General features: G+C 37.0%; 1 protein-coding gene and 1 long non-coding RNA gene across 4 annotated transcripts; one reads left to right on the forward strand and one right to left on the reverse strand.

Moving 5' to 3' along the window:
* Positions 1–77343: 77343 nt before the first annotated feature.
* On the reverse strand, positions 77344–158579 carry LOC121830091 (uncharacterized). The gene is made up of 5 exons (XR_006073014.2): positions 158484–158579; positions 147860–148095; positions 104378–104495; positions 84240–84333; positions 77344–83512 (listed from the first exon to the last, which is right to left on the reverse strand). It is a non-coding gene; the product is annotated as an uncharacterized LOC121830091 (long non-coding RNA).
* A 149-nt stretch (positions 158580–158728) lies between these two features.
* On the forward strand, positions 158729–230241 carry Pcdh10 (protocadherin 10). Of its 3 annotated transcripts, none has more exons than XM_006994545.4 (5): positions 158729–162219; positions 163739–163797; positions 164300–164406; positions 172488–172793; positions 224516–230241. In XM_006994545.4, the coding sequence occupies exons 1-5, from the start codon at positions 159589–159591 to the stop codon at positions 224584–224586; spliced, it is 3174 nt and encodes a 1057-aa protein (XP_006994607.1). In that variant the 5' UTR covers positions 158729–159588; the 3' UTR covers positions 224587–230241. The 3 variants fall into 3 exon arrangements, with proteins under 3 accessions (XP_006994607.1, XP_006994609.1, XP_006994608.1); XM_006994547.4 differs by lacking the exon at positions 224516–230241 and adding an exon at positions 200174–204827; XM_006994546.4 differs by lacking the exon at positions 224516–230241 and adding an exon at positions 179552–179828.
* The last annotated feature ends 58117 nt before the right edge of the window (positions 230242–288358 follow it).

Genomic DNA, 288358 nt, shown 5'->3' on the forward strand with positions numbered 1-288358 from the left:
TCTACAGACTCTAAGTGACCACAGATGCCTACCCAGACAACTATATTCATCAAACCTTTCAATCATTATAGATGAAGAAAACAAGACATTCCATGATAAAAAAAAAAAATTTAAAGACTATCCATCTATGAAACCACTCTGCAGAAGGTGCTAGGAGAACCCCAACCTAAACATGTTAATCATGCCCAAGAAAACATAAGGAATCCTAGAACAACAATTCAAAAGAGAGGTAACACACACACACACACACACACACACACACACACACACACACACACACAAGAAGCAACAACCATTACTCATTGATATCTCTCAACATTTATGGTCTCAAGTCCCCAACAGGATGACACAGACTAACAAAATAGTTGCAAAAACAGGATCCAACCTTCTGCTGCTTCCAAGAAACACACCTTAACATGAATATATCACCTCAGAGTAAAATGGTTTAAAAAAAAGATATTCTAATCAAATAGACACAAGAAACAAGTGAATGTTGCAAATTTTATATCTGACAAAATAGACTATAAACCAAAATTAATCCTAAGAGATAAGGAAGTACACTACACTCATCAAAGGAAAAATCCAAGAAGATACTGAAATTCAACGCATCTATTCAATGAACACAAGGGCACCCATGTTTGTAAAATAGACATTACTACAGCTAAATCACATTTTGGATGCTCACATGATGAGTGACTTCAATATCCAACTCTTGCCAAATGACAGGTCATCCAGACAAAAAAAAAAAAAAAAAAAACCCAGAGATGCTGTGGGACGGTCTGTATGTCAAATTGCTCTGATTGGTCAATAAATAAAACACTGATTGGCCAGTGGCCAGGCAGGAAGTAGGTGGGACAAGGAGAGAGGAGAATTCTGGGAAGCAGAAGGCTGAGGCAGAGAGACACTGCAGCCGCCGCCATGACCAGCAGCATGTGAAGATGCCGGTAAGCCACCAGCCACGTGGCAAGGTATAGATTTATGGAAATAGTTAATTTAAGATAAAAGAACAGTTAGCAAGAAGCCTGCCACGGCCATACAGTTTGTAAGCAATATAAGTCTCTGTTTATTTGGTTGGGTCTGAGCAGCTGTGGGACTGGCGGGTGACAAAGATTTGTCCTGACTGTGGGCAAGGCAGAAAAACTCAAGCTACACAGAGATATGCAGGAGCTAATTGTATACATAAACCAAATAGACCAAACTTATGTTTATAAAACATTTCACCCAAACACCAAAAAAGAATATACCTCCTTCTCAACATCACATGGAACTTTCTCCAGAATTTACCACATATTTGAACATAAGAAAGTCACAACCAATAAAAGAAATGTGAAGTAACACCCTCCATCCTATATGACCTCCATGGATTAAAGATGTATACGAACAACAAAGAAACAACAGAAAGCTTACAAACTCATATGAAATGAAAAATGAGTCAAGACAAAAATTTAAAAAGACATTAAATATATATATATATATATATATATATATATATATATATATATATATATATATTTTTGTTTTTGTTTTTCGAGACAGGGTTTCTCTGTGTAGCTTTGCGCCTTTCCTGGAACTCGCTTGGTAGCCCAGGCTGGCCTCGAACTCATAGAGATCCACCTGGCTCTGCCTCCCGAGTGCTGGGATTAAAGGCGTGTGCCACCACTGCCCGGCGACATTAAATATTTTAAAAAGTTGAATGAAAAATGAAGACACAATATTTCCAAGCTTATGGGAGGCAATGAAAGCAGTTCTAGAGGGAAATTTCATAGCATTAAGTACCTACATAAAGAAAGAAAAATTGAAGAAATTTCATATTAGTAACTTAAGTATACATATAAAATCTCTAAAAGAAAAAGAAGAAATCACACCCAAAATGAGTAGATGGCAAGAAATAATTAAACTCAGGGTGGTTTTCAATAAATTAAAAACAAACAAAAAACAAAAGCCAAAACAAAGTATTAATGAAACAATATCTTGGTTCTTTGAGAAATTACTAAGGTAGACAATTAAAAATTGGCTTATTTAACCAAAGGCAGAGAAAGAAAATTCAAATTAACAAAATCAGAGATGACAAAAGGAATGTAACAACATACTTGAAGGAAATTCAGAAAAATCATAAAGAAATACTTTAAAAACCTATATTCTAGCAAATTGGAAAATATAACAAAATAATTAATTTTCTTAATATATACCACTTGAAAAAAGTGAAATCAAGATCAGATAAGCAAAATTTAAACATACCTATAACACATAGTGAAATAGAAGCAGCAATTAAATGTCTCCTCCCTCCCCCCCAAAAAATATCTCAGGAACAGATGATTCCAATGCAGAATTCTACCAGACTTCCAAAGAAAAATTAACAATACTCCTCAAAATAGTTAGAAAAAATAGAAACAGAAGGAACTTTGGACAATTTTTAGGATGCCACAAGAAAGAGAATTGCAGACATATTTCCCTTATGAACATAGATGTGAAAATACTTAATAAAATTCTTTCCAACCAAATTTTAAAATGCATCAAAAATAGCATCCACCATGATCTCTTAGGCTGCATCACAGAGGTGTAGGAATAGTTCAACTTACATAAATAGATAAATGTAATATTTCATGTAAACAAACTGAAAGACAAAAGAAATACATGATTATCTCAATAGATGCATAAAAAGCCTTTGACAAAATCCAACATCTCTTCAGGAAAAAAACACTGGATAGATTGGGATACAAGGGACATACCTAAACATAATCAAAGTAATAAATGGCAAGCTAATAGCCAACATCAAATTAAATGGAGAGAAACTCAGAGCAATTCCACTAAAATCAGGGAAAAGGCAAGACTGTCTATTCTCTACATATCTACTCAAAAATCTAACCAGAGCAATAAGACAACTAAAGGAGATCAAGGAGATACAAATAGTAAGGAAAGAAGTTGAAATATCTTTGTTTGCAAATTTTATATGTTTCCATACTTTATAGTGTATATAAGTGACCCTAAAATTTCCACCAGGGAAATCCTACAGTGGATAAATATTTTCAGCAAAGCAGCGAGATACAAAATTAATACACTAATGTCAGTAGTCTTCCTGGACACAAATGACAAAAAAACTGAGAAAGAAATTAGGGAAACAATACCTTTCACAATTACCTCAAATCCTATAAAATATCTTGGGCTAACTCTAGCCAAGCAAGCTAAAGATTTGTATGATAAAAACTTTAAGACATTGAAGAAAGAAATTGAAGATTTCTTAGATTTCACAGATTAATAGAATTAATATAGTACAAAATGATCATCCTTCCAAAAGCAATCTACATATTCAATGCAATCCCAATAAAAATTCCAACAAATTTATTCACAGAACATGAAAAGACAATTTTTGACTTCATATGGAAACACACACACACTCTCTCACACACACACACACACACACACACACACACACACACACACGACAGCTAAACCAATCCTAAACAATAAAAGAAATGCTAGAATAATCACAGTTATAGTTTTTTTAAAAAAAAACACGATATTGGCATAAAGACAGACATCATGATGAATGAAATTGAATTAAATATTAACACATAATTCCACACACTCATGGACACCAGATTTTTAACAAACAAGCCAGAAATACACAATAGAAAAAGACAACACCTTAAGCATATGGTACTGTTCAAACTGAATGGCTGCATGTCAAAAAATGTAAATAGTTTCATATTGTTACCATGCTGCATATCATTCAACCCCAAGACTTCAACATAAGACTAGATATCTTGGAGCCGGGTGTGGTGATGCACACCTTTAATCCCAGCACTTGGGAGGCAGAGGCAGGCGGATCTCTGTGAGTTCGAGGCCAGCCTAGGCTACCAAGTGAGCTCCAGGAAAGGCACAAAGCTACACAGAGAAACCCTGTCTCGAAAAAAAACAAAAAAAACAAAAACAAAAAAAAAAAGACTAGATATCTTGAATAGATAAAAGATAAAGGGAGCAAGAGACTTGAAATAAGAACAACTAATAAATGGGACCTCATGAAGCTTAAAACCTTCTGCAAGGCAAATGATAACTTCAGACAAAGCAGCAGGCTACAAAATGGTGAAAGACTTTTACCAACTAAATAACTGATAGAAGGCAAATATCTAAAATATATAAAGAACTAAACAAATATGGGCATCAAGTAAAAAGCCCATTTAAAAAATGAGGTACAGATCTGAACAGAGCATTTTCAAAAGATGAAACACAAACAGTGTAGAAGCACCTAGTCCTCAGGAAAATGCACATCAAAACTACTTTGAGATTTCATCTTACACCTGTCAGAATAGCCAAGATCAATAAAACAAATGACAACTCATGCTGGCAAGGATGTGGAGTAAGCAGAATGCATATCTATTGCTGGTAGGAGTGCAAATTAACACCACCACTATGGAAATCATTGTGGAGGTTCCTCATTTAGCTAGGAATTAATATACCTTAAGATCCAAATGCACCACTCTTGGACATATAACCAAATAATGCTTCATCCCTCTACAGAGACATTTGTTCACCCATGTTTACTGTTTCTCTATGTATAATATTCAAAAATTGGAAACAGACTGTATCTCCATCAACAAATGAAGGGGTAAAGAAAATATGGTACATTTGTATATTGGATATTACTAAGATGTTAAAAATTTAATTTTCAGGCTAGTGGGTGGAGCTAGAAAACATCATGCTGAATGAGGTAACCTGTTACATGTATCCTAATTGGTCTTAATAAAAACCTGGAGCCAGATATTGGGGTAAATTCTGAAAGATCAGAGAGATAAAGGAACAAGCCACAACCACTTCCCACCTTGCCAACTCCAGGAATCCTCTGACTGAATATCTCTGAGTCCTCAGCCTAAAAGACCTCTTTTTTTCCTAGTTCCTGTATCTTCATGCCTTATATGCCTTTCCCTGCCCAACAATTTCACTTCATTTCTAGTGCTGGGATTAATGACATGTGTGCTTCCCAAATACTCGTAGCAAATGCATGAGATCTCAAGTGTTGGGATTAAATGCTTGTGACTCCCAACTACTACTGGGATTAAAGGTGTGTGCCACCACTGACTGGCTCTGTTTCTCTCCTACACTGAAGCAATCTCATGTACTCCAGGGTGACTTTGAACTCACAGAGATTGGTCTGGATCTCTGTCTCCCAATTGCTAGGATTAAAGGTGTGTGCCACAACTGCTGGGCCCCTGTGTTTAATATAGTGGCTGGCTCTGTCCTCTGAACCCCAGGCAAGCTTTACTTGATACACAATATATCATCACAGTAACTCAGACACAAAAAGATAAATATAGTATATATCCATTTATATGTGGATGTTTGCTGTCAAGTTTTTGATAAGCAGGCTACAATCCATATATCACAAGAGGTTAGATAAAGGATAGAGGAATGGCAGGGGAACTTGATCACCCTGAAGGGGAAATAGAATAGACACTTAAGGATGAATGATGGAAATGAATGGGAGGATCAAACAGGGATGGGAAATGAAGAGGCGAGATAGGGAGATAACATGGGGAGGAACAGCTAAAAATAAGGGTCATTTGAAGAATGTTTCAGAAACCTAACACAAATGTTCAAATATGTACAAATATATTGAAATAGAAAGACTGTCTATATGGAAGTGCCAAATAACAGAGAAGACAGAGCCCCAGCTGAACATCTCTTATTGCTAAACAAAGACTTCAGTTTCAGGAATTGGTTACATCTAATAGAATTGGTGATCAGATGGGCCCCCATGGAAACCCACAAACAACCAAGATTACTAGCAAGGCTATTGGTTGCTCTCTAGAAACTCTGGGTAAGACCCTATTACTAAAGACAACACCTACACTATTCAATTAACTTGTAGAATTTGAGCTTGTGTCTACCTAGAGCCTTCATCCATGTTGACTAGTGTCCAGGTTACTGAATGGTATTCTGAACACAGCCAAAGCAGAAAGGTAAACACAACCAAGCTATAAACTCTGTGATCTACAATGCTGACCTGCATGAAAAATATGCTAGTACAATAGTGGCTGAAAGCTCGTAGAAGTAACCAAACAACATCTGATAATATTTTAGGCTCACTCCCTGAGACGGAGTTCATCCACACTGCTTGGGTGGCAAAAAAACTGAGACTAATAGTTCAGGGACCCAGTGAAAAATCAAGTGCTATTGTTCTGATAAAGTAACATAGCAACAAAATGACTACTAATAATAGTCTGTAATATTCATAAATCAATGTCTTTCTCAGTCATCATCAAAAAAGATTTCTTTTGAAGTATATAGGAATAATTACAGAGACCCACAGCTGAAAAGTATGCAGACAGTAAGAGACCTTGGAACACTTGATCCTACATGGGGTGTATCCATCTGTTCCCTCCCTTTATGGCTCAAGTAACTTTATGGAAAAGGTGGCAGAAATATTATGAGTCAAAAGGAATTGAGAGTATGCACATATGAAGTCTCAGAGACTGTGATGTATGCAAAGGGCCTGCAATGGATCTGGACCTGATGGGGTTCCAGGGCTAGGAATGGAAGTAGACACAAGCCCACATCTCTAACCCAGAAGGTATCTCCAATTGTTAACCATTTGCAAATGGAAAATTAGTTTTCTCTAATGGAATGTAAATGGGTATGTAAATCAGATGGCCAAAACAAAACAATCGCAACGGTATTTTTGGACTTGTTTTATTGTCGTTGCTTGTTTGTTGTCCCCTAATGACTTGAGTGTTTGTTATGTTTTTTATTTCTTACCCTATAGGTCCTTTGGTTATATATTATAGTTTCTGGTTTTGCGTTTTGGGGGCATTTCTGTGTTGGCCAATGTGTGTATCTCTCTCTCTCTCTCTCTCTCTCTCTCTCTATATATATATATATATATATATATATATATATATATATATATATATATATATATGTGTGTGTGTGTGTGTGTGTGTGTGTGTGCATGCTTCTGCTTCAGTGGGCTTGTGAAAGTCAGAAAATAAACTTTAGGAGTCAGTCATCTTCCCACACCATATATGATCCAGGAATTAAACCCAGTTCATTAGGATTGTCTCCACCTGCCTTTACCCACTGAACCATCTCCCTGGCCCAACTTTGAACTTTTAATTCTCTTGCTTACACCTCCTGTGTGATGGGTTTATAGGTGTGATGGGTTTACAGCGGTTGGACGTGGCAGTGCTGGTGACTGAATTCAAATCTTTATGTCTGTTCTGCATGCACTCTACCAATTGAGCTACATTTCTAGCCCCATGCCTTATAATCTTTCTTGCCTTTATTTTCCTTTCTTGACTGAGAAACTTACCTTAGTTTCCTTAAAATTTCTGGCTTCTTCCATGCAGCATGTAAACCCCCAAAGTGTTAAGAGTGCTCTCTTGGCTATGTTTCTTGGTAATGGCTTCTCTCCTAATCATCCTTCTTCTCATAGACATAGCTTCTGAGAAGGTGAGAACTGCAATTTAATTGTTCATTTCCACCATCAATATGGAATATAATGTTACCAACATATCTTTCAAGTAGCAAGTTCACTGATAATGCTATTTCTTCTCATGTAGACTACTGGATGGTTTCCCTCCAGGGGACCAACTTTTATCTCACTGTACATCCATGAACCATAGAACTAGTGAATAAAACCTTCTTAAAGGTAGAGAAATGTATATTACCAGTGCTTTATAATTAAGGATTAAGAAAATTAGAGACTTGGCATTCTTGTGTGACTTTTATCTCCTTTTTTTTTCACAAAATAAGTAAATGTAAGAAAGAAACATTGAGAAAACTGCCTTCAATTCTTATTGAACAGTCAGTATATTTAGAACACACACAGAAACCTCCCTAAGAATGTCATGGTGAAACCAAACAAAGTACTTTTAAATAGACGACTTAGATTAATAGTGTTTCCCTAAGATGGAGCTATAGAACGTTCTAGTTCATATTGGTACAGTTGCTTTAGCTACTTTACACATCAGTAATTGTTTCCATTAAGATGCTGGCGTACTGAGAGCTTTGATTAAACACTCATGGTGCATTAAACAATTATGAGATATACAGCTCCACTCTGGATGTATTTAATTGCTTTTGGAAAGCCTTAGTTAAAAACACACACTTTTAAATACAGCACTGATAAAATTAACAAACATATTACAGAGCCAAATTTATATAGGAAAGAATTGGTAATAGGAATTCAACAGAAGCAAACTGGAAAAAATAACAGACCTTTATCTTACAGAAATCTTTGTCACTTCCCATCAAAACTAAAAGTGCAAAAGCTTTGATTAATCCAGTTGGTGCAATGCATGGATCAAAGTGTCAGGCTGATAGGATCAAAGGGAACAAGATGAAGTGGTAATGTTGTGCACCAGATTTGAAACTGTGGCAATGATGATGGGTTCTCACAGGCTGGAACAGGGAAGCTTTGATTAACAGACCTTGTTTGTACTGTGAGGGCATCAAAGTGGTAAATGCCTTATCAAATGGGGCAGAAGGCAATGGCTAATGGACCATCAGAACTCACTAGAATTTCAGCACTGAAGTAGTGGAGGTCAGTGCATGCATCCCATCTGCCACCTGGGAAAAGGAAAGAAATGAGAACGAATATTTTAATCCCTGGAAAGCTAGCTGATTATGACACCACTAAAGGATAAAATAGCACAGTGCTTGTTGCAGGGACCATGAAAATTAAATCACATGTTCTTTTAGCACAACTGCTCTTCATTTTGCTTCATGTATTCCCACCTATTCTGCTTCGTTCTATCGGATTTTTTATTCCCAAATTAGATTATCTTTGTGTTTTAAGCAATGTAAGTCTGTGTGTGTAAAGGGTATTTCTCAGTATGTACTTACACTGGTGAGACTACTGCCTAAACAGGACTGAGTTAGTTTTTAGTTAATTTTCATTTGTGTTTCTGGGCTATTGGAAATCAACTTAATTTCAAAGTTCATGTTAAAACATCTGTCATTCATTTGACTCAATTATTTTTACCTTCTTTCTATATTTAACAGAAAATGTATTCTTTGAACAGTGAATCACCAGAATAAAATATTCATTAACATAGTATTATTACAATGTTCTATTAAGGTACAGAAATAATACAGTTGTATAAATGTAACAATAAATTAAATATAATACATACCATTAGTATGATTAATATTAGTAGTTGCAGAATGCAGCCTCCATGTCCACAGGAATCTTTTGGTTGTCATTTATTTTTCCTCATTGTAAAACTTTCTAGGACAAGAGAGTTCCTAGTGTGTTTGAAATTATCCCTCTGTTCTTCACTTCAAGAAGAATAAATATCAATAAAGTATACTACTCTTCAAGAAGGGATCTTGCCAAGTGGAATATTAGCAGATATGGCCAAAGTGGAGTTGTCAAATATGTTCATAGATTTTTTTTTGTTCTCACACTTCCATTTTTGCCATCCATGCTTGTAAATGTGTATATACTTACATTTATGTTGTGCCTAGGTGCAAGTTTATATGTGTTCAGAATGTACATACACATGTGCACACATAGATGTATAGATCAGAGGCAAATCTCAGGTGGTATTACTAAAATAACATAAACTTTGTTTATGTAGCAAGATTTTCAATTTTTGCAGGGAAGTCAAGTGCAGGGTTCCATCTGTCCACACTTCTTCTGTCCTGCAGTTAAAAATGTGTACTACTTCAGTATCAAAATTAGTTTTCTCAAATGGAGTCTTACCGAATAGATTAACAACTCTTGAGGGTGTGCTCAATGCCCAGGAGTAGCTTGCCAACACTCAAACACACAAACATACAAATAAAAAAAGCAAACAAGCAAATGAAAAACCTCAAAGGTAATTTTATAGAGGGTATTTTTGCCTTATTTAGCTTTATTTGGACATTTTTTGCTTCATTTGTTTGTATATTTTGGTTTTTGTTTTTATGTTTTTTGCTGGGTATATTTCTTTGTATGTGTTTCTTATTTTTCTTTTTTCTTTCTTCCTTTTTTGGTTGTTTTTTTAAGAGAGAGTAAGAAAGGGCATGGATTTAGGTAGATGGAGAAATGGGGAAGCAGGAAGAGTCTGGGAGGAGTTTGGGGAGGGGCAAGTGTGAACAGAATATATTGTATGGAAGTATTTTTCAGTTACAAGAAATAGAGAAAAACTTGTCTTCATCTTTCACAGCAATGGCATTGCTGTCTGAATCATCTGCCCAGGTCTGTTTTTTCCATCCACTTCAACAACAATATGATACAGGTAGTGAGTGCTCTCAGATAATAAACGTACCATGGAGAAGAGGGAAGCATAATGAAGTCCCTGTGTATCAAGTCCAGGTGACCCCTAACTGAGCCTATGGGAGCCATGACTTACTCAATGGAAAAGAAGCAACACATACATGGTTTCTATTATCATGCTCCAGTATTTGGGGAACAGCTCTCTAAAACAACAATGTTGCTACCTGTGGAAAGAGAATAATGTTGATACAATAAGTACCTCTCTTGCAGTAAATGGATTATTACTTTAAGCAGACATTTAATTGTTCACAAGTAACAGGACTTCCTCCATAATAGTCGTGCTTTTCTATTTTAGCCCAAATGGCTTTGCATAGGTTCTTGACTTGAGATGCCTCTCTAGAATTTTTTGCATGATATGTTTTCACAAGAATAGAGGGAGGTGGAAGCAACCACTCATTTGAAAACTAACACCCACCAAGTGGTGGGAATTTAGTAGCTGATAATCATCAGTATTTAGTCAATACCCCACTAATATCTCTGAGGTTAATTTTACATATATACATACCATGTGTAGGACCATGTGATGGCTGTACTGACTGTCAATTTGACAACCTCTAGAATCATTGAGGAGCAAGCCCCAGCAAATGCTTGTGACAGAATATCTATAATAGGCTACTCTCTATAATAAGATATTATGCCTGCCCACTAAGTTAATTGAAGTGAGGGGAATACATTCTTTAATTGTGAGAGATATTATTCCATGGGATGAGGTGTAGAACTGGAAAAAAAGGGAGAAAGTGATCTGGATGTCCTGATTCACCTTGCTCTGCTTCCTAACCAAATGCACTGTGACCAACTGACTAAGTTGGTCACAATGATAGACTGCATTCTGGAGTTGTGAGCCAAAATAAACCCTTTTGACAGAGTTTTTTGTCATGTTAATGAGGAAATTAATACAGAAAGGCTTATTGATGGTAATTTAAATTCTTATGGAATTACATTTTAAGACATAGACATGGAACTTAACATATCTGTTGATAAGAAACATGTTAAGGGAGCTACTATTTAATTAATTGATGCTTTTAACATACTTAGAGATTTGAGAGCAATTTTTCTGACTATTCAGATAATTGGACCATTTCAAGTTTCATTTGTGGTGACTATGGTGATTCACAATACATCCTTGAAGTAAGCCTCATGGAACCCTAGATGAAATACGGAATATTGGAAGTTAGCCATGCATTCATTTAAGGCATTATATACAGCTCCAATGCTCAAATTATATTAATAGTACACACAGAGTTGAATTAACCTTTTCCTTCATTTCTATGTGATTACAGATATTAAATCAGGGGACGTGACAGAGGAAAAGCTTAACTCCAGTCATTACCTGGTTGCAATTTATGATGAGAATATTTGAATCACAGAGCACTTATTAGTCATTATTCTTTGGAAAAAGAGCATCATCTATATCTATTGAATGAATTTAATTTAGACCTTTTTATATTATCACTGCTGCTTTTTATCACCATGAATCACATGACAAAGGTCACCATTTTATGTGTGCTCTAGCTTTTAACCATGGAAATTTCCAATCTTCTTTAAGAAAAGGTAATTTGTTGGGAATTTCCAACTTACATCTCCATCATCAATTCCCTGTATAATTGCTGCTGCCATTAACAGTTATCTTTAAATCTGGTTCTAGAAAACTAGAAGATGAATAGGTAGTATAACCAAAACAACAACTGGATTGCTCAAGAAAGACTTCCCTTTTAACAAGATGAAAAACTTGAAAGGTTAGAAAATGTAGAAAGTATTTTACTTCCATTTGGGGTGTGAGGCAACACTGTGAATTCAAATGGGTTCTGTCCCTTGTAAGATGTTTGCCTTCTCTAGCAATCCTTAGCTTAATGAGCCTAACAAGCACTGGGCTGCATTGTGTGAAAGAGTGGGTCAGCATTCTCATGTTGTTATCGCTGCTCTTGAGAAAATGGAATTTTTCTAATGCTAACACTTAAAAGGTTCTTTTACTGCCCATGTTAGTTGTTGTTTTAGACACTGATAACACTAAGAGGAATGAAATTTTCCCCTTTTCATGTGAACTATGCTCAATTTTCTTCTCATATTTAGATGAGTGAGATATGATAGGATTAATAAATCCATTCTTTTACTGTTCTATATAAATCTAAATTATGCATTTTGCTTCACATTTTTCTTGTATTCTGGTCTTTGCAGCAAACTCCTAGATTTCCCCTAGCATCATGAAGGTCAGCATATATTTATTTTGACTGTGGATTAGTTTGATTTTTTTCTTTCTTCTTCTCTGTCCTTTGGACAGTTTATTGTCTGTGCTGTCTCAAAGGTATGCTATTTTTTTACATTACATTAAGCTTTTTAATTTTTTAACCTATTTAATCATTTTTATTTTTTCTCCCCACTTTTTATTAAAAACATTTTTTTTCTCATGCAATACATCTTATTTACCATTTCTCTTCATTCTACTCCCCTGAGGTCTTCTTCACCTCCTTACCCATTAAGATCTACTCCCTTTCTATCTCTCACTAGAAAAGAACAAGCTTTTCTACAAAAAAAAATTACAAAGTAAGATGTAATAAGAAAAAACAAAAACCGTCACATCAGAGTTGGACAAGGCAAAGCAACAAAAGGAAAACGGCACCAAGGCAAGACACTAGAATTAGAGCCCCACTTGTTGACACACCCAGGAGTCCCACAAAATACTAAGTTGAGAGCTATAATATATATGCAGACCACTGTTCTTGCTGATTCAGTCTCTGTGAGCTCATATGCATCTTCTCAGTTAATTTAGAGGGCCTTGTTTTCCTAGTGTCCTCCATCCTATCAGGCTCTTTCAATCATTCTGACTTCCCTGATATGAAGCCCCCTGAACTGTGAGGGGAAAGATTTGATGGAGACATCTTATTTAGAGCTGTGTGTTCCAAGGTCTCTTTCTCTGGCTAATGCCGAGCTGTGGCTCACTATATTTGTTCTGGTCTTCTGAAGGAGAAAGCTTTTCTGATGATGGCTGAATTTTGGTTCATTTTGGTTACAAGAGATGACCAGTTGGAACTCTGTCTCCTTCATTATTTGCAGACTTCATTAGGATCACCTTCATATATTTTAGGAAGTTTCCACTGCAGTAGATTTCCATACCACCCCTCAAATGCCTCTCAATTCTAGCTGTCTCTCCCTGTATTCCTTCCCTCATCCCCATCTCCCATGCCCCTCCCCAACTTATCCCCAGTCCACCCATAAAATCAATTCTATTTCCCTCTCCCATGGAGATCCACATGTCCCCTAGACCTCTATACTTAACTTCTCTGTGACTGCAGATTGTAGCCTGGTTATTATTTATTTAAAAGCTATTTACTCTCATTCTCATCTTTTAAAGGTTTTTGATGGCAAAACTGGCACTGACTTGTATGAAGAAAATGCAATAATAGCCCATTGTTGCTGTGGATGATTGACTGATAAATAAAACACTGATTGGCCAGTAGCCAGGCAGGAAGTATAGGGGGGACTAGCAGAGAGGAGAATTGAGAGAACAGGAAAGCAGAGAGGAAGAGATGCTAGCCTGCTATCCAAGGAGCATCATGTAAAGGCAGTAGGTAAAGCCACGGAACACATGGTGACATACAGATTAACAGAAATGGGCTGAGTATAAGAGTAAGAACTAGACAATGGTAGGCCTGAGCTAATGACCAAGTAGTTTAAATAATATAAGTGTCTGTATGTTTATTGTATAAGTGGGCTATGGGACTGCCAGGGCTTGGCAGGACCCAGAGAGAAAAACTCTAGCTACAATTGTTTTGTTATATGTAAATTTACTATGTGAAAGTTAAAACCTTCCTTTTTGAAAAAAAAAAGAAAAGGGGAAGTACTATGGGATGTTCTGTATGTTAAATGTGTTGCTCTGATTGGTTAATAAATAAAACACTGATTGGCCAGTAGCCAGGCAGGAAGTATAGGCAGGACAAGGAAAGAAGAGAATTCTGGGAAGTGGAAGGCTGAGGCAGAGAGACACTGCCAGCTGCTGCCATGACAAACAACATGTGAAGATGCCGGTGAGCCATGAGACACGTGGCAAGGTATAGATTTATAGAAATTGGTTAATTTAAGATATAAGAACAGTTAGCAAGAAGCCTGCCATGGCCATACAGTTTGTAAGTAATATAAGTCTCTGTGTGTTTACTTGATTGGGTCTGAGCAGCTGCAGGACTGGCGGGTGAGATTTGTCCTGACCTTGGGCCAGGCAGGACCAGGAAAACTCTAGCTACACATTGTTATAGCTGATTATTACTATTTTAACTATTTTTACACAATTCTTGCCCCCACCCCAGGAAAACAGGTATGCACATTCACATTCGCATTCAAGGTAGCAGCCATTACTCTAAGACTGAGCTAAGAAATTGAAACATCAAATAAGATACAAGCCAAAACAACACTTCCAGTGTCAAAATTTCTTCTGGGCCCATTAGAAGGAATAAAAACAAACATGTATAAATATCTGTTGTTTGAAGGTGGAGGTTTGTATAATTAATTTTAATAATATATCATTTGGTAGATTAAAGTATTACATTAGCATATAACTAATATTCAAATAGTAATGTAAGCTAATATTTGGAAAATGATCAAAGCCATTTTCCACCTGAGTTCAAAATGCAGTGTGTTTCGTACTTGTTGCTGGGGCATGTGTAGAGAGGATTAGAATTGGGGAGGGGAGTGATGTTACCAAAGGCTACATGGTGACTAATACTTCTTGGCTCTGCCCCATTTTAAAACATACTTGTTTAACACAGGTGCAGGTTCTATAAAATATATGCCGCCTGTATAATGAATTAGTTTTCTTTTTTAATGCATTTTGAATTTGATTTACATGTATTTTGCCGCAAGGAAACACGATTGATCTGAACTTGTCTCTGTGTCATGGGCTCCTTCTTCCTCTGCATACATTTAAACCATCCTTAATAAGCAAGCCATTATTAGTTTGCCCTAAATAAATTGCAGTCAGCCATGCTTATCAAATTAACAGACTAATTAAGTAGATATAGTGTTATGTGTTTAATATACAGTCTGAGCTTAATTGTAATGTTTAAGGTCCACCCTTAACCTTAATGCTTCCTGCTTTTCATTTCCCAGCTAAACAAATTTATTTTAATACCACTACATAAGTATTACCTTTTTGGCAGTTTCTTCTGTCTTTGCTTGGTAACCTTAAAATTTTCAGGAGATGACGGAAATCACACAACTAATGTTTTCTTTCAAAAGCATTCTTAGGAAATTGAAAGCCACTCCAAAATATGCCTTATTTAAATTCTTCAAATTCATTTCCTCTGTGTATTGTACATAGTTTGGAAATTTTTCTGGTGTTTTTAGGATGACCTATAAGGATTTTAAAGTTGAAACTTTGTCTTTGTAAACTGATAATTTGTAGGTGCTCATTTACAAGTTGACAGACCAGGACTACTTGCTATTATAACTCTGGACCTCTTCCTCCCACTCTTGATGCTCAGGAAGCACATCATCATACCTCTTTGATATTCGAGGGACTTTAGAAACATTATAATTATGGAGCTGTTTATTTTGAATATTTTTGGAGAAGAAGCTCAGGAGATTCATATTAACCAGATGGAAGGGCAACTTGACAACTCATTGAGAAAGTATGTATTTGGAAAATGTACTTACTTACTTGAAATTTAATTGTTATTGACAACTTTATATCTTTGCGTATCTGGTACAAAAGTAAGTTACACTTTGACATTGGGTCTACATCTGAGTGTGTTTACTGTCAGCGAGAAAGTTGGAAATGACAGTAATGGTTATATAGTGCATTTAAGCTGAGTTATATACAATGAATGGAAAAGTATCTATTATAGGCACCTTCAGTGTCAAAGGTCAAACTTAGATATAAGTTATTAAATGTTTAATGTTTCACATTTAATGTTTGGTAAAATTTTCCTCTTTGTTTATTAGGATACTTATTAAATACTTAGGAATTTGATTAGTTATTGTGTTTACTATATATAAACCAATATTGTTAGCATTCTTTTTTAAGTTCTGGCTAAGTCTATAATATTTTCATGCAAACATTAAGAACTCCCAAAAAATTGTATATCACTTTGCTACAAATAGGTCATCAATACATGAGTCCTTTGTATGAAAGGATAGTAGTGTTTAAATTACTCTCATTTTTCAAGCTTAAATGTCATATTCTAGGTAGTGGTGAGTTATTTTTGGTATTTGACATGTTGTGAAACAGGTAATATTGATTGCCAGCATGGACACTGAGTTCAACAATTAATAAATGGGACCTCCTGAAACTGAGAAGTTTTGTAGAGCAAAGGACACAGTCAACAAGACAAAACACCAGCCTACAGAATGGGAAAAGATCACCAACCCCACATCTGACAGAAGACTGATAGCCAAAATATATAAAGAACTCAAGAAACTAGACATCAAAATATCAAATAACACAAATAATTTAATTAAAAAATGGGGTACAGATCTAAACAGAGAATTCTCAACAGAAGAATCTCAAGTTACTAAAAGACATTTAAGGAATTGCTTAACATCCTTAGCCATTAGGGAAATGCAAATCAAAATGACTTTGAGATACCATCTTACACCTGTCAGAATGGTTAAGATCAAAAACACTGCAGACAGCTTATGTTGGAGAGGATGTGGAGCAATGGGGAGACTCCTACACTGTTGGAGGGAGTACAAACTTGTACAGCCATTTTGGAAATCAGTATGGAGGCTTCTTAGAAAATTGGGAATCAATCTACCTCAATACCCAGCAATACCACTCTTGGGCATACACTCAAAAGATGTTCCATCATACCATAAGGACACTTTGTCAGCTATGTTCATAGCAGTATTATTTGTAATAACCAGAAACTGGAAACAGCGTAGATGCCCCTCAACTGAAGAATGGATAAAGAAAATGTGGTACATTAACACAGTGGAGTATTATTCAAGTGTAAAAAAAAAAAAATGACATCATGAAATTTGTAGCAAATGGATGGAACAAGAAAAAATAATCTTCCTGAATGAGGTAACCCAGAAAGACAAACATGGTATGTACTCACTCACAGTGGATATTAGACAAAAAGCAGAGGATAACCAGGCTACAATCCACATCCTCAAGAAGCTAGGTAAAAAGGAGGACCCAAAAAGGGACACACATGGATCACCCAAGGAAGTAGAAATAGTAAAGATCTCCTGGGTAAACTGCAAAGGGGTTAGATGGGAGGAAATGAGGGATTGGAACATGAGGGATCAGGTCAAGATGGCCAAGTTGGGGAAGGGACAGAGAGGGAGAGCAATGAAAGAGATATCTTGATAGAGGGAAACATTATGGGGTTAGGGAGAAACCTGGTGCCAGGGAAACTCCCAGGAATTCACAAGGACTACCCCAGCTAAGACTCCTAGCAATGACAGAGATGGTGCCCTACTGGCCTTCTCCTGTAATCAAATTGATGACTACCCTAATTGTCATCATGGAACCTTCATCCAGTAACTGAGGGAAGCAGATGCAGAGATCCATAGCTAAGCACTGGGCTGAGCTCCAGGAGTCCAAGTGAAAAGAGGAAAGAGGGATTACAAGGGCTAAGTGTCTCTGATGGGCAAACCCACAGAGACAGCTGACCCAAGCTAGTGGGAGCTCAGGTACTCGGAATGACAGCTGAGAAGCCCGCAGGGGACGGAACTAGGTCCTCTGAATGTGGGTGATATATGTGCAGCTTGATCCATTTGTGGAGGCGGGGGGATCTGGCAGTGGGACCAGGATGCATCCCTGGTGCATGAACTGGCTTTTTGGAGCCCATTCCCTTGCTCAGCCTTGATGCAGAGAGGAGGGGCTTGGTCCTGCCTCAACTTGGTATGTCAGACTTTGTTGACTCCTCAAGGGAGGTCTTATCCTCCATGAGGAATGATTGGGCGTGGGGGAGGAGATAGAGGGGGCAGGGGGGGAAGAGGAGGGAGGGGGAACTGTGACTGGTATGTAAAATAAAAAAATAAATAAATGTATTTTATTAACCACAAAGAAAATAAAGTAGCTAAAATAAGATAGATAATGCTAAAAGAAAAAAAATGAAACCCATGACAATGCAGTGTTGGAAGGAACAGTTATTTCATGGCTGGTAGGACTGATTCATAAATATCATTGATAACAAAATTCATTTTAACTGCCACAATAGTTTCTTCTTCCTATTCAAATATCAAATACTGATTTATAAAGCTAACATTGATACATAATATACAAGAACTTACATTTAAAAGAGAATTATTTCTCACTGAACATAGTTTATCCTTCCTTCCTACACTGAACACAAGCCAATGAATCATCTGCATAGTTAACCACTGAACTGAGAGTGCATTGTGTCAATAGGATTCCCATAGACTTAACAACTGGAAGAAATAGCTGTTGAACAATTTGACCAACAGAGTGTATGGATGAGCGGCCCCCAGAAAGGCCAGATAGAGTTGCTTTCAGTCCCCTAAGCAGAAGTTTCACAGACCAGTACCACAATATGAAGACACACCGTTTTAAGCTCTTTCTTCAATTTAACAAAAGCAGGGAAAGCTCTGCAATAAATGACTACTGTTAAAATGAACATTTACTGGAAGACCCGACAGGAGAATACATGTAATAGGATTTAAAACAAGCAAACAAAAACAAACAAAAACACCTCTTACACCTTTTTTTTAATTTCTTTTTTTTATTTTAATTTTTTTTTTTTTTTTTTTTGGTTCTTTGAGACAGAGTTTCTAGCCTTGGCTCTCTGGAACTCATTCTGTAGACAAGGCTGGCCTGGAACTCAGAGATCTGCCTGCCTCTACCTCCTGAGTGCTGGGATGGGTCTTCACCAAGTCCTCCGCATATACGTTATAGCTGTTAGCTTGGTATTTTTGTGGGACTCCTAACACTGGGAGTGGCTATATCCTCCACTCTTGGGACTCCTTTGCTCTCAATGGGCTGCATCATCCAGCCACAACGTGGGCTTTCACCTTGTCTTATTGTAGCTGGGTTTGTCTTGTTTGGCTATTGTCTCTTAGAGGAAACAGAGAAGGAGAGGGGATGTGGGGAGTAGACAGAGGAATGGAGGGGGAGGAAACTGTCGTTTGGAAGTATTGTATGAGAGAACAACCTATTTTCAATGAATGTAAAAATACATTTTAACAGTGGTTTAATAACGTGTAGCATATGCATGAGTGGATCTCAATGTGATATATCTTTAAAAACACAAAGAGCTTATGAAATAAAAGATACAATGTGCTATAAAGGTCTGTACGTCAAATCCTATGCTTGATTGAATCTGTATTTCAACACTACTGACATGAGAGGGGGCCATACCTTTACTGTCAAAAGACAGAATTTCTAGGTCAAAGAAATTCAATTTCCAGTAAGCATGGATAAATAATAAAAGTTACATTTATGGCAATTACTTCTTAACAAGAACTACAATATGTATCCATTTACCCTGAAATAATTGGAAAATTGAGTTTTTTGGTTAATTGAACATCCTTGTTAATTGACATTTGTCAAATATATTATACATGGATTAGCAACATTCAAAGACTTAGAATAAAATTGCCTGCCTTTGACAACTGAATTATAACCTAAATATCTTTCCTACCTAGATGATTCTGACTCATCGATTTTTACAAATGTTCAGACATCATTATACTATGTCATTGATTCAAATGAATCAACAGCAATTATGCTTATATAAAAGATAAAACTAATAAAACAAAATTATTATTGACTCTTGGACATAGCCTGAACTGTAATTAAGTAAAATCAAGGCAAACTGTAAAATATAATTCTTTTGTTAGTGACAATGCTGTCTTGAACTAATGGTCATGTTCTTATTGTTAATTACTAGAGTGATGAGTACCTACCTCACATGATATATTTTCTAAGACAATTATCACCTCCTTTTATGTCAAATGCTATTTTATTTGTATTTCTTTTTACATCTTACTTATTTGTAAATAATCAAGGTAAACTAATGTAAAAAGCAGAAATTTTTGTGTTCTAAAAATTGTACAATAACCAACTGATAAAAAGGAAGTTTCGTTTTATTTATTTTTTTGTAGTCACTATCAATTGTCCACAGAGTTTGAATACTCCTTAGAACAAGGCGACAATATGAAAAAAAAATGTTTGCCTACTTCTATACTGACTATAAAATCATAGCCTTTTCAATGCTGGAATTGTCAAAACCCACCACATGGCTTTCTCTCTTCCACAGCTTTTACCTCCTGTGATTTCACATTTTACCACTGTTAAAATGTGATTCAATATTTGCTGCATGGAAATTTTTAGGAAAAAAGTTCCTAAGTTTAAAATTTCACACCCCATAGTGCGATGAATCTGAATAATAGGAATTACTTTCAATTTAAATTAATTTTATTTTCATTTGTGTGTAAGCACGTGCGTGCGTGTGTGCGTGCGTGCGTGCGTGCGTGTGTGTGTGTGTGTGTGTGTGTGTGTGTGCCAGGTGTGATGGATGCCTGAGAAGGCCAGAAGAGGAACTGGAGCCCCTGGGCCTGGAGTTACAGACAGTTGTGTGTCACCTGATATGTGTGATGGGAACTAAACTCTGGTCCTCTGCAAATGTGACACTTAACTGCTGAGCTACTCCTACAGCCCAGAAAACATTCTCACTTCACAGTATCCATGCAGTATGCAGAATCTCTGCCTCCTCCCAGGACCCTGGGCAGAGCATGTGTTCACATAAAACTGGTATTAAGTACATTGTTACATTTATTCTATGCTGTAATTAGTGGTTGTTAATTTATTTGACTAATTTAGAAATTAAACTTTATTTATAAAGAGTAAGTGTACAGTGTCTTATAGTATGCCTAGGGTAAAGTGCTATTTAAACATTCAAGTATCCACTCACTGTGAGTCTTTTAATGCCTAACTTATGCATATTAGATTCAAATAGGAATCCTGTAGGAATGGAGATAATGCAGATTATTTGCTAACCATGGGCCTTTTTTTTCACTTTAGCAAATAAAATATCTTGAAAACCATTATTTCTTTTGAAGGAGAAAAGTTTCACATAGTGTTATCAGCAAAGGCAGGCCACAAAGATCAGAACTCTGTCCATATAAAGTGATCATATACAGCTACTACTCAAGTAAACACCTCATCAATAAATATCAAATTAATGTAGAATAGGCCAGTTATTCTCTTAGAAAGTTCTGGACTTTTACATAAGCATAAACATATTATACTATTATTTTTAGGACCTGTTTCCTTCCCTCAGCAAACTTACTTGGAGGTTCAACCACACATCACATACCATTATATATGTAAAAATTTAATTTAATTATATTGCTCAGCCATGATGTATTACAAGAATATAGGACAAATTGTCTTTTCATTTGTTAGTTTATTGACAGATACATTTTTATAGTTTTTGCTCTTGCACACATACGAATTTCATACTTGTGTATTACTGTGTTTTTCTCATATTCATGAATATTGTTTTTCCTTACCTCCCCTCCTTAAAGGTGCCTTCTTTCTACCAAATAGATGTTTTTGGTACTTCACCTTCATGTTATATAACTAGGTGGATGTATGTATGTATGTATAAGTATATTATGCATATAGTATGTGAGGATGTATGCAAGTAGGAATAAATGCATGTATGTATGTAGGTAGGTAGATATGCATGTTTGTATGTATATATGGTTGATAGATGTGTAAGATAGATCCCATATCTTAGGGAAATGAGAAATTTATATTTCTCTAGAAGTACTCTCATTTTCTCCTCATTTTCTTCAGGCTTCTTCTCATACTCTTATTTCTAGTATCATACGAGGGAAAACATCACTGTTTGTTTTTATGTGTATGTCTGGTTTATTCAGAGAGGGGGGGGATTCTTTTTATCCATTCAACTGTCAGACACTTAGGCTGATTCTATATCATGGCAAGTACACCACTCTCAACAAAAACAAGAGTGGGCGTGTCTGAAGCCATGCTGACACAGATTCATAATGCTATATACCAAGGAGCAATCTACCACAGGCATTTGGCAGAGTTATTTAAATTTTTCAAAATCCTCTTTACTGATTTCTGTAGTGTTTCTACAAGCAATATATTATAATTCCTCTTATTCCACATCCTTATCAACATTTGCTGACTGTCTTCTAATGTTAAGCATTCTTAAGAGTGTGGGGTGGAATATCAATGTATTATACTTTTCCTGCATTTCCTTGACAACTGGGAACTCTCAATTTTTTTTTTACATTTTGTCATTTTTATTTCTTATTTTGAAAAATTCTGTTAATATTTTCCCCCAAAGTATTGATTGGCTGGCTGACTGTTTTCTTCATGTATTCTACAAATTCATTACCTGTCACATGTATATTTTCAAATTTTTTCATTCACTTTTTAGGTTGTCTCTTCATCTCCATGAACGTTCCTTTCTTGCAAATGAGTTTTTCAATTTCATGCTCTCCTACTTCACAATTCTCAGAATTATTTCCTAAGCCATTGGTGGCCTCTAGAAAGCCTTACCCATGCCTGCATCTTGAAGTGCTTACCCCAGAATTTTCCTCTGGCTGTTTTAGAATTTCAGCTATTATAAAAATTTCATCTATTTGGAAAGATTTTATGCAGAGTGCATAACAAAAATCCAAATTTCTTTTTCCATTTATGAATGCCTAGAATACCTAGCATTTTTCATTAAAGATGCCAATTTCTCCAACATAGACTTTGACAATTTTGTCAAAAGTCAGGTGGTGATAGCAACATAATTTCTGGCTACTCTACTCTGTTTTATTGGTCTGTTTTGTTCCAATAGCATCCTGGCTGTTTTTGTGATGTGACTCTGTGAAACAATTTTAAACCAGAAGTAGTTAGGACTCTAGTATTGCTCTTTATGATTCAGATTCCATTGGCTTTCACATAAATTTCAAGAATTTTTATAGTTTATAAAAAATATAATCATAATTTTGATGGGAGACTCCATTCAGTGTCTGGGCTGTTGTTGGTAGTGTAACCAATGCATGAGCGTAGAGGTTTGCTCATTTTCCTAGAGTCATCTGCACTTTCACTCCTCTGTGCTTTGCAGCTTTTGTTTTAGAGGTTTTTCCATTTCCTTTACCGTCTGTATCCAAAATTTGATTTTATTTTGGAGCTATTGTAAATGGAAATTTTTTTCCTGATCACTTTCTGTGATGTTCCCTTTTAGTTGCAGGAAATATTCTGGGTATATCACACCTAAGCATTTTCTGGTAAAAACTTTTAAACATAGAACTATATCTTTTACAAATAGAGGTGCCATGCCTTCTTCCTTTCCTGTTATTTCTTCTGTTTCATTTCCTTTCCATACTTCTGTAACTAAAACATAAAGAACTACATTAACTAAGAGTGTGAACACTGGGTAACCTTTCCTTGTTCCTGGCCTTATTGAATGTTTCCATTCCCCCCTCAAGGTAATGCTGTCTATAGGTTTATCACAAGGTTTACAAGATTGAGACATAGTCCATCTGTTCCCAGGTTCTTCAGGACTTTTACACTAAAGGGTATATAACTTTGTTTAAAAGTATCTTCGGGCATTGATATGATCATGTGACTTGTAAACTTGAGTCTACATCTGTGCTGTATTACATTGATTGCTTTGCATACCATCTTTGTATCCCTCGAGTGAAGTAAAACCGAGCTGCTCTTTGATCTTTTCAAGGGAAGTTGTAGTTTCAGATTCTCAGCCCCACTGGCAGTCAATATTTGGCTCCAGAGATTGGGTCATGTCTGACCTTGAGCTCAGGACTATCAGAATTGATCATTATCCCTAGAGAGGGTCCCATCCCAGGTACCAAGGGCAAGTATTGTACCCCCTCTACACTATATTGCAACCCAAACTTCTTGGCACGTCCACTTCCATCTTTGCCCTTCTGCTTTCTACAATTGACCCTCAAGGATTCTCTCTCCTTGAGGTGGTAGCACATTGACTCCAGACTCTGAATAGTGACTCTTCTTTGTCAGTCTCCAAGCTAGTTTCATATTGAACAATTGGTTCCCTCCTAATACAGTGGCTCACAAGAGATACTTGAGGTACGGGCATAGTAAAATTGACTTCCTCCTGACTACTGACCAACGAAACAGGAAGAGGCATCATTTTACCAAAACCTCCAGCTGAACTTGAGAGTTGAGAGAACTGTGTTCTTGCTGGTGGGTTGGGCTTCCAACCTCTTTACACCAGATTTCCCTGCTTACTTTCTGGGCAGAGCATCTGCTTCTCCCCAACCCTTGCTCTGATTCTGTGGCTGAAACTGTGTTGCTGCTTTTTCCCATTTTCTGTGCCATCCTTCAGTTTGTCCCCATTTTCCTTAAAGTCCTTGTGATGTCCAGCACTCTCCAGTTCCTCTTAGGGGAAGAGTATCTCTTCCTCGTTGTTCTGACTCTTCTTAGTCTCTGAGATACACAGAGGCTTCTAATTCATCTTTTTGTCTTTTCCATCATGAACTGTTAATTGAAACTTAAACCTTTCCTATGCACATCACTAAAGTTTAAAGTGCTTATTAATGTCACTTACCCTAAAATGTCATCAACAAATCTGACATTTGATACCAAACTGCTGAAATAGGATGGAGGGAAAGGTGTCACATAATTCTACCCATTATGGACTCAAATTACTGGATTACATAATGCTTTTGTTGACAGTCCTTCTTTCCTCTTTATTGATAGGCATAACGTGACACCTGTAGATCCAACAGAATAATTTTGATATTGAAGTTCTCCAACTAGAACCTTCACAATACCTTCATCACTCTGCTCCTAGACAATGTGCAGAAAAGACAGTGGCCCTTGTACTCTTAGTGGAAGTCTGTTGTAGTGCTTCCCTTTTCTTCTTAAACAAGCTTTGTGAGCATCAAAACGTACAATTACCAAGTCCAAATTTATCATACATTTAGTGGTGCCTACATTTAATATCCCAAGCTTTGTTGTAATAGCACTAAAAACTAACCATTTACACTCCAGTAAAAAGAAGCCTTCAGAGGCAGAGCATAGGTATTTTAACACAGAGGATGCAGGGATCTGTGTTTCTCAGCTGCCCCATGAATTTGATTACAAAACAAAGTAAAATACATCTGATCTGCCCTTATCTTTCTGTGTGCTGTGAATATGTGTTGCTACCATTGGCTAATAAATAAAGCTGTTTGGGCCTATGGCAAGAAAGCTTACCGCCTTGCAGGAAATCCAAGAGAGATAGAGAGAGAAGAAAGGCAGAGGGAGAGACATGATTCATCCACACAAGAAAGATGTGAAAGTACCCATAAGCCACGAAGCCAGGTGGGAAGACACAGATTAATTGGAATGGGTTGAATTAGGTTGAAAGAGCTAGCTAATATAAGCCACAGCCATATTGTAATTAATATAAGCTTCTGTGTAAATATTATATAAATGGCTATGAAACCACACGTGGGAGAAATTTGTCCAGACCTCAGGCTGGGCAAGAATGAGAAATTTTCCACAACAATCTCAGCCCTTGAACTGGTTGCCCTTTGATCCTTTACACTCTTTGCATAACTTCTGACAGAGGATCCCCGCCCTGTCCCAGCTCTAATCCTTTCCCTCACCACCAGCAAAGCAATCTTATTCTCTTAAAATTCTCCAAATACGGTGAATGGAAAAAACTAAAATTGAACTTGCAATAAAATTTAAAATACTCTCCAGGTTCTACAATGCCTCTGAGTAATCTTCAGTCTCAACACTATTACTTCTTCCTGTGCTCTCCTAAGGCTGGTCCTCCTTTCCTAAAATGCATAAGCCTTATCCTTTGCTCCAGTCATTCTCTACTATTCGTTACTAATTCCTGTGTTTCAGCTTAGTTTTGCTTCAGAAGGTCTGTGGTTATCACTAAAATAAGGCTCTTCTCTACCCTGTCCTTTATATCTGAATATTAATTTTCTTAGGAGCATACGTTTTTTGTGTAGACTTTTTTTAAGCTATACTTCAATATCACATTACACTTCTTACTACAACAGGAGCCCATGAAACAACTATTATAGAAAAAAAACTAAGTTGTTATTAAAATTATTATATTTCTTTAATTGTTTAATCACTGTATAAGCAGGTTGTGAAGAAGTATCCATCAAGAAGGTGGGTCAGTATCTAAAAGTGCTTGTTACCTCATCTAGAGGATTTTAAGTCAGTTCCTAACTGCTAGGTTATGCAGATCACAACCATCTGTAATTTCAGCTCCAGGGGACCTGATGCCCTATTCACCTTCTATGGACACTGGTACACATAAGGCCTTCATTCAAGCAGATAAAAGAAAACACATGAATAAATAAATATAAATAAACTCTTTTTAAAAACAGGTCTATCTAATGCAGATTTACTATAATATTTGCTAAGCAGAGAACCCTATTATCCTGATGAATTAAACATATAATGTATAAAACATGTTCATAATTATGTTCCATAATATAAAATCAATTCCATTTCCAGAATTCATTCCTTGATGTATAGCTGTAACACATAGCTTAGAAGTCTACATAATTTTTAAGCAATCATATATATCATTTCCACAACAGTGATTTACATGTTAGTATTTACTTTATTGATTTAAGATTTACCATTAATTTCATTTTTGAAAGATTTACTTTATTATTTATTTATGTGTGTATCTATTCAATATGACTATGGAAGTGGGCATCCACAAAGGAGGAAGAGACCCTAGGATACCCAGGAGCTGCAGTTACAGGCAGGTGTGAACTACCCGACATGGGTGCCAGAAATGAGTCTGTGGTTTGCAAGAAAACTACCTGCTTTTACTCACAGAGTCATCCCTCCATCCCCTATTTAATTTCCCTATTTTTTCTAGCACATCAATAAACCTGAAATTCTGCTCCACATAGCCCACATCACTCCCAGGAACGTTAATTTTGGTTTCCTTGTCAGAACTGAAAAAGTTCTCTCAATCCAACTAAAGATTGACATTGAAAAGGTGCACACCATTGTTCTTCAGAGCACTGTGGATTTAGGGTGTAATCCATTCTTATGTTGTAGTAAGAAGTGCAATGCAATATTTTTGGCCATATTCTGTTTCAAATATTACTTATGTTCAAATTATTATTCTCAAATAGACCATGAGACATGCTGATTTATTTTCGATAGAATTGCTAATGCCACAAATAATAAGCTACTTATTTTAGTTATCACTCTGCTAGGAAAATGATAATTTTTCCACACTTCAATACTGTAACTTGTAACTTGTAACTTCAATATACAAGTTAATAGTAAAAATTAATCCTTTAGTTGAAATTATTTATATTTGTATGGCTACTGCTTTTTGCTGTTGGTAACACTTCATAGTTTTGTTTATATGCAAGTCATAAACGGTATGCTATTAGAATAATGTATTGTATATTGTAGATACTTATTTTGAATAAGTTTTAAATTCTTCTTTTTTTACAAGTATTTTTCATTGAATACTTTGGTTTTATACATACACATAATTTGAAAAGGGGAAATTTTTCTTTGCTTAAATATTTTTCTTGTGTGTCTTGGATCTATTGGACTATTTTAAAATTTATTTCAGTCTTTTCCTTTGAGTGTTCTTTAAGTTGATATCCAGTTTTCCACTAGCTTTCAATTATCTTATCACTATATACCTTTCTTGGACTACGAAATTTTTCTGTGGAAAAGTAAGGAGATAAATAGAAACCAGTGTGATATTCTCCACTGACAAAGGTTCTGTCTTTAACCACACTGTTTAGTCTTTTTCCTGACACTTGAGATATAGAGTCATACTCAGTGCCTCAGCCTCGGACCATAGAGGGAAGAGAACCTACTGTCTAGCAGCCAAAGCCCTAAACCACAGATGAATATGGCTTCCCATAAAATTCAAAGATAGTAAAATTCAAAGATGTTACAGAACTTCCTCCGTCTTCCAGCCAACATGTGCACATGAGGCTAAGGGCTTTCAGTGTCTGAGGGACAAGTGTGTGTTAATTTCCACAAAGATGATTTGCAGAGGTAGGATTTGCATGGATCAAACTTCCACTTCCAGTTTGTTATGTATTTGACCATATCTTTCTCAGCTGAGCTCCTGATTGTGTGACTTAGTGTTGTACCATTCTCTTTCAACTCTTCAAATTGCCTATATATACACAAATCCAGATAGCATTTCACATTCAACTTTCTTATTATAATAGTATATTTCGAATTAAACTCCTGTATTCTTCAGTATCTGGCTTTGTTTCTCAGAAAATATTTTAGTTTTCTCTGGGATAGCATCCTGGATGTGGAAATTTCTGTACTTCATTTCAAGATTTGAGATGATATGGCAGATTTATTCTTTGATTCTTATTTCCTTGTAAAGCTTTCTTCCATGCCAATGAAGAATATTTAAGACTCATCATGGCTGTGACCCTTCTTTTGCCTCCAATGTGTCCGGGTTTGGTCTTTTGCTCCAAGCCCCACGTCATCAAGAATTGTCAGATGTCTGGAACCACCAGGTCCAGAACTCAAAGGTTCTTTGCTTGTCTCTGGAAGCCCACCTTTTGTCGAATACTGGCCACTTTGCCATCAGTCTCCTAAGCTGCTCAATCTTCATCAACTCGTCTAGAGGGTCTTTTTGTTCTTATTCTTTGTTTTGTGCAGTTTTCATGATTTTCTTCAGAGGTGTTTATGAAAATCAGTTGAAGAAATTAATTTATGTAATTTAAAGAACAGTCTATGTCTATCAACCTTGGAGTAATAGACTCTTATCAATGTGGTATTTTTAGGGTCTCTGGTATTCTTCAAATTTATTCTGCTTATTTAGTTCTTAATTCTTTACTTTGTGGTTGGTTTAAATTTTTACACCTAAAGATTCCTTATAAAATAGAGGTGGTTGATTTTTAACAAGATAGTTTATTTTTCTTAAAAGATGTAGAAAACCAGCCCAAGTTCACTATCTGTGAGCCATGGTGCTCGATGTTGGATCACATTATCTGAGCAGAATTCTTGATGCTAAAAACCTCTTTACAATGGATTTTTTGAGTCTTAGTTGCATTTGAACTTGCTTAAAAACTTTTTACCAAATTAATTTTTGTGAATTTCATACACATTTATACAATTTCTACACCTCTCACTTCCCATTCCAACTTCTCCCATGTCTCTCTTACTCCTTCTCAAGTCTATGGTGATATTGTGTTCCCCAAAATATTGTGCAGCCTAATAAACATATCTGGCGTCAGAGAACAGAATAGCCACTAGATACAGAGGCCAGAAAATGGTGGCATACATGCCTTTAATCCTAGCATTCTGAAGGCAGAGAGATACAGGATCTCTGTGAGCTCAAAGCCATACTGGAAACAGCCAGACATGGTGACTCACACCTTTAATCCCAGGAAGTGAAGGCAGGAAGCAGAAAAGGATATAAGGTGTGAGGACCAGGAACTAGAGGTGGTTAAGCTTTTAGGCTTCTAGTAGCTGTTCAGCTGAGACCCACTTGGATGAGGACTCAGAAGCTTCCAGTTTGAGGAAACAGGATCAGCTGAGGAATTTGCCGGGTGAGGTGGTTGTGGCTTGTTCTGCTTCTCTGATTTTCTAGCATTCATCCCAATTCCTGGCCCCTGAGTTTGTTTTTATTAATAAGACCCTTTAAGATTCGTGCTATACAAATCCATGGCCTCTTCCATACTTTTGATAGTTAACACACACAAAAACAACAACAAAACTGCTGAATCCATTAACCTATAAATGCGCTTATCCCTAGAGCAAACTGACTCTCCCTCTCTCAGCATTCATTGACTATCAGATGCTCTCCTTCTAGGGATTTGTTTTCATGAAACTGTCAACTGCTTTGGTCTTTATGCAGGTCGTGTGTAGGCAACAGTATTATTGAAATCTCATGGGGAGCAGCATCCTTGCCATGCCTTGAAGACACTACTTTACAGCAGGCTTCCTGGTCCTCTGTCTCTCTCCTATTTTTTGACCACATCTTCTGAGATATTACATGAGTCTTATTGACCTTTTGAGACTATCCACTTCTCCTTAATATTATTGTGTACTGCACAATAAAACAATGTATTCTTTTTTGCAGGAGTGTTGGTAAAGTAAGAAGGACAAGCCAAGGCCTTTGCAGGCTGTAGCAGTATGTTATAACCATCACCTATCAGCAATACATTCCAGCCTCTAATGAACAACTGTACCTCTGCTTCTTAAATAGGATCTATCAAAAGACTACAAGACACATATAGATAAATCAAATATAAGAAACAGTCAAAATGGGAGAAAGTATATAATAACTGTAAAGCAACTAATATCAGCTAAAAAATAAAATATTTCTTATACCTGGGGCAAAATACATCACATAAATTTAAGTGGAGAAGTTTGTTCAGAGGGATAGTACTTACAGCTTGGGAAGAAGGAGTCTATATATATATATATATATATATATATATATATATATATATATATATATATGCTCATATACTTAAAATAAATTAATGTATTAAATTATAAATGTATAATAAACAAGGATGTATTCTTGAAAAGCCCACCCCTGGATGTGTCCTTGAAGCCTAGCTCTCAGGGTTATCGCTTTAGGCAGCACTATACAAAAGAAGAATAATGTGTTGGTTTTTTTCGTTATTGAGTCAGGAATTTGCAGGAAAAGGTCAAGGCTTCATTTATTTTGAAAACTAGAGCTGGACCAGCTGGACAGGCTACTCACACTTTACTTTTCAGGGTGCAGAATAGGTCTCTGCCTTTCTACCACATACTGTGTGTATTTTAAACAGAATTATCTTGGTACCAGGGCAAAGTGTAACTTGGGTACATACAAATAAGCTAACACTTTCTTCTAAATATAAATGAACATTTTTGTTTGTTTGTTTCTTATAATGAAGCACCGTTCTGAGTCACAAAGTCTGGAGTTCTTTTAATTTCTAATACATTAGATAAAGTCACTATGCATATATGCTAGCAATTACCCTTTTTAAAATGTTGAATAATTACAAAGGAAAATTTATGGAATTTACTAACAAAACTTGAAGTTTGGATATCATTGATAAGTATTATTTGTTTTTATATTATTAATATTAAAATTAGTTACAAGAGACCCACAACTGGTCAAAATGCAGAGAACATCTGATGGTGGAGTTGCCAGCCTCAATTGATATATCCACACAGTCCCTACACACAAAGCTCTGGGAAGAACCAGAAAACCACTGATATGTAGGATTTGGGAAATAGAAATGAGAGTAAATATTACAGCACATTCATCTTTATTTGGATGGAAATTCTGATCCTACCCCTTGGGGAAGAGAATATTGAGACACAGCAGACTGACTGGAAAGGAAAAAGGGTTCCGCTTAGAACAATGGTTCTCAACCTTTCTAAAGTTGTGACAGTTTAGTACAGTTCTTCGTGTTGTCATGACCCCCAACCATACAATTATTTTCATTGCTACTTTACAACTGTAATTTTGCTACAATTATGAATCATAATGTAAATATCTGTGTGTTTAATGGTTTTAGGAGATCCCTGTGAAAGGGTCATTTGACCCTAAAGGGGTTGTGAGCCACAGGTTAAGAACTGCTCTCTTAGAAGAAGATGGAAAGATTCCTGAGATATTTGATCTCATATGTAACAAAGATCAAGAATAAGAGGGAAAAATTAACCTGAAAGGTAAAATTTATCAGATTTATAGGTAAGAAAAAGTAAGAATAGCACTAATAAGATCCAAATGATACTTCTAAAACTTCACTGATGAATCACAGAAAATTTGCTATTACTAAATTCAAATATCATAAATGTAAATTCCATCTGAGATTTACATGCCTGGTGTGTGAAACTCTGTAAAATGCCAATGGAACTTTGCTGAGTCTTGAAGTATGTTTCCTCTGCTTTATGCTTTAAGAGAAGGGGCCATATCACACCAGAGGCTGTAAAAGAACATTTCACAGTATTTTATATTTTTGTTTACACTTTCTTTATTAATATTTCTTACATGGAAATGTTGACAACAATCATGTTCATGAAATCTTTTGCTTAAAATATGAAAATTTAGGCTGTGAATATGACACGTTTGGGTAAAGTGCAAAGTTGGGGTGCTTCATTTGAATCCCCAGAACCCAGGTTAAAGCTAAATGCTGCATCACTGTGTAATCCTAGATGGAAAGCCTTGACAAATGAATCCCCAGAAGCTAAACTTACTGTACCCTCTCCCAGTGGTTTAGCTACACTGGTATATGCAGGCAAGACAGCAGAGAGACCCTGCCTCAAAGAAGGCAGAAAGTGAAGACAAACATCTTAAGTTGTCCTGACCTCCTCAGACTTGCTGTATCACATACCTATCGATACTCACACAGAATACACATACGGACAAACACACATGAACACTCATCACACACATTTATGCAAATCATACATGTGAAAAAATAAATGGAATTAAAATTAGAAAAATTTTGTAGTAAAAGTTCCATATTACCTTGACTCTCCAAACTACATTTTGTTGCCTCAGTCATAGATTACAGTGGTCATATGATTGTCAACTGAGTACAGTGATAGAGCAGTGTAACTCAGGATTTCTCTTAATGTCATAGTAGGTAGTCAGAGAGGTGCTTTCAAATATAACTTTCCTTATTTTCTAATGCAATGTGTAATTGTTACATGTTTTAGATTTCCTGGTTTGCCTCATACTCATGGGAGCACAGAAAGCACCCCTTACCAGACACAAATTTCAGTGTACTCATAGTGATGACCTACGCAGCACAAGGATCCATGACACATAGCTGCTCTACTTCAATGGTCTCTTTATGTGTATGACTCTTTTAAAGAATTTCATTCATAAAAAATGTAACATGCCATGTATTGATTTTTTTCATTCTCTCAAACAATACGTCCTGACCACAGCTTCTCTCTTTTCAGTACTCCAAGCACCCACCCACCCACACACACACACACACTCACAGTCCCCTCTCCCAGATCCACTGCTCCTCTATTTTCTTTCAGAAAGGAGCAGATCCACCAGGGATATCAATGAACAGAGCACAACAAGATACAATAAAAGTAGTCATAAACTCACATATCAAGGCTGGATGAGGCAATTGCATAGGAGGAAAAGGATCCCAAGAGCAGGTAAAAGAGTCAGAGACACCCTCACTCTCACTAATTGGAGTTCCACAAAAACACCAAACTAAACAATCACAATGTGTAGACAGAACCTAACTCTGGTTCCTTACCATCTTTTCTCCTGTTCTTCTATGGGGGTCCCCCGATCTCTGAGTAGATGGATGTGATGAAGACCTCAAATTTAGACTCTTTCTCTCCATATGTCTGGATGTGGGGTCTTTGCAGCTGTTCACATCTGCTTCTAGAGGAAGTCTCTCTGATGAAGACTGAATAAGGGATCAATCTATGAGTATAGCAGAATATCATAGGGATCATTTCATTGATTTTTTTTCCAGTTGTCTTTGATTCTACCCTAGGACTCTGGGCTATCCAGCTTCTGGTTCCTGGCAATCCAGGCAGTATCAGGCATTGCCTCCTCTTATGGAATGAGGCTCAAGTTAGCCAGTCATTGGTTCCTCACACCCATAAGCACTGAGCCAACTTTGCTGTAGTACAGCTTGCAGGCAGGGCAGGTTGTGGGTCACAGATTTTATGGCTGGATTGGTGTCTCAGTCCCACCACTGGAAGTCTTGCCTAGTTACAGAAGATGACTGGTTCAGGCTCCATATACTCCATTACTCGGAGTCCTAGTAGAATCACTTTCATAGGTTCCAAGAAATTTCCACTGCACTATGTTTCCACATTACCCCCAAACACCTCACAGTTCCAATCGTCTTTCCCAATATCTACCTCTCCTGCCTCCACACATCTGATCCTTCCTGTTTCCATCCCCACTCATTCCCAGTCTGCCAGAAAAAGCTATTTTATTTCCCTTTCCTAGGGAGAGTCATGAATCCTTCCTAGAGCCCTCCTTATTACTTTGCTCTCTATATTAATTTTATAGAGAGTACGGACAAGTGCTAAAATGTCTTTATAGGTAATGTAAACATATATGTTTAATCACCAAGAAAAGTATCTCACATACCTAAAAAAGATGTTCAAGCCGGGCAGTGGTGGCGCACACCTTTAATCCCAGCACTCGGGAGGCAGAGACAGGCGGATCTCTGTGAGTTTGAGGCCAGCCTGGGCTACCAAGTGAGTTCCAGGAAAGGCGCAAAGCTACACAAGAGAAACCCTGTCTCGAAAAACCAAAAAAAAAAAAAAAAAAAAAAAAAAAAGATGTTCAATTTCAGTAGTATTTATAAGTAACATAATAATTTTAATCCATGGTTAAGAAAAAGTCATATATATGGTATGAATAATTCTGTGATATTAAAATAGCATTGTCATTTATGTCTTTTAAACCACTGAACAGGACTGGAGTTGAATCATAGTGATAGAGTGCTTGCCAGACAAATCAATTGGATTGATATCAGACCACACACCACTGTGGTGATTTTTTGTGTACCCTAATAAACTTTGCCTAAAGATTAGAGAACAAAACAAGCCACTAGATTAAACATAAAGGTCAGGCAGTGGTGGCTCACATCTTTAATCCAAGTACTTTGGAATCACACACCTTTAATCCCAGCACTTAAGATCTCATGCCTTTGCTTGGGAAGGACACATTCCTTTAATCCCAGGAAGTGATGACTGGGCAGAGAAAGGTATATTAGGCGTGAAGAGTCAGAAACTAGAGGGTTTTTTTGAGGCTGAGGAGTTGGTGAGGTAAGAGGTAGTGGCTGTGACTTATTCCTTTGTCTCTCTGATCTTTCAGCATTTACCCCAATATCTCATACTGGGATTTTTATTAAAAGACCTTGTAACATTTGAGTTACACACCACTATTGAAATTATGCAATTATTATGACTCTATTATATACATAGTTATATACTAATATTATTGAAATCATTGTGGAAGAGCCCCTTTCTCATAACACAGAGCTTTAAAATTAATAACTGAAACCACAACAGGATTCTTCCCCCCCCCCCCCCCCCCCCCGCTTATAAGAGTTTATTAGAAATACAGGGATAGAGAGTGCTCAGGCCTATGGGAGAGACACGTGCGTGGAGAAGAGGAAGAGGAGAGAAGAGAGAACTGGGAATATGGCGCTCCGCTTTAAAAACCGGCTGGGGGCGTGGCCAGGACACGTCACTACTCCACGCATGTGCGTAGATCACATGGTCATGTTGCACGCTTACGTAGCCATGTAACATCACGGATTCTGGTCACGCGAGATGCCTTGGCCGGAACTTGCTAGGCGGAGATGTCCGGGTCCGCCGGGTATCCTGGCTACAAGAGACGCTTTGACCCGGAAATGGCTAGGCGGAAGTGTCCGCCTGGTAAATAGGACCATGGGGGCCGTGTTGTAAACCCTTCATTCCCGACTCTTATTTTTTAAAAAAAAAGAAAAAATTGTGGTTGACTGGGTACGGGGGGCGACGTTTCTCTCAAAGACTGCTTCCAGCTGAACAGTGAGCATTGGTTGGCTCTTGGGGGGGGGGGTGAGGGGTATCTTGTGAAGTCTGGGAATGATGGTGGAGGTCCTGGAATGACGTTCTGCCGTCTCCTGGTTCTGCGGCTGTCCATCTATGCTGCTGCTGGGGACCTCCCGTTTAACAAGATACTGTTGACATAGAGAGAGCTTAGAGAGAAAGAATCATTATTATTTCATTTTGGAGTTGGCATTTGTCTGAGGTAGGTTTGGCCTGCCCAGATAGAGGCATGTGACATTTACCCGAGGTAGATCTGGTCTTAGTACTCTGCTTAATTTCTGAGACAAGCCTCATTAGAGGTGGTTCATTTAAGGCACCTGTTTTCCTTAGGCAAGCCTTGCTGGAGGTAGTTTATTTAAGGCACCTGTTTCCCTTATTAGGTTAGCACTTGGGAAACACAGGTGATCAGTTGCTGAGTATTGAACAATGATAAATTATTGTATTACATTATTCCTTACCACCTGGATATTTTTGATGGTCCTTTTGCCTCCGGCTCTGTGTGGCCCTGGTTGGAAAAGGAAGGGGTGGGTGGTACCTTATTCCTCTGGAATTGGCGGCAAAGCAGGGGATCCTGATGTCCTCTGGAGCTTGAGAGTGAGAGGCCCTGTTTGTTTCACTGTATATGAAGAGAGATTTTTCTGGGATGGAGGTGAAATAAAAGGTTTTAGGTGAGACAGGTGGACCCAGTGAGGAAAGCCCTCGAGTTTAGCAGCTGTAGGGGTTACAAGAATTACTTTGAAGGGTCCCTGCCACTTAGGGAAATGACCTGGAGGAGAGAGAAGAACCTGATCTCCAGTGTGTATTGGAGATGGGCAAGGATTGTCACACGGCTGAGGCAGTGAACAGTCTGCATAGCTCCATAGAATAGACCTTAGGTGACATAAAAGAGGAGTTAACAGGCTATCTGGAACAGTTGGAGGCTTGGAAAAAAGACCTGGTGTTAGAACTGGTCTGAGGAGATATTTAACTTTTCCTGATGGTGGGCATATGGGTAAAATCGAGCTGTAGCCCTGGGGAGGTGGGAAGCCTCCAGCATGGCCATTATATGGCCTGAGTTAGATACAGATCCCCCTTTTGATGTGAGAAGTCCACGCTCCCTCCAAATAGCAGCGTGGGACAGGAGGATATTTGGAGTCTGTAGAGTTAGTGGCTAGGAGAAGTAGGAGAGCTGCTGGCGTGTCTGGGATGAGGCGAATGTGTGGAGCGAAAAGAAATGGACGCTCCTACCTTAGCTAGGAGATCCCTCCCCATTAAAGGTACAGGGCAACTTGGCACCACTAAGAATGTATGTGTGAGAGGGATGCCTCTGAAAATACAATTAAATGGCAGTGTCTGCTGAGGTAGATAAGGCTGTCCCCTGTACCCGACAATAAAGGAGAGGTGGCATCCCAAAACTCCCAGGACTGAGTCAATGGCTCTGGTGTCCAGAAGGAAAGAAACGGATCGCTTCCCTGCTGCGTTCTGGGTTCCCTGTCATGTCTGTAGCCAAGCCTAGGTCTGTTGGAGGTCTTAGCTTGATGTACCCATGCATCTTGGTGCCTGGGGGCAGTCAGCTGACTCTGTCTTTCTAGGCGGCACTTTTAACAAGGCTGTTGATGGCCTGGCATGGCAGGGCATTCGGTAGCCCGTGGCCTTTTCCTCATTTAAAACAGGGACCCAACAGCTTTTGGGAGTCAGTGAGTGCCAGCACTTGGCAATTTTGTTTTCGGGCTTTTATCTCTTCCCTGGCACACCTTAAATGCCACAGGTGACTCTTTTGCCTGTGGGGTCAGGAGCCTTGCTCTCCAGATGCTTAAGTTTTAGTCGGGGAGGTCTGGGGAACAAGAGACAGATTTTCGTCCTTATCCTGAATTATTTACTGGTTTTAGGGCAGCCTTACGGAGGCCTGTCAGGAGACAGGTAATAAACCTATCTCTGGCTAGTCAGCCACTCTGGGTGTTGGAGTCCCAGTGTGTCTCCCGGTCAGGAATCGCCTCAGCTCCTGGGGGGTGTGAAAGGTTAGTTTGATGAATTTCGTCTGCATGAGTCCTAGCCTGCTCCCATACCCGCCTGCGCTCCTCCGGGAGTAAATTATTAGAAAGTATCATATATATATATATATAAAGGTGAGACTATAAAATTGAGTTATATATTGAAATTGTTTAATAAAGGAAGCAGAATTAGACGTATAAGAACCCAGATTACTTTCTATCTGAGAGAGTTCTGCTAGAGAGAATGGAACATGAACTTTAACCAGTCCATCCACACCCGCCACCTCTCACAAAGGGAGAACAGCGGAAGGTTCTAGATGGCTGGAATCAGCCGATTTAGCAGCTCGAGAGTGGGTGGTAGGGGGAGTGAAGTTTGGAGCCAGGGCAGGGCCTTTGGAAGCAGCCGCTGCAGAGGAAGAAACAGCTTTAGAAGAGGAAGAGTCTGGAGCGGAAGGAACGGTTGCTCTAGGAGTTGGAGCCTGAGGTCGGATAGGTAGAGGTTCATTAGCAGGGTCTAAAGTTAGAGATTCCGGAGTCAGAGAATCCTCTGGTTCAGGCATAGCTAACATCATATGAGCAGGAGAGAAGGAAACGAGAAGAGACAGTTTAGCATTGAGAAAGAAGAAAGCAACTCTTTCCATTTGCCTGAACGCCGACAGTGATTGGATAGCTCCCGTGAAATATCAGGATCTAAGGAGCCGCTTGGCGGCTCTTTGTTATTTTTTTAAAGCATACTTTGGCCACTTTTTTGAACATAAACAAGTTAGCTTAGAAATCTTTACGTAGGGTATTAAACTGAGAGGTTTTAAAGCTTCAACAAGACAGCCTAACGGAGAGGAAGGACTAACAGGGTTGGAAGCCTTGTTTCCCATGTCTGCAGCGGAGGCAGAAACATAAAAAATAAACGTGATCCGGAGCCAAGGTCCAGGCGTCCCCAAGGCCAAGGGCGGATACCGGGCGCAGGCTGCTCCTTGGCTCGTCAGCCACAGAAGCAGGGGCCCCCTCCACGGTGAGGAAAGGATTCCCCGGGAATCCAGACAGCGTTTGCCCCTTCGTCAAGGAGATGGACGTGCCGGCCTCACGTGGCTCCCAGGACGCACCAACAGTCGTGGCCCTAACTCGAGAAATATCTCAGGCTGCAGACATGGGAGACGGCTAGAAAAGTTAGGCCTGCGATAGGGGCCGACCGTAGCCAATGAAGACCGTGGTCGGGGGTTCTCCCGGTCTCAAGAACACATGTGAGGCGCCGGACGATCAACGGTCGTTCTCACAGATTCAGGAAACCGTTTACGCTGGCCGAAAAATGGGGGAACTCACCAATCCAAGAAAGCGGTGTTGGATGCAATTTGGATGCGGTTCAGGTGAATGGAGAGCGGTCTGTCACATACGGAGCAGATTCCCTGGTTCGCGGGGTGCCAGGCGCAAAGCGCCCGGGAGCGCCCGCTCGGTTTCGGCACCAAAATGTTAGTTATTTAGCTGCGTTGTGTTCTTACCCTGCAAGGAAACGTCACGAAACACGACAGAATCCGCTTATAAGAGTTTATTAGAAATACAGGGATAGAGAGTGCTCAGGCCTGTGGGAGAGACACGTGCGTGGAGAAGAGGAAGAGGAGAGAAGAGAGACCACAGGATTCTTATTATAGGTAAAATGAATCAACATACATGTTGTTTATCTCTGTTCCTGGGTAGAGACATGGCATTCTGCAGTGCCTGGAAGGTTATTAACAGATAGCTAATCATTATAAGATGAATGTCTAGCTGTAGTCTCTCTGAAACAAACATGGGCATACCATTGCCTCTCCATAAGGGAAGTCAAATGAACCTGTCAGTCACCTGGACATAAAGATATTTCTCATGAAGAGCTGTCTGCTCTCAAGACTTCAAAAGTAGTAGTGGTCTGAAGTGTAACTTGGCACAATGGTCTCTGACTGTCATCTGTGTTCACCCTGAGAATGTGCTCTGCTCTACTTGGCCTGTCTTTCTCACTGTGATTTGCGTAGAGTCTGAGTTCTCCCCTCAGAGATCCTGAGTATGGAGAGTTCAAAAAAGATCTTGATGACAACTCTGCATTTAAATGAAATATTTGTGTCTGTGTCACATGTCTAGGGATTGAAATGTCAACTAAAAATCCAGTTGTCATTATTCTTGTTAAATTTAATATCAAATTTTCAGCTTGAGTATTAGATCACTTTCAACTATTTATTTAATTTTAATTTGCTGTTGGAGTTTATATCATGGTGCAGTGCGCACTAAGCACTGAGCTACAGAGCTATCCCAATTTTCAATTTTGTAAAATCTGAAAGCTTTGATTTATTATTAACCTAATTAACTGCATACCCGGTTTTTACATGATGAGTTTAATTTGGTAAGCATACTAAATTGGCAATTGTTGGCCTATTGGATATCTAAGAGGTAAACATTTTCCATTTTTAATATAGTACTCTTGATTTTGCTTAAATAAATATAAATATTATAAAAATATAAGTATTTAATAATTTATATTTATATTTATAAATACATTCTATAATGCACTTCTATAATGCAAACACATGTAACATAAGTTATTTGTTGCCACCAAAAAGTTCTTTTTGTATGTATGTAGTCTGTGCCATACCTAATTATTTTACCAAAATTATTTAACATATATTTGTGTATACATTAATATAGCTGTCTTTCTGCAAAGAAAATATCCCTGTTAGGAAAAATGCATATTAACTATGAACTGGGAATTAAAATGTATGTCATAATCCATGGTCTGGTCTTCTTCATGCAGGACATACATGCACAGAACACAACCATTCTAAACAAAATGTGTGCTTTATAAGAGGAAAGAGAAAAAAATGCTGTAATGATTATTTAAATTCTGTTATTGATAGTTAAACTTCAAAAGCAAAAAAGCCACCTATACCTTATATCTTGTATTTTTCTTATAAAAAGAAAAACTCTGGCTGCAATCTACTTTTCAATTTAATATTGTATCATCTCAAAATACTCATTGCTATCTTGACTAGACAAATATTTTATATCTAACTTGGTCAGATACAATTTAGTCATGTAAATCAATTTATGAATTTGATTTAAACATCTTCCAGAGAAAAATGAACCCATAAACCAAAGCAAATTAAACAAACAAATAGGCACAGTTAAAATAAACAAGAGCCAGGATTAAAGGGTGAGCATTTGGGGAGGTGAGCTGAGAAATGAGGGAGAGTTTGGTTAGGAAGGTAGAAACCTTCAAGAGTAATTTTCTGATTTTAGTACACCACACCAATACCAACATTAGCTCACACTGAACACATCTGTGTAATGGAAAAGACCATCAACCCTTTTAATGACAGGTAGGGGAAATGCATTTTCTTCTAAAACAAGAAGCATGAGCAACATCACTCAGATTTGATTGAGAAGAGCAGCAATACATATTTCTGTAGAAACTTGGCCTGAGCATTTGGAAACTTTTCAGCTCAGTTTGGCTGTGACTAACATATAACTCAAAATAATAGTGCATTAGCCAAGATTGGAGTCTCTTGCTTTCACACATAAGCATTTTAAAGGAGGTAACGTAGGCCTGTAATGGAGTGTTTGCTCTGTATAGTTTTCAGAAGCTGAATGTACTTCTATAAAGCTGCCTTCTCCCTCCCTAGCTTCATCCTGAGGATGACATCATAATGAAAGATGGGTGATTAGGCTCTAAATATTGTCTTTGCATTCAAGATAGAAGAAAGTGAGAAGAGAAGGATTAAAAAAAACAGGAGCCTTTTCATTTTCAAGAAGATTTAGGGATGTGGAACAAGGGGAACATTCCTCCACTGTTGGTGGGAGTGCAAACTTGTACAGCCACTTTGGAAATCAAACTTCCTCAGGGCCCAGCTATACCACTCTTGAGCATATACTCAAGGAATGCTCAATCATACCATAGGGACACATGCTCAACTATGTTCATAGCAGCATTATTTGTAATAGCCAGAACCTGGAAACAACCTAGATGCTCCTCAGCTGAAGAATGGATTAAGAAAAATGTGTTACATAAACACAATGGAGTCTACTCAGTAGAAAAAAACAATGATATCATGAAATTTGCAGGCAAATAGATGGAACTGGAAAACATCATTTTGAGTGAGGTAACCCAGACTCAGAAGGACAAACATGGTATGCACCCACTCATAAATGGATACTAGATGTAAAGCAAAGGATAACCAGACAACAACCCACAACTCCAGAAAAGCTCACTAACACAGACAACCCAAAGAGAGATGCATGGACTGCCCTGGGAATGGGAAATAGATAAGATCTCCATGCGTAAACTAGGATGAGGGGTGGGCAATGGATGATAGGGGATAAGGGATGAGATGGTTGAGCTGTAACAGGGGTGGAGTGGGAAAGCAGTGAAAGAGATACCATGATAAAGGGAGATATCATAGGGATAGAGAGAAACCTGGTGCTAGGGAAGTTGCCAGGAATCCCCAAGGATGACCTCAACTTGGACTTCTAGAAATAGTGGAAAGGGTGCCTGAACTGAACTGGCTTACCCCAGTGACCAGATCAGTAAATACCCTAACTGTCATCACAGAGCTTTTCTTCAGTGACTGTTGGAAACAGATGCAGAGATCCACAGCCAAACACCAGGTAGAGCTCCAGGAGTCCAGTCAAAGAGAGAAAAGAGGCATTCTATGAGCAAGTACATCAGGATCATGATGGAGAAACCTGCAGAGATGACCAAACCAAACTAATGGGAACTCATGAAAGTTGGATCAATGGCTGTGGAGCCTGCATGGGACTGGACTAGGCCCTCTGCATGGCAAGACAATTGTGTAGCTTGCTCTGCTTGGGGGGCAGGGGCCCTGGCAATAGGATCAGAATCCATCCCTGGTGCATGAGCAGGCCTTTTGGAGCCCACTACCTATGATAGGACATCTTGTGCCACCTTGAGGCAAGGGGAAGACCTTGGACGTGTCTCTATGGGATGTGCCTCCCCATGGGAGGCCTTGCTTTCTTGTTGGGGGGGAGTAAGGGGTGGGTTGGGGGGAGGTTGGGAGGAGGAGGAGAAAGAGGAGGATTTTTGGTATGTAAAATGAATGAAAAAAATTTCTTAATAAAAAAAGAAGGGTTTAGGGAACCAAATTACAGATGTTTTCTGATGGCACATCCCACAGGCTACCCCTGGCTAGGAAAACTACTGTCAGGTAGGTTACACCCTAGCAGAATCAGTTTTCAAGCCTGACTTGTGAAGCACTCTCAGTGTCTGAGGAAAGACTACACACAGAAAATAATTAGTTGTCACATTTTTTTAAAAAATGCTTGCATATGAGGCCCACATGTATAGGATTCCATTTAATATTAAGAGAAAGTGGAACCGAGCAGTGATATCACATATTATGAACAATAAAAGGCTTTAAGAATTACAGAATAAACAAATGAGTATTGACAAGGGTGAGGGTCACTGCTTTAAATCCACTTCACATATCTATTTAATTTCTCAACACTGGCAAGCAAAAGAATTATAACAATCTCATATAGTTCTCATATAGTTTATCACAATAGTCTACTGATGCTGAATATTGAAAAAATGAACTCAGTGCTGTCTTTGTTCAAGCAATGACTACCTATCAAGTCTATTTTCCCTGTCTTGAGGCTCAGTTAGAGTTAACATTACACTGACCTCCAACCCATTACAAGGTGAAATGTAGGGTTCTAAGTTAAATGTATAGAGCTGCGCACACACCCATGGAAGATTGACAATGCACTGCAAGGTAAAAATACCTACCAGTAAAAGTACAATAAATGAGGAACAGACCTAGCCATATCCCTTTATAACCAGAGAAATACATACATCTGCATCCTGTACTATACAGAAGACCTCAGCTTTCTAGACTTGTTACAGAAGTCCTTGTAAAAGAGTGCAAGAACACACAACCATTCAAGAACTACCTTGCACAGGCGGAGCCCTGTAGTGGCCGCAGGATGCACACAGCCTCATCAGCAGATGTAAATCGTATCTCCTCACATGTTTCTGAGTAGATATTTCTTTCTTCTCACATAAATGAGCAAAACACCCTAATGTACCTTCTTAAGTGCTTTCATAAAAGCTTATTAACTAGTTGCCTCAAGGTGGAAAGCTGTGGATTTTTGAAGATCTAAAACCGAGGAAGATGCCGCTATTTCGGTTACTTGGTGGTGCTGGTATTTTGAGCAAATAACTGGATAACACTTATTTTATGTGGAAATAAATCTGAAGATTTTGCAGTGACATTCCCAGCGTCAGCAGTGGCTTCAACGACGATTACATAAAATGTTAAGATACCGCCAGGAAGCCCCGTTTCACACTTCCAAAAACTGTTAGTGGATGTGTGGGTGTATGGGTGTGGAAAATAGTCTGTATATTGTCACAGAGTTTGTAATAGATTGTTAAAAAGAAGCAGCTCCCGGATATCATGTTGTAGGCAGGAGACAACCTAGTGATTTCATGAAAAATGAACACTCTTGAGGGAGGCTTCCTTGTGCCTCTATTTTAAGAAAAAGAATTCTAATATGAACTTATGCAGCATAAAATAAAAATTATTGTGATTGGCAAATGATTTTGTATCAAACCCTGTCTTCCTTCACCTAGGAAGTATGGACATTAGAGGACCATATCTGGCTCGGCTGACATCAACATGTGCATGATACTGCTGTGGTTCTACAGAAAACCACACTAGGAAAAAAGCAGAGTGGCCTAACAGGTTCTAGACGTGAAATGCAGTATTTTAAATTTCCTGTGCCTACCATTTTTCCTGTTTTAAATCATATTTTCCTAAGCTGTTGAAATAGGTAAATATCTTTATATTATTTATTAGTGTTGAAAAAAGGCACATTGTCCATAAAATGTTTCCTTAACAGGTTTCCATTGTATTTTACCAAGATAAAATCTGAAGAGCACTCCCATATGTATTTACTGGATGCTGGCTTTCAGTTTAAACTAATTATCTGAATTCTGTCACATATTAATAAAGCCCTACTTTGGATAATTACTGTTTTTAAGAATGTCACTTTATGCCGGGCGGTGGTGGCGCACACCTTTAATCCCAGCACTCGGGAGGCAGAGCCAGGCGGATCTCTGTGAGTTCGAGGCCAGCCTGGGCTACCAAGTGAGCTCCAGGAAAGGCGCAAAGCTACACAGAGAAACCCTGTCTCGAAAAACCAAAAAAAAAAAAAAAAAAAAAAAAAGAATGTCACTTTATAAATAGAGCCACACATAGAAAACCAAAACCATGAAGATAAATTCTCTGCAAGGGTCAAGATGAGTCTTAAGCTGAAGAACTCCCTTCTGACCCAAAGCAACCCCTCTGTAACTTGTTCCTCAACCCAACACCCCTCAAGAACAGGATGTCATGTTAGATGAAAGCTCAGCTTTAGACCTGCTTGTTATCTATTAGTGTGACTTTAAAAACTAAATGGTAGGATTGATATTCTCCTTCTCAATGTTTCTTTCATAAATGCCCATAATATTGAACAAGCTTTTTGACATTTCATCAAAGAATTGAGAACTTAGAACAATTTAGCATCCACAAAACTGAAGGGAAAAAAAGCAAACAAATAAACAAAAAAACAAAAAAAATTGAAGATAAAAGTCAAGCTCTTCCCTGAAGCTATGAAATAGTAGGAAGAACTGAAGTACAGTCTTGGGTATTTGTTGGAGGATGATTGAGGCACACATTCATAAAGAATAAATATAAGCAAAGAGAATAGAACTATAAGAGAATATATTTGATAACATGATGCAAGATAAACAAAATGGATCTAAAATTAAATGTGAAAGTTAAAACATTGACTATTCCAGAAAAAAAGTTATCAGAATATGCCAATAAGTAGAGTCATCAAAAAATTCTGAGAGAAGCTGACACAGTCAAAATGAGCCTCTGTGCTCATCACTGGAGGGACTGAGGCAAGAAGATCGTCATAAATATGAAAATGCCTTCTCTGCATAATGTGAAGGTGTTGTAAGACAAATAGAGAAGACAAAAATACAGTTTTATATATAATACAAATAATTTTCAATCAGACTGGGAGAAGAGAGGGGAAGATAAACTGCAGTCAGGATGTAAAATAAATATTTTTTTTAAAAAGCAAACAAAAACCACAATGCTTTTAGAATGAAATTCAGAACATATATCATTAAATTAAATTATATTTAATTTATGATAAAGCTACAGTAAAGGAGAGTAAAAGTGCTTTCTGAAACAATTTTGACTGAATGCTTCAAAGATAAAAACAAAAGTAGCTGTGCAAATACTACTGTACTCTACTTAGAAACTGACATTACCCCCACACACAGAGATTAACAAATATAGTAATCTATGCATGCATTAGTTGCTTTTCTGTTACTGTAACAAAACACTGGTGCTACTTATGAAAGAGAGCTTGTGATTTCAGAGAGTTAGAGTAATTGATTGTGGCAGCAGGAATAGCTGTGGGCTCATATCTTGATCTAGAAGAGACAGGGTGCAAGAGGCACAATGGGAATGGGGTCAGTTTTTTGAAACGTCAAAGCTAGCCACCAGTGACATACCTCCTCAATCAATACCATACCTCCCAGTCCTTCCTAAAGAGTTGTACTGAGGACCAAGTATTCAAATATATGAGCCCATGGGGATCATTCTTATTCAAGTCACCACAGTGTATACACCTATTCCCACCATCTTTTTGTTTGGACTAAATTAGAAATGATAAAATTCCAGTAGTCAAGTGTATACCCAATGTCAAGTTACTAGTTTCTCAGAACACCAACTCTCAAAAGAAGGGGCAAGGGCTCCTTGGAGATACAGTTGATAGTTGAACCCAAGCCTGGTTCATATAAAAGATAAGATGAGCCTGAAACAATCTATGGTCTCAGAAATTTAAGATATGTCAACAACAGAAAACACATATTGGGAATGGAAACATGTCAAAATTAAACAGGGGAAAATCAGTATTAGCTCTGTCAAGTTAAAAATGGGTCTAATAATGATGTTATTGGTTTTACTACATATAAACTAATGATTCAACATTAATTTCAATAAATAACTAAACAAACCAATGCATGGGTAAGAACAGTGGCCTTACAGAACAACCTACATGTAAAAAATGTGAAGAGTATAGAAAGTAGTCAAGTGTCCTTAGACTAAGACAGTACACTAGTAAACTTGAAATTTAGTTGATGAATTTTAGGTAAAACAGAATACTTGTAGTTTTTCCATGTAACTTCCCATATTTATTAAGTGCCAACCTAAGGATCAGACTTATCAGAGGAAGACTATGAGACATTAATTTATTCAAGGGACAAAGGTGAATATCGTCAGGAGAAATCCATGCTGCTCTTTATACTTTAGTACGAAATAGAAAACCTTATATATTCTCCCACAGATCATATTAACTGTTAAAAGAGAAAACATCAAATAACCAAAATGGCAGGACATTCAACCAGTCCTGAGGAGGAATCTGCATCTTCCAATTTATAGAAACCAAGACTAAAAATGTATTGCTGCTTAAGGTATCAGAAAAGTGGAGGGTAATATGAGGCCTTGAGCTGAAGTCTGGAATGTTATAATGAAGATATTCTTGAGAAACTGACTGCTGAAATCTAAATAAAGTGTATGCTTTAGTTTGTAACAGTGTACCAAAATTAATTTCTTAATAGTAATTAATATGCCATGACTAAATAAAATACTATAATGAAGGAAGGTTGAATGAAAATATACAGAAATTGTCTGCACTGTCTTTGCAGTTTGGAAAAATCTGAATTTATCACAAATTAAAATAGAAAAATTAATTTTAATCATGAGCCACTGTATAACTTTAGAAATGAGATTAGATCAAAGGACTATATGGATTTTAAAATAGTCAATATATAAACATAAAAAAAGATTTTGGCCTGTAACAAATTTTACAGTTGATGTTTTCATTTTAAAAATTGAATGTAATATAGAATATGAAATGTATATTATAGATTGATGTCCTGCTATTTACCAATAGTCCCACTTATTTATCAATTATCATATTTTTGTAAAAAGAATACTTTTATGAAGGTATACATAGATATAGAGTAAATTGTATGAAATTTAACCTATCTCATTTGGTAATTTTTATTCATTTATACACCCAAGCAAAATCATAAAAGTAAAGACATATGTTACCCCATGTATTACTCATTCATGTCTCTTGATAGTGTCACACTCCAAACCCTACTATTCCTAACAATCTGCCAAACACTGTTCACCTATCTATCAGTATCCTATAGTTCGCATTCTCTACAATTTTGTTTGAATGGAATTTTCCATTATATATTCCTTTTTTTTCTCAAAATAATTGTCTTTTGTATGTATTTAAATAGCAAAAAAGCTTTCCCTGTCTACCTCTGAGTAGAGTTCCCTATCTGCCTTAGAGGAGGGCACATTTTCTGTCTATCTTCGAGTAGGGAGCATTTACTGCCTACCCTAGAGTTGGGCACATTTCCTATCTACCCTACAGCAGGGCAATTTCCATTCACTTGAACTGGGCACTATATTGAGCTATCTGATGTCTCTTTTACTTGAAAGAGTTTATTTCAACATTTCTTGTGATACAAATCTTCAAGCAAAGCAATACTTTAGCTTTTATGTGACAGAAAATTCTCTACATCAGTTAAGCTTTTCACGAATACTTTCATTGAGTATAGCATCACTGGTTGTCGATTTCCCTTTGTTTTCAATTGTTTTATGAGCATATTTCTGTTCTTCTTTGCATGTACTACTAACCTTTATCTTCCTTGTTTGTGGTTATCTCTCTTCAATTACTTTCTTTCTGATATAATCTTCATAACATTTTTAAAGAAATCTGGGTATGTTGTACCTCAGAGTAGTATTCTTCATATTTTCTGGTGTTAAATTCATTGAGCAAATTTTCTGCATTTGGAAAAAAGAATCAGCCAATATTTCTCTAACTTTTTTATCCCCTTCTTTCTCATCATGGATAATTATAATAACATTACTGTAGCAGGAATCTTAAAAGTTCTTATTAATAAAATCAAACCTGAGGCGAGTTATTGGGGTCCATGCTGGTAGATCAGAGAGACAGAACAAGCCACAGCTATCTCACCTCGACGGATCCTCAGCTGGTCTTGTCTCCTCAGACTGGAAGCCTTTATGTCCTCATATCCGAATGGCTCTCAGCTGATTGCTGCTAGAAGCCTGAATGCTTAACCAGCCAAAATGCTTAACCAGCCAAATGCTTCTAGTTTTTGGTCTTCACACCTTATATATCTTTTTGCTTTCTACCACCACTCCCTGGGATTAAAGGCTGGCTTTCTGGGATTAAAGGCGTGTGTCACCATTCTTGGCTATTTCCAATGTGGCCTTGAACTCACAGAGATCCAGAGGGATTTCTATCTCTGGAATGCTAGGATTAAAGGTGTGAGTGCCACCATTTTCTAGCCTTTGTATCTAGTGGCTGTCTGTTCTCTGACCCCAGATAAATTTATTAGAGTACACAATATTTTGGGGAACACAATACCACCACATTTCCTCTCTTTTTGTCTAAAATTAAAAAAGCTTATAACTAATACAAGAAAAACTATTTTCAATAAGTATATGCAATATACAGTCAAGATTACATTAACAACGTCTAGTCCATTAACATTTGACAGATCCAGACAAAAAACTCCATTATATATATTAACAATGTCCAGTCCAGTAACATCTGATAAACTCAGACCAAAAAATTTTCATTACTTATCTTATTTAAAACAAGTAGTTCCTTTTTAAAAGTAGATTCCATAATCTCCCTTTTTATCTTATCACATTACAATACATGGACTTTTTCTTTTTGTATAGGTTTCCTTTTTCTTAATATCATTTGCTATATGTATAATTTCATGAACTAATTTTTTAATTGTAAAATAATGTCCTATGGGTCAGACTTCTTATTAGCTATCTCTTTTTTTATTTAATATTTTTATTTTATAATTAACTTAATTTCACATATCAGCCACGGATTCCCCTGTCCTCCCTCCTCCCACTCCCCCACCCCCCACCCCCGCCCTCCCTGCCAATCCACCCCCCATTCCCACCTCCTCCAAGGCAAGGTCTCCCCTGGGGAGTCAGCCCACCCTGGTATTATAATGTTAGATTTGACACTAATCCCAGATACAGGTTTTTATTTCACCATTGTTTCTTCTACATCATCTTTACATTTACATATATTTTATTTTGCAATTATTAATAAAATTCATACAATTTCAATGATCTTTAACATTCTTATCTATTAATTTTAACACCTATGTCAGCTTCATGTTGGTTTCAGTAGACCTTCTTAATTCTATTGCCATCAGTCATATTTCCAGCTCTTTTGCATGTCTGGAACTCTTTCTTTGGACTTCAGACTGTCTGAATTTTGCCTTCTTGGGTGTTGGTTATGATTCTTAACAATTCTGAGTTTCATTCAGGTGTATGTTTGAGAATTAATTAAGATTAGTTGCAAGTGGCTTGCTTTTCTGAGGTTTTACATTTCTGACATGAGAAGTTTGGTCTATGGAAACAAGTTCTTAATAATGTAGAAAGATATATACCACATTATCTATATGATGGTCGTGAATTATAAGGAGCACATACTATTCCTGATCCTATGTGAGACTCTGATATCGGTACCTTGCACCTTCCCAGAATATTCTTCTCTTGTCAATATTAGTTTCCTTCCTTGGCATGTTCTGTTGATTGCTTTATTAGACCAAAGGAAAATTCTATATTAACTTTTCCATGGATTATTCCTCTGTTGGTATGAGATTGCTTTTCTACAGTAGCACTGGTCTTTCTAACTTTCAGCCACTTGACATATGACAGCCAACATATTCGCTTAATCGTCCCTTCCCTATGACACCCTGAAATCTCTCTCCAGGTAATAAATATAGGCAACCATCAGCTAAGATGGCACATAGAATGATGTACAACATCATCTCTGCTCATATTTCCTGTCTTATATGTAGACTCGGTGTTTATTTAAATAGTAATAGGTTCCAAGTCCTTTAATACCACTGCTGCTGTCTCCTCATCCTAAACTTCCTGCCTAGAATGTTCAAATCCTCTCATCTTTAACTGAGTGGATCAGACATCATGATATTTTAGCTCACAGTATCTTAATTCAAATATATTCCTTCATGGCCTGATTTCATTGTAGCCTTCTTTTATTTAATTTACAAGACCTCATAAATATGGATAAAGATGTGAAGGTGATATTAGTAACAGAGAGGACTTTGTTTCACTGCTGCATCCATAAACCTTAATACAAATTAGGTGCTAAGTACATGTCATCAAATTATATTCTGTTCCCTTTACAGGTATTTGTACTATGTTTCTAATTGTTAAATATTTTATTTCAGACATTATTAGTGGGCAAATAAAATTATCATGTTTGTTGTAATTCAAGAGGCCTATGAAATAACATGATTATCTTTTTTAATTAAAAGGCAATGATGTGTGTATTTAATTATTTTGGTTAATCAAAAAAATTCTTAGTAATGTGGATGTGTTCATCAGTTCAGTGCCTCTACTGTTTCAAACTTCATTATGTTATGAAGTCACTGACTTCTAAATGTAGTTGGAGTGATTATTTTATTTATCTATAATTGCTTTATACTGTAATTATATGTTCTTCATCGATGATCAAGAGTGTTACATGGGAATTTATATTCAAACAAATATATTTTGGCACAATATCTCATTATCATCACCATCATAAATGGGCTTTATAGTACTAAAGCTAATGATTATTTGGTAATTGATATATCACAAGCACTCTTCTAAGCACTTTTACATATTGTCTCATTTTGTCTACTTTTTGAACTACAAAGAGATGTATTAGACTTTATTTCTCCCTTTTATTAATAAGTAAACAGATTATAAAGGAAAAGTTTAGGATAAACTGAGGTCTAAACATGTTCCACAGAATAATTAGATTTAACTTCCAACAGGAGCAATACTACAAGCACTTCTGTCCTCTTCACTGAATGAGTGTCTGTTCTACTCCAAAGTCTGACAGAAGCAGGACTCAGGAAACTTTATGTTATGCCATACAGTAAACTAGTTTTAAAGCAATCATCTATGTTTTTATTGTCCTTGACAATTTTCAACATGTGTTAACAATATCCCCACTTCATAAGTGCGTCAATATTATGCAGTTAGGACAATACACACCCAGCAGCCTATAAGGACAAGTCACAAATCACCACTTCTTTTCTCACTAGGAGACTGATGTATCTTCCACTATCCCCCTGCTTCATTAGAAAACAAGTGTGTTTCAACCTTTTGACAGGTGTATGTACTTTCATCTTCCAGAACTCTTCAAACTCGCTATTTTCATGGAATGATTTTCTTTCTCATTTCAGGTAAGGAATTGTTCATATAATTTCTCTAATGAAAACAACACCAGTTTCCAAACCCTCTGCTTTTTTTCCCCCTGAGTCTCTACAGTCATCCTCTTCATAGAAGTTTTCTTAATACATTCATTATGCTTTTTATAAAATGCTACACCTGTCTCTAATGACTTCAGTTATTGACAATCTGTATAAAATCTATGTTATAGAATTATATTTTGCAATATAAATCTATTCACAAAAACAAATTATTTTAATAATTTAGAGACTACTTTAAGTTCTAAATGAAAGAATGGTAGATCTTTTCTTTTATATTATGGTTATATGTGCAGATTTTAAGTTTATATAATGTCTTAAATTTGTAACTAGGCGGGAGGTATTGGTGGGTCATATTGGTGGGTCATATTGGTGGGTCTTCAGGGCAGAGAAAGAACTCTGGAAAAAAAGAAGGCAGAATTACCAGGCAGATTTGGAGGAAGCAGCATGAGCTGTAGGGAGAGATGAAGCAATGAACCCTCATGAAAGAATGTGGATTAAAATAAATGGGTTAATTTAAGTTATAAGAGCTATTGGGACAAGTCTAAGCTAAAGCTGAGCCTTCATAATTAATAAGAAGTGTCCGTGTTGTTTTTTATGAGCTGGTAGCCCAAAGAAACATCCTCTCCTCTACACTTCACTATTCCTCTTCATTTTCCAGTCTCACCTCTATCATACCACACATATGATGTTTTCTATATATCCATAACATCTAGGATTCACAAGTGATAAAATATGCAATACTGTTTTTGATTTTTCTTGAAGCTGACATTTTGCTTTCTATGATTATCTCTAGTTGCATATATTCCCTGAAAATGCAAATGTGATTCACATTTATGACTGGATGAAGCTTTGTTGATTACCTATTTTCTTTTTTTTATCCATTGAATATTGTACACCGATCCATAAATGTCAAGGGGAATAATGCCACAATAAACAGATGTTCAGGTATCTCTCTGATATTTTGACTAAAGTGTTACAGGTTTATATCCAAAAACTAAACTAGGTCATATAATAGCTGACAATTTTAGAATTTTAAGAAAGTTCAGTGCTGGGTCCACCCCAGGCTCCAAGGAGAAAGTATGTTCCTGCCCAGCGCCATGACGTACTGAGTAGAACAAAGAGACCCACGTGCATGTCTGGGATGGTCCACCAGGATCAAAGAAGGAAACACGGGCCGCCCTACTGCGGCACTATTATGGTGAGCAAATGTACAATGTGGTATAAGAAAGGAAATGAGACAGAATGATGCGTGTTCTGTGGACAGAGGCACATCTGAAGAGGTGGAAGCCGTGAAGAGTGGGCTGGCGTGCGTGACTTGCTTGCAGTCTTGAGCCATGGTAATGTCTGGGCCTGGGATGCTGCCAGGACCCATGTCTGGGTTCATATCCCTGTTGCAGCTGTGGTCTATGTTAATGTCCACGGATCCTGACTCCACCGAAGGCCAAGAGGATAGGAATGTACAGAGTTAGCCCTGCCCCTCACAGGTTGCAACACTAGGTAGAAATTTTTCTGCCCGTCACCTGCTGAAGCCCTCAGGAGAGCAGATTCTACACCTCACATAGGAAGCCCAGTAGAGCTGACTCTGTAGACAGGGACACAGGTGGGCCGGCCCTGAGGGCATGAGATTGGGACAGCTAGTATTGGTCCCCTGGCCTTCAGTGTGGTGATGAGGGCGAGAGGAAAATGCCCTCACCCCCTCACCCCTACCACCTGCAGCTGGCAAGGGAGCTGACCCTCCCCTTTACCAGCTGCAGCTCTTGGGGAAGCAGGTCCTGCACCTCATCTAGACAGGACAGTGGAGCTAACCCTGTTGACGCGGTTGGGAGGGACACTGGTGGGCCAAGAATGTGAGCAAGGGAGAGCTGTCCCATCTACTTATATTATGCAGGCTGAGTGAATGAGGGAGAAATTACTTCCTTGTCCCTCAAAACCAACAGCAGATGAGGGACCTAACTGTCCCCATTACCAACTGCAGCACTCTGGAAAGAGGGCAATGCTCCGTGCCTAGCCAGCACAATAGACTCTATAGACAAGGGTGAAGGAGAACCAGTCTGAGAACATTAATATGGAGAACTCACCACCGGTGATGGGTGGGAGAGCTGGCCCTGATTTCTAAGAGTGGGAGAGCTGGCCTGCCCTCTCCAGCTGTAGCACTGATGTTAGTGACCCCTGCACATTGCCTGGGCAAGACAGTAGAACTGACCCTGATTGTGTAGCTGAGACAGCCCTAAGGGCATGAAAGCAGAAGAACCAGTCCTGTCCTTTGGTCTTAGTTGCAAAGGGTGAGCTAGCTGGGGCAATGCTGGAGAGCTCAACCTGGTAGTGAGGATGCGGGAGAACCGGTAGAGTGACCAATCCTTCAACTACCCAGGCCTAGAACCAGGGTTATGTATGAATCGCATCCATCTCATCTATGATCTGCTGGAGCACGGGAAGGTGCACATACTGCAGATCCAAAGCGGCAAGATCTCCACAACACAGGACAACAATAGGATATCAAAGCAGAGCCACAGTGAAGGTCCAGCATCGATAGTGTAGCAGAAATCAGAGACCTCGAACCAGACCAATGACTCTTTGCGATGAACACTTGCAAGTAAAGATACATGGACAAAAGGGTTCACTATGTGAGACTCACAGTGTCACGCAGTAGCTTCAATGACGAGATTAATGATGAGACTTTTCTTTACTATTTTATTCTTTTTTTCTCTTAAATTTTATTTCATTTTTATGTATGAGGTGGTGAGGTTGCAAGGGCAGATAGTGGATACAAAGGGATAGAGAGATGCATAATGTGAAAGACACAAAGAATAAATAAAACGTTTTAAAAAACAAAAACAAAATGAGAATGTTCAGTGGTGATTTCCATACAGCCTTGACTTACTTACTTTCTCTGCAACAGAAAGTTTGTTTTTCCAAGCATCCTCACCAATATTGGTTGTTGTTTATTTTCTTAATGGTAGTCACTCTGACTTGGAAGAAATGAGATCTCAGTGTTGATTTTCCTTGATACTTAAGGACGTTGAACATTTTTCCAGGTGAATGACGATTTTTACTTTATCTTTTGAGAATTGTATATTTATTTGATTATTCTGTTTACTCATTAGGTTGGTGTGTGTGTGTGTGTGTGTGTGTGTGTGTGTGTGTGTGTTCTTTATATAGCCTGTATATTAATCATTTTGAAATGTATAAATATCAAATATTTCTTCCATTCTGCAGGCAGTTTCTCTACTAAATTAATAATTTCCTATGCTGTATAGAAGATTTTCAATCACATAAAATTCAATATGTCAATTCTGTTTTATTTCCTGAGCTATTGGAGATCTCTTCAGAAACTGTACATTTCCTGCTTATGTCTACATCTTGTAGTGGTTTCTTCTAACAGAGTTTCAGACTTCCAATTAAGGACCTAGATATTTATAATAAAGTTGAGAAATATACAACATTTCTTTTAAAAGTGAATATCTGCCGGGCGGTGGTGGCGCACGCCTTTAATCCCAGCACTCGGGAGGCAGAGGCAGGCGGATCTCTGTGAGTTCGAGGCCAGCCTGGACTACCAAGTGAGTCCCAGGAAAGGCGCAAAGCTACACAGAGAAACCCTGTCTTGAAAAAACCAAAAAAAAAAAAAAAAAAAAAAAAAAAGTGAATATCTAAATTTCCTAGCAACATCATTTATAGAGGCTGTTTCTCCAATGCATGCATCTTTATTAAAAATCAGTGTGCTGTGGCTGCTTGAACTTATATTTAGGTCATATATTCTACTCCATTTATCTACATGTTGATGCTTTTACCAGTAATATGCTATTTTTCTTGCTACATTATATAGTATAACTTGAAACAATATAGAGAGATACATCCAGTGATTTTCTTCTCATCTACAATTCTTTTGTCTACTTGGGATCTTTTGAGACTCCCAACTAATTGGGAAGTTGTTTTCTCCACATCTATTAAAAATGTCTTGGGAGCTTTGATCATTTTAAGTGGGTTGATGTGAATCAGTAAAATAGCAATGTTCACAACAGATTTCAAAATCTATGAGTGTAGGCTGTCTTCCCATATTCTATCATTATATCCAGTTTATTTTTTCATGGTGCTAACATTATAGCAGCCTTTCAATTCCTGGGTAGGTTTATTTCATTGCATTTTAAAATTTTTCAAAGACTTAATTGCTTTATTATTTTGTCATCATGCTCATTATTGACATGTATTAAAACTACTGATGTTTGTATGTTGAATTTTTTATTTTCCTGCTTTCCTGAAATATTCAGTTCTAAAGGGTTTCTGGTGAAGTGTATAGGATCTTTTACACATAGTAACATATTAACTGTAATAAGCTAATTCAGTGTCTTCCTATTTTATTTATATCCATTTTATTTCTTTCTCTTATCATAGCAATCTAGTTAAGACATGAAAAACAATATAGACCAAGGACTATAAAATAGAAACTCTTGTTCAATTTATGTAGGTCAAACTTCCTAATGCTGTGGCCCTGTAATGCTGTTCCTCATGATGTGGTAACCCCCAACCATAAAATTATTTTATTTCTACATCATAACTGCAATGTTGCTACTGTTATGAATCATAATGTAAATATCTGATATGGAGGATATTATATGAGACCCCTGTGGAAGGACCATTTGACCCCCAAAAGGGTCAAGACCCACAAGTTGAAAACCATTACTTTGTAATGGAACTGTAATATATGTAAATACTATTATTTTTGAACCTCAAAATTAAAATTGCATTTTTTGTTTAAAATGTGAATTCTCTAAACTACACTAAGAATATTTGTAAAGTACATTGAAGTATAAATATGTAAATGTTGAAACTTGGTTCATAATACTACAATGAACAGAAATATTAGCTGATATTTTACCATCATTATGTGTGGGTTATTTACCCACCACCCCCAGAGCTTCCCAGAGTTTTCTTGTGTGCGATCAGCAGGAAATATTAGATAGAAGGATTTATAGCAGAGAATCTTGCAGAGATAAACAGATAGAAAATAAAGGATAGCCTCGAGAGGGCCTGGAACCTATTCCAACGGGGCCCGGACTGTCTCTGGCCCAGGGTTTTTTATAGAGATGCCAAGGGGTGGAGCAAAAGACCTCCTCCCCCAGCACAGCCAAGTGCAGACCATCTCAGACACCTGCACTCAGGCCCGTGGTCCTGATCATCCTCTATTTGGACCTGCTGGGTAAAGCCACCAGGAACCCAAGAACGGGCTCCCACAATTATGTATTGAGTGGATTTTATTTAAGTTCTGTACACATTTCTTTCTTTCTTTTTTTCTTCCTCTGTCTCACGATTACATGGATTAAAAGTGCCTGCTACCATATCTAGCTTGTTTGTTTTGTTTTGAGTCAGAGTCTCACTCTATAGTCCTGATCACATTGTTTAGTAGTCAGGGAAGTCTCCTTTCTCAAGAGTGGTGGCATTACGGGCTTGCATATGAACTTTCCTAAAATGTTTTCATATTACAGCCTGAGGAGTTGGATGACTATAGTTAACCAATTAGGGACACTATTACTAAAAGAAATGAACTGCCCAGTGAACAGCATGGATAGTCATACTGTTCTGACCCAGAAGCCTATTTGAAGCTTTGCTTAGCTTAGAGGTTCCTTGTGAGGACCTTTTTGTGGGCAAATGTGTGTTCTACTGTATGCTGGCCTCTTCAGGAGGACACCTAGACTCATCAGATGCAAAAAAAAAAAAAAAAAAAAAAATGGTGAGTAAGACTTGGGTTCTTGGAATCCTGGGTGGCAATTTCAGACTCTAGCTGCTTTGGAGCTATGTGGGGCCATCATGTGAAGTTTACCTTGTGTTCCGCAGTCCAGTGCGACATGGGGTCTGGCTGGCAATGCCTATGCCCACATGCACTTGGAATATGCAGCCCACAGGCAGCCTTGAGGAACCCAAGAACGGGCTCCCACAATTATGTATTGAGTGGATTTTATTTAAGTTCTGTACACATTTCTTTTTTTAGAGCCTGAGGCTCTACTCTTTTTCCCTGGTGAAGCTGCTTCCTTGCAATCCCCAGCACTCTTGGGTGAGTCCTAGCCATAAACTTGTGCCTATATGGATTCTGCAGCACTGCCTGTATTCTTTTCTATTTTTTTTTTTTTTTTTGCATAAGTTCATTTGTACTCAGCAATGAGTTTCCAAGAGATGTTTTTGATAGAGATTCACAATACGCCTCCAGGTCCGCCTAGCCATTTCTGGGTTAAAATAGCCATTTCCAGGTCAAAATGACTCACATGACCAGGCCCCCATGGCTTTGCATGGTTGCATAAAGCGTGCAGTGCAACCATGTGATCTATGCACATACGTGGAGCAGCCACATGAGCCTGTGTACGCAGGCACAGCCTAGCCTTTATAAGCCGTCGCCATATTCCCAGCTCCTCTCTTTATGCACATGTCTTTCCACAGGCCTGAGCACATCTGTCTCTCTCTCTTATCTTAATAAAACTCTTATTATTGGATTCTGTCATGTTTCATGACATTTCCTCACAGGGTAAGAGCACGGCAAATAACTAACAGTTTTAACACAAAGATACCATGTAGTATCAGCATGATTACCCCATCATCAACTTTTGTATAACATTTAAGGTCTAGCCTTAAATTTATACAAATCCAGGGGCCCAGGAGAGACACTACCAATGGTGCTGGAATGAATCCAGTTGCTCGGAGCTCTTTAGTTCAATTCGTTTATTCCTCAGTCACCAGTTCAACTCTCACAGATCTCTCTTTATTTCCTTAGTTCCCTTCTTCTTGTTCCCTCAATTCTTAATTCCCTCTAATTTTCAATTCCTCAATCTTTCAATCTTCAGTTCCTAGTTCCCTCAATTCTTCAATCCTTCCATTCCTTATTCCTTCAATTCTTCATTCCCTCAATTCTCTGTTCCCTCCATTCCTAGTTCTCTCCAATCCTAATTCTGTCCCATCTTCAGTCCATCAATCCTTTCCCCATTCAGTCCTTTTTTCCCATCCTCTCCCCTGCCCCCTACCCCCCCAACACCCCCCACTACCTCCCACCCCTGAGGTCTATATCCTATCCCAAACCATAACACCTTATATTTTGTATACAGCACAAGATTGTAGAGGTCCAGCAAGAGGCTTCCTGGCAACTTTATTTGCAACTCAAAAGGGGAGAGATAAGAGTGGAGTCAGTTACTAGTTGATAAATCAGAAAGGGAATTTATGTGCTAGAAATATATCCTTATTGTGGTTAGGTGAAAGCATTAGGAATCAATCAACTATAGACTTACAGGTAATAGGGTAGGAAAAGTCTGTAGGTCACTAAAAGTTAAAATTGTCACATTTTTCCTCTGCAGCCAGTTTCCTGACAGGGCAGGTCTGGAAGAGTACAGATAGCTAGTCAATCTGCATCACAGCTTGAAACACCTGCTGAGGGGAAACTCCCTTTAATCTAAGAGGTTCTCTGGGGGCGGGGGAGGCCATGATTTGCACAAGAAACAAAGCTTGTTAGTCTAGTTGGTAGGCATTTGGCCTGTGAGACAGGTAGTCTCAGATTTTATCTAAATTGGGGATTTTCAGGCGTCTGACAGATAGCCTGGTAGCTGTCTGTTCTTTGCTTGTCTTAAGACTTTGTTTGGGGTTGACTCTATTTTAGGAAGTAGCTCAGGAGGGTATTTGCAAGAGGCAGAAACCCAAAACAAATCCTAAAGAGGGGGCCTGGAGCTCAGAGACAGAAGGTTCTGTCTAAGTGACCATCCAGGTGCTTTGAAATGGAGGTTCACACACACACACACACACACACACACACACACACACACACACACACACACACACACACTTTAGGAGAATTATGAGCACAAGGAATTCATACCATGACACAACTGAATATTAAGCCACATAACACCAATAGATCTTGCTTTCCCACTCGACTGAGCCTTGGCCTCGTCAAGGTATAGCTTATAATATACAGCTGGACTTCTATTTCATATTCCTGTGGCTTGCCGCACTCAACTTTCTTGCTTCCACAACCCAATAGTCCTCCTCAAACCTCAGTCTCAGCTCTGCTTCCAGGTTCATATGTATGATTTTTATTGTATCTCCATAACATCCAGGGTGTATAAATAAGGAAAAGCAAGCAATCCTGACTTCTTGGCTCTGGGAACTCAACTCTGACCTCACATGTGCTGTGCCACTGCTCCAGTCACTGGGTCACCTCCCTAACAATTCAGGAACCTGACAGGTGGAAGGAGAGGCCAACATCTGCATGTTGTCCTTTGATGGACACAAGTGTGCCATGGCCCTAGCATCCTTTCTCTTTTCCTAAATATATATAAAATTTAAAAATTGTAAAACTTGAAATATATAACTCCATACCCTATTAGCTTTTAGAGTCTCTATTGAAAAAAATCTGTATTTATTCTTATGGGTTTGCCTTTATATGTGATTTTCTCTTGCAAGTTTTAATATTTTTTTCTTCGTTACATATACTCAATATTTTAATTACAATATGATGTGTTGTTTTTTTTTTTTTTTTTTTTTTTGTCTGATCTTGTCTGGATGGTCTTCTAAATGCCTCCTGACAGTATATAACCATTTCTTTCCCAAGATATGGAAATTTTCGGCTCCAATGTTATTTAATATATTTTCTATGAATTAAGTTTATACTTCATCTATGGACATAATTCATAAATTTTATTTTAATGGTTTCTATGTTTCATTCATAGTTTTGTAATTTTATCTTCATTCTTGTCTGAATGTTCTGATTCATCTACAGTCACTTCAAGCTCTGAAACTGTCTTTTGTCTGATTCATTTTATTGTAGAAGCTTTCCACCAAGGTTTTTTCATTTGATATATTGAGCTTTCATTTCAAGGTTTTAATTTTACTATTTCAGTACTTTTATAAATATATCAAAGCATTTCATTTCAATTTTTTGTTTTGTTTTGTTTTGTTTTGTTTTGAGACAAGGATTCTCTGCATAACTTTGGACCCTATTCTGGTACTCTCTCTATAGACGAGGCTGGCCTCAAATTCAGAGATTCACCTGTTCTGCCTCCCTAGTGCTGAGATTAAAGGCTTGTGCCACCACTGCCCAGCTTCATTTCAAATTTTATTAACTTTCTTGTTTCATTCTGCAACTTATTTGAGTTCTCTTTGAATTCATTTATGGATTGTTAATGTGTCTACTTGGACTTTATTAAATACTCATACTGCTTTGGTTTGGGGGAAGGGTCTGATTTTTAATCTAATTCTTTATAATTGGAATGTATCATTGTGGGTGGCCTTGTGATGATTAGTGTTAACTGTCAATTTTACATATTCTAGAACCTAAGATCACCTAGCAGACAGATCTCTGGACATACTGTGACAGATTATCTATATTAGGTTTAGCCTCTAAAAATGTACATTTGTGATTATCTTGATTGGGTTAAGTGATATGGAAAACGTATTTTAACTGTGGGTAGGATCATTTTCTGGGCAGGACATTATCATTTTGCATAGAACAATGGAAAAAAAAATTGAGCCCATGCCTGCATTCATTGATTCCTTGCTTCCTAGTTTTGGGGTGCAATGTGTGTTAGTTATTTGGCCACGTTGTGTTCTTACCCTGCATGGAAATGTCACGAAACACGACAGAATCCGCTAATAAGAGTTTTATTAAAGATAAAGGGACAGAGAGTGTGCAGGCCTGTGGGAGAGACAAGTGTGTGGAGAAGAAGAAGAACCGGGAACATGGCGCTTGTTTTTTAAAGGCTGGGTGTGCCCAGGTCACGTCACTACTCCACGCATGTGCATAGATCACATGGCCACATTGCGCACTTACGTTGCCATGAAACGTCACGGATCCTGGTCACACGAGACACCTTGACCTGGAAATGGCTATCTTGACCTGGAACTGGCTAGATGGAAGTGTCCGCCAGGCATATGCAAACACAATTGACCATGGGGGCGTGTTGTGAACCCTTCAATGTGACCAAGTGCTTCAGGCTTCTGCCTCCTTGTCTTTCAGACCATGTTGTACTATCCTCTTGAGCTATGAGCTGGAGTAAACCCTTTTCCTCAGGTAGCTTTGCTCAGCATGTATATTAACATGATAAAAAAAATTATCTAAGACAGTCATCTTCTGAGGAATCATAACTTGATTTTATACTTTTTGTATTACTTTATAGGGAACTGTGCATCTGGATTTTAGTTGTTATTGTAATGATTTTGGTTGAAGAATTTTACGTGTTCAAGTGATACTTCAGTAGTATAGGGTTGAAGTATTATATCTTCCCTCCAGATTAGGAATGCAGCCTAGTAGCTAAAAACTCAGTTCACACTCTCAGGTCTCGAACTGTGACTTCCAGCATTGTTCAATTAGTGGAATATTAACTGAAGAAACAACCACAACCAGTCAGTAGATCATCTAGGAAAATGTGGTAATAACTATTTACAAACAATTGTCCCTTCTACTTTAATAAATATTTTGAAAGAAAAAAAAAGGGAAAGGGACATTACACTGTGTTTTAGGATGGTTGTTACTGAAAGCAGTAATGGAAAGAAAATGGGCTGAGCTTGACAAGAAATGACTTACAAAAGTAACAGAGAAACACAGAGAAGTGATAATAGGAATTGGGGTCAGGCTGTTTCCAGTATTAGTAGACTTTAACTTTTTTTTAAAGCTGTAGGAAATCATTAGTAAGAATTATACAACCAACAGGATAGGGAGAGAGGGAAAGGGAAAATGGCATAACACTAAGAAGATAGTATATTGTCGTTAGGGGGGAAAATCCAATTGACTAGGGACAGAAACAGGTAGAGGATCATAACAAGTAATCAGACAACATAAAAGTTTAAACCATTGCTGGAATCTTTCTGTAATAAGCACTTCAACATCAATGAGAGTGCAAGAGAGGAGATTCACTAGTAGACTGAAGACAGGCAAACTCCTGAAAGGCTTCAATCCCAAGTACAAGTTGGTATGGAGAGGCAAGCAAAATTCTGCAGAATTTACCTGGCACTCAGCAGGTTGTTAGGGGCAACAACCATTGTTTCAGCTATTTCTCTAGGTCATTCTGTTCCACATAACAAGTGAAGTCATGCTTGGCAAGTAGAGAGTACAAGCAGTACTTTAAGCAAATTACTAAATAAATCAATAAATCAGTATCTAATGATTGCTCTTCACTACCTTATTCTACTTCAAAACCAAACATATTTACAAAAAAGTGAAGATTTCCACAATTAAAGCAGAGTTGCAATATGGATAACCAAGTCTGAGGGCCCAAGCTTGAGATCCAGACCCTCATGGTGGAAGGGGAGAACAGAACTTCAGAAGTTTTGTCAGTGGAGTTTCAATAGGTTTTCCGTAGGGCTGAGTTTCTCCACAATGTCAGCCTTTCCTTAAGAGCTCAGCCCCCAGCATGATGTTTCTCTGCAGGACACTTTGCATCTGCCCAGTCCTCTGTACTTATTGATATTGTTTTTCCTGAATACACTTCAGTGTCTGAGGCTCTAAAGTTGTCATACCAACACAACCTGCTTTTATATCTGTATGTTATCATCACAAAAAGATTTTGCTGTTGTTTTGTGGTTCTTTTGTTTTTGTGTTTGTAAATGGTGGTGGCTACCCTTGGATGTCAACTTGACTACTTCTGGAATTAACTACAGCTGAAGCATAGAGGCAGACCTTTGAGGGGGTTTTATCGATTGAATCATCGGAGGTGGGAAGACCACACCTTCTGGTTGAAGCCAATATAAAGGACATGAAAGAAGCAAGGTTTTGCTTTTTGCCTGTTTGCCCTCACTCTTGCTGCCAGGTTCATTCCTTCACTGCTATTAGAGCCTTCTTCTTCGAGATTCAAGTATATACTGAAGACTAGGTAACATATTCAGCCTTACTGCCTTACTAACTTACTTACTATTGCATTCTTGGACTTTCTCTCAGGAGAGAGGCAATGTTGAACTAGTGAGAACACAGCTTGTAAGCCACTCTTAGAAATACCATATCATATATATATATATATATATATATATATATATATATATATGTGTGTGTGTGTGTGTGTGTGTATGCATGCATGTACACATATATACATACGTATGTGTGTATATGTCTATTTGTATATATCCTTTATATGTGATAGATATAGAGATAAAGACTCATTCTATCAATTCTGTTTCTCTAGAACATAAGCCAAGGTAATTTATATGTTGTAGTAGATATTTATTCCTTAGTGCTATAAGAAAAATAGCATAGGAAAACCATACATAGTTCTGAGAACTTCTGTACATTATTTTAGTTGTAGTGATATGGGCAGGTACACAAATAACTAAATCTGCACACCTAAGTACTTTAAACTGATATTTTTAATACTGTATAATGACTGCTGTTGCTAGTTCTTAAGGTGTGCCTATGTGTTTGTGTGAGAGAGAGGGAGTACACATAGGGATGTCTGGCACAAATCATCGACAGAAATCAGTGCACAAGTCCGTGGGCTCAGTCTTCCCCCTCCATCTTCATGTGAATTCCAAGGATGAAACAGGTCACTAAGGTAGCACAAAAGCTCCAGCCACCGAGCAATCTTTTTGGTCCTTAGAGTTGTTATTGTTAAAGTACCAAAGAGGAAGTCAAACTCTGGATTCTCCTTCTTTACTTGATCCCAATGAGCTGTGTGCGCTTGCACAATCACCTCATACTCTTGGACAATCACTTCATACTCTATATATCTGTATAGGCTGCAGATAAGATCTGCCTTAGATATGCTGGTATCTACATGTATGTGACATACATATTAATCTTAGTAGAGATACAGTGACAGTTCCTCATGAAAACAGATAGAGGGGTAATATCAAAAATGTTTACCTAGTTATGAGGCCAAGCTTCCTTTTATTATGTATTTGTTTGTTATTAATAATATGGTCTTTCAAGTCAAATGAGATGGGTTTAAAGTCTAGTTCTATTATACTTAATCTCTTGAATTTTAACACACTGCTTGGATCACTGCTTTCAGATCTAATAGCCATAGAAAGAGCTATGCTGTAGAGTAACTGGGAGGATTAAGAAGACTTTGTAAGAGGTGTTTGGAACACAGCCTGGCACATAATTAGTTATCAAAGTGCATTGGTCTTTACTGTGATAATGTTCTTCAATTTTCTACTCATATCTGTCTTGGCCACAAGAAAAAAAAAAGCTCATTATCTTAATACAGAGGTTTATGACAACAGAAATCTAGAGTTCAGTCACTGTAGAAAAATGAAGAGTAGCTTGAGAGGAACTAGAAACCTTCAGAGTACTGTCATGGGGATCCAAAGAACCACCTTCTTCTACCTATAATGAGAAAATGTGAGATTTTTGTGCCACTAGCTAGGATGGCTGTGCTTTACCCAAATGTTTGTTCTCTCCAATCAACTAAATCTCTCATAAAAGCTAATCCTGGATATTGATAGTGAAGCCACTCTCACAAGTTCCTCATAGGGAAGGTATTGTAAGAGACATTAAAATGCTGTGTGTACAGTCAATGGAAGCTGTTCTGTATGCTCACATTCAAACCGAATAATCAGGAGACAAAGCTCAGTCAGTAAAGAACCAGATTTGCAAGTATGAATGATGAATAATGACATGTATTTAATCCCCCAAAATACATGTAATCAAAAGTGACACATTCTTCTGATTCCAGTGCTGGGGAGACAGAGAATGGTATATTTCTGGAGTTGGCTGACCAACCAGTCTAGCCTAACTGGTAAAGTCTAGGATTATAAAGAGTGTCCTAAAAATCAAGGAAAATGATACTTGAAAAACAGCCAAGGTTGTGCTTTGCTCTCCACACCTACACACACACACACACACACACACACACACACACAACACTTATGGACTGGCACACACATAAACATGCATAAAAATACTGTAGAATCATCCACAAATAGATCCCATTTGTGGTAGTCTGAATATGAATGGCCTCCATAGGCTCATAGATTTGAATGCTTGGTTATGAGAGAGTGGCAGTATTAGGAGGTGTGGCCTTGTTGGAGTGGGTGTGGCCTTGATGGAAGAAGTGTGTCAATGGTGGTGAGCTTTGAGGTTTCAATTGTTCAAGCCAGGCTCAGTGTCTCTCCCTTCCTGCTGTCTACCAATCAAGATATAGAACTCTCAGCTCCTCCAGCACCATGTCGGTGCCACCATTCTTCCTTCCATGACAATAATGGACTAAAGCTCTGAATCTGTAAGCCAGCCACTAATAAATGTTTTCCTTTATAAGAGTTTATTGTGGCCATGGCATCTCTTCACAGCAATAGATACCTTAACTAAGACACCATTATTGTCAGTTTTATGTTGTTAATGAGAGAAAGAATGGTACCTTACTTTCCATGTCTCAGATTCTGGAGCACCCTTCCCTGAAAAATCATTTCTATTTATCATTTTTTTAAGGTCCTAACTATTCATCTTATATTGTAAGAGTATTTTGTGTCCATCTTCCAGGATGTAATTCCACAACTACCCTCTTTCTAAATTCTAGCCATTAACATATAATCAAGTAAACACTGGTTGAAGACATAAACCATACTAGACTAACCATAATCTCTCTGTAGAAACTAAGTTTTAGTTAGTTTGACTAGCTAATCACTAGTACTGAAGTAAATAGATTGTGTAGAATAGAGGAACAGTTATTAAGAAAACATGCAGACCAGGCCAGAAAAACTCTTGAGCACATAAAACCAGCTAGACCTTTTTCAGACTCAATTTTAATCAAAACTGCAGGTGTAGATGAAACTCAACTTGAGTCATTTCTGGTAAATTTGCAAAGATTCAAAAACTTAAGTTCATGTCCACTCACAAGCAACCAAGTAACTTGTTGTTAAGGCACTGGTCAGGGTAAAATGAAAAGGACAAGATTATAACCATGACCAATCAAATAATTTGTGCTTCTTTCCTGTTCTCTCTAAAAATACTTGCCTCCAGCACTGAACCATTAGAGCACTAATGTTCTTTTGGTACAATGCTTCTCAGTACATGTTTGGCTACAGTTTTCTTTTTTAATATTAAACTAAAGCATTCTATGAAATCTAGTCCTTCTGAGTAAGAAGAATAACACAACTTCCAACCCTTACCTAAGAGAGGAGATAATACGGAAAGAAGCTAGTGGAATCTGGAGAAAAGCTGATGGGGGAGTAAGTTTATTTGATGCTATTGTATCCTAAATCTCCTCTCTGGAGTGGTAGATGCTGGTGTTCTACATGCCAACATTAAGAAATTTTTAAACACTGAAGTAATAACATGGGTCTTAAATAGATTGATGAGACTCTATCCTTCAACCTGTCCTGGGGCAAGAAGCCCTGTTCGAAAAAGAAATACATCTGTGTCTCTGCTATTTCATGTTCCCAGAAAGAAATCCTAATTTTAAAAAAATGTTCTGTGGGATAAACCTTCAGTGTTTTGACATAATATTGACTTCTAAATTGATATTATAGTGTAAAAAAATAGGATATATGAATCCCCATATTTATTAATTTATTATTTCTATCTACAAAACAAGAATGTTTAATACAATGTGGGACTGAAATGATGGTTCACTGATTAAATTAGAGTTTGCCTTGCTCTTGCAGAGGGTCTGCATTCAATTCCCAGTAGTCATGTCAGGTTACTCACAGACCCCTGGAACTCCAGTAAAAGGGAAATCCAATGTCCTCTTCTGGCCTCCATGGATAGATATCTGTCCTCATGTGCAAGTGTCCACACAGACACACATATTAATGTAGCTAAAAATAAACTGTAATATTTTAATGTGTTTTAATAAAATGAAAGTGAATTTTTTAAAATTTTCTGGTTCATAACATTTACAATTTATGAAGAATGAATTATTATTACTCCTTTGAAACTACAATATAGCCTTGTCTTTATCAATATTTTATTTTAAATTTATAAAATAGTAACTATAAAATTAAAATGGATTGAGATCAAGAACAATATATTTTAACTAAGTTAATAAAAATATAAAATTAAATTTATATCACACTATGTAGAAAAATTTGGCTTGAAATGGTGCTTCTTATTTTATAGCCTATATTAATGGAGACATTTTAATTCTAAACTAAAATATTAGCTTAGATAAAATGTTCATAGTCAACCTTAGAGTAATAAAACACTTTCTTAAAGAACAAAAGGTACCTAATTGAATTTTGTATATAAGGTAGGTAATCCTCAAGTCATAAAACTAAATTTTAAGAGGGAATTTTCCCCAGTGCATACATGTAACTCACATTGATAAGTATAATAGAAGGCAAGTATAAGAAATGTTTTCCTTAAAGATAAAGACACTGTGAAAAGTCAGTATGGCTATTCAAGACTAAATTTAAAAGCAACAAGAAAACCTATTAACAGAGTGCTCACTCTTCTAAAATGCTTTTGCATTAACCAGAACCTAGTCAGAGCAGAAAGTTGTAGGTTTGTGGTTGCTGTGTTTGTGTTACTGTTTTATTTTGATTTTTTTCCAAGATATGTCCCTTTTTGAACTCTACTTCATGGAACCTTAAATTTGGTAGTTAAATCTCATGCTTATCTTTATAGGAGTATGTCTCTTTTAAAAACTAATTAATTTCTATGATAGTTTCACAGATATTTATCATGCACACTGATCAGTCTCAGCCTACCCTCAGCCCCTGTCCAACACAACTTTCTCTCTCTTCATGTACAGCCATTTTGTTTTTTGACCCATTGAGGTTAACCAGGGCTCTCTGTGTGCCCATGGATTTTGATCTATTTATTGGAACCTGGGAGGTTCAGCAGGGTATATAGAACTAAAGACAAGGATTCCTATTCTCTATCATTAGTCCATAGTTCAGAGAGGTAAAGCACATGCAGGAACTCATGAGCCTCTCTCCTCTCCTTGACTAATCTTTGATGGGGCTGGTGTTGCATAGACCCAGTTTAAGTAACTAAAGTTGTTAATGGATACATTGGGTTTGGACAATGACATTTCACAGGCCATGGCTCATACATATTTCCCATCTCCTCTTCAACAATAACTTCAAGCCTCAGTGGGGAGGGTGAAAATGTTTTGTTTAGGGCTGAGCCTCCAATCATCTATTATTCCTTGGATCTTGAGCACCTTTGAGGCTCTTTTATTTAAGCCATTCATTGTAACAATAGCTTTTATGAGTAAGTCTGGGAGCAGCTTCTGTTTGTTAGTATAAGACTAGATATTTAGAAGGTAGTTTGCATGTCCCTTTTCGGAGCTCTAAGCTTATTTCAACTTTATCACAGCAAGCTCCGTTTTCCTCTCAGTTTTCTTCTTCAGCATGTTAACTTGTAAAACTCAGAATAGGAAAGGAAACAGAATGGCTTCCTCCAGACACTGAATACAAACCTCAGTTTTCTTTTTCCTCCTCTTAATGAGAACAAACAGTGGCTGACTGCACATGCCCATTCTAAAGGTCCAATGTTCTTGACCAGATATGCATAAGCCAATGTCAAGTTTAACTAAACCTCTTTAAAGTGTGCCAGCAATTTCCTTACCCACAATCCATCATTACTCAGATTTTATAGGTTGATTAAAAAAAAAATCACTGAAAATGAAGTCCAGAATAGGTAAACTGCTTATTATTAAGAACTTTATTTTTTACTGTAAAACATCAATTACTCAAAGTACAGCATACATTTTGTAAAAGACATTGAACTGGTAGCACTTCACTAGGGTGATCAGCACCAATAACGCATCTATGAGCCTCTTCTGTGACTTTTAGTTGTTCCCAGACCATAGAATTTGGAAATTTATTGTTTCCATGGGCTGGTTTTCAGGATCGGCACCATATAGCCAGTATGCATGGAATGTGTATCATTTTACTGTCATTTAGATAAGGATTCAAGAGAGCCTTTCACGTTACAATTTTGGTGCCTTCAGCAGATACTGTTCCTAGCACAACTCTTTTCTTTTCAAAAAACCAACTTTCCACATCTTTCTTTTAGCTCCAGGTCTTTCCAGAGAGTAGGAGTCATAGAGTAAGAGAGTGAGAAGAGATAAATAGAGATCGAGATGGGGGAGCGGAAAGAAAGGGATGACTACTTCTGAATCAAGTCCTGAGGTAAGGGCAGATGTCTCACATCTTGTAATTTTCCTTTAGTGAAGAAAAACAAAATAGTCAAATAGATACATGACCCGTGATTTGGCCTGAATAAATCTTACATTGTAAGAGGCTGAATGGTGAGTACTTGTTCTGTATTACCAACGTTTTGTGTTCAATATTCAGCATCATAAAAATAATCAACTTACAACTTAGAATACATAATGTATATAAAAAATAACTTACAGTAGGCTAATAAGCTAGCTACTTTAATGAAATGTTTAATTTCAATTTTTTCAGATCCAGCTATGTACAAAGTCTGTATAAATTATTGCTTCCATAAATATAAGCAAATCCGTTTGAACCAAATTATAGCATTGATGCTAAGAATCCATTTGATATCATCGAGTCATAAACATAAAATCATGTTTTCCACAACCTAAGTAATAATTTTCTTACTTTGTAATTACCAGGGGTGGAATTTTCTTTTTTTATCAGGATAAAACCACATCAATTCAATGTATAAGAAAAGTTTCCCTCCAAACAACTGTGTTGGTATTAATTACTTTTGACAGTAATAGTACACCATTTTATGCTAAAAAATGAAATCAGACTTGGCTTAAAGTAACTCTGAAATTACTTTCATTAGTCTCATATTACATGTCCTTAATTTCATATCATTTTTGAAAATTCTCTCACATTTCATGTATTTCTCAATATATTCTAATAATCATTTTAAGTTCAGAAATAGAGAAAATATTATGTTTTCTGCCAATCCTTTTCTTGCTTCTGGAAAATTCAGTATAGAAAATAAACCTCAAATATATTAAAACATTTTAAGATACAATTTTTATAAATTATTCAGTGTTCCAAAATTAAAAAATAAGTGTCAAAGGTTCTCAATTAAAACGTCGAATTACATAATCACCGACATTAATAAGTATTAGCATTTTTATTATTCAAGCACTTTTAAAAATGCTTACTATCTGATAAGTGACTTAGTTTCTTTTCTATCACTGTGGTAAGACACTGTGATCAAAGAAACTTACAAAAAGAAAGTATTTTGATCAAGGTGAAACTGAGTACATCGAAATTCTTCCTGTAGGTTCTGACAAAGAAGTCATTTCAGTCTTGAGAGCTCAGGCTGACACTCCCTGCTAAGACACATGGACAGATGATTACAGCTGTTGAGTCAATGCACAGATCACATCACTGCCAAATCTCCCTCCTCCAGACATGGAGCACTGACCTTCAGGCAGCTGCTGGTGCAAGGGCAGAGCAACGCCTGTGTCTCCGTTTCAACTCCTCAATGGTGATTCTAATTGATGGCAGCGATGCCCGCTGATGACAGTTAAAGAAACCTGACAGCTGCAGGCCCTGTTGTTGCATGCAAAAAGCCACTCTTGTGGAGATCGTAGTTGAGTCTATTAAGTACTTTTACTAGCTCAGCTGGTCAAGTTACGTTAGCTCACTTGGCATGCGCATGAGTCTGCGAACGTAAATCACCTTTGAAAGTATCTTCTGTCATGTGAATTGTATATGTGCACTGAGCTAAAACTAAGTATCTTTTATAAATAGCACTGACCCCTCTGGACTGCAATAGTGCAATCACAAAAGTATTCTTTTTTCTCTCTGCATGCCTGGTAATTTTTCTTTTCCATTGCCTAGCCCCATTTGCCCTTCTACACAGGATATGCAAAAATCTTAATAACTCTAGATTAGGTAACATAAAAGAAAACCATTGATGAAGAATCTAGTCCACTGTGTACTTAGCTTTTCAGTGCTGTCAAAGGCAAAACTTTAAAATATTTGTAGAATGGGCTGAAGAGATGGCTCAGTGATTAAAAGCACTTACTGCTCTTGCAGGAATCATGAGTCTGCCTCCCAACACCACATGGTAACTCATTACTACCCATGACTCCACTTCCAGGGACTATGATCCCTCCTCCTGGCCTCCAAAGGTACTTATGCACATGTGGTGCACGCACAAACACACACACACACACACACACACACACACACACACACACACAATTAGAACTCATGCAAGCATACACATACATGCATTATAATAAATAAATCTTAGAATTACAGAACTAGCCAGATATAGTGACCTGAGAAAGCAAGGCAGGATGATTGCTCATAATGTGAGGCTAGCCTGGGCTATACAGGGAAAGGGTAGTAAGAGGGGGAGGGAAAAGAGAGAGAGGGAGAGAAAAGAAAAGAAAAAAAGAAAAGAGAAGAGAAGGGAAGGGAAAAGAAAAGAAAGAAAAGGAGGACTAGGAAGAAAAGAGGGAGGAGGAGAAGGAGGGCATTCCTCCAGGCAATCCAACAAAATATGAGTGCCTTTAAGAGCTGCATTTTTTTCAGACTAGTCTGTAAATATGTAAAGAAGATCACAAAACTAGGTCTTAGACAATTTCAGGAAATAACAAAAGTTCATCAGCATCAAAATATTGTAGTCTAACATTGGGAGTCAATTGCTCTACAAGATTATGGTCTTTATGGTGCTGTAGGTGGGACTGTGTTTTTGCTATGTCTGTGCACACTTTTTCTTCCTCTCATGATACATAAACACTCTTTCAAAATGCAGTCACAAAACCAAATCTAAACCTGAGCCCCTAACTCCTGCTTTTAATATAGTCAAACAATTGACAGGGGCACAAAACATGAAATTTTATAACAAAGCAAATGTGCAATTAAAGCAAGTTAATTGACTTTTTCTCCTACGCTGAATACTTGTCAGAATAGGCTGTATGTTAACTGACTTTTACACATTCAGGTCCTTAAGTGTGGGACAGCCTAAGTGGTAGGTCACTGCAATAATTCAATGCTGAGTGAAAAAAAAAAAAAGGAGCCTAAATGACATTTAATTGTGGCAAACCATTCTTAGCATTTCTGAACTTAATTGGAAAGTAAAATTGACAAAATTAAATTTGGATGGTGCATTTGAGACCAACAGAAATAAAATAGCTTATCTAGCTTCACAAGGATGCCCTTATAAGTGAATTTAATTGCTTGTTTTATCTAATTAGAAAGCCTCTAAATAGCAAAAAGATTATTAAGTTTTCTTCATTCATCATACTGTAATATTGTCAAAGTATTATAAATTACACGATTTAAGTACTTTACCAACACGTTTCTTTTTAAGATAAGTAATATTTTTTTCATTAAATCATCTCTTGTAAATTTCTCTAATACTATGAATTCATTTTTTATACATAAATCTTGTTACCTAGCTAATCTTGAAAGTAATGTACTGATAGTACTTCTTCTCCATGTGGAAAGCAGAGAAGCCACACAAGACACTGGTGTAGGTGGAAAAAAAAAAAAAGGATAATTCAAATCTCTGTAAAGCATATAACTGCATAAGATATCATCCTAAGGAATCAAAATTTTTTTCTATTGTCTCTTAGATTTTTGTTCCAGGCAACAATTTCCAAGATGTTTGCATGATTACTTCTTTTGGATACTTTTATTGTTGCTGTGAATAAAATAACTTAGGGAGTATGGATTTTTTACTTATTTATTTATTTTTGTCACACAGTTCAGAAGAATTCAATCCATCATGGCAGTGGAGGCAAGAGTGGGGAAAACTAGTCTGCGGTACTCTGGAGGAAACAGAGAATGAAGAATGCAAGGCTACTTCTTTCTACTTTACCCCATTTTTTTCCTGTCTGAGGTCCCATCTCATGAGCTGGTATGCCAACATTCAGAGTGTGTCATCTTTCTCATCTTAGGAAACACCATCATTCAGACACCCAGAGGTCTATCTAACTAATGCCCTAGGGGTTGCTTATTTCATCAAATTCTATTTGCCTCGGGCACACTCTGTAGATACTAGAGAGTGCAAGTGATATGAGTATGGCAGTGATTTAAAATGAACCATTGTAAAATCTAGTTAGCTACTTGGACCAGTTCCTTCACAAACACAAGATTCCAGCTCCACAGTCTGGGTTATTTATGATGGAGATGAAACAAGCTAACGATGCCAGCAGAGCATGATACATAGGTAAAAACTATTTTGTTTGTAACTCCAATCTGCTAAACAGCTTAATTACTCAAATTTAAGTGTCCAAAATAATTTCTTATTATATTTGGCTTAAAGGAGCAATTAAGATTCAGAAAAGAATTCATGCAATAAATATAATAAATTACAAAAACTTATATGTGTGGGGAGTTCCTACATGTATTCAAATCACAGCTGTATCTTGGAGCTCATATGCCTCTAATTGGTTTAGTATTTTAGTGGACTAAAATGGAATTCAATAGAAAGACCTCAAAAAACTTTTTATGCTTTTTTTCCTTGTCACAAGTTCTCACTTTGTTCTCTGTGGTCCCCAGAATAGCCTTAAAGTCATAATTCCCATGTCTCAATTTCCCATGTTGCTAGAACTACAAGCTTCACCACTGTGCCCATATAACATTTTACTATAAATAACAAGAGTATTTAAATTAATAATAGCATGCTAGCAAAGCTTTACTTGTTTAATCTAAACAGCAAGAATTGGTAAATTATAAAGAGATTTATGTCTGCTCACATATGTCTAAAAATAGAGCAATTTCATTGAATGAAAATTCAAAGAAAATAATGAAGTACAAATTCAATTTATGAAGAATCAAATCCTGCAAAAAACTAAGACACTGTGGACACATCAGTCTGTGATGGCTATTCTTGGCTGCCAACATGACTATATCTGGAATGAACTACAATCCAGAAATAGTGGGGACATTTGAGGTAGGAAGACATACACCTTTGATCAGCATCTTGAGGCAAGAAGGCACAGCTTTAATCTGGGCCACACTCTCTACTGGAAGCCTGTAAAAGGACATGGAAGAGAAGGAAGCTCTTTGCCTGCTTGCTTTCATGTTGTCCTTTCATTCACTAGCATTAGAGCCCACTTCTTTGGGATTCTAGCATCTACTGAAGATCAGCTGAGACATCGAACTTCATAGACCAAGGAACTTCTGGATTCTTGGACTTTCCATTCATAGCCAGTCATTTTTGGATTAGTTGGATGACAGCCTGTATATTTTAATAAATCCCCTATATATAATATTTATATATACATATTTATTTATTTATTATTTATTAGAATATTTAGGGCATTTATCAGAATATATGTAGAGAGAATTAGAATATATGTGTATATAGTCAGTCATTCTATAAGCTTTGCTATGCTAGGAAACTCCGGCTAATACAAGAGTTAAAATGTTAAATTTAACAATGTTAAAAACCTGATTTTAAAAGATTATGAATATTTAGCTATGGCCAAAATCTTTGAATTGCATTCTATTCTGTATGTTTTTATCTTTTCATTTGTTCAAGTATAAAAGAAATCTTAAACATTGAGATAATAGTTGTCTTTGAATATGGAAAACAATTGATTAGAAAGAAATGCCAGGAAAAACTACCACCTGAGAAGACAGAAAGCATGAACATGATGCTGAAGTTAGTACTCAGGAAAGCATCTACAGAGCAATGGGACTCAACCTCCAGAGATCCAGGGAAACACTCATTACTCACATACAGCCAACAACAGAACTTCTGAGCATTAAGTCATGTGTGTCCTGGTCAAAGTCACAGGAAGACCAGATGGACCCTGATGGAGACTAGTATAGTGGGTATCATAGCCAAGAAATTGTTGTCAAGGGTTTAAAACATCTGTGTCAAGCCAGCACCTTTCCTTGGGGAAGGAGAATTCCATGACCACCCTCTCAAGCATCTACATGAACAGACACTGCCCATCCTCAGCAGACAAATAGCCAATGCTGTCTGCTTTATCAGTGAGGGCAGGCAAGAACACACAGAAAGCATGGCAGCTGGTGTTCCCTATCAAACAATATGAATTGAATTAACATACAGAAATTAGATCCTATAACATTCTTGCAGCAAATGATTTTAAAATTGGTCATTAAAAAGTTAATAATTATGAGATTAATTGATGTTTAATAGTTTTAACTTATCATTTTTAGAGATATCATATTTAATTTTTCTAACTTTGCACTTTAGGGAGAATGGTCACATGTTTAAACATAATTAACAGGCTAAGTTATGACATATAAACACTGGTTAATTAAACTTCCTCATTATCATTGACAGATGTATCTCAATAGTAACGATATAAAGGAATATTTTATTTAGGCTCTGATTTATGCAAATTGAGCTGAAAGTTTGATAGTGTACCAATTATTTTCCAGGTGTGACAGCAGGTCGAGCTTAGCTAAATTGAAGTTTAATTCTTTGTTGAAGAACTACCCATCTCAAACAATGAATGAGTCCAGCTTATAATGACTAATGACTAATACAAACAATAGTCAAACAATATGTGTGGTGACCATATACAGACAATGTCTGAGAGCAAAACATAGAAGTATCCTTCTAGGAGTAACTGTGTCAGGAGGTGTCCTACATTGACAAGCACTTATGATGCTGTTTTATTCTAAAATCAGATTATGTCTGTTTCTAAAAAAACACAAAGACTACTGAGAAAACAGTCTGTTACCAAAGAAGAACAGCATTGAAAACATCCCTAGATATAGTATTGTATCAGCCCCTAGTAAGAGGAAACCATAACCATAACAAAAAGGAAAAGGGCTGTTTCAGAGAGCAGGCACCATCTGAAAAAGCTCAAGACAGGAGGGGAGAATTGTCACATTCCATGCATGGCTGCATCATGTGGCAGAGTCCACATTAGAGAAGAGGTAGACATATTTGTGATTTGACTTAAAGACTGTCCACAAAATCAAGAAAACAACAAAATGCACATCAGAAAACCATTTCTCACAGCACATCATCATCTTTGTTTACTGAATTTAAAAAATAATTTCAGTATAACTTAAAGAAGAATCCACTTATGAAGGAAAGGGAATTATTCATATTGTAAGTGATGCTGAAGGTAGAACTTGAGTGTGGCAATTAAACAGAGAGTTAATAGAGAAAAAGACATGGATTAAAGACACAGCCTCCAGAAATGCCTGGTTGTTGAATAATCAGTCACACTGGGAGAAGAATGCACACAGCTAAAGATGATCAAAGATGTGACTAATAAGATGGTTAATTTAGGAAAAGGAAGAGATAGAATTTCAGGGAAAAGATCGGAAGACTGCTTTTTGCTGTCTTTGGCCATAATCAAATAATTTTTGTTTCAATAGATATAGGCCAACATGGTTTTAGCATGATCTCATGAAGGAAAATACTTTATTTCATTTGTTTTTGTTTTGTTTTTTGTTTTTGTTTTTTCAAAACAGGGTTTCTCTGTCTAGCCCTTGCTGTCCTGTGATTCACTCTGTATATCAGGTTGGCCTTGAACTCACAGAGCTCTGCCTACCTCTGCCTCCTGAGTTCTGGGATTAAAGGTGTGGGCCACCCTGGGTGAAGGGAAATATTTTAAATGCCACTGGCTTAAACTCCTACATTTTGTCCTCTGCCAGCATCATGTCCTAGATGCTATCTGTTCTGCAACCTGTATTGCAGAAACCAAATTTAAACACAAGTCACCTACAACTCCAAGGTAACACAATCCACAAATGTGAGCTTTTAAAACAGAAATACCTAATGAGGAAGATATATATTCCCAAACTATATACCTAAGAAATAAACTTTGGAATTTCTTTCTGCAACTTAGGCTTTAAAAGTAAGCTTGATTTGGACTTTAAGCCAATAAGGAATAAGTATGACTGCAGTTCTTCAGAGACTTGGGACTGTGTTCCATGAAGGACCTCTGCCAAATGTCAAATGAAGACTTTTGCGAATTTTACTTTCCAGCACTATTTTTATCATCTTATAAAGATATTGGCATCTTGGTATGTTTTTGTTAATTTAGAAGAATGATGGAACACCGGTGTTAGGAGAGTGTTTGTCCCCGTTATGTTAGAAACAATCAGTGTTAAGATGTTTAATCTCTATGACATACCAGTTTTCCATTACTTTAGTCAGCTGCAGATTTCAGCATCCAGCTGATCATTTCCTGTGTGAGGTCACAGGACTAAACTGTTCCTGTGTCTCTTTTTTAAGTATGTTAACCTCTTTCTTTTTATCAAAAACCTGAATTACTTTTATCTTTTTGCAACTTTCTGACCCTCTAAGATTAATGCAATTGTAAAAGCATGAAGGACTCATGGGAAGATAACCTTGCCAAAAATACAGTTCATGCCATCATTTTGCAAATCATGTCCTTATGTTGTAAATACCCTGGCTAACAGAAATGTTGACATGGTACATGGCTCATTTTTACCATTAAAGTCACAAGTGTGTCTGAATATATACTTATGCCAAACACTTAAGGCATCAAAACATGACAAAACAAAGACAGAATTCAATAGGCATTAACATTTCAAGCAGAAAACAATATCTTCTTGATTTCTGTAATTTGTGTTTATCCAGTAAAGGAAACATAACAAGCATTAAATAAAAGATTGGATGCATTTCTTCACCAGGCCAGTGCAGCAATGTGCATACAGTTATAAATACAGGCTGTGGGAAACTATTGATGATTCAAGACAAAGATCAGAAATTGTATCTTAGAAAGACAAGAGAGGGCTCTTTTTTTAATACCACATGAGCTAAATTCAGCTTACAGAAGTGAAAAAAAAAAACAGAAAATAAATTATTTGGAAGACTGTCCAACTCTTCAGCCTGTCTCTGGTTTGAATATTCAATCAGTGTTTGAGCACAAAGGCAAAAAATAACCAAACACCAAAATTACGAGAGCAGGAAGAAACTAATGAAGGTATAGGGATCGTTTATTATCATGATCTCTCCAATTAGACTGTCAGATACACTCGTCTCTCAGAGCAGAGGGATTTCAGCAGATACTTGTGATCAGAGCAGAGGGGCAACTCCTCTAGGAAGCTCTCACGCTAGCTCTCAGGGGGAATCATCTAAAGGGCATTTTCTCTTATAATTTCATGAGGAACCTGAATATTTTATAGGTTCAAATGCTTCAGTAATTATAAAATAGCCCATTTCAAATGAATGGTAATACATAATTATAACTTTAGAAACACACTTCATAATTATTTGGTCTCAGAGAAGTAAGGAAATGGAAATAAAAACAAATAAATCAAGCTCAGCTATGAATACCTGAATGTAGCTTCTTTTCAACACCAAAGCCCAAACTTTGTAGTTCTTCACTTTGAAGGTGATGACTCGCACAGTTTTGCAGATAGAAAAAGTAGAAGGTGGCAAAAGTATAATGAATCACTTAATTGAAAGGTAAAATGTGGAATTCTACAAATTGCAGGTCCCTGGAGTACTCAAGACTATGACTCCTGAGAAATGAAGGAATAACATTAATTCAATGTTTACTCCTCATTGTGTCATACATACTATTTTATCTAATCTCCTTGACAATCATTTTAAAAGGACACATTATTTTTAATTTTCAGATGGTGAAAGTAAAGATCCAAATGTCTAGAGCTATTATGCATGATCATACAGCATGCCAAAGAACTCTCATCTCCTTACTTAGGTCTTATTTCTCTTATGTATCTTATAGAGAAGGTCAACAAGTCTTCTGCGTAGACATGTCTCCAGTAGTCTTTGGAACTTCATGAGTCTGTATATTTTCTAAAGTAAACCATTTCCTCTTTTCGAGTATCATTTCTCCATCTACAAAATGTAGATATTTCTAACATTCTACCTCCAAAGTTAAATGAGAGACATGGAAATATTTTGTGAATTATAAGATATTACTGAAATGTGGGTATAAAGGAAATTGATTCCTTTATTTTATATTAGCATAAATAAATAATTGTAGTTTCAATGGAGTAGGTAAAAATTAGTTTAAATAATCTGCAATACTTTTATGGGTATAAGTCGGGGACAGAGGTAGAAAACAAAACATGATTTTGGGGGAAATATAAGAAGCTCAGGAGCAGGAAGACTGCTGTGAGATTGTGTCTTCTGGACATTATGGGGATACTGTACTACTGGACTCTCAACAGCTATATCTACCTGTAAAAGATCACACAAAACAACATTCCTGACCAGATGGGGAAGTGGCTCATCAGGTACCACTCCAGTTGTGGAGCTATAGGCAGTGGGACTCAGCTGAGAGCAGAAAAGTTGGTTTTCTTTGGGCAGGAGCCTCTTGGGGGTTTCCAGTACCTCACAGCTCAGCTCTACACTCATGTGCATACAGGTATCACTAAATAGACACAGTAGGTTGTGTGTATATGTGTATATACATTTATATGTGTGTATATATGTAAATATATGTGTAAGTATATACATACATGTGTGTATATATTTAATTATAAAAAAAAGTCGTAAGTCGGGAAAGGAATGTTGAGGATATGAGACATAGGAGGGTCTGAGGGTATTGAAAGGGCTAGGTGTATTCAAAATGCATTATACTCATATATGAAATGATAAAAATAAATAAATTTGTAAAAGATTTTATAAATACATAAGTTGGCACCTTAAGCCATTATTTTCCATAAAGTAAACAATATCATTTGAAATTACATATATTATAGCCTGCTTTTTTAAGAAAATAATTGAGTTTATACATTATCAAAATTAAGAACATTAGCTACTAACTATATTTAATGAGCTCATTCAAATAAATTTCATATTTATAGTTAGGATATCAAATTAAAGTTTTATTGCTCCATTTGAGATACAGTTTGTCTAATGGAGCCAACATTGTAAAGCATCCTTCCAGAGTAACAAAAGCTCATAATTGTGGTTATGGTAAGAATGGGTGAAGTTGAGGGCAGCAAACATTTATAGTGAATGAATCCACACATTAATAATTTAGATTGACAGTAAGGAATTAGTCTTTGTTTTGCTATTTATAAGGACTAGAAAGAATTTATTTTATACCATAAGCAATTAATTATATATTAATGACTAGTTGCTAAGAAATGAAAGTATCATAAACCACAGAGATTAGAAATATCATTAAAATCAGGCATTCCAGAGTATTACAGTTCTTTATTCTTATGATAGCTGATGTGAAAAGCATTTCTATATAAAACAGAAACTTCTGGGTAAAATGATTTGATATGTATTTAGATACATGGGTCTGAAAAGATTAGTGGTGGTGTCTTAGGGTTTTTATTGCTGTAATGAAATACCATGACTAAAGGGCAAATTGGGCAGGAAAGGATGTATTAGGCTTAAACTTCTACATTGCTGTTCATCATTGAAGGAAGTGAGGACAGGAACTCTGAGAGGGCAGGATCCTGGAAGTAGGAGCTGATGCAGAGGATATAGAAGTGTGCTGCATGCTTCCTCTGGTTTGCTCAGTCTGTTTTCCTATAGAACCCAGGACCACCAGCCCAGGGATGGCACCACCTGCAATGGGCAGGGCCCTTCCACATTGATCACTAATTAAGAAAATGCCTTACAGTTGGATCTTATGGAAAAATTTCCTCAACTGAGGCTCCTTCCTGTCTAATGACTCTAGCTGTGTCAAATACACACACACACACACACACACACACACACACACACACACATACACACACCAGCCAGTGCAAGTGGTCAAAGAAGATAATGGAGTGTATAAATGGTATTAAGTAATAAAGTTTTGAGATACCACTCAGAATCACAGTACTGAAGTACTGAAGTTGTTTCATGTAAATATTTGGGGTCTGTACATTGTAGCTCAATGGACTGTAGATTATAAAACACATTGCTAATCTGAAAGTGAGTTAATACTTGAGGATAAGTATAAAAACCAGTAGTTTCACCACAGAAAAGCAGGTTATAAGAGAATATCCCAAGGCTGCCTTCATGGATGTTAAGGTTATAAAGAACAACTTAGGAAAAATTGAAGCCTGTATTTATAGTACTGTAGTAAGGAATTTAATTGAAGAGGAACTAAGCTTGTAAAACTGTGCAAAACCTAAAACCATGAAGGACAAATCCTCAAGAAAGAACAACTAATAAAACAACTTCAGTGATCCAACTTGATCCCTCAGCCTTAGGAGGAAAGGGTGTGCACCAGCAGAGAGTTTGACACCCATGTACACACTGGCAGCACTAAGCAGACTCAGTGGGATTTAAAAAATAAAATAAAGAGAATGCAGATTTGGAAGGGAATGATGAGGTAGGGTATGGGGGAGGAAGTGAAAAGGAGAGAATAGAAGATGAGGGTGTATTTGGTAATTAACTTTTTAAACAGAAATTAAAGAAAAACATTAAAAGTATCATCTTTGTTATCATTGTAAAAATGATGAACTCACAAATAAAATTACAAATGCATTTGGGAAAAAAATGTATTAGTTGAGTTAGCTGGAACAATTAGTTAGATAACTAATTCAACATTATCAAACTGTTACTAATGCAAACACAAATTCACTTTAAAACAATGCAAATTAATTATGTTTCTCTGCCTAAATATATAAGGAAAAGTAAAACGAAAACCACTAGTCTGTTTTAAGAAGGAAGTGTCCCTAAAATTGAGCTAAATGGGAACGTTGCAAAGACTACATACAAGCACAAATTTTTCAAAATGATAGTGTTAACTCACAAAGAAATGGCACAATGATGTAGAAAACCCAAAAAGGAGATTGTGGGAGACATTGATAGGTGAAAAACAAAAAACAAAAAACAAAAAACAAAAAACTCAAAGTCTCTATGAGGAATTCTGTAAATAAATGTCCATGAATGAGTAGGGTAGATTAGTGAAAGCTACCACAATGAACATTGTAGCTAGAGATTTTTCCGGTCCCGCCGGGGCTTGCAGCCACTAAGACCCAAGTAAATGCAAAGAGACTTATATTACTTTTTAAGTGTACGGCTGTGGCAAGCTTCTTTTTATCTAGTTCTTATATCTTATATCTTAAATTAACCCATTTCTATTAATCTATAAATTGCCATATGGCTTGTGCCTTACTGGTACTTTACATCTTACTTCTCATGGCAGCAGTGGCTTGCGGTGTCTCCTGACTCTGCCTCCCACTTCTCAGAATTCTCTTCTTTGTCCCACCTATACTTCCTGCCTAGCTACTGGCCAATCAGCACTTTATTTATTAACCAATCAGAGCAACACATTCATAGCATACAGATATCCACAGCAGAACATGCCCTTGGCAAGCAGGTGTTAGATATTAATCACCAATGAAGGATTGTTAAAATGAGGCAGATTGGAGAGGTGATTAACCTTGAGAACAAAGGCTTCTATAATCCTAATTTTTGTTGTGGGAGCTGTTGAGTTATTTTTTTTTAAAAAGTCAGTTTCCCTCGCTCTTGATCCTCCATGAATTTTCTTCCCATTTAGTCTTCTGGCATCAGATATAGTAAGAATGCTCTCATTATATGTGGGTTCTTAGTGGTCTGTCCAGAATCTCACACTGTGAGCAATAAATCTTCCCTTTTGAATCACCCAGGTGCCAGTGTTCTGTTTTAGGATCACAATAAGGCTTTTGGTGGTCACCATTTCTTAGATCCTGAAAGTCTAAAAAAAAAAAAAAAAAAGAAGAAGAAGCAGAATGAAGGAAAAACAAACTCACAGTTAGTTATTAAAACACTAAGTCATGGTCAGTGACTATGAAGGTCTGAGATACATAGTTCCAGAGAGACAAAGACCCTTCATTAAATGGAGAGAAAAGCAAATGACAACAAACTATTCAAGAGCAACAATGGGAGCCAGAAGAAAGGGAAATAGAATTTAGAATGAGAAAACCATATTATTTTTTCAAATATTTTAAATATTCTCTGACAATTTCATATATACACATATGCATGGCACTTACAAAAATTTAATTTAGAAAAGTAATATCTAGGCAGTTAATATGTTAATTTAATTTAAATATATTAAATGTGCATGTTAAAATATTAATGATGAACAGTTGTTTTATTGCAGGATATCCATTTTCTTCTCAGACAAGCCCCCTTTGATATTTATGTAGCCATACAAATGTCAAAATTAGAGTATATTCAAATTATGCACATAGTAACTTTCCATTAGCTTCCACTCATGGCTGTATTGGAGGTTTTAGCTAGGAAGAATGAACTAAAAGATAAAACAGTTTTGTGTATTTATAGCTGCACTGTGTTAATGCAAGTCAAAACCAGGAAGCAGCTGCTTCATACCTGCAATTGGATGTGGCCTTGAGAAACAGTAGTGAAGCAGATGTATTTCATAAGAAGGATAGTAAGGTGCATGCAGTGATTTCACTTACTGTCGGCTCTGGAATCCTGTGGTTCAAGTAGCTATAGAAGTATATCCACAAGGTTGAATGTATAGCTGGTTCACCAAGCCCTTAATGGAAACTCCTGTAAAACATAATTCATAGCAGTCTGAGGATGTGGGTAGAAGGGTGGATGAGTGGATGGGTAGGTGAGTGGATGGGTGAGTAAGTGGATAGGTGGGTGGGTGGGTGGGTGGGTGGGTGGGTGGTAGGATGGATGGGTAGATAGGTAAATTGATGAATGAATGGGTGGATGGATGAAGAAGGCCTGAGTATGAATGATTCTGTATCTTGTATTGGTGATTACTAGAGAATACTCACTGTAAATTATTCAAATAGCTGTCACATGGATACACATATTTTTAAAAAAAAAATGGTTCTTCTACTACTGTCACTGGACAAGTGTTGGATTCAGTTCATTTCTCCAACATTGAAGAATTCAAAAGCAGAGGAGATTCTGTTACACCATACAGCTAAGGTTTGTTACAAACGAAGAAAGAGAACTCCAACAGGATGTGATCTGAAAACCAGAGTATATTTTCCTTCCTGGAGAGTCCAGGCTCTTATATTTGGGGCATGAAAAAACTCCAATTCCTCCCTCTAGATTAGTTGGTTTGACTGTTTTGGTGAATAGGTTAATTCAAAGACAGTTTATTGGCTCCTGCCAAGAGCACAACAACAAGAATATTGAAAGATCCAATCAGCAGTTTTCCATTTGCTGGGGTAGACCTACTAAGTTTTTGTCTCAGGGAAAAAGAACTGAGAAGTCAAACATCTTATTGTGACTTGGAAAACAGCTTTGTCTACTTATGACATCTCTTCTCATCACTTTTCCTATTAGGTCACTAATTGACTCCTGGTCCATCAATGCCAGCTAGCCAGTAGTAGAGCATTACATGTTCTTAAATAAATTGTTATTCTAGGAATGACTTTGCTTTCCAGGAAATAAAGCCTTGTCTCTCTCTCTGTCTCTTTCTCTTTCTCTGTCTCTGTTTCTGTCTCTCTCTCTCTCTCTCTCTCTATATATATATATATATATATATACACATATATATGTATATATATATATATATAAAATTTGGAGAATGATATAAATGAATAATATGAAGGACAGAAGGATCAAATTGAGGTTCATAGTATTACATATATAGCAATCCAAAAAGTACATTACACGGTACAAAAAGCACAAGTCAACAGAGCATGAAAATATTACTGTTGTGTATCTAGAAATTAGGGTCTAATAATAAGTCAAATCAATATTAAATGACATACCAAAATAAAAAATAGGCATCTCAATAAAATATAAAAGTATGACAAATTAACCAAATTGTTATATAAGATATGTTTGTAGATTATGAAGTTGTAATGTATGGAAGACTTTAAGGAAACAGTTACCATGCCTTATCCAATACACATTAGGAGTGTGTCTATGTCTGAGATACTTCTATCCGACTTAAGCATAAATGCATAATGTAACACATTTGAGTAAATCAATTCTGTCTTTAATAAAGTAAATTTCAATAACTGTCTTATATTCAATATACTTTATAAACATTGTGCAACTATGTAGTAAACTGAAAATTAATGATAAACACTTTCAAATTCCCTATCCACCATCCAAAGAAGTAATTAAAAATTCTAATTAATCTGGGCAGTTGTGGCACACGCCTTTAATTCCAGCACTCCAGAGGCAGAGGCAGGTGGATCTCAGTGAGTTTGAGGCCAGCCTGGTCTACAAAGAGTGTTCCAGGATAGGTTCCAAAAGTTACACAGAGAAACCCTATCTCAAAAAACAATAACAAATTATAATTAAATGAATCAATACTTTGAAAAAATTCACCTAAATTAAGATAAAGAAGGAAACTTACATGATGTGCTTATATTAATCTATGAAGGCCAGGAGTGGTGGTGCATGCCATTAATGCCAGCACTCAGCAGGCAGAGATAGGTGGATTTCTGTAAGTTTAAGGCCTGCCTGGTCTGCATTGCAAGTTCCAGGATAGCCAGAGCTATACAGTGAAAACCTGTCTCAAAAATGAAAACAAAGAAAAAGAAAAAAGAAAACCACAAATAAAGTAAAAATAGTATCTTAAAAGTTTGTAGCTAAGAAATCAAGAATTTAAGAAAAACAGATATATGTAAGGATTTGATCCTTAATTACGTTATCAGCCTTTGCCGGCTTCCCAGCGTAAAAAGAGGGTGAGCCCTCTGTGGGCTCTCTGTCTCCTCTCCTCTCGCTCCTTCCTCCTGTCGGCTCCCCTCTCTCCCTCCCCCCTTTTGTGTCTCTCAGTCTCTCTGTTTCTCTCCTCCCCAATAAAGCTCTAAAAAGGTAACCATGGCTATGATTCATTTAATCAACACGCTCCACCGCCTGCATGGCCGCCGCGGGCGGCGACCAGCCACGAGCCAACAATATAACTGAAATATGAATGAAACAAGCATGAGAATGTTATTTAATGAAATTTAAAATAATAAGTAGACTATAAAAGATTTATTTTGGAAATAAGATAATGATACAGTGAAAAGGTTCAAAAAGACCAAGTTTAATTTCACTTGAAACTGTTAAAACTCCAACAAATTTAATCAAGTATGGAGTACCCAGGGGTCCAGGGGCTAGCTAAGTCTAGCATGGGATATCTGAGGGAAAAAAAATCTACGTACACTATGTTCTTATGTCTGTTAACTTTATTCCTCTAAGAAAAAATTCTATCTATTCGGTTATAGCTCCACCAGGCATTCAAGGCAGGAACAACTCTAGACATACCAAGCTCTATATCCATCTACTTTATTCCTCTGGGATGAAATCCTGTCTCCATAACTACAGTTATGTCCAGTTCCCTTGTTTATAGTCCTGTTAATGACTAAACTCCTATGCTTTCAACCTCATCTTCATCCTCTGTATCCTCTTTCTTCATTTCTGCTGCTCTCTACTCCTGGCATTTAGAAAACTCTACCTGAGATCTGCTTACCCTCTATGAAATCTCTGTTGTCTTCTCTTCTCTCTCACCACGCAGTTCTGTCACTGTCTGCAGAAAATGCCTGCCCTTCCTTTCCTTCAGCAGTAGGTTCCCTGCCTCCTCAGGAATGTTGTTTTACCTTTCACCTTGATATGTAAAACCTCTTTTGTTCTCAGTCAAAATGCTCTGGAGAACCACAAGGCCGCCTCAAGGCCAGGGGATGGTCTGAGCTTCATTAGCACAGGAAACAAAGCTAGGTGTCTCCAGCCAGCTTGTCTCCTAAACTCAGCAAGGCAGTTAGTAACTTGGTAGTTCAGCAGGTCTGGGAGCTGAACTGTTTACCAATTGGTCTGGGCATGCAAGGATTTCATAGCAGAAGACAGCTGGAATATTAAAGGCTGGGTAACACCAAATATTTATAATTAATGGCTTTGCCTTTTGACAGACCCTTGGGTGGTCAAAGTTCAGCTTTAATACACAGCTGAATCTCTATGATATATTCTTGCAGCCTGTAAGAATCAAGAACATAAAATGATATTATAATTCCAATTAAAATAAAAATAGGACTATGGGTACAGCTGATATTCAGATACCCAAAAATGTAAAAAAATATTGAGGAAACAATAAAGGAAAAAATAGAAAACTCTTTGAGTAGACGGGAGACTTCAGAATCAAATCAGAAAATTTAAAAGTCTGCATGATTCTCACAATATAATTTAGAAACAATAATTTTATTTAGTTATTTGTTATTTGGGTCATCAAGACAGGGTCTCATATACTCCAAGCTGGCCTCAAACTTACTATGTAGCTGAGGATGACCTTGAATTCCTAGTCTTCCTGCCTTTACCTTCTTAGTTTTGTGATTATAGTGTATCCTACCACAATGCGTTTATACCATTTTGGGAATTGAACCTCATGCCTTGTGGGTGCCAGGCAAACATTCTACCACGTGACCTATAACAAATCTAGAACCCCTGAAAATTATTTTAATTATTTATATGCAAACATACACAGGATTGTTTTTACAAGTGAGAAGTTTCAAGGAACTGGTCATTTTATTTCCCTGTAATTAAAAAATGCTACGCTGAATAACCTGGGTCATAGGAATTTTGAAATTCTCTACAGGGGTCATCTGCCCTGCTGTGGGTCCAATCAGAACCTAGGCATGTTATAAGAATCATGAAAATAAGCCGGGCGGTGGTGGCGCACGCCTTTAATCCCAGCACTCGGGAGGCAGAGGCAGGCGAATCTCTGTGAGTTCGAGGCCAGCCTGGGCTACCAAGTGAGTTCCAGGAAAGGCGCAAAGCTACACAGAGAAACCCTGTCTCGAAAAACCAAAAAAAAAAAAAAAAAAAAAAAAAAAAAAAAAAAGAATCATGAAAATATAATGTGAGGATATTAGGTTGTCAATGATCACAGCCTCTTCACAACCACAGGGGTTCTGCTTGAAGTGATCAAAAGAGTGCAGTTTGACACAATTTGGTTGAACTTTTAGTTGTGCCCAGATAGTAACCCCCAGAGAGACCACCAAGGACGAGCATACCAGAATGCAAAAGCAAGGTTTATCTGTTACAAGTCATGACAGGGAACTCATCTCAAGCCATCTCAAGTGAGGCAGGGAAGAGTTACTCTTTCTTGGGGAAGTTAGTTTTTATTGGCAAAACCCATAAAATTTCTTAGAGGGGAGGGGGTTAGTACGGGTCCATCCTTGATTGGTCCAGTTTTTCCCGGGCCTGGACTTTATCTTATTCTAGCTTATCTGTTTGCCCTGTCAGGAGTTTTACAATTCCTTTCCGGGGTCTGATCATGTTATCTCTGGAGAGGGGCATCTCTTGGTTAATTGGTTACCATCAGACATCCTGACTCTGTTCTTTTGTTCCTGGGGCTGGTGCCATCATTTCTGGAGACTTGAAACTGGCCTGGGTCTATTTATATTGAGATATCTTTGTCTAAGGCCCCCTTTTTAAGACAATAGAGTGAGGGTCTTGTGCCTAGATCACATCCCCAAAACCACCACTGGAGACTTTAGGTACAGAATGCAAAAGTAAGGTGTATTCTAAGTTTACAAGCCTCCAGGGAGGCTCTTCCAAATCTCTCACTCACAGCAGGGAGGTTGGAAGGAGAGCTCCCCTTTCTTTGTGAGGCTAGTTCTTAAAGGCACAGACCATATAATTTATTTTAACCCACCTCCCTTTTTAGTCTTTTGGTTGAATATCCTGACTGTGTTTTCCAAAGTCCCTGTAGCAGATACAGCCACCTGGGGAAAAGGGGTCTTAGTTCTTATCTACACTTAGAAATCCAGGTTTAAGCTTCTCTTTGTCTGTAGGGGATAGAATGGGGGGTTTTACTGAGGTATCACACTTTTTCTGTTCTTATAAAAAGCTATTGGGGAGATTGCTCAGAGTTTAAGAGCACTGACTGCTCTTCTAGAGGTGCCAAGTTCAATTCCCACCAACCACATGGTGGCTCATTACCATCTATAATGAGATCTGGTGCCCTCTTCTGCTGCAGACATACATACAAACAGAACACTTTAAGAAAAATAAAAATAGGGTGTTTGGCCATCCCATCACCAGAGTAGGTCAGTCCCGGCTGTCTCTCAACCATTGCCAGCAGTCTTTTGTGGGGGTATCTTTGTGGATTTCTGTGGGCCTCTTTAGCTCTTTGTTTCTTCCTTTTCTCATGTGGTCTTCATTTACCATGGTCTCCTATTCCTTGTTCTCCCTCTCTTTTCTTGATCCAGCTAGGATCTCCCGCTTTGGCCAGAAACCCCATCAAAGGACTGAGGAATCTGGATGCAGACATCCACGGCTAGGCCCCGGGTGGAGCGCTGGGAGTCTAATTAGTGAGAAAGAGGAGGGTTTATATGAGAGAGAATTGTTGAAACCAAGGTTGGATAAAGCACAGGGACAAATAACCAAACAAATGGAAACACATGAATTATGAACCAAAGGCTGAGGGGCCCCCAACTGGATCAGGCCCTCTGAATAGGTGAGACAGTTGATTGGCTTGATCTGTTTGGGAGGCATCTAGGCAGTGGTACCAGGTCCTGGGCTCATTGCATGAGTTAGCTGTTTGAAACCTGGGACTTATGCAGGGACGCTTGGCTCAGTCTGGGAGGAGGGGACTGGACCTGCCTGGACTGAGTCTATCAGGTCGATCCCAGTTCTTGGGGAGACCTTGATCTGGAGGAGGTGGGAATGGGGTGTGGGCTGGGGGGTAGGGAAGGGGGGCAGGAAGGGAGAGAACAAGGGAACCTGTGGCTATTATGTAGAACTGAATAGTATTGTAAAATAAAATAAAATAAAATAAAATAAAATAAATGAGACAAATTTGAAAGAAAAAAATGAAATAGGAAAAAAATAAAATAAAAATAAAAATAAAAAAAGCTATTGGATGACAAAAACATCAAAAGTTTTCCATGATTTCTTTATTAAGTGTTCAGGACTTTTAACTATATCAAAAGTCATACAAATTGATCTCTGTAGGTCTGGAGAGATACCTAAGCATTTAAGAGAGAGGGTTGTGCAAACAGAGGACTGGAGTCTGGATCTCAGCATCCATGTAAAATTGAAGCATAGTCTTGTGCTCATCTGTAACCCCAGCACTGAGGGAATTTGAGACTGAATCCTCCTATCTACAGGAGAGCTAGCTGGATGCCAGCCAGCCTAACCCTAAGTGCAGCCAGAGACTCTGCCTCAATGGAATAAGGCAGAGCAGGATAGACAACAGCTGACAGTCTCCAATGCCCCTCCACACATGTACTTCCACACACATTTGTACATACATCTCACATACCTGTGACACACATGTACACAAAGATGAACTAGTAAATTAAATTATAAACGTTAAATTTAAAAAGATGTGTTATATACTCATATTTTTCACTTTCTTTTACTAATTAATAAAAAAAAATAGAGTAACGGCACCTTCTTCACAAAGATTTATGTGATTGCTAAAATTTTACCTTTGTATGTAGAAGCTAAAAAGCATCAAATTCACAAAAGTAGATAGCTGAATGTTGGTTATCTGAAGTTGGGGATAGTATCAAAGGATGCTAGTAAAGAGACTTAATGACAACTAGACAGAATGAATGCATTCCATAGGTCTGTTCAATGCATCTGTGGTTTAGCATCACCACATCAGTTAATGAAAATACCTTCCTTAAAAATTCAGAGAGATGGCCGGGCGGTGATGGCGCATGCCTTTAATCCCAGCACTCGGGAGGCAGAGCCAGGTGGATCTCTGTGAGTTCGAGGCCAGCCTGGGCTACCAAGTGAGCTCCAGGAAAGGCGCAAAGCTACGCAGAGAAACCCTGTCTCAAAAAACAAAAAAACAAACAAAAAAAAAAAATTCAGAGAGATGTAATTTAAAAATTACATGAAAAGTCCACAGGACAAAATGATATGTACGGAGATGTATTCATTAATTAGCTACATTTGTACCAATGTAGATGCTCATAACAAGCAATGGTGCTGTATCCACACATTTGCACTTCAATATCCAAAAAGACAATGGAACTGTGTTTAAATTTGCTTTTTAAACCACATACAAAAGTCAAACAGCAAAATAATTTATTCCTGACAAGAAAAATTATGTTTATTAATTGAAAATTGTGCATAAAATACTTTCTAAAAAATGCTAGAGTATGCTAAGGTTTGAAAACGTGTAAGTAGAAATTTTACTTAACTTATGCAACAAAATCCAAGAGATTCCTAATCTTATGTCAGTAGCTTAGAAATAACATGTGGAATAATGTATGTCCATATATATTATAAAAGAACACATGAAGAAATTTTAATGAAAATTTCCTATTTTTCAAAAGCAATGATAATTTTCTGATGCATGTTAAAATGTATTGTTTAAATATGCTCCTTTTACTGTAACTAACATATTGAGGATCTGTGCTTTCTATAGCACTGCCTAAAGTATAAGAGCGTTAATATTGCCTGTAGAATAAGCAGGTAAGGAAACATGGTAGTTACAATTATCTTGTATACTATAATAGTCAATAACAATGGTGAAAGTGGTACATAAAAGTACAGTGGCAAAACATTTAATAAAGAAGAATTACCAGATTTTAAATGTTTGGCATGTGAAAATGCTGTTTAACATTTTTTTTTTTTAAAGAAAATGAATGCTTTCCCATTTCCAGTGAATAAGAGGGAGAGACATTCCTCTTCCAAGTAGAATTTAATAACCATGTTTGGATTTAAAACTTCTCTTTGTAAATAGATTTAAGAAAAGAAGTGGCTTGCAACAGCTAACACTATGAATAGAAAATTAATATGAAAGAGAAAATTAGTATATTCATTCTTACATTATAGTATATAATTTAGATGACAATATATGCATATGGATCCATATACACACACATGTACACACATACGTATATACACACATTTAATTAAAAAAAAAAACCACTGGTCAAACCTTCAACTTTCCTCTCATTTGAAGTTTAGTATTCTTTTATAACAATAATCACTACCACAACAAAAACAGCTTCAGTTAATGGCACTATTAACTCAAGAACCTAAAACAGCAACTACATTAATTATATTCATTATACTTAATTGAACATAATCATCAAACTTAACAATTCTATGTACACTAATTAATAGAACAGCATGCATTCTGCAATATATATATATATATATATATATATATATATATATATATATATACATATATAATTTTAAGACTATCCATTTTTAGTAGATCTTTTTGGCAACAAAAACCTTGCATGAACCACAATTTAATATGTAAGAAGGGTATTAAGTCAGATTTTAATAAATTAACTTTAACTAGCTTTAGTGTCATATTCTTTGTGGTGGTAACTTGAGAATATTATAATAGGCTTCCTAGAGTGTTCACATTCCAGCTGCACTTTGAAAGTTTTTTTTAATTTTTGGTTTCCTTTTTTGTTTTTCCTAGCATGACTTAAGAGTTACCGTTTCCACAGTGATTCCACTGCTGTCTGTCTGGTATGCCAAACACATAAGCACTACCATTCTTCATCACTCTAGGTACATGGCTTTATGTCAGAATTAAAAAAGTGTTTCCCTTCAGTTCTGTCTCTACAAGCAATGATCTCAGCTAACTGTGCCCCACTCCTAAGATCTCTGTGCCAATGTAACCACTCTTGGAAGGTAGACAGTGACTGCCAAGATCATTAAATATCCCTGACACAGTTGATTCCTTTCTTGTCATTTATCCAATGATTGGTGGTGTCCCTTCTCAAGCTTTTCCCTCTTTTGATTTTTGGAGTGTTCCTCCTTACTGTTTTTTTTTTTTATGCAATATTTCCATAATATGGGATCAAAGAAGTGTCCATTGAAATAAGAATGGGTAAAGAAAATGTGTGGGATATACACAGTGCAACATTATTCAGTCAGAAAAAGAATGAAATCCTGTCATTGCCAATAAGCTCAATGGCACAGGTGAATCTGTTGGGTGAAATAAACTAGAAACATAAAGATAAATGCTACATGTTCTCATTTTGCGGTGAAAGGTTAAAATAGTGATTCCATAAAAGATGAGAGTAAAATAACAATCCCTGGAGGCCAGGAAGGGTAGGACTGCATAACAGATGCCAACATAAAGTTAGGTAGGAAACCAGGGTCTAGTCTGATAGAGCATAGTGTGGTAGTGCTACTTTATAATAATTTATAAATTTCAAGTCCCCAAACATAAACACAAGATAATTTTTCAAGGCTATGTAGTCTGTAAGATTTGGTCATGTGGAGTACACACCTGAATCAGTGCATAGATTATTCCTCAACGGCTGTCACATTTCTTTTATGGGACAGGGTCTGACACTGGCCTGGAGATCACTAATAGCCTAGGTTAGCTGGACAGTGAGAACTAGACCAACCTGTCAATGTTTTCTCATCACTGGAATTTAAGTATTTACTATGATATATCCAGCATTGTTTGCATAAGTTTTGAGGATGTAACTCTGTTCTTCATGCTTATGCAGCAAACACTTTACCAACTAATGTCTCTACAGTCCAAGAGTTGTCTAGGGAATTCATAGTTAAGTACAGAATGGCAGGATGAGATATAGTAAAGCTACTTTGATTGGAAAATGCACAGTACCATGTGAATGAATAATAGGAATTCCAAAATCATTAAAAACTCTAGAAAATGACTCTCATAAGGAGACATATCAGAAAAAACTGAAATCTAAAGAAGATTCTAAAGGAATGGCAGCAACAGACAGAAAACCTGTAAGATATCATCCCTCTTGTTCTAGGAACTGCAGTGAAAGTTTAGAGTTGTTAGAAGAAAAAATAAAGTAGACAAAGATCTCAGGCTAAATGATTTAGGACTCTCTGCATCGTCTTAATGGTCTGGAGTTTTATGCTGAGTATAATTTTTTTTTTTTTTTTTTTTTTTTTTTTTTTTTTTTTTTGGTTTTTCGAGACAGGGTTTCTCTGTGTAGCTTTGCGCCTTTCCTGGAGCTCACTTGGTAGATGCTGAGTATAATTTAAAGTCTTTGAATCACTTTGATTCAAAGAGGAAGGAACTGATCAGTTTGCATTTCTCAAAGATCACTTGAGTTGAACACCATAAATGGATTGGAAACTATATATGGATTGGAGATGCCTAGTTATTAAGTTAGTGTAGTGGTCAAGATAAGTTATGGGTGTTGGCATTGGAGATACAAAAAAATGGAATGTTTTTAGGGCCGTACTTGGAGCAGTATAAATCAGATTTGATGGTCAGATGGAAGTAAGGTTGACACAGGTAAAATATAAGCAGTTAAAATGGAAAATGAAGAAATGGATAACCTTTGATAATAAGTGATTTCACTTATAAATGGTGACTGATGTCTTATGAGAAGAAGGTCAGTGGCAGTGACTTGAAAGAGTTTTCCAGTTTCCAGTTTTTTCATGAAGCAAAGGGAAAGCATTACAGCAGGCAAGAGATGGTAAGTACAAAGACAGTGATTAAATTGTACACCACTTATGATTCTAAACCCTAAGAGGTGTGGCACATCAAAATAACACTTGAGTCAGGCAATTTGTAGGGCAGCAAGGGGGTTATGGCAATAGTCTAAGCAGCTGAATTATTCTCTCTGGTGTATTACAAGTGGTTTTGTTGTACTGAATTAGGGGCTTACTAAATGCAGCAATGTAACAAAACCCTTTGTTTTTTTCTAGGATGGTTTATTTATTCATTTATTCATTCATTTATTTATTTATTTATTTATTTATTTATTTGGTTTTTCGAGACAGGGTTTCTCTGTGTAGCTTTGCGCCTTTCCTGGAGCTCACTTGGTAGCCCAGGCTGGCCTCGAACTCACAGAGATCCACCTGGCTCTGCCTCCCGAGTGCTGGGATTAAAGGCGTGCGCCACCAACGCCCGGCCCATTTATTTATTTATTTAGTTTTTCAAGACAGGTTTCGATGTGTAGTTTTGGAGCCTGTTCTGGGTCTCACTCTGTAGACCAGGCTGGCCTTGAACTCATAGAGATCTGCCTGGCTCTGCCTCCTGAGTGCTGGGATTAAGGGTGTGTGTCACCACCACCCAGCCGATGGTCCAAGTTTTAGTGCTAAAACCTCCATAGGCCCAGAAGTTCTCAGTCCGTAGGAAATTCGGATGGTTGATTAACCCCACTGTCAGAAAAATATAACAAAAAAGAAATAACTAGGTGATATCAGAAGAATAAATAGACTTGAAAAACCAAAGTGGTGAGAACTAACTACTTTGAGGACTAAGTAATATCAAAGTGTGTGATGGTTAATGAGAAACACTGGGATTTATTAGTTTGTTAATTCTGCAGTTGTCCTCATTGCGTGCTAGAGAGTTGTTGTCATAAATGTTAGATGTGAGAAAACCAAGGACCTGGGAATTCAGTCTATTAGATGTTTTGAATATTTGGTGCCAGAATTCTGAACTATGAAGTATATGCTCAATAAAAACAGCAAGCACTCCATGTGCATAGAAGTATAGACATTTTCTCTAGTGACATGGGCCCTAAAAAAACCAAGAGTTTTATAAATTAACATATACAAATAACAGAACAGAAGTTGCTGGTCAGCTCAGGAGCATACATTACATTGTTTGTGATCAGTGTCATTACTAAACCATAAGAATAATGTACAAATTCAACTAAGGTGGGAAGTGGACAAGAATATTTCTCAAGATTGAATCAGACTTTTGTTTATATATCAAAGCATGAGAAAGTTTAGTTGAACATATGAAAGAGACAAAAGCATTCACTAATCTTGAAAATGGGTTGTAGGAGAAAAATAATTTTACCCAATTTGTTACCAGATTTAGTCATATTTGTATAATACCAGGTAATATTTTATCAAGAAAAATAGAACAAAACTCAGAGTCCTATTTCTCCTCCATATGAAGGTGATTTGCCTGAGTTTTATTTATTTATTTTTTTTTGTAAAAAAGAAAAATCAAATTTCTTATGGCAGATAGCGGTGGCACATGCCTTTAATTCCAGCCCTTGGGAGACAGTGGCAGAAGAATGTCTGTTGAGTTTGAGGCCAGTCTACAGGCTTAGAGAGTGAGTTCCAGGACAACCAAAGCTATTCAGAGAAACCCTGTCTCGAAAAACAAAATAAATAAATAATAGTAATATGTGAAGCTCTAGATTTTAATGCCAAAATATTGAAAGGAATAGAACATGTGGATTTCACACAACCAATGTTATATAATTGAAATGTAGATCCAAACATAAGCCCCAAAATCTTCAGATTTAGTCAGTGTCAATAATCATCATCATCATTTTCTTCTTCTCTTTTTCAATCTATAGAACTAGTATTAAACTTAACAAGTTCCTAAGTACATGAAGATGATTTTTTTACCTTTGCCTACACCAACATTCAGGCTTGACATGGGTATCATTTTTTAAATTAAAATATATTAAACTCCTGTAGCTGGAAAGATGGCTCTGTGGTTTAGACTTCCAGGAGACCCTGGTTTGACTACCAGCACAAGAAGGATAGCTCACAACCTTCTGTAACTCTAGTTACAGTGGATTCAGTGCCCCTTCCTGACCTTCTTGAGCACTGCATGCTAGTGGATGTGGATTGGGCATTACAACCCATTCGCACTACAGGTCAATTCTGTCTATAGTCTGGAGTTCCAGTCCCTCTTCTGTTGCTTCTCTGTCCCCTGGTGTGGGATGACTCAACCCTAACAGGTCTGAGGGCCAGCCAGCCCAAACCAGTAATGAGATGCTTCCTGAGAGCCAACCTGGGTCTGCCTAAGGGCCTTAGCAACAGCAGCTGAGACATGAGCTGAGATGACCTGGACCAATGAGAGGCAGCCATGTCACACCAGCGGATGCACATTCATCAGACCTCCCTCTCCCCATGGAGTGGAGGGTATATAAGGCTTGCCTCTTCCCAAATAAACTAAGGGTATTGTTTCTACATCCTCCCAGAGTCTGTGTAATTGACTGTGTGCCTACCCGCCCTCTTCCCCAAAGGGAATATTACAGGACTCTGCCACACCCTGGAAGTCAAGTTCAGTAAAGAAACATTGAAGACAAATGTAGTGATATAGTGTGTATCAAATAAAACTTGCCTGAGGAACAGAGGACAGAGCCAGCCACTAGATTAAACATAGAAGCCAGGCAGTGGTGGCACACACCTTTAATCCTAGCACTCAGGAGGCAGAGATCCTTCTGGATCTCTGTGAGTTCAAAGTCACCCTAGACTACATGAGATTGATTAAATCTAGGAAAGAAACAGAGTCAGGTAGTGGTGGTACACCCTTTAATTCCAGTACTTGGGAGTCACATTCCATTAAACCCAGCACTTGAGATCTCATGCCTTTGCTAGCAGTATTTGGGAAGCATACACACCACTAGTTCCAGCACTAGGAAGGAAGTGACATGGCTGGGCAGAGAAAGGCATATAAGGCATGAGGAGACAAGAACTAAAGTTTTTTTGGCTGAGGACTCAGAAGCTTTCATTCAGAGGATTCATGGAGATAGGATCTCACCTTCCATTTGGTCTGAGGAATCAGTAGTGGTGAGAAATTTCTCTGGTGGCATGTTCCTCTGTCTCTCTGATCTTTCAGCATTTCCCCCAATATCTGGCTTCGGGTTTTTATTATAATACTATTTAAGATTCATACAACAGATCAATTTTGGTTTACTGTTTGGAAACTCATCTCCATTTTCACATGGCATATACTGGAGATGTGGGATGCAGATAAATAAAAAAAATGTGGGGATGCAGATGAATAAGGCACTGTCATTTTATTGTCTGGTTAGCTCTTCTGGCTTCTAATGCTGTTGATAACATATCTTATCAACTTGCTATCCACAGTTGTTTTTTTTTTTTTTTTTTTTTATCACAAAGTGATTCTGAGTTGTCTCGAGTACCAGCAAGCTATACTTAAACACTTAATATAATTTTATGTTACATAGCTCTGGGGGACAGAAACAGGTTTCACACAATCAGCTGTGAAGTTGGAGAGTTTTTGGCCCATTCAAACTGCCAGGTATAATTATTACAGAATTTCAGTTCAATTAACCAAGAGCACTGCTGCTTCCAGGAGATTCCTTAGCCCTTTGAATGACTCAAACCCAGTCTTGCATTTAATGTATGAATCTCTTTGAAAATGTAAGCCAAGTGTGTTTACATTAGAATTGAAGTCATTTGTTCAGATGCTTAAGGGAAGTATTCCCTGTTAAGTCAGTGGCACTCACTGCAGCAGGATCTTCATTTGATATCCACCTTGTCAATCACTTTGTAATTGCAAATATCAGCATGGGGACTTCCCATGCTCAGTAGGGTTTGGCCAGAAGACATTTACTACTTATACTAATAGTAGTGTGTCATCCAAGGATAAAAGCCACTTGTGTGCATGCCTCCATTGCAGGGTACTTTACCAAAACAATGCCCCAATAATACTCTGTCACTAGGGCATATTGTGAAGGTTCTAATTATTTAACTTTACAATAAGCACTTGACATTTTTTTTCCAGTTATGAGGTCTATATAATTCTTCTCAAGTCCCAACTTGGAATCCACAATTTGTGGATTAGAGTTAAAGGTCATTCTATTCAATTTTATAGAAAACCATACAAAGTCTATGTATCTTCTTCCTGAATGATGCTTTCTATAACATCTAAATTATTGGAAATAGCTAATACATCATAAAAGTGAAGTGGCTTTTACATTGTATTAGGTAGGGAAAAAATGATAATATGTTTAGTTTTGTATGTTTAGTACAGATACAAACTTTTTTTAAAAATATGTGTGGTCTATGTTTGGCTGAATCTGTAAATATAGAATCTGAAAAAAAGAGGGTCAACTCCTCTTCAAAATTAAAATACACCAAAATTATTTTGGGACTGACAATTCCCGTCAGTAAAGATCTGAATCCAATGTTGACATCTAAAATTCTTAGAAAGTTGTCACCCTGTTTTGTTCTAAAAAAAACCATCAAAAAGGGGAGAAAATAGACAATATTCTTCAAAATAAATAAATTTTGAACCACAATCCTTCACTGCAAATTCTATATAGACATTTTTAATACAATATAGTATTTTATACAATGTAGTATTCTCACACAACTAGTACACAGACCCATGATAGAGATTAAAGGGGACTGAGATTGGAGGGCAAAAACCACTGACAATATTGTTCCAGTTATAGGAGCATAGCTAAGATCTGCGACCCTGAACCAGACCACTGAATCCACAAAGCGATAGGAGATTTCATGCTATCGTCTCAAAATGCTGGGGACTACGTGTGGACTAGCATGAGACAGACAATCTTGCGAGACAAATTCTTAATGAATTTCATAAATATTTGCAGGAGTTATTTCCAAGAATACTCTCATTCTCAAATTTTCACATTTGAAAAACAGAGATGTGTTCCTGGGTAGTGGAAACACAAGTACTTAGAGATAAGACAAAAGCATGCTTTGTTACAGTGTATATTCCATAGTAAAAGATCTTCACAGAGCTGTAGCATAAATGGAAGCCATGGACTTTCCAACCAGCATCCTCTAAGTTTTCTGTGTCACTTACAGAATGAAAAAACAACAAACAAACAAACAAAAACAAAAACAAAAAAAAGAACAAAAAACTGAGATTAATCAAAAGTTTATGAAATAGTCTCCTCTCTCATGTTTTACTACTACAAAATCACGTCTATATATTATGGGGTTACAGCTATTTCAGGTGCAAATAACAAAATCCATTTAAGAAGCTCTTCAGGAAGTCCCAAAGCAACAGAAGGGGTAAAAAACAATCATAAAGCACAGACAAAAAAGAAGCAAAAGTCAGTAGAGGAACTTAAGTTCTCTGTAACATACAACTTATATTACAGTTTCAAACAATTTCTGCTGCTGATGAATTGTAGGGAGGTTCCACATAGAAAACCATCTGAGAACAAAGAAAATTCTTTTTTTTTTTTTTCTGTCTGTGTCTTAAGTTTTCCTGTGTCCCACCCAGTCTGGAGCCGCTCAGACCCAAGTAAACACAGAGGCTTATATTAATTAAAACTGCTCAGGCTTACTATTGACTAGCTCTTGCATTTAAACTCAGCCCATTTCTGTTAATCTGTATGTTGCCACATGTTCCGTGGCTTTACCTGTGTGCCTTCACATACTGCTCCTTGGACAGCGGGCTGGCGTCTCCTTACTCAGCCTTCCTCTTCCCCTAATTCTCCTTGTCTGCTTATCCTGCCTATACTTCCTGCCTGGCTACTGGCCAGTCAGCGGTTTATTAAACCAGTGTATAAAATATTATCCCACAGCATCTTACCATTTCATTGTCTTGTTGCTCTATCTAAGACTTCCAGTATACTGTTAGGTAAAAGCTATAAAGGTTGTGGTACTTTTCTTATCTCTGGTCATAAGGGAAAAGAGTTCAGCTGCTTATTAAATTGGATGGAAGTTCTAAGATAATTTTGATGTTCTTAATCTAGCTGGGGAAGTATTCTCTATCCTAAATTTGCTGATAGATTCTGGAGTGAATAGGTGCTGAATTTGTCTATGATTTTTGTCTTTTATGAAATAATGTAAATATTTGGATGTTCTTCTTAATGTGATGAAGTAGTATTGATTTCCTAAAATAATTTCTACTTGATTATGGCATAAAATTCTCTTTGTATTTTGGCATGTTTTCAGTGTTTTAAAAACACTATCATGAAATAGTAATGATTAAATTGTAAATATGTAGAAGGAAGCCACAGTGTCATTATTTTCACATATACCGAATAATTACTCATGCATACTTTCAGCCGTTACGTATGATATCTTGGAAATATACAATTAAACAAGCTTGTGGTCAACAGAAAAGTGTGGTCAATATTTTCCTCCACATTAACAAAATGAATCAGTCATCCATTTCCTTGGCCTTAAGTGAAAAAGTGAATAAAATTTCAACTGCTAACGGATTCAAAAAATATAAGGAAGAAAACTATAAGAAGAAAAGGTTTCATATCAAAAAATATCCTACCATAAGAAAATAATACTTAAAAAATAAGACCATAATGATAAAAAGATGTTTTAAAATATCTTTATCTAGTACATCAGGGTATATCATTCAATATATAATTTAAAAATATTATTCATTACAGAGTATTATATATCTTTAATGTTTGTGAATTATAAAGCATATGAAAATCCAAAGTTTAATGATACTGAAGAGATCTAGAAGGAATTTAATTTCATGACATTAATATATAAACACCAAGTCAATTTTTCCTTGAAATCTATATGAGATATTGTCATAATACATTAGTGAAAAACTAAGTTAAAATGGCTATAATAATTTGACCACCTGTCCCCAAAAATAGTGGTTTATTTCCCTTTCTCTTGAGTCTAGGCTGGGTCTACAACCTTCCTTATCACCATAATACACAGCTGTGCCTCTGTCCAGTGTGTGAATGCACAGCTGTGCCACTGTCCAGTGGGTGAAAACACAGCTGTGCCTCTGTCCAGTGTGTGAATGCACAGCTGTGCCTCTGTCCAGTGGGTGAATGCACAGCTGTGCCACTGTCCAGTGGGTGAAAGCACAGCTGTGCCTCTGTCCAGTGGGAGAATACATAGCCGTGTCTCTGTCCAGTGGGTGAATGCACAGCTGTGCCTCTGTCCTGGGGGTGAATACACAGCTGTATCTCTGTCCTGGTGATACAGAGCTGTGCCTCTGTCCAGTGTGTGAATGCACAGCTGTGCCTCTGTCCTGGTGGTGAATACAGAGCTGTGCCACAGTCCAGCTGAGTCTTTAGTTATCTGTGTTTCTTTCTGTCTTGTGCTAAGGATGTTTCCACTTGCTATCTATAAGAATGTTTTGAATCAAGCAGGGGTGCTATCTGTACTGTGGGATGACTCATCCCTCATCTGCTTGAGGGCCAGACGGCCCAAACAAGTAAAACTTTCTGAGAGCCAGCCTGGGTCTGTCTGATGGTCTTAGCAACAGCAGCTAAAACATGATCTGGAGATGACCTGGACCAATGAGAGGTAGCCATGTCACACCAGCAGATGCATATTCATCAGACCTCCCCCCAGGGTGGGATGGAGGGTATATAAGGTATATAAGGCTTGCCTCTTCCTAAGTAAACTGAGCTTGTTGTTTCAACGTTGTCCCAGAGTCTGTATAGTTTGACTCTGCGCCTACTTGGCCCCCGCCCCCCCCCCCAAAAAAAAAAACAACAACAAAGACCCTACTACACAGGACGATGTCCAGTTTGCTTGGGCTGGCCATGCCATCTATGAATCCAGACAATAAATGTCAGCCAGCGACTACTGGCCATGTTGAAAGAGTCACTTTAGGTATCCCAGTCCAGTGAAGAAGACTCCCAATGGTAGCAGCAGCTGGTACCACATGAAGCAGAAGCTCAATGCAATTACATCTGGTCAGTACCCACCCACCCACCCACCCACCCACCCCATAGACAACATACACAAACTCATAAGTGGAGATAAATATATTGCAATTTAGAACCCTTTAAGTTCTGGGCTGGTTAGCTATGCAGAAGGAAAAGCAGAAACAGCAGGGACAAAACTTCAGTTTGATTTTAAGTGGATAGTGACTCTGGACTTGTACTGCTTTGGTCCTTGGTCGGATAGCAGTTCCCTGACCTCTGACAACTCACAATTCACCCTTTGTCCCCGAGTCTCGATGTCTATATAAATGCCTTCACGGAGTTGTGGGAATTGAGCAGGGCCCGCTCTTCTCTTCTTCAGTGAGCGAGCTAAGGAAATGATTCCGTGAATGGGGCTGTTGTGGTGTTGCTCTTGCGAAAGTTGTTAAACTGCCCTGTGTTTATATTATACGCAGTTTTAGTCTACAGAGGGCATAGAGTATTCAACAGGAAATGGAGGTGAATACAAAGCTTCAGATCAGAGCTAGCCCAAAGTCAGTAAATACATTTTAAGGGATACTATTTATATAGAATCCCTTAGCAATAGTTTTGGACAATAATATAGTTTTGAAATGAATAACAGTTTGACCTGTTTGTTACAAATTATTTTCTTACACTAAATACTTTGCCTTCTGCCTATCTTTCAGGCATGTTCAAATTAATATACTTATCATTATGTTCTTATAAAGCTAAAATATCTAAAATCAGTTATCTATACTTGAAAGTGATGGTAGAATTGATATTGCTTTTTGCCTAATAAAAATATTGATTAATCTATTTACCATAAAACTGAACTAGTGTCATTTACAAAGCATGCCATAAATCACAGAAGTCATAGATGTGTCTCAATCATATTTCATTACATGCCTCATTTTGTTCTTCATTTCTCAACTTAAATTTTAGCTTCTGACAAGAACTCTCATTTGTACCAGACAGCCTTATAGATCCTTCCCCACTTAATTACGTGTTACAAATTTCCTGATGGTATTCTCAAGCCAGCTCTCAATTTGACTCCTTATTTTCAATGGCTTTTCTATGCCCTTAAGGGAAAATTAACTCTGGATAGTGATAGTGAGTATCTATTTATGTTATCCAAACAATAAGTATTTTTATCTTTATGTTTGGCCAATTGCATATTCTAAACCACCAATTTCAGTTGCCAGAAGTCAAACTCCTAATTTCCTCAGTATCAACTCTTCCTATCCCAGCAGGCTAGGTCCCTTCTCTCAAGCCTCTATCCCAGCCTCACTTTGTTTAATAGAGAGGCACAGTCATTCAGACATAGGACTCTGAGTATTCCGGATACTGCTTCTTACCAATGTGTACATAAAGTGCGATGGACATCACCCTGGATCTTATCCTGGAGATGAGAGACTCCTTATTCTAGATGAGATTCTCTATGTGAGCAAAAGGTAAACCTGTCCTCAACACTTCCTGGAAAAAAAGAAAAAGGAAAGGAATTAGGAAAAATTGCATGCCTGAAAAGAAATACACATCTTAATATTACTTAGCTATTCCTAGAGATGACATTTTACTCATGTTATTATATATATATATATATATATATATATATATATATATATATCCATTCATATATATAAGCTTAAGGAACATTGGTTCAGTTTGTTTCAATTTCTTAATCTAAGTTGGACCAGTCAGAAACACCTTAATAGATATGAACTCTGACTTCATAGTCTGATTTATCATGTGAATAAATAGGAAAAAAATGACAATAAAATATCACAGAACTTGACCCAATATCTTTCTGTGATCAAACAAAATTTCCTGACAATATCAGAACTGTGACAACCCCCCCCCCACCTTAGAAGATAAGAATACAGGGAAGAGAGATAGCTGATCCACATGAGCAAATGGAGATGTAGTGAGAAAATGAACACATTTAGAGTGCCAGTTACTGCGGGGACCTGTCACAATCAAACAATTCCTCTGACTTTTATTTCAGACAGAAACCCTTCTTCAAACTAGTTCTTAAGTACTCATTCCCTTACAATCTACCTCCCAGGAACCTTTCTAAAAACTGTTTCCTTTAAGATAACTATAATTGATGTATATCATGCTAACTAAAAAGCCAAACACACTCTTATCTACCTCTGTGCCTAAAGTAAATTTAAATTTTTTAGTTTTCAAGACATGGAGATGCTTTGCTTGACTGAATTTGAATCCGACTCCTAAAGTTTTTCCTATGTCATTTCTTTGTAAAATTCAGTTTACCGAGGACCCTCTCTTCCTCCAAGACATTTTATCTGAGCACTTAGGTATCTGACATATTTATTCATTCTCTACCACCTTCTAGTGATACCAAACCACCACTCCTACCTCCAGCAAACGAAACGAAACAAACAACACACAAAACTGGCTAGACTGGTCTACATAGACCTCTCCAGACCTTGAGTGTTCCCTCTTTCTAATTCTCCATTCTTTTATTACGTTCCTCTGGCTAAACTACGTAAGCTAGTTAACATATAAGGAGGAAAGGTTTCTTTAGCTACTTAAGACCAGGCAGGCTCGGTGCTTCCAGACTCTGGTGAAATATTAGATAGTGATGGAGTGAGCGTATGTTGAAGCAAACTTAACAACCCATGAGCTAAGAAATAAAATGAGCAAAAGGGAAAAGGCCTGCTCTCAAAATCCCATTTAGTTGCACATTGAAAAAGACCAAGAAACCCTAACTATCTCCTACCACCTAAAGTTTGTACGACCTCCCAACAGTGTCATTTCCATTCCAATCAGATAGTGCTTGGTGTTTTCCCACAATTTTGTGCTACAATTTCAAGGATGTATCATGCAAGGTAGTTACCATTGTAGATCATTGGCTTTGTAGCTGGGTTGGTGTTTATCTTTCTCTGTTGGTAGCATGCAGAACTCCTTCCAATTACCAACACTGATCTTGGTAAACATTAGCTCTACTTCTTCAGGTTCAATGAGTTGTGAAAGTGTTATCTCCAGCAATAGAGCCTTACCATCAGTTTTTGGAGAGAAACCAATAGCTTTGGCAATGTCTGGGTTGTTTGGGAGTCCTTTGGCCAACAACTATTAGAAGTAACCCATTCCTGGCACTGAAACTTTCATTTGGTGGCAAGAGACGTTAGTCGTGGTTTTGTCTCCCCCATTATTAGATGATTCTAGTTAGATTTACTTCATATATGCATATATTTTAAGAAGCTTCTACTGTAGTAGTTATCCATATGGCCCCTCAAATGGCCCAAGTTTTAGCTGTCCTATTGCCTCCTTTGTCCCCATCTTTATGCCCCCTCCCCATTGAACCTTCTGTTCCTATTCCTCCCTCACCCCCCACACACACCTCCATTCCATCAATAACTATCTATTCTATTTTTTCTTCCTAGGGAGATCCTTCAGCTCCCCTGCCCCCAATTCCTTACTCTTTACTTAACATTCAACGAGTAGATTGTAGCCTGCTTATCAAAGACTTAATAGCTAACATCTACATCTAAGTGTACGGATAGAATATCTGTCTTTTGGGGTATGGGTTACTGTAGCTAGAGTTTTCCTGCCTTGCCCACAGTCAGGACAAATCTTTGTCACCCCCCAGTCCCACAGCCGCTCAGTCCCAACCAAGTAAACACAGAGACTTATATTGCTTACAAACTGTATGGCCATGGCAGGCTTCTGGCTAACTGTTCTTATAGCTTAAATTAATCCTTTCCCATAAATCTATACCTTGCCACGTGGCTTGTGGCTTACCGGTGTCTTCACATGCGGCTTGTCATGGCTGCGGCTGGCAGTGTCTCTCTACCTCAGCCTTCTGCTTCCCAGAATTCTCCTCTCTCCTTGTCCTACCTACTTCCTGCCTGGCCACTGGCCAATCAGTGTTTTATTTATTGACCAATCAGAGCAATTTGACATACAGACCATCCCACAGCAGGTTACCTCACCTGGGATGGTTTTATCCTAGCTCCATCCACTTACCTGTGAATTTCATATTTATTTATTTATCTTTCAAGACAGGGTTTCTCTGTGTAGCTTTGGGCCTTTCTGGGACTCACTTGGTAGTCCAGGCTGGCCTCGAACTCACAGAGATCTGCCTGGCTCTGCCTCCCAAGTGCTGGGATTAAAGGAGTGTGCCACCACCACCTGGCTTCATATTTTTTTAAATAGTGGAATAATATTCCATTATGTATATGCACCACAAAAAATACCTTCATTCAACATATGACCATTTTATGTACAGAGGTTTAAGTTTAGTAATAGGTATAAATTCTGGGGTATGACTTACAGATAGCTAATAATAAATTTCCATAAAATTCAATGCATGAAATATTTCCATATCTTTAATAATACAATTTGAAATGTTGTGATATGACTAGGACATATTATGTAGTATCTAAAGAGTTGCTTACTAATCAGTATTCTATTATCTGATACTAATACATTTTAAGGGGCAATGTAAATATGTTTCAGAACATTGCAAAGGAAATACAATGGATATTAAGATTTAATTCAGGGTGTTTTAATTGGTTTGAAAACGAGAACAAGTTTATAATTACTAATGTGGCAGAACTGTGAAACACTCAGCAGTCAATAAGATCCATTTTAAAAATACATAATTTAAAACAATAACAAATGATATTCAATAATATTTAGTAATGTGTCAATGTGTCAGCTATGATTACTGCCTTTGTTTATGCATATCTGGCTGAAAAACATAAATCCACTTGAGGTCAAGAAGGCCTTTTTCTTCTTTTGATCTTTTGGTCTTTGTCATTGTATGAAACCTATGGATTCATCAGTATGTGAAGTGTTCACATCTTCTGATGTCTCCTTCAATTTCTATCTTCTATGTCTTAAAATTTTTATTATACAAGTTTTTCATTGGCTTGATTAGAGTTCTTCATATATATATATTACACACACATATATATACACAACACACACACACACACATATATATATATATATATATATAGAGAGAGAGAGAGAGAGAGAGAGAGAGAGAGAGGCTATTGTGCAAGGTATTGTTTCCTTGATTTAGAAAGGTATAGGCTTTTCCTGTGTTAATTTTGAATTCTACTACTTTGCTGGAAGTGTCTGTCAGCTTTACATGGTCTTTTTTTACGTAGAATCTTTAGGGCCTTTTATATATATTAAAAAAAAACTGTATGATATGTGTGCTGGATGGTTTTGTGTGTCAACTTGACACAAGCTAGAGTCATTTAGGGATAAAAGAGCCTCAGTTGAGGACATGCCTCCATGAAAACCATCTGTAAGGCATTTTCCCAATTGGTGATCAGTGGGAGAGGGCTCAGCCCATTGTTGGTGGTGCCATCTGTAGCATGAATCTTAAAAGGTCTTATTAATAAAATCAAACCTGAGGCCAGTTATTGGGGTGAATGCTGGAAGATCAGAAAAGCAGAACAAGACACAGCTACCTCACCTTGCCAGTTCCTCAGCTGATCCTGTTTCTTCAGACAGGAAGCCTCTGAGTCCTCATCCAGAATGAATCTCAGCTGAACTGCTGCTCAAAAGCCTAAAAGCTTAACCAGCCTAGTTCCTGGTCTTCATGCCTTATATACCTTATATACCTCTGCCATCACTCCCTGGGCTGCTGGTCTTGAGTTCTATAAGAAGGTGGGCTGAGGAAACCACGGGAAACAATCCAGTAAGCAGCACCCCTCCATAGCCTCTGTATCAGCTCCTACCTCCAGGTTCAAGGCCTCTTGAGTTCCCGTCCTGATTACTTCAGTGATGAACAGCAATGCTGAAGTGTAAGCCAAATAAACCCTTTTTGGTCCTGGTGTTTTTTTTTTTTTTGTAGCACTAGAAACCATAACTAAGACAATCTTCAAACAAAGAGACTTGGACTTCTTCCTTTCCAATTAGCACTCCCTTGAACTACTTCAATTATCTTATTACTCTGGCTAAGACAAAAACATACTATATTTAATAGTATGGAGGTTCTACATCAATATTCTGAGTTACATAATTTTTTAATATGGCAATGACCAGCATTTCTTCTTTACTCTTAAATTAAAATACTCAATTGAACACATGACAGAAATTTAATTTAATCCTCAAGGGAATCATTTAATATTTGAATAATTACACACATGTTAAGTAGTCCACAGATCGTATCCAGTAACTGAATTCTTCCTGTCCAATGTGTGTGTTCAGAGAACTTGGATATGGATAACAAGGGCACTGCTCATCAATGAGCTATTTAGGAAGTATACTGAAAGAAAGCAAGTGACTGACAGGACTTGTGGTCCTACAAATGTCAATGAAATGTAAAACGATCCCAGAGAAATCAGCAGCACTGCCAATAATGACAGTAAGTCAGTGATATTTAAATGCACTGTTAATCAATGAAAGACACCAAGAAGAAAAGTCCATTCATATTTAAAAGACTATAGTCTATGTCTTTATAGACTAAAAGACTATAGGCATAATATTCTTATTACCAAGTTTTTTTTTTTTTTAAACATTATTTACCTCTCTTGGAAAAAAAATTTAAACTGCCTTAATGGAGCTTTCAGAATCTGAATGTCTCTATGAAGTTAAAAGTGAGCATTCTCCTTTTCTTTATATCTCCAACCACATATTTAATCAAAATAATGTAGCTGATGGATGTCCTCCACAGAAGTACCTAGAGGTGATGGACCACACCCAAGATACTCTGAAGGGACATAATAAATGAAGAAATACGAGAGAAAGAAAGAGACAGAGACAGAATAGCATTATTCAGAAGGGCTAAGTTTTGAATTTTTTTTTTTACAAGTTTGAGTATTGTTAAAATGTCAGAATTATTTTAAACTATTTGATACACAAATACACAACCTAATGTCTGGGTCCTTCCAAGCACAATAATTGAACTTACAGACTCTCTTGGATCTGAATTTAATTACTAATTTTATCCAATTCAGCATCTAAATTAAAACAAGTCCTGACTCTGATTACATACAGATGCAAATTAGTTTGCCACAATTATGAGAAAATATGTGCTAATCTATAGGCACAGGCTGACATACTAAACACAGTACTTTAATGAGTTTTGTGTAAAAAATAGTCAATAAACAGTTAATATTATGACAAGAAGGATTTCTGCCATGCTTTCTAAAATTTCCGCAAACATACTTGAAAAATGAAAGACACAATGTGACAACTTACTTTAAAAATAAGAGCATTTCCACTATATGATGAGTAATCATATTAATTATAATGCCTAAGAATATCTAAAATTAAAAAATTCATTTTAGAAGATGGCTGCTGGTTAATTCAAATTATCAGTAGCTAGCTCTCTTCTTGATGAAGTTAGAAGCCAGAGATTTTCACTCCAGAGAAACTCTGCAGATTTTTAAATGGAAACAAATAAAGGTATTCCAAATGTGAGGAGGAATTAAAGTGTTTTTTTTTTGTTTTGTTTTTGTTTTAGAATCGAGATATTCACACTACCAAGGTATAGTACAATAGTTAAATGTAAATATGTTGGGAAGAAAGCCCCAATTACAAAAAAACAGGTGGATATTTTAATGAGCACTGCTCTAAGATTTCTGAATATAATACTTATATTTTGAAAATTCTATCACCAGTGGAATGTTTTTCACTCAGAATGGTTGACTGGTCTTTATTGAAATAATAGTAAATACAGTTCACATGCTTGTCAAGATTTCAGAAGACAGATGGTTGACAATATTAATAGAGTAGAAAATTCATGATCACAGAAGCTTCCTTGTAAAGGATGCAAACCTTCTGAATGGCTTGTCAACCTTGACCTGGACCTGAACACAGTCTAGGATGAAGCCAGTGACACAGATTAAGCATGAGTGCAGAAGTAGAAAAGGTCTCAGAATTTCAGTAATATTCAACATCATATAGATTTGAGACTCGAAAGCACTGGTACTGAGTAGAGGAGTTACAGGAGGTCGCCATTGCTGTGGTCGCCTAAGGGTGAAAAGCATATTTATATCAAGGTCAGAGAAAAGAGATTTCCAACACATCACCAAGTTAAACACAAGTACAAACACAATCAGAGCTAATTGCCACCTGAAAATAATTGTTCTTGGAAGAGATGCCCAATAATGAGTTTGGGGAGAGTAAAGCAATGGAATTTGTAATTACAAATTTTAACTTATTTTCTAAGCTGAAACTTTAATTCTCAATTTCAGAGACTAGGAAATGAATAAGGAATAGTTCATTGAGACAATCCATGAAGGATATATTCAAACAAGTAGAACCTTCTAGTCCTCTTAGCAATATTATATTTAGCTTTATTTTATGACATCTATACATAGAAATAGAAACATAAATGTGAATTTAATGTATCTAGAATACTGAGCCTAACCTAGCATCCATGACTTAGTCTATAAGTTATTGTACAATATCAGTTAATGTTCAACACATGGCAGTTGATTCGAACACATTATTGTGTGTATTTCTGTATGTTGGATTACTATTTATTTCAGTACTGGGAAATGAGACAGTTATTCTAGGTTGAAAGTATAGTTATTATTCTTCTCAGTGCCTTACTAAAGAACATGCATTGATATTCGCTGAACATCCCTAGTTTATTAAGAACTTGTTTAGTATATTAAAGCCCTTAGAGAAGGACATCAATATTTTATCTGTGGTCTTTAGTCCTTGAGTTCTATAATTCAAATAATAAAGAACAGGAAAGCTTATATTTTTTTTTCAAAAAAGAATTTAGATACAGTAAGTGTAATGCTACTTAAAATACTTTAATCATATTTCTTAGCTTCCTAGATGAAACATTTATAGAGGTCCTACTATATGAGGGTCACTGTTTTTGATAGTAGAACCTTCTTATATGAAGGTTATGTTAAAGGAGCGTGTCTCTGTAGGTTTTTCATTGGGCTGGTGATTGGGGCTCTGTAGGGAGTAGAGAAATTGCTGAGTACAAAGAAGTTCTGAGTGAATGTGCATTGTTGACACTGGTGCCACCATGCCAGGACTTCAATGCCTCGGTCCTAAGAGGCTGTCAAAGCCTTTCCTCCTGGTACTGCTCAAGAGGAATGGAAAAGCTTTCCTTGAGAGTTACAGTATGGATTCTTGGGCATGATGATTGGAGTGTACAAAAGATGGCATGAGCAGCTTCCCTCCTCCTGGATGTTTACAGCCTGACACTGCTCACCTACAGACACCCTCCACCCAGAGTAGCTGGTCCCTATCCCTGTGCTCTCTATAAAAAATATGCTGAGGTTCTGTCTTCAGGGCTCCGAAACCCAAGCCATGAGGATTGAGGCAGAATTAAAAGACAAAACAAAATAAGTAAAACATGTGTACCCAATGCATATATGACTGGATATGTTTCAGCATATCTCTTATTGCTATGGTTACTCTTTCTTTCTCAGATCTTAAATTTCTGCTGCCTTCCCAACAAGAGAGAATCGTGTTCTACACTTCAAGAACTCAGGACCTAATACCAGAAAGAAATAAAAACAAAATAGCTTACCAGTAATTTTAATTTTGTAAATCCTACTTTTCATTTTCAGAAAAATGGCTTTTTGCAACAAAATCACAGGGATCTTGGAAAAGCATAATACATGTTGGAAAAGGCCTTAAATCAGCATTCCCAACATAGGTGGAGGACTAAAGCTATTAACACAATCAGTGGCAGGGGAATGGCCAAAGGCCTCTAAGAGTGACTGTGGGTAGATATGTCACCACCCCTGTAGAGACCCTAATACTTCGAGATGGTAGAGGAGCAGTAGCAAGTGCCAAACAAGCACAGGAGAAGATATTAGAAATATCAAGATGGACATCCCCAGTCATGAGCAGTTATCCATTCCTTGGACAGCAAGAATTCTCCCAAGTTCTGGAAAGAAATCAGGCACAGGGAGAAATGTCTAGCAGACCAATGATGGAGTTTCCTGTGAATTTGAATATCTAAAGTTGACAGCAAAAATAACTTTTATTTAAAGAGAATAGAGTGCTATTTTGTAGACATCTTGGCTTGCAGGTTGTAATTAATATCTGTTTGGCTGTGAAAAAAACAAAATTATGTGTGAAACACATCAAAAGGAAACTGAGTGAGTGACTAATGTGTCCCAAAGAAGGTGATACTTGAGTCAACATCTAAAGATAAATAAAAGCAAACATGACAGCAGGAGGAGCATTTGCAAAACTGGAGGTAACAGGGCTATCATCTTTTGGCCATGGTTTTATCAGCAGCTCATCAGTGTGGTATAGAAATATAAAAACTCCCAGGCAACTGGGTTTAGGAGATGCAGAGCTGAGAAGTAAACACCAATGTGCTGAAGGATAAAGTCAATGACATCCAACTGCCCTGGTCTCAAAAGTTTTGTCAAAGTATTTCTGAGGATTTCAGATTTTCTTCAGAAAGATTAAGAGCTTAAACTGTTGTTATTGTTCTTTTTTTTTTTCATAATAAAAAAGGTTTGTTTGCCTTTTTGAAATTTTCCTATCACAAGAATGTAATAAAATTCTAAGCTATGTTAGTCATGATATAATGAATACTTAAGTAGACATGTAAATCCCTTTCTCTTGAGTAAACTGTAAAACACTGAAAAAAATGAGAAACAGCAAATTGCCTCACTTATCAATTGTAAAATTGGTATTACTTTTCACAATATAGTGGTCATAAGAACTTCCAATAAAAATATGTTGAAGGTGTTTGTTTCAATTTCTATTTTGTTGCATTCTGTAAATTAAGAGCTGCAAAAGACAATAAACAGGCATATCTTCAAGGATGGTCTCGATAAGATTAGCAATATGAAGTTGATGAACTAGAGGGTGAGAACTCATACCGGAGTCTAATAAGGTCTAAATGTATAGGCTCCATGTTTTGTAATCATTAAATTATTCCTACGAAAATGTACAGCCATGAGCAAACAACATGGCTACTAATAATAACTCACAAGAGTTAAGATTTCACAGAGAGTTGTAATAGACTTTAATAAAGTGGCTGGGGATACAGAGGCAGCATACTTGGCTAGCATTCATGAATCCCTGAGTTTGGTTACAAGTGCCATACAAAACTGAATGTGGCACACTCTTGTCATCCTAAGACTTGTGTGGTGGTATTGTGTTCCCCAAAATATTGTGCACCCTAATAAACTTATCTGGGGTCAGAGAACAGAACAGCCACTAGATACAGAGGCCAGAAAATGGTGGCACTCACGCCTTTAATCCTAGTATTCCAGAGGCAGAAATCGGTCTGGATCTCTGTGTGTTCAAGGCCACATTGGAAACAACCAAGCATGGTGACTCACGCCTTTCATCCCAGAAAGTGAACCTTTAATCCCAGGAAGTGATGGCAGAAAGTAGAAAGGTATATAAGGCGTGAAAACCAGGAACTAGGCTGGTTAAGCTTTTAGGCTTTTGAGCAGCACAGTTCAGCTGAGATTCCAATCTGAGGAAACAGGATCAGCTGAGGAAATGGCAAGGTGAGGTAGCTGTGTCTTGTTCTGCTTCTCTGATCTTCCAGCATTCACCCTAATAGCTGGCCTTGGGTTTGTTTTATTAATAAGACCATTTAAGATTCACGTTACAGACTTAGGAGATAGATGTAGTAGGAACAGTTCAAAGTCATGCCTAGCTGCATATTGAGCTAGAGGGCAGCCCGCACTAGAGATCTTTTCTCAGTACCTAAAAATCAAATAAAATAAGTGTTAATATAAAATAATGGAGCTTAAATGGCTTAGATAATATTCTCTTTTAAAAACAATAAAGTCATAAAGTGGTCAATAGCTTTAGTAGTTTATTGAAATTTTATTATATTTTGTTTTACTTTGGGTTTGGTTCGGTTTTGGCTTACTGCTAGTATTTTCATTGAATGAGAAGTTAGAATGTATACAAGTAGTATTTTATGTGTAAATGTTGGGTTGTATTTCATAAAGCATTCATATATGCAAGAAAACATTTAGAATTTAGTGTCTAAAAATGTGTATTTTTTTCCTAATGAAATTAAGATGAGCAAAAACTAAATAAGTAAATAAATAAAATAACATTAATAACCTTGTTCTCAAAGATTGGAGGAAATCCAATATAAAAACAAATGATGTTTACATATTTGATACCATTGTAATACTCATATAAATAAATGTTCAGTCAATTCAAAATGTTACTATAAATCTCACCAAATTTGGGGATAATAGTAAAGGCTGACAATTTTTGTTATATTGGGAAATTGGTTCTTTTGCTCACAGATGTAACCAAATGCCTTCTGAGAAGCAATTTAAGGAGAAAAGATTTAATGTGTACATAATAGATGGGAAGGCATGGAAGTGGAGCAGTTCTTACCAGGGGGAAAGGGAGCATGAGGCTGCTTATTTACATCTCTATGGACCAAGAACCAAAGATGTGATAATAGGTAAGGCAGATTATAACCTGTATGTAGCTGGAGTTTTCCTGCCTGGCCCACAGTCAGGACAAATCCTTATCACCTGCCAGTCCCACAGCCTCTCAGAACCAACCAAATAAACACAGAGACTTATATTGCTTACAAACTGTATGGCCGTGGCAGGCTTCTTGCTAACTGTTCTTACAGCTTAAATTAATCCATTTCCATAAATCTATACCTTGCCACGTGGCTTGTGGCTTACCGGAATCTTCACATGCTGCTTGTCATGGTGGTGGCTGGCAGTGTCTCTGACAGTTTCTTCTCTCTGTTAGTTCCGCCTATACTTCCTGCCTAGCCACTGGCCAATCAGTGTTTTATTTATTGACCAATCAGAGCAATTTGACATACAGAACATCCCACAACACCTGTAAGTCCCATATGTTAGAAGTACACGTTGCCCAGTTAGGTCTCACCTCTTAAAGATTTGGCAATCTCCCAAAATAAATCCCTTCTGGAAACTAAGTATTCAAACACATGAATCTGGGGAGTAGGGAACTACATTTCACATTCAACCCCTAACATTGTGACTCGCGCCCCATAGTTTCATGGCCATTTCTTACAGCAAAAATCCACATATCTTAACAGTTTTCAACGTATTTTAATGTATAAGGTCTCTTCTGAGAATCGAGACAATACCTTACCTGTGATACTCTACAAAATTAAACACAAGCTTACATACAATGACATGAGGTATATATTCCTGTTTTTTTTTTTTTTTTTTTTTGGTTTTTCGAGACAGGGACAGGGTTTCTCTGTGTAGCTTTGGAACTTACTCTGTAGCCCAGGCTGACCTTGAACTCACAGAGATCCACCTGCCTCTGCCTCCCAAGTACTGGGATTAAAGGCGTGCGCCACCACCGCCCGGCTATATTCCCTTTCTTAATGGAAACAATATATCAAATATTAACAATATTTCACCCCAGAAGGATGAATCTTCATCCAGAGCTGCTGCTGACATCTTCTGGGCTCTCCAGTGCTGAAGCTTCCAGCACATTTGACCTCTCACTTGCATCAGCTCAGTGTGCCAAACATCTTCTCAAGAAAAGAGGTTGACAAAACTAGACTGACTGCACGTGCATTAAAGTCAAACGTAACCTCTGCATTCACAGGTTACAAAGTTGGCCTCAATGCACTGAGACTTAAATACAGGACCTGAAACTATGAAATCTGTAGAGCACCTGTGCTAGGCATTTCAAAAGGAGTTATATTAGTGTGAAATATTTTAATATCAGTACGGAGAGAGTGATGTGACACATTATTGCCATTTTAACCTAACATTTTCCTATGGCAATTATTGTCATTTTGACAGAGTTTCAATTGTAATGAATTTTGCAACGTATCATAGGGAGAATTTCTCTTCAGCTACTGTTCATAAAATACAAAGGGGCATACAAAATATAAAGTTTCCCTTTTAAAAACTTATTTTAATTTCAGCATGTTTCTTATCTGCTTTGTATTTATCTATATTCTGTGAAACACTTCCCTCTGTATAAGAACTTGGTAATGATGTATTCCTAAAGTTCAATATCAGAAAACGTAAAAGTTTGCAACAATAGCCTAACAATCTCTCAGTTCTTTAAATGTTTATGAAGGATTCTTTGGTAGACAGTTGACAGTTTTGAGTATTAAAAACCTTGTAGCGTCATCTCAGGAATAGAGACTCCCTGGAGATGAAAAACAGGTATGGGTATGAAAGCCAAGAATACATACTCAATTTAAAGCAAATTAGGTATATAAAATATATTATACAATGCAACGTGATATTATGCTTTTCTAAGGCACATAGGTAGTGGGAGTTTTGTTCTTTGTAACTGTGAATCACTATTTTTCTTATAAATATATCATATCACAAACCTTGAATGACACAGAAAACTGAGAAATGTTACAAAATTCTGTTCTAAGGAGTGATTACATGTTTCTTTTTCTGACACATACACTAACTTTAAGCTGTGATTGACAGGCGGCAAAGCAGAGACTGTAAGTTATCGAATACAAATGAATTCCCTTCTTTTCTGCCATAATAGAAGTGCCATTTGTAACAAAGTCCAACTACACTGTAGACTGCAGAAAAATAAGTAACCTATTTAGCTGTAGTTTACAACTAAATCATTTCAAGTTAGTGAATGCAAAAGAAGTGTGTGTCACTGCAAACCTCTTCCCGTGTTCACAATCACTTATATCTTCCTGTGATAGTGTTTGCCTGACAAGCCTAGCCCAGATTTTGAAAAAAAAAAAAAATGTGTGTGTGTGTGTGTGTGTGTGTACTAGTTTACTTCTTGTATGTGTGGTAAATTTGCTACAGCCACTTGCAAAATTGAATCCAATTGAGAGAAACAGTTTCTCCTCTTTACATCAGTTCCTCTCAAAAAACTAAGTAGAGATTAAACATATTTCCTTCAAAGTACCATGAACTAATGCTCAAGTGATCATGGAATTAACAACTGGATTTGAAAACAAAAATCATTCCTGGAAACTCAAGTCATACATGTCAATAAATTATAACCAAAACAGAAACCACAAGCAAGCAAGCTCAGTCACCGTGGTGGCTAACAGCATGCTTGCAGCGTGTGGTAGCTAAACAGAGGCGTGTGATTTACCTTAAATCAGTTTGCGTAAGTCTGCACACCTTACTCTGGCTCTCACTCTTGCTCTAGCTTTCTCTCCTCTTCCCACACCTTTGCTTTGTCTTTCAATTTAGGTGAGGTTAGCTTCCTGGAAGTTCTGCTTAACACTCTAACCCCCACCCCCCACCCCTTTTTTTTATTGCTGACCAAGTCAGTAAGTATTGACATTTCCATAGCAAAAAAATCAAAAAGAAAACAAACCTTTCATTACCATAAACAAATTATGGCAATCCCAAATTCCTTTAAGGGTGGAGGGTCTGAAGACAACCTTTTAGCACCTACGAAGGTCATCTGGTATGGGGGACTTATTTGATTTATTTTTTTTCTAAAAAGAGGTGAACAATTTACAGACATCAAAAAATGATAGGCTGATGAAAATAATCAATATGCTAGACTATTGAATTAAAAAATTCCTTATACAACTACAGTGTAGCATGCAATTCTTAATACACTTTTAAAAAAAATTATTTTACACAGGGACTACAGTTTCTTCTCCCTCCTCTCCTCCAGTTTCCTTTCCGCTTTCTATCTACACTCTTCCCCATCCACTCCTCCTCCTTCTCCATTCAGAAAGGGGCAGGCCTCCCACGGGCTTGAACAAAGCATGGCACATCAAGTTGAGTGAAGATTGAGCTCCTTCTCCTGTATGAAGGCTGGGTGAGGTAATCCAGCACGGGGAGCAGGTTCCTAAAAGCCAGCAAAGAGCTAGGGACTTAATACCCTTTTAAAATATAAATTCCTTTGGCCATTAACTCATTCACTTAACCTAGAGTCATAGTGATCAGAAACCATTACAACTTATAATGTCTTTCCATAGTGAAACCTGTAGCACTGTGTCACAAAAACATCTCAAGAAAAAAAATCAGTGTTAAGTTACAAACTTTTCTCACCTATGAGCAAAGGTACACAACATATATTTAGGAAGTCTGCAAAATTTAAAAAGGATAATATCCAATGACTACACTAGATCTCCACCAGGAAACAAAAGCGTTTTAACATTGGCCAGTCTTTGTATTTTCATCTTAAGATTGTAAGGTAGAGCTGGACAGTAGTGGCACGGACCTTTACTGCCAAAACTCTAGAGGGCAGCTTGGTCTATAAAGTGAGTTCCGTAACAGCCAGGGTTATACAGAGAAAAAAAAAAAAAAGGAAAAAAAAATGAAAAGGAGGAAATAGTCATACCGACACAATAATGATGTAGGCAAAACATTTGTTAAAATTTAAATTTACCTGGGGCTTATTCAGGGATGCTTGGCTCAGTCTGGGAGGAGGGGACTGGACCTGCCTGGACTGAGTCTACCAGGTCCACCTCAGTCCTGGGGGGTGGGAGCTTTGTCCTGGAGGAGGTGGGAATGGGGGGTGGGCTGGAGGGAAGGGGAGGGGGGCAGGAGGGCAAGAACAAGGGAATCCATGGCTGATATGTAGAACTGAATGGTATTGTAAAATAAAATAAAAGGAAAAAACAAATGTGAGAAGACACTAGGGAAACTCCTAAAAATTAAAATGTCTCTAGAGCTTTAGCATTAACACCATACCTAATTTGAAAGTGTTCCCTCTAAGACCAAGAACCAGAAAAGGTATCTAGAATGGCTTCTAATGAGCAATGATAGATTTGTCAGCAGTATAATAGAGCTAGGGGAAGACTCAATAGATCTAATAATTGGGACAAAAGAGAGTCAAAGAAAATATTTAAGAATTTTCAGTTAAAATATTTGATTTGGCAAAAATTTTGCAATGTTATAAGATATAGGAGGCTAAAAGTCAATTGAATTTAACATATCTGTAATGTCACCAAAATCATTTTGAGTGTCATTAAAAATATTGTCATATTTCTACTAAAACATCACAAACTGTGACAAAATTTGCAGATTTTTATTGAGTGACATTACAGTACTACCTAAGTATTAATGTGAACTAGAAAAAAAATTACTACAGGTACCAAAATTTCTTCTAATGTGTAAGCTGGTCTCATTCAGTAATAAGTCAAACATTTAGCATAGGGGTGGCATGTGACCATTTAACCCACATATTTATAAGGAAATGAAATGGCGAAAACTTTCAGATATTCATGCACATTGTGGTGGTTTGAAAGAAAATGACCCCCAAAGGGAATGGCATTATTGGGAGGTATAGCCTTTTTGGAGCAAGAGTGGCCTTGTTAGAGGAAGTGTATCACTGTGGAGGCAGCCTTTGAGATCTAATATATGCTCAAGCCACACCCAGTGAGACAGTTCACTTCCTGTTGCCTTTAAATCAAGATGTAGAATTCTCCAGCATCATGTCTACCTCCATGGTGCCATACTCCCAGCCACCATGCTCCCTGCCAGGATGATAATGGACTAAATCTCTGAAACTGTAAGCCACCGCCACAATTAAATGTTTTCCTTTTCAAGAGTTACCAGGGCCATGGCATCTCTTTACACCAATAGAAACTCTAACTAAGAAGTTAGTACTAGGGACTGGGGTATTGCCCTGAAAGTTCTGACTGTGCTTTTCTTTGGAGGAATTTGAACATTGGGAGATTGGGTTAGGAAAGCAGTAGACTGTTTTAAGTGCTGCTTAATGGGCCATACCAGTATGAGCATGGAAGACAATGATGCTAAAAATAATTTGAACTTTTGGGGGCCAGGCTCAAGATGATTCAGAGGAGAAGATTTTTTAGTATGTTTCCTAGAAATCTTTCTTGTAATATTTTGTGAAGGAAGTGGCTGCATTTTGCCCTTGTTTGAAGAGTCTGCTTGAGGCTAAAGTACAAAGTTTTGGATTAATTCCATTGGCATAGGAAATCTCAAAACAACCTAGTATTAACTCTGTTGTGTAGTTATTGCTGGTCACTCATATAGATTTATAATGAAAAATGAGCAAGAAAATAACAAAATTTGAGGTGAAAAGGAGCACCAGGAAGTGGAGTGCAGCTAAATCCTATATTCAAGGACATAAACAGACCAAGAATAGAATAAAGGGAATGACAACCTTAGAACAAGATCCCACCCAGTTAAGGTTCCAAGTTGTGAGAAAGAATTAAAGAAAAGCTTAGAGAAGGGTGTAGTAGTGCACACCTTTAAGCCCATAAGACAGAGGCTGGTGGATCTAAGTTTGAGGCCATCTCTGTCTACAGAGCAAGTTCCAGAACAACCAAGCTTGGGTAGTGAAGGAAATTATTAAAAACAGAAATCTGGTGAACATGTAATTGAAACATCTCTGAGTTTAAGGCCTGTGTGATCTACAGAGCAAGTTCCAGAAAATCCAAGCTTAGGCAGTGAAGGAAACCATAGAAAAAAGAAAGCTGGTGAAGATTTTGAAAAAGGGAGCCATACTCTAGTCCCAGCCAGCAACAGAACTTGGCAGCTTTGGCCATGCCGTTCTGGCTGTAGAGTCAAGGACAGAAGAAAGGGGTAATGAAATATTCCTCCATGACTAAGGAAAGCCACTAAGGCCAGGCATGTGTCAAGGGTGTCCCCAAATGGATGCTCAGAGAAGCCATTGTATGAAGCTGTAAAGTTGAAACCTGGATTGCCTTGGAGATCACAAGATGTTGGAGATGCCAGACCCATGAGATACCTAACAAGAAAAATTGTTAACAGGGAATAGAGCTAGCCCACGAGAAATAAGTATATTGCAGTCAACAAAGCTGAAAGGAGTTGGAGATCTGAAGAGCAGTTTTGACATGGAGACGCAGACTTTGGAGTTTGCTCAGGCAGTTTTCACTCTTCCTTTGCTCCAGTATTTCTTCACTATGCTCCTTTCTCTATGTTTTAGAACAGTAATATGTATCCTGTGCCATTATATGCTGGAAGTATGTGATCAATTTTATGATTTTGATTTTACAGGGTATTATTCTTAAGAGATTGCATGAATCTCAGAAGAGACTTTGAACTTTAGACTTTTAAACAAATTTTAGACTGTTGTAGACTATGGGGACTTTTGAAGTTGGACTGAATGCATTTTGCATTATGATATGGCTGCAACCCTCTGGGGGCTAGGGAGTGGAATGTGGTGGTTTTAAGGAAAATGATCTCCAAAGAGAGTGGCATTATTAGGAGGTGTGGCCTTGGTGGAGTAGGTGTGGCCTTGTTGAAGGAAGTGTGTCATTTTGGAAGTGGGCTTTGAGGTTTCATTTATGCTTAAGCCACACCCAGTGTCTAAGTCCAGTTCCTGCTGCCTGAAGGTCAAGATGTATGACATTGGGCTACTTCTCCAAACCATGTCTGTCTGCAGGCCACCATGTCCCACCATGATGATAATGGACTAACCCTCAAAAAATGTAAGCCACCTCAATTAAATGTATTTCCATTGCAAGAGTTGCTGTGGTCTTGGTAGCTCTTCAAAGCAATCTGAAACCTAACTAAGACATACATAGATATTTGGATATATTATAAAGTTTGAATAATTAAGATAGCCCAGTACTGGAACAAAGATAGACACTGCCCCCAAAAACTAAGAGCCATGTACATGTAGATACTTTAAATGAAAACATAAATGAAGATTAATAGGGAAATAATTATAGGAATGATAAAATTTCTGAAGAAGTAGAAAAGGTAAGTAGAAAAGCATAGTGTAGGTACATGAAAAAAATGAATCCTTATGTAACAATCACACTTTCTAAAAAGGTGCATTAGAGGATTTTAGACTTACATAGTAAAAATCTTATGAGAATAAGCCATGTGAGAATAACATAACATACAAGGAGATTATCCTGGTACAATCACTATGTAGCCTGGATAGACTTAAATTTTCAGTAATCCTGTTTTAGCCGCCAAAACTCTGAGTTTAACATTAGGTAGAAGAATATACTTTTATAAAAAGAAACAACATATAATATAATATAATATAAAAAATATCACTTTAAGGTAAATGGGTCTTTTGTTCTTTAATCATTGAAAGTAACACAAAGAAAGTAAAAAGGTTGTCACAAGATATAGAAGAAAGATAATGACAACATGGGATACTAGAAAGAAATCAGGAGACACACACACAAAGAGAGAGAGAGAGAGAGAGAGGGAGGGAGGGAGGGAGGGAGGGAGGGAGGGAGGGAGGGAGAGAGAGAGAGAGAGAGAGAAAGAGACTTGAATTGGCACTTGATAAAAGACAGAATACAAGTGTCCTAAAACTCAACATCATTCAAGCTTATTGGCAAACAAGGAACTCCAAAAAAGTATCACAGTGACAGGCTACAACTGTTAGTATTTCAGCAAAAGGAAGGGCTGAAAATACTAGTTAATTCTCTGTGTGTTGACACCCAGTGATGTCATGGCTGCTGTACTATGTGCCCAGATCTTTAAAAGCCTTTAGCTGTATATAGTTGATCCCAAATTACATTTCTGCAAATATACAATAGAGAAAAGTATCTGTGATAATAGTTTTTAAAAGGTGTGTGTAAAAGATTGTAATGTGGTATTACAGCTGCCATCTTCCCAATGCCTAGGTAATAAGTAATTGTGATATCATTGTACACTGAAACAACACAAAACATCAAAAAGGAAGAGAAAAACTCAAGAGTCTCATGCAACTGTGTTCTTGAATCAGTATTCAGTCAAACTACTAACACATGAGACAATTCAAACCACAAATTTAATACCAGAATTGACAGAGGTCGAATTGAACTGTTAATTTAAGGTTCTGTTCTGATTTTAAAAATGCAAGAAAATTCTTACAAAAAATTCTTAATTCAAAGACAGTCTTCTCCTGTTGGAGATTATTTAAACATTTTTGTACTGGCAGACTCAGAAGCAGAGCCAAGCAGGGGTCGCCCATCACAGGTCTTGTTGGAGTCGCTCGTGTCTCTGATTTGTAATACAGCAGCCAACGCTCGCAGTCTTGACTGTACAATCTTCATATTTGTAACCCTTCCCTTCCTTCTCATCACATGATCTGCCTCTGAGAAAGGGCACCTATCTCACCACTGGGAACCGGAGCAACATATGGACAGGTCTTGTTGTTTTTGAATCTCAAAGAAATTGCTGTTTAAAAATAAAACAAAAGTTACTCTGGAAATCACCTTCAGGATACTTCAAACCTTTCTTTCAACTGGGAAGAAAAATAGATTCCTAAAGTAGATTTTTTCCCCTTGTCCTGTTTCACTGAGATCTTACACAAAATAAATATGGAAAGAAAAAATATTAAAAGCTGTGTGCTTCTTTTGTCTGCTAAAAAAATATCAAACGTCTCTGGGGCTTCTGTTCTCTCTCTCTCTCTCTCTCTCTCTCTCTCTCTCTCTCTCTCTCTCTCGTTTCTCCTGTCAAATTTTCTTTTAAAAAAATGTCTCATGAAAGTGAACAGGAGCATATATTCTGCTTCTGATTACTGAAAAAAAAAGAAAGAAAGAAATACCTACACTTTATGTGGTCCTTTTACAATTACATTGCCCATATGATTTCTTTGATGGTTGAGAAAAATAAATACATCCCAGTCCATACTCAGAGATGAGAAGATCATAATAGCATGGAATTGGACTTGATTTGATTTTAAATACTGTTCACGGGGCTTAGTAGTGAAAAGTTCCACCCATCAGCAGAACACAGCCTCTGCTCCTTGTACAAAGCATATACATGCTTGGTTGAAGCATTTTATCTTTTACTCTTCAACAAAATTAGAAGCTGTATTTGGATGTCTGCTTGCTTCTTTTTCCTACAGCTTTATTTAAATTTCTTTATAACCCTCCCTTTTTCCCCTTTCTCCTTTATTTCACATAAGAAGTGTCTGAAAAAGCAAATTCTGACAAAGCATAGATTAAATCATGTGTTTTTCTCTTTTTAAGTAAAAATACTATCCTTTAAAAGAAAACTTACTTTAATACTTTAATACATATGATTTTTGTCTCATAACATAATCCAGTTCTTGCTCAGAAAATTCATGATAGGAGAGGTTGTTCTAAAATTCACCCTTAATTTTGGCATTTCTTAATAAACACTATCTTGAGTATCTCTCTCTCTTTTTTAACCTCTTTCCTTTATGTTGCCCCCAATAAGACTAAATCCAGACCTCCCACATGCCAGACAAGCAATTTATCCTGGCATACATCCCTAACCCAGTTTTGTATTCCCCCCACTTTGGGGAAACACTCATACTTGGCAGGAGGCATGCCACTAGGATGAGAGCAGTAGATGCCATTCACTGTGGGTAAGAGTCTCCTTGATCACTTTTCCTGAGAAGGGAAGCACTGTGTGTTGTCTTTAATAAAAGATTGTTTCACTAGGTAGGTGTGTTTTCATTTATGTGCATACATTATTTCCACTAAATAGTGAACAATATATTATGCTGCATCTTTACCTATATAAATCGTTTACAGACAGTATTGCAAGTATTTGCTACGATTTAGTCATGAAGATTAAACTAATTAAATTAGCTTGTGTACAAAGCTATGTACAAAGCATAGATCTAAGGTTCAAACTCAAAGGGGATACAAAAACATATCGGGAAACACATCATGTCTTAAGGACTGTGGAAATCAGTTTGTTAGTTCCAAATGAAATGTAGTCTGATATTCACGTGAAATGGGGGTTAGAGTGTCTCTATTTTATTGACAGGAAGAGTAAAGGAAGTTCTATTATCTTATAACAATAAGAAAAATTGTCCAAAAATTATATGACATAGTATATAATTTTAAATACATTTGGAATGATTGCAATTGAAGTGCTCCAATTATGTTTTCAAAACTATTAAACAATGATGCACCTTCTGAGTTTACTGTAGATAACACAGTAACTGCGAAACAGTTTTACCATTAAACTGTTATCTTGTATAATATACCATGCATTTGCACCCCCTAAAAAAACAATAAAACAAAAAACCATGAGTATGAGGTCCTGTTGAAAGAGCTGAGTTTGTCTTAATATATTTTTCAAAAATAAGTTAGTTTACCATATGATATTACAGAAATTTAAAAGTTTCTGTAAAGAAACAAGTGTGTGGACTGTCCATGGCTTTATGCCATTCAAGACCACACACGGGAGTATATGTCTTTGTCTGCTGTGACATGCACACATAGTATGTTACACTATTTATGATAAAATGTCTAATGTTTGGAAAGTAAAGTGAAACTGAAAATCTATACATGTGGGAATTTTTGCAGATTTCTCCCTGAATGGAAGGGGAATACTATAAACACCATTAGCAATATTTCAAAAATCCCAGAAGAAAATGTTAAATTTTATAAAAATCATAAAAAGCATTAAGAATCCTCCACAACAATATCTGAGAAAATTCTACAAAAGACAGTAGCACTTAGAAACCAAAAGAGTTCTAACCACTATTTTCCCATTATTTTACATCATTATTTAAAGCAAGTAAAATACCATACATTTTATGCTCCTTGTCTTTCAAAGTAGGATGTGGAGTGGATGATTTCTATGACAACCTCTCTTCTCATAGTCTAGGCTTCCAATTGCATTCTGGAATGAACTCAACAGTCTCTAGAGCAGTGGAAGAGCTAATGCCTAAAGATGTTATGACCTTTATTAATGATGTTCCCATAAACCTGAGAGTGCCAGAGCTTTAAGGCACTGGAGTGAATGGCTTCCTCTTCACTGTGTGACTCATTCCTCATTTCACACAGGGCTCTGCTGAAGCCCACATCAGAATGGTCATTTCTAATCTCTTTGTCTAACTACCCACTCCATCATTCTCTGTGCATTACTGTACTTCACTCTTCTCTTAAGAGCTACCGGCCACCGCATATTCAATAAATCACATTGCAGATTTTTGTAAGTTTTCCATAGCCATTGACATGGATGGCATAGTGACAGCAACTTTGTTTTTCTTGGTTCTAATTTTTAGCCCATTATGGTGGGTGAAATAAAAGACTCGCCAGCATGTAAGGTGGAAATAGATGTTTCTTCTTTGAGTTACTGAGGCTTTCAACAACAAGTAAACCATTAGGCTGGATCAATGAGGTCAGATTATACTTTAGGGAAGGAAAGCAAAGATGAGTGATGAGTTGGGGTCCCACCTTTAGAAAGAGTGATCTAATATTCCAGGGCAGCGCTGGAAACCTTCTATAATGACAGAAATTTCTAGACCAGCACTGTCCAAGTGGATAATCATGAGCCATATGTGGTTTTTGTGGATATGAAACTCTTGTCCCATACCTTAAGAGTCTGCTCCCATTGTAATTTAAATAGCTGTATTTGGTTAGTGACTGTTGTTGCAAACTGTCCCAAAGGAATGTGAAAATTACCGTAAAAATAATGGGGGATTTCACAGTAGAAAAAACGCGATAACATGAAAAATGATATTGAAAGTAGCCCCAGAATAAGCTGAACCAGGGAGAAATTGTAAATAAGGGGGATCCAACAAGACAATAAACCAAAGACGTGAATTCAGGCAATGTCAGCTCGGGTGATGGGAAAGAGAGGAAGGAGGGCACATTAAGAACCAAACTTAACAGAATTTTAAAAATGTTATAAAATAAGTATGTTCTATCTCAGTTTTGTAGAAAGCCACCTGGTCAAGTAAACATATATGGGAGGGAATACATTTTTATTCTGAGTTCACTCAGAAACAGTAAGACCCTATTTATTACAACACAGGCGACAGTTCTCTGACATTGGCAACTCTTTTTATGTGGTTGGCAGGTTTCAATGAGTCTGGGCATGAATAAACTCTGGCTACACCACCAGACAGAAAGCTCATGAACATCCGCCTTTAAAGATGAGGAAGAAAAATAACTGTCAGATATAAAAAAGTCAAAGAGTGATTTAATATCTAACCAACAAGGAAAGTTGGACACACTGCCCCCTCCCCCCAAACTATTAAAGTCTTAATACAACAAAGTAATATAATGGACAATTAGAATTTAGAAGCAAATAAAATTCATTGGCATATCAAGGCTTTTTTTTTCATTTGTACTTTAAAGAGAGAGGAAATATATACTATATTTATGCTCTATAATAAGCACATTAAAGCCAAACGTGCAGTTATAGATCCCATGAGAGAGCTTTTACAGCCTATGCTTTGTAGAAAAGTGTCTATACTTTAAGCAGTTAAACTCTGTTTGGACATCTACTAATGATTACAAAAGGAGATGGCACCAAAGAGACTCAAGCCAAATTGAAAAGCAAGATTTTTTAAATTAATGCCGTCTTTGGGAATTATTTATGTATATAATGCATTCTAGTTAAAAATCATTTCTTTCTCCCACCTTGTGGCCATTGTACTTCAAGTTCTTTTCATTTGTTTTATTTCTGTTTTTGCCTTGTTACCCACTGGGTTTGAGCAAGGGCAATCTTGTAGTACAGTGGTCTAAATGAGAATATCCTCCATAGGATATTGGGCGCCAAGTGGTGGTGCTGTTTGGGGAGGATTACTGGGTGCATCCTTGCTAAAAGAAGTACATCACTTAGCCGGGCAGTGGTGGCGCACGCTTTTAATCCCACCACTCGGGAGGCAGAGGCAGGCGGATCTCTGTGAGTTCGAGGCCAGCCTGGTCTCCATAAGCGAGTTCAAGGAAAGGCGCAAAGCTACACAGAGAAACCCTGTCTCGAAAAACCAAAAAAAAAAAAAAAAAAGAAGTACATCACTGAGAGTAGGCATATTCTCTGGTGAGTCAGCATTCTCTGCTACATCCTTAAGGCTCAAGACAGGAGCCCACAGCTTTCTGCTCCTGCCACCATGAATGTGGCTTGCTATTATGATTCCCCACCTTGGGGGACTCTTAGACTCTGGAATAACCCCAAACAGACTCCTTCTGACATGTAAGTTGCTTTAGCCAAAGTATTTTATCACAGCAACAGAAAAGCAATTAATATACTTTGACTGAAGTGTGAAGCTATACCCTGGAACATGAATATTCACCAGTGGCCACATCACTGGAGACAATGACTTCTACTCTTGCAGCAGCCCTCAGCTGCCATTAACTACCCCAGGCAGGCCTTGTCGTGGCTCCATAAGCCTCTTTCTCAACTATTGCTGGTTTACTCACTAGTCTCTTCAGGCCCAACGGAGGTAATCACAGATCTTGTGGGTTCATGAGTGCAGTGATTTTTCTAGCTCCAAAAGCCAGCCTGAAAAACATGCTTTTAAAGAACTTCCCAGAATCCAGTAGAATTGTATGGATTTATTTGGATTTCCATATGTATCAATTAAGAAAGTATTTTATGGGAGTAAATGTGGTCTATGATTTCAAATATAGGCATGACTAAAAATTCCGCAAATAGGAAATAATTTTAATAAAAGCAACCATAGGTAGAGGCATGTATATAAGATGATTTATTACTTAATGGTTCATATCAGTCAGACAAGTTGTCTTATTTTGAACAACAAAAAATTTACTATGGTATTCATTATGATACTGAATTATAATTTATAAGGAAATACTTAAGGACTAATTTTTTAATAATTTTATGTGGTAGGATCACTTTATTATAATTAACTCATAAATAAAAACCATTGCACATCCAGATTAAGGTTCCCAAATACTGGCCTGTTCCCAAACTTATGAATCTCAGTGAATTTTTACATAGTTAGAATGGCCTTTCTGAAGGTATGGAGCTTTGTTTAGGGCTTTACACTTTTTCTATCTGTTAAATTTTATGTACTTATCCACCACAATCAAAGAAAAAAATCTATGACAGAGTTGAAACCAGAAACACAACAATAAAAACAGTTTTGTAACCTCTTTTATGAGTCACCTATCCTTTTCCATATTGTCTTTCCTTATAAATAATATGACCTTCCCCTGGTATCCTTTCTAAATGATACACTATCACCTAATAACATTTGTTTACACAATGCATGTCTATATTATAAGGGTAGGACCCTACAATACCGTGATTGAGAGAGAATATGTGGGTTTCTCTCTCTCTCTCTCTCTCTCTCTCTCTCTCTCTCTCTCTCTCTCTCTCTCTCTCTCTCTCTCTTTGAGTCTGGGTGACTCAATTTCTGAGTCCATCAAAAAATCAGCTAAACAATAAATTATCTGTAGACTTATCTTTTCGTTGTTCTTTTGAGTGTTTTTGTTTGTTGTTTGTTTATGTGAAATAGAGTTTCACTATGTGGCCCTGGATGACCTGAAACTTGAGTTGTACACTGGGCTAGACTTTAACTCACAGAGCTCTGTCTGCCTCTGCTTCCAGAATCCTGGAGTTACTGATATGTGACACCACTCCCTATAAGCCTATATTAAAAGGCAAATGGAGATTAGAAAATCTCAGATTTTGTGCATAGTAATACAAGATATTGTATTAATATAGTAGATAATGGATTTTAAAATAGTTTTTATCACCAACTGTATATCTTCTTTGAGATCAGTCCATTTTTGTTTGTTTTTGGTTTTTGCTTTGTTTTATTTTGCTTGTTTGTTTATTTGTACTTCTCATTGCAGAACCTCAAAGATTCCTATGCACTCTATAACTAGTCTACAGCTAGTAGAAGAATCTGGAGCACTGAGTCAGCTTTGAAACACTAGCTTCTAAGAGAAAAGGTTATAATTTGCACATTACTAACATATAAATTGGTCTGCAGTGTTTTGAAGTAATAAAATTTGTGTGCTTTCAAACTGCATTAACCAGACATAAATATAAAGTTATAAATTTTCAGAAAAGGCAACCCTAGTAAATAACATTGAAAACAAATGGTAAGTGAAATTCACTACTTTAATCTTTATTCATGAAAGTGTTTTTCTCAGTCCACTCATATAATATCTGTGGTAAGAAACAAGCAAGGAAGAAACGAAATCTCTGAGAGTAAGCTTTCTGTCCCTGTGACAAGTGCCTGAGGTCATTCACATAAAGAGAGGGCACCTTTATTTTGGTTCATAGTTTCAACTGAGTCAGCTAATGGTCAATTATTTCCACCACTTTGAGCTATGTTGAAGGAGAGCATTACGGTGGAGTATAACTTGTGGAGCAATGTTGCCAATCTCACAAAGAGTAGGGTACAGGAGAGCAAGGGAGGAACTCATGCCCTCCAGTTCCCTTCTAGGGTACACCACCAGTGACCTGACTTCCTCCTATGAGCTTTTCTATGTCCAAAGATTCAGCTGCCTCCTGGTGTCAGTAGGCTGTTAGACATGGCTCCAACATATGGTATTTAGAGGACATTTATAATACAAACCACAACAGAAATCTGGTCTCAGCAAGCTGCCCTCAAAACACTCTCTGTACTATTCCCACAAAGTCCTCAAGGGGGTGAAAATGAAATATATTCAATTAGCACATAAGGCAAGAAGGATGACTTTGAAAGGTTTAAAAAGGTAAATAATTCTATTTGAATCTGGATTAGAAAAGAGATGTTCACAGTGAGAAATCCAGATGCAGCTTAAATTAGAGCAGGGCTCTTTCATTTATTTTTAAAGTGATGATATCATTTGAAATAAGTGAATCTGCCAGTCTAAAACTTGAAATTGCATTTAAGGGGACACATCAAAAGAAAGTTGGATAGAATGAGACTTCAGTTTATGTCTTGGCTCCTTCTCCCAGCTTGCCTTGAATATGTGTTTTAAAGTCTTGAAGTCTCACAATCTTCATTAATAAAATTGTCACAGTTACATGTATATATAAATTTCACCAGATAACTTGCTGAATATTATATGTAAAGTATTTAATAAATAATAAATCTTCCTTGAAGTCAGATATTTGCGTACCTTGATGCACTGAGACCATCAATGAAGTATGCTTTGGATATCCTTTATTTCAAATTCTTTTCATACAGAATCAGCTTGAAAGCTAAGCTACTGTATCCATATTTGCCTGGTAGGACATGACCCCAACACAGACAAGCAGAGAAAATGGAAATGAGAAAAGCAATACCCTCAGACTAATCTAGAGGGCGCATAGAAGAATGCTGTGGCCTAATCTAAATAAAGAAAACTTGATCACAGAACACATACTGTAGCATTCTTTTGCTAAAAGAGCATGCCAGTCAATGAAGTTAAGCTGGTAACTGATGCACAAGAGAAGGATTACCAAAACAAGCAAGCAAACAAAGCATTAGTAGAAAGGAAGTACAAAAAGTATTAAACATGATGGGAAAACAAGATTAAAAGTTAGTGCTTTAAAACAAATACTGGTTTGGGTTCATACTACAAAAATTAGCTAAGATTGGGGCTGGAGAGTGGTAATGAGCACTTGCTGTTCTTACAGAGGACCAGGATTCAATTTCCAGCATCCTCACAGTGGCTCACAACTGTATATAACTCTAGTCCCAAGAGATCTAACATCCTCTTCTGGCCGTAGTTATACATGTGGTACATAGATGGACATAAATAAATGGAAGACAACTATAAACATTAAATTAAAATAAACCAATCTTTAAAGAGAGAGCAAAGAGCATCACTACAGGAGAGGAAATGTTCTCCATATACGCAATTGAGAATATATCCCTAATCAGAAAACAGCAAAAGAAACAGTAAATTTGAAACTGAAAATAATTATTTGAACTGGAAGTATATAAAAGGACAAACAATAAAAGTATGAAAAATACTTTGTTCAAGAGTTCTTTAGGGGAATCGTGGTATTAAAAGTTATGAGTCCTCTCTTTTCTCTAGAAATGCAAATGGAAAAAAGGAAAGGCAAAAATTTAAAAAGGAAGATAATGACATGAAAGGGTTAGAAAGGAAGGAAAGAAAGGGAAGGGAAGGGGAGGGGAAGTTTTGTTTTTTGTTTTTTTTTTTCAAGACAGGGTTTCTCTTTGTAGCTTTGCGCCTTTCCTGGAACTCACTTGGTAGCCCAGGCTGGCCTCGAACTCACAGAGATCCTCCTGGCTCTGCCTCCCAAGTGCTGGGATTAAAGGCGTGCGCCACCACCGCCCAGCTTTGGGAGGGGAAGTTTTAAATGAAAAAAAAGGAGAAAATTTAAAAAACAAAACAGGAGATAAAATGAAAGGAAATGGAGGAAAAGAAAGATCACAAATTTAACTGATATTTAGTAAGACTTAAATGAAAATAGCCATGGTGTCTGATGGCACACTTATGAGATAAGCAGAAAACTGGAGTTTCAGCTGAGAGCATGCCCTGTAAGCATAGGAGAGCAATGGGAATTCTCAGGTGTTACTAATGAGATGAGTATTAAGTCTATACTTGCAAAACTATTTGTTATTGTCTACCAAGATTATACCTCATAAAAAAGTGCACAGTTATGGCAAAATAGACACATAAAATTATTATGAAATCTGTGTGCTAGCCTCGAACAGAAAATGTATACCTAGTTTGAGAACAAAATTAATTAGCCAGAACTGCCCTTGGTGCCTTGATGATACATATGATTCTTACAATGCTAACTACAAAGGAACATGACCCAAAATAAAGTCTAATTTAATATTGTTTTGTGTATATAAAATTCAAGATGTGAAAGACTGTGTTATTTATATGAATAGCAATATTTTAAGAGCAAGGAGGGAATTGCTATAAAATCCAGTAAAGGTAGAAGTCTACAGAAGAAACTCTTTTACTAAGGTGGACCTTGAGTCTAATTGTTCAGTTGTTAGTCTGATATAGGAGGATTAGAGAAAATTAGGGCTAAGCCCGTCTTTCATAAATGACAGCCTGGGAAAACAAAAACAAAAACAAACAAACAAACAACCCCCCCCCAAGACCTAGGGTACAGGAATCTAAATACTAGTCATGGGAATGGATTTCAAATCAGAGTTTTTCTTCATTGAGACAAACTTGATTGGGACTGAAGCTACCTATGTCTAACTAAGTACCTTAATCTGTACAGTCACATCACCCAATGTAGCAGAATGTTGGTTCTTGTTCTATGTAGTTGCATAAGAATGCATTAGTAGTATTGCACTGTGTATTTAGCTACTTGCTAAAGTTATTGTCTGAGTTTTGGGTATCACTAATGATTGTGAAAATATTGATAATATTGCCAATAGCACAAAATACCCCAGGTAAATCTATGAAAGTCAGTAAGAATTCTTTTATGTAACCTTATACTTCTGTAATCTTTAAATGTGAGAACTTATTACTGAACTGAAGATATGCAAGTAGAAGGTGAGTTAAAACTATTTAGTAGTAGTGCTACTGACTATATTATACTACAAATGAGAAAGAAACAATATACAATAAAGCAGCCTTAATGGGTTCAGGTGTATCTCTGATTCTTTTGCCTGCTCTTGAGGCTCTTTTCCTCCTCTTAGGTTGCCTTGTCCAGCCTCAAAATGAGGGGGTTTGCCTTGCCTTATTATATCTTTTTTGTCTTGTTTTGCTGTTGTCTCTTAAAGCACTGCTTCTTTCTGAAAGGAAATAAAGGGGGGTGGACCTGGGGGAGGAGAGGTGGGGGACAAGGAGGTGGAGGGAGGGGAAACTATGTTTGGGATGTATTGTATGAGAGAAGAATCTGTTTCCAATGTAAAAAAAAAAGAAAGAAAAGTCTATATTGGCATTATTATTTGATATACAGATTGTGGGAAGGATAAGTTCAAGGAAGACAGAGTTAAATATGGCTTCTGACAAGATAAATTGTAGTTTCATTTTTTAGAATTAAATAGCAGTTTGTAATACAAGACTAGAATTCATAAAGGATATCTGGCCAAATCTATGTAAGCAATGAGATTATTAGCCTAGCTATACTGAACAGAAATACCCTTGGAGTGTTGAAACAAGAGAGAAATCTATTTCCTGCTAATGAAAGAAACCTGTAGGTAAGTGATGTAGGTTCATATAAGCTCTGCCATATCACTAAGGATCTGCTCAGAAATCCTTTTTGCCATCATGAGATGTGGCACTCCTTCAACAAGGTCTCAAATCTGTTCTGTAAAATGTGTCATTATAACTGTTCTCAGTAGGAAAGTGAAGGAAGAAAACAATCACAGTCCTTAACTTTTAAAGAGAATTCACCAGCCTCTAATATAATCTGTTTACCTCTCTTTGGCAATGATTTTAGCTGTATCCCATAAAGTGACAAATGAGCCTTGGAAATGCCGTCTTTTTTCTTTGTGGTAGCATGCAAAGCTAAAAATCAACATTCTGTTCTAAGATATAAAATAAGGAAATGGAAATAGAGTATGTACTTGTGAGTTAGAAGTTAAGTCACTGACAAGTAATTGCATTTTGAAGCGTGGATACAAATGAAACAGAACAGGTGTGTTATAAACCTTGGTTTTAAATTGGAATTTTGGGGTGACCAGTGTATGCAGGTGAGGAACCAAAAGGATATAGCAATTACTCCAAGGAATTTGGGTAAAAGATGAGAAGGACAGCAGCTTTGGTGCCTCTGGATTGTGGGAAAGGGAGGTGAACTCACAGAGTAGTAAAAGATGGTGAGCATGTTGAGGCAGAAAATCGATCAACATTTGTTAATGCACCTTGCGTTTCTGGTAGGGCAAGGCTTACACAAAGATGAAGCTCTTAAGGCTAGGCAACTGAAGCTCAAAAGAGCTGCACTCCAGCACGGCATTACAGGTTACACACTTGTGCAAATTCAAAGTGGACTCTGGGAAGTCTAATGAGCATTTTTGTTTGTTTGTTTTCTATACAATAATTCTTCAAATTATTTCTACCCCTAAGTCTCATATGATGTGACTAGGAGGGACTGGATCTAGTGAACAATGGTGGCTGCTACTTATTAGTTTTCTTCCACCAAAGGACTGGTCAACATTTGGCTTCACAACATGGCTGGTTATTCCACTCTGTGTTGCCTCTCCCTAGAAACCTAATCTAATTTAGAAGATTTAAAGGAGAAAGACTCATTCTTTAAAAAGTAATTAAAAGCTGGATGCTTTTTATTCACTTGTTTTTAAATGGAGATCTGCCTTTCAGAAAAATACTTAGCTAAAGTAGTTAACACTCAGCCCAGTAAACACCAGTTGCCTCTTTGAGGTCTGTCTGAAACCAGTTTTGTCCCAGGCGAATTAGTAAGGGTAAACCACTGGTGGCCTGCATTCTGAGCTCTTCACTGGTGTCAACATGTTACATCCGTATTCTCAGTGAGATATGTTTTCATACAGGAATATTTCTTTACTATAAAATATGTGCACTTGTTTTCATTTTGTAACAAAAATGGGATTGATATGAACCCAGGCTCAAATATGAATATAATAGCTTCAAAAATATTAATTATGCATAAGCATATAGTATAGAATTTTTTGGTGAGCTACTTTGGAGTTAAAAAAAAAAGACTCAACCAAAGAGAAATGCAAATGAGTAAGAAAAACCTCTGATTAGATTAGCTTAAGGCAAGCTCTCTCACACTCCACACAACCAAGGATTCTTCTGAGGATACAAATAGGTTAATTAAATAGGTAACACTGTGCTTCTTAATTACTCTCATTTCTCCCAAAAAAACTATTATATGAAATTTAACAATCTTTCTACAGAAAATAAGACACATACTTCCAACTTTATGTGATTAAGTTAAGCTAGAATTATAACATTTATAAGTAAATATGTATACAATAATTTCAAATAGAAAGTGTAAATGGATGTAAGAACAATTTAAACATGATTCTTCAAAGATTTTGAAGGATTAAAGTTTATTCATTCATTGTACTGTATCTCTATGAATAATAAAACATTGTTTATTGTAAAATGACTGGGGCCAACATGAAGAATACAGAGGTAAAAGTGCTTGCTGCTCAAGACCTTAGTTCCTTCCCTAGAGTGCATGGAAAAAACAATCAATCTTCATTCTATGACTTCCACATTCACAATACATGGCATGTAAGCATATGACTGCACACATACACATACACCAAACATACACACAACATGCACACAAACTTACAATTCACACACATAGCATGCACACACACCACATCTTGCACACATATACACACCATGTATACAAATACAATGCACACACCCATTATGCACAGAAACACACACATCATGTGCACATACAAATAATACACATGCCATCCACATATGCAAATACACAGACACACACACACACCATGCACACACATACACCATGCACACAAACACCATGCACACACATACAACATGCAGGGTCACATACAATGCACTCACACACAAACACACATCACACACATACAACATGCAGGCTCACATACAATGCACTCACACACAAACACACATCAATGCACACACACACAACCTTTGCATACACACACATTAATCATAATTTTAAAAACAGATAGGTGATACTTTGTAAGGCATATATGGGGTTGCATCCTAGAAACAAGTCATCATATTAAAAAACAGATTTTCAGCAAATAAGATAATGGCAAAGTTGTAAGTTTGATATTACATGGATATATTTCTTTTTAGGAAAAAATCAGAGCATATATTTTGATCATGTTTTTCCCACTTCCAGTTCCTCCCAGACAGTCCCCATCTCCCTCCGCACCCAAAGTTATGTTTATTTCTCTCTCCTTTTCAAAAACAAACAAAAACATCAAGAAATATGCACACACACACAAGTCAAAAAGAAAAAAAACTTTCAGAAATGGAAAACAAAACATTTGAACAATAAGACAAAAACACCCATGCAAATCAAAAATGGCCAAAAGTCTATAAAAATATCCTGAGATTTTTGTGTTGGACAATTACTTTTCAGCATGGAAACTACCATGAAATGTGATTTTTTTTAAAAAAAAAGATTCAATACCAGATGATCACACCTGAAAACATACAAATGAGTAACATTATACAGATTGAGCATGATACACACACACACACACACACACACACACACACACACACACACACACACACCACAGGTGTATATGTATATACATAGGTATATACTACTATATGTGTGTGTGTGTGTGTGTGTGGTGTGTTTGTGTGTATGGTATGTGTGTACATATAACAGCAATTAATGAAAAGAGACCATGAATTTGCAAAAGAGCAAAGAAGGGTTTATGGAAGTGTTTGAAGGAAAGAAAGAGGAGAAATGATGTAATTATATTATAATCTCAAAAATTAAAACAAAGATTAAGTACAACCTCTAATGATAAATCTAGCACAGTCAAGGAGAAAAGTAATTGAGGTAATCCTTCTTTACAAATAATTGTAAAATAATTAAGGATTTCTAAATGTACTGAAATCATGACTATTAATGGACGCCCTTACTATGCATGTATAAATGGAGATTGGTGTTTTGAAATCATTCTGAAATATATAAAAATATTTGTACCCTATATAAAAGGGACAAGCAACAAGATGTAAATCCTTCCTACATCAGTCTCACAGCATAGTCATGACATTACCAGTGTAGCATGCAGATGAATCACATGTCGCTATATTTCTTTCCATGCCCTCACTAACATCCATCTTTCTGCTGTTAATTTTTATGCCATTATAAACCAGGAATTCCTATATGTGTGTATTCATGCTGACACTAGAACCATTTTATTTTTCCTAAGAGAGCCTTTCAATTATCAAGACATGCTCTTACTATGTGGCACAGATTTGGAATTTGTCTGTTTAGAACATTTATTTATTAATCAAGAAAAGATTATCTGTAAACAGCACAATGACTTAGGTAGACAGGTGTTTATTCCATAGTGCGTGCATATGTGTATGTATGTGTGTGTGTGTGTGTGTGTGTGTGTGTGTGTATGTGTGTGGGTTTGTGTTAAAAATGCATAAGATTAGTAAGCAAATAAATTAGCTTAGGTAACAAGCACACTGGTAAAATGTTGATATTTCAGCAAAACAAAATTTTATTGAACAGGGCAAAGAGGAGTGAGTTTTTTGTGATTACAGATTTTGGGTGCACAGACCTTGGCTTCTTCTAAGACTACCACTTACTTATTACAGAGTTAACTGAAACAAGAGAAACCTTACCAAGCATATACAGGGAGCACTCCTATCACACAGCCTGTTCTAGAAGTGCCCATCATGTCAACATGTGGCCACGTCTTTAAGTCTTTTTATTCCCAGTAGACTGAAAATCAGATTTTGGCAAGAGACAATCAATGCCACTTAGAGTGGGGATAATGGCACTGCTCACTGCCAGTTCTCCATGAAATTCATTTGATCAAACAATAACTAGATTCTTCTTATCTTTTAATTCCTTTACTTTTAACTCATTGTCTGATAGCTCCCCATGGATAGTAAGTGTTTTGTTAAAGTAAACATGGAAGCACTGAAAGATCCCTGCTAGGCACTCAACTCCCTAAATCAATGTTTTGCCTCCCCAGATGCATTCTTAAAAACCACCTTATGTTTTTGCTAAAAATAAAAGTATGCTAAAAAAAAATTGAAAGCCTATTCTATATCCAGACAGTCCTATTTTTTTCTTTTAAAAAGCCATTTTGTTATCAGAATGATATGGTTATTCCCATGGTTCTCCCATAATTTCTATGTTTGGGGCAAAATGTCTGGTGGGAGAACATTCAATTTACTGTCTAATGAGAAATCAACCTTAAAGAAACTCATGGAGGAAATACTAAAACAAACAAACAACAACAAAAAGCCAGTACCATATCTGTCTCCTAATGTATGTTTTTCTCTTTTCAGTAGAAATCATTGTTTACTTGTTTTTCTCTAAACCGCATCTTCATGTTGGTCACCTTCAGAAATGTAGAAGTCCTTAACTTTTAAATCTCTCTCTCTCTGTCTCTCTCTCTCTGCCTCTGTCTCTCTCTTTCTGTTTGTATTTGTGAGTGTATGTGTGTGTGTTTGAGTGTATGTGTGTGAGTGTATGTGTGTGCACGTGCTGTGGAATAATCCTTTTGTACACTGTCAAGATTTGTCACTTGGATTGGTTTAATAATAAGCTCATTGCCCAGCAGCCATGCAGGAATTATAGGTGAGATGATCAGATTAGGACAATGATGGGAGGAAGGGTGGAGTTGGAGATGCCAGCCAGCTGCAGAGGAAGCAGCACATGTAGGAATTGAGGTAATAAGCCATGAGATATGTGGCAAATACAGATAAGAAATATGGGTTAATTTAAATGTTAAGAGTTGGCTAGTAACAAGCCTGAGCTATCTGCTGATCATTTATAATTTATATTAATTGTCTGAGTCAGTTATTTGGGAAGCAGCTGCTGGTTATTTGGGAGCAGCAGGTCAGGACAGGAAAACTCCGCCTACATGTGTGTATGTATGTGTGTGTATATGTGTATTAGTGTGTGTGTATATGTGTATGTATGTGTATATGTGTATGTATATGTATGTGTATATGTGTGCTAGTGTGTGTACATGTGTGTGCATATGTGTGAGTGTGTATGTGGTGTGTGTGTATGTTCGGGGGTACTTATCTGTACACGTGTGTTCATGGACTGAGAAGCTAGGAGAGGGCATCAGTTGTCCCTCTCTATCACCATGTGGCTACTCCTTTAGTGCAGATCTCTTTCTGAACCTGGGACCTGCATTTTATCAGCTGTGCCTGGAGCCAGCCATCCTCCTTCAGACTCTCTTGGAGTTGGTGTTACAGGTGTGTGCAGGATGTCTAGTTTGTAATATGGGATCTGAACGTCAGTCCTCACAATTGCTTTTTAGTATTTACCCATCTCTTTTGCACCAGAAGTACTTAATTTTATATTTATATATTCCTTTTACCTATATTTTCAGTACCTCACAGTACATTTTACCTTTTAGGAAACTATCTCATTTATTTAGTGAGCACACTTACTTTTTTCCCCCATCTGTTCAATCATACACTCACAAAGGCAAAGCATTGTTCATTAATGTATCAAGAACTTTGGCAATATTAAAAATATTGTATATGTATTTGCAGAAATAATAAATTTATCAGTCAAATGGCTTGCCATTATTTATTTCAAATTGAATTATAAGTTATAATTTTATTTTCCACAATATAGAAATATGTGTTCATAATTGTGAAGGTCTTGATGTCTGCATTACTATTACAGACTCATGGAGGTACCACCTAATGAGATGATATTTTCCCTAGGATATAACCACATATGCAAAATAACTCAGCTGTACTTGTATTACAGTGTCCTCATTTCCTTAATCCGCGCATGAGTAGAGGGAAAGATTGATGTCACAGCCTGCTATGTATAAATGCTTTTTAGAGTAACATGCAGTGAGAACGTGGTAACTTTGGGTATAATATCCATTTTCTATGTAAAGACTACCGCTCTTGCTGCTTAACTTAGGGATATCCCTCAAAGACAGGAGCAACCAAATCTTTGGCTGAGCGATATCTCCAACTCAAAGAGAGTTTGAGATGGTCTTCTGTTTTATCTAATTTTTCTGGTTTCACTTTACTTATAAATTGAACTTGACTCAATGTATGTGAACTTGGTTTATGTCTCTAAAAGCTGTTGGTGCAAAACACAGTTCTTATGTATATGGAGTAAGGATTTCTTCTTGAGCTAATAGGAGTGACTTAAAGAATATGGATCAGGATGTCTCAAACAACATGATCCAATGTGGAAATGGTTTAATTAAATTTTATACTTAACTAAACAAATGAAAGTTATATGTCAAGGCACTTTTCAAACATGTTAGGAGGATATCCGTTAACTGGGTCACAGCAAAGTAGGAAAATCTCTGCCAAGATTTCAGAAACCATCTGATGACATACCTACCTTTTGTGTTCGTGGTCTGAAACCAAAAGGATTCTGATGGTAATTCCAAGTACAGTAGATCAGAAGGAGAAGTGTTTAGTGAATACTATTAAGGGGAATAAAGATAGCCTAATATAATTAGGGCCCGGATCTGAAACTCTTCAACTTTTCACACTTAACAAAGTTCCAGTCGGCATTGTAGAATATTTAACACAGGTTCAAGGGTTAGTTGTTATTGTTCTGGGAATTGCTTTTCACAAAGACTACATTTACTTTAAAATCTAAACACTGAAGCATAGTCAAGACCTCTACATGCTGCAGAATTATAACACAGAATTTAAAAATAGTTCATTTTTAAAGTGCTCATGAAATACACAAATTTTTAGTGCCTCTAATGGCTATGGAAATAAGCAAAGCATAACTTAAGCAAGGATTCCCATTTGGAAATCTTTATAGTATGCCTATTATATATTAGAATTAATAAGGTTTATGTATTTGCCCACGATGATAAGCAAATGGCACAACTTGAAAGGCAGCATGCACAAAACATAATTCCAACAATATGCTGCATATCTCCAAAAGCTAGAAGGGGAACATGTTGCTATAAAAAAGGACAATTAATTGAGTAACTAGATGTTTTTAGCTCAACTTAGACATTAAAAATTCATGTCCTCACTTGATAGTCTATCAATACTTACAATTTTTATAATTTTAGGTATCACCTAAAATAAATTTAATCTGAGATACCATTTTATATCTGTCAGAATGGCCAAGATTAAAAATGCTAATGACAGTCTATATTGGAGAGGTTGTGGAGTATGGGGAACACTCCTCCACTGCTAGTGGGAGCACAAACTTGTACAGTCTCTTTGGAAATCAATATGGTGGCTTTTCAGGAAATTGGGAATCAATTTACCTCAAGACACAGCGATACCACTCTTGGACATATACCCAAAGGATGCTCAACCATACCATAAGGACACATGCTCAACTATGTTCATAGCAACATTATTCATAATAACCAGAATCTGGAAGCAACCTAGATGCCCCTCAACAGAATAATGGATAAAGAAAATGTGGTACATATACACAATGGAGTATTACTCAGTGAGAGAAAACAAAAACAAAAAAAGAATGGTATCATGAAATTTGCAGGCAAATGGATGGAACTAGAAAAATCATCTTGAGTGAGGTAACCCAGACCCAGAAAGACAAACATGGTATGTACTCCCTCATAAGTGGATATTAGATGTAAAGCAAAGGATAACCAGTCCCAGAGGAGCAAGGTAACAAGGAGGACTCTAAGAGGGACACATGGATCTCCCTTGGAAGAGGAAATAAATAAGATGTCCTGGGTAAACTGGAGGTGTGGGAGGGGGTGCGTCGTGGGGAGGGAATGAGGGGATGCGAACATGAGGGATTGGGATGGTTGAATTGGGGGCAAGATGAAGGAGGAGAGTAATAAATAAAGAGAAATCTTGATAGAGTGTGGTGAGCCACAGGAATATGAAATAGAAGTCCAGCTGTATGTCATAAGCTATACCTTGACAAGGCCAAGGGTCAGTCGAGTGGGAAGCCAATCAGCAAGGACTATTGGTGTTATGGAGCTTAATATTCAGTTATGCCTTGCTATGAATTCCTTGTGCTCATAATTCTCCTAAAATGTGTCTGTGTGTGAACCTCCTTTTCAAAACACCTGGATGGTCACTTAGAACCTTCTGCCGCTGAGCTCCAGGCCCCCTCTTTAGCATTTGTTTTGGGTTTCTGCCTCTTGCAAATACCCTCTTGAGCTACTTTCTAAGATAGAGTCAACCCCAAACTAAGTCTTAAGACAAGCAAGGAACAGACAGCTACCAGGCTATCTGTTAGAAGCCTGAAAAACCCCCCAACTTAGATAAAATCTGAGACTACGTGTCTCACAGGCCAAATGCCTACCAACTAGACAAACCAGCTTTGTTTCTTGTGCAAATCAAGGCCTCCTCTCTCTGTCTCTGTCTCCCCCCAACCCCAGAACCTCTTAGATGAAAGGGAGTTCCCCTCAGCAGGTGTTTCAAACTGTGATGCAGATTGACTAGTTATGAGTACTCTTCCCCCACCCGCCCTGTCAGGAAACTGGAGGCAGAGGGAAAAAGTGACAGTTTTAACTTTTAGTGACCTACAGACTTTCCCTACCCTCTCACCTGTAAGTCTATAGTTGATTGATTCGTAATGCCTTCACCTAACCACAATAAGGATATATTTCTAGCACACAAATTCCTTTTCTGATTTATTTCAGCTGCTAACTGACTCCACTCTTATCTCTCCCCTTTTGAGTTGCAAATAAAATTGCCAGGAAGCCTCTAGTGGGGGGACCCCTACAATCTTGTGCTGTATACAAAACATGAGGTGTTACTGTTTAGGATAGGATATAAACCACCACCACCCCTCCTCCCCCAACCCACCCCCTCCCTGGAGTAGGGGGTGAGAATTGAGGGAACTAAGAATTGAGGGAACTAGGAATGGAGGAAACTAAGGATTGAGGGAACTAAGAATTGAAGGGAATTAAGAGAATTGGAACTAGGGAAACCAAGAGAATTGGAACTAAGGGAATTTAGAGAAATCAGGAATTGGGGGAATTAAGAAATGAACAAATCTGAGAGAGCTGAACTAGTGATTGAATGATGGTGACTGACGAATAAACGAATTGAAGAAAGAGCTCTGAGCAACTGGATTCATTCCTGTGCTGATGGTAGCTAGCTTCTCTCCTGGGCCCTGAAATTGCATAAATTTAAGGCTGGATCCTTGAATATTATAGAAAAATAGGGGGGGCCGTTATGGGGTTAGGGAAAAAGCTAGTGCTAACAGAACCCCAAGGAAACAACAAGGATGATCCCAGCTAAGACTCCTAGCAATAGTTGAGAGGGTGGGTATCTGAACGGCCTTCCCCTGTAATCAGATTGGTGACTACCCTAACTGTCATCATAAAACCTTCATCCAGTACCGGATGGAAGCAGATGCAGTGATCTACAGCCAAGCACTGGGCCAAGCTCCAAGACTCCAGTTGAAGAGAGAGTGGAGGGATTATATGAGCAAGGGGCCATCAAGATCATGACAGGAAAACCCACAGAGACAGCTGACCTGAGCTTGTGGGAGCTCGTGCAGACTCTGGGTGGACAGCTAGGGAGCTGGCACAGGACCAACCTAGGCCCTCTGCATCTGGGTGACAGTTGCATAGCTTGGTCTTTGGTGGGGCCCCTAGCAGTGAGACCAGGACCTGTCTCTGATGCATGAGCTGGGTCTTAGGAACCTAGTCCTTACGGTGGGATGCCTTGTTCAGCCTTGTTGCAAGGGGAAGGATCTTGGTCCTTGGTATGCCATGCTCTGTGGATTCCCAAGGGAGACCTTACCTCATCTGAATGGAGAGGGAGAACGAGTGGATGAGGCAGTAGAAGGGAGGTTGGTGGGGGGGGGGGAGACGGGAGGAAAGGAGGGAGGGGAAACTGTGGTTTGGATGTAAAATAAAATAAAATAAAACAGCCGGGCGGTGGTGGCGCACGCCTTTAATCCCAGCACTCGGGAGGCAGAGCCAGGCGGATCTCTGTGAGTTCGAGGCCAGCCTGGGCTACCAAGTGAGTTCCAGGAAAGGCGCAAAGCTACACAGAGAAACCCTGTCTCGAAAAACCAAAAAAAAAAAATAATAATAATAAAATAAAATAAAACAATAAAAGTAGGGTGGAGGGGATACCTCAGTGGGTATGAATATGTGCTGGGCAAATATTAGGAACTCAATTCAGATGTCTAGCACCCATGTAAAAGTCTGGAAAGGCCAGTTCGCCTATAAGCCCAGAACTGTGAGGTAGTGACAGGTAGATCCCATAAATTTGCTGGCCACTTAATCTAGTGCATCAGTGAGCTCCAGGCCAGTGAGAGACCTTATCCAGGGGGAATAATGTGTATACTAACAATAGAACAACCAACATCCTCCTCTGGCCTCAGCACACACACATAGGGGTATGTATACACATACATACATCACATATGCATACTACACATACATGCATATATACTAACAACTGCTATGTACATGCCTCTAGTAACACACTACTTGTACATACATACATAATGAAAAAGCAAACAGATATCTATTTGAAAATCATAAGCCGAAAACGAGCTTAAAATTAAAAATTTAATTCATTGAATGTTAAAATAGAAAAACAAATTACAGAGAAGACAAATCACAAAACCAAAAAAAAAAAAACAAAAAACAAAAACCACTCATTTAAGAAAACACAAATTAAAAACAAAAATACTGCTTACTTATCAGAGATAATAGTATGCCATCCTGCGAGGAAAGTTCTCCCATCATCTTGTGAGCACAAAGAACTGGGATTAGGTGGATGGACCTCAGTGTATGGGAGAGTGAAGTGGGACATTTCATATTGTTCAGTATAGGGGGAAGAACTCAGGATCAGGATATATAATCCAACGTGCGTATCTGAATCTCACACAATCCTATGTTTCCTGTCCATCTGCCTCCCGTTCGCTTTCATGAGACCTTTGCACATGTTCTGTGATCTAGAAGGACACAGGCACCATGCACTCTTTCAATTGTTGATCTTAACCCTTGGGGATGCCACCCTGTAGCTTTCAGTCATTATCTCACAGTTATTCTGTGTCTTTACATTGTATAACTTTATTATTGTGAAGTTCTCAGCATGTGTGCTGGGACAGAGAGCAGAAAGTGTGTTCCTATCTTTTTTTTTTTTTAGAGGTAGCAGACTTCAGGATAATAAATCAGTAGGGACTGTGTTATTATAAATGACCAACCAAGTCACAGTTGATTGTAACTTTTAAACAGTGACCCAGACAGGATAAGAAACTGTCACTGATGATGTATGATTGCTTTAAATTCTCTTAGTATTAGGTCTGCTGACAGATGAGTATGTTTTTTCTGATATATGTATATTGACTTTCAAAAGTATTTAGTAAAGGCTCCTAAAAATGCTTCTTTCAGAAAAACTGATATTTAAAATATATCTCAGTAACACACACAAACTGTGTGTGGCCAATTTTTTTCTCTCTCTCTTTCTTTTTCTTATCTTTGTTCTTTTTTTTTTTTTTTTGATGAGTTAATGTTATAAGGCAAGATCTACAATAATAGTAAGTATACAGTTGCCAAGCAGGGCTGTGGTTGTAGATCAAAGTATATTCTTAGCTTATATGAAGTCCTGGGTTAAAACTCAAATCCAAGAGAAATAAGTAAAACAGTTAACCAATGGGGGAAAACTGTAACACATGCAATTTTGTTATGTACACTGCCACCTACAACTCACTGAACTATAGCACCGCCTTCTCACCTAGGAGCAGTTTCACAAATGCACCTGAACATAAGAACACTCCAAAGAGACAGGGTGAACAGCAGTCATTTAAGACACCACCACAATAAGCAGATGTTAAATGGCAAATGTTTACCATTTCTTATCTAATTCGTGAGTATTGAACTAAAAACCTTTTAAGACTTATTACATTCTTTTTTGACATGTCAAATTTGTCTTTATATTTATGGATTCAATTTGAGAACAAAGATATAAATTAAAGTGTTCTCACAGTTAGCAATCTAAAAGTCAAACCATATCTTAAGCTCCTTAGCATTCCCTTATTTTGAGCATAAAATATTACATTTGGTTGACTATTTATAATAACACAGTATCTACTGACTTACCATCTTGAAGCCTGATACCTTTGAGAATGTTTGGAGTAATCTTGTTGTGCTCTTCCTCTGACACACACCCCAAGAACCCTGTGTTTATGGTCAGCTAAACTCAAACTACAAATTTTGAGAAAGAAGGAAGGGGATTTTTTTTTGTAGTAAAAAAGAATCCAATTTCTAATTTCAGTGTTCTCATATTAGCATAGCTTGATTCTGCCATACTATTAAAATAATTATGATATATTTCTGATTCCCAACATGTTTATGATAATGCTAATGATGATAAAGATTAATGAAGTTCCCTAAGTAATCAAGTTTTACGTTTTGGCTTAAACATTGTCTTTATCTATAGCACTTATGACATGAACGTAATCGTATGTGTCTTAATCATAGATAAACATATTTTTATCAAATAAAGAATAAGCAACAGATCCCCAGGAAAATTCAGTTCTTGAGATTTCCAGTCAACAGACAACTTGGCCAAAACCACTCAGACATATCCAAAACATCAACCTCTGTTTCCCAGAGCTTCTCTCCATGGAGGCTGAGACTCCACTTACTGTTAACATCAATTTAACTCTAGCCTTTCAGGGACCCCAGCACCCATGAACATATGTGCAAGGAACTGACACATAACAAAGTTGTTCAACAAAAAAGAAATGAAATTGTGTTGGAAAAAAAGTTTTAAAAAACTAACAGTTTCACCCCACTCTTCTGTATCGAGGTCTAAAGGGACCTACTTTCAAGGGAGACTTCCAAATTGTGAGACTTCAGTTCCCTTTTCCAAATTTCCTTCAGTCTCCAAGGTTAGCAGCATCAACTGAGAGGGGTGATCCAGACGTGATTTCAGGGACAGCACTACTCTTCATTCAGTATCTCTAATCAGAAATGCCCATCATTTTTGCTGTAAGGATTTCATGTATTTTTGTAGTTTTGGTTGGGTTTGGGTTGGTTTCTCTTCTTTTTTCCAGAGTAGCTGTGAAAGACACAAGGTTAAGCCTGGGTTTAAGAAACATGCCTGAGATTTTATAATGTTTAATACTATAAACATTTACCTGTTCCATAGTTATAAAGTTTAATTGGTGGTCAAACCTATCTGGAATTCATTTGTTCATATTCTACTAAATAAAACTTAAGTCATTCTTTCCATAATATTCTGAAGTTCTCTACTAAAATCAACAAACTTGGACAAGTGGGAATATCTGAATTTGTGTAATTTATTATGTTTTACAGATCCATTTATACTTTATGGTTAAAATGTAGCATAAATGAGGTTTTTCCCCCAAAAGCATTTTAATATATGTGTTTATTTTTCACCTAAACATTTGCATTATTCTTATTTCCCAGACTATCTGCCAATGAACTTTCAGTGTTACTTTTTTTTTCAGGGTTACTTTTTTTTTTTCAAAACAGGCTTTCTCTGTGTAGCTTTGCGCCTTTCCTGGAATTCACTTGGTAGCCCAGGCTGGCCTCGAACTCACAGAGATCCGCTGGCTCTGCCTCTCGAGTGCTGGGATTAAAGGCGTGCGCCACCATCGCCCGGCTCAGGATTACTTTTTATCTTGAGAGCATAAACAATCATAGTTTAACTATAGAGATAAGAATAGTCAAGCTTCATGTGAGAGAGATGTCTCAGTAGTTAAGAACCCTGGCTGCTCTTTCAGTTGACTTGGGTTCAATTCACAGCACCTACAAAGTGGCTCAGAATTGTCTGTAACCTTCCAGAGGAAACAACACCCTCATACAGACATTCATGCAGAGAAAACACCAATGCACATGAAATTAAAAACAAATCAACCTTCATAATATCTAAATGATCAACTATATTGCTCTGGTGGTCATAAAATATAGATGCTGTCAGTGTTCATCCATACCAATAGGACTATATTGTGTCCGTGTCCGTGTGTGCGTGCGTGCGTGTGCGTGCGTGCGTGCGTGCGTGCGTGTGTGTGTGTGTGTGTGTGTGTGTGTGTGTGTGTATGTGTGTGTGTGTGTGTGTGTGTGTGCGCGCGCGCACTCATGCCCTTTCAAACTGAAAATGTTTCCTTTCAGGAACATAAAGAATACGGAAGCTCAAAGGGAGCCTGTGCACTTCTGCACAATATTTGCAGTTCCAAACATTGCTTTGAGTAGACTACGCTAATTAAAGTTTCTTTTTACGCTAACCCAGCCCCATGTTTAAAATTTATGATACAATCATCTGTAACTCCAGTTTCAGGAGATCCAACACCCTCTTCTGGCCTCCATGGGCACTACATGCATGTAGTGACGAGACATACAATTAAAATAAACATTTTAACAAGACAGAGATGACTTGTTTTTTAACACACCTTTAAGCTGGGCTTTTTTTTTTTAAAAAAGCTTAGATGAGGTTTATTTGAAACTACTAACTTATGAAACCCCTTACCAAATATGCATTATTAGAAAAAGCACAGCTTGTAGAATTGATTATAATATCCAAAATTATCTTTTTTTTTTTTTTTTTTTTTTCGAGACAGGGTTTCTCTGTGTAGCTTTGCGCCTTTCCTGGAACTCACTTGGTAGCCCAGGCTGGCCTCGAACTCACAGAGATCCACCTGGCTCTGCCTCCCGAGTGCTGGGATTAAAGGCGTGCACCACCACCGCCCGGCGCAAAATTATCTTTTAATATGAAGAATTGTAAGTGTTAAAAAGTTAAGTATCCAGTAATTCAGTAAATCTGTATCCAGGTGAATGCTACTTGGTGTCTGTAGTTATTAACAATTCTCTCTCTCTCTCTCTCTCTCTCTCTCTCTCTCTCTCTCTCTCTCTCTCTCACTCGCCTTCTTCCCCTCCCTCTCTTTTTCCCCCTCCCCCTTTGCCTCTCTCTCATACTGTCCAGTTTGGATGCTTCTCTGCATATTATGACAGAAAAGGGAAACAATGTATTTTTGGAAAATCAGCAATTGTCACTTTGCTACTAAATTAGCAACAGTAGCCAAACACCACAGATAAACCTAGGAACAGGAAGTAATCTCAGATTTTGTCAGAATCTTAAAATGGAATGTTAGCTTTTAATCCACAGTGCACCAAAAGCACTAATCAGTGTGTTCTGAACAAGAATCTTACCTATCACCCTTGACATTATATTTGGTCAGATGGGAGTTTGGTTTGGGGAAGGGATAAACCCAAAGAGGCCCATTTGAGAATGGCTGATATCATAGAGGTAAGGAACTGGGTCCAAAGTCAGGATATTGCCTCATGTGAAGCATTGTAGTGATCTCTCCGGAAAAGCTTGCTGCTATTTCTTCCTAGGGTGCAAGTGGCATCAACCTGATTCTGTTTATTTGTTTACACCGTTGCGTGTTTCTGCTTCCTTTAAAAACACAACAGATGCTCTTCTCAAGAAATACCTGGTTGATTTATTGTGTTCAATCTTTCTTTACATACAGTGTTGATAGTCATTAGTTTTTTTCTCATTATTAATATTTCCCAACTCTTTTACAAATACGTATAATTTATCACACTGATTGTGGAGTCTTTGAGACATATATTCATGACTAACACTAATTCTCATTCAGTACTAAGAATTTTCATAACATGAGCTTCAGTGCATATTTTGAGTCTTTTTTTCTCTGGTTGTATGGTGCAGTTAAATGGAATGCTAATATGTTCAGTAGCATCCAGAAAATGGTAAGGCAATGCCAAAAAAGAAAACCAAAGGCATCTGCATTTTGAAGAAGAGAAATAGGCTTCCTTTTGAACTTGGATTTTATCAGATTCTTTTTTTGACCAATTTGTTTTTAATTTTGACAGTTTTAAGTGCTGGTCAGCAAAGGTATTAGAAAAAAATAAATGAATATTAAACAACAGTTTAGTAGTGTAATACTAAAATATCAACAAATATGAGTAAAATAAAATATTTTAATTCAATAATTAACTGTCTCCCTTTCAAAACAAATATTTTAATGCATATTCTATCAGCTTCGTTTTCTAAATTTAAACTTAAGGAGAATTTTTATTTTTTCCAGAGGAAAGCAATATAAATATAAAACACGGCAATATGATGTTGGAAAAGGCTTCTAATTGATTTTCATGGTTTGAAGCTTATATTTAATTAGCATAGACTTCTTCATCTATTTGCATGCAGTTTTCAAAATCATATTATAATTTCCTGTGAAATGTGCACAATGTAAAACAGTTTTTGTGCCTTTTTAGTGAATAGTTTCTGTTAGAGAAATAAAACCTTGGAAAAATCAATGACAATTTTTCACAGTAAATATCAGTAAGTGGGCTACTCAATTGAAAACCTGTGTTGTTATGCACTAATAACATGTATTGGGTCTCTTCTGTGGGCCTTTATAAGTACTTTACATGAGTCATTTCAGATTAAACCTCACATCAAGGTTCATATAGCATCACATTCTCATAGGAATTTGGAAGGAAAGATATTTTGAAAGGACTTCAAAGGAGTTAAGTAGTTTGGTAAAATGCAAGCATTTGAAGAAGCAAGGGACTGTGCCTAACTTGTTTCAATTCCTGAGGCTCGGGTCTTTGTAATGTGGTGCCACATCATCTACTGCCACAGCTGAGAGATCGTTAGAACTGAGAAGATGCATTACTGAGTCAAGAACCCACGTTGTTTAAGGTCTGAATTACTGAATATAATTTTAAAGGAAACATGATACTTTATTCTTGTTAGTTCATACAAAGAAAATGACTAGAAATGCCACATACTATGACTGTATTGTCAAAACTGTCTTCCTTTGATTACTTTTTCCCCCAAATTTGAGATTGCTTCATTTTATTTTCCTGCATAAATTTTGAACTTTTCAAATAAACCCTTAACTTTCAAATTTTTCAGAATAAAAAATTTTCAAAGCACAATTGAGGAAATTACTGCAAAATAAATCATGAATGTTTCTTGACAAAATGCATTTTCATTTTTAAGTTAAAGACTAGCTCACAAATGTATACAAAATTAACAATAGTAATTTAAAGCTTGTGAATCTCTTGTTTCCTTTTTGTTTTAACCTTTGGTGAACTGAGAGAACAAAAAATGCTTCCAAGGTCATTGGTCAACCTGGTAATTTCTAATAACAGACGTGCCAGAAATGGCTTCCTTTTGAACATATTTGATTTATCAATTCCATGCTTCTTCATTAAAATCTATGATTTCCATGGCAGACATAACTCACAAGAAGAAGGTGACTGCTTATAATCCCTTTCTCTTTAAGAAAATATATTCAAGTTTGATTCAGTGATAAAATTTAAAAGAAAAGACAAAACAGAAAAAACTCCTTGAATTCCTCATGAGTAAATTCAGTGATGTACTAGCTGTTTTGACTTGAGTGGGATTAGAACTGACATCAGTTCAAGACATGAATGTTTGCATAACTAAATCTAATCACTTCTTTTTATTTTCTCCATTAAGTTTACCCACACAGATGGGCTTTGGAAATATCATGGCACTTGCCTTTGATCCCAGCACTCAGAAGGCAGAGACAGGACAAGTTTGAGTGTAGACTCCTCTACTTAATGAGTTCCAGGTCAGTCAAGGCAACAAAGTGAGACCATGCCTCAAATATCAATAAATTTCCAATATCATGTGATAGTAAAATGAGCCTGAACATGAATATTGGAAGACTTGGACTTGAATGGTAGTCTCATGAGTTGCTTAACATATGATCTATAGCCTTGTCTAAAAGATGAGGATGCATATAGCTCCAGAGTCTGGAGAGCAAATATCAAAACACAAAACTTTGCACTTGGTTTAAAACCATTAGTTATGCTCATCTAAATACATACAAAACTGCAGTGGAATAAAGCATTGAAGAATATACTACATTACTAACCCATTTAGAAAGGATGGCACAGAAAACAAGTCTCCTGGTATTATGAGTTTTACTAACAAGTCGGTGAAACAGAGTGATACTTTTTATTGAAGTATTCATTTTACTGTGTGCTGTAATTTATTGTTGTAATTATAATTATTAATACAATTCTGAAGCCACTTTGGATATTATTTCCATGGTGCCTGTCTCTAAGATTATTTTCAAGTGATTAAGAACAGAGTTGTATGACTTGTAACCTCAATCACAATTCCAGTCATCTCATTCTCTATTGATAAGACCAAGGGGCTTCCCCTAAGAAAACAATTTATACTTCCTTAGCAAAAGCTAGGACTCGGTCGGCTTTCTATCTGTGTCAAATAAGAAGTCATGCCACTAGGGAGGAGAGAGAGGGGGCCTCTTTCTGAATTTCTCTCTTGCTCATATAAACTTAATCAAGACTTGCAATTAATTTTTGAAATTGTTCTGTATCGACCCTAGTGTTTGAAGCTTCATTTTCTGCCTCTGGGTCCCATCAGTAAAATCCACACATCTCCCTGTTAGTGGAGCAGCTGGCTTTTAAAATCTGATGTCTTGTAGCTCTTATTTACAATCCTAATCACATCATTGATTTCAGTAATCTTTTAGTAAGAGTGGTTATTAATGTTGTCAAAGGCAGAAACTGGGATTCAGTGGGGATTTTTTTTTTTTAGTTTCTTTTTCTTTCTTCTTTTTTCTTCTTCTTCCTTCTTTAATGATACTAGATAATTAAGATGAAGCTTAGTAATGTGACTTTTGAGGCCTCGGGGTGATTAGCGGTTCCCTTTGGTTAAGTGTGCAACCCAGCAGAGGTTACCTCACTGACAATGGTATACACCACCAAGAAAGACCCACTCTAAAGTTCAAACAGTTAAATGAAAATGCTGCAAGTAATCCTCCTCACAACTGAGATGGAACTAAAGACTTTCATTTTTCAAGCTCAAAATACCAGTACCATATAAAAGTTTATCTGACTCCTAAGGTAATTTGAGGCAGCTCATGAAAAGTGTTTTGTTCACAAAGAGGCACACACACACACACACACACACACACACACACACACACACACACACAAAGCTGAATGACCATTTCATTAGCTCACATGAATATCAAAACACTAAATAAATTTCTTTTAGTATAAAAAAGATAGGATAAAAAGAATATGGAGAGGCCAAGAGACATTTAGAAATCAGACTTTTCAATATCCAGGACAATGAGAAAAGGGGGTGAGGTGAGGAAATAAATTCTGATTTTTCAGAAATGGGGTCATGCAGCAATGAAAAACTGCCATTCTAAGTCAGAGCTGTTGCTTTGCCTTTGGAAGATGGCAGGACGGCATAGATGTTCAAAAGGCTGCTCACCTCCTCTGAAAACAACGTGTAAGGACCTGCAAAATTATTGGTTTGATGTTCATTACTCTCCCATCCCGAAACCAAAAGAAATTATACACCTCTATGTATTTGGCATCACTATCAAAATCCATTGCCTAATTTAAAAATATCCCTGATCAATTTCTCTTATAGTAAAGAAGGTATAGTATCTGAACTGAAAAGGTATTATTAGAAAATGATATCTAGAGCATTAGGATGTATAATTCATGTTGCTTTCATTTGCTCAGACCATTGTAGAAATCCATAAATCATTTTCTTGCTCATGTATTGCTTAAGTGCAATTTGTCATTTTGCATTAGAGGCCTGCATCAGCCCATCCATTGCTTTTAATTCACTGTTTAGCGTTTAACAAAATACTGGCCCTGTTGGATGAATGGAAAGATGCTGTAATGTGAAACCACACCAGTGCTTACCAGGTTAAACAGATGTGCATTTGAGTATCAAGACAGTAGAACTTAGTGGAATATCTAGCATTCCCAGTCCCAAGAATACGGACCAACTGATTTGTTCTCTGTTGGGTTCAAAGCCTCATGGTTGCTAGTCACTCAAACACCTCTAGTAGCATACAATACCAATCATTTCCAAAACTCTAATCCACATCCACCCTTTACTACAAGTAAATGGAGCTGTCCTTTTGTCTGTGAGCTTAGCCCTGAAGACTTGCTTGCCTGCCCTTAAGTTGTGTAAAGCTAGTGAGTGCATAAGAACCTCTTAGTTTTCACTAAAATGTGCAGCTACACCAGATCCTCAGCATTTATATTGTGGATTGGACTTCTTAGGAGTGGCACATGCAAGGAACCATCCAGCTCCATCCTGGTGCTACCTAACATTTTAAAATCATCCTTATTGGTGCATTTAAAACTATTCCTTCCAATTCTTACCAAATGACAAAACCTCAGATTTTTCTCTCAAAGTTCTGAGCACAGTGCAATGAAAAGAGGATTTTAAAAACAGATTGCTTTGGAGTCATCTCAAATCACAGCAAACACTCACTTATCTAAAAGCTAGTTAACAAACCTGTCTCTTTTGCCCTCTCCAGCAAGAGGCAGTAGATGAGAAAGCAACCCTATTGTTTAGTTACTATGCTCTTCGAGATCCTTGGTGCCCTCTTACTACTGCCGTGTGTGTGTGTGTGTGTGTGTGTGTGTGTGTGTGTGTGTGTGTGTGTGTGTGTTACCACATTCACACATAAACTAGGATTTTCATGAAACATTATTTTTATAATCTATTTCCAAATGATTATTACCCCCCCTCCTTACATGCAGTTTTTTTTTTTTTTTTGTGTGGCACAGACAGCTGGCACGCCTTGAGTACAGAGGCCAGGGGAGGAAGATTGCAAGATTGCATGCACACGCTTGCTTCTCCCACAGCACATCAGTAAAGCAGAGTCCAGGGACAAAGTACACGCACTGCTGTGTACTCCAAAGAAGCCACCCCCTCCCCTAGACTGCTGTGTCGATAATTGCGCTTCACTAGATACTGGGACAAAGTAGGGGAGGGAGAAAATCCTGAAAGGTAGAAGGGGAAGGTATCTGCTTCGTTGGTACTAAGACAGAAACATACATGTTAGGCTCAAAAGGCACTTCTGAAAGGAAATTTTTAAGTACCATTTTCGAGTTCAGGATCGCAAGACTGGTTTCTTTCAAAGACCTTACTATAATGCCCACCTGCAAATTCTGGATGCGAACACACTGCTCTTGCAGTCTCCTTGGATGGAGTTTTCTCAGGGAAAGCAGAGACCCTGGATCGCTTTTATTTGGCCACGAAGACTCTATTGTCACCCCTATGGTGCAGAGGCTGGCTCCTCAGAGACTAAAAGTCAGCGAGGCCAGACCTGTGGAGGAGTCTGGTTTTGAGTTGCTGGCCAGGACTCCAGCCTCTGTGACCTGCAAAATCCAGCAGAGCCCCCAACAGGCAAGCCTTACCGAAGGCGAAGGCGGGCTCCAGGACAAAATGATCTCGCTTGCCTTATGCCACTTTCGCCGCTAGGAGACGCCTGTAACCCACGTTTCTGGAGAAGGTCCCCATTCAAACACAGCTGCCACCAAAAGGGGAAAAAAAAAAAAAAAAGCAGCTCAAGTGTTACAGTGGATGCACTGATTATTTACAGGGAAATCTGGCCATCTCTCCACGTTCTCATCTCCACCTCGGAAAGCTCGCTGGCTTTGTACAAACGCCCTAAGTCAGCTCAAACTTCAAGCTCCTTTCCCAGAGGCAAACCCGCTCCCCCAGCACCTTGCTTCTGCACCGTCATTCCGCGGCAGGTCTCTCACACGTAAACATGCACACACACACACAAGTGTTCCGTTAGTACAAATAAACACATTAAAACATTACCGTCGTGTTTTAATTTTTTTAAACAGGGCTCTAGGTTCCTGATGAGTCAGCTTGAGAGCTAGAAAAAAGAAATTCATTTTAAAGCTATAGGATCTGAAGGAAGGAGGAGGGGCGGGAAGCACAGATGGCCACAGTGTATTAATATTCGGATACACTACGAGCCCCTTTTCATTGATCCACAGGTCCTTTTTTCTGCTCTGCCGTTCCATTCTCCGCCGCAGACGTGACGCTAAAATCATTTTAAACTGCAGCGGTTTGAGCTTGGGTTTGGCGAATGGTCAATTCACTGCAGCTGCAAAAGGCTTAGCCATGTTTGCTGGCTCCTTTTCCAGCTACCCGCTTAAAGGTAGAACCCATCTCTCAGCAAGAGCCCCTAGGGCTAGGGGAACAGGCTGTTAGACACGGACTCTCCGGACTGCTCCGAGCATGCCTCCGTGTCAATCACGCGTGGCGACGCGCATTCCTATTTCCTTGCCCGAAGGCAATGTAACATACCTTAGGGGGTGGACAAGGAACCTTCCCTCAGGTTCCAGTGGCGTTACTCTTGGGTCATTCATTACCAGGAAACCTCTAGGGTTTCATTCTAATCTTTGACTTACAGGGCTGGACCGGAAAACAAACAACCTATTCCTTGTGACAGCACATTGATTAGTATAAAAACATATATTTCGATATTTATCCTTGGAGAATAGGCATTAAACGCACTCTCCAGCACCCGAGAGTTGGTTTGCGCCGCCTTGAAACTTCAGGAGACCTGGGTGAGTGGATGCACCTCGGGAGTGGGCACCCGCGGCTAGTCAAGCGCGTCGCTCAGAATCCTGGGGCTGCTCCCCAGGGACTCTCACCGAGCTGAGCGCCAGGCCAGCGAGAACCAGGGCCAGCACCAGGAATGTGCAAACGTGTCTGTGGATTCCCGCAGCGGTGCACACTCTATTCCTCTGTGCGTGTGCACCGCTGCACGGCTCACCGCCCCTCCCGCCCTCGCGGCCACCCCGCGGTCATTCTCCAGAGAGCTGCCCCCAGGCTGGGCATGGACCCTCCGCACCCTCCCTAGTATGGAGGCGGGGATGGATCGCCAATTGTAAAAGAAAAATTAAAAATTGAAATAGAAACCAGGCAAATAAAATAAAAGCCCGCGCTCCCCGCCGCTGCCTGGCGCGAGGCCAGGCAAGGCGCAGGGATATTGCAAGCGCCTCGCAGCAATGGGTGGTGCTGGCACCGGTGCCCTAGAGTAGGGTTTGACGATGGCGGGCTCCAATGCAAAAGCTACAAAGAAGCCCCCCAGTCCTCGACTAGGGTACTCATAGTTCGAAGCCATGTCCCCAAACGAGTTAATCTACTAGATAAGCATTTTGTGGGTAGACATTAGGTGGGTAGACGTTCAACCATCTGCCCGTCTATAGGAGCTGTCACCCCACGTCCCTCAGTCTGAATCCCTCCGCTTTACAGGGGGGAATTCACCTCCACACTTCCATTTCAGCCTCTTCTAGCCTCCCCACACATCCCCTACGGACCCTCCTGCTCTGATTGACACATGCCATTTTATGTCCGCATTTAAATTGTCCGCGCGTATCTCAGCCAGAGTCCCTTCATTAGGCAACCCCGGCTGACTACGGCCCCAGGGCAACTTTCCCCCGTTCTTGGTGATTTCTTTCCACGCTCAGCAGCAGGGAAAACACCTTAAAGGAAAAAGAATGTTAGCGTCACTGGAAACCCCGCTCCTTGGAGAGGCTACCGCAGCTGTTGCTATTATGTTTTCGTATTTGCTGATGCAAACAGGGGAACCTCTCTTATTCCCTGCCCATTACCTGCGGCTGGGGACTGGGAACTTTCCGCGGCAGAGTCCCCTTGCAAGCGCCTCGGGACCTGCGGGCTGTTCTCGCTCTCACACTCACACTCACTCAGGCAGCCAAGGCGAGAGTTCTGCCCCGCCCCTCCCGGCTGCCTCGTGACGTGAATACTTGACGGACACTTTCGCCAATGAGCGGTCGCTCGGTGGGTGGTGCTCCCCGGCGATTGGTTGGCAGAATGAGGGCGCTGCGCAAAAACAGAGAAGCCGAGCGCTCGGAGCTCAGAAACTGCCAGCCGAGATCACAGGCTCTGGGGCTGAAGCAGGAGGCAGGATGGACTGAAAGGAAAAGAGGCAGGTTAGAGGGGAGAGGCTTGGGAAGGAAACAGCAGAAAAGAAACCGCTCGCTGTGTTTACAGCAAAGCAAGGGACGGTCGGTCGGGTTGAGGACGCAGACAAGACTGTGAAAGCCAAGACATGCAAATAGAGCCAAAGAGGGGAGAAAATGTCAAGAGGAACGTCCACCCGGGGAAATGAAGAGAATGAAAGTTTTATGCTGCAGAACGGCCCCGTGTTTTTCCGGCACCAAATTCTCTCGCTGTCTCTGAGCCCGCTCGCGTTTGCAAGCCATTGACATCAAGAGGCATGTTCAGCGGTGCCGGCAGCATCTCTTCTTCCTTCTCTTCCTCTTCATCGTCCTCCTCCTCCTCTTCTTCTTCCTCCTCCACGTTCTCCTCCTATCAGGAAGAAGACAAACCTAGGACAGTCTTGAAATATCGAAATTTCCTCCTTGGGATTTGCCAGCGCCGCGTTGCGCCAAGACTGTCGGAATAAAGGAGGCTGACTATTGTATTATCGTTATTTTATTAATTGGTCAGTGGGAAGATTACATCTGAGCAGAGGGGACATCTGTCACCCTTTCTGCGTTAAGATTGAAAAATGAGGCTGGATTTGGGGAAGCTCTAAAATGAAGTAAAAGGAAAAAAATTTTAAGACAGCCACAGAAGCCCCCAACGTAGCACACTCTCTTATTTATATTTTTGAGATTATTATTTCTTTTGGTGGTGGGGGAGGTAATCGGGTGGCTAACTGGCTACGGGGGAGCGGCTTCCTTTCCTTTGGAGATGATTGTGCTGTTATTCTTTGCCTTGCTCTGGATGGTGGACGGAGTCTTTTCCCAGCTTCATTATACAGTGCAGGAGGAGCAGGAACATGGCACTTTCGTGGGGAATATCGCGGAAGATCTGGGCTTGGACATTACAAAACTTTCAGCTCGCAGGTTTCAGACTGTGGCCAACTCACGGACCCCTTACTTGGACCTCAATCTGGAGACCGGGGTTCTGTATGTAAACGAAAAGATCGACCGCGAGCAGATCTGCAAGCAGAGCCCCTCTTGTGTCCTGCACCTAGAGGTCTTCCTGGAGAATCCGCTGGAGCTGTTCCGAGTGGAGATCGAAGTGCTGGACATCAATGACAACCCTCCCTCCTTCCCGGAGCCGGACCTGACAGTAGAGATCTCAGAGAGCGCCACGCCAGGCACCCGCTTTCCCTTGGAGAGCGCCTTCGACCCAGACGTGGGGACTAACTCATTGCGAGACTATGAGATAACCCCGAATAGCTACTTCTCGCTAGACGTGCAGACCCAAGGAGATGGCAACCGATTCGCCGAGCTGGTGCTGGAGAAGCCACTGGACCGAGAACAGCAAGCGGTGCACCGCTACGTGCTGACCGCGGTGGACGGGGGAGGAGGGGGAGGAGGAGGGGAAGGAGGGGGAGGCGGTGGGGGAGCCGGCCTGCCCCCCCAGCAGCAGCGCACTGGCACGGCCTTGCTCACCATCCGAGTACTCGACTCCAACGACAATGTGCCGGCGTTCGACCAACCCGTCTACACTGTGTCCCTACCAGAGAATTCACCCCCTGGCACTCTAGTGATCCAGCTCAATGCCACCGACCCTGATGAAGGCCAGAACGGCGAGGTCGTGTACTCATTTAGCAGTCACATTTCGCCCAGGGCTCGAGAGCTCTTTGGACTGTCGCCTCGCACCGGCCGGCTGGAGGTGAGCGGCGAGCTGGACTATGAAGAGAGCCCAGTGTACCAGGTCTATGTCCAAGCCAAGGATTTGGGTCCCAATGCTGTGCCTGCACACTGCAAGGTGCTAGTGAGAGTCCTGGATGCCAACGACAACGCACCAGAGATCAGCTTCAGCACCGTGAAAGAGGCAGTGAGCGAGGGTGCGGCCCCTGGCACCGTGGTGGCTCTGTTCAGCGTGACCGATCGAGACTCAGAGGAGAATGGGCAGGTGCAGTGCGAGCTGCTGGGAGACGTGCCGTTCCGCCTCAAGTCTTCTTTCAAGAATTACTACACTATCGTGACCGAAGCCCCTTTGGACCGAGAGGCTGGTGACTCCTACACCCTGACAGTGGTGGCCCGCGACCGGGGCGAGCCTGCACTCTCCACCAGTAAGTCGATCCAGGTTCAAGTGTCAGATGTGAACGACAATGCGCCGCGCTTCAGCCAGCCAGTCTACGACGTGTATGTGACAGAAAACAACGTGCCGGGAGCCTACATTTACGCGGTGAGCGCCACGGACCGCGACGAAGGGGCCAATGCCAAATTAACCTACTCTATCCTCGAGTGCCAGATCCAGGGCATGAGCGTCTTCACCTACGTGTCCATCAACTCAGACAACGGCTACTTGTACGCCCTGAGATCCTTCGACTATGAGCAGATCAAGGACTTCAGCTTTCAGGTGGAAGCCCGGGACGCCGGCAGCCCCCAGGCGCTGGCAGGCAACGCCACGGTCAACATCCTGATTGTAGATCAGAATGACAACGCCCCCGCCATCGTGGCGCCCCTGCCGGGGCGCAACGGGACTCCAGCCCGCGAGGTGCTCCCGCGCTCTGCAGAGCCGGGCTACCTGCTCACTCGCGTGGCCGCAGTGGACGCGGACGACGGCGAGAACGCCAGGCTCACCTACAGCATCGTGCGGGGCAACGAAATGAACCTATTCCGCCTGGACTGGCGCACCGGAGAGCTCCGCACTGCGCGCCGGGTCCCAGCCAAGCGCGACCCCCAGCGGCCTTACGAGCTGGTGATCGAGGTGCGCGACCACGGGCAGCCACCCCTGTCCTCCACAGCCACCCTGGTTGTTCAGCTGGTGGATGGGGCCGTGGAGCCCCAGGGCGGGGGCGGGGGAGGAGGCGGAGGGCCAGGGGAGCACCAGCGCCCCAGCCGCTCCGGCAGCGGGGAAACTTCCCTGGACCTCACACTCATCCTCATCATCGCGCTGGGCTCGGTGTCCTTCATCTTTCTGCTGGCCATGATCGTGTTGGCCGTGCGCTGTCAAAAGGAGAAAAAACTCAACATCTATACTTGTCTAGCGAGCGATTGCTGCCTCTGCTGCTGCTGCTGTGGCAGCGGGGGCTCCACCTGCTGCGGCCGCCAAGCCCGGGCGCGCAAGAAGAAACTCAGCAAGTCAGATATCATGTTGGTGCAGAGCGCCAACGTCCCTAGCAACCCAGCCCAGGTGCCGGTGGAAGAGTCCGGGAGCTTTGGCTCCCATCATCACAACCAGAACTATTGCTATCAGGTTTGCCTCACTCCGGAGTCTGCCAAGACCGACCTGATGTTCCTGAAGCCCTGCAGCCCTTCCCGGAGTACAGACGCTGAGCACAATCCCTGCGGAGCCATCGTCACCGGGTACAGCGACCAGCAACCAGACATCATTTCCAACGGAAGCATTTTGTCCAACGAGGTAAGGCTGAAGCGAAAGAACCACCATCTCTCATCTCCTCCATCAGAAAGCCTCCTCTAGCCTGGCCCTGTATCTCTTTCCGTGTACTGTTTATTTTTAGGGTGTTAGCTGATTTGTATGGCTGTGAGAAGGCAAGGGTATGGGGTCACCTTTTCTCACCTCGTGAAGTGTAACCTAACTTCCGTGTTGTTCCTGACTGCGCTCCACCCCTTTGCTTTTATTTTCATTCCCTTCCGCGTTGCTTCATTGACACCTTGGAGCTTCCCCCCCCCCCCTTCCCATATTTAAAGTCCTGCCTTCTTTGCAACCTGGGGGCCAGAAGAGAAAAAGCTTGAAGAGAGAAGGAGGGGTGGGGGAGGGGCTTCCTATCACGGACAAGGGTCTTTTTCTCTTTGCATCTGTCCCAGGCTTTAATAAAGTGGTTCAATTTTGGTTTGTTTATCACTGCTTTCAGTCGCGTGTACAAGTGAGCTATAGATTGTTTAACACTATATGATTGCCTAAATTGGATTGCATGTTTTAGTGACCAGTTCCTTCTCTGAAAAAAAAAAAAAAAGTCTTCAATTCTGTTCTGGACAGCTTTACACAGCTCTTGAAGCCGAATGCCCACACAGTGTGAATTTGAATGAAGTCCCTTTGGCACCGAACCTTGTAAGAGAGTAAACCAACTGAAAGCTTGAACAAGTCTCTTAAATATATCGTTTCAGTACTATTTACCTTTTCTTGCCATTGGTCTTTTTTTTTTTTAAGGAATCGCCCACTGTTGGCTTTCTTCATCAAAGAATTTGGCTTGTCAATTTTAATTTCCTTTTAAAAGGCAGAGACATAGTGGAAAAGTTGGAGGGTGGGGACCGACCGGGGAGAACCATGTAAAACAAAGTTTGGACTGAAAGGTGTGGGCTGGGTGGAGCTTGCAGAGGGCTTCCTGAGGGGAAGGTGGGGGCAGGATTATGACAGTCTTTCTTGACATCTCCTTACTTTGAATCTCAGATATAACTCACTGACTTTCATGACTATTTGTACAGCTCATTTGTAACTTAAGTACCTTTTGAAAATAAACAACAAAATAATTGGAGAAAATATCCAAACTTTTGCTTATTGAGCGCGCTGTTTTTCTTGTGTCCATCAGTATGCACTTAAACACTCTGGAGGCTGTGGCAGGGCAAGACACAGAACTCAATCAGGGTAATTCTGTGGTAGACACAACAGTTTATTAAGCCTAGCTATAAGGTTGTTTGCATTCTCCCTTTGAAGTAAGACACATTTCCTGTGGGCCAGCAAGTTTTCTTTTCCCTGTTTAAGCCTTTACAGCTGAATTAAAGAAATCGAGATTCAAATGTCTCTACACGTTTCTCCTGCTCCTACCCAGCAGTCACCACTCTGTGGTCTTAGGAAAGCCTGAAAATTCATCAAAATGTCCACCAGTGCTTAAATCCAATGTAGTTCTTATTCTCAAAAGGAAAATGACCACTGTGCCCTCTGAATTTTGGTGCTCTTTATTTATTTATTTTTTTCCTAGAATAAACACCAGCGAGCAGAGCTCAGCTATCTAGTTGACAGACCTCGCCGAGTTAACAGGTATGAACTCTTTGCAATCCTCACCTTGGTGTGTAAACAGTTTCCTACCTAGTAAATGTAGGAAGTGGTGTGTTGTTTTGTTTTAAGAGACACAATGTATAAAGATTTTAAACTAGGGCAAGGCAGAAATCCTGTATATAATTTGTTTGTCTGTGTGCTGTTGGCTATACAATGTTTTATTTATATAAAATTATAAAATGTTTTTCCAGTTTCTGTGACTTTTCCATGTGTTCATATATATTGTATGAACATGTCATAGACATGTACTTAGCTCCAGTCATAGAATAATGTCCAAACTTCACATTTTTGATGATTCAATTGCCTGTGATGTCTCCCAGATTTAAGTGGAAAAAATGAGCTTCACGTGGAAATAGAGGTACATAAGAATTCCATGAGTCTGCAGCACACATCTGTGACCATGTGGTGGCAGAAGAATGTTTTCTGTGTTTCTTTACCTTTTTTTTCCCAGATCATTCTAACATTTTCCTTTTTGTGTTTCTAGTTCTGCGTTCCAGGAAGCTGACATAGTAAGCTCTAAGGACAGTGGTCATGGAGACAGTGAACAAGGAGACAGTGATCATGACGTCACCAATCGTGGCCAGTCAGCTGGTAAGTGGGATCAAACAGCAATCTAAATGCCCATTATATAGCTGTTTATTTAAATGCATCTACAAAAGATGATGGCTTAGGTAATGGTCTGTCTTCTATTGGTCACTGTATGCTCAAAAGAAAGATTGTGAAAAGTGTTACTTCCCTTTGGAGTGCTGAGTAGGAATCACTTGCAACTATGAAGAATTCCTTCCGTACGCAATGTTCTTTAATGGATTTAAGTCACATAGAGGTATCCACATATCTCTCATCTGGTCTGGTTCCCTGTCTTCAAACAGTTAGGGTATAATTAGGCTTATTTATGGAGGAGGTAACTGAGATAAATTAACTTATTGAGGGAAAGAGAAAAGAAATGCATGACTGGGCCCTAGAATCCAAACCTCTATACATTCTAGAGAAATGTATTTTACACACCAAATATAATAACCTGAGAAGAAGTAATGTTTAAGAGTCACAAATAGGTTGAAAGTCTAGTTTTCAATTCTGGGTCTCTGGGATTCAGAACATTAGTAATAGACATTTAGTAATTAGTATTTTCCAAGCATCTTTGATCTCCTTGTATTTTGACAAGTATTACATTTTGAACACAAGCATTTGTCTATGTGGGTTAACCTTTGGGTAGCTAATGGTCACAGGTGGCATTTTAATACAGTATAACTTTTAAATTGAATTTTACTTCAAATTTTTCTACATGAGTTTGACATATAATGATATGTAAGATGTTATAATACTAATTACTAATACTAAAAGAATTCATAAGAAATAAATTATATACCTTAAAAAATAACTTCATAAAATCGTTTGCTTTCCTCTACTTCCATTTGGATTTCACCCATGAAAGATATTTGCTGAATTCTCTTTCTTCCTAATTCTGTGTTTATTTGACATATGAAGAAATGAAAAGCCTGAGAAATTCCCAAAACATCTGAAAAAATGTCCATCACTGGGCTAGCACTGGGAGACGCTTAGCTCTCTAGATACTTGACCTGGATTTTATTCTATAAAGTGACAGAGTGCCTTATTTTCAAGGTAATATTAGTCCTAGAGAGTATTCATTCCTTAAAACACTTGGTAGCCCTGGGAATGGTGCTGAGGCACTGTGTCAAAGGGCAATGCACACCCAGTAGGACCTGGCAGCAGTGGTTGCTACAAGCCTCTCAGTTGGCTAATGTGGGCTCTGTCTGTGGCTGCTTAGTCTTGGGAAACCCGGGCAAGAGGAAAGGAAAAAAGGCTGCTCAAGGGTCTCTTTATATTGCTTCAAGTCATTAATATGCAGACCTAATGAGACTTGAGAACTGCCAAGAATCCCCGGAGGTCCCTGCCCCTTGCGGGCCTTCACGCTAAGTGAACAGAGCATCTATTTAGTGTCTGGGATCCTGACAACAAACCAGACCTTGCCAGCAGTTTATATGTGAGTACAAAGTCCCTTTCATTTTTGCCCTATATGTGGCATATGATTTATTGTTATCATTTAAAAACTGTATATTTAAAATTATTCATTTATATTTTCCCCAAGTTTCTAATTTAATCCCAGCCTTTTTTTTTCAACAAAAACGTTCAACACAAGAAAAACAAAGCCGCTACATGTTACTTTAAATGCATTTTATTTCTTTCCCACCCACTCCCTTTTGTGTTTTTCTTTCTTTTTCCTTAAGTAGCACCCCAGTCTCTGTGAGCATTTTAATCTAGTCACTTAGACGCACATAATGAGCCTAACAACCAATGCAAAGGGAGAGAAATGGAGAAACCTCAAGGAAGACTAAATTTATTAGATATTCCTGTTGCCATGTCTTCATGAGAGCTATTTTATTTCACACACTGTTGACATTTTGTTAAAGATTCTTTCAAAATATTTGGGATTTCAGGTCCTTTTAAGGACCATTAAAATGCAAAAAAAAGTGTTCTGCAATAGGTTTTAAATAGGCAAGGCAGTTTCTAGTTTTCATCATCAAAGGGCTGAACTATTTGCCCCCATATCTAAGTTGTTAAATGTGTAGCAGTGTTCTAGAATCACCACTCCATTTATGCAGTGCAGTGGTTACAGGGCAGACACAATAAACTGGGTGCAATAATTGCTGTTTTGCAGTTGGAAGAAAGCACTTACAGTGAGAAGTAATTGCACCTTCATTTTGAATTGATCAGTTGTCATATGCTTAATTTTATAGTAAAAAGTATTCTGAGTGTTTTAAATGTAAAAATCTGAATGCATAAAATTAAAATGCCTGTTACTAAGTGATGATTGTCAGCTCATACTACTGTTTTGTGTTATAAACCTCTCAGCAAGTAGCAGGAATATATCAGAAGTGAAGTTTGCTCCAAAAAATGTGATTTATTTCTTGGTAAAGGCAACGTATGTTGATCTTCCAAATTTGCAAAATTAGGTAATTAAGCAAAACTCACTAAGCATGTTGGGAGAAAATTTAAAATGATCAGAATAAAAGTTCAAAGATTAAAAATCCTGAATTCTCTCTTTTAGCTTGTGTCTCTTGCCAACGCACAATGTAGCTTACTGTTTTACCTGTTCAAATTGCCTAACTTTTGCTTTACCTCTTCATTTTTCTGTTAACCTTACTTTATACTTATTTTCCCATGACTTCTATCTATTGTTCCCTGTTTTGTTCTTTATTTTTCTCCTTCCTGCTCTTCTGCTATCTAAGCCTTCAGCAGCCTCAAGCCTTCTTCACAGAAAGGCTGCCGACATGAAGGCAGCTGCAGAGTCACATGAGCTTTCTCAGTTGGCCACTGCACCTGGCTCCATGCACAATATTCCTGGGCTTGACCACTGCCCTGTAGCACAAGCTTTCTATAGCCTTGTCAAGGTGCTTTCCGTTTTTTTCAGTGCACTATTGATGTATCAGTTAGATATGGCAAAGTTCCAGGCAGATGTGGTGAAGGCTTGCATAAGCTATCACAAGAGGGAAAACTGATTAACTACAGCCAAAGGGCTAAAAACTAGATTTAATAAAGCAAGTCAGTATGCTAAAAGATTTATTGTTCTATCTTAGAATAAGGATATAGCATCTAGGTTACCTGATTTCAAACATTATTAACATTATTGAAGTATATTTAAACAAATCTATTTAGTTGTAAGAAATAAGTCTTTATTAAATGCCTATGCTATGAAAATGCTACCACAAGTTGTGAATTTATTTTAATGCCTTTCTCTTTCAAAAGATATATTGAAAGGGAGAATTTTAGATGATTTAGTCACTTATAACAACTAAAAATTGCCAGCTTTGTCTTACAATATTTTGTTAAAAGAATTTAACATATTTATTCATCATATCTGGTAACTATTAGAAATAAATTTAAAAATAACTAGAACTATCAATTTTTTAAAGATAATGAGTAAAATATATTATGTACTACATGGATCCATTGGACAGCTACAACCACTGCCAAAGAATTCTTAGTTTTCATGAACTATAAATATATTTTTCTTAATTTCAGATGTTGACTTATAAATACAGGGAATTCACTCTGGTGGTTTACAAAAACTTGTTTGGGTTTCTGGGGAACCTATGAGATACAGTCTGATGTGAGGATGCTAATAACTGGGAAAATAGGGAGGAGAAAATATTGAGAGAAAATTATAAACAGTTTGAAAGGTTATAGGAAGGGATAGAATTTTGATGTGTATTTTCATATGTTAATGAGTAATGAGACATATCTGACCCTGGCATAGACTTAAAAAATTATACTTGCCTTATAACTGTAGTTAATGTCTATGAAGTACTTTTGGATATTTGAAGGATGGCTGGAAATTTTCTCAAAAATGAAGTTTGTTTTCTTTAAATTTGTTTTATCATACTTACTGAAGTTTTGATTAGAAAAAAGTATTATCTATTATCAGAAACAAACATAAACTGGATACACTTCTTTCTTAATCATAACATTTCTCAGAGAACAACCTACGGCTATTGTCTGAAACATACATACATGTATTTTAAAGTTTATCTGAGTCTGTCTTTGTAAAACAATCAGTCTCTCATTACAGCTGTAATAATTGCAGAATAACTTACTCCTGGGGATCGGAAAGAAATGACTGGAAATAATGATTGCAAGTAAAATTACGTATCTTAAGACATTTCTTAGATGTATCAAAACTTCAAAAATTTGTCTCTACACATGACATATGTTTAATCATGAATGCATTTGAAAGAGAAAATAAGTTAAACCTATTAAAACTTGAGCCTTCAATTTGAGCCATAGGAACTTGTCCGAACAAAGTGGATGTTCTGAATTGCATCACAGGGAATGGAATTGGCATCCCTGTCACTGATGTGTCCACGTTTCCACAAAAAAGTGAAAGGCTTTCCTATGTATTTGGTAATTAAAAGTTACACAGTCAATGTGACTAATGACGAATGATAAAAGAACATTGTTAGTCATCTCACAACTCCCCTGCGTGAGGACCCGTAATGGGATACATTTATTTCATTCTCCAACTATTTATCTAAACGACAAATAGAAAAAAAATTCTATTTTCTATTAATTTCTCTGTTCCTTATTTGAAGTTTATTGATTATGCTGTGGTTTTCATTTTCATTTCTATAACTGATTTTTCCTCATGAGAAATATATCCCCTCGTTTTATTGACAAAACTGGTGAAATGCTCAGGCCCTATTTGAGAGACCTCTCCTTCCACTCCAGTTATATACAATGATATATAACATTGCCAAGAAAGTTCCACTCCATAGGTTCATAAATTTGTTTAAAACCTTGCTTACCAATTTTCTCTTTTGTCAAATGACACTGTAATAAGCTTTCAGTGTTCCTTAATTTTTGTTAATAGCATTCTTTGATGCTTTTTATCCTTTCTCAATCAATACAGCTTTTTTGCATAGTGTAAGGAAATTTTAACCAATCTTATGAGATATAGAAAAATTAATTGGGAGATATAGAAAAAATTGTCAAGTTTGCAAGATAAAAAACCTGTACAATTAAATATGTAATTAAATATATAGTTAAATATAAACTAATTTCTACCAAATATCGTCTGGTAACATCAAGAACTATCTTAACACTGGCACATTGGTTTACTAACAAGATGATGGTAATCTGAATTGCAATGAATACTTGTACATGAACACATAAAAACTTATGAATGGCTGGACTTCCATATGTTTGGCCGAATTTGCCTTTCAATGATATGCATCAATCATATGAAGAAAAATATTATTAACTGGAAAATCTGTCATTAGTATTTATCTTTCCATGATCGAATATGACAATTCTACATTAATATTTTTATCTTAAAGTTCCAGAATTCTTGAAAATTGTTATCATTTTTTTAAAAATAATTACATATTATCCTTTTTTCTTAAATTTGACTTATGTGATACACAAGAGCTGTGGTGATATTGTGTAAGAGCCTTCTTCCTCCCATCACTAAGTGAAATAGGAAAAATTAAACTACCAGTGGATCCAGATAGAAGTCTTGTGCCTGGGTTGCTGCCTATGCACCATATGAACGAGTATCAGGGATGTTCTCTTTCTCTTTTAGCGTGTATAACTTAATGCAGAAATAGGGTTTGTCTAGAGTGTAGTAAAACATCTCAAGGATTTCTATTCTGTTCCAAGTCAGATTCTGTAATTCCAGCTTCAGTATTTAAACTCCTCAGGAGATTACCCAATAGTAATTCACTTTCAGGCTTATGCATGAAAATTATCAGGTGGATATTATAATCAAAGATGGACTTATTTGTTTGTACATAGATTTGTTTCAGATGAAAAGCCATCATTTAGTGGGATTAACACATGGTAATTAACCTGGTGTTGTTTCCTCAAAAAGTATTTTTTTTTTAGTTAATGACCTTTAATTCTAAAAGAAAATGTAGAAATTCTATAAGTTTCATTATTTTGAAATATGTATTGTCTTTTACAAATATTTTCAAGTACACTATCATTTAAATCAGTGTGCAGCACAGAACATCTGTTGAAACATTAAAACTTCCTTTGAGAGCTTGAGATTTCTAGATATTTGTGCAATTAAGAGTCAAGTATACTCATTAAATATTCTATGTTAATTTAAAAGTCCCAGCTTTTCATACATTTGAAAGACCTTATGATATAAATTAATCATGCTTTAGTTATTTGAAATGAATCAAAATTGTACTTACCAGATGGCTCCGTGGGGAAAGGTCCTTGCAACTCATCCCGATGAACTGAGTTTCATCCCTAGTAACCACATAGTGGAAGGAGAGAAATCACCCATGCAAGTTGTGACCTGACCACACATGTGTCATAGTATGTATACACACAGACCCACACAAATAAGGAAATGGATATAATTTTTAAACACTAGAAAAGTTTACCAATATTTAAAACATTCAGTAAAATATACTAGCATGTTTTAAAAAGCACTGGAATGATATTTTTGTTTATATTCTTTTCTGTGTTGTGCTCTACCCCAAGTGAGTATCAGGTTGGGCATGGTGACAGTTGACTGTATTTGGGTGTCTAAGGCAGGACAATTAAGAGTTTCAAGCTAACCTAGCTGTTTAGAGATGTCTAGGTCAGCTTGGGCTGTATAGCAAATCCCTGTCTCAAAAATCAGAAGAAAGGAAACAAAAATATTAGTGCCGGGTGGTGGTGGTGCACACCTTTAATCCCAGCACTCGGGAGGCAGAGCCAGGCAGATCTCTGTGAGTTTGAGGCCAGCCTGCTACAGAGAGAGATCCAGGACAGGCACCAAAACTACACAGAGAAACCCTGTCTCAAAAAAACAAAAACAAAACCAAAACCAAAAAAAAAATATTATTCCACAGCTCTAAAATATTCTTGAACTAGTGAGATAACTGAGTCAATCAAGTGCTTGCCTTTGAAGCCTAAGAATTAGAGTTCAAAGACCCAAGTACCAAGAGCTGGGTTGGGTGTGGTGGCATGCACAGTGTTGGGAAGGGGAGACAGGCAGAATCTTAGCGCTCACTGGCCAGACAGCACAGTTTACTTAGCAAAGTCTAGGTCAGGGACAGGGACTCTATCTCAAAACAAAACAAAAAAAGTGGGTGGCATCTGAGGAATGACCTCCCTTATTTGTACATGCACACACAAATAGTTACATGTACATCTGCACACATGAACACAGATACACACACACATATATAATATATAATATACATATATACATATTACACACAAATTCTTGTACGTGATTCAAGAACAGATAGACTTTCTTGGTCACAATCAGGTAACATTTAACAGCCTTGTCACTCTAATGACTGTGATAAAATTTGTAGTGTCATTTTCAATCTTGGTACATATAAGTTTGTGTTGACTAGGACAAGCATCTACAGTACAAATGAGCACTAAGGAATATGTCAATATTATCTGTAGTCGATTCCCACTGCATTTGGTTACCTCGGCTACACTAATTATAGTCATTTGTTTTTGGTTTGTGCAAGGTGGTAAATAATAAGTAATTTATAGGCATATGGACTGCCCGAGTTCCAGTGACAGATACCTTTAGGAACTAATTTCCCAGGAAACTAAGAACCACACTATTTTCCTGTGTACAAAATAAACAGAATTTTTGTCATTTGCCATTTGTCAAATTTGGGCTGAATTTCTGTTGAATTTCACCTTCTATTTGAAATCTAAGGTCGGTGGTCTAATTGTTATCTGACCTTAGCATACCCTTTCTGTGTTTGTAGGAACATCCGCTGATACATTGTTAGAGGATACCGATTAAAAAGCCTATAGCTGCGATTTCCCTATGTTATTAACCCACGAGAGAGTTTTAAAATATTCTTTTTCCATTCACTACTTCCTCAACTTTTAAGAAGTCAGCATTGTTTTTCCACCAATATTCTGAGTTTAGAAACTGTCTCTGTGACGTCTTTGCCACAGTCTTACTTTTTATGATTGTAGATCATTTATCCTGCTTTAAATGATAGGGGAAATGATATTAAGAATTTTTTTGTCTCCATCAGATTAAGAGAAAACTTACTTAGTGAAATGTTTTCACCCATCACTACCTTACCTGTAGACTTTTCCCGACTGTACAGCTGCCTGTGTTGACTACATTTGGAGTTTCTTGTCTCTTCCCTCTTCCTCTCTACCGTTTTCTCTTCTTCCAGGTATGGATCTCTTCTCCAACTGCACCGAGGAGTGTAAAGCGCTAGGCCACTCCGACCGATGCTGGATGCCTTCATTTGTCCCTTCGGATGGACGCCAGGCTGCAGATTACCGCAGCAACCTGCATGTCCCCGGCATGGACTCAGTTCCAGACACCGAGGTCTTTGAACCTCCCGAAGCCCAGCCTGGAGCAGAGCGGTCCTTCTCGACCTTCGGCAAGGAGAAGGCCCTGCATGGCACCCTGGAGAGGAAGGAGCTGGACGGATTGCTGTCCAATACACGAGCGCCTTACAAACCACCATATTTGAGTAAGTATCACAAAAGCTTACAACAAGGTAGTTCCTCTTAAGAACTAAAGGTCCATATTCTTATTGCTGAAAACAGTTTGAGTTCTTAGAAATGTTGATGAAAATCGTCTTTAGGTTTAGGCAGTACTCCAAGGTGGAAAACTGATAGCAGGAAAGTGGCCTCTGGTGTTGGGGTTGTATTTACAGCAAAACACAGCCTTGGCTTTTACAAAAAATATTTTCAGATGTTCTTTACTTTCCTAGAGTGTGGAACCCTGGCTTACTTGATTTCAGTGTAATTTGAAGGGCTAGTCAAAGTCGGAGTCCTTTCGGGGAATGTAAGCGTTTCTGGGTATTGAACTGAGGGACTTGGGCATACCAGTCAAGCACTGTACCCCTGAGCTACGCCCCCTGGCCTAGCCTCATGTTTCTTAATGATATTGGCTGATATCATCAGCTAATTGTGGTTTTATCATAATGAAGTTAAGCACATTAGACCAAATTTAGAAAGTAGTATAGACATGTAGACCTCATGTTGAGCTTTTACTAGAGATTAGGAGGTTTGCTGGTAAGGACTCAAGTCCATAATCAGAGTCAGAGGTACTGTGTGATAGAGGGACCAATGGTCTTGTAGCACTGAGACTACAGACAATATGGCCCCTAGTTCAATATAGAAACTGTATTCTCTAAATGGATTATCTTATACAACCATCTGACCAACAAAAATGCTTAGGGTTTCTATGATAGATTTCCTTTGAGGATCTCAGTAATGAAATTTTCCTGTTTAATATCTGCTCCATGACATCATCTCTTTTTAGTTAATGGATGAATACTATGTATAATTCAATTCTGATTAAGCCACATAAATAATACTTGATATAAAAAGTAATGCTTGATAGAGGTAAAACCTACGGCAACTCAATCAAAAATCGAAATCTACCTGATATATAAATTCTGTTGCATTTGATATTTTCTTTCATCTTGTAGTATCAAGAAAATATTTGTTGGATCATAAACCAGAAACAAAGTTTGAGAGACATTGGAGATGTATCATTTCTATTTGAGCTGATAAAATAGGAAAGATTAAAAAAAAACTTGAAGAAAACAAACTGAATATGTATACATACATAACATATGTACATATTAAGACTATGTAACACAAAAATCACATAGTAAATCCATTGAGGTCATGGCTTCTAATGTTGAACAATGAGAATAGTCAAGTGTTCCACTGAGGCCCTCATCAGATTCATAAACAGTGATGACAATAGTGACCAAGGTATATTTCATGAAAGATTGTGTTCAGACTCTCAAATTACATAAGAGCACCACTGACTCCACGGGATACACTACTTTAGTATTACAGAGTCTGTTAATAATGCCTTTTATGAATCACTGATATTTGATTAGCCATCATTTTATTTATACTATATAAAGAGCATAAGTACATAAATATTGAGAGTCTAAGATCCAAAATTAGACATAGCCACACATTCTAGTTTACTTAAAGAGAGCAAAAATCAAGTTTTATAAAGGAGGACCATGATGAGATCTTCTCAAATTGAATTATAGATTTGAAATTGTTCTAAAAATGAAATGTTTCCAAAATAATATGAATAATCCTACCTTGTTTTATGTAACTTTAAGAAATATGTTTTATAGAAAACTATCATTGACAATTTCAAGAAGAAAAACTAAAGGATATATGATTTTAAGGACTCAAGGCACATACCTTTAAATGAATACTAATATTTCTTTTATGAGCATATTGTCAGGTAAATACACTTCACAGATAATGGAAAAGCAACTTCCATTTTATAATATCAACAAGCACAATACTTGGCAAATTACTCTTCTATGTAAATCTTGAATTTGTTACAACTAAGAAAGTATTTTCTTAACTGACTAGTTTTTTATTTTAATAATGATCATAGTAATCATACTTTTTAATAAATAACAACACTGTCCTTAATTTAGTGCAAAATTTTCTATTTTGTAAGAATCTATTATTCTCATTTAGAAGCCTGAATTCAGGGACCATTGATTTCATAAGTATGTGTGTTAACATAATCAAATAAAAAATCTATTATTGTACCTTGTAAATTTAGATTTGGTTACATATTGATTGAACATGTCTGTTGAATCAAATTAGTCTCTAATTATGGTCTATATTTTTCACTATCGATTTTAGCCCACTAATACTGTTCTAAATCCTCAGTGTTTGGATTGAAGTCAGACCCAAGTAGAGAATAAACAGAAAAAAAAGCCATTTGTATTTATAGTGTACTTAATTCACCCTGAACTTTAAGCATGTATGAATTTCTCCTTTTTAAAAAATAATAATATTTTAGTGATTTATGTCATACCGGACTCAGACAATCACCTTTAAAGTTAATATCTTCACACAGGGTCAATAGACACAGTCAATTTTATTGTTAGTATAATAGTACATACATACTATACTCTCAAGCTGTTTCTGGCCACCCCCCATTATATGGTGAGAGGGCTTAATTTTGTGTCATTTATCATCAGGAATGGAAATATTCTCATCTTCTAAATTAAAAACTACATCCATCGTGTGATTAAAAAAGCTAAAAATTGACACTAATTACTTGCTTTTAATCAGAATGTTTAGATAATTATTGAGGCTGCTGTTTTACTTTTGTTAACTATGCATTTAGTTTTATAATGAGTGTAATATACATTTGATGCTTAGGAAGGTAGCTATATATTTAATAATCTTTAAAGTTTCCAAAAATGTCTAGTGAGGTAACCACTGTAATTTATATAATAATGATGAGAAAAGGGAAACACGGATAAAAATACAAATTAGATCATTGTCTATGCTGGTAACTTCTGAGTACTATGCCTCTGATACATATATATATTTTAAGCTATACTAACTTTTGAAGAAAAAGAAAAGATACCAGGTGCTTGCATACAATGAAAATAGAGTTCACTTTGAAGTGGCAATCTAAACCAGTCACACATTCTTTTTTAACGCATAGAAAAACATCCACAAAGTTCCACCTGATCTGTTTACTCAAATGGAAATTAAAATAACTGGTATCAAGTTGATCACCTCTATCAATACTTCCTTAGTCACAAACGTTGCCTACCCTGTGTTTTCCTACTCATATTAGAGAAATATGTATTTCATACTTGTGGCAAAACTGTTTATTTTGGAAACAGATATCTTACCTAGATTTACCTGAACCTTAGCCTCACCTAGCATTTTATTAAAGTACTAAAAATCCTAAGACACAAATTTAACTTTTAACTAGAATTAATAATTGCTTTTGCCAATTTAAAAACCAATTTAAAATGGGAAAAAAGCATTCTCTGGAGATTGGAAATGACCTTGCACTTCTGTCATAAGGATTCCTAGGATATGTTTTTAATTATAGACATTTTATTTAAAGCAATTTCATTCTTCAAATGACACAATGTATTACATGATACAATCTGGCTAGTCTCAGAAGATGAGAAGCAGAAATAATTTAACCACAGAGATGAGAAGATGGATCAGTGGGTCAAGTGCTCACCTTGCAAGCAAGGCAGCCCGAGGACAGGTTCTCAGAACCAAATAAAATGTAGGCACAGAAGTTACCTTGGCAGTTTTGAAGCTGAGACAACTATGACCCTGTGTGGCCAGCTAATCTAGGTGAATCTGGTGAGTTTCAGGTTCAGTGAGAGACACTGTCTCATAAAATAAGGTAGAGAAGTGATTGGGGAAGACACAATGTCAACCTGCACTGGCCTGCACATGCATCAACACAAGCACCGCACAAATACATATCTATTCACGATTTTCTATGCACACACATACCCATACCTACAACACACACACACACACACACACACACACACACACACACACACACACACACACACACACTTTAAAAAACAGCTTGGGGAATGCAGTTGATAAAAAAATGATGTTACTTATGTAATTGACAAAAACCTGAATAGTTAAAACAATGCTAAGATATTTGGAATCACTGTTGAGTATATTTTAATGTAATGTTAAAATTTCTTTTAAGACTTTTGTCAATGAATCAATGTGGTCCAAATTAGACAGCAGAAGCAATGCAGTAATAAATGTATAGGATACATCAGGAAAATTTTCTGATGATTTTTATTCTTTTCTTTAAGATATGTTCATTTATGTCATCTTTCCCTTCAATTTGTAATACTCATTTATCATGTATTTGTGATAGGGATTTTTTTTACTTGTTCAACATATTGAATGAAGTAATAAGACTTGACTGATGTAATGTTCTTGAAAACTTCTTAAACCTATGGGGTTTTCTAGACTCATCAGTTTACAGGGAAACCACTTAGTGAGACATACCATAGTCCATCGGGCCTTCATATTAGAAGCATCTAGATTAATGTTTGTATAGCAAAAGTTCACTTGTCCCTCTCTGTTTTTATCAGCTTTGCATTCTTTTAAAATTTTGCAGCTCACCCAGACCACATAAAAAGATCAAAAATTTAAAACATTGCACCTAAATTATTGCTGCCAATTTACCTAGATCTCTTCTTAGTAAATGCAATTTTGGTAAAAAGATCTTTTTGGTATCTGCTTCTGAGCACTTCCAGCCTCGAGCTGATGGGAAGTGAGGAACATGCTTTGTTTAGTAACATCTCTCCCAATGTCTTCATTATCTCAGTGTGCCTTCTGTGAGTTTTCATAATTTGCTGAACTCAATAGTGTGTTGAGAGCATATACAGAATTCAAAATAAAATGACTTTTCTTACTGATACTCATTACTAGCATATTTATATCACCCTGTGTGGTGGTATCTTTGGCATATATCTATTCCTCTAATGCCCTAAGTATAGCAGTACATCTGATGTTAAATCTACAAAGTAAGTGTTTTTTATTAAAGTATTTAAAAAGCCATTTCTGTCATGTAGTTATAGCCATCAGTAAATGAAGGAAAGCCTTTTATGATTTTCCTTTTCTGTAAATAGATTTTTTTGAATGTTCACTTCTCCTCCGAGCTCTGTTACTTATTAATCAAACATTTTGAGAGCTCTGTTGTTGATCTGTTGTTCTTTCCTCACACCCAGATCCATGAGCCTAATGTACTTAAATTTTCACTTTATCCCTGTTTCATAAATCCCAGATCATCTCACTCTAGTGGTGCTGTTTTTCTATTAACTGCCCTGACTACACGATTATGAAGAAATACGTAAACAAATACTTTACTCACTTCTATGGAAAATTAATGGTAGCAAATAATCGGTAGCAAAGCTCAGCCTTGTGTCTACTGATAGAGTTAGAAGTCCACCTAATCCCATTAGTCCACCTATGTGCAAAACATTAATTGATTCCCAATTTCCATGATTACTGAACTTAACTGAAGACAGCAGTGGCCTGGATCCTCCCTATAATGCTAGGGACATGAACTAACCTGTCAGTCTGTTCTTTAGTTTCTTGCTTCTGGTGTATCTTAACTAATAGGATTGAAAGCTATGAAAACTCTTCTGAAAGGCAGCTGTGAAGCACCGTGTTTTATTTTATATGTACACATCTGCCACTGCTGATGCTTTCTTACTTAGGCATCATGCTTCTCCATAGCCAACCTCATGATATCACACGTCTTTACATCTGGATGATGTCAAACTAATACCCATCCAAGAAAGCTCTAATCCCTTTGATAAAGAACTCTTACAGTTTCTTTAGTCATTGTTTTTGACTTCTTTAAAACTCTGCAATTTTTAAAGTGCCCTTTAAATATGGCTTTAAATTCAATTGACCTGATTTTTATAATCTTATGAATGGCTTACCCAAATGATCACATGCTGAGAATAAACTTCTGTGATCATTGTTGAAGATAATGTGCAGTTTCCCAGCAATCACAAATGTTGCTAGAATTTGCTTCTGTCCTGTAAGTTTTTCCCCTGACACAATTACTCTCTTGACACATCCAGACCTACCAAGTAACGAATTGTGTATGTTAAACCAATTATGAACAATGAAGAATGGATATTTTTAAGTATATGGATTTTATATAATGCTATCATTATTCATCCATTCACATATCTGGGCATAAATACAATTTTGGCACTTTTAAAGCAAACATTTGCTTTCTTTGCTTAAAATTTTAAATTAGTTTAATCCATTATTTAGTCAATATATGTAGGGATTTTAGAGGGCAGTAGAATTTGAACTTACTCTAGATATTGAAATATATCTAGTCATGGCATTTAAATTATGATTTTTTTCTTTCAACACTTCCAGAATTTAAGTTTATTTTGGTTTGTTCTTATATTTCAACATTTTCAGAATTTAAATTTATTTTGATTTGTTCTTATAGCATATTACATCCCAGGGATATGCAATAGTGGTTTGTAACTCTCGACTCTTAGGATTATAATTACTCCCATTCCTTACCTTGTCTGTGAGGCTTTTCTCCAGCTTCTTGTTTTGAATACGTCATGTGTTAACCTCCATCTTTCACTTTCCATGAAGCTAGTAACACACATGTTCTTCTAGATTTAGCCATCTTTCTTTATTTAACTTCTATATGAATACTGTTTATTCAAGCCATTTATAATTAAGTTTTTGAGCAGATATACATGGTTAGTTAAATGTTATCATTTAGGAATGAGTATAAAGAGAAGAGAACAGAACAGATAAAGTTAGCCATTCTTTTACATAATATTCCATTTTCTGTGAGACTTTGTGTAACTAAGGGAAATTTATTTCCTGCACACTTTCATTTTTAGAATATTAACATTTTCGTGTACCTCATTTTATATTACAGATCATTTCCACCCTCTTTCTTGTTTTGCACATTGGAAGTAAATCCATTTAAGCATTTGTCCATCCTAAGAGTCTAACAAAAGAAGATAATCAATTAAAACCTAAGTAGGATTATTCAATGAAAAGAAACGCCTACATATGGAATTACTTTTTCCTGCTTCATCATACTGAGGATTTCTGAATCAACATATGAATACTTTAAGTTATAAATATCTTGTAGATAATCCTGGAATATGCAAATTGATTTGCCTATAAATATCATTAAACAATATTCAATACTCAGTGTCCTAGACTCTTCTTGGCTGAGTGTGTCTTCTAAACTCCATTTTCTTGTAGAGTTAAAGTCACTTAGATAATGTAGCTTGAAAATGGTGTAAGATTGTAAAATTGGTTGTTTAAGATGAAATAGTTTTATAACACTTTGCCTGATAGGACAGAACAATAATTTACTACTCAGTATTCTGAGGCAGGAGGTTCACTGTCAATCTGGTCTGCAGCGAGAGCTCAAACACAGCCTGTGGGACTTATAAAGACACTGTCTTGAAAAAGAAATTAAAAGAGGGTGTGGTGCTCAGGGGTGGGAAAGTTGTCTGAAATTTGCAAAACTACATTATATGTGCAGCCTCTAGTATAATCAAAGAAGTTACGTAGATAATTAAATACATATATAAATTGCTAGTGAATAAAAACTGAAGTCAGTCTTGTATATGCTGGTGCTATATAAAGAATATAAAGTACTTGAAGTTTGAGGTTCCCTAAGACTTCCAAGTCACTGCAAACAACAATCAAAATCATTTCAGGGGAAGAGAATGTAGAGCTTCGAAAGCATTGATTCTCAGAATGTTATTATTTTTATGGGACATGGATAGAAACAACTTGTGAGGAAGAAAAACTAATATTTAAAAGTGGAGTTTTAGCTCTGATTCTAGAGTTGACCCATAACATGATATTCAACACATATACTATGTGTTCTATAGTAATGTACTTACTGTATGTTTTATTTCAGAGACACACTTTTAAAATATGTGGAGAGACACTGTGGACCGTAATTATGATTTCAGTGTCTCTGCAACGGAGTGCCATTCAAAATGATCAATTATAGCTTTAATTCATTGAGCTCAACAAGAGATCATAAATACATTTCTGTTATGTCTTCATGATTAAGTTACATGGACACATGCACATTTATACACTAACATGGAGGTAGTGACACTGACATTATACACTCAACAGAAGTATTGTACTTTAGGAAATTTAGTTTTTAATTATTCCCATCAGTTGTCACATGTAGAACTAACTGAAGTCATGCTTAACAGAAGAATACATTTGTTCAGCTCCTCTCTCATCTTCTGCCACTAACAGGAATAAACTTGTGAATAAACTGATAGGTGATGAAATCACTTTTAATTTGTCCATTTGCTGTTTAAGGTCGGCCTTTTTCTTTTTCAGCAACAGTTCATAATGCTCAAGAATAACAGCAGGTTAACTATGGCAGTGTAGGCAAATTGCATTTCTGGTTTCAGTGCTGTGCGTTTCAGCAAGGATGTTAATTTTCATTGCTAGAAAAAAAATGTAGTTAGTGTAGCTTTTTGTCCTTTTAATATTGATATTTGCCCCAATCATACACTAGACTGTCCCACCTCTTGGCTGAGTAGTTGATTATTGCATGTTTTTACATAGTGGAAATTTGACTTCAGTTTATTAGTAACAATTTCAAGTGTCATGTATATATCAACAGCTATATTTGTGATGAAAGTTAGATACCACTGTATTCTACAGAGCTACATTTATGAGAAAAAGTATTGCTACATAGCCGAGGCCGATATCTAACTCATGGTTCTCCCACCTCAGTAATCTCATGTTGGAATCATATGCCTGTGTCACCAGGCCAGGTGCTAAGATGTAATCTATAAAATTATTTGTTTGCTTGTTTTTGCACAAGACCTTGAAATTTAGCTCAAGTTGGCCTTTAACTCAAAAACCCAAATAAACCCTTCCATGTACAAAAAAAATCATTTTATAAATATTTTTGTCATGCTATTCAAATAAATTTTTAGGTTGGGTATGTGCAAAAACATCTCTGTATGTAAATAATGTGTAATGAGTGAAATCAAATACAGATATGTTTTCTATTTTAACTTTTGGTGGATAAAGACATGGTCATAGCACACTAATTCCTTTTTCATCTCTAATTAAAGATTCAGTAAGTAGGTTACTTTTTGAAGTGCAACATGTCATAAGGCCACGAGTCAACTATGACATTAGTAAACTAAGTTGATATAGCAATGGCATCTTGATTGTGTAGACTTGATTGACTTTGTAAGCTAAAAGCGTTTCACAGGAAGGGTTGTGGGGATGGTCCACAAATATGAGAGTTAGTGTGATAGTCTGTCAGCTGCTGTACATCTTAAGCCTAGAAAATTTGTATAGAAAATGGGAAGGTGATCTGAAACACTCTAATGATGCAATTTTTAGATTTATTATATATAAATTTGTATAAATTATACATCAGATGATTTTGTTCAAGATGAACATAAGTATTTATTTGTTATTAATTTTCTTCAGTCTTTCTAGTAAGATAAATGGCCATAAAATATGTAACAGCCATTGCCTCCTATTAAGTTATATTTTACGTATATTCAGTTACATGAAATGGTAGAAAAATTTTATACTCAATATTCAGGTTTGTGTCGAGTCTTGACTGAATTCGTTTCACACAAAATCCAATATAACTTTCTTTTCTTTTCACTCAAACATTTAAAAATAAATCCAGAAATCATGTTGTGTAATTCATATTTAATCATGAGTTTATAATAGAGATAGTTATCTTTTATTTCAAAAAGAAGACTAAAAATATATTTGGACTGAAAATTTGGTACTACTTAATTCTATAACAACGTATTTATAAATGTTTTTAAATACTCTATCCTTTAAAATATTATTTTTTTATCATTGATTATGTAGTTGGTGGTCAAATTTCCATTAGTCATATAAACATTATTTATATTTACAAATAAGTCTCTTAATTTTTGTTTAAATACACTTTAAAAATAGGAAATATTTTAAGATTTTAATCAAGTGTCCTGTACATAAAAAATCTGAAAATACCTAAATATGTCATTTGAGTTTTCTCAAGATGAGGATCCCCCTATGCAATCAGTGCTCCAAACATCTCTCTGTATTATGTCCAGATTCCAAAACATTGTTAGTATCCCATGGCCTCTCCCAGTCACTGCCACTCCATGTTTAGAACTATTTCAGTCTATAACCATTGATTATTTTATTTGTATTTTAAAGCTTCGATTATTGGAATAAATGAAATGTAAAATTCTACTAAAATTTATTAGCAAGTTATTGTTCTGATAATATTGGAAAATTAATCAGCAAGCCTTATTATCTACTAATGTATATAGAAAAGGACTATTTAGTGAGCAGATGTTTTTGAATATATAGTGTATTGTAGCTATCTTTATGTTTAGTCTATCAGAAATGCTTCACTCTCATCTTTGTGTCTTTTTTTATTGACTAAATATAATATACTGTTAATTTAGTAGATTTTAAGAAACACACACTTGAATGTGTCAAGTTAAATGCCAGATTGTAAAAAAAAAAAAAGAAGAAAATCGAGATGCTAGAACTTCTTATGTCTTTAAAACCCAGTAGAGAATTATCACAATATATTATAATGTTAAAGGAAAATTTATAGTTGAGAGATGAACATGATGAAAATCAATGCATCTAAACAGGGTTTTAAAAAATGATGAATGGGCAGATTGAGAAGAAATGAGGAGCAAAGACATCACATATCTACAGAGAGATGGCAGCAATCAGTTTCTCCATCTTCAAGAGGACAAAAAGAAAAGAAAGCATTTGGCCTCTTGAAAGGCTAAAATAAAACTCTGTAGGAAATGCCCTGGCTAGCACACTGGTCTCTGCTCCTGAGGGAGGGAGAAAGAGCACACATACAAAGCTTACAAACTCCAGACATATGCAGATGCCATCTGTGATTTGACAGAATCTCACTTTCTAGACCCTTGATGTTGCTTTTTCTCACAAAATGTTATTCTGGAGCTGAGTCCAGCAAGAAAGGGAGAAGGTTCAGCTGTCCAGAGGCAAAGCTTTGAGAAAACATTATTTTATTTCCCTCATTTTTACGAGTCATTGTGATTGACTTTTTAGATTTCCTTCCTTAGAATTTTAAAGAAATCTTGAGTTTCTTGAGGCCTCTGTCTTTTACCTCACATGATGATTTATGATAGATAATAAGACATCAAGAAAAAAAGCAAGAGCATTATAATTTGAGAAAGCTTTGTGGTGTTGTTTAGAATTCACACAAGTATACATATATCAGTTATTCTATGTATGCATTGAATAAGTGAATTGCATATGTTAAAATGCCCCAGATCACTTATGATGCCATAGTACATAAATTGGAAGCAAGTGAGTAGAAATTTAACATATCATATTATTTAGTATTTCATTATTGAGTTAATTTACTTTTCTTTTTTTCTTTTTTTTTTTTTTGGTTTTTCGAGACAGGGTTTCTCTGTGTAGCTTTGCGCCTTTCCTGGGACTCACTTGGTAGTCCAGGCTGGCCTCAAACTCACAGAGATCCACCTGGCTCTGCCTCCCGAGTGCTGGGATGAAAGGCGTGCGCCACCACCGCCCGGCTAATTTACTTTTCTTAACATGAGAATTTTTCATGTTTGATGCTATAATATTCTCCAGTGCATTTTAAAAAAAGATCTGCTTTGGTAGTGTGTGAAACAGCCCGCCATTAAATAAAAAGAAAGGATTTTTGTTAATTGTCATGATCGAGTTACACATATGCTTTCATAGTGATCATGCTTTTCTTACTATGTTGAGAGTGAGCAGAAAACAAATGCCACACATGATCATTTATATTTGAGCTTTGTATTTTACAGAATCAATTAAATAGTTGCTTCAACCTTGGAATGAAGAAGCTTGAATCAATCATGTGTCTTGAAAGTATGAAATGAAAGACAAAATCATCAAATAAGGATTAGTGTGAATGAACATGAAGACTGGATTTAACAATAGAAACAGATACCTAGTGAGTGCCCACCTTGTAGGCAAGAATGGGAAATAATGATGTAATGCAGTCACTGGGATCAAAGGTTTTCAAAAGGGTCCAGTGCTTATCAGTCCAAGCTGTTGGAGGAAGCTAGTGAGATTCAGATCACAGTAAATAATTTTAGAATCAGCTGTATGGACATTTTGATTATGTGACAGTATATATTCATAATATGTATTCTTTTTTCCTATCTGCAAAAGTGTAGCTTAATAGCACACAAAATGAAATGCCTTGTTCATTAGTTGGAGTGAACTCTAATTCTTTATTACTTGAATTAAGCTAAAGAATTGGGTGCATCTAATAGAATGGTATTAACATACTTGTAGAATTATAGCAACATAGTATTAATTCATTGAATTTACTGACTGTTTTTTAAATTCAGGATTACATTGCTGAAATATCTGCAGGAAATATCTGGCATTGAATAATTTAATTTTCTTCTTTCACAATTAAAATTGAGTTAGAAATTTGTAATCTGATCTTTGAACATTTCAATTTTTCATCTTTCAGTGATATAGAAATTCTATTTTGATAATTATTACTGAAAGTGTATAATATGGAGTATTATATATAATTTAAATAAAAATGCTGATAGATTAAAAAACATATTCCTTTAATCTTAATTTTAAATCCTATTTAACCTAATATGGAGATATTTCATTTACTTTCCAATTTCAAAGGCCTATCAGCAGTACTATTATTTATTTGCTGTTATTTATTATAATTATATATTAATTATTAGAGAGCCTTGTGATAGTGTAAAATTATAAAAAAATAATAAAAGGGAGGAGGAAAAGGAAAGAGTGAGAGCACTGGCTAGTGTGTTAAGGTGCACTTTGTAAATTATTGTCAAGAACATCATAACCCATTTTTTAAAAAAAATTATAATTTGAATACTGCTATATCTTAGAGATTTTGTATTTTATTTTTGTTTTTTACATTAATGTCCTCCAGCCTTGCCTGGTATACAGAAAAATTACATCTCAAGAACTTTCCACAGATATGTGAGTAAATAGAACGATCAATAACTTCATTTAAAATATAGCTAATATCCTAAGTAAATAAAGTGTAATGTTCTGGAGAGCTCTCCAGAGGGAAGGTACAAATGGTATCAAAATCTGGCAGAAATCAGAGGTGAACACAGGTGTATCTAATAACTCACAATCCAGTGTAGATGAACTCATCTCTTTTTCGTGAAAGTGAGCTCTTCCTATGGAGCATGTCTAGGTAGTCAGAGGGTGGCAGGTCAATGTCCCTTCTGCAGTCATCCTAGACAGTGAAGAAGAAGCGTGGTGTGATTCTCACATCTGTTCTCCACATGCCTCATGCAAACACCCACCCTTTCTATTAGAAATAAACGTTATGGCCAACAAGTGCTTCAAGCAGTCCATCTGAATATTTATAAAACCCGAGAAACACTATATAGTCTTGCCACTTGCACAGTGGGTATTCTTACCAGCTTTCATTAATTTTTATCACTTTTGACTTCATTATAACTTGGAACACTGTATTAGAATGCATGACTTCATATTCTTCTCACAGGATTCAGTTTTATGTTATGTGTTCTCACAGCCTAGGGTGGTTTCTCACCGGTGTTCTTAATGTATTTCCTCATGTCCAAGGTGTTGTGGAGACATTGAGGCTGACCCAGCCAATAACTATGTTATGTACAAAATTTCTTTAGTTTTTCTGTAACTCTTTCTTGTCTATAACACATACCTTAGGAGCTCATTGTGGAGATTAAATTATTTAATATATTTAAAGTAGAGTGCCTGGTCTAAAGGAAGCATTCATTAAGTGTTGAAACAACCATATATATATATATATATATATTCAGTTAAAATGAGAACAGTGACATCAGCCTGAGTACGGACAAAATTAAAATTCCGTGCTTAAATAGAACTAATTATGCCCTTTTCGCTCAGAGAGAAAAATCAGACACCAAGTGTTCTTTTCACAATAAATCACTATTTTGCATCATTAATATATTCTTTCCCAGAGCACATGTGTTAAAAGTACACTATTCCTCTTTTACCCCTTTATCCATTAAGATATTACAGAACCAAAAGTCTAATATGCATCAATGATTAATCTTCATTCATATTATAGTGATGTTAGTTACAGGCAGGGATTACAACTTTTGAAATTTCATTTTCATTTTACTTTACTCAACTTGTGTATTTATACTTAGGGAAGACATTTGATTATGCAAAGCAAATAGTGATACAGAATCCTCATTTTGAAAACAAGAATTTTGATTTTATAGGATGTAAAAATTAGGTTTACTGATTGTAGAAAAGAAAGGATTTATGTTCTTTCCAGCCAAAAAATAAAAGGAAAGAATTAAATAAATCCATGTCTAATATAATTTATCTCCTCTGTATTTTGATAGTTGTGTTTGATCATTAGTGTAACTTGTGGCTATTGGTAGAATAATGTTATCCCTAATATTATTAGTACTTTCATGTAAGAGACACAGGTGCTCTGAATCTTTGGAGAACACAAACAGCTGTTAGAATGGAAACTCACACATTTCTATGAAATGTAGGAGAGATGTGTGTGTCTACTTAGGCCAGGGGATGACACATAAAAGCCAAAAGATTTTGTCACACTAGTCCTTCACTTAATTATTTAATATACCTGATTCTCTCAATCAGCCTGCTATGTGTATTTTGTTGCACATCTTTCTAATTCACACAGAATTATCAGATATTAACAAAAGCCAATTTGAAATACCCCCAAAGAAACTGTGCAGACTTTACTAGTTAATGGATTGTTAATTGACTCTTTGTGACCATGCTACTTCTTTATTTTTATATTATAAAATATAAAAATACTTCTTTATTATTATAGATAATTATTATCTATAATTCTGTGTGTTTTTGTTGTCTACATTCTACCCAGTTTTACAACAATATATGGATTTATTTCACGAATAATTCAAATACCCAGGAAAAATAAACCTTTGTCTGTCTGTCTGTCTATCTATCATCTATCTGTCTATCTATCTATCTATCTATCTATCTATCTATCTATCTATCTATCTATCTATCTATCTATCATTTATCTGTCATTCATTTACCTGTCAAATTCTCTCTTTCTACATACATATCATTATGTTTCCTGAGTACAAAAGACCAAAATACTAAGGTCTGTGCCCAATTTCTTCTTCAGAATCAGAGCATTCTTATATCTCCTTCACATTCATTTCTCATGTTCAAAAATAAATTTTACTTTTTATAATCATCTGATTTCCTGCATTTAATAATGCTGTTTGCAATGATAGGAGAAGTGAGAAATGTTAAGACATGCTAACCGTATTTGTCTTTAATTAGGCTGTGAGTTCTATTGCTGTAGTGATTTCATTTAAGCATTTTTTCCCACAAAGTTCATGGTTTTTTTCCTATCTATAAGTTATTTTAATGTTTTCATCATATCAACAAAAGAAAATGTGGTTACTTTATCAGAATAAAACATATTTGGTGATTTCAGGAATGATTCCTTATAATACAATCAAGGAAATCTTATACTCTCCAATAACTGTGATTTATCCATGTAAATTTCCTGATGGAGCACAAGGACATTTTACATGTTGAGAATTATGTGAGCAAAATATGAAATTGGAGAGCAAGATTTTGAGAACAATAATTTATTTTAAAGTGAAAGTTATATGATGCTAAATCTATAACCTAAAAATAGATGCACAGTGCAAGTTTGTTTTGGCTAAATTACAGAAGACTATATTTTGCTTAAATTAAAGATGTTTTAAATAATACCAATAAAAGATGTAACAACAAACAGATCAAGCCAACTGTCTGTCGCTGTGCATTGGTGCCAGGTCCTGGGCTCGTTGCATGAGTTGGCTGTTTGAATCCTGGGACACTTGGCTCGGTCTGGGAGGGGGGAATGGACCTGCCTGGACCGAGTCTACCAGGTCAACCCCGGTCCTCGGGGGAGACCTTGATCTGGAGGAGGTGGGAATGGGGGGTGGGCTGGGGGGAGGGGTGGGCGAGAGGGGGAGAACAGGGGTTTCTGTGGCTATTATGTTGAACTGAATGGTGTTATAAAATAATAAAAAAAAAAAAAAAAAAGATGTAACAACAATTAAAGAGTTTATTATGGTCCTAGTACATTTTTATGAATTTATCAAATGCAATACACTTAAATCTTAATATCAGATGTAGACATTCTTCCTGTTCCCACATTAGAAATTATTAAATAAGGATCTCTTCTTATTGTAGCTTGCCAGTTGCTTCCTCAAGGCTGAAGGAGAGCTTTGCTTTTTATTGGGGACCTTTCTAGTTCAGTCCAAATGTTTGTAACCAATTCACATTTGATTCCTAGGCATATGAAAAGAGACAGTTCAGAAGTCTTTGATGCAGGCAGTATGTGTCCTTTTACTGCTGATAGTATGACTGATGTGGTTGTGTGTTGTGACTCTTAAGGACTGAACAACAATGGTTCCAGTGGGAAATGAATATGAAGGATGTGCTAATGAAACTTTAAACACAAAATGAAGGACAGAGTGACTCAGTGCAGCAACTATAGGAAGTAGTTCTCAGCATCACTTCTCTGGCCCTGAGACTGCATGGCTAAGATGATTGTATCATGATAGACAACACTAATAAATACTGTACTGATGAAGTCAATTTTAATTAGAAAACTGGTAATAGAGGTGAGAGTTGTGGGACAACGGTAGAATGACTGACTAGCAGGCCTAAAGCTTGGCTTTAACCCCATGTACCACCAAGGAGGGAGAGAGGGAGGAAAAAAGGAAGGAAAAGAGGGAGGAAACAAGGGAGGGAAGAAGGAAAGAAAGAGGAAAGAAACGCAGATAACTTGTTAGGGGCACATAGGAAAAGCATGTTACCGAAAGGGTTAAATTATGTCTGAGGGTTTTGTTGTTGTTTTGCTTTGTGTATGTTAATGTGAGAGAAGACAATTTATAGAAACACTAGTAGACTGTGTAATGGGGATATTGTCACATAGGCAATATTTGATTAGAGGTTATTGACAGTCTCCTAGCCCAGTCAGAGGAAATGCTATATTCAAAATAGTCCTTACAGCGCCAATAATCCTGTGAACTGCAGACTCAGACCTCACATCCCACGACTTACTCATGTCTCCCTGTAAAAGAATAAGCCCCGAAGCAATATTCTACTATGAGAAAAAAGATTCGGTGTCACTTATAAAGTGAATTTAATATTAGTCTGTGATTATCATCGGTCTTATATTTTTCTTAGCTAAAAATTGTAGGGAAAACTCTCCAGTTGTCTTCAGTGAAATCCTAGCTTTATTTGCAGCTGACATTATCTCAGGTATGTGATACTAGACAGCAGAACAGAATTCTTCCCTGGAAATCTCACCTCACCCCAACACACCCCAACTCCTTCCACAGTTATCCGTAGAGGCGAGCTGGCCACGAGATAGCTGGGCAGCCATTTTAACTGAAAAACATTTTATTGTTTTTTTGAAAAAATCAGCACAAGTGAAGGCAAGCTATTTCCAGATATCTTAAGTATAATCCTAGTCCTATGCTGGACTCTGTGACAATGATGGACTCCTTTCTGCTCCATTCTGCCTAACTCACAGGAATCAAGGAGCAGCATTCTAATTTTCCCTCTAATTCAATTATTTTTCTAATATGTTGTATTCTAATGTCCCCATTAAACACTCTTAGGAGAGATTATGTTTTGTTGTAATGACAGATGCGTTCATATGTTGCCAGCTTTTAACCTTTTTATAGTTAAGCCATGATGTTTTCTGCTTAGCATCCTTTAATCCTCTTGATACACCATTTCTCTCAAGATCTTGTATGCTCAATCATTCTGTCATACTCCATGAGATGAGTGCCTTCATATATATGTATTATCCCCTCTGCAGTGGTAGGGCTGCTTCCTGACTAAAAATCAAGACACAACTCACATTTTCTGTGAATTATAACCTTTCCACACAGAACATACCCTTTTCCCGTACTGCTTTGTAGATTCTTATGCCCAAGAATATGGTGTTTAAAACAATCTGTAAGACCAGTTTGCCATTTGGCCTATACATATTTTAATAGAGGATCCATGTTCACATGCCCAGAGGTTCATTTTAAGCCAGCGGACACCCATAGGGCTTGTAGAATTAATCTGACTCCACAGTGAAGTATCCTGGAAGGAGGAAGTTTTGTTCTTTGAGGAAATTGTCTGGGCAACTTCTGACATCACTGAATAATTATAGTGGCATCCCAGTCCTAAAAATGCAAAAAGGTAAAAACAGCAAAATACTGCCGTATTTCTGCTCCTAAATATGTTTGCTTTTATTTCAGAGGCTTTCAAATGTCCAATATTTCATATATTTACTCTGGCCCTACTTGTACTTACTCTTTGATTATTTGTTTTTTCTGAGACAGTACTTTGTCACCTTAAATCTCATGCTTCTCCATGTCCAAATGCTAATTTCACAAATATACTTATTTTTTAATTGTCACCAGCATATCATTTGGATGCACACATTTGCTATTAAGACGTATGAACTAAACTTAAATGGGAACAAAATGAAGAGACTGGAAACTGGGATTTAAAGGTAGAAGTTTGTAATGACTACTGAGAAGTTTGTTGAGGCAAATAATTGACTTTCCTTTGGGTATCTGAAATTCTAATGAAATCATCTTTAAAAGTCCAGAGCTGTGCACACGCACACACAAGTGTGTGTGTGTGTGTGTGTGTGTGTGTGTGTGTGTGTGTGTGTGTGTGTGGTGCAGGTCCTGTAGTGGTGTGCACATGTGGGTACAAGTGATGTTGTGATCAGGGTTCTTCCTCTGTTGTTCTACATGACATCTGTTGGTTTGTTCTATTGAGAGAAAGTCTCTCAGTGAACCTTGCTTCCACCTGTTCGGTTGGAGAGGCTGGTCCATGAGTTCTAGATCTACCTATCTCTGGTCACTGGGGCTACAGGTGTGTACCACTGTGTTTGTCTTCTGCTTTCTCATAAGAATGTTAGGACTCAAATTTGGATTTTCTTGCTAGTGTCTCAAACATTTTGCTGACCGTTCTATCTCTCCCACCTTATGCACGGAATCTTACCATAACAGCCTAGTCCACACTTGGTTTTTTCATTTTTTGATTTTTGTTCTTTTATGGCAAAATAGCAATGAATGGATATTCCTGGTTGCTTGCTAATATTGTCTAATAATTAGAAAACAACCAATTTTCTAGAATACTGTAGAGTTCTACACTTGCAAATTTTGATTAGAAATGGATATTTTATGTGCTAATAGATGGTAATAATACATTTAACTAGAATCTATTTATGATTAATGATTTAAATTATGAACTTACACTTAAATATTTTTTGTATTTCACTGATACTAAGTATGTAGAACAACTTTTTAATTTGCTGTAAATCTAATCTTTGCAGTAATTAAAATAAACCTGAATTGAATATATACTTTAAAGTTATAGAAGTAAAATGATGGCTTAGGGTCTAAAGTTGGTAACCAATTAGATTATCACTAAAATTAACTTTAATTTTTAATAAGCATGATGGAACATTATTTCAGCAATTAACATTTTAAACCTTTTAAAGCTGTTTGATTCCCAGCATACTAGTTTTCAAGTCTTTTATTATTTGATGAGAGATTAAATCGAAGTTACATAAGGTTATGGCTTGGTGAATATAGGATATAACTGAAACTGAAAGTTTGTATTTTGACATATATTTTAGAAAAGGTAAGTGAAAACCATGTTTCTTGTGCAAAGAAGGGAACGTTTATTAACTATGCCATATCTCATAAAACCACAAATCACTCAAAAGCCCAGGTGAAAGTTTAAATATAATAAGTCATACATAAAAATAATTTTTGTGATTAAATTTTATATATGCATATAAATATATGTATTTATTTGTGGTAACCATCCGTCATTGAAGATGAATTTCAGTTCTTGATAACTGAACTTCTTAATTCCCTGTTTTTGTTACATGGTACCTCAATACGGATTTGTGTAGACAAGTAGAAAGCTTCTCAAATAAACCAGCATTACAAAGTAAGTTTCTAGCTTTTATCGTTACTAATGATATCTAGGCTATAATCAAGCAGATGCTTTGAAGTAAAGATTGCTTGACTCACACAAATAAACATCTGACATCTAGATATTGTATATATATACATCATAAGTATATTACCAAATTATTCACTGTTTAATTGGAGATATATCTCGTACTGGGCACCCTCTGCTTTATCTGGCAATTCTGCTGAGGAATATCAAACACTATAGTGTAGGGGTCCCTAATCTGCTTCATTTAGGAATGTTCTAGTGTATTCTCCTATGCTCAGTTTCCAGCATTTCTATATTCTCAATTCTGCTCCGAGCCTGCCCAAATGTTATTAATTTGCTACCTGTTTAATATAAACTGAATCAAATTACATTAAGGGGACCAAAATCATCAAGTATATTAACTAGCCATCAATAAGTCCATGCATTCTAGTGATGTGTGTTGACTGGCTTTTTGGAAAATATGCTTGGTAATAATTTAATGAGTTTTATATTTACTAATCTAATTGTTTTTATGGTATAACTTTCCAAGATTGTGCTTCAAATGTTGCTAACACTTATCCTTGCTGAGGAAAGCAATTTGTAGATAATACGTTAGATCCAGGAGTAAATGAAGCTACCCATTTTTAAAATTTTTGAATACACATTTATTTTTGTACCATGTGATGCTGGATTTAGGCTTGGTTTTTATCTTTATTTTATTTTTAATTTTTTTTCCCAGAAAAGGCTGTATTTTTAAAGTTCTTTTTTATTTTACAATTTAATTTAATTTTACATATCAGACACGGATTCCCCTGTCCTCCCTCCCCCAGCCCCACCCCCATTCCCATCTCCTCCAGGGCAAAGACTCCCCTGGGGATTCAGCTAAGCCTGGTATATTCAGTTGAGGCAGGTCCAGTCCCTTCCTCACTTCACCCAGGCTGAGCAAAGTGTCCCTGCATAGGCTCCAGGTTTCAAACAGCCAGCTCATGCACTAAGGACAGTTCATGTGTTTCCACTAGTTTGGCTATTTGTCCCTGTGCTTTTTCCATTCATGGTCTCAACAATTCTCACTCATACAATCCCTCCTCTTTCTCACTGATTGGACTCTTGGAGCTCCACCTGGGGTTTGGCCGTGGATCTCTGCATCATATGCGTCCATCAGTCATTGGATGAGATTTCTACCACAACAGTTAGGGTGTTTGGCCATCCGATCACCAGAGTAGGTCAGTTCAGGCTTTCTCTTGACCATTGCCAGTAGTCTATTGTGGAGGTATCTTTGTGGATTTCTGGGGATCTCTCTAGCACTTTGCTTCTTCCTATTCCCATGGGGTCTTCATTTATCTTGGTGTCAAAAGGGCTTTTTTTTTTAAATTCAAGTAACTGCAAACAGGAAACCAGACGGGAGCCCCAGGCCAGGACAAATACTGGCCACCCTCCCCCACAGAACAAGGGGAGAAGGTGGTCCTACATCCCTTTTCCATCAAAATGTGTCTCCTCTTCACTCAGCTGCAGCATCCAAGGGGCAACAGGGCTCCATCTTCCCTGGCTTGGGGTGGTTGGTAACCTAGGCTTGGTTTTTATATACACACACGAAATTGTTAGGTTCGTGAAGAGCTGCCATGAATGCCATGTAAAAGTGATGCTTGACACACAAAGTTCTCTGCAGGTGTAGTAGCCTGTGTACACTGAGATGATCAAGCTAACTCTGAATTGTTTCGTGCTTCCTGCTGTGAATAGAGATGCTAATTTCAACCTTACAAAGAAGCAACTTATTTTCTGATGTTCTTTTGAAGAAACCACTTGAAGTATAAGTGTCTAAATGTCTGTACATATTATCAGACTCATTTTAGAGAACCATTTCTTCTTTAAAGAAACATGAGGATATTCCTTTAAAAATTTCAGTTGTATTAAATTAGCAGTATTTGTCTAGATTAATGAATTAATATCTTGTACTTTTTGAAGGAAGGTGTAATGAGTAAATTGTTTTCAGAAGTTGCAGAGGTTTATCTTTGTTTGGAGTGTAAATAATGTTTTTAAATATCTATAAAAATTCCATATTTTCATGTATTATGGTGGGGCGTCCTAGAAAAACAATTTGATTGTCATTGAAAGAAACATACATTCCATTTTGTAAAATACATACTGAGCTACAGGCAGAATATTAAAAATAAGTCAGTCTCCAAATTTAATTAAAAGATACGAATGAAAAACTGGTTTTTTGCTTTGTTTGTTTTCTCAGAAAGACTAGCACAGTGTTCCACCAAGCACAAAAGGGACCATACCCTGATTTCCCTTTTGGAAAATCTAGTCTGTAATGCATAGTTTTTGATGCATACACATTTGTTACAGTGTTTCTATAAATATTCTATTTTAATTTAACACTTTTTTTCATAAGGTATTTTCATAGTATTTCTATATGGGATACTCATAGGACTGTTGTGTGTTTGTTAAAAAACTTTGTGCAAATAAATTCAAGGCATTGTTAAAAGATGTTAATGCACCCTCACTAGTTTTTGTCATAACACATGTTATTAATATGAGTATGTTAATATTAGATAGAGTTAGGCACCACAGCAGCAGTAAGTCACGTAGACAGCACGTGTGAAACAATTGTATACTTATTATTGTCAGCTCATGGGTTCTCCATCTAGAGGGATCTCCGGTATGAGGAAATCTGTGGTATGTCAGGGTATTCAGTTCTCCATGTAAAACTGTAGGAGCATGACGATCTGTGATGATACTACCGTGATGGATAAGGAGGCACCTCTGTACTTAAAGATGTTGTGTTCTTTTAAAAGAAATAAAATTTAGTTTAAAAATACACACTAAGCAAATTGAATTGTGAAATTTCCAAGCAATAAATTCAGGAGTTTTCATAGGCTGTAATTTTACTTGAATTGGAAGCTATCTTATTGATTATAAAATAAATTCCTCCGCTGATAATATCCTGTTAGGTGAGAAAATGAGGCCCAGATTCCCTTTCAGTCCCTCTCTTAAAATTATATATGGTGCGTATGATGGCAGACCTGGGAGAACCTTAGTAGTCAAGGCCGGGTCTAGGTAGAGACTGGATGAATGAGAGGCTAACATGGTGTTCTCTTAGAAATGATCCTTTGTACGCTTCCAGTATTGTATATTTCTGCTTCATGCAACTATATTTTACAGTCTTCTTATCTTTTAAAATATCCATGGATTTATATTTTAGTTTGCTAAGTATTAAGTGTAAATGATGTTTTAAGTGTTATGCATATAAAATAGTCAACTCAAGTTAAACACTTGAGCTCTCTCTATGTTTATTACATTCATATTCTAGAGAAATGCTTCAGGTGTTTATTTCAAAGAACTTCTTCTCCAAAAGTTGGAGACTTCAGATATATGTGATATTAATGCTGCCTTCAAAGAAACACCTATTTTCCATATACAGCCTCATCATCTATTGCTGTCAGGCCACAATAAAGGTTATAGGATTTGATAAAAGGATAAAACACACCTTTAAAGGAGATCAAGTCAACCTTATAAATTAAATGTAAACTAAACTTCATACTGACTAGAAAAGTTATCATTGGTTACAAACATAATACATTATATTGAGAAAAGACTGTTGTTTTTTTTTTAAAAATAGAACTTAAGCCCATTTAGTTGTCACACACATATGACCTCAAATCAATTTGTATTATTCTGTGTGGTGATAGCAATACGCAATATAAAAAAATATAAAATTTGAATGTGTGCAGATGGGAAGTCATGAGAGACATTAGGTAGTTACTCTCTATTAGCATTTGAAGACTTCTGTCCCTCATCTTCCGACATTGGGTTAAATACAGGGAAAAAAGTCTTTAGAAAAATTACAAAAGAGATTCCTTATAAGTAGTTCAAAAATAAGACAAGAAAGTTAAAAGAACTGATTATTCAACTGGACAAATCTCTAATAGAAATGTACCTTTAAACTGTCTTTAAGTTTATGATATGCTCTTACAGAAAGAACAGAGGGCAGGTGTTTGAGATTCCCACAGGGGGTAATGGGCTCAGACTCTCACAGGCTAGATTTGCTTTATGTGTGAAAAGTGTCCTGACTGTGAGGCTCATTAAACATTTCAATGAGCCCTGAGTAGGTGACTGATCTCACTTTCCGGAAAATTTTCTGTGCTGTGGGGTCTCAATCATTGGAGCTATTTGAAGGTTGCCTTTTTTTTTTTTTTTTTTTTTTTTTTTTTTTTTGCTACAGAAATAGATTATTAGACTGCTTCACAAGTATAATAGTATAATTTATTTTTTAGCGCTCTTTCATTTGTACTGTGATAAAGCATAAGATTCATTTGTGTTTCTAGCTATACAAGTGTTAAAATGTGAGCATTTGACTCATAAATGATCATTTTAATATATAAAATACTTAATTTCTGTGAGGCAATTATACAGCACAAGGACTCTGTCAGTCATGATAGTTTTACTATTACATAATAACATGCATATGACAGTCATTCTTCTTAAATCCTTACTTAATCAGTTTAATAAACACTTTAATTAATCTAAGTGCTTTAATTTTCCCCACAATTTAAATTTATGCTTTGCAAACTATGAAAGGTAATAGAGTTATAGATCATAAAGAAAAATACTGTTGCACAATTCATTAAAAAACACTTGCTAAATCATAATAGTAGATATTTGAATATTTATTCTCCAGAATAGTTTTTCATCTTCACTTCAGATGTCAAGATATGTGTGAAAAATGTAACGTTTCTGTGACTCACTAAGAAAAGTAAAAAATGCAGTTAAAGGATGTAAAAGAAGCACAAATAGTTCCTCAAAACTTTGATCACAACAAAAAGAAAGCTTTTATCTAATGTCAGGCAACTGATTCAATGCATATTTTAATGTATAGTTTTTTTTATAATGCACTTGAGAAATGAAAAGCTAGAGGAGAAATTCCCCAAGGAGGCTTTGATCACTTTGTGTATGTACAGAAGGCATCAGAAAGCTAAGAACATCAACGTATGTGATGAATTCTTCCCACCCTGAAATAACACCCAAAAAGATAGTTATAATAATTTCAACACTGGTAGGGAGACTGTCGCTAGCACTGGCTATGGAATGCCACTGTTTTTCTTAAAATACCACCTTCCTAACGCATGTCATAATCAATACAATTGCCATTAAATTATGACCACACAAGGTAAATTCATCTCTTAAATATGTACAAATAAAATGAGTGTGGCTAAATCTTCGAGAACAGTCAACAGGATTTCTTCTTTGCCCTCCCCATTCTGATCATGCTTGGAAGGTTTGTATGTTTCAATCAATGAGTGTGTAAGATGAGCTAAAAGTAACAAAAAGGAAATATACAGACAACAGCTGAAGCAGAGAGATGATTTTCAATGTAGAGAACATGTGAGCAACTCAAAGAAGCCATTAAAACGTATCTATTGGTTTTAGTTTTTATTTACAGTTTTAAAAATCATACTTGCTAACCCCATAACTGTGGACCATATGCACAATACATTTATCTTGTATTCTGAACATGAATTATCTATTCTGGTAACTTTCTTACCAGTGATAATTTAACCTAATAATAAGTGATAGTATACTAATCAAAGCATTTACCCATACTCTCACTTCTGCACTAATGTAAGAAGCACCGTTTCCTCAAATGGATTGTTTGAATGTTGAGATTAACAGTACCATCGAGTTACTTACTGAGCTCCTTTTGTCTTTAAACTCTGGGAATAAAATATTTAGAGAGAGAGCGCTGCAGTGGGAATCACTTTATTTTGAGAAGCTTAATAACAATTTTGAAGTCAGAATATTTTTCTGGTATAGGTGGGAAGTAGCCAGAGTTCTGGATAATATGTCCAGTTAGGACAAACAGCGACTTTCGTCACTGCAGTGATTTTCCCAAATTCATTGTGTAAATTGAATTTCTCAGCTGTAGAAGTCTGACCCGCTAAACGATTTTCAGTTCTGATTGTTATAAAGAAACTTATTGCTTATGATCCCATATATCACAAAACAGGATATTTAAGTCAAGAATAGCACAGTTGTATTTAAATATATTGAAAGGGTCAGTTCTATTTGCTTAGAGAGTACTCTTTATGACATAGGACTACACATGTAACAATACTCACTTTGTGGTCCAATGTTATATGTACTACATTGTATTACGAGATACACGAAATAACTGCATCTTCATATTAAAAAACAAATTAGTTTTAGGCAAATTTCAGCTTTGACACTATACAGTATGTACATATCCTCACTTTGGATCTAATTTCTGTCCACAGGACTGCCTGGTATTTACAGTTCCAGCTGGCATATGTGTTGACTGGTGGAAGGTGCAAACTACTTTACTGATCAGAAACCAAGTTTTTGAGGAAGAATATGTATAAGAATCAGGGCAAAAGAACTGGAAAAATAGATCATCTATTAGGAAGTAGGAGAAATATCAGAGAAGAACTAAACTGATCAACATATTTAAACTATGTTTAAAAGAAAAAAAAGTTTCAGCAGACTAAAATAATTCCATTTCATTACTTAAATGTAATCATTAGTTTCTAATGATATATATGATATATATATATACATATAGCAATATATGAATATATATGCTTGTTTTGACTTCAATTTTAGCATTTGGCATATCTTTATTTTTTTTCAGATTAGATGCTGAATTAAATACTACAATTCTGTTTTGATTTTTTTCAAGGTCAGGTACTCGGAAAGTTATGTATAAAGGAGAAAAAATATCTTTTATCACTACTACTAAGTAAAATATGTGACATCATAAATATATACAAGTAAATGTAGGCACTGTTCTTTTTAACACATATTTTATAGGACTGGAAACATGAGATAACATATTTTCCTTCACTTTTCTATTAGCATTCTTATAAAAAACCTGATTCTTATTGACAGCCGGTTAAAAATCATATATCATGGAAGAATTTTAGATAATTATATCCATACAGCTATTATGTAATGTTAAAAAAGAGATAAAATAAAACTACAGATTATAAATCATATTTGAAGTTTTGAACAGCATAAATATTTTCCTATAGCTCTGGATCAAAATATGCATAATTTTAAAGTTTATGGAAGTAAATTAATTTATATAATTATTCATAGATGTTTTTGAAAGGCTAGTTCTAGCAATACAACGTTTATACATTTATTTTTCAACTCTGATTTATATATACACAAACAGTGGAGCAGGAATTGTTCTACAGATAATAAAAATTAATCTTTGTATAATTTGTGATTGCTATGTTAGATATGTAGTTCCCATCCACAGTGGACTTCTAAAATGTCAAAACTGTAAACTTCACAATGCCAAAACACTGAACCGCTGACTACCAGAGACTGGAATGCTGCCTGCCACAGCTGTTTGACACGCCATGGGTCCAACACAGGGTTACCCTGAGTTTCCTCTTGTTTGATTTCATATGCAGTATTGTGCAGTTCTGAACTCCAAACATCAACCACTTTTTCTTAGAGTATTTTTCTTTCTTTTTCACAGCACGGAAAAGGATATGCTAGTCAATTCTGCAGCTTACCTGAAGCAGTATGATTTGCACAGAGTCGACCAACAAAAGCATCAACTTTTCAACTTCATTGTCTTGGCCATCCAGTTAGTTGTGTGTAGCTGAGTGTTAGATTTCCAGCGGAGTCATCGTGGCCACGTGTAGGACCTAATTGCTCTCAGCAGGCCTGAGAAATGAGTTGAAATGTGCAGACTGTAGAAACTCCATAGGCAACGGGTGTTGCCTCTCCGATCAGTGTGTGCCTGTTTACAGCACTATCTATCCTTCTCTCTCCAAATGTCACTGAGCCCTTTAGATGTTTATATTTACCATGAGAAGCCAGTCATCAAGATAAAAGAAATTTGTGCATTATAAATGCAACATCACTGTTTTAAACTTGACTGTTTTATATTATTTTTGTGTGACCAAGTGTTCCCCAAACTATCCCAACTTTACAAGAGAGATGTGACTATGTTCTTTTCATCTGTGGGGTATTAAAAAAAATGTTGTATTCTAAAGACCCACAAAAATATCAAAGACATTCTGTAGTTTATACACCGTGTTGCAAAGTGTTTACTGTACTATTTCAAAGCTTCTAAATAAATATAGAATATATATTATATTATATAATTTTCCTAAGATGTGGTACAAATTAGTTGGTTTTTAAATGGATTCATACAGCCCTCACCATACAATAAAATAAAAGGTAATTCAGGGTCCCTAAAATTAACTGAGAAAAAAAACCCAATAGTTTGTCCTAATTTTCATACCTTACTCAACCCTGCATTTTTCTTTCTTTAAAAGAAAGTAAAGTTCTAAGCTGCAAAATTTTGTCAAGAACTCATTGTGAATTTTCAATGCCAAAGATGTAGCTGTTAATATTGTCAGGCGGAGCACAGAAGATGTAGTTTCAAAACATCGAGCAGTCTACATGATTCCGATTCTATTTCCATGGCTTTGAATTTAGCATCATTTAAAGCTTTTATAAAGAAACTATAAATTCTCTTGTATTTGTTGTTAGGAAAAAATCTGGGTGTCTGTACATTTTGTGGTGTAAAATATGTAACTGAAGATTACTATTTTAAGACGTTCTCATCATATAATTCACATAGAATTTTATTTTACATAGTTTTACATAGTTTTGTGACTCTTAAGTAAACATGAATAAAAAATCTTTAACTCTATATATGAATATATAGAGGTATATAAATATAAATATCAGAGCTGGTACGTATTAACAATAAAATATAAAAAAACTCTCTAAATTTAAAAAAAATAAATAAATTTGGAGATAGAAACATGATACATTACTGTTTCAATATTATGTGTGAAATTTTAAAGCTTAAATGTAGTCAGTGTTTTATTAATGAGAATATTCTTCATTGGTCAGCCTTGAAAAATTAATTATGTCTTTTACCTTTATGTCAACAAAGTTAATTATTAAATTCAGAAAGATGCATTTTCCTTTAGTTCATATATTTTTTCTGCTGTTGTCTGTTACTTGTTGAAACAGGGGAGGGTTAAGAATTAGCGTGTGAGAGATTCATCCAAGTAAATCATGGAATGAATTTAACTGCCCTCTAAAAATGATATCAGAATGATATCAAGGTATTTTCTCAGCCCAAATTATAGGCCCATTTTGAAATGCTAACCTTTATCTTCATCTGGTTATATACTCACTGGTAGCTTGAGCTGCACTATGATAGCAAATACACTAAAACTTAATACTTAACAAATGAGTTCCATCTAATTTTATGTGATTTAAAATGAACTTTTCATTAAGATTTATCATTAAAATGGACTCATGCAGTCAATGGCCCTTCCCCTATTTGTTTGGAGTGATATCCAGTGTCATTCTTTTGATGCTGTCAAAATATGTAATAATCTGTAATAATACCAATTAGCTTATAGCAACATAATGTAAACATATTCCTGTCTCTGGGGACCATTTGAAAAGAAACCAGTTGTTCGTGTGTGATACAAAAGCACATACACTCACTGGGTGCAGTAGCAGTCTTTTCTCAAACATATGGCATGCTACATGATAGACTATTTCAGTAAGAAAAATGTTATATATAATTTAACTGGAAAAGGGTTGTTTTTCTAATTGATTTTAAGTCAAGAAAATGGCTTTTATGTTGAATTACTTAGCATTAATTAAAACCATTTTTGTTTCAGTTCACAATCATGGGTTAAGATCCACATTCATCATTTTATGCTCACTTCACATATAATGGATGTACTAATTCATTTGACTTAAAATGTTTTTTAAACTCTTTTATGTCATATGTGATATTCCTTAAACATCTTTTTCTAACATATAGTTGTTAGCTATTTTTATATACCAGAGCAAATCTCTAGAGTAAATTGTATTACAGTCTTTAAATTGTGTCATCATTCTACCAAAACATACATAATTTGAAGAGCCAAATTATTTAAACACACAATATTAAATGCAAGTATCATTTTTCAATTATTACATGGAGGATACATCAGAGGCTACAATGGAGACGTAATTTCAGTAAATTGGCTAAAATGTTATGTTTCAATGATATATTATGAAAAAAGAACTGTGAAACAAGAAAGTAATGAAATATTATAAATAGCTTCAAACCCACCCAGGAGAGTTAGTGTAGATTTTCCATTGAATCTGATCACTTTAACTTCAACTCTGCCATTATTGTGTACAAAGGTAACAATATGATTAGACAGTATTCCATGCATAACACTCCCTATAACAAAATGGAGTTTACTCCTTAGTCTCCTTAGTTTTAGAGCAGTAAAACTCAATAATTTTCCTGTGGAAAGAGTGTCGTACGGTTTCAATGGTATGTCAAATGACAATTTTTAGGAATATTTCATCTACATGTAAGATTATAATTTTAATCTGTGAGCATAATTTTGTAAAATCACCTCAAGTCAAGTATATAAATATTGCATCATAATTAATTCAAAGATATAATAATGTCAATGAAATACACGTGTCACCCTTTTTAGGAAATATGTATATTTAATTTTAGGAAAATATTTAATGCAATGCCTTTATCAAACATTGTGTACTAGAAATTATGTAGGAGATATAAATATTTTCATTATTCATTCTCTTTCGTTTCTTAGTTGTGCTATAACTTGTCCTCAGATGCTTTGAAATGTTGAAATTCAATTGCTTTTCCATGAAGTGGAAGAAAAATATCCCCTGCAGTTCTTGACATAGGCTGTCACAAGTAGGCATTGATATTACTGTAGAATCTTGTGAAGTTGTGTATGGACTTCAGTTGCTCAAACTGAATGTGTTAAATGTTTGCCAAGATAAATAAGGTATTTATGGTATTGTAAGATGCTGACATTGTTTTTTTGTCCTTGTGTTTAGTTTTCCCCCTCATATATCCATGTGTGGTATAAATACCCATAGAACTCACAAATACTTTAATATTAGAATACTCAGTGTTTTTGCTGGAGTCATATATTTTTTTCATACTGCAACTTTTTTGTGTTCTTAATCTTTTTTTTAAGTCTAATTTTGTAGTGGTAAAGGCTTTGCATTAACATCCTTTTTGTGTTCCCTTTTTAACAAGGAAAACCAGAAAATTGCTAAATTCAGTATTTTTTACATCCTGAAGTAGTAAAGTTATTTTGTATATTGTTAGTACTTCAAGAAATATCCCTCTAAGAAGTCAGACAAAACTCTTATACAGTAATCTGCGAAACGATTCAGTAGAAAAAAATTTCTGCAAACACTTGGCTTAGGTTTTAGATTTTAGCATTCTGACAGAATGCTGGTAGCTGTGTGCCGCCAGAGTATAGCAGGCAATAATATGACTTTGATTCTAATACTTTTAGTGTGCATGCATGTATTTCTAATCACTGTTATTTTTTAAGTATTTGTAAAATTAGAAAAAATATTTCTTGAAAACTCGTCAGATGCTTAGTTTGAAGATTTTCTCTCCAGATGTTTTTGAGGAGTGTGAAAATACTGCATTCTGGATGCAGAAAATATTACATTTTCACATGCAACTTAAAAATTTCTGGTAGATGGAACTCTCACTTCCCAAACATCCGTATGTCCTTGAGCTGAATGACACGGAGCTTCAGCTCTGCAGATGTACCTGAGACAATTATCTGTGAGTGAAAACAGGGTATTATAACAGATGAGTTTCAGTCTTAATTACAGTGTTGTTACTATGAATGCTATAACCATACATAAGTAAAATGCGTGTAAATGTAATATATTATTTTATACTGCTGTATACAGACAAAAATAAATAAAACTAGGATACATATCACGCCATCTTTCCATGCATGGATCTTCCACTGACGTCATTGGGAGCTTGGAATAAAACCATCAGCGGCAAAACGTGACCCTACATATAAAATGATTGATGCTGATTTAGCAATTTTAGTCTTAATATCAAAGGTCTAAGGGACATCTGCTCAAAATTGTGTCTCACTTGTAACAGCATATGCTAGACTTTGAAGAATTTTGTCATATTTACAGATTGAGAGTAGGCATTCAATTCCACGTGAATCTCAGTATTACCCCCACAGATCTTTTAGATCTACATTTTTCTGATTAGTGCTAGGTCATTTTAACGTAAAACTTTTGAAATAATATTGTGTTCATGAAGATTAACATATAAATTGTACATAAAATATGAGTGCCTTTAAGCAATAAAATAAGCACCTTGTTTAAAATGTGAGAAACCCATCACTTCATAAAGTTCATGGAAACACAAGAAAAACTTCATGTCTGTATCCTTTTCACAGTAGGAGCACATTTTATATAATATTAGAATAATATAAATTAACCATAGAAATTTAGCTCCCAAAGAGCTAAAGGTTAAAAAACAAACAAACAAAAAAAACGTGCTTCTTAGTCTCATGAGTGATTTGTGCTTCTTTGGTTCAATCTGCACACATAAAAGATTCATTTTATCAGGTGGCAAGTAAAGGGCTAGGTGTTTGTTTTGCTTTCAAGTTCTGTATCCTAGAAAGAATGAATTGGAATGATGATTCTTCATGAAATATTATCAGTAATAATTATGGGCTGCCCATGACCCTCCTTGCATCAACTTTCATCCTTTGTGAAATCTATCTCATTAATTTCCAATTAAGTCAAGAAAATATATTTTAGAGGTAAAATTTATTATTTACTGACCTTGACTGGCCATCACAAATCATAAGTTTCTATTATTACATTTTCCTTCAGGAAAACTCTAATTTGCTTAAGAACCAAACAAATTACAAGGAAATTTAGAATGATGAAATGATGAAAATTATGTGATCAAAATAATCAGTGGACGCTGAGATTAATTCAGTATAAATAGTAACATGAAAATATATAAAGAAAAATAATTACAACAAGAAAATATAACTAGGACAGTATCAAAGCACATCATTCATGTTGAAGTCAGTAGTTCATTTTGAAATTTTTCAGATATATGTGTGAAACAGAGCATAGTGTGAAATGCCATTCTTGCTATGAGTCATCCCTTCAAATGTTTACCACACACTGAACCATATGATCTCTATTTCAAATTTAAACTGTTTCATGCAGTAGGAAGTGAAAGAAGATATTCTGATAAGTTACTTCACATCGTATAGTATCTCTATTCTTTGTACAATATGGATAAGTATTATTAATGGTAGGAGTTTTTCTCAGAATTAAGTGACCTCCTTCATAGGATATCCATAGCACAATGCTAACACAGGTAGCTTGTTACTGTTATCATGTTTTATTATTATTATTTTAAGCACTTTTTCACCATCATCAATTTTAAGCACTATAGAACACAGTCTACAAGTGGAAAATATCCCAGCCTAATCAAGAATTGTAGATATGCAAGAATAATTTCAAAAGTTCAAGGTGAGTCTACACTTCTTTGGGTGTCCACTCATTAGCTCTGCCTCTCCATTAATTAGGAGAATGCAGACCAAGAAATAAATTCACCTGTTCCCGAGGGCCAGTCCTTCTTCAGCTCTCTCATCAACTCTAAAATAATGATTTATTCCTACAAATAAAACATGTAGAAATTGAAATGTATCAGGGCTACTCTTTTGATGCCAATGGCCTTTCAGGATATTTATTCGTAACACTGCACATTTGATGGGATCTTTCTCGCATATGATTACACCTTTGCTTGTCTTTTATTCACTTTGAAAATTACTTAAGGCGGTTTTAGCGTATCTGCTCAATGCAATTTGCCTGTTTAATAGTTCTAATTGAAGGCCTCTTCAGGTAGGCAGTCCTTAGCCTGGTAAAAGCCTGATTCCTTGGTATTGTCCTTTGATGTTTAAAAGATTTCTAGAATTCTCTTATTCTTTTGAATTTAGTAAATTCCTTTACACTTCCAGTTAAAAGAATACAGTCCATATTAATCAGTAATCAAATTGATGCCTCTAAAGGAGCATTTCCATTTTAAAAGGATTTTTTTTAAATCATGTAGAAATTTAAGTGAGTCCATCATTTGGATGATGATAAGTTGCAATATTTTGTCCCTTTATTTTCCTTTGATGATTATTGAGAAATTCTTTATCCAGTGTCTCTGGTGAGAAAGGATACTGCATTAACATGGAAGCCACTTTATCTGAATGAGAATCCTTATTTTTTCCTTTCCCTTCCCTTATTGTAAGTAACTGCTCTATTACCATGGAAGACAGGACAACAGACACAGATGTTCACATGGGGCATTACAGAAGCCAAAAAGTATGCTTCATTCTAAAAAGAGGGCATGGGGTTATGGAAGCCAGAAAGTAAGCTGAATTCTAAAATGAGTGGAAGTTCTCTCGTTTTTAAAGATTTATTTTTATTTTATTTATGTGTATGCATGTGTATTTTGTGTAAATGTATGCCATATATTTTCAGGTGACTGAGAAGGCCAGAAGAGGGCTTCAGATCCTTTGGAACTATAGTTACAGGCAGTAGTGATTTTACCATGTGGATGATAGTAACCAAATTTAAATAGCAAGAATTTTTAACCTCTAAGCCATCTTTCCAGCCTAGTGAAAGATTTCTTGTCCTTATTTTTTAATGTAATTAATAATGCAGTAAATAGTCAATTTTCAATTTCTCCATCTGTTAAAATCTTACTTCTGTTAAAATCTATGTTTGGGGGCATGTGATGGAGGAGAATTTTAGTAAGTACAAAGTTAGTCTTTAGAACATTAAATTACCAAGATATTTAAATATTTTTCATTATCACTAAGATGGCTTAGGGATTTTAACACCATGAAATACTAATGATTTCTTTAGACATTGTTTGAGAACTATTGTCATTTATAAAAAGATTTACAAGGACCATAGGAAGATAATAGACATTTCAACATACCAAGTGAATTTAAATCTGAAAGGTGTGTGTGTGTGTGTGTGTGTGTGTGTGTGTGTGTGTGTGTGTATGTGTGTGTGAATGTGTGTGTGAGAGATGGACAGAGACAGAGAGACAGAAGAACAGAAAGAAAAAAGTAAAGTTAATAAAAATAGATATTGAGTGGGTGATTTTAGTTCAAATCTAGCAAAGAAACATGTTAAAGGATGTGGTATGCCTCAGTAAAACATTTTTAAAGAACAGACATACACAGTATTTTAAAATGTAGTAAGAGTAAATGATCTCATCAGAATGTCTCTATGGACCCTCACCTTTTATTTGTTTGACATGGGTTTATAAACTCACAAAAGTGTATTCGGAGTTGGAAGTGTAGTGTAGTTGCAAAGCACTTGTCTAGGAAGAGGGATGCTCATGGCCAAATTCCCAATATCTCAGTGAAAAAGTCTGCAAACATTACTCACTTCAAAGACAAAACACCGGTTCTAAATTACACTGTATTTGCAATTTTAACAAATAGAATACATAGAAAACTGAGTGACACATCCAGCAGATTATATAGAAACACCACAAAACATTCTGTAGTATTTGATAGTCATTTAATAGTGTTAAAATTTGTGTTGTTGAGTCCAGGTATTGCTTCTGTAACGGAAATGGGTTTTGAGATATAAATAATGTTGTGGTGTAAAACAGGGATGTTAGGAGGTTTTTAAATTTTAGGGGTCAAACACGGAGATTCAATATAATATATAGTCTTTCATTGTGAAACAATTTGGTGCATTCTTGTTTTCACGTTGTGTGCATATTGGTGTGTGAAAGCACACGTGTAGAAGCTAGAGGTCAACATAGGATGTTTTCCTCACTGTGAACCTTACTTCTTCAAACAACGTCACTCATCGAATGTGGAGTTCCCCTATCAACTGTGCTGGCTGGCCAACCAGCTCCAAGGATCTATCCTTCTCCTTTCCTCCCCTACTACTAGTGCTTCAGTTAAGGGCTGATGTGTTGTGTTAACTTCTTTGTGGGTTCTGGGGGATCAAACTCAGCTCCTTAGGTCTGTGTAGCAAGCACTGTATCCACTGATCCACTTTCTCATGCCCTCCAAAGAAACAATTTCCCACAACTCTTCTGTAGAAAAGAGTATATCATATCATCACAGGCAATAGGAATGATGGGAGCCAACACTGAAAATAATTAATCGCCATTCAATTTTTCTTTAACAAGGTAAAAACATTGATCTATTATTATGTTATTATGACCTTGTAGCTAGGATAATATTGTAACATATTTTTCTTTCAGAGTAGAATAGCCTTACCTTTTTGGAGGAGGGAATGAGGGGTGGGTTGGGAATAGCTGGGGTAGGGGGGCAGGAGGAAGGAAAAGAGGGAGATCTATGGTTGGTATGTAAAAGAATAAAAAATTTCTTAATAAAGAAAAAAATGAAAATAGCGGAAAGGAGAAGAATGTAAAGACATTTAAGAAGACCAGTTGATCTCAGTGTCTCACTGGTAGATGGTCATCTGCCTGATGTAGGCAGGACAGAAGAGAAGATAAGGTTTTCCTTTTCTGAAGTTAATTGGGATTCTTTTAAATGAAATACCACCAAAGAAATGAAAATATGTCTACAGGAATGTTTGCAGTCTTGTTTGCAGAAGTGATTTCCAGTTTTCTCTTTTTCATTTAAATTTTACTATGCAAATCAAGAAGGCCAGAAAGACAAAATTTATAAGCAATACAAAATAACTTTGTAGTTTTATCCTAGGAGCAAATGATGGTAGTTAGCCTACATTCTGATAATTCTTTGTGTAATATTTGATGGTTATTATTTAAATTTTAGTGCCAGCTAACATTTTTCCTGAATCATATTTGCTTGGATAGGACTTTGGATGTGCAATCTGTCAATTTCAAATATTTCTAATTTTTAAAAATTGGACAATTTGTCTGGAGTATCTAGGAGAAAGCTTGCTTGGCCAGTATAAATGAAAAAGACACAGAGGGAACCAAATCCTCTATCATCTTTTGTGACATACGCAAAATACCACATAACTAATATAAAAAAAATTAGTAAAAATAAAAGATACAACAGCTGTAAAATTAGTTATCTTTCCTATTAATCGAAGTTCAAATACTTTTTCATTAAATATTTTAAAGGTATCAATTGTTCATAGTTTTGAATCTATGCTCATTATAACTCATTTCTAGGCCTTTAGTAGAAATTGATACTATTTCTGGGTGTTTTCTTTTTAAGTGAGTCCTTCCCAGCAACAGTATTTTAGCACAGAACAGGGCCTTGTTGCTCTCCATGTTCTAATGTTATGGATAAAAAGAGATGAATGTTGGTAAATTTATCCAAGAATCCGACCCATAAATTTCACATTTAGTCTAGCCCATTCTTTTCATACTGAAATCTCAACCTGTACCAAGCTAGCTTTCCATTCTGTGTCTGTTCCTCATGGAAACACCAGAGGCAACTATATTTGATAATATGCAAATAACTTACAGCACCAACACTTATACAACAGCAAGTCTAACTTGGTGAATGAATATGTTTTGTTGGGGTCATTTACAGGGTATGGTGAGGAGCTACCAAAACAGCTGCAAATACAGTTGTATCACCAAAGGCCCTATCAGCTTGGGTGACAGCTCATGGAAGCTGGAGACCTGGAGTGCACTGCACAACCTGCACACAACTCAAAAAAACAAAACAAACAAAAAAACAAAAAAACAAAAAACAGAAACTTCAACATGCCATTTCAATTGACTCAGTTGGTCATAACAGCCACCATGCAGTTCCATTGATCTCTGTTTCTTCCAGGCTTTTCTGGGGCTGGAGAACATGGGTTTCTGCTTATTTCAGGAAGCTCAGCTTACCCAAGACCCTCAGCAGTCTCTGCTGCTTATGCACTCTTAGGGAAAGAGGGACCCCTTGAAACTTTTCAGTTTCAGGAACTCCCTGAAGCTATTCTGAGTTGTTTACAGCCTGGAATTAAGGAGCTTCTTGCAAGATAGAGTGGTTTGCTTTCCCTTAGAGCAGTGGTTCTCAACCTTCCTAAGGCTGTGACCCTTTAAAACCAAGTTGCTCATGCTGTGGTGACCCCCCCCCCAAACATAACATTATTTTGTTGTTAGTTAATTTAACTGTAATTTTGCTATTGTTATAAATCACAATGTAAATATCTGATATGTACCACATCTAATATAGAACCTGTGGGGGTTGAGACCCACAGTTTGAGAACTACTACCTTAGATCATTCAGTTATTTTTACCTCCCTGTAAATATGCTGTGTTTCAATGTGCTTCCCTCTAACAGAGAAAGTTCTAATATTGGAGTTAATTTCTGTGAAAGAGAGATTATGATACTTCAACCACTTTAGTGAAATACACAAAAGCAAAATAAGAAAGAATGAAAAGAGTTCTGGAAATCTCCAACCACTCACACCATTAGTTGGTGAAGAAACCCTACCCTCAGATTATGGGAGTAGATACCACATATATCTGATGCTGGATAGACAGACAAGAAAGACAAAACAGGATCAGTCATATATTATCACAGCATGTGAGAGGACACAAAATACCACATAGAGTGTCACTGTGGTTGCATTCAGGAAGAGAGAAAAACAGTCTCCCTGAAACTCAGATGAGGAAGACATTGGTTGTCATTCCTACTCTGGAGAAAGAAGGAACAATTATGCCCAGCCGCCTTAATCAAAAATCAAAAACAAAAACAAACAAAAACCCAAACTGTTTGGCTAGGACACTAGATATCAGGAGGAGGTAAACAACTGCACAGTACTGTTGGGCATCCTCTTGACTGTGCCAGTTATCAAGGCTCTTGACTCTAGTGTCACCATTAGATCTTTAAAGCCTTGATATGAATTTACCACATGAAGATGAACTGAGATTTCTAGAAAGCAGCAAGGTCTCATTAAGATGAAAAATAAGTGCATGAGCAAGAGGAAGAAGGCCATATAGATACATATTCTTTAAAAACATGCATTTTATAGGTGTTCTTTGGCATTGAAAACAAAGAAAATTGAGAGACATATATACAATTAGTGTAGCCAATGTATACCACCAGGAATGTAGATTTATTAACACTCCATAACTCTAACAAAGAAGGATTAACTTCCCACTCCAAAATTTAAATGGACATTCTCTAAGGAAGTCATAGTTGATCCCACTTAAATTGTCTGTTTAGGAACATGAAATTTGATTGATGTTCTTTTCAAGAGCTCAACGTTGCTGAGTCCAGAGAGATGGCTCAGTCTTTAGGTGCTTATATAGCATGAAGACCTACATTTGATGACCTCCACTAAGACAGGAGAGTTGGTACACACATGTAATCCTAATTCTGTTGAAGAAATGCTAGAATAGTCTGTAAGGCTTATTGGTGAAGCAGTCTAGCTGAATTTAGAAGTTATTTGTTCGGTGAGAGACTTTGTCTCAAAAAAATATCGGTGAGAGACTTTGTCTCAAAAAAATAAGTTGGAAAGTTATAGAAAACAAGACATGCTGGCTTATAGCTCCTACATTCACAAATGTGCCTATGTACCTGCACACACCTGTTCACACACACACATACACACCAACATTGTCTCTTTTGAGAAATAAAGTAAATATCATCATCACTCTCAATAACACCTCAATCCTTTAAGTGATTGAGAAATATTCTGTATGACACATATAATGATATCTGTTATCCGATATTATAGAATTGTGGCAGACCCCAAAACCAAGCTATTCATTTATCTTATCGAAGTCCTAGTGTTTATTGTTATAGGAATCAAGTCCAGATTCTTGCTTCATGACAGGCCAATTAATTTAAGATATGAGGAAGACAACTTTATTTGAAAATATGGCTGAATGACTAGGGATGTAGGTTAATCATAGAATAAGTATGCATACTGTCCAGGATTAGGTGCATAGGTACAATCCCTCACACACAGACTCAGTCATGCATTAGGAAAATTTAGCTTTTTGAGAAGATGTAGAACAGTTGTCCACAGTCTATCTTGCCTGTAACATTACTTCAGAGTGGTTTGTGCAGACATATGATTGACATCTACAGACATGTAGGGCTCAGCTATGGGTGGCCTTGGGTGTGGACTTTTGTTACCTGTCCTAGTTTTATTTCTGTCACTAATAAATCACCCTGATCAAAAGCAAAATAGGGAGACAAGGGTTGGTTTAACTTACACTTCCAGGTCACACTCCATCATTGGGAGAAGTCAGAACAGAAACTGAAACCAGAATTGGAAGCCAAAATATGGAGGAATGCTACTTGCTGACTCACACACTATGGCTTAGCTAGCTTTCTTATATAACCCAGGAATGCCTGCTTAGGGATTGTACCTCCCACAATAGGCTTTGTCATTTCATATCAATAACAATCGAGACAATCCCCCACAGACACGCTCATGGTCCAATCTGAAGTAGGCAATGCCTCAGTTAAGGTTCTCTTCTCTAGGCCATGTCAATTTGACAGCTAAAGGTAACTAGGATGAAAATCCTTGAGAGTCAGAAGGACCATTTGAATCCAATGCCAAAGACAGAGCCACTAGGCTGGCCTTAACAACCAGTCCTCAGGCTTTCTGAGAACTAGAGCCGCTGTCATGCTTAACTCTCCATTCTTAGATTGAGAGGGGTCAACATGCTGTCTTACAAAAGTATGCTTTTATAAATCAACTCTTCCTGAAGGGCCCCTGACCCCTTTATAAATGCATGGAATAATCTTTTTATTATCAAGTTCTGAAAGCTCATAATATCATGGAATTTGATATGTATCTATTTTAATCCACACTTGTAGATGTAACCAACCGTCTTATTAAATAAGAAACACAGAAACAATGTAAAAGAGAAAGCCGAGAGGTCAGAGCTCAGAGCTAAAATCTCACCCTTCCTCCTGCTGTCCCAGCTTCGCGAAAAAAAAAAGACCTACTTCCTCTCGGTTCGTATTTTTAAAGTATGTTGTTCTGCCTTCTCATTGGTTGTAAACCCAAACACATGACTGCCTCGTCACTGTCTGAATGTACAGCCCCCTAGGTCTTAAAGGCATATGTCTCCAATGCTGGCTGTATCCCTGAACACACAGAGATCTTATGGGATTAAAGGCGTGTGCCACCACCGCCACACTCTTGCTATGGCTCTAATAGCTCTGACCCTGAACACACAGATATCTATGGGATTAAAGGCGTGTGCCACCACCGCCACACTCTTGCTATGGCTCTAATAGCTCTGACCCCCAGACAACTTTATTTATTAACATACAATCAAATTAATATTTCAGTACAAATCAAAATAATATTTCAATACAATTAGATTACCACATTTCCCCTTTTCTATTTTAATAAAAAGAAAAAAAGCAAAAGGTTATGACTAACAAAAGAAAAACTATATACAAAAGTACAATAACTATATACAATATATACAAGTAATAAATACCTAAACAGGTATTTGACGAATCAGAGAAAATAATTCCATTATCTATCCTATTTTGATAATTCCAAGATGTATCTAATGTACTTTCTATCCTAATTAATTTTCAACTATAACTAACTAATCTTCAACCATAACTAACTAATCTTCAACTCCCTCAGAGACCCAAGAAGGGAATAATATTAGCTAACAAAAATAAAAACAGGAAGTGCATGCAAGCAACTTCCAAAAAATTTTGTGAGTTGACAGAAACAGCCAGCTGCCTGGGCAGTCACCTGAGGTTTCTCCGCAGTGTTGGGGCATCATCTTCAGCCTATAGGCTTAGTGTATCTGACAGACTCATTTGTGAAGTAGGATGTACACAAGGTCAACAGTTCAACCTCACATTGGGTGAGAGCAGTCCACGTACCAGAAACACCTGAATTCCACTAGTGTCCTGTCATGATTCAGGATTTTAAATTCTGGAAATTGTTGACAGTTTTTTAATTCAGCTGTCCATTCTTCTTGGCTGTGTATATATGGCTTCATCTCAGCATCCCCTTCTTCTCCACATCCCTCTATTAAATGCCAGTCTACTTTTGAGAGGCATGAGCTTTCAGCTGCTGTTCCATTGTACAACAGAATCCATCGGCCCTCTGCCTGTTAAGCTGCCTTCGAAGAAAAGGGCACCGTACCTTTTCCGGATGCGAAGGCCACTTCAGGGATGGGGCCATATTGTCCTGGCATCAGAAGATGCCTTTTGATAAAGCCATAACCACACTTGTTTTGGCAAGAATCAGTAGTCCCTTGTTTCGTGATCTGTCTGTCCATTTTGTCCTGTTGATTCGAGGATACTTTGTTGTCCAGTGGCTAACTTTTGCCAGAATGAAAGTTGACTCCATATGCAGTTTCTTCAATGCCCATATTTTCTCTAAAGTAGATTGGTACTGCCAGGAGCCGACATGTCTCAAAAAAGAAGAATTTTCTAAGTTATTAAAACATTTTAAATGCCATATTCTGTAGATCTCTGAAGGGTTTGAAGATGACCTGTCTAAAACATCTCTGCTCAATTTTTAAAACATATCTAATATGACTACAAGTTCTATGATAATGTCTAACTACTAGCTTTCATTTCTTTATATCCTAATAGTTGATAATAATAACATTCAAGGATCAGAAATTTGCATTACATTGTTAAATGGATGGAATTAATACAATTAGAAATATACATATAGCATTTTCTAACAATATCAGTTTCAAATTTGTGTACAATATAAAACAATTCAATCCAATGTAAAGTATTTAAAACTAGTAATTGTCTTTTTCTTTTCTTTCTTTCTCTTTTTTTTTTTTTTTTAAACAAGAACCTTAAATCTAATCTCCTTTGCTTAGCCTTTTTCCTAACCCTTGACAATAACTTGTAACCAACCCCCCTAAATACTGAAAATTATCCCAGACCCAAAACCCATTAAAAAGACCAAAAAACCACCCGCCCCACACCACCTCTTTGGGAATGTGGGCGTCGTATTCTTAAAATTGCTTCCTGCTGGGTATGGGCGAAGTTTTCTTTATCCTGAAAGAAAAATTTTAGGTTAATTGTCAAATTCTAGGAGAGGTAACTATATCCTTCATTATCCAGTCTGTGTATAATGCCAAAGTTGAGGGTTTATCTCAAGTCCTTATTCAAGTAGTCTTTGAGACTGGATCATCTCAGCTAGTCATCTCAAATTTGCTCTGAGCACCTTGTAGTTCAAAGCTGATCTATGGATGATGTTTGTCAGCTTAATGATATTATTATTGTCCACGTGGAATTGTTGTTGTTGTGGGGCCCCATCTTCTTTCTGGAGACTTCAGTTGATGTTAGGCCTGGCCATGATTTCCTGCAGAAAACTGATAAGAGACTCGAACACAAAAACATATATATGCAGCTAGCCTTTTTTCTAGAATTAGTTAGTACTCTATGTGACCATTCATATCTTAACAAAGTTTAAAATGTATATATATATATTAATCTTGTAAATTTTGATATAAAATTTATACTTTGAGAACAGTTTAAAGAATCAGAATAGAATCAAAGAGTTGAGATTAGTAATAGAATAGTCCCTTAATTAATTTTGCTTTTGTCCTGTACCATAGCAGAAATGGCTCTTATTCTGGCATGATACAGGGAGTTTGCATTTTCCTTTTAACAACATGCTTGATTTTAAAGAAGGAGAGAGCCATTCTCCAACTCCAAAGTCAGCTTTAAATTTTAATTGAACTGGGACTGTTAGAAGACCAATAGTGTTAAATCTTTAGAGAAAAGCAGAAACAAACATTTAGGAAGACATAAAATTTTTTTAGATAATATATACCCATACACCGTTTCACTCTGTTTCTTGGGATAGATGATTTGTCCCTTTTCTTCAGTTGTCTCATTTGTCCAGTGTTCTTCAGATTCCTTAACCTTCATTCTCCTAAAAGACAAAAACAAAAACTTTTCCCCAAGACTAATTTTGGGGATGTTCCTTTTTGGCAAGTTATTATCTGATGAAATGAAAAGGCATGTTTTATTGATACAAGTTAGTTTAAATTGGATGTTCATGCTGGTTGATGAACTATCACCTCCTCTAATTAAGAGGTCTCTCTTGTTCAAATCGAACCTTTATCAATTTTGATGGTACCCACAGCTTATCTTCTCCTGTAGAAACAAAAGCAAAACCACGTCCCCAATGTAATACATACCCTGGTTTCCATTCTGAGGTCAGCACATCCTTAAAGTATATAGGCTGATTTAATTCTGTAGTTTTTTCTATTATCCAATGTCTCTCTGCAGCTGTTGTTCCTTTCTCATTGGCATTCAGAAAATTCAAAGTTAGAAGAGCATTATGCAGTCTATTTCTGGGGGTTTTCGTTACCCATTTCTGTTTATTTAGCATATCCTTTAGAGTTCTGTTTGATCTTTCTATAACTGCTTGACCTGTAGGATTATGTGGTATGCCTGTAATATGCTTTATATTGTAATAAGCAAAAAACTGTTTCATTTTAACAGAGACATATGATGGAGCATTGTCAGTTTTGATTTGTGCAGGTATACCCATGATGGCCATAACTTCTAGCAAATGAGTGATTACAGAATCAGCTTTTTCAGAACTCAAAGCAGTTGCCCATTGAAATCCTGAATAAGTATCGATAGTGTGGTGTACATATTTCAATTTTCCAAATTCTGCAAAGTGAAACACGTCCATCTGCCAGATTTCATTTCTCTGAGTACCCTTTGGGTTACATCCTGCTGGTAATGGCGTCTGATTGTAGAAGGAACAAGTAGGACATTTCTTTATTATTTCTTTGGCTTGTTGCCAGGTTATGGAAAAATCCTTTTTTAAACCTTTACTATTAACGTGATGTTTTTTATGAAATTCTGAGGCCTCCAGCACATTTCCTATCAATAATTTATCAATCTCTTCATTGCCTTGTGCTAGAGGGCCTGGCAGACCAGTATGGGATCGAATGTGAGTTATATATAAAGGATGATTCCTTTTCCTGATTGTATCTTGTAATTGAATAAATAGTGAAGTTAATTCTGAAGCATCAGGGATAAATTCTGCAGTCTCAATATGTAACACCACTCTTTCAGCATACTGAGAGTCAGTTACTATGTTGAGAGGTTCTGAAAAATCCATTAATACCAACAGAATAGCATACAATTCTGATTTTTGCACTGAATTATACGGACTTTGAACCACTTTACTTAAATTTTCTGATTTGTAACCTGCCTTTCCTTCTTTGTTGGCATCTGTATAAAATGTACGAACTCCAGATATGGGTTTTTGCCGTACAATTCGAGGCAAGATCCATTCAGCTCTCTTTATAAGATCAATTCTATTGCTTTTGGGATATTTGCTGTTAATTTCTCCCAAAAAATTACTGCAAGCTCTTTGCCAAGGTTCACTTTCTGTCCATAATTTTTCAATGTCCTCCTTAGTTAATGGTACGACAATTTCTGCTGGGTCTATGCCTGCTAATTGACGAAGTCTCAATTTTCCTTTGTAAATCAAGTCAGAGATTTTTTCCACATAAGTTTTTAATTTTTTATTTGGTTTATTTGGTAAAAATATCCATTCCAATATAATATCTTCCCTCTGCATTAATATTCCAGTAGGAGAACGCCTAGAAGGTAAAATAACCAAAATGCAATCCAGCTTTGGATCAATACGATTCACGTGTCCTTCATGCACTTTCTTTTCTACCAAGGCTAATTCTTTCTCAGCTTCAGGTGATAATTCTCTTGGACTATTTAAGTCCTTGTCACCTTCTAAGGTTTTGAACAAATTAGTCAGTTCATCATTTTTTACCCCAACAATAGTTCGTAGATGAGAAATATCTCCAAATAATCTTTGAAAGTCATTAAGAGTCTGTAGTCTATCTCTCCGAATTTGCACCTTTTGGGGTCTAATTTTTTGTAGCTCTATTTTATATCCTAAATAATTAATAGAATCTCCTCTTTGTATCTTTTCAGGAGCAATTTGTAATCCCCAGCGAGGCAAAATTTTCTTTACTTCTTCAAACATTATTTCTAAAGTATCTGCATTTGAGTCAGCTAGTAAAATATCGTCCATATAATGATAAATTATAGATTTAGGAAATTTTTTACGTATCACTTCCAATGGTTGCTGTACAAAATATTGGCACAGAGTTGGGCTATTCAACATTCCCTGTGGGAGGACCCTCCATTGAAATCTTTTAACCGGTTGAGAATTATTATAAGTAGGCACTGTAAAAGCAAATCTTTCTCTGTCTTTTTCTTGTAAGGGTATTGAAAAGAAACAGTCTTTTAAATCAATAACTATGAGAGGCCATCCTTTTGGTAACAGAGTAGGCAAAGGCATCCCAGATTGTAGAGAACCCATTGGCTGAATTACTTTGTTAATTGCCCTAAGGTCTGTTACCATTCTCCATTTACCAGATTTCTTTTTAATAACAAATACAGGAGAATTCCAAGGGCTGGTTGATTCTTCAATATGCTGAGCATTTAACTGTTCTTCTACCAGCTCTTCTAAAGCCTGGAGTTTCTCTGTTGTTAAAGGCCATTGCTGGACCCATACAGGCTTGTCTGTTAACCATTTTAAAGGTAGAGCTGTTGGTGTCTTTGGAAGATCATCAGTTATTGTGCCCTGTTCTTGTATAATATGGATGGCTGGTGACCACTCATTAGAACAATATCTTCTAATATTTCTCTCAGTAACATGTGCTAGTTTATGATTTGTTTCTGAGATTGGAGGGATGTTAATCTGAGTATTCCATTGTTGCAACAAGTCTCGACCCCACAGGTTCATAGTTATGTTAGCCACATATGGTTTTAATTTTCCTCTCTGTCCTTCTGGACCTATACATTCGAGCCATCTTGCACTCTGTTTCACCTGAGATAATGTCCCAATTCCTAACAGTTGAACGTTTACCTCCTGAAGAGGCCAAGTTGGATGCCAAAATTCTGGTGCAATTATGGTAACGTCCGCACCTGTGTCTACCAGACCAGACAACAAAACACCATTTATTTTTATCGTTAATTTTGGTCTTTGTTCATTAATAGAAGTTTGCCAAAAAATTTTCTTTATGTTTTCTCCTGAATTTTCTATTCTCTCTGTTTCATCATTCTGACCAGCATGATTTATTCCAATAGGCATTTGGTTATTTAATCGCTCTCCAGAGCAGGCATTTCCTCTATGGCTGCCGGAAAGGTTTGAACTGGATTTGCACTGGGGGCCTGCCTGAGGCCCCTCTGGGAGTTTCCCGAAGACTGAGGCAAAGGATTACCCTGTCTGTCCTTTGTTGATCTACATTCGTTGGTCCAGTGTTTTCCCTTACCACACCTTCTGCATACTCCAGAAGGAAGGGGCATTCTGTTGCCATTGTTCCTTGAAGAAACATTGTTTCTGGAAATGACCTGTCTACAGTCCCTTTTCAAATGTCCTTGCTTTCCACATCCAAAACATCTAACACTCCTCAAACCTTTTGAAATTACTTCTCCTACCCATGTATCATCATGCTCATCAGCTTCAACATTAATTGTTTCTCTAATCCAATCTTCCATAGGTGCAGATCTTGCCCTTAATGGTCTGATTATTCTTTTGCATGCTGCATTCGCATTCTCAAAGGCCAAAGATTCAATTATTGCCTTACCAGCTTCTGAATCCGAGACCGTTCTCTTTACTGCTGAAGCCAGTCTTTGTAAAAAATCTGTAAAAGACTCTTTTGGGCCTTGCTTCACCTTTGTAAATGACTCAGATTTTTTTCCTGGTTCCTCAACTTTGTCCCATGCATTCAAGGCTGCCGTTCGACATAAAATTAGGGTTTGGACATCATATAAACATTGTGCTTGTGCTGAAGCATATTGGCCTTCGCCCATAAGCTGATCCTGGCAAACTTGTACTCCTTTATCCCTCCATTGTTTTTCTATGTTTTTAGCCTCCTCCTTAAACCAAGTCAGAAATTGAAGTCTCTGGCTGGGTTCCAGAACACCTTGTGCGAGGTCCCGCCAGTCCTGTGGTACTATCCTATTATATGTTGACCAAGTGTTTAACATTTGCTTTACATATGGGGAATGCATGCCATAAGATACTATTGCCTCCTTAAACCTTTTTAAATCCAACATTTCAATTGGAGCCCAAGTATTTTGTGTAGCCATTTGATCAGGCATCTGCTGTACTGTTACAGGATAAATTAAGGGTGACTGTGTGAAAACAGGCTTTCTTTCTGCAACCTTATGATCCCGACTTGAAACAACTTCACTGTTAATTTCTTCTGTCTGAATTTTTACAGGTTTAACAAGTTCTTCTAACGCTGTTATCCTGGCACTTAAATTGACTATCTTTTTAAATATTAAAATGTGGATTATTATAGTGATGAGGTGCATAATTCCACCAATACTAATATTATATAGTTGTTCCATTGCCAGACTGCCTAAAATTTCGAACAAAAACCAATTTTCTTCCAATGTACACATAAAACCCATTTGTTTTTTAATGTGGAAAAAAATTCTCTTTTAGATAGTTTCCTTTAAAATATCTGATATATTATGACTTACCAAATCTGCGTAGAACAGTAGAAATCCGAGGGGATTTTCAAAGCAGCCACCTAGTGTCCCAGGTGTAAATCCAGAGAGAGAGAGAGAGAGAGAGAGAGAGAGAGAGAGAGAGAGAGAGAGGAAAGAGAGAACGCACAAGAAAGCGTAGCCGGCTAAAGCTTAAATGCAGCCACGTGTTCCCTCTTGTGCCGAGTCAAGGCTTGGGTCTGGCTTCCTTAAGCTCCGACCACGTGCGTTGGCTTTACGGGCAGGTCTGAGTTGTTTGTAGCACCGGCTTTAGGCAAGCTGCTCACAGACCTAGGCCCGGGCTAGAAGTTGCTACCCGGACTAGGACGCCAGCAGCTCGGACTAAGAAGCCGATCGCCGCCGGCCGCCGTGTGCCGCCGCTGCCGCCGCCGCCGCTGCCGCCGCCGCCGCCGCCGCGGGCCGCCTGCCGCCCTTGCGGGAAAGCGGACCTGCCGCCAAGCCAAGCAGTTTTTAATGGATTCTTGTCACGTTGGGCGCCAGATGTAGATGTAACCAACCGTCTTATTAAATAAGAAACACAGAAACAATGTAAAAGAGAAAGCCGAGAGGTCAGAGCTCAGAGCTAAAATCTCACCCTTCCTCCTGCTGTCCCAGCTTCGCGAAAAAAAAAAGACCTACTTCCTCTCGGTTCGTATTTTTAAAGTATGTTGTTCTGCCTTCTCATTGGTTGTAAACCCAAACACATGACTGCCTCGTCACTGTCTGAATGTACAGCCCCCTAGGTCTTAAAGGCATATGTCTCCAATGCTGGCTGTATCCCTGAACACACAGAGATCTTATGGGATTAAAGGCGTGTGCCACCACCGCCACACTCTTGCTATGGCTCTAATAGCTCTGACCCTGAACACACAGATATCTATGGGATTAAAGGCGTGTGCCACCACCGCCACACTCTTGCTATGGCTCTAATAGCTCTGACCCCCAGACAACTTTATTTATTAACATACAATCAAATTAATATTTCAGTACAAATCAAAATAATATTTCAATACAATTAGATTACCACACACACTGAAGGCACCTGGTAAATTCTTTGAACCTACAAATGAAACAAATGATTTTGAAATTTTTCTTGTTATTATTTAATCATCTTTGCTTATCAGATTCTTTATTCCTTACAGATTGAACTTCCTCTACTAACTTCTGTTTTTTATTACTTATTTTCAACATCTACTTTCCACAATAACATAGGATCTGTTTATTGCATGTTTATCTTCTAATTTTTATTGGGATTTTTTTCATCCTCTAAGATGCTTGTAATCTAAACTTCCATTAGATTAAAAAGTTTATTGTTACCTTTATAATGCTAATTCTAAGAAGTTTCCCTTTATATTCCTTGACACAGTTATTTGAACTCTTTTCACACATTTAAACTCTTTTCCTATTCACCTGAATGTATGGATGAGAGACATCTCAGTGAATAGTGTGTCTTTCTTGTAATTATGGTTAAAATGCTATATAAATGGAGATAACACACTGCTACAGATTTTTCTGGCACATATTAAATTTTGGACACAATTCTAACAAGAAAGAATAGAAATGTATCACGACTATTTTTACAGTATACTTTAAATGGTAAACTGTTGACGAGAAGCATTTATTGAGTATGTAGGTATATAGAGTCCTTTAGTGGAATCATTTGATTAGGGAATTCACATTATTGTGTTTAGGTATATTTTCCTTAAGTAAGTTCTCCTTCCTAGAAGCATAACCCTAGTACTTGGGCTCTCAAAGTTAATTGGTAAAAGAAACCCGGGAGACTGAATACCCAGATGTCTAGTATGATGATCAGACATTAAACTCTGCCTTCTGTCTTCCAATCTAGGCACTGTCTGTGCTACCCTCCAAGAGGATAAGCCTTTCTTCCAACTCGAGTGAACACTTGACCGCCTACCTGTGTGGGCAGATGAGGGCATCTGGGAGGTCTAACGACATCTTAATGGCATTTTTTGATCCTGCTCTTGGTTTAGTTTCACTCTCACTCTTCAGCTAATTTGCAGGATCAGTTTCTGAGCCTTTGGGATTTTCTGTGCAATAAATCTTACATCTTCTTTCTACTCTGTTTGTTACTAAGAATTAAATGGTGTCAATATTGTTATGTTAGGTACACCCAATTGTGCTTTAAAGTTCCCCAAATGTAAGAGGTGCTTTCTCATGTTTCTTTTATTGTTTCTTCTGTTTTTTTTTTTAAACTTTTTTTCACATTAGGAAAATTTTAAGAGGAAGAAAGGCTAGTACAAAAATTTACCTCTCCAATTTCTTTAACCAGAACCTTGAAAATGAAATTTATACGTAATGAGCAAACCTTTGTGATACCCACAGAAGAACATCAGGAGATAATCTTACCCCTCATAGCTTTGAAACCTTAGCTGTAAAATACCTGTTAGTATAGCTTTTATTCTTGCTATGGCTTTATTGGAAAGTGTTGTTATGTTTGAGATAAAATAACATTTGAATGAATAATCAAAATGTAAAAGTAAACAATGCATTTTTCATTACATATCAACAATGAAAACCATACCACACACAATTCATTTACTTAAATGTAACATTTATAATAATTTATTTTTCCTTTTGTTTTGCAACAACTGTACCCTTATTATCAAATGTAAATTGGTCTTATTAACATTCAGTATGTGTGATATACATTGTTACCTGTTGTTTGTTGTATCTAGCATCAGTGATTATTTAGACAACTCTTTTTAAGATTATATTTTTCAAATGAAGATTTATTTTTAAAAATAGCACAAAATAGCATATTTTTCTTTTGTTACATTGGTTTATTTGCCATATTGTTCTAATTTGATTAGGACCTGAGATTAGAGTCTAAATGGTAACAGGAAACTAGCAAGCTTCAGCACTGGAGGTCAATTTAATTACACTGTGCATGACAGAAACTAGGCCATGTGGGTATTGCCTTTGCCACCAGCAATTGACACCTGTGTGTTAATGAGCTGGTAATTAAGAATTGGCACATACAGACACAGTTTACTGTTTGGGACTGGGATAACCATATGCTACTCAACTTCTCTGCTAAGCACTTTGTTAGCTTTAGAACCACACAATTATGTTTCTGAGATTTCTTAAATGCTAATCCCCCCTCAAAAGATAAAAAGCAGGTCATTTTTCATCATTTTAAGTGTAAGCAACTTGCTGAATTCAAAAAGTTTAATTTGAAGAGCAAAATGTTTGAAAAAATATAGCTGAAGAATTTGTTTAAAAAACAATATGTTTGTTCAGTTTAAAATTATTATAGGATTTCCATCTTAAAAGGTCTTTTGTATATTTTTAAAGGCCAAAAGTGACTTTGCATAAACAGACACATGTAGAGAGACAGCCTCTGTTATTCAAACCTTTCTCTTGAAGGGACGTGGACTATAACAAACCAGCTTTGAGAAATCACAGTGGGAGGAGGCAGGGGACATCTCTGTGACATCAGGGTAGAACAGCATCTATGGTTTCCTCTTTGAGAAGCTCCTTGTATACTGTTTGTTTGTTTCTTGTGCTGTTTGCAGAAATGCTGTGGATGCAGCTGCGTGGAGAGGCTCATTTGACAAAAGATGGAGGCAAGCAAACAACCACATGACTGAGCTCAGAAGCCGATTCTCGACTTGAGGCATTCGGATAAGACTTCTCCCCAGCAGACAGCGTGACCGAAAAGCTCCCGTGAGACTTTAGCCGGGCACTAACTGAGCTGCACTAATTCCAAACCACACAAACTGTGAGATAAATGTGGGAGGGTTATGCTGCTCTCTTCCTGGGAGTCTTGTTTAGCAACAATAGATAGCTAATACAATAGATAATTGAGAAACACATTGTCTGTTACAGTACTATAAGCATTGACTTTTCTGGTGTGGCGTGGCTATTTTCTCAAACAACATATATAATGTGCACTTGTTGTTTCTTTGCTTTGCTCTTCAATTTTCGCTTCTACTTTACTCCTCATCACTCACACAACACACACACACACACACACACAATATTAATATATTGGCTTAAAAATATAAAATGTTCCCATCAAGTGAAATATGCATTAACTTTGGTGACTTTCAGTTGTGGGAATTACTTCTAATTTTCTTCTTTGAAAGCATTTACTTTTTCATAAAACCCTCTGTAGGACATATAGCCTTTTATATGCAGATTGGTATAATTACACTTTGAAATATCTTTGAATTCCCTGTAGCTTAAACTGAGAACATGAAAGGCCAAATGTTATATTGAGCTGAAGGATATAAAAGTGCGAGTACATCAATCCAAAATGGGATATAGAAATGAACGGCGCTACACAGCACAGCCCGTTTCTGACAGATTATTGAAGAGTCTTTAACTACAGAGACTGTCATCCCTAGCAAGAGAATCCTGCCTGGGAATGGCCTAATCTGTTGATGTTTGTTATCCTTTTTGTACCAAAATGCGAATACCTATGAAGCAAATCAAGAGACCTAGTGTAACAAAAGCTTTACCTCTTTTCGAGGACAGTGGCCTAACCTCCACCACAGAGCAGAATGTTATAAGGAAGGAATTATCTACCCGATCTATCATGCCAGAAATGTTAAACATTACATTTCAGGAAGTCAATAGAAAACCCACATGGCAACAGCGAAACTTTCAAGATCTCAGCAACAAACAAGGAGTTCTCTTCCACGTGGAAGCATGTTCCCAGGTCCAGTGTAGGCATGTCCAGAGTATTTAAAAAGGAGAGGGAATTTACAGCACTTCCTGCTATTCCAGGTGACTGGGATTCAGTTCTCACTGGATACATGGAGAGTTACGACTCTCCATTATTCAAAGTCCAAGGGGTCACATACCTGCCTCTGGCAGACCTACTCACCAGTGCACATACATACATGCAGGCAAAACACACATACATGGAAATTTAAGTAAAATGTTGTTTTTAAGAAAAGTATCCAAAATGCCTTCATTCCTTTTTACCAACAATGGGAAACTAAAAGAAGCTCAGAGGGTCTGTGCAAAGCCAAAACTTGCCATCAACACTTAACTTATTAGGAACAAATTACATGAAACTAACTTTATTTTAAGAGTATGTTCTGCTAACTTTTAATAGTCTATAAATATCATGATTGCTTTCACTTAAGTAGATCTCATAATTAGTCTTTTGAATTAGCAATACATAAAGAACCTTTTGTCTTTTTTATGTAAAGGGCATGCCTTCTTATAAAATTAAATTCCTTATAAATAACTGAAAAAAAAATCCATCTAAACTGGTTAACAACAACAACAACAAAATTTTGAAAATTCAAAACAAAATGACCTAAATTCTGGTGTCTCCAGAATGCAGCAATTCTAACCAGCTTCACTTGAAATGAAAGATAGAGGATAAACGTTTTGAATAAGAAATACTTATAAACCAATGGTAATTCACAGAGAAATGAGGAGGCAATGGATTGTAATCGTTATGCATTCAATCTAGGCTAGGGAGTTTTCCCACTTTTGGCATCTTGCACAACCCACCACTTATTAATCTTCAAAATATGTATGGAAGGAAATGATGATAATTCAAGTAGTATTTTAGGAAAACATAATTGTCAGTTTGCTCTGAAACTGTCATTTTTAAAACACAACAATTTGAAATGTCTTTTTTTTTTCTGGGACAAATGACAAAATTTTGAATATTTGAATGTTTCAGACATGCACTAACAAATTAGTGCATATAAGGAATTAGAACTGTCCTTGATAACCAACTGAACAAATAGGAAATAGATGACCTAGAATGATGCTAAGACATCTGAATCACTACCTGCACTACTTGAAAACCATGCATCATTACTAAAGCTCTATGGTTAATTCAGACACTTAGATCAGTTCTCACATCTAAATTTGACCATATATACAATTCTTTGTGGGACGATATTTGACAAAACAATCCCTATTATGTAGGTGGAGTATCATTTTATGTTCTGTGACTGGACCCTGCCATGAATTCATCTAGGATTCTTGCTGGGAAGAGAAGACTCTCTAAATTCCTACAAGGCTCTTAATAACCCAATAAAATGTTTATAGTTATTATCTGATAAATATTCATTACATCTTATTCTTCTGATAAGTGTAATAATTGATGCTATTTTGTTAAAATATGATATAAAAAAACCCATGCGTTTTTGTGTGACTCTATAGTATAGCACAAACCAAGGAAAAATGCCAGAATGGTCTTTAAAATAGGTTAAAAATAATTATGAGGTTAAAAATAATTGTGAGAAAGCTAGTGCTTTCTCAGTTGGTCTGAGCAGTTCATCTGGGAAAAGCAGTGTGCTCTTTGTTACATCACTTACATCAAAAGGAACTCATCCACGCGTCAACACAAGACAAGCTGAGACACATAAACTTATTTCTAAATGCTATGGCTAGTGAACACTGGAGCTTGGAAATGACCTATGATCTGTGGGAGCCTGTTGTCATTTTTTCAGTTTAAAGAAGAAGATAGGATGGAGCACTTCTCAAAGTAATGTTTCGTTGGAATGATCCAAAATAGATTCTGAATTTTAAAGAGAAATTATTGCAGAGGCATAAATCCCTACACTATGCACTATGACTATAGAGATAGGTGATTTATTCAGAACTTATGGTACAATCAATAAGAATGATGGGAAGAGTTTAATGGTTAAATTAAACTTAAGACTTTATTATATGTATAACGATAAAAGTTCTTCTGTATTGAGTACCTTTGTTATTTTTTTTGCCAAAATGTAAGAATCTAATAAAATAGTATATAAAAATGTGTAGCTATATTTTTTTTGTGGCAAAGTGTATATATAGTCAATGTGTAGTTTTGTTTTTTTTTTAAATCTTTCCTGGAAGGGACATGGAAGCTCAAAATGACTCCAGAGTTTCATGAAATTTACAAGGATCAGAAAAAGTAACAAGATTCACAAGGTTACTTCTAAAGGTTAGAAAAGCATCAAGAAATTGCTGGGAGAGGAGACTCTCCAAAGCATCTGTCTGCAAACTGGGTAGGAAGCTCCAGGGATACAGCTTCCTTGTTCACATGCCTTGGTGGGCTTTTCCATGATGCGCAGCCTTGGAATCAGCCATGTTCTTGTAAGTAATGCCAATAAATGCATTGGCTTACTAAAATATACTACAGTGGAATAGCCTCGTTTGACAGCCTTCAGTGCCCTACGCATAGTGAACAGATATTTATTCCTCCTCAGGAAAAATCAGTAGTAGCATACATGGGGAGAAGATGAAAGCAAGAAATCTCCTAGTTTAAACCTCACAACATATGTTACTGAAGCCTCACTTTAACTAACTGGGTGGGAGCAAGTGAAGAGGAAATTATAGGGAATTTCATTTTCAAAAGGACATTGTATGTTCTATCATTTTCTGAGAGATTTCAAATTCTTTATCATATTAACAGTCTCTTGGGAGTTTTTCCATAAAACAATCTTGTTTAAAAGTATTTTAGCCTCACATTCCAAACCACTGACCATAAAAATGTTTTTGCACAAAATTAGCATCCCTAAATGAGAGTTATGAAGGACATATTTTGGGAAATGTTGATTTACCATTCCACTTACTTCTCAGAAATAGAAAATTGGGCTGTGAGAAATGTGGCCTAAACTTGTGTGACAAAATAACAGCTGAAATGCAATAACTAGAAAATTTGATGCACATCAGACATAGCAAATGAGGTTTTTAATATAGTTTGGGTTAAGGTCATTATGGTAGTTATTTTTCAACTGAAAAAAATTCATACAATATATTTTGATCATTTTCCCTCCCCTACTTCTTCCAAGATTTTCCCACTTCCCTAAGCACACAATTTTATGTTCATTTTGTCTAAGTCATAATAACTTTTTAGAATAACAAACTGGGGGGCAAAGTATTTAGCTGGCTCAGTGAAGAAAGGACTTGCTGCGCAAGTCTAAGGATCAGAGTTCTGATTCCCCAGAATCTACATCAACAACTAGGTTTGTGGGGCAGCCACTAGTAATCCTAGTTACTGGAAAGTTAAATTGGGGGAAGCTGGCCTGCTCGACTACCTAGATTTGGCAACTTTTGGGTTCAACCAGTGAAGGGAAGAATTATCAAAAAGGGCACCCAAGCTAGGAGTGATGGTACACACTTTGAATGCCAGCACTCTGAGTTACAGGCAGGTGGATTTCTGTGAGTTTGAGACCAGCCTGTCTACATAATGAGTTCCAGGACAACCAGGGCTAGTTAGAGACCCTGACTCAAAAAGAAAGAAAGAGACAAAAATATAAACAAAGAAACAGGGTACTCAAGGTCAGCCTCTGGCCTCTATGTGCTTGCTCACATGTGCTTGTGTATCTACCCATGCACAGGTGAACACACACACACACACACACACACACACACACACACACACACACACACACACACACCAAACATAATACACAAACGTACATCTAAAAGTAATTTGCTCTGGTTTCCTTTTCTTCTTTCTTTCCTTCCTTCCTCCCCCTCTCTTCTGTGTCTCTCTTTCTTTTTCTTATTTCTTCCTTTCTTTTTTTTATAATTTATGCCTAATACTTGAGTCCCCCTCATTGGATTATTTATTCATTGACACAATTCATGGTTTATTACATATATAATTTATACTGCTTTTGACATACTGTAAACAGATGGTGTAATGATTACTTTTCCCACAGCATGTTAAATATCCTTGGAAGAATTGTACAGGAGGTGAGAAGAATCATCACAAAGGGTCATCAGTTCTCTCACTCTTTTTCTAAGATTTGTAAACACTGCTTTAGTGGTGTGTGTGTGTGTGTGTGTGTGTGTGTGTGTGTGTGTGTGTGTGTGGTGATGTTATCAAAGAAGAGACCATCTCCTTGAAACATCACTTTATAAAATGCAAACATTGGGTCAGTACAAAAGGTGGACTGCCTTGGTTTTTGAGAAATGTTTGAGTTCAAATCATGTGTCTCCCACTGTTATGGTTAGTTTTCAATGTCAGCTTACCTTAACTTAGAATCACCTGGAAAAAGTGTAGCAGGTGACCAATTATCTAGACCAAGTTGGTTGTGAACATTCCTGTGGGATGGTCTTGACTGTCAACTGAGCCAGTCCCTGTGAGCAGTATCAATTCGTAGCAGAGATCCTAAATTATATAAGATAGAAGAAAGCAAATGGGAGAAAGAAGCAAGCAGCCTGACCATTTATTTGTTTCTGCTCTTGAATATGATGTCGTATGACTGGCTACTTGAGTGTGTATGCCTTTGACTTCCCCAAAATGATGGAGTGTAACCTGGAATTGTAAGATGAATAAACTTTCCTTCCCTATGTTGCTTTTTGTCAGGATATTTTATCATAGCCACAGACATGAAGCACACTGGCTCACAAACTGTCAGTGTAGCAACATCATACTTAAAATACTGCTGGAGGACTGAGTAGGTCTTTTTCAATACTGTTACTTAATAAGTAGTCACAAACATATTTTTAGTGCTCATCACCATACTTGAAATTACTTGTGTCTAGGAGTCAAACTAACTAAATAATTTCTAAACATTAATGATTCCAGTGATTTCTATTTTATTTCTTATTTGAAACCATTTTGTATAATGATAAAAAGATAAGCAGGTCGATCATTGGATCTTTCTGAATGGGTTAAACAGCTTAATTGTAAGTGAAAAAAGAGAATCGAAACTTTTAAGGATATTAAAGTATCTTAAAAATCTAAATTTAAATACACAGTTGTATTCCTTTATAAAAAATAAAGATAACTTTTGCATACTAGGTCTGCATTTAATACAACATTTGAACATGTTTCTATCAATGAGAACCATGTCCTTAGATTACCCAATAGCCATATGTTCAAGGACCTGGATTATACTGATCTTTCTAATTTTTTTCAGCTAAGAACAATACAATTTTGACTGTGTGCAGAAAAAATTATCTTTATGTGGTGGTGAAGGAACTTGATAACGTGTTTATCCCATTATGCCTATAGAAAAATGAACAGCATACTTTAAAATTCCATCTAAAAATTGACATTTAGTAAAGAAATTAATTGTAATTATGATGTTAGTAATAATGATCTTGAACACTATTTTGTAAAGTTCCAATGAAAACAAAATTAAGGTTCCCCTAGACCCAGTGTCCCAGTCTTTTCGTTAGCGCTCCTGTCCACATCTCCTGTGGATCCCACAAACCATCCTCTCATAGTATACCTCCCCAACTCTCACTGTTTCCAGCCCCTGACTCCAGCAGCCACCCTCTGCCTACAGATCAGTAAACCAGGCAGGTTTACTGCCCACAGACCTTTTCTCCACTCTCTCTCTGTTCCTCCAGTCTCATCCCCAGCTCTTCCGCAGCATACCCACGGCAGGCTTCCCTTTACCCCTGCTCCCATCTTCTGTTGATCCCACAAATCTTCCCCTTCTAAAATTCACTCCCCACTTGTTTCTTTGTCCCAGACTCCAACTCCAGCAGGAAACCCCTGCTAACCCAAGGTCTGATCTTCCCAGGGCAACAAGAAAGCTGAGGGCAGACCCCCATCTCTTTTACAGCTCACAAGATCTATCCCCTGAGCCTCACTCTTAGCGCTGCAGCAGAAAACCTGTTGTGGTCTCCCATTCATCTACTGTCCCATCCCCAGGTTATCATAAAAAACATTCTCCACCCTTTCTCTTCCCTCTACTCATTCCAGTATCCCAACCTACAATGTCAGCAGGCACTCCCTGTGAATACATCAGCTAAATGGGCTAGAGAAATAGCAGAAACAGAAACCAAGGAACAAAGTACCCACCCAACAAAGAGAAATCCAGAAATCAGCACCTAGTCCTATAATCAATCATTCCAAACCCAGATGCCAAGACAACAGCATAAAAATACAATCAATAACAGCCAAGGCAATATGTCTCCAGGAAAACACAGTTATCATAGAACAACAGGCCCTGAATATTTCAACATAGCAGAAACTCAAGAAAAAGATCTTAAAATAGCTGTTATAAATATGATAGAGATCCTTAAAGAAGAAATTAAATCCCTAAAAGAAATCCAGGAAAACACACGAGTGTAAGGAAATAAATAAAACTGTTCAGGACTTGAAATTGGAAATAAAATCAATAAAGAAAATCCAAACTAAGGAATTGTGGAAATGAAAAATTTAGGAATTTGAACAAGAACAACAAAGGCGAGATTCATTAACAGAATATAAGAACTAGAAATGAGATTCTTAGGTATTGCAGATATGGTAAATGAAATATACACTGCAAAAAAAGCTTAAATCTAAAAATCTTTGGAAACAAAATATCCAAGAAATCTAGGAAACTATGAAAATACCAAGACTAAGAATAGTAGGTATAGAGGAAAGAGAGAAACTCAGCTCAAAGGTCCAGAAAAATGTTTTCAACAAAGAAGAAAATGTTCCTAACCTAAAGAAGGAGTTGCCTGTAAAGTTAAAAGAAGCATACAGAACACCAAATAGATTTAATCAAAAAGGAAATTACCACACCATATAACAAAGAAAGAATATTAAAAGCTGTAACAGACCAAGTAACATATAAAGGCAGAACTATTAGAATTATACCTGACTTCTCAATGGAGACACCAAAAGCCAGAAAGGCCTGGACAGATGTGCCACAGACTCTAAAAGATCCCAGATGCTAGCCCAGATAACTACTGCCAGGAAAATTTTCAACCATCATAGATGGAGAAAATAAGATATTCCATGGTAAAATCAAAGTTAAACATTATCCACAAATCCAGCTTTACAGAAGGTGCAAGAAGGAAAATTATAACTGGAGGTTTACTATACTCATGAAACAAACAAACAAACAAACAAACAAAAAACAGCCAATAAATAATCTCAGAGCAGAAAAATCAAAAGAAGTGAAATACATACACACACACACACACACACACACACACACACACACACACACACACAAACCATCATCACCACCACCACCATACAATGAATCAATGAAACAAAGTGTGGGTTTGTTGAGAAAATCAAAAAGATAGACAAACCCTTATCCAAAGTAAGTAAAAGGCAGAGAGAAAATATTCAAATTTACAAAATCAGAAACAAAAAAGGGAATAACAACAGAAAATGAGGAAATTAAGAGAATCATAAAGATATACTTTAAAAACCCATACTTCACCAAGTGGAAAATCTAAAAGAAATAGATAATTTTCTTGATGAATAAAACTTGGCAAAAGTAAACCAAGATGAACAATTTAACTAAACCTATAAATTCTAAGGAAATAAACTCATTAAAATCTCTCAACAACAACAGAAAGCCCAGGACCAGATGGTTTTATTACCAAAATCTACAAGATTTTCAAAGAAGAGTTAACACCAATACTCTTCAAATTCTACCATAAAATAGAAACAGAAGGAACATTGTCAAATTCTTTTTATGAGACTGCAGTCACACTGATACCCAAACTACACAAAGATTCACAAATAAAGAGAATTACAGACCAATTTTCCTAATGGACATTGATGCAAAAATACTCAATAAAATACAGGCAAACTGAATCCAAGAACACAGAGAAAATAATCATCCATCATGACCAAATAGGCATCATCCCAGACAAACAGGAATTGTTTAACATATGAAAACCTGTCAATGTAATCTACCATCTAAACCAACTAATAAAAAGGGAAAAAAACAAAGCAAAACCATCTCATTAAATGCTGAAAAAACCTTTGACAAAATCCAGCACTCCTTCATGATAAAAGCCTTAGAGTGAGCAGAGATTCAAGTGACGTACCTAAATATAATAAAGGGAATTTACAGCAAGCCTATTGCAAAGATCAAATTCAATGGAGAGAAACTTAAAGGAATTCCACTAAAATTGGGGACAAGACAAGGCTGTCCACTCTTTTGTTATCTATTCAATGTAATACTTGAGGCTTTGATTAGATCAATAAGAGAACTAAAGGAGATCAAGGGGATACAAGCTGCAAAGGAAGAAGCCAAAATATCATTATTTGTTGGTGACATGATAGTACAAATAAATGACCCTGAAAATCCATCAGGGATCACCTACAGCTGGTAGACACTTTCGTCAAAGTGGCGGGATACAAGATTAGCTCAAAAATCGGTAGCCCTCCTGTATACAAATGGCAAGGGGGCTGAGAAAGAAACCAGGGAAACAATACTCTTCACAATAGCCTCAAATAATATAAAATATCTTAGGTAATGCAACCAAACAAGTGACAGACTTGTATGACAAAAACTTCAAGTCTTTGAGGAAAGATTTTGAAGAAGGTATCAGAAGATGGAAAAATCTCCCATGCTCATGGATCAGTAGGACTGATATAACAAAATGCCCATCGTACCGAAAACAATCTACAGATTCGACACAATCCCCATCAAAATTCAACACAATTCTTTACAAACCATGGAAAGACACTTCTCAACATCATATTGAAAAGTGTAAAAGCCAGGATAGCCATAGCAGTCCTGTGCAATAAAAGAACTGCTGGAGATTTCAGTATTCTGATTTCAAGTTGTACTACAGAGCTACAATAATAAAAATCCCTATGGTATTGTGTAATAAGAAACATTGATCAATGGAATCAAATTGAAGATTGAGACATAAATCCACACACATATGGTCAACTGATTTTTGATAAAGAAGTCAGAAATACACTGGAAAATGAAAGAATCTTCAACAAATGGTGATGGTCAAACTGGATGTCAGCATATAGGAGAATGTAAATAAAGTCATAGTCATTAACCTGCACAAAACTCAAGTCCAACTGGACCAAAGACCTCACCATAAAACCAGATACAGTGAAATGGATAGAAGAGAAAGTGGAGAATAGCCTTCACTGCATTGGCACAGCAGATGACTTTCTGAACAGAACACCAATAGGGCAGGCACCCAGATCAACAATTAATAAACAGGACCTCATGAAACTGAAAAACTTCTGTAAGTCAAAGGATACCTTCAATAGGACAAAGTGGCCACCTACAGAATGGGAAATTTTGTTTTTACCAACTACACATCTGATAGAGGGCTATATCTAACATATGTAAAGAACTCAAGAAACTAAATATCAAAACAATAAATAAGCCGGGTAGTGGTGGCACACATTTTTTTTTCATTTTTCTTTATTAAGAAATTTTCTACTCACTCCACATGTTATCCACAGACCCACCCTCCTCCCTCCTCCCACCCCCAGCCCTTTTTCCCAAGCCACCCCATATCCCCACATCCCCCAAATCGAGGTCTCCCATAGGGAGTCAGCAGAGCCCAGCACACTGAGCCTAGGCAGGTCCAAACCCCTTCCCAATGCACCAAGGCTGTGCAAGGTGTCATACCACAGGCACCGGATTCAAGAAGCCTACCCATAGACCAGGGACAGATCCAGATCCCCCTGCTTGGGTGTCCCCTAAACAGTTTGAGCCACCAGTCCACAGATTATGGGATAAAGAAAATATAGCACATATACACAAAGGCATACTTCTCAGCAGTAAAAAAAACAATGATATCATGAAATTTGCAGGTAAATGGATGGATCTAGAAAATATCTTGAGTGAGGAAACCCAGATGCAGAAGGACAAACATAGTATGTACTCACTCATAAGTGGATACTAAATGGAAGGGAAGGGATGGCCAGACAGCAACCCACAACTTCAGAGTAGCACACGTTTTAATCCCAGCACTTGAGAGGCAGAGCCAGGCAGATCTCTGTGAGTTCGAGGCCAGCCTGGTCTACAGAGCGAGATCCAGAACAGGCACCAAAACTGCACAGAGAAACCCTGTCTTGAAAATAACCCAAAATAAATAAATAAATAAAAATAAAACACAAATAATCTAATTCAAATATGAGGTGCATATCTAAACAGCAAATTCTCAATAGAGGAATCTCAAATGGCTGAGAAACACTTAACGACATGTTCAACATCCTTAGCCATCAGGGAAATGCAAATCAAAAAGTATTTTGAGATTCCATCTTACACCTGTCAGAATGGCTAAGATCAATAACACAACGGACAGCTCATGCTGACAGGGATGTGGATGAAAGTAGCACTCATCTATTACTTGTGGAAATGGAAACTTAAACAGTTACTATAGACAGCAATATGGTAGTTCCTCAGAAAATTGAGAATTTGTCTACGTCAAAACCAAAGGAAGCCCCATCCTACCACAAGGGCAATTGCTCAGACATGTTCATTGGTGCTTTATTCATAATAGCTAGAAACTGGAAACAACCTAGATGTCCCTCAACAGAAGAGTGGATAAAGGAAATGTGGTACAGTTACAGAATGGATTATTACTTAGCAGTTTTTTAAAAAATGACATCATGAAATTTGTAGGCAAATGGATAGAACTTGAAAAGGTCATCCTGATTGAGGTAACTCAGACCCAGAAAGACAAATATGGTATGTATTCACTTATAAGTGAACATTACAGATTAAGTTAATGATAACCAAGCTATAATCCACAGACCTAGAGAGGTTAGGTAAAGAGGAACGGTCTGAGGGGGATGCATGTATTTCACTGGGAGAGGAAATAGAATAGATTTTGCAGGCAGACTAGGGGTGCATTAGGAACAAGAGCAGGCGATCAGGTGTAGGGCAGAGATAAATTGGAGGGAGCAAGTGCAGGGAGAGATGGCTGAAATTGGGGGCATTTGGGGAACTGGTGTTGAAAACCTATTGCAGTAGAAACTTCCTGGAATGTATGAAAGTGATCCTAATGAGGCCTCTTAGCAATAGGAAATACAGAGACTCCATTGGCCATCTCTTGAAGCCAGGCAGGGCTTCAAGTAGTGGGACCTGGTTGCATTCTAATGAATTGCTGGCTTAAGGGGTCTCATGGAAATTCCCAAATAACTCAGGTTGTTACTAGGACAAAGTGTTGCTCTCTGTACAGTGACAGGGGTGGGTCATTGTCTAGCACAACACTCACACATCTCATTGAACATGGAGATGACAAAGTGGTGCCCATGTGGACTCTTAACCCCTATGTTCTAGTGTCTTTGGTGAGGGAAAATACTTGGCAGGCTACTGAAAGAAAAACCTGAACATCAACCCAGCCACAAAGCTTTTGACCTACAATCTGTCCTGCCTGCAAAATATGATAGGACAATGGTGGCACAGAATTTGAGGGAGTAACCAACCAATGTCTGATTTAACTTAAGGTTCACTCCAGGAGAAGGAGCCCAAACCCAAAACTGCTTGTGTAACCAAGAAGCAGAGACTAGGTATTTGAGAGACCAAGGGTAAAACAAAACCCCACTGGTCTAAAAATAAAAAAATCAGTAAACTGGTATTCTACTATGCTCATAGGTCAGTGCCTTATTCAGTCATCATAAGAGAGGCTTCCTCCAGCAGCAGATGGATACAGATGCAGAGACCCACAGCTAGACATTATGCAGAGTCTAAATTTGAGGTCTCCATCAAATTCCTTTCCTCAGAACTCGGAATCCTGCAGAAGAGGAGCTGGAAAAACTGTAGGATCCAGAGAAGATGGAGGACACCAGGAAAACAAGGCCCTCTGAAGCAACTATGCAAGGTGCATATGAGCTCACAGAGACTGAAGTAGCAAGCACAAGACCTTCACAAGTCTGTACCAGGTGCTCTGCTTATATGTTATAGCTATTACCTTAATATTTTTATGAGACTCCTGACTGTGAGACGTGGGTCTCTGACTCTTATGACTGTTCTTGGGACTTTTACCTCCTGTGGGGTTGCCTTGTCCAACTTCCATATGATAGTTTTTGCTTCATCTTTTATTTTATTTTTGTCATATTTGGTTGTTATCTCTTAGCAGTCTTTTCTAAAATGAGACATACAAAGGGAGTAGATCCAGAGGGGAGGGGAGAGGAGGAGGAACTGGGAGGAATAGAGGGAGGCGAAACTATAATCAGCATGCATTGTATGAGAGAAAAGTCTGTTTTCAAAGAAAGAGATACATATTAAAAAAACATAAAATTAAATATCCTTTACCTCCATATGCAGACAAAACACCTTTCATTCATTTTAATGTTCTAGGAAAAGGTTTTAGTACTTTAGCTTACATAAAGTATGATTGATAAAGGTATAAACTTTAGTTTTACTTGACATTTCAGTTTATTTTAATTCTACTGATTTACAAAGAAAGAAAGAAAAGATTTTTAAGACACACAAAGTTAATCTATGTGTCTGTTTTTATTTTTATGAATTATCTTTAATTTATAGCCTGTTACTGTTGTCCATACTGTGCACTGAGTGTGTGTAGTTATATATAATATAATCTCACATATAAATTACACTTATATACCTATATATTTGTCATTGAATAGGATTCCTACTCTATCATCCAGGTAAAAAAATCAAAGTTAAAATAATCACATAAAGGGTATCTATTTTCCTTCAGAGATAATGTGAAAAATAATTCCTTGTTTAAAAACAGATTATTAGTAATCAATTTGCTTGTAAGCTAAGACAATAAGAATTCTGTAGGACACTGATAATTTGCATTCATTATTGACTCTTAATTGAAAGTGGATTGAAAAAACATCTTTATGGAGAGAAGCACTGGTGAAAAGGTTTTTATTTTTATTTTTATTTTTTACTTTTTTCAAGGAAGCCTGCTGAATGTGATTTCCCTGATTAATATTTAAAGCATATAGTAATATAGATCATAGAATAATGTTTGAAAATTTGGGTATTACATATGTAATATTATTATATATAGCATATATATGTATGTATATATGTTATTATTGTGTGCCTTCCCAATTCAAATAACAATAGATATGAAGACAACAGAAATAGATTTTATAGATATAAACATTTCTGGAAAAGTTGTTTAAAGAAAATTAGTAGCCTTACTGACATTGTCTTATTTAAATTTCATCTTATCTCTTATCAAGAAATCTAAGCATTGTTTTTTTAAACTCATTTAATTCTACCTTCCTACATACCATTGTAGAACAGAATCTCTTCTATATGCCACACATCACCATGCTTATGTTTGTCTCTTTTACTATTGCTGTGATAAAATACCCCAAGAAAAGCTACTTAATGGAGAAAGGGTTTATTTCAACTCACAGTTTTGGGGTGTAGTCCATCTGCCAGTTAATTCCAGATGGCAGAAGGGTGACACAGCTGTGAGAAAGCATCCACAATCGAGGAGCAGGGAGAGGAGTGGATGCATTCTGTTTAGCTCTTGTTGTCCACGGATGCAGTCCAGGATTCCAGTCAGGGAATGGCACCTCACACAGTGGACAGGTTTTCCCATATCAGTTAAATCAGTCAAGACAATCTCCTCACAGGAAAACCCAATGGACCCTCTCCCATGTAATGCTAGATTGTCAAACTGACCATTGACACACATGTCCTCAAGCCTAAAACCTAGGCCTGTTTCATCCATTTCTTCCAAAGATAATATTCTAGTTCAGAGAAATAATTTGGAGTTGGATAGCTCTCAGAGTCGCATAAACTTACCATTATCTGTGCCCAAACTTACATACAAATGGAAAGTTCTTGCCATGTTTTTATTACTCAGGACTCTTTCATTAGCATGCAAAAGAAAAAAAAAAGAACAAAAGGAAAAAGCATCAAAACACATGCCTTGCCTGGCAATGGTGGTGCACACCTTTAATCCCTGCACTTAGGAGGCAGAGGCAGGTAGATCTCTATGAGTTTGATGCCAGTCTGGTCTACAGAGCGAGGTCCAGGACAGGCACCAAAAATGACACAGAGAAACCCTGTCTCAAAAAAAAATGATTTTTTTTTCTAGATCCATCCATTTGCCTGAAAACCTCATGATGTCATTGTTTTTCTCTGCTGAGTAGTATTCCATTGTGTATATGTACCACATTTTATTTATCCATTCTTCAGTTGAAGAGCATCTAGGTTGTTTCCAGTTTCTGGCTATTACGAACAATGCTGATATGAACATAGCTGAGCAAGTGCCCTTGTGGTATGATTGAGTGAAATACATGAACTATGAACCAATGGCTGAGGAGCCCCCAACTGGATCAGATCTTCTGGATAAGTGAGACAGTTGATTAGCTTGATCTGTTTGGGAGGCATCCAGGCAGTGGGACCAGGACCTGTCCTCAGTGCACATGCTGGCTGTTTGGAACCTGGGGCTTATACAGGGACACTTGGCTCAGCCTGGGAGGAGGGGACTGGACCTGCCTGGATTGGATTTACCAAGTTGAATTCAATCCTCAGGGGAGTCTTTGCCCTGGAGGAGATGAGAATGGGGGGTGAGCTGGGGGGAAGGCAGGGAGGGGAGGGGGAATCCTTGGCTGGTATGTAAAATTAAATTAAATTATAAAATAAAATTTAAAAAATGACTTAACAGATCAAAAGTAGAATTTGGGCTACTAAATAGTTTCTGCATGAGTATATTTAATAATGCAAAAGAGGGAAACTAAAAAAATACAAAGGAGAAGTAATTAAATTCTAATGCATCCATGTTTTAAATTACATTTCTTTCTGACTACCTCCTTGGGCACCTTGCTTCCTCAACTAACTCTTCCTCTCTGTAGCTGGAGAGTTTTCTCTCTGGGTCCCGCCAAGTCCCGGCAGTCCCACTTGGCAAAATATAGATTAATACAAATGGGTTGAATATAAGAGTAAGAGATAGACAAGGATAGGCCTGAGCTAATGGCCAAGCAGTTTAAATAATATAAGCGTCTGTATGTTTATTTTATAAGTGGGCTAAGGGACTGCCAGGGCTTGGCGGGACCCAGAGAGAAAACTCTCCAATACACTCTCCTTCACCCTTTCCAAGGCTCTTGTTCCTCAGTATATAATTGTATTAAATATATCCTAAGTCAAAAACCTGTCCTTCCATACCATTGAGGTCCACTCTCTTGGGATATCTCCCATTTATCCTAATATATCCTAACTCAGTCACTTGGGTGCCTTTTTATTTATAACCTATATTTCAGGCCAAATCTTTAGACACAAGGTATCTTGAAACTGAAGTCTCTCTTGGGCTCTTATTGATCATCTCCTGCTTGCTGGTGACTCATCTGTACCACATAAATGTTGTTAATTGCCCAATAGATTTAGCAAAGTCATAAATCTAGTCTTTGAGCCAAATTTAGGGGCCCTGAGACTTCATTTCCACCTCAAATGAGAAAACATCTCTTTATATGACAGCCTTTACTTACATGAGCAGGGAGGACTCACTCATGAAAATAATGTACTGTCTGTAAATTGAAAACACAGAGCTATTTTTCAATTAAAAACACAAATCCCCCTCATTAGGCAGGGCATAGGATACTGTCTTTTGTTTTTTTATCTCCTCTGTGTGAAGCATCAAATAACATTTTGAAAGATCTTCACTTTCAGAAAAGAGTTAAATGCCACTGCCAGATGGATTAAATCCCAACTGTCCACGTGTTCACAGTCTCACCTCTGAGTTCACCTTTTATCTTTTATGTCACAAATATTAGACTTGAAACCTTGAAGTGTGTTTTCCTCAGTTACTTTGCCCCATGAATCTGATTATTTAGTGTGGGATATCTTCTGACACCTTTTCATCTGGAGCATCTGGGAAGCAGTTTTCCCCCTTCACCTCTCAGTGGATCATGTACTGGACTTCTTATATCTTTAATGTCCTTAGGTAGGTCTCTGCAAACCTTTACTTGGTCCTCCTCCCTCTCTTCTTTTAGAGCTATACTGAGCTCTAAAAGATGAGTCCAAGAATTACTTCAATATTTATAGTATTTGTTATCTGGAGACAAACCATACACATCATACATAAGGATGAAGAAAACAAGATAGTTACATTTGTTTGAGATGTACTCCTAAGTATGGGAGAAAGCTGGATAGATATTTTATTTTTTCTTTATGGGAAATATATTAAGCAGAGATTATGGAATACAAATCAAGCTCAATCACAGTTGAACTGACAATCTCTATGATAACTGAGAAGTAGTGAGTTGGAGGATCTTATAAAAGGGGTTGAGGGGAGACTTGACTATACATTGTTTGATAATGTTCAGATGTGAAAACACTATCTTAATAAATTCAAATTAATATAATGGAATAACACAGGTGAATAAAGATTTCTACAAGAAGAATTCATTTTGCAGTTAGATATGCAAGTCCTATCGAATGTACAAATTGTGCTCCAAATGAAGCTTAGACTGGAACATTAAAAATGATGGCATTTTGAGAATTCTTTTCAATGTTCATTTGAATAAGTAGGAAAAATATCTTTTCTCAGAGTTTAGTCTGACAGCAATGTCCTCAAAATCAGAAACTACATAGATTTCATTTTTTTTTCATCCCAAGAGTGTAGCGGCATGCCAGTGTTGTGAATGCTTTAGATTAATATAAGTTAAGGGGATTTGTGAATGGAGCTGCTCAATACAGGTTGTTGTTCTACATTAATCCTAGAAGTAATGCAATTTTTTTTTTCCTGGCATGCTGTAAAAGCAGAGACAAATTGACTTTGGAGCAGAACGGATATCTAGACAGCTTTCCAAGTCTTTGTAATTGTGTGTTCATAGTGTGGCTTAATTATCTTTAATGAAATGATGTGTGTTCTTTGAATAACTGACAAATCCTGTGGAGATAATTTATAGGCCTACAACAGATATTTTTGAAGTTCACTAGTTTTTTTTTTTTTAAATTTTTCTTTTTTATTCTGATGTTCGAAAGGAAAAAAAATACATCAAATATTTGTGGGTTTTTTTTTTCCCCTCATGCCATCTATATTCTCAATGTAAACTTTTTTCCTCTTTGCCAGTTCTCTATGCTTTAACAGAATGGGATTTTGTAAACAGAACTGCTTAAGTTAGTCACAGAGATAAACTTAGTTCCAAGCAATACATTCTAAAAGTATTTTTAATTATTTTTGTTTTAATGAAAAGGAGAAATTTGCCCAATGTCAGTTGTGTTAAAAAAAAAGGTAAAAAGTTCTTATTTGGTCCCCTGATAAGCATGAGGTTTTGAAAGGTCTAAAGTCATACCTCTAGGCCAAAGCCATTTTGAAAACAATGTTTAAGGGCTGGGACTACAGTTTGGTAGTAGACCATATGCCCAGCATTTTGAAAACACTGCCCAATTGCTAGCAGAAAAGTAGAAGATTGAACAAATGAAAAAAAAAATAAATGCATGTAAGGCTTAAACAATGGCATTGCAAATTTTTCTGATCATTAAGATGTCTTTGTTTGTCTTTTAGATTAACTGTATTCATTGTTTGGCTTGGCCACTTTCCTTGTAGCTCTAATGAATCTGAGTATCAGCAATTCCTGGATAAGGTTGACAGTTTATCTCCAACCTTGTTCTGGGACTCAGCCTTCAAAGTGACACAGTGGCAGTACTCGTGAGACCTGCTGCAGGTGTGTTGGTATAAAGCACATGTTACCTCAGGAGTCTGAGAATTAGGACTGTGATGTTCAGCTCTGAATGGGAATATCCTGCTCTGGAGACTTCACATTCCACCACTCCTGCTTTGGGCTGCTTTCTCTTAATTGTGAAGAACTGGGACTTCACCCTTTATGAAAGTTTCACACTTTTTTCCTTATGTCAGATGGAATAAAAACAATAACTGTTCATTGTTCAGGTGAAAAATAGGAAAGTCACCTTGAAGTACATCCAAAGTGAATTCACATCCTTTGTTAGGTCATCAACTGCACCCAGTGCTCTGTGCTCTTCTTGGAGTCAAATGGGGTTTCATAGTCTTGAAATCAAAAAGGAACCAGAACTTCAGAAACAAGATGAAACAAGGTCAGTATAACAATGTTGGATCAATTGCCCTTTACTGTGGTGGTATATTGTGTACCCTAATAAACTTGACTGAGCATCAGAGGACAGAGCCAGCCATCAGACTACACATAAAAGTCAGGCAGTGGTGGCACACACCCTTAATCCTTAATCCTCTGGGGGTAGAGATTCCTTTGGATCTCTGTGAGTTCAAGGCCACACTGGAAACACAGCCAGGCAGTGGTGGCACACACCTTTAAATCCAGTACTGGGAAGCACACATTCCTTTTATGCCATGAGGTGATATCTGGGCAGAGAAAGACATAAGGCTTGAGGAAACAGGAACTCGCTCTCTTTAGATTGAGGATTTAGTAGAGGTAAGAACTAGCGGCTGGCTGTTTTGCTTCTCTGATCTTTCAACTTTCATCCCAATATTTAGTACTGTTTTTTCTAAATTTATATTTATTTATTTATTTATTTATTTATTTATTTATTTATTTATTTATTTACTAAAAGACCATCTAAGATTCACACAACACCTTACAATAATGAGAATTTGTAATGAACGTCTGTTATGTCAGCATCCCCAGGCATTTCATCTTGGGTGCTTATGTACAGCCCATGACTCACTCTTGCTTGAAGATTCTCAGCATTTACCTTTGCTAAAACTTGGTTGTTTTCCAGCTTTCTTATTAAGTAATTTATACCGTATTTAATTCTTACAACAAAATTCTTGGCCATGGCACAGGAAGAAAAAAATCCCCCACATTTTGGTATTTAAGCACAGAGAAACCCATTACAGAGCATGGAGGGGTCCACATAGTCCTGAGATGAGAGACTTAGTTGAGAACCTTCCGAATCCACACTGCAAGAACCACGGCTCTCCATTTTGTGATGATCAGGTGCAATACTATTTTGTGTTATGATTTATATCTTAAATGTCGCTGAAATCTTAAGTGTTAAGGGCTTTGACCCCAGTTGGTAGTATGAATGGCATGTTGTAGAACTGGGCTGAAGGTTAGGCATGTGGTGCCATGGTAGGGCCTTTGCCTATCACTATGAGGTCCTGGGCCTAATTCCCAGTACCATCAAAAGGGTTTTTTTTTTTTGTTTTTTAATGATGAGGTAGAGCTTGGAAGGATGAAGTAGGTCACTGGGAACATACTCTCCAGAAACACATCTCCTTTACCTTTTTCTGCTCTCTCTGCTGCCTATTTTCTTGGGAGTAGCTTTGCCCTACAATTTTTCTTACCCCTCCATGATGCTAATACTCACTACAAAGCCAGAAGCAGCAGAGCCAAGCAATCCTAGACTAACAGTCCTGAAACCCTGAGCCAAAGTGAATCTAAATTCTGTACCCCAGGTATTTTGCCACAGTTGGGTAAATTTCCTGCCACCACTGTAGAATGAAACTCCCAGGTGCAGGAAAACAGCACCACACTGACAATGGGAAAACATTGTTATGTGAGACACCAAGACTTTTGTGAACTGCTGCCTTCTGTGCAAAGAGAATAGCACATTGTTTGTAAGTCCAGTATATATGTGGACTTACATATATGGAAAACTCATGAAATGTACAGCATTCCACCGCATTGTTCTGCAAAATAATATAAGCAGCAGCAGTTGGACAGAGGGGAGTCTGGTTGCATTTTTAAGTTTTATATATATATATACTAGACAATACAGATACATATAGAATCTCCCTTCTCCACAATAAAGATCATGTGCTTGCCCATTAGTGTTTCCTAAACTCTATGAAGTGAATCTTCTTGAGTGTATAGTTTGTTTTAGGTTTGTTTTGAGTTCTACTGTAGAAAAAAAATGCTTTTCAAGCTTAAAATGGAGGTAAAATGAACTAGTTAATAATACTTTTGTTACATTTATATAGACAAAACCCCTGCTATTTTCTTCTTCCATCAAAATAAGGTAAGCATAATTTGTAATTTATCCATGCAATTAAAATTTTAAAGAAATTAAAACCAGTGACTCAGTTAATAATTAACTACACATGAGCTCAAGAGATGGTTAGCTAGCAAAGCTGCTTTTCCTTGCGATCCCCACCAGATTTGGTCTTTAGGACCCACATGATAGAAAGGGGGCACAGACTTCTACATGGGAGAAACCCATAGCCTGTCCTCTGATCTCCACAAGAGCCTAGGGCAAGTTAATGATCCCTGGTAATTATAATAAATTGAATTAAATAAGATGTTTTTAGAGTTTCTATTTGTAGAAGACCCACACAGAGATACATGCATATCAGACAAGTGTGCAAATCTGAGATTCCCGTAGAAAAGAAAAACTTAACTGTTTACCAGCAAATGATTTGTAGCTGTAGCCCTATCATGATATATTATACACAGTTTAATGAACAATGAGATTGAATATATACACGAGCCCATTAACATATGTTTAATGTCAGAAATAATATGCTGAGATAATAAAATCTGGCAAATAAAACCCTTGTATTTATATCATGTTCAAAGCAGACTAAATAATACACTAATACACCGTATTAGAATTGAGGATAAAATCATTCTTTAATGAATAGTATGAGAAGTTAGATGAGAGACTGTATTGGTTGTAGTATTAAGGCAAACAAGACTGGGCTGCTAGCAATTTGATTTATTGATCTGGGTACTGAATTATAAGGGTACTTATAAGCAAAATCTACTATATGACATGTAAATTTTTTATATTTATTTTAAATTTCAGGAAAAACTTAAAGAAACTGTAAAATACAGAATTCTTTATGAGGAATATACAAATAAGAAAGCCTTCCTGTAGATATTCTCTCTGAATTGAAAAAAAAAAAAAAGGAAGTAGCATAATACTCACAAGGAAACAAATGTTTCATGGAGTAAACAGCATTTTACCACATTGTTCTACAAAGTAATATAAGCAGTAGCAGTTGAACAGAGGGGCATCTGGTTGCACTTTTAAGTTGTATCATGTGTCTATGAGTACCCCTGTCCTGCACTCTTTTAAATCACTCTAATAAATGATTCGCTGATTCAGATTTGGTTACAACTATTCCTCTGGTCTGTTGTCAGTGTTCTATCTGGGGTGAACAGATACTTGCTCATGTCTTCCCAGCAAAAGTCATCTGATATTCTTCTTAGAAATTCTGGTTTCTCATCATTGTTTAAACTGCTTATGATTCAGGGAAAAAAATTGTAACAGAACCAAAATATCACTTGTATATCGAAGAGGCTGGGGGCTAAGGGCTGGGATAGGACTTCATCTCAGACACAGAGTTATTCCATTATAGAAGATGACCTAAGCCCAAGTCCAGGAAGTTCCCCAGCCAAGTTTAACCAATCAGCTCAAAACCTGACCTCACAAGGCTAAGGGACCCAAAGTTATAGGATGTGACTATTGCTGATTTTATATGACTAAAAAACCCACAGAGGGTAGAACTTTATTAGCTCTGTTCAATCAACATGTCCTCCATGTAACTGCTCCTTAGTTACCCAATTAGAGCAGAGGATACCTAACTCCAGCCCTCCTCTCATCCTCTAACACCCGCTTAGAATTCCCTAAGCCCCTATAAAAGGACCTGTGTGCCATTTTGTGTGCATGATCTATCCCTGTATGCTGGTTATTTCTGTAGAATAAACTCTTTGTGTTTGCATACTATTTGAGACTGGGGTCATCAGCAATTCTCAGACCCTTACAATATAACATGAAGTTAGAACAAGTTCAGCTGTTGGCGTGTGTGTGTGTGTGTGTGTGTGTGTGTGTGTGTGTGTGATAGATGGTATTGACTTGCACCTGACTGGATTTGGAATCACCAAGGAGATGTCATTCTGGTGTGTGAATGAGAGGAGAAAAAACATTATTATTGTGTGAAGAACATCATAATAGGTACCTCAGGTGTACCAGGTCCGAAGACAGTGTGCCTAGTGTTGATAATGCAGTCTTCTGTTGTTACCAGACTCCAGTGTCTTTGGTTTCAAATGTGGAATGAATGCTATGGATTTTCCATGGGTCCTCTAGGCTTTCAGCACTGGGTTAGGCGTGCTGAGTCACCCTGTTTCATGGAGTAAACAACAACCATATTTCTTGTCATTCCAACCTGCAGGTAGACATTGTTGGACTGTCCAGCAGCTATAACATAAGCTAATCTAAATCCCCTTTTATGTTATATACATATATAAACACACACACACAGGTAAAAATGGTCTATCAGTTCAATGCCTCAAGTACCCACATACTTTGTGTCACCATTCCATATGGTGTTGCTTTGTCAATGTTGGGGTTGCAAATATTGGGAAACAACTAAAGAACTTGTGAATAGTAAGTAAGCTATAATAAATTTAACATCTAAAGCATGCTGAATCTGACTTTTTTCTGGAAGCTCTCACCCTTTTTCATTTTAGTATGTCAATTCATCTTCATTTTTTTATTAATTAAATTTATACATTTATTTTACATCTAGACCGCAATTTCCCCTCCCTCTTCTCCTCCCACCACCACTCCTCTGCACCCCCCGCATCCACTCCAACTCTGTTTCTGTTCAGACAGGTGGAGGTCTCCCATGGGGGTCAAAAAAGTATGATATATCAAGTTGAGGTAGGGCGGAGCTCCTCCCATCATATTAAGGCTTAGTAAGGCAACCTAGTAAGAGGAATAGGTTCTCCTCTCCTCTGATCCACTCCCTGTCCAGTTTCTCTTCCAAAAAGAGCAGGCCTCCAAGATGACAACCAAACAGGACAAAACAAGATTCAATAAGACAAGGCATAAGTTCTCTTATCAACGCTTCACAAGGCAACCCTATAATAGGAATATAATTTATTGGTAAACATATATTTGGTGCACATGTTTCATGTATGTGTATTACCAAGGTCAGCTTGGTGAAATTATTAAGGCCACTCTATGTAGTTAAAAGGGAGGTTTATTTTGTGGGGTAACTTACAAGTGAGGGATAGTTTACAGGGTCTAGGAAAGGTATAGCACAGTCCGGCAGTGTTCACTGGAAGACTGCTCGCTCTACCTCCAGCGTCCAGGATCCAGGAACCAGGAGCCAAGAGAGCCCGTGCATCCAGATCTCGGGTCTTCAGCATCCTCTCTCAGCCCTGCCTTGTAGACATGACTGTTACCAAAGCCTCAGTGGAGGTTGGAACTTCTAGGTCAAAGCTGGAATGGCTACCCACTACAGTCAGCTAAACATTTCTTGGGTAAAGACATTTAATGAGTGCAATAATTTTAGAACTGCTAGTCAGGAAAGCCCTCCATTATCCACTGTGTTAGCTTGAATGAGAATGACACCTGCTCAGTGAAGAAATGTTTCTCTTACACCAAGAGAATAATCAGAGTCTCTTCTCCCAAGCAGCTTGTTAATTTTAAAAGAAGCATAAATTGGAGTTTGAGAATGGAACTGTGCTTTGTGAAGGAGTAACATGCCCTGACAGGTATTTTGTATCTTCTTTGCACTAAGAAAGTATATTAAGTTGTTTTAGGTTTTGTATCCTACATTTTGCTCCAAATCATCTGAGTATCATGAGGCATAAATCTCCAGCTTTTCTACTTATCTGTGGTTCCTTTCTCATATCTGTCAGAATAGTAACATGTCCAATATTGGCTATTAGAAGGGATCTTCCCTCCCTGACAATATTTTTGGATAAAAGAGGAAAATTGTATCTACAAAGGGTTACAGTAGAAAAATCATATGTAATATAAATGTTATAATTCTCTAAAAATATGGCTGATATTAAACCCAGTAGGCACTTTGAATTTGACTTCTAACAATATATCATTAGCATTTAAAATATTCTATCACTCAACATTTAACCTCTATTGCTGTTAATCTGCTTCTGAAGAGCAATTCTGGTTTTCTTAAATATTTGGTTAGAATTTCTGTAATGTCTCTGTGCTAGAGAGTTTGAGCTTAACTTGACACAAGGCATGGTCATTTGAGAGGAGGGCACCTCAGTTAAGGAAATGCTTCTACTGTCCCTGACTGGCTGTAGTACTCCGAAGAGCAGGTCCTGCACCTCACCTAGCCTGGGCAGCATAGTAGAGCTGACCATGTTGATGGGGGTACAGGTGATCAGCCCCTAGGAGTGTGCGCGGGCGATCTGGTCCCACCACTCACCTGCCATGTGGAAGGGTGAGCAAGAAAGAGAAGAACCACCACCACCACCTCCTCCTCCTCCTCCTGCCCTCCTCCTCCTGCCTCCTGCATGCTGCCCCTCACCACAGGTAGCATGGGGGAGAACTGGCCCTAAGGTCATGAAAGGGGGAGAATTGGCCCTGTCCCTCACCTGCAGCAGCAGTTGAAAGAGCAGGTCTTGCACCTTGCCCAGGCGGCCCAGTAGAGATGACCCTCCTGGTGGGGGTGCAGGTGAGCCTGCCCAAAGGGCATGAGAGCAGGAGAGCTGATCATCCCCCGTCTGCCATGTGGTGGCATGGGTAAAGGAAAAATGCCCACCCCTCTTTGCCCCTTGCCACCTGTGGCAGGCAGGAGAGCTAGCCCTGGGGTCACCAGAATGGGAGAGCTGGTCCTGCCCCTCATCAGCTGCAGCACATGGACGATCTGGCCCTGCACCTCACCTGGGGAGCACACTAGACCTGACCCTAGTGCTGGGGTGCAAGTGAACAGGGTCAGCAGGAGAACATGAGAGCAGGAGAGGAGCCACCGCCCTCTCCCTCATATAGCATGTGGTGGCATTGGTGAGGGAAATATGTCCTCTCCACGGCCCAGGCCAGAGAGCCAGCCTCAGGGACATGAGAAATGGAAGAGCTGGCCCTGCAGTAATCAGAAGAGTGGGCCCTGCACCTCACCTGGGCAAAACAGAAGAGCTGGCCCTAATGGTAGTGTGAGTGAAGGTGAGGTGGAGCCAAGAGGGTAGGAAAATTGGTGTCGCTCCTTGCTGCCTGCTGCATTGGGTGAGCAGAACCAGCGCTATGAGTTAGCCCACCCCAACATCCACCTCATCTACCACGTATTGCTGGAGTATGTGAAGGGGCCAGAACTGCAGATCCAAAGCTACAGGGTCTCCATGACAAAGGACAACAACAGAATATCCAAGAGAAGTCCCAGTGAGGACCCAGTATCTCTAGGGTAGCAGAAGCCAGAGGACTTGAACCAGACTGATGACTCATTGCAATGAACACTCACTAGTAAAGATGTATGTACTGAAAGGTATACTGTGTGACTCACTGGATCACACTACAGGTTCCATGCTGACATTACTTGTTTGTTTGTTTTTGTTATCTGTTTTTACTTTTATATTTTATTTTGTTTTGGGGGGGAGGAGATTTCAAGAGCAGAAGCAAAGTGAGGAAATGGGGAGATGAGTGGAATCAGGGTGCATGATGTGAAAGCCACAAAGAATCGATAAAAGGCTAAAAAAAAAAAAAAAAACTAAGCTTCTGTAAGATCAGGTTGTAGGCAAGCCTGTAAAACATTTTCTTAATAAGTGATTGATGGCAGTGATGTGTTTGTGTATCAAGTTGACAATAGGTTAGTTGTGCTGGGTAGTTTTATGCCAACTTGTCACAAACTAGCACCATCTAAGAGGAGGGAACCTCAATTAAAATGCCTCCATGAGCTCAGCTTGTAGGCAGGCATGTAAAGCATTTTCTTTATTATTGATCAATGGGAGAGGGTCCAGCGCCTTGTGGGTGGGGCCATCTCTGGGCTGGTGGTCATGGGTTCTATAAGAAATCTGATTGAGCAAGCCATTAGGAACAAGCCAGTAAACAGTACCTGCTGTGGGATGTTCTGTATGTCCTGTGGGAGCCCTTCTTGGGTTCTTTGTGGCGTTACCCAGCAGGTCCGCATAGAGAATGATTAGGACCATGGGCCTGAGTGCAGGTGTCTGAGATGGTCTGCACTTGGCTGTGCTGGGGGATGGTCTGTATGTCAAGTTGTTCTGATTGATCAATAAATAAAACCTGATCGGCTGTGGCTAGGCAGGAAGGATAGGCGGGACTAACAGAGAGGAGAAATAAAAGGACAGGAAGGCAGAAGGACTGACTGCCAGATGCCGCCATGACCAGCAGCATGTGAAGATGCCGGTAGGCCACCAGCCACGTGGCAAGGTATAGATTTATGGAAATGGACTAATTTAAGCTATTAGCACAGTTAGCAAGAAGCCTGCCACGGCCATACAGTTTGTAAGCAATATAAGTCTCTGTGTTTACTTGGTTGGGTCTGAGCGGCTGTGGGACTGGCGGGTGACAAAGATTTGTCCTGACTGTGGGCAAGGCGGAAAACTCTAGCAACAAGTACCCCTCCATGACCCTCCATAAGCCCCTGCCTCCAGAGTCCTGCCCTGTTGGAATTCTTGTTTTGTCAATGGAGAAAAGTGACATGGAAGTGTAAGCCAAATAAACTCCTTCCTCCACAATTTGCTTTTTAGTCATTGTGTTTAATTGCAGGAATAGAAACCCTAACTAAAACAGTTCCCTTTTCTACATCTTGACACATTCAATACCAAAATTTCCCCTGAAACTTTAATATTTCAGTGTTTGCTCTAGAAAAGGATTCTATCTGCCCCAATGTGTATATTTTTCTTTATACCTGGTATTTTTATAAATGATTTATTGTTACTTTTTTATGTATGTGTGTTTGTATTATTTACACATTCCATCTACCCTTCAGCTGCAATTTTAAGAATTTGTGAACCACATCTCCTGGGTACCGGGAACCAAACTCATATCCTCTGAAAGAACACAGGTGCTCATAACTGCTGAACTATTTCTCTAGTCCCCCACCTCAATTGTACCTAAGTTCCAATCTCTGAGTAGCTACTGCCCAGAGATAATAACTACATACGATATATCAAATTTTAGTAGGTGTAAACAATGTGAATAAAAATGTTTGCTCTCATACTAAAAGTATGCCAACTTCTCTGATACTTACATGAAAGTATTAACCCTATTCTTAATCAGTGATATATATTTGTAATTTTCATTTCCAATCCCTTTATCCTGATTGAAGCTTCATTCACTTTATTCAATTCTTAATATGATATTTTTCCAGTCACTGTTAAAAGCAGAAAAAAATAAAGACTATTCACATCTGTTGTTTATTTTTCTGTGTTTGTGAAAGAGAAAACTGTCCCAGAAGAGTGCTTAGTAGAATTTTTGCTTATTTTTTATCTTCACAAAAGGGAAGCATATTTGTTCAAATGCAAAGTAGTTTTGAAATTGCATCCTGTTATTAATATATTTGGTGTGTAGTAAAATAATCTCTCCCAAATAACATTTTAAGAAAATGAATCAGGTGAATATAGACACATTTCCTGGCAACTTGTAGTGAATGGCACAAGTCTGTAAGGTGAGAAGATAAGTCATATCAAGCATTTAGACAGAAGGAGCTTTCAAGTGCAAACCCATGAGATGGAACAGTCCTTCATGAGACTAAAATATTGGTAGGCTGCTGTGTAGTGTGGTAGGTATGTGAGATGTAGTGGATGACAGAGATGTAGTCAGAAACATAAAGGCTAGATTATCACATCTATCTCATTCATAGAGTCCTTGATCCCTCAAACAGAGAAAGCCCATTTATGCATATCATCAAGTATCTTGCTAAGACCGACACTTTTAATAGGATTCTTTCTTTAATGAATGATGCATAACAGTTTAAATGAGTAATTCAAAATGCTTTTGAAAATACTTTAAAGTGTATCCACAAGAAAATATGTTGAGATGGATGAATTTACTTCAATGTAGAATTCTGACTAAAATTGCTAACTTTCTAATAATATTTGAAACTGTAAGGATTAACTTCCTATGGTTAGTTGGGAGGTTGTTTGGTGTACTAGGGATCAAACTAGGCCTTTGAACACCCTACAAGAATATTTGCCACTGAACCAAACTCGATCTTTTCTTTTTGAGTCAAGATTTCATAAGGTTGTCCAGCATGGTCTCAAATCCAAGTCACCTGCCTTCACCGTCTTAGAAACTCGGAGTATAGGTTGCGATATCACTCCCATCATAAATCACATTCAAAATTTTGCTGTGCTAGTCTTAATTGTCAAGTAATTGAATAAGTGTTCTATTTAATTATCAAATGTTTAGTTCTGATTATAATAGATGTTTTATAGCTGTGAAAATTCAGGAATGATATTTTTTCAATTAATTTGATTTTTAAAAGCCATGAATTCTAATCTTTAAAATTTGGCATTGAAATTCAGTTAAATTGACAGTTTAACCAAAGTGTTAATTTAATCATTAGCCTTAACTTTGATGTCATGTAGTTTCCATCATTTTGAATGGTGAAAAGATTAACCTCATCATTTTCAAAAGAAACGTGTTAAAGTTCAATAGCACTGGACCACACAATAAGTAATAAAGTGTATTTTTTTCCAGTTATTCTTTCAAGTTCCTTTTACATACAAAGTCCAAGGAAAATATTAGCAACAATTTCCCCTGTAGTCATAATGAAAGGCTATTTTTATAAAGTTTATAATATATCCCAACTGATTAAATCACAATGTTACCATATGTTAGGTCACCAGACTTTTAAAAATCATTTATTTTTAAGATCTGAAAAATCAGTAATTATTTCCATATGCTATTTCACTTCATTGGCATGAGATCATCTAAAGCATACATATGCACACCTGTATGAATACACACAATCATGAATGCATTGTATTTGTATGCATACACATTATAATATATATGTATACATGCATATATAAACACACACTTTAATTTTTTGGTGCTACCCCTAATGGGAAAAAATCTCTGGTAAATGATTGCATGGTAAACAATACATATTCACGAAGCAGGCAGTGAGCTTCTGAGGTCCATGCACCTCATGCTGAATGATTCTGAAAGCTCAGTCTTTGCTCCCTATGTTTTTCTGTCTTACATTATCATTTTATGATCTGTTTCCAAAATAGTGTTGGAAACAGAGTGCTGATGTGTTCTTTACTCAAATATATTTTCATTATTTTTGAAGTAATGAAAACATTTCTATTTTTATCAAGTTAGCTGACAACACCTTTTCCTATTATTTTATTTTTAGCTAGTTAAGTTTAAACTTGACTGTGTGCCTTCTGAATTTCAAAGAAAAATAATCAGACCATTCTTCTTCCTTTTGCCATCAGCCAAAGGATTAGTTACTTTGACTAGAGTACAATACAATCGATATTGGCTAAATTTACATCCAAGAGATCATCCTTAAAGATATTGTTTTCCTTCTTGGAAACATAAAAATGTTCACCATAAATTTGGCTTGGAAGAGCTCCCTCAATTCACTCTAAATATCTGTCACTCTCTTAAAGTCCATTTTTATGTTAGCACATAAAATAATAAATCACAAGCCATTAGTTATAAAAGGTCAATTGTATTTTTCTAAAGTACACTACTCCAGCACTCAAAGTCTAGACAGATCTTATGTATAGCTAAGCAGACCATTTTTTTGCTCTTATTATACTAATGGGATCAATAGAAATATATAGTAAACCAGAGTTATCATGATAATTTACAGAGACATTATTTTCTTTGGTTATGAAAGAACACATTGGCATTTCTGTTACTTATAGATTCAACCATCATAATCTCCAAGAGTATAGAAACTATAATATTTAATATGCATGACATGATGATACTGGTGGTTAAGGAACCTTCAGCCTCAGAATCCATCCAAGATGAAAAGTGATATATAATTGTTCCTTAACTTCCAAAATCACAGGCCTGCCTCCTCAAGTACAAATGGAAGGAAATTAAAGTGACATGGCATGTCCACTTACTCACTGGGCATAAATCTTCTTAGTTTCTATAACTTGCTGCGTTAAAGTAGTCTGAAAACACAACCATGTATATTAATTTTTTTCTTAAAATAAACCATACACAAACAAATGCTTCACTAAAGACGTTATTTTCTCCAGCTATACGTGGGTACCTTTCACAGATCTAACATAAATGCATATAATTCCTCTCTAAGCTTGCCACTACAAACAAGCACATGCATACACATTTCTATTTAACGTTTCTTCTATTCTTCTAGAGAATAACACAGACTTTTCCAGTGAAACATGGTAGTTGCAAAGTCTTAACTTATAAAGGATTGTTTCAAAACAGACCCTCTACTAAGACTTTCTACAGCAGTGACTCTCAAACTTCCTAATGTGACATTTTAACACAGTTCCTCATGTTGTGGTGACCCAACAATAAAATTATTTTGTTGCTATTTCATAATTGCAATTTGCTACTCTTAGGTAATCGTAATATAAATATCTGCGTTTTCTGATGTTCTTAGGTGACCCTTGTGAGTCATTCCAGGTTGTGGCTCATAGGCAGAGAACCACTGCTGAAGAGTGACTTGAGGGATTGTGTTGCCTTCCTTTCAGTAGACTGGAGATCTCTGCTTTTCTCAATCTCTTGGGCTGTGCTGAGACTTTGAAAGTACTCAACTGCTTTCCCCCAGTCATTCTCCTAAAGTATATCATTCAGTACTCTGTACAGCATCCTAGTAAAACTTAGCATAGTTCTTCAGGATGGAGGATGATGACTTCCTATGTTTTCATCATCTAAATTAATTCCATCAAATTTTATATTAATTTGTTCATTAATTATTTTGAATTTTATGATTGTACCATTTACTCTGATTTCTGTCTTCTCAGAGTACACTCCTCTGTGTTTTCACGAGATTCCATGTTTCTCACATGAACTCTTCTCTCTCTATCTAGTTTTTCCTTAAAGTCTGTCAATGCTTTAGTACCTCTATGCTAGAGTCACTACCATGTCTTAAGCTATCAATCACTGATTTTAATGATGCTTAAGACCAAATGTGCATTACGGATCAGAGCTGTGCACCCACTGGACATTTCCATTGGAAATTTCAAGTCTCTCCCTTCTACCTTCTTACTCTCACCTTCTCTAGATGAATGACTGTAGATGTAACCAACCGTCTTATTAAATAAGAAACACAGAAACAATGTAAAAGAGAAAGCCGAGAGGTCAGAGCTCAGAGCTAAAATCTCACCCTTCCTCCTGCTGTCCCAGCTTCGCGAAAAGAGACCTACTTCCTGTCGGTTCGTATATTTAAAGTATGTTGTTCTGCCTTCTCATTGGTTGTAAACCCAAACACATGACTGCCTCGTCACTGTCTGAATGTACAGCCCCCTAGGTCTTAAAGGCATATGTCTCCAATGCTGGCTGTATCCCTGAACACACAGAGATCTTATGGGATTAAAGGCGTGTGCCACCACCGCCACACTCTTGCTATGGCTCTAATAGCTCTGACCCTGAACACACAGATATCTATGGGATTAAAGGCGTGTGCCACCACCGCCACACTCTTGCTATGGCTCTAATAGCTCTGACCCCCAGACAACTTTATTTATTAACATACAATCAAATTAATATTTCAGTACAAATCAAAATAATATTTCAATACAATTAGATTACCACCACAAATGACATCATCTTTCTTCATGTTTCAAAGTTGGAATTGTATGTTGGCTTTTTGTTGTTTTTTGTTTGTTTGCTTGCTTGTTTTGTTTTATTGCTAGTATGTTGCTAGGTAGCCCAGATTGTTTTGAACTTTGTATGCAGCCTAAACTGGGTTCTTCCTTGGAACTTCCTGCCTCAGCTTCCATGCTAAAAATAAAGGCATGGCACCATCATGCTTGGCTCACATTCTGTATTGAGAAACTATTCTTTACACTGAATTAACTTGACTCAGTTCCAGGAGATATTTAGATCACTCAGGTAACTTTCTTTTCCTTTTTAAGACCTCATTCTCCAATTCTTCTGTCAATCACTTCAATTTAGTTTTAAATATATTACTATGATTTTTAAAAATAATATACTAGTTATATGCTATGCTGGTTCCCTTGCCCAATTGACCTTCTAGCCCTGTGTTCCAAAGTTCATAAGAAATACTACTAGACATTAAATTTTCTCATGAAGATGATAGAATACCATGCTACATATTTCTATTAAATTTTCTAGGTTGTCATTGTTTTGAATCCAGCATGATTGCATCATTTGGTAGTATGACTAGCCACTAACAATGTACTAGAAGACAGAGACATTTCTGTTTTTGGAAAACATCTTCAATACTGAGCCCACCACTTGGAGGTGTGTGGAATAGGGTAGAGAGTCAATAAGTATTTGCCTAAGTTGAATGAGTGAAAGAATAAACAAATAAATGTGTGCATATGTTTATCATAGACATATCTATCATAGTTTTAATAAGTGCATTAAAAAACATAACCCCAACTTTCTTAGTTATTCCAGGAACTGTTATGTGGTATATAAACATTACAATTTGCATAAAACACCTCAATTTAAGGAGATTTCAGTAAGTGAAATATTCAGATACTCTGTTTACTTAATCATTATTTCTCATATGGAGCAAGACTGAATGAAAATTAATAATGAATGAGTTAATTAAAAGACTTCTTGAGCAGTAAACATAAATAATAGGAGAAATAAATGATTCCCTAATTTATTTACTCTGCACATATGAGTTGACTGTGTGTGATCATTCAGGCACTATTATACTGCAGACTCCAGCAGGGATAATAGAGGCCCCACATTCCTTCCTCAAGGCTTACTTTTAGTTTTTCTTTAAAATCAAATTGCAAATTTTCACTTGGATATCTGATACCAAATTCAAAGTTAGTACACACATCCTGGCACTTGAAAATGCATTCCACCCCTCAACAGCCATTTCTTTCAGAGTCTCTCTCACCTCAATGATAAGTATCACCTGCAGTTTCTCAGGTTACAATAACCCTAAGTCACAAGTTGTTTCTTCAAACTCTAAATAAAATACAGTAGTCAGCCTATCGTGTCTATAGTCCAAATTTATCCATATAAATTATTTCTGTGCCAGCCTAACTTACTCTCTGTACTTTAGCAGTATTCTGCCTTTTCCTCCAATGGTTTTCTTTCCTGAATTCTGATTTCCCTATAGAGATGGAAAATGTTTTTCAAAATTTAAATGAACCTTCTCACTCCCTCCAAACAATGTTTCTTGCTAGACCCATTTTTAAGTTCCATCACCTTCTCATTATACCCAACTAAAAACTACTTTATAAAGATGTAAACTTGCCCTTCACAGTGTGACCTTTGTTGAGTGGTTTCCCCATCTGAGTACCAACCTAATCTACCACTGCTCAACGTTGGAGATTGCTTTGATTTCTATGCAACTGCATTTTTCTACACTCACCATTATTTCACAGTGTGGAAGCTTCAAAGACCTCTAAAGCCCAGTCCTGGATCATTTCTGATTTGATCTTCATCTTCTCTGTTCCTTGCATGGCAAGGAACACGTAAACGTGTCTGGTTTTATTTTGCCATTGAAGTCTCACTTCAAAATACACCTCTCCAAGGCTTCCCCTTGAATCACTTAAACTCTAAAATACTCTTTCAAGTCTCTTTCATCCATCTTTTGTCTAATTATCTTCTTAAAACTGATCACAATTTGAAAGTATGTTTATTATTTTCTTTACAGGCTGGGTGTCTATAGCTACCCAGTATTATATGAGTCATATAAAAGCAAGATCCTGGCTCATTCATGATTTATCTTGTAAACACAAATGGAAATATTCTTGCAAATTTAGAAGTTTTGGAAAACATTTTCCCTCTTTACAGAAGACACTTGGATATTCACACTGGATAATAAGTTAATAATCTTTTTTCTTATTAAAATTAGTTCAACACAGGGCCATTGTATAAACCTGAAATACTTATATTTCAGATCCTGAGCCAGAAGCATTGAATGCAAGTCTGCAGTAGTAATGAGAAACAAAGTAAGACCCAAAGAGAGGTCCAAAAGCTCATAAGGACTTGAATTCGTTCAATATATCATATGCCCATGAATTTTGTCAAATGTACAAGTGATTCTCAAACTTCTCAGCAAAAGGCATTTAAAAGAATTGAGAACAACACTGACTTTTTATTTAAATCGATTTGATTTACTGATACTCTTTGAATATAAACAAAAATAAATAAAATAAAATCATTTAACTTCATCAATGCTAATTATTAATTAAAAATTAAACGCCACCACAGACTAATATATAAGAAAAATTCCTTATAGCTACTGTTACATTATATATAATAACATATATACCTATATATTTTATATATATAATAACATATATCTGTATGTTTTATGTACCTGTATTTTTGGTTAAAAAGTGAAAGTATGAAAAATAGAGGGACATTTAAATGATGCTTTTAAGAAAATATGTATAGTTTTCTCTGGTACTACACTAAAAATTAACAAGTGGTCCTTAATAAAATAGAGAGAATACAGAGACAGTGCAGTAGTAATTTATGACAAGGCTACCTGGTTAAGAGCGGAAACAAGGAAGCTTGGAATAAAAAGCTGCCTCAAGTAGCATTTACGTCTTATCATGATTCAAGGATAAACACAGTTCTGAGTGAGGCTAAGTTCTCCAATGCCTCTATTTTGGAAAGTCAATGTTTGCTGAACACCAAGATGTAGCTTTTCCTTAAGAGGATCCAGATTTCAGAACTATTTTGCACTGTCTTCCCAGCCCCGTTACAGTTTGGATCACCTTTTATTGGGTCAACTTTAATCTGCTAATAATGTTTTTAGGATAAGACATTAACAAAAGAAAAAAAGTAGATTATTTATCTTAACATTGAGGCATTTGAGTTCATTTCTGATTTAGAATAAATTATTGTGTTCTGCAATGAATTACTTAACATACTGCATTCAATTCTGCTCATCAGTAAAACGACGTTTTTTATAGCAATGATCTCTCAATGTCCTTGCTGATATCTTTGCATAATTCTCTGATATTGCATTATAATAATGTATTTTCATGTTGCATGTTATTTATAATATTCTAATAAGATTGTGGTGTGTTACTAGAAAGATCTTAGTAATTTGGTTAACATTTCTTAAATGTATAGTAACTTTAATTTCCTGTATATTAATGAGGTTGATTTTATTTCAGACATTAGTCACTTATGTAAAAAACTGACTCTCAAAAGCTTCTGTGAACAACATAGAAAGACTAATGCATTCAGTGACTAGCTGACATTTTCTCTAAAATAGTTAACGTTTGCTCCCTTGGCTATGAGAGTGCTCATTAACTTTCTTATAATCCATGACAAAAAAATTTAAAAGAGAAAATACATACTAAAACAAAACACCATTTAACTTACTGATTTATAAGACCTAGAGTTGCTCTTTTTAGCTGTTAGATAGTTACAATCCTGGCTCTGTTTAAAGCTCTCTCTCTCTCTCTCTCTCTCTCTCTCTCTCTCTCTCTCTCTCTCTCTCTCTCTCTCTCTCTTTCTCTCTGAACTTTGTCTTATTCCTTTTAGATACTTTCTGGCTCAGCAACTCTGCCCAAGATGGAATAATCATTCCTTGAACCTAGACTTCAAATGAAGGTTGTGATTCAAAGTGTCCCATTGGCCCAAGATAAGGATAATAATTGCAAGATCATCAGATGTGTGCCATCCCCAGGAAGAAGATATAGGCTGTTTGCAAAATAGAGGGAGCATATGGAGAAACAAAGAAAGCCGAAGGTAGGTCAAGGTAAGAAAATCAAAGAGACAAAAAGTTCATTGCATCATTTAATTGAGTCTTAGAATAAAGGTGAAATAAGTTATTCACTTCTTTAAAATCATGAATTAATTTGTAATATTCATTACACTGCAATAAAATGAATTCTTATTAATACATAAAATAATAAATGGATTCTTTAAGCGGTTGTTAAATGAAATTGAATAAATGTATTTTTTAAACTTTCTTATTTGGAAATTCTCTTTCACTTCTGTGTCTGAGTAGAGTGTTCAAGAAGTACAATATGGAGGCAATGTGGAACATGGAATACTGGGCCAAGTTCTTGCATGGTTTCAGAAAAAACTATTTAATGCCTTTTAAATATCCCAATATCTGTGCCTTGAAATATGAATAAAGATGTTCTTAGAATAGGCATATGATTTGGCAGTTTCCTAATACTTTGTATCAATTTCCTGAAACAATAATTAATAGAAGGAATAAGGAGAAATGCGCACTTGAGAGTTAGTAGGTAGTTTTTCAGCTACAAAAATATTCAATATTTTCAGTCTGTAGAAACTTGGCCACAAACGTTGCAATTAACTCCTTTATTTTGAAAAACTCATGATGCTGAATATGAACACTTAGCTTACATTTGGTGACTTTACTTAGTGGTTAAGATCAAACGTGAAGTTTCCTGTGCTCTAGTGGTGGATTCTGAAAAAGATGCAAAGGTTTTCTCCAGTAGGTACCCACAGAATGGGATGCTGGTGAGTGTCACTCATTCTTGCCAGAGTGCAATAGATTACAAGGGATATTATCATTTAGGAGTTAATGCACCAATGAAGATTTACATCTACTAGGCAGTGGTTTAATTTTCAGAATGAACAGCATGCTTTATGAAACTAATTCACATGTGTATTTTAAGTTTTCTAATGGAGCATGATGTTATTATAATTTCATTAAGATATCTATTTATTTAGAAAATCATTTGGTGGGAAAAATACAATTATACATCTACAGAAAATGAAGTTACTTTATTAGTTAACTAATCAAAAATGTATTTACTATCTTGAAGTATCATACAACAGAAGAATATGTTTCATTTTATATTTTCCCTATTGGTACTTTCTGTTCTATGTTTGGCAATCATCACCAATTGTTCATAATTATTTTATTCCAACATTCCACACAATTGCTTCACTTGACCTTGCATACAGTAAGAGAGAAATATAATATTCCTTAATTCATTTTGGAAACTACTCATTTTATTTCTTTTGTAAATTCTATTTCATTTATTTCTTTATTGTATTTTATGTGTTTGATTGTTTTGCTTGCATGTATGTCTGGACACCATGTGCCTGTTCAGTGCCCAAAGAGTTCAGAAGAGGATGTCTGACCTCCCAGAAGTTACATATGGTTGTTGGCCACCATGTAGGTGTTGATAATGAAACCTGCACCCTCTGGAAGAGCAGCCAGGTCTCTGAGCAACTGGGCCATCTTTCTAGCCCCTTCTTTTTTGAATTCTTAATTCATAATACTTTTATGGGAATTAAGGGAATAATATCTATGCGGTTGATACTTGAATACTTACTGATATTTGAACATGTATTTAAAAAAATCTATCAGAGTATAAAGAAATAAACTATCTATCATAACAGCAATTACTACACATGATGTAGCTCTTATTTATTATGGTGGTCTGCTCAAAACCTTAGAAAAGACACAATTATGTTGTAATTTTTAAAAAGTGGCACTTTAACTCAAATAAAATGCTGGCATATGATTCTCTATATAGGGATCCAGAATTAAATGGTTAGTGTTTAGACACACGAGCCAGCAAAGGAACAATTCTTCTGATCATTGGGAATACATATACTTCACATCTCCAGAGTACCACCATTATAAACTCATTGGGAAAAGGCATCTCTAGAGTTATGGGAAATATAATTTCCAACAAATGACTCACAAACGTGGACAGAGCACCCTTATCTGTATTACTTTTTCTTCAAATTTTCTGTCAAGATTGGATTTTTCTAAAGGGGAACATAGCCCAACCCTATATTCTTGATTGTTCCAAGTTTTGCAAACTTTTGAATTTTCCTAAGCAGAGGTGCTCAACTTGGTAAATGGTCATTACAGAGTTTTAGTCCCTGATGTTCTGTGGTCAAGATATGTTGTATAATAGAAATTCAGCTTAAGAAGACAAAGAAAGACTTTACCTTTACGCATATGAGAATTCAAATTGCTCATATTCTTGCTGTCAGTGGTTTAGCTCATCTTTGCGTGTGTGTGTGTGTGTGTGTGTGTGTATGTGTGTATTAGGACTAGAGATTGAACCTAGGGTCTCAGAAATAATAGGTAGTATTTTTCCATAGTCACTTTGCCACTTTTATTTTTTTTTAATTTTTCTAGAAGGATTTTATATTTTCTATATCTATATCATTTACAATTATGAACAATTCAGGGAAAATGGGTATTGTATTAAATTTTTTAAAATCTAAAATATTCTACAGCTCTTCATGAATCATGAATCACAGGATATGTAACTCTCCTCTTTGCTAAGGGAAGCAGAGAGTCATGCCTTTCTGGGGAGAAACATAAGTTTCTTAATGTTTCTTAGAGAACAGTCCACAGAGTGTTATTGTGGCTTCAAGTTCACAAACTTGTCTCTATTTCTTCTGCTCTACATTTCAGTGTCTTTGGTAGTCATTTCATTAGGAATATATTCACTAAGTTCACTAAACACAGGCCGTGTCTTCTTTGCATAATTTATAATTTACTTTTATTGAAAAAAATGTTTCATAAAAATATTCTAAACATGATTTTCTCTCCCCATTGCCTTCCCCAATTCTCCCCACTTCCTAAATCATCTAAATCCACTTCTTTCTCTATGTTTAGAAAAGAAACACCAAAATAATCAGGACACAGCATTCCAACCAGCCATCTCTAGTCACAAATGAAACTTCCTCTATGAGAACTGGGTTGTATATAACTGAGTTGTTGGCCAAAGTGGTCCCATGGGAATCACAAAACATTGCAGGCTGTTGTCAAGGCTATATTGGTTGCTTTCCACAAACTGACATGGAGGCTCCATGGCTGATGACATCATCTACACAACTCATTGAACATGAAGTCAAGCTCTTGCTTACACAGAACATTCACCCCTGCATTTTAGGGTCTTTGATGCAAGAATGTTCTCTGCCACCCAAAAGGAAATATAAACATCAACGCAATCACAAATGCTTTGTACTACAATGCTGTCATGCCAGCAAGAAATGTAATAAAGCCTATGGAGGCATGTAATGCCTACTTCTCAAGATGGAACCCATACTTGACATTGGTTGAGTGACTAAGAACAAGAGAACTAGATAGGCACTTGGGTTAAAATAAAATAATATTCTTCCCAATGAACAGACAAAGAAACAAAAAGTAGCAAGGAAATAACTCCTATTGATCTGCTGGTCTTGTTCAGCCAATATTAGGGAAACTTCTTCCAGCCATAGATGGGAATAAACACAAAGATCTATAGCCAGACCTTATGCAGAGAAAGAGAAATCTTGGAACACTCAGCCTGAAATGGGATTTCTCCATAAAATCCCTTGTTTAGAGCTTAAGGAACCTCATGGAAGAGGTAGTAGAAAGGGTGTAAGAGCCAGAGGAGATAGACCAAAAAACAGGGCCTCTAAATCAATAAGATCTGAGCTTATATGTACTCATACTGATTGAAACAGCTTACACAGAAACATTCATGGGTCTGCAAGAGGTCCTCTGCATATACATTATAGTTTTGTGTATTTCTTGTATTCCTGAGTGTACAAACAAATGGGTTTTAGATTCTTATACCTACTCTTGGGCTCTTTTTGTTTGTTTGTTTGATTTATCTGACTTTTATGTATTATTTTTTGTTTTATCTTATTAAAGTTTATTTTATTATGTTATGTTTTATTTTATTATTATCCTTTAGAAGCCTGTTTGTTCTAAAATGAGGTAAAGAAAGAGAGTGGATCCAGATAGGAATGAGGGTGGGGAAGAGCTTGGAGGAGTAGAAAGATGGGAATCTGAAACTGTAATCAAGATATAGTATGTGAGATAAAAAGAATTTTCAATTAAAGAAAAATGAGACATGCACACTAATAAATTTGATAATTTTTATAGATTTTTTTCTGTGAAATTTTATTATGATTTTTAAAAAAATTGTGTTCTAATATTTTATGAACTCTATAGGTAAGATAAAGTCTTAACTCTTAATCACATTGACTATAAACACTCATCAGATTTTCCTCATACACACCCCACAAATACATATACAACACACACATACACATACAAACACACACATCTGCTAATCATTATTTTGATACTGCAACCACTTGATTTGTTTTTTAATTTTTAAGGTAGAATTGTTTGTTAAACTACAAATTAGAGTTGCTTGCATATTCTTTTTAGTTACATGATTATACTACTTGGAGAATATTTTAGTTATTTGTATAGAGTATTGATAATCATTATCTAATTCCCCAGTACTGATAATAACTCATTTCTTAAATAGTTTTAGCTGCATTTGATTATTCTTCAACATCAAGAGCTGTTTGCTTTCTCTTATTAGGGTGCATTTAATAATAATGCTACATAATTTTCTTTAATTTTGATGATGTTGGGAACAGAGAATAGGATCTCATTATCCTAATAACAAATATTATTTTTGAGCTTTATCTTAGTCTCAAATGAAGAAAAAAATGTAACTGTTTTAAATTGATAGGAATGTATCACTAATAATTATACAGTGTTGATAGTATATATGATGAATATTTCATTATAAAATTAGGCTTATATTAAAATTTCAACTCTATTTTTCTGTGAAATATATTGCTTTCTAAATAATCTTTTGAATATGTTTTTAGGACTTATGTCAGGTGGAGCATTTATTCTGGTGATGCCTCAATGTAAAAAATTGGGTTTAGAAGAATCGTTTGATGGTATAGACAATGGCTAAGTCTAGTAGGTTTGAGGAGTTATATGATCCTTACATTCTAACAAATATCTGGAAAATGAAAACCGTTTAAGGATATAAACAAATTGTTTCTGTCATTTTTGTCCAGTCTTGAATGAGTATAGTGATCGTATTTTCCTGAAGTGATATTTGACTCACACTCAAAAAAGAACAGAATAGGTATTTAAAGTTTTAGGATTATTTTACAAAAATCTGAGCTGTCGCAGGATATTTAATTACACTGTGAACCCTGAGTTTGTGTTTGTATTAATTGAATAAAATCAACCTTTAGGAGGCTGAGTTAGCAACTAGTTGACAGAAAGTAGTCATAGAGAGTCAAAGGGTATCTCTAACACAAAAGAGAGATGCACAGGAAGAAGTAGGGGGGACTTTGTGTGGATTTTTTTTGTTTTGGTAGAGCATAAGTAAGCTCTCTTTCAGAGACCCTGGAAAAGAGAGGAGATCAGCTAGTTGCTACTCAACCCCTCTGAGCTAGGTTTTTACCTGAGCATTTGACTGCTGAGGCTTATTGATAAACAGAATGATAGAGGTTTAATTAAAAGCTGTATTTGGTGACAACGACATAGCTGGTCCTGAGCAGTTGGGCCACTGCCCGAGAAGCAGGCCAGTAATTGTGGACGCATAGGTGCCGTCTGAAACAGCGGTAGGTTATAGCGCAGCATCTGTGCCAGCCAAGGAGAAAACAGCACTGAGCTTGAGATTTTATATATTAACAGTATAAATACTGAACCATAATCACATAGGAGATAGTCAAGTGGCAGCCATCATATTCAGAATATGGAATGCTCATTGGAAAGTTGTATAGATAAAGTATGCTATATGAAAAAACTTTTTCAATAAATTAACTTTAAAATCTTTTATTTTATTTTTGCTATGAGTATGGCTTTTTGTATTGGAGTCTGTACACGTGAGTATGGGTCCTCGGGATCTATGGCTTCAGGTGGTAGTGAGACACTCATATTGTGTGCTGGGAATGTAACTCTGGTCCTCTGCCAGAGCAGCAAACACTCTTAATTGTTGAGCCATCTTATAAGTCCAGTAGAGTTCCTGATTTATCATCAGTAGCTATAGTCCATAGCCAGAATATCATCATATTGTAAAACCTACTTTTAACAGTACACCATGAAAAGGGAAGGCAACAGGATGATCCTGCAAAAGAGAAAGACTGAGGTTGAAGAATCTTCAACCTTAACAATAGGCAGTAAGCATGCCCTACTTTCCTCCAGAGGGATGTAGTATGTTATTATAATATGGAATGGATAGGTCTGCCATTTACTGCTGACTTAGATTCCCAGTCTTTAAGGCTAGAGAGAAATGTGCTCTTCACTGTTTTTTTTTCTGGTTAAGTCTGTCAGACAGCATCCTCTCCCTATAGTCTGTCACCAGATATATAGTGTGTGATAACCTGAGAGAAATATATATTTTCTTACATTGATTTAGCTGTCAGACAAGAGTTATTCTTCATGAAAACTAGAAGCGAAGAGGAAGGTGTGTTGAATTTTTGTTAACTCAAAAACATAGCAACAGAGACAGAATGCTTTATTTAGGAAATAGATTTATAAGGAAGCATACTATTGCTGTGGGATGTTCTGTATGTTAAATGTGTTGCTCTGATTGATTAATAAATAAAACACTGATTAGCCAGTAGCCAGGCAGGAAGTATAGACCAGACAAGGAGAGAGGAGAATTCTGGGAAGTGGAAGGCAGAGACAGAGAGACATTGCCAGCTGCAGCCATGACAAGCGAGATGTAAGGTACTGGTAAGCCATGAGCCACATGGCAAACTTAGAGATTAATAAAAATGGGTCAATTTAAGATATAAGAACTAGATAACAAGAAGTCTGCCATGCCCATACAGTTTGTAAGTAATATAAGTCTCTGTGTGTTTACTTGGTTGGGTCTGAGCAGCTGCAGTACTGGCGGGTGAGAGATATTTGTCCTGACTGTGGGCCAGGCAGGACAAACTCCAGTGGCAAATGATGCCTAATGTGGGGCAAGAGTTTCCACCTAAAACCTGAAAAAAAAAAAGATTCTAAAACGGAGCTAAAACACTTTCCTAGTTGTCTCTCTTAAGTTGGTGGGTTCCTGGCGTGTGTGTTTGACTGGCAGTATGGTGAAAATGAGGCATCTGCACGTAGCACATTATGCTGAGTGGTAGATTTAGTCTTTGCTAATACAAAAAAAAAAAAAAAAGAGGTTTCTGGGCTACATGTTGCTTTGATAAAAGCATAGAACCACTGTTTCTAATAGTTGATGGCTCCCAGATCTGACAGTGGCCCAGAGCTGGTGGTAAGTGTACCACCGCCATGTTGGGAAGCTGAGGTGGGTGGAGCCACCAGCCAAAGCTGAGATTTTATCCCTAGTAATGCTGCACTTTAAAACAATAGATTCATAATAAGACAGATTCAGGTGGAACAAGACTTTAAATGCTTTACAATGTGTGTAAAAATGTACATAGTCTTGGAAGAGAGAAAAAAGAAATATATAGTTATATAAGGAAATACATAGTTTTTAAAATTAAAGTATTTAAAGAGACAGTAAAGGTAGCATAAACAATAAGCCACATAAAGATGGATATTACACAGAGAATCTGGGTTGTGTTGTCTTTGGAATTTTTAACGGCAGAAAACATTTGATTGTAAAAGCTGTTGAGTTAAACAAATATGTATATTTAAAAGCTACCTTGACTTCAAAATTTGGATGTAAGGATATGTTGCTTTGGAAAGGATGCTCTGCCTTTGTTTCCACAAAAAAGCCAGAGGCTATGGACTTGTTCTAGATTAAGATACATCAGCTTTGACCAGCCAAGACCCCCTGAAAGATCTTCGATGACACCATGGCCCAGATGATCCAACATCCAGAATGGTTTCAAGGCAACTGGCTCAGACAATACAGCCTCACAAACTACTCAAAATTTTTTGTGTATCCCCATAAGATACAGTGCCCCCTTCCAGCACGAAGTAGTAAGAAAAACTATGCCCAAGTTCCCAAATATACCAAGCTAGCTTTAGAGATAAAAATTGGCTTACTCCTTCTTTCTTTAAACCCAAACATATTGCTAAAAAAGAAAAAAAAAAGGTTAAGAGATTCTTGTGTCCCATATCAAAAGAGCTCTCTGGTGTGGGGCAATCAGGTTGATTATAAATACAATCTCTTTCTAAAGGAAAAAAGGGGATATGATATAGATATGATAGGATAAAAGGGTAGATTATTGAATCTACTTTTAAAGAACAACTTGTTTAAAATGTTTTACATTGCTATGGATTTTAGTTTATTGATACAAGTTTAAACTTAATTTTGTTATGCTGTATATATATTTCTATTCTTGTTTGAGGTATTATGTTTATGAAACTCATTTAGATTGTAATGGATTATTAAGAAATACAGATTAAAAATTAGTCATTTATGATAATCATATTTGTAGCCTATGTCAGTTAAGTTTTCTAGGTATACATAGATATATTTCAGATAGGTAATCTTCAAACACTTCAAAGACCTACAGAATATGGCATTTAAAATGTTTTAAAAATTTAGACTTTCTGGACAGTGAGACATGTCTGCTCCTGGCAGCATCGATTTACTTCAGAGAGGAGGATGGGCATCGAAGACACTCTATATAGAGTTTATCTTCACCTTGACATAAATAGCCATTTGGGTAAGAAACTGTTCTTGCCTAGACTGCTTGATCTGTTGGACATTCAGGACCCATAGAAAGGTGACCACTGAACTTTGCTTGGCAAAATGGTCCTTCAAGTTCTTCTTCACAGAAGAAACTACCAGACATTCTACAGGACACAGAGAAGAGTGACTGAGAGACACTAGGCCTGTGGGCTAAAGACAGATGCCCAACTTTACAAACATTAGGTGACTGTCCAGGCTGCCAGCTGTCTCTGTCCACTTTTGCAAGACTCAAAAGTTGCTTGTGTCCTTCTCCCATTTCTCAGGTAATATTATATCCTTCTGAGGTCTTTGATGTAGTTAAAGGCTAGATAGTTATATTTTCCTTAGTTATGATAAAAGATAAGTTAGATATAAATTCTTAAACTCACAAATATATGATAGATAAGATTTCTCCTTTAATTTTGCCAAATACAAATAGACTAGATGTTGTAGCTGTGATTCTTGCTTGATAATTGTTTTGTTATCTGTAATTTTACTATGTGAAAGTTAAAACCTTCCTTTTTAAAAAAAAAGAAAAGGGGAAGTGCTGTGGGATGTTCTGGATGCTAAATGTTATTTATTAACTCTGATTGGTTAATAAATAAAACACTGATTGGCCAGTAGCCAGGCAGGAAGTATAGATGAGACAAGGAGAGAGGAGAATTCTGGGAAGTGGAAGGTGGAGACAAAGAGACACAGCCAGCCGCAGCCATGACAATTGAGATGTAAGGTACTGATAAGCCACGAGGCTCGTGGCAATTTATAGACTAATAGAAATGCTATATTTAAGACGTAAGAACTAGACAACAAGAAGCCTGCCATGGCCATACAGTTTGTAAGTAATATAAGCCTCTATGTGTTTACTTGGTTGGGTCTGAGCAACTGCGGGACTGGTGGGCCAGGCAGGACCAAAAAAAACTTCAGCTATATACTGTCTACTCTAAACAAGTCTAGACTGGGCATAACATTTGTCATGGTTAGTCTTTATTGGAGAATTTAAAATCACCTAGGAGATATACCTTTGATCACACCTTTGAGGGCATTATTCAGAACATCTAGCCGAAGAAGGAAGATGCATCCTGCCTGTGGGTCATGTCATCTGTGGGCTGTGGTCTCAGATTTAATAAAATGGGGAAAAGGAAGAAGCCAGCTTTGTATCAGCATTCATTTCTCTGCCTCCTATTGGTAGGAACAATCTGATCCAGCTCTTCAAGCTTCTCCCACCATATCTTCTCTATTGTGAATAATGGAAGCTCACAGTGAATCAAAAATAATCAGACAAAAACCAAACAAACAAACTTTCTATTCTCAAGCTGCTTTGTCAAGTGTTCATTCACACCAACTAGAAAATTAACAAATGTATCATTATTCTGTTCACATAAAGTTAAAATACCCATAGTTAAATAATATCTGTGTTGATATCACACATGAATCATTTTCCTGGAAAGGTAGGTTTTAACCCACATTGATTTTCATTTGCAGAGGATTAAGAAGAAAGACTGGAAATATTTACTTTTTAAACATCTATGATTTTACAGGAATGTTATTGTGTTAGAATTTTAAAATTATATGTTTTTTTATAGTTTGAGAGTTTTGTGTATATATCATACGATTACTTTCTTGTGCCACAATACATTGTGAGATATGTGTCACTGGAAAAGAATGAATTTCAACTTCAGAGATGTGTCCAGTGAAGGAAGGAGAACCCAGTGAACTTTCACTAAGACTCAACACTAGGAGAGGACACAAGTATGATATTAAGGACTCCGATAAGTACTATAAGGTTGATTTAAATATTTAAAAGATGGAAATGTAAACAGCAATACAAAATCTGTTACTCCCATCCTTCTTTTATTTTAATGACTAAAGAGCTTATATTTAAAAAATATTACAGAAACTCCACATAAAACCATTGAGTAAATAGAAAAACAGGCTCAACAGTAAATGATTTTCCTATAAACTACATTGTATGTGTTTGTCTAATGAGTAATTTTAAGCTATATATTGTAATGAGGGAAGTTTTATATTTTAATGCCATTGTAGAAACATGGCTTCCTATAATTCCTAGGTTTTTTTTTTATCTCTATTTTTTCCTATATCTATAGTGGCAACTCTGCCTTTTCTTTCAAATGAACATGACTATTTATATCTTCACAACAATGCCTGCTAAAGCTTTCAGTAAAAATAATAACAAAAAGGTGAAAATAATGTGTATTTGTGAAAATCAGACATTGTCCTACTGATGCTTTCAGACTGCTCCACTTTATATTATAATGGAGTGTTGTCCAGTCCTTGAAAGGAGTCTTTTGTAGGAAACACAATTTCCATTGTAACCTCGTATATATAAATACATATATAAGAACACAAAATAAACATAATTGAAGCACAATTCATATAAAGCAATTCTGGGTTCTACTGTGTGACATACTAGTATTTACTAATGCATTTTCCATTTTGTACTCTCATATTGGCTCAAAGATAGAAGAATGTCTATCAAACCTACAGTTTTAAAAACATGAATTTAATAAATGACAAAAATAAGGCCAAAGTGGATTTATAAACTGTCCCTATGCTTTTGTAATCAACCATAATTGTTCATCTGGAGGGTGGACAAAGTGTTACTATCTGCAAGAAGCTTTTCTTTCTTTCTTTCTTTTTTTTTTTTCAATAAGCATATTCTTGTCTCTCTCAGTATAATGGTACACTGCATCTTAATTACTTAGTGGGTAATGAATAGTGCATTTTAGTGAGCTTTAATGAGATTCCCTTTTAAGCAATAAACAAATATTATGCAAAAATATTTGTATTTCCTCTGGAGTAACAAGAGCAAAAAAAATATGTTCTGGATAAAGTTGCAAGCAGAGAAGGCAATTTTTGAGTCATTATTTTAGATTCTGCAAACAATAGTCCCCCTTTATCTTTTTCAGTCTCTATAGTAAATCCATTAAACTTTTAATGGTGTTTGATCATATTAAAAATCCAATTGTAAATCTGAGGATGGATTTTCATATTAATTTATATTTGACATTTAGAGGATTAGGAAAGAGGTGCCAGCTCTCAAGTGAGTTAGAAAAAAAATAGTCTGAGAAATATTTGTATTGACCTCAACAGTACTCAAGAACCAGTATGTCCTTTCATGGGTCTCACTAGCCATTATGGTGGCATCTTTAGATGCAAACACATAATTGATTCAAAACTATGAGCATGTGTACAGATAAAATACGAAACCTTTTCTTAACAACTGCAACACTTCCTGGTGTATACTATATTCAAAGCAGTCTTAATTACCTGAACAGCACTACATAGTTTCATATAATCATATTTTGTAAATTATGACATATGTTAAATGTTATATTGACTAAGAGGAAACAGCTTTCTTTATAAGAAAGCAAAAAACTTGCAGAAAGAAACAGTTTGGTTTTAATGAGTTATTGATGAATGGCTGGAGGACAGGAGAAAAGTATTTATATACTGTAGCTACTTTAAAGACAGGTGACCTTTTAAAAGATTAGTTAACCTTTCAACAATTTTGGAGAGTTACTGTTTTGAAAGAAAAAGGTCAGAGTAGAACTCAAAATGCAGCTATTGTCTTCCCTGTGTTTGTTGCCGTGCCCTTAATTCCTAGTAAATTAATTCAAAGTGTGGATTCTGAAAAAAAAAAAAAAAAAAAGTTTTAAGAAAGAGGAATAGTGCTTTCAATTATTTTGAGGAATTAAATATGAGTAACCAAAATATGAAAACTCAATATTTTTTTAATTTTATTTAATTTTATTTTACAATACAATTCAGTTCTACATATCAGCCACGGATTCCCTTGTTCTCCCCCCTCCCGCCCCCCTCCCCTTCCTCCCAGCACACCCCCTTTCCACCTCCTTCAGGGCAAAGCCTCCCCCAAGGACTGAGATCAACCTGGTAGACTCAGTCCAGGCAAGTCCAGACCCTTCCTCCTAGGCCGAGCCAAGAGACCCTGCATAAGCCCCAGGTTTCAAACAGCCAACTCATGCAATGAGCACAGGACCCAGTCCCACTGCCTGGATGCCTTCCAAACAGATCAAGCCAATCGACTGTCTCACCCATTCAGAGGGCCTGATCCAGTTGGAGGTCCCTTTGCCATTGGTTCATAGTTCATGTGTTTCCATTCATTTGGCTATTTGTCCCTGTACTTTATCCAACCTTGGTCTCAACAATTCTCGCTCATATAAACCCTCCTCTTTCTCGCTAATTGGACTCCTGGAGCTCCACCCGGGGCCTAGCCATGGATCTCTGCATCCAGTTCCCTCAGTCATTGGACAGGGTTTCTAGCACGACAATTAGGGTGTTTGGCCATTCCATCACTGTTGCTGGAGAGCTTCTCTCCAGGTTCCACCAAGCCCCACAGTCCCACAATCCAAGTATAAAATAATCACTCAGACACTTATATTACTTATAAACTGTATGGCCATGGCAGGCTTCTTGCTAACTGTTCATATATCTTAAATTAACTCATTTCTATAAATCTATAACTTGCCACGTGGCTTGTGGCTTACCAGTGTCTTTACATGCTGCTTGTCCTGGCTGTGGCTGCAGTGTCTCCCTCCCCTTCTACCTGTTTCCCCAATTCTCCTCTCTCCTTGTCCTGCTTATACTTCCTGTCTGGTCACTGGCCATCAGTGTTTTATTTATATAGAGCGATATATTTGTTATAATGTACATATATTTCTACTCTTATTTGAAATATTTTTATATTGATACAAATGTAAATTTATATCTGTCATACTTTATGTATGTTCTACTTCTGTTTAGGATATTCAGTATATTGATATATATTTAAGATTATTGTCATATTGCATATCACACTATATATTCCTACCTCTGTTATAAATATCTTGTGTATTGTCACAATTTTGAAGTCATCGTTCTTCACCATACATTTGCTTATAGACTGTTTACCTTGTTTTCGTGAAGCCTTAGTCCTTAGGTTATTTTGGTAGATAAGACTTATAGATTTATAGTCACGTATGCCTGTCATCTCTATAGTTACGTTAGTTAGGTTATCCAGATTTACAGATACATAGGTCAGATGGACAGGTAATCTTCAAACACTTCATAGACCTAGAGAATATGGCATTTAAATAACTTAGAATTCTGTTGACGTGAGACACAATTGTTCCTGGCTGCACCAATTTGATCCCGAGAGAATGTTGGGCTTCTAAGACATTTCCATTTGGAAGTTTGTCTTCTTGGCACAAAATGGCCTACTGGGCAAAGAACTGCCCTTGCCTTGACGGCTGACAATACTAATGCAATGCTGTCCTTTCTGGACAAGCGGGACACAAGGAAAGTGACCACTGTACTCTGCCAAGACAGGGTAAGATGGTCTTTCAGAATTCCTGCTTCTGAAAATGGTCTGTCAGATACTCTAGGCCTGTAGCCAATTTGAATGCATGAACAATGCTGAGAAACATGAGGTGACTGTCCAGGCTGCCAGCTGTCTTGGTCTACTCTTGCAAGATTCCCAAAAGTTGCTTGCATCCATCTACTATTTCTCAGATACCATTATGTTCCTTCTCAGGTCTTTGATGGGATTGAAGATTAGCAGTTATAGTTATAACATAGTATATATAATATCTTAGATAAAACATATTAAGTATTAGATTCAGGTTCTTTAGGATAGGACACCTTTTGGAATGATCATTATAACATGCCATTTACCTATGCTCTATACTTCTCTGGATTTTTGTGTGTGTTTCTTGCTTGATATTGTTTGCATTGGTTGTAGTTCCATCTTATCTAGGTCATTATCCCTCATTATTCCTGGACAATATTTGATAACCATTCCATTGTATATAGTCTTGTATTAGTTTAGAACCTTCTTATTTAGACAAAATGGGGAGATGTAGTGGGTAGCCATTCCAGCTTGGATCTGGAAGTTCCAACCACCATTGAGACTCTGGCAACTGTCATGCCTATGAAGTGGGGCCAGGGGAGGCACCTGGAGACCCGAGATCTGGATGGGCAGTGGAGGTTGATAGAGCAGAGCTCCAGAGAACACCACTGGACTTTGATACACCTTCCCCAGACCCCACAACCTACCTTTCCCTTTTTTGTAAGTTAACCACTAAATACATCTTCCTTTAACTACGTGGAGTGGCCATAATAATTTCACCAATACATCACCAGAGTAGGTCAGTTTGGGCTGTCTCTCGACCATTGTCAGCAGTCTATTGTGGGGGTATCTTTGTGGATTTCTGTGGGCCTCTCTAGCACTTTACTTCTTCCTATTCTCATGTGGTCTTCATTTATCATGGTCTCCTATTCCTTGTTCTCCCTCTCTGTTTTTGATCCAGCTGGGATCTCCCACTCCCCCAAGCTTTCTTTCCCTTGACCCTTGCCCTTCATTACTCCCACTCATGTCCAGGTTGTTCATGTAGATCTCAGCCATTTCTCCATCATTAGGTGATCCTCGTGTCTTTCTTGGGGTCCTGTTTTCCAGGTAGCCTCCCTGGTGATGTGAGTAGCAATCCAGTCATCCTTGTTCCACCTCTAGTATCCTCCTATGAGTGAGTACATACCATATTTGTCTTTCTAAGTCTGGGTTACCTCACTCAGGATGATTTTTTCTAGATCCATCCATTTGCCTGCAGACCTCATGATATCATTGGAATCCTCAATATTTTAATGCACTTGTAAACTTGATCTTTAATTCCATTTGTGGGGAAACCATTAATTAAAATATGGTTATCTTCCAAGTGAATGATACAGGGATGCCAATGTGGCTCAGTGAGTAAAGGGACTTAGTGCCAAGTTGCATGATCTGAATTTGAGTCTGAGGACCCACACTATTGAAAGAAAGAACCGACTCTCAAGTTGTCTTCTGACCTCTACATGCACACCATGGCACAAGAACGTATAAACACATCCACATCACAAACATCACACACACACACACACACACACACACACACACACACACACACACACACAGAGAGAGAGAGAGAGAGAGAGAGAGAGAGAGAGAGAGAGAGAGAGAGAGAGAGACTGAGTATTGCCCATGGTTATATTTTCTCTTAAGAAAATCTCATATGTTGCCGGGCGGTGGTGGCGCACGCCTTTAATCCCAGCACTCGGGAGGCAGAGCCAGGTGGATCTCTGTGAGTTCGAGGCCAGCCTGGCTACCAAGTGAGTTCCAGGAAAGGCGCAAAGCTACACAGAGAAACCCTGTCTCGAAAAACCAAAAAAAAAAAAAAAAAAAAAAGAAAATCTCATGTGTTTTGTTACACCATCTTTGTCCACACACTCCACCTACTTAATCACTCTAACTCTCTTCCAAATTCCTGCAGTCATTTACCCAGTGTCTACATATTCTGCCATCAGTGGTAAAAGGGGACATTAGGCTATGTTTAACAAACAGTAATGCAAAATACCATTTCAGAACCAATCTTCTAATGCTAGGAATTTTGTAAAGGAATAACCTAAACTCTTGCACTATTTATAGATTACCATAAAGCCATGAGAAACAAAGGGTAATTACTTTAGACTGCATGTACTTTTTTTCTTTGTAGATCCTTATATCCATATTTTAGAATGCATATAGTACTACCTTCTTGACCTAGACACTTCTGAAATAACAACCTCTTGTTTGGAAATAAAGAAAAAAAACATGTTTCTCTGAGAGATCTGATATTTCCAGAGAGATCAGGGCAGTTTTCTCTTACCTGGACATATAACTTAGTTATTGATGTTTTATTCATATTTAACCATGAAACAAATATAAATAATACAGTGTCCTGACTCAGAATACAACAGAACCAAAGGAAAAAAGTTACATAGGACCAACTAGTTTATTCTGATTGAGTAAATTAATACTTTTTGAAATGGACTTTTACATAATGACAGATGTTTCACCCATTCAAAGACCTGCCAGTACTTTCACAGTAAATTTCACTTCATGGGATAATTCTGCTCCATGAGTTTTTAATCATTTCAGCATTGGTTTCTCTTCCAAATGAAAGAAGCTCTAGTGATATTTGTACTGTATGATCATTCATTAAATCAGTAGAAAAGATGAAAAAATGTAGTTAGGTAAAATATTTTTAACAATTAAGAAATTATTTTTGTCAATGTAATTTAGTTTTGTCTGTATTGTCGTCTTATGGGAAAGACTGTTAGGGTACACAGATGGCTTTTAACATGTACACATTTTTGTAAGTATACAGTCCTGTAATTCTCGTATTTTGAAGCCAAGCCTCACATCACATCTCTCACATTTTCAGAAGGCAGCTCTTGGTGTGGTAAACCAGTTTTGTCAGTCCATCGTTCTCTCTTTTCTGAGTGTGAAGGCTCTGTGCTTTGTGACTAGTGATGACTGCTATTGGTTCTGTTTATATCATGTTTTGTATAGGTGGGTAGAAAACAGGAAGGAATAAAGTGAGAATCCACAGGTATCATTGCTCCATCTTAAAACTTCTTACAGTACTTGTGAATAGTTCAATTAGTTTTAACTCTATATTTTAAACATTTCTTTTTGTAGTTATTAATGTTTTGAGTCACTCTTTGGTTTTTCTAAAGAATACAAAGGAAAGCTTTGCTATTTTTTTAAAAAAAATCGAATAAATTTATTGTTACCTGACATTGCTCTATAAGTCCATTTGAATCCATTACAAGTCTCAGATACATTGTAGGTTCATTTTTTTTCCATCTTGAATCTCTTTCCTATCATCATCTTAGCTCTCTAAGTCACCTGTGCATATATCTGTCAAGATGAACGCCGATGAAATTTTCCACTCAGTTGTTCGGTGAGCGCCCAATGCTTCTCTCTGCCCAATGCAGTTTCAATCATGAAGACTGCTGGTTCTTCATAAGTCCCAGCCATATCCTGCACCCTGAGACAGGGTTAGGATCTCCACTACTCAGCCTCTGAAGTAAGATTATCTTCCCTTTACATGACAGTTCCATGCATCACACACATCTCTGATCCATGCTAGAAATTTAAGAAATAACACTTGGCTTTTATTCACCTATATCATGCTACTGTTTGTTTATTTAGCTTTTCTGGCTGCAAGTGGTGATACCTATGTAGTGGTCACTCTCAGTATCCCAAAATAGATTGGAGCCTGGTCTCTTGACTTTCCCATCCAAACTAACTAACATCACCATTTTAAGACTTATTTTTCCTGGCAAAAAGCATCCAAAATGTATTTGTCTGATGATTTCAATCCTGTCAATCTTCTTCTCAATTTATCTCCTGCTGTGGGATGGTCTGTATGCTCTGATTGGTCAATAAATAAAACACTGATTGGCCAGTGGCCAGGCAGGAAGTAGGTGGGACAAGGAGAGAGGAGAATTCTGGGAAGCGGAAGGCTGAGGTGGAGAGACACTGCAGCCGCCGCCATGACCAGCAGCATGTGAAGACGCCGGTAAGCCACCAGCCACGTGGCAAGGTATAGATTTATGGAAATGGATTAATTTAAGCTATAAGAACAGTTAGCAAGAAGCCTGCCACAGCCATACAGTTTGTAAGCAATATAAGTCTCTGTGTTTACTTGGTTGGGTCTGAGCGGCTGTGAGACTGGCGGGTGACCAAGATTTGTGCTGACTGTGGGCAAGGCAGGAAAACTCTAGCAACAATCTCCCCCTTCTTTCAGGAATAGAAGTGGTGCATGTGCGTTTCAATTCTCTTTTTTATGAGGTGCAGAAATTGTTATGCCTTCCTAGCCTTTTTTTCTATTCTGATTACATTCATGCCTTTATTTCCTTCAATAACCACTGAGAAACCCTGAGATATAGTAGAATCTTAGCTAAATGCACAGGAATTGTTCAATCTTATTATAAAATTGTCTATAGTTACTTAAATAAAATCACAAACAACTGATAAAAATAAGTTGTAATTATTAATGATACTGTTAATTAAAAATTATTTTCACATTGCCAGAGGGGGAAAAAAGTCTGTGCACTTACTGACCATTTCTCATTGTGACTCCGATTTATCTACTTTTCCAACTTTTGAAATTAACACTTATGAAGATTGACATCATATTGCAAAGGCACCACACCAGCTAACAATGCATTATATTGACAGATGTATTAAAATTGTTTCCCAGAAAAGTGAATTTTATAAATTAAAAATTTTACTACCTTTGAAACACTCACACCATAAAACTAGGTAACTTCAAAGCTAATGATGATGATGATGATGATGATGATGATGATAATAATAATAATAATAAACAATAATGACCTGAAAAGAGAAATCATATAAGTGTGTGTGTGTGTGTAGGGTACATATAGATGTATGTGGAGACTAGAGGTAGGTAGACATTGATTGTCTCCTTCATTACTCCTCACCTCATTTTTTGAAACAGGGTTTCTCACTGAACTTCAAGCTCTCTGATTTGTTTGGAGTTGCTCTAGAGAACTTGTAAGCTCAAAGACCAGCTATACTGTCTCACCAAAAAATTGATTTCTATTACTGTAGCCTCATTACTATTTCCTTCCAACACCTCACCAGCAGATTTCTAGAAGGTCAATGTAATAACTGGAAAGACAACTGCAATCCATATACCTCGGAAAAAGAAAATATGGGAAAATAGTTACTTTTATTTATTTTTGAAGTCTATTTTTAATCTTCTTTTACTAGGACATGAATATAGTACCTCAGTCATAGAAAGTGATTACTCTGCTGGTGATGTGATTACTCTACCAGTGAACATATTCCTAAGCCCTAAACTTTGAATCTGTAAAGCAGGAGAAGTGGTAACTCACTCAATAGCTCCACAGTAATTATTCTCAAGCCTGAATTAAAGACTTCCTAGTAGTGACTGAGTCTATTGCATGCAGACACCAGTGCTTCGGCGAGTGGGTTCTTGAATAACTCAGGAGGAGCAAGTAAAGACATGGTTGAGCTGGAAGAACCAGTGTAATAATCAAGTCTGAAGTAGTTTGATCACTTTCACTCTACTGCACATGTTAGAAGCCCATCTGGAGCAAGATTTTTAAAAATGTGGGTTTCAGAAACTGAAGATGTTTTAGAAAGTATGTTTAAAAGAGTTAAAGTTTCTCTTATGGTTTTTAAGATGATCTTCTCTCTCCTATGTTTCTCTTTCTTCTCTATATCTTTATCTCTACCACCTCCTCTCCATTCACTCTCACTTTCTTCCCTATTTCCCTAACATTTTAGCAGTTTGTGAGGTATTATAAGGGACATGCTTGGAAGCTGTGTTCAATGTTGTCAGCATCATTGATGGGGCAGATTTAAAAATAATAACTGATTATAAAAATAGATGCATTGGCTCAGTGTTCACTGAAGACTTCATTGAGTGTTCATTCGTGAAGATAGTCTTGGGCAAATATGCTATCGGTATCTCAAGCAGAAAGCCAATGCTCACTGGATATTTGAGCAAGGATGACATTTGATAGGAAAAGGAGAAGCCAACTTGTCAAACAGAATGCTTCAATTTAGAGAAAACAAAGTTTACAAGAAAATGAACGATTTAACATAAAATATTGTTAACATATTTGAAGTTGAGTGAAAAAAGTTCAAATAAAATGTGAATGGTGTTATACAAAGGAATATTGCAAAAGAAAAGGGGACTTTGGGATTTCAAAACACAGTTGAAGAAACCCAGTAGGATAATAAGAAAAAAATGGTAAGTCTCAAAAGGGTCAAAAGGAAAAGACAAAAAAACACACAGAAGTGGAGAAAAAAGAGATGGGCATATAAGGATCATTTCAGGAGATTTAATAATCAGAAAGAGACAGCCAAAAAAAAGAGAGAGAGAAAAGAAAAGAAAGATCACGACACCATCAAAGACCTCACCGAGAACACTTATCAGAACATATAGATGTGAGTTTCCTGATAGAAAGAGCTTCATGGATCGTCTCCAAATTTGATAAAAAAAAAAGGGGCCATATTGATATGCTAATCCAGGACTTCTATAATTCCATTAGCTATAGGAAGGGTCAAAAATAAGAATGGAAGTGACCTCTCAGATTCTGTGCTAAAAGATAGAAGGAACAAAGCTCTCCTACCCTGAGAATGTTAGAACATTCTGTCTATAAAACTCACTGCTTCAGTTCGGATGGAAATGTGCATAAACTAAGATATGAAAGTCCCCCAAACACCAACCACTAGTCATCTTCCTTCTCTTCCCTCCCTTTCTAACTTATCTAACTTCCTTCATTTCTCCTCTCCTTCCTTCCTTCCTTCCTTCCTTCCTTCCTTCCTTCCTTCCTTCCTTCCTTTCTTCCTTCCTTCCTTCCCTTCCTTTCTTTCTTTCCCCCATGTCTCATTATTGGTTTCCATTTTCCTCTCCAATTTTTCCTTTTCCTCCTTCTCTCCCTCCCTCTCTCCCTCCCTTCCTCCCTCTCTCCCTCCCTCTCTTCCTTTCTTCTTTCCTTTCATTGTGGAAAAGGGCAGGGTTTGGGCGATGTAGCTCAGGCTGGCCTTGAGTTCCTGATTCTCTCATATCTTTATCCCCAGTGCTGGGATAACTGTCATGCATTGTTTCTACAGGCTTACTCTACCACCTCATTTGTTTCCTATAAACTACCACACCAGATACTTTTCAAAATGAGTAGAGTTATTCAGGAAAGATGGTTAAAATTGAAGAAGGTACAAAGACAGTGGATGTGCCTGGCCATGAATGTCAGACCCCAGCTTAGGCCAGGTTAGATGGCTTTAATACCAATTTGTATAACAACCTAACATGTGTTTGGCATGTATGGATTGGTCTCAGGTGCCCTCAAGGCCTCTGGTGAGGTACTTCTGAGAGGTAGTGTAATCTCTCAGGGTTGAACTAGAGAGAAGACATCAAACATTGGAGCTGTGTCCTTGAAGGGTAAAGTGGGACCTCAGTCCTTTCCTCTTTCCTTCTCTCTCTTCCTATGAGGTGAACAGTTTAAATATATCCTATGTGTCTGCTGCCACATGATGTATTACTACAAGTCTCAACCATCAAGGTCAAGTAATCACTGGCTCACATATCCCAAACTCTGAGTCAAAATAAACCTTCTGTCTCATTTGATTGATGACCTCAGGCATTTACTACAGTAATGAATAACTACCCAACATACAATACTTAACATTATTTTATAAATCTGGGGAAAAATTAGAAGTGACTTATTCATAAACATAGAAAATAATATCAGGGTCTTCATTTCTTGGCTTACCTAGGCATAGTGGGCTGCTGTCATTGCCTCCTCCTATAATCTGTTGTCTTTACGTGATGATTGCCACTAAAGCATTTTGTATTTCTAAAACATTGTTGTACCCTTTTGTCTCCCAACTCAGAACATAGTACAATTCTATCATATATATGCTAAAAATACAAATATGTTTAACTGATATTGTAAACAATAAGACAAGATTAGTTTTTTAATTTTATTATACATGTGTTAGATACATGTATCTACGGGTGCAAATGTGTATGCGTGCCTACACATGCATGTATATGTGTGTGCAGATGTGCCTAGAGGCCTTAGTGACTCATTAGGTATGATGCTTTATTACTTCTGCCATCCTCCCTTCCAAGAGGGTCTTTCACTGAATCTGGAGCTGTTCCAATGTCCATTATTGCCCTCAGTGCTTAACCCAAGGCTAGAAATAGGTTTGTGAGGCACTGAGCCCCTGGCAATGCCTTCACTTTCTTCTTGCACAAGGATGCTCTCTAACTGGTCAGCTCCCATGTCAGTGCCAGAAAATAAATGATCAAGATGAAATTTCTCACTGGCAGGCAAAAAAACGCTTCACAAAGGTCACAGAGGAGGGTGTGGCTTCTATGAAAAGCTTTAAGCCGAGGCATTGGTGAATTATACTTAATCTTAGGTCACTTTGCAGGAGAATCGCCTTTACTCATCCTTTGATAGATTGGTGACATCATATATCTTTAGGAAATACCTCTCATGAAAATGTCACAAGTTTTCTAGTGGCTTGATCCATTACAGCTGTTCATAGCCTATGCTCTAATTCATGTTCTGATGATCTTACTCTTGGGTATCCCCTTAAGTATATTCTTCTTCAAGACTCCTTTGTCCCCTCAGTTTCTAGTTAATCTTGAGTACCTTTTGAAAGACTTTCTATAGTCTTTGTTCTAATTTGTTTTTATTGTTTGTTTGATAGCATTCCAAAATAGCTCTTCTTGTACCTGGAGAATTCTCTGAATCACATGGTTGAAATGAGAGATTTTGTTGTTGTTCTTAGGATACTCTTTTAGAGGTGTGCTCACCCAGTATTCTCTTAGAGAATTGCTCATGCAAGCAAAGACATTCCATTCAGAGAAATTAAATGAGCATCTGTCTCTTGAATGTTAGCCAGTGTTCTTTCTTCTTATCACACATCTAGAAGATACAGAAGCTTGTCTGTCCCTGGACCCATCCACAACAGAGAGATAGGTGGAGCTGTCAGAGGAGGCTTATTGTAGGGAAATGTGGTTGGTATAGGAGAAAAGGAAAGACCAGGGCTCAAGAAGGGCAGAATGGAATGGAGAGAATAAGGTGAGGGAAGATGGAAAAGAGACTAAACTTGGGTGAGGACAAGGTATTCTATAAAATTCCCTTATTTATTTTCTTGGTCTGAGAATTTTTCAAGTTAAGATTTTGCAGTTGAATAAATTTTTCATTTACTCCTCGTTTCTTTGGAATTTATGTCAATATCCTCATAAGTTCCATTTTTATGTGACACTTATGTCACATGTCTTTTTATGAGAGATTTATATGCTATTTTTCTTTTCAGATTGAATTCACAATTTAGTCACAAAGAATTACTGAGCCCCACTCTCAAACACTTTTCACCTTGGTACAGATTTAATATTTATTATGTGAATACATTTTTTATCTCGAACCACTGACCTAGCAATAACAGTTTGGAAAGAAGTTGTAATGGGAATGTTTCTGGAAACTTTATCTTCACATTTGTAAGTTATAACCTCTGTTAATATTTTCTTTTTTTTTTTTTTTTTTTTTTTTTTTTTTTTTTTTTTTTGGTTTTTTCGAGACAGGGTTTCTCTGTGTAGCTTTGCGCCTTTCCTGGAGCTCACTTGGTAGCCCAGGCTGGCCTCGAACTCACAGAGATCCGCCTGGCTCTGCCTCCCGAGTGCTGGGATTAAAGGCGTGCGCCACCAACGCCCGGCAATATTTTCTAATTGTTGCTTTCAATTGCTTTGACTCATAGATTCGGAGTCTAATTTCATCTAAATTTTCTATTAGCAAGATAATTTAGCTTATGTATTTATACAATCTTTTATCACGTATTCTGAGACTTTCAAATTAAGGAGTCTTATGTTATAATGAATCATGCAGTCAGTTATCCACTAGCACAAGGATATCATTGAATTAGAAAAAGTGTGGCCTAAATGAACAAGTTTATTAGATGCTTTAGTATTTTGTCAGCTCTGTTCAGTTAAATACATGACTTAAAATGGCAAATTAAAAAAAGTTATTATCACAGTGTTACTGATGAAAATATTCCAAATAGATTACTTCTAATTGTGTGTGTGTGTGCGCTTGTGTGTGCGCGCGTGTGTGTGTGTGTGTGTGTGTGTGTGTGTGTGTGTGTGTGTATGAACGTTGCCCAAGGAGATAAGGCAGTGCCTAGTCACCACAGAGAGGGCACCAATAAAAGAAAGAAAGAAAGAAAGAAAGAGAGAGAGAGAGAGAGGGAGGGAGGGAGGGAGGGAGGGAGGGAGGGAGGGAGGGAGGAAGGAAGGAAGGAAGGAAGGAAGGAAGGAAGGAAGACAGACAGACAGACAGACAGAAAGAAAGAAAGAAAGAAAGAAAGAAAGAAAGAAAGAAAGAAAGAAAGCCCTCCAAGTTTAGCTTCTTGAAATAATAGGTTTAATTTGGGGTTACTTACAGAGGCATAGGTGGTGAATGGGGTTACATACAGGAACACGAACAGTATATAGGCAGGTATACCACCTGAAGGAGAAAAGTATCTCTCCCAGAAATGGTTAACTGTCTAAAGATTTGAGGCTTTACAAACCTACCTGTCCTTCTGCAGAGGATTCATTCACATGCAGATCATCTTGGAGGTAATCCCAAGTGCTCTGAATTCAAAGGAGCCAAAGAAGTCATGCCCTAGGACAGTGCCCACCAACATTTCTATAATAGTAAACAAGGGTCCATTTTTACTTCTGCTTTCCATAGAGTTTAGAATGTTTTTCATGATGAAAAACTAGTGCCTCACTCGAAGAGCACTTCTGAATCACATCCAGTACCAATGAGTGCTCCCTGTGACATTCACGCTTGTCTCATCACCCTTGTTGGAGTCACCCTCTTCAACACTGCACTGACCTCCTTTTCTAGTTGTTTATCTGTGGAAGTTCTCTTTCCTTGAGGCAGTCTATCCAGATATTGGTTCTTTTTCATGAAAAACTTCAAATTTTCCAGAAATTTTAAACAAACAAACAAAAATCGAGGAAACAATCTAATCAAGAATTTGCTTTGCAGTTTTTTTTTTTTTTTTAATATGGTTGATGGGTGGGTAACACATGCAAATAGTGCTTCATTTGAGAAAATTACTAGGCACAGAGACATCAGTTTGTAGAAAGTTGAAATATTCAGGTGGGGTTTGAGGTCAGTGTAGTATAGCAGCCACAGACATGCAGATGAAGGTGAAAATCATAGGATAATACTGTGTTGAGTTAATATCATGGAAATAAAAATGAATGCCAAATTCATATGGAAAGTAACAATACCTTTTCTGTCAATAGGAAGCAAAGGAAACAAAGTCTATCTGGGGCCACAGGAACAATCATTTCATAAGATTAAATCCAAGATGAACATTTTATAGAGTGTTAACATAACTAAATGGTACCCAGAATTAAGTTCAACGCTGAGGTCAAGAAAATGCAGAAGTGTTTAGCTTTGTCCTTATTAAAGATCTCATTCCATTTTTTTCTAGATATTGGGTGTTTGCCTTGGCTTAATCATCAATTGTTGCAAATGCAAAGCCTTTAATCAATCTATGTTAGGCAGACATTTTAAAAATAAAGCACTATGTATCACAACATGACTGGGAAAAGAAACTATCTTGTCTTTGAACAAATGACATAGTGAGCACATGTTTTGTTCTGTCTTGGGATGAAACTAACGTAGCCACACAGGAAAAAAAATGGTCACAGACTGTTGGGGTTGGAAGGGCCACATTTGAGAAAGAGCCTGCCCAGTGCTCAATAACAGCAACTATACATAGTGTGACAATCAACTAGATGACATTTATTTCATTTCTGAAAACTAAGACTTTAAGCATCCCAAATGTCCTCCTGTCTACAATATGAAAATCTCATCTTAAAAGAAAATGAAATAACTCAGTGAATTGTTTTTATTTTAAAAGACAATAAAATAAGTTAGTGAACTTTTTTATTATAAAAGAAAATGAAATAATTCAGTGAACTTTCTAAAAAGAAGTCCAAGTTGACTGGTGATTGATCATGAAAATGCTGAAATTATAAGAAAATAGGAAAGAGAGAAAACTTGAATTAGTAGTGCTTCAGTGGGCTTCTCTGGAGAGTGAAAGCATGATTTTATCAATATTTCTAACTTTGGATGATGAAATATAATATTTCATATTGTATGCTTAATGTAATTTGTGTAGAATATAAAATATTTTGTTATATATAATTTTAAAAATCTCAGCATTATTCAGACATTCATGTGATAATTTAAAAGTTCTATTATGATCACTTGTGTGTTAGTATATGCTCACTTATATTCACAATCAGACTGTTTTGACATACAGAGTAATTTAATTTACAGTGAGCTCATAGGCTATATTCGAGGGAATCTAATTATTATATTGCTAGAAATGCTCCTTATGAAATACACCTTGCTTAGAATGTTTAAGCTCTGTAGATATCACCTTAACGACCCCCTATCATAATTAACTTTTAGTGCAAAGTATTTAAAAATCAAATGTTGACAGCTTGGTTCCTATGCTTCATAAGCCTCTGCAACTTTGGGTGTGGAGATACACAAATAAAGTGCTGAAAACAATGTATTTTTTTTAAATGTTCAGTGATAGAATCTGAACATCATGCTGTGCAAACTTTCTATGCTATATTCTGAATAATATTTTAACACACTGAACGTGCTTTTGAATTGAGATTTTTGCTTACTGCCAAAAATGTGTTAAATATCTTACATTTCACTACATTAGGTATGAATCACCCCTTTTCGAGTTGTTGGTATGTGGGACCCATAGACCCCTCCACACAAACTTCCTAAGCTAACACCTTCAGTCTTTGTTACCCTCCTCAGAACTTGATGGCAAGACAATTTTGCTGAAGACAGCACAAATGAGTCAAAGAACAGGGAGAAATTGAGCTGATAATGACCTGGGACTTCCTTCCTACTGCCTAGCTGTGTCTCTGGGAAGATGCTATGTCTGCCACTGGAAGAGAAAGGTAATCAACAGTCTTACCAGCTGTGAATCCCGAGGATTGTAATAGTACCTGCACTGGCAAGACATGCTCACTGGTGTAGTGATACCATGACTATTATGGGATTAACCAAGTACTTTCTGATTGGATCCTCTCCACAAACGACATTTATGCCTAGAACTCTAAACTGGACCATAAACCCGTGGCTGGCTTGGCCACAGGGCATAGGGGAGAACCTAATACTATAATTATGCTAAACATCT

The sequence above is a fragment of the Peromyscus maniculatus genome, chromosome 6, assembly GCF_049852395.1.
Source record: "Peromyscus maniculatus bairdii isolate BWxNUB_F1_BW_parent chromosome 6, HU_Pman_BW_mat_3.1, whole genome shotgun sequence".
Lineage (NCBI taxonomy): Eukaryota > Metazoa > Chordata > Mammalia > Rodentia > Cricetidae > Peromyscus > Peromyscus maniculatus.

Coding starts and splice junctions, on each gene's coding strand:
- Pcdh10 (XM_006994545.4), top strand. CDS start 159,589: ATGATTGTGCTGTTATTCTTTGCCTTGCTCTGGATGGTGGACGGAGTC. Junction 162,220..163,738: donor GAAGCATTTTGTCCAACGAG/GTAAGGCTGAAG, acceptor TTTTTTTCCTAG/AATAAACACCAGCGAGCAGA. Junction 172,794..224,515: donor TTACAAACCACCATATTTGA/GTAAGTATCACA, acceptor TGCTGTTTGCAG/AAATGCTGTGGATGCAGCTG.